This window comes from Castor canadensis, chromosome 7, assembly GCF_047511655.1.
Source record: "Castor canadensis chromosome 7, mCasCan1.hap1v2, whole genome shotgun sequence".
Classification (NCBI taxonomy): Eukaryota; Metazoa; Chordata; class Mammalia; order Rodentia; family Castoridae; genus Castor; species Castor canadensis.
This window is the reverse complement of record NC_133392.1, coordinates 29,613,362-29,883,144: the sequence shown is the minus strand read 5'-3', so window position 1 is coordinate 29,883,144 and position 269,783 is coordinate 29,613,362. Positions and strand designations below refer to the sequence as shown.

The 269,783-nt window shown below is 41.5% G+C and overlaps 3 protein-coding genes, 1 long non-coding RNA gene and 1 pseudogene across 7 annotated transcripts; 2 read left to right on the top strand and 3 right to left on the bottom strand.

Annotated features, from left to right (window-relative positions):
- The first annotated feature begins 3,023 nt into the window (after nt 1-3,023).
- On the top strand, nt 3,024-59,468 carry Abcc2 (ATP binding cassette subfamily C member 2). Of its 2 annotated transcripts, XM_074078543.1 has the most exons (33): nt 3,024-3,181; nt 5,135-5,308; nt 15,650-15,775; nt 17,423-17,557; nt 17,757-17,864; nt 18,434-18,489; nt 19,758-19,992; nt 22,163-22,326; nt 23,257-23,434; nt 26,354-26,608; nt 27,645-27,710; nt 29,484-29,621; nt 30,157-30,303; nt 31,526-31,610; nt 32,309-32,375; nt 33,116-33,242; nt 34,955-35,131; nt 36,014-36,181; nt 37,797-37,977; nt 39,137-39,263; nt 39,551-39,683; nt 40,324-40,543; nt 41,180-41,334; nt 44,409-44,564; nt 46,073-46,272; nt 48,545-48,671; nt 50,492-50,593; nt 50,988-51,131; nt 51,914-52,072; nt 53,042-53,208; nt 55,660-55,854; nt 56,460-56,615; nt 59,206-59,468. In XM_074078543.1, exons 1-32 carry the CDS (start codon nt 3,152-3,154, stop codon nt 56,587-56,589), a joined length of 4,632 nt encoding a protein of 1,543 aa, XP_073934644.1. In that variant the 5' UTR covers nt 3,024-3,151; the 3' UTR covers nt 56,590-56,615; nt 59,206-59,468. The 2 variants fall into 2 exon arrangements, with proteins under 2 accessions (XP_073934644.1, XP_020011854.2); XM_020156265.2 differs by lacking the exon at nt 59,206-59,468 and having other exon boundaries at nt 56,460-57,075.
- A 22,715-nt stretch (nt 59,469-82,183) lies between these two features.
- On the bottom strand, nt 82,184-186,200 carry Dnmbp (dynamin binding protein). Of its 3 annotated transcripts, none has more exons than XM_074078542.1 (17): nt 185,922-186,200; nt 152,944-153,097; nt 151,075-151,197; nt 140,683-142,656; nt 104,805-104,998; nt 103,370-103,469; nt 100,405-100,552; nt 99,830-99,847; nt 99,118-99,317; nt 96,986-97,116; nt 96,025-96,129; nt 92,114-92,242; nt 90,582-90,914; nt 90,037-90,216; nt 88,058-88,256; nt 85,182-85,732; nt 82,184-83,727 (listed from the first exon to the last, which is right to left on the bottom strand). In XM_074078542.1, the coding sequence occupies exons 2-17, from the start codon at nt 153,086-153,088 to the stop codon at nt 83,542-83,544; spliced, it is 4,716 nt and encodes a 1,571-aa protein (XP_073934643.1). In that variant the 5' UTR covers nt 153,089-153,097; nt 185,922-186,200; the 3' UTR covers nt 82,184-83,541. The 3 variants fall into 3 exon arrangements, with proteins under 3 accessions (XP_073934643.1, XP_020011896.2, XP_020011897.1); XM_020156307.2 differs by lacking the exon at nt 185,922-186,200 and adding an exon at nt 185,661-185,785; XM_020156308.2 differs by lacking the exons at nt 140,683-142,656; nt 151,075-151,197; nt 152,944-153,097; nt 185,922-186,200 and adding an exon at nt 122,127-123,592.
- Nucleotides 129,690-139,404, bottom strand: LOC109681490 (selenoprotein F pseudogene; annotated as a pseudogene).
- A 10,182-nt stretch (nt 186,201-196,382) lies between the features above and the next one.
- Nucleotides 196,383-221,880, bottom strand: Cpn1 (carboxypeptidase N subunit 1). The gene is made up of 9 exons (XM_020156271.2): nt 221,399-221,880; nt 216,456-216,652; nt 211,477-211,632; nt 208,517-208,699; nt 207,341-207,452; nt 205,873-206,012; nt 203,757-203,856; nt 201,714-201,832; nt 196,383-199,068 (listed from the first exon to the last, which is right to left on the bottom strand). Exons 1-9 carry the CDS (start codon nt 221,619-221,621, stop codon nt 198,919-198,921), a joined length of 1,380 nt encoding a protein of 459 aa, XP_020011860.1. The 5' UTR covers nt 221,622-221,880; the 3' UTR covers nt 196,383-198,918.
- A 12,241-nt stretch (nt 221,881-234,121) lies between these two features.
- On the top strand, nt 234,122-246,578 carry LOC141424764 (uncharacterized). The gene is made up of 3 exons (XR_012449663.1): nt 234,122-234,273; nt 239,628-239,857; nt 245,062-246,578. It is a non-coding gene; the product is annotated as an uncharacterized lncRNA (long non-coding RNA).
- Nucleotides 246,579-269,783: the final 23,205 nt, after the last annotated feature.

Genomic DNA, 269,783 nt, shown 5'->3' with positions numbered 1-269,783 from the left:
TTTATCACAACTATTTTAGGTGTTTCTTGTAGTACTCAGCTTTTCAACCAAATGCCACCCCTTTCAGTGGACATTTTAAAGGTACATAGCCATTGTTCTATCCTCCATGGAACCATCTTCTCTCTTATAGGATATCACCATTTCTCCTGAACTGAGCTGCCTGTGTTGGATACTACTGCCATTTCTGGCTAGAGACTGTGACCAATGTAGCAGAGTCCTCAACTTAGAAAAGTTTTGTGGTAGTCTGTAGATTAAAGTGAATAAAGATTTTTATTCCCGTTTTTCTGTTATATTTTGCTAGGGGAAAACTAAATCATGTGACTTATGCTGAATGTCTTGCACAGTTGCAATTCCCCCCCCCCAGAAACACTTAATACATTCAAAAATAATGCAAAGAACTTAATGAGCTCCTATATAGCCATCACTCAGCTTCAACAGTTATCAACCTATGACTAATCTTATTGTACCACCACTACCACCCCCACACTGTTTTATTCTGAAATAAATTTTAAATACTGTTTCCTCCGTAAATATATTATATGTCCCTAAAAGATAACCACAATATTACCAAGTTTAAAATATTGATATTGTTTCTTAAATATGAAAGAAATATCCAATCAGTCATTATTCAGATGTATCTGGTTTTTTCATGTATCTGTAGGGGTAGGGCTTAATTTCAGGGCCTTGCAAGGCTAGGCAAGTGCTCTACCACCAAGCTACATCCAGATGCATGTGATTGTTTATGTATAGTTGTGTGTGTATGGATAATTTTACATAGTTTGATTTTTAATTGCACACATTTAAGATATACAATTTAGTGAGTTGATACACATTACATTATGAGATAATCATCAGAATCAAAAGTCTATAACATTGTTATAGACTCACAGGAAAGTGTGGAGGCTCATCTTATGATTATTTTCTTATAAGGAAAAATTATGTATTATTTTAGGATGATGTATGCTCATTGAAGAAGGTTTAAAATTGAAAATTGTCTTATAAGACATGACATAAGAAAATTTCTAATATGACATAAAATTATCTCATATGAAAGTAGTTGAATGAATGACCCAATAAAATGTATAGGCCTTTCAGATATTAATAATCAAGGATCTGTGAACTGATACTTGAGGCAAAACTTGTATCAATTATGAATATAAGGTAACCAAAAGAAGGGCTGGTTAGTCTTAGACCAGGCATTAAAGCAACATTAAAAATGTATGTATACATATACAGTGAAGTATACATCACTCCTTGTTAATTTATCTGTGTAGGTGTGATCTCTATATACCCATAGAGCAAAGAAGTAACGACTCTAAAGATATTTTCACCCACTAGGAATCTCATCTCAGTTTGAGATAAAAGCTGAGAATTAGCCAGGCTTCAGGAGGCAGAGATCAGGAGGATCAAGGTTCAAAGCCAGCCTGGGCAAATAGTTCTCAAGACCCTATCTCAAAAATACCCATCATAAAAAGGGCTGGTGGAAGTAGCTCAATGTGAAGGCCCTGAGTTCAAATCCCAGTACCACAAAAAAAAAATCTGAGAATTAACAAGTCTTACTGGGAGGGGGTGGAGTGGGTGGTAAGGGAGGGGGTGGGGGCAGGGGGGAGAAATGAACCAAGCCTTGTATGCACATATGAATAATAAAAGAAAAATGAAAAAAAAAAAAAACAAGTCTTACTTCTAAAGATATTCCTATTCCAGGGTTTTCTTGTGGTTCTGAATATGATTACCACACACTAAGGTAATTTTTTTCCTAATTGCAGTTTGTTGGGATTGGCCAGATCAGGTTATTTACTCTATTTCCTGGCATTTTCCAAAATTATTCAAATCTAACCTTCCAGATTACTTCTTAATATTTAATTATATGTTGTCTATCTATACCATAACTTAGTGTTTTCTAAACATATATTGTTATACTTAGTATTACTAGGAGAGTCATGAAAAACAAGTACTGTGCTTAAATAAATTCAAGAGTTAAACTGGTTTCTTCCTATATACTGATGCCCTGAGTTCCTTATAGGACTTTTTAAAATAGAAGATGGCCATTTTGATAATATTAACAATATTAATATATTTTTGTTCATTTAAATAAGATACTAAAGTAAGTTCTGCTATACAACCTCAGAAATATGTTTACATTTGTGTTGATAACCAAAATGGTTCTACATCCTCCTAATTATGGTGTTTACATTTTAATATGTTGGTAGGCATGTCTTGTTATTGTTAATTTAGGATGACCTATATTAAAATGACATATGCTTTATTAGAGAGAGGAGGGAATGGGAATTGTTGCTTAATGATCATAATCTCAGTTTTGTAAGGTGAAAGGTTTTGGAGATTGGTTGAATAACAATAGGAATACACTTAATACTGCTAAACTATACACTTAAAAATGGTTAAGATGATAAATTTTATGTCACATATTTTTTCCCACAAAATTGCCTTAAAATATTATTTCATAAATAATACCTGATAATTATGGAAAAATCAGAAAATATAGACAAGCAAAAGGAAAAACAATTACCCAAAATCTCACCAGCTAAGACTAATGTTTTGTTGCATTAATTATACACATATTTTTTCATACTTCATATGCTGTTTTATAACCCGACCTTTTCAAACAGTTCACACCTTTTTAAAATTGTTCTTTAGGTTCTGTGTTCTTAATTAAGAATTCAGAGGAGTAGATATTTCACATTTCTATAAACTCTAATGCCCATAAACAGAAGTGACATTGCAAGCTTAGGGATGTATTTCCCTCTATCTATGCTTTGTAGCTCATGTGTTCTCAGGAGAATGAAGGTATACTGCAATCCTGATTTGCCATCCAGCTCTACTGTTATCTTTTAGTGATTCCTTTTATATATGGCCATGCCATGGAGGCTTTGGGAACCTTGGGAACTGGTAAGTCTAGTTGTCCCTGGAGATCCTCAGCCACGTGTCAACCCACTAGGATGATGTAAGTACGCATCCAAGCAAAGTTAACTATTAAGTTGTTGGGTTGAAAGGTCAGGAGAACTGCCTTTAATTGGAACATTAGAATGGGAAAGAACACATTGCTACTTACCATCCACCTTCATAGAGAAAAAGGGTAAAGAAGAAACAGTCATAGAAAAGTCTTCATTCCAGAAGTGCTCCAGGAATCATTATGGAGAGTTTCTGCAACTCGACTTTTTGGGTGAGTAATTAAATTTATTCTCATTGTTTACTCTTCTCAAACTCAGAACAAGGAATATGTTATTAGCATGGTCACTGACAAAAACCAGAAAAGTTAGAAGAGCAGCTGGGCTGCATCTCAATCTTTTGAAAGAAAAGATACTTCATAATATTTCCAGAGGATAATACCATTTGGGAAACATAGAATTTATTCTTTAACATATGTTTATTGTACCACAGACTATTTTCTTGGATTAACTAGCTGCAAAATCACCTTCTCAACAGAAAAAAAGAGAAAAAACATTCAATTTCTCCAGTGTTAGGAAAGACGATGTATGCTTTTGGGGGTAGGAAGAGAAGGTTCATGATTGAGTCTTGATGAGGTATATTAATGTTGGAATGATAATATGTTCTAGAGGAGCTGCTGACTAATAGTATGGACTAGAAGTTGAAAATGGGTATGCAGGTTTGAGCATCATGAGCACTGAGATAGTTTTTGAACAATTAGAATTAAACTATATTGTTTTTAGAGAAGGAAGGGAAGAAGCACCTCTGAAGGAGGAGTCAGATATTTGGAGAGTGAACGATCACAGAGCCTTGGAGCCTGGCAGCCTTGGGGAGCAGGGTTTTAGGCAGGGAGTAATCAACATTACCAAACAGCTTAGTGGAATACAGAATGAGAAAGGACCTTAGATTTAGTGATTTTTGAGAGTGTCCTCTGAAAACTACTAGCATCAGCATTACCAGGGATGATTAACATAGTTTAAATTAAGTGAGCCTTCTGAATTCTACAGTTGTATAACTTTACACAGAGATGAGAGATGAGATAGCAAAGCTGGATCTGCAGCTTTTTCTATAGCTGGAAGAACCTGGGCCCCACGCCTGGCCCTCAAGGCCAGGATATGAATACCACTGGAAGGTGAGGCCCAGTAAGCCCCACTATCTTGACAGACCATCTCTCAAGAATCCTCTCGGAGAATTACCTGCCGGTCATCTGGGTACTTCACTTTTTTTTCTTTTTCTTTTTTTTTTTTTTCAGTCTAAGAGGTCCTTACTGGACAATTTTTTTTTTGAAGAGTCTATACCAATAGTCATATGAAACAATTTAAAAACACTTAATGTCTGGAGCTGTGTTTTTATCTGCAGGTTGTTAGGCGGTGAGGATTATAACCTACATGCTTTTTGGCAGTGCTAGGGATTGAACTCAAGACCTTGTGCTTTCTAGGCAGGCACTCTACCACTTAAGCCACACCCCTAGCTTAAAAATACTTAATGATAGAGAAAAATCTACCCTCACACGACTCAAGTATAAGAACTGGTGCCCGCTACCCCACCCACAAGGTCCTCCCACTTATCACAGCATGCAAAGTCTGGTTCAAAACTTAGTGGGAGTAAGCTTTTTGTCCAATAGTGCCGTTTTTCACTCCTGTGCTGAAACTGACCAGACCCCCTTGATTTTGCTGTAAGCCCTGTGAGCCATAGTAGGCTAAAGATCATACTGTGACTCAGCATCTGCTGTCAGGTGCTTCCGTGTTTACACATCTGCCAGGGTGTTCAAGTGCGGCTAGAAACTAAAGGAGTTTTTATCCCCAGGGAGCTATTCTCTCCTTTGGATCAAGGAACAGTCCTTTTCTTTCTACAACTTGACAAATGTCATGTGAGTTTTACACAATATAGCAGGCATAGAAATTCACTTAAAATCACAGGAAAACAGATTTTTAGAGGTTGAGTTGACTAGAAAAGTCACTAAATGTCATTAAGTAGAGAATTTGAATCAATGAGGATGAACAGGAAAATGCAGATAATTCTAATTTTAGTACGTGTGCTGCCAAAGCAAGCAGCAGCTTTAAAGGATAAGGTCGGATATGGTTATGGAGCTGAATTAAAATTGCTCGGAAGCATATGGGGCATATTGGGGGATGGGCCTATCTTTAAAAATGTATGTATCCAACAGTCCTTCTCTTTTGGTTCCCAGAATTCCTCATTCTTCGATACTCCGGAGATAGACCTGCCACTTTGTTTTGAACAAACAGTTCTGGTGTGGATTCCCTTGGGTTTTCTTTGGCTCCTGGCCCCTTGGCAGCTTCTTCATGTATATAGATCCAAGAAAAAACGATCTCCTATAACTAAATTCTACCTCGCCAAGCAGGTACAGTAATTTTCAAACTCTAATTCCTTAGTGCACAAGAGACATTTTCTTGGTGGTTAGTGTCTTCTCTGTCTTTTATGATCTTTGCTCGGTGCTACTGTCTCAGGCAGAGTTATGCTCTGTGCCTGATCTATGCCTCACTTGGCCTCTTGCAATATTTCTGTATCAAAGTAGCTTTGCTTTTTACATAAGTGCGTGACTCTTAATTCTTATGTTTACTAGTCACCCTAAACACAAATAATAAGCAATGGATCAAATTGTTATTATCTTTTCTGTATTTGAGAAGTGAAGAGTAGATCACATGTCTATAAGTTGCTCTAGTAAGTCAGGAGTTCAATTGCACCTGCCACAAGGTGAAAAGAAACTATATAATGTATCATTTGGACCATACAGGTTATCTAATCATCACTTATCTCTCAAAACTTGGATGTGACATAAGTTTTCTGTTTCCCCAGAGCCCTAGAATGTTCACTCACATGGAGGGAAGAAGAGTTAGTGTGCACAGTGACAAGCCTGAGTGGGGAAATAATGGGAAGGTATGGGCTGTGGCAGAGAACCTAGGAATGACACCGAGAGGAGCTCTCATCTCAGGGAGGAGTGTTGCAGGACCCAAGACCTTCAATCAAGGTCATGAAGTTACCTCATAAAATCTACCATCTACTTCACTCACTAGGTTTTTTTGTTTGTTTCGTTTTCTGTCTGTCCTAATATTTAAACAGATTAGAAAGGCAAATTAGATTCCCTTGTTTTGTGAGCACACATACCTCTGACCTATACTACTGGAACTTCATGGAGGAGGCCCCAGAAAGTGAGAGTCACATGAACACGCTGGGGTAGGTCTGGGAGTGGGCTTTGTCAGACTGGAAAGGAAAAGAACAGTCTCTGAGAGCTGGGGCAGGTTTATTGTCACCCTTGTTGGTATAAGCGCCCAGCCTAGGACCTAGCATTTTACGGAGCCCTCAGGTTAAATTCAACCTTTGTTGAATGTTAGTGTTAAATGCACCTTAGGAGTAAGGGTTGAGTCAAGAATGTGTTAGACTATAAACATTCTGAATAATGTTCGATAAATAACATTCTTTAGCACCCTTGGCAATGAGTACAGCTTATGGTTATAGTTTAGCCAAGTGAGGAGGTTTCTGCTATTTTTCCGGACTGAGTAATGGACAAACCAGTATCCCATCCTAATGAAATTTGTTAATTTGGGGGCAAAGGCACTACTAGGGTTTGAACTCAAAGCTTCACACTTGCTAGGCAGGCACTCTATTGCTTGAGCCACTCCACCAGCTCTTTTTTTGTGATGGGTTTTTTTTTCTAGATAGGATCTTGATAACTCTTTGCCTGAGCTGACTTTGAACCACTATCCTCCTGATCTCTGCTCCTGAGTAGCTAGAATTACAGAGGTGAGTAGGTAATTGAATGAATTGAATTTAAAATGAGGGCCTTGGGAAATATCTCAGTGACAGACATTTGCCTAGCATGCTCCAGGCCCTGGGTTCAATTCCTAATACCACAGAAAACATAAATAAATTTAAAGGTAGATAAAAATGAACTTCTGTGGCTGTGGAAATGCTGAGGTCAGAGTAAGATGTACAGCAAAAAAGACTTGATATCAAGCCAGTCTGATCTGGAGTTATTTGCAGAAGTACAATATAGAAGATTATCTAACTTGTTTTGAAATTTTTCATTAAGCAAGACCAAGATAAGTGACTGAAGGTTGTTTTTGGAATGTAGCATTTGGCTAACTATACAGAAGAATTCTCTAATGAAAGTAACTGTCTGATTATAGAATGAGCTGCTGGAATGAAGTCCCTGAAAATACTAAAGCTAAAGTTAGCTACTGTTTGTCTGCTAGCGAAGTGGTGAAAGTGCGCCCCCTGTATAATGGATAGGAGATTTACCCAGAGTATCTTCTCATTCATAAAGAATCTTTGCAGATACGGGAAGGCTTTTAATATAGCCAAATAATATTCCCTTCTTTTTTATTACCAATGAGATTGTATTTCTTTTGTAATCCCTTGCCTGATTAATCAGAGATCGAGGGCAAAGAGTATTAGGACTTGGTAAATCATTAATCATCCACAATATCTCCCTGTTCCTAAATGATAAAAGGGTATGCATGTTTCTGATAACAATAACTTGTGGTTACTGTAGAAAGAAGGGGAACTCCAGAGAAATAGGAAGAAAACTAAATGTATTGATAATCATAGCACTGTGATATACTCCTATGAACATTTCGGATGTTTCCTTCCTCTTAAAAGAAATAGAAAAAAAGTACAAAGCAAATACAAAGTCTCTTCTTCATCTTCCTACTTCCCATCCCATTCTGTAGAGATCTCCATTTTAATTATTTTATGATTACCTGCATATCTGCACGCAGTGTGCTTGTACCTAGATTTTTTATCTATTAAGTTAAGAAAAGATGCATTTCTGCTCTAAGGAAAGGGAAGGTATTTAGTTCGTTGACAGGGAATTTATCTTCCTCTTTCTTTCCTCTTTTTTTTCTCCCCTTTAATTTTGTATGACTTTTTTTTTCAGTTCTTCTATTTGTTATTTTTTCCTAAAAATACTCTGCTGCTAATGTTAAAGTCTATGTGAGTCCCCCCCACCCACTCCTCACTTACTAAGGATTGATCCCACAGCCTCTTGCACTCTAGGCAAGCATTGTATCACTTGGGTCATTCCCCCACAATACATACTCTTTTGTTTGTTTGTTCTTGAGAGTGCCTGGGCTGGCTTTGAACTCAAGATCCTCCTTCCTCCACTTCTAAGTAACCAGGATTACAGGTGTGAACCACCACACCTGGCAAATTCTACCTATTGATGCTTCTTTATGTAACATTATACTATTAAAGCTCTCACCCTTCTAAAGGAGAACATCTTTAAGGGTGGCAGTAGATAAAGTCTCTAAGTCTTTTCTTTCTCCCTCCGTCCCTCTCTCTCTCCCTCCTTCTTTCCCTCCCTCCTTCCTCCTTCCTTCCTTCCTTCTTTCCTTTCCCCAATTGCTAGACAGGTGCTCTACAGCTTGAGCCATGCCTCCAGTCACTGAATTAGAATTCTTATTCTTCTTATCCTTGCTAGAAGCTTTTATGCACTTTGTTCTTCACAACTTAAAATTTCATACGAGTCTGTCTTCATCCATTCAGTGGGCCATTCAAACTAAATGCTTATACCTTTCTTATTTGTGAGAAATTTTCATATATTACTTTTTTCATTTCCTTCAACTTTGAAATCCCATCTTTTAAACAGGTGTACCTCTCTAGCCCTATATGTGCCAAATGAAGATACATTCATTCTGGGCACCAATACGCAACCCACATTCTCCAGCGAGAACTTCTCTTGCTTTAGTTTGAGCTGGGATTGGGGTTATTGATGTAGGCATTGTCAGTGAGTTTGCAGAGATAGGAGGGTAGGGGTGGGGAGAGAAGGAAGTGACTGACATAACTGTACCAGCTCTGAACACACAGTTCCAGTTAAGCCTCTGATGTCTGCCCTGTTTCCCATCCTTATTCTGTGCTGTTGCTTAGGTGCCTCCTAACCATACTCCTAAAGGCCTATGTGTTAAAGTCTTTGTCACCAGCCTGTGGTGCTTTTGGGAGCTGGTAGAACCTTTATGAGGTGGGGCCTAGTCTAAGGAAGTTAGATCACTGGGGAAGCATGCTGTTGACAGAGATAAGGGGACTCTGGGCTCTTCCACTCTCTTGTATCTTTGCTTCCTGGCTGCCATGAGGTGAACAGGCCTCCTCCACCACATGCTCAAAAGACCATGAACCTCCAAAACCATAAGCCAAAATAAACCTTTCATTTTTAGAAATTGTTTATCTCAGCTGTTTCATTACAGTGGTGGAAAGCCAACACATTCACTGTCAGGGTTGATTACAAAGAATAGTTTTATATCTTTGACGGCTCTCTCATTTGCAAAGTCACCTCAGTTGCTTTAAACACTAAGGAAGTTAATTTTTTTCCCCCAGTTCTGGGGATTGAATCCAGGGCCTAATGCATGCTAGGCAAATTCTCTACCACTTGAGCTACATCCCCAGCCCAGGAAGTTAAAATTGTACATAACAAAAAATTCAGTTTGCCTCCAGGATTTGTTAATTCAGCAGCTCAACAATATCATCTTTCTTCTGATATTATCAGCATATCAACTCATGTATGGAGACAGTGAATGATTTCAAGATGACTGCAGTAGCTCCAGACGTAACACGATCAAGTCAGTGTCCAGAAGCAAAAAAATAAATAAATAGGCCTCAGGTGTCCCTATGTATCACTTTTTTAAAAGAATGACTTTATTAAGATTGTAATTCATGTTCTATAAAACTCACTAAAGTATACAATTCAACGATTTTTAGTATATTCACAGACTTGTGTGACCATAATCATTGTCTAATTCTAGAATATTTTTCATCACTCCAAAAGAAACTCTGCACCCGTTAATCCCATTAATTAGTAATGCTCCATTTCGTCCTAACCCAGCCCTCCCAGACCCTAGAAACCACTAATTTGGTAATCTCTGTGTATAAATTGCCTAGTTAGGACATTTCCTATGGGAAGAATTATACAACACATAGCCTTTAGTGTCTGACATTTTATTTAACATAATGTTCCCAAAGTTTATTCATAATGCACCAAGAATAAGTATACTATTCCTTTTTTTATTTTTTGAGGTGGAATTGGGAATTGAATCCAGGGCCTTCACTGAGCTACATGCCTGGTCCTTGAAGTATATTTGTATTACAGTAAAATATACAATGCTTTACAATTATCTTTACTATCTAGTTCCTGAATTTTTTCACCACTCCAAAAAGAAACTTCATACTTATTAAGCAGCACCTTTCTATTCCCTCCTACCCTAGCCCCTATCAACCACAAACCTGCTTTTCAGTCTTTAGATGTACCTAATTTGAATATTTTATGTACAAATTCAGCCATGTATTTATATGGCCCATAGTATGTGGCTTCTTTCTCTTAGCTTAATATTTTTACGGTTCATCCATGTTGTAGTATGTATCAATAGTTTATTCCTTTTTGGCAGCACTGGAGTTTGAACTCAGGGCCTTATGCTTACTAGGCAGGCACTCTACCACCTGAGCCACTACACCAATTCTGTTTTGTGTTGGGTTTTTTCAAGATAGGGTCTCTTGAGCTATTTGAACTGCTATCCTCCTGATCTCTGCCTCTGGAGTAGCTAAGATTACAGGCGTGAGCCACTGGCACCTGACTCATTTCATTCCTTTTTATGACTGAAAAAGACACCACATTTTGCTTATCCACTCATCAACTGATGGACATTTGAGTTGTTTCCGCCTTTTGTCCTTTTGAAGTAATGCTGTTAGAAATGTTCCTGGACATTTTTTGTTTTGTTAATTTTGTTTTTAATTTTGTCATTAATAGTACTAGGGCATTGCATTGTGAAAATTTCATAGATGTGCACAGTGTACTCTGAACAACTTCACTCCCTCCGTGATATTCCCTTATCTTCCTTCCTCCCCCCCTTTACAAACAGTATTTGGTGGGTTTCATTATGCTATCTTTACACACACACTTGTAATACACTTTGAACCTCTACACCTCCCCCTTCCCCTCTCACTGACTCTGCCCCACCCTGTAGTCCCCCTTTTACATTCATTGTGGACACATTTTTTTGGTAGGCATAGGTTTTCAGTTTTCTTAGGTGCATATTTAGATTTAGAAATGCTGGATAATATGGTAACTCCATGTTTAATATTTTTGAGTAACTGACAAACTGTTCCAAAGTGGCTGTACACTTTCACATTCCTCCCTACATGTGTGAAGGTTGTAATACTCATCTTCATCAGTACATATTACTGTCCATCTTTCTTATTACAGATATTTTAGTCAGTAGGAAGTGGTATCTCATTGTGGTTTTGATTTGCATCTTCCTAACGACTAAGGATGTTGAACATCTTTTCATATGCTCACTGGCCATTTGTCTACCTTCTTTGGAGAAATACCTGTTCAAACCCTTTGCCCATTTTTATTTGGATTATTTGTGTCTTTTTACCACTGAGTTGTAAGAGTTCTTTTTAAAAAAACATTTTATTTTAGTGTATGATATTTTTACAGGGGGTTCATTGTGACATTTCCATACATACATGTATCATACCCCAGTATTTTTTCCTCCATTATTCTCCCTCTGTAAGAGTGCTTTGATCAGTGAGGGAAATCTTCCCCAGAATCCCCTCCAAGCTATCTCCTACTTATATTTGGCCAGAATTGTGTTATATACCCATGGCCAACGCAGACACAAACCAAGGGAATGGGAGCATCATGATTGGTTTTTATTCACCTCATGGTGTAGGAGAGAGGTTCTTCCACTCAAGCACAAAGCTCAGCTGAGTTGAGTGGATATTTTACAAAAGGGGGTTCTGGTAGGAAGAAGAGAGTGGCTTTTGGTAGGCAACTCTACTAGCCAGAGTCCCAACCATAAACAAATAGCTGAGACAAAGTAAGAAAATTTGAGGAGGCTGCATTACAAACACACTTGGGGCTTAGTAGCTGTAAGATGTGACCACTCTAGGCTTGAAGAAACAGAGTAGAGAGTGAATTTATTGGGGCAGGCAGAGAATTGTGCTGGTGTACAATTATCTGACGTCTGGCTCAGGTTGTCTCTCACGCTGCCTTTTCTTGGGTGTGTTTTGGGCTATGTTTTTCATCTGATGTTTTGTCACTAATGATAAGACTTCTTTTTATCTTCTAAAATGTGCAGTCTACTGAGCTCATGTTTCTCCATTTATATTCTCGGTGCTGTAGTAGAATTCTACCTGGGTGCTTTTAAACTACCATTTCAATGGGATGGGGAGGGATGGGAGTTAAATAAATGTATTAAATCTGGTATTTTGAAGTGGAAACTCTCATCCTTTTCTATGCATATTTAAAAATATATAGCTGAAATCATTGTGTATGCAGTTGTGTAGTTCACTTTTTACATTTAAAGTATTATAAAAATGTTCCTCAGTACAATTACTCCTAAACATAATTTTGATGACTAATAGTTCATCACTTGAGTGCTTATACCATAATTTATTTTAGCAACTGTTGCAACATTAATCCCTCCCAACAAACCCCTCTATCACTGTTTCAGGTTTTTAAAATCCTCAACTATTGAAAATGAGACTCTAACAATCAACTTTCTTGTGCACAAACATTTGTCTGCAATTCAGATTATTTCCTCAGAATAGATTCTTATAAGTAGAATTGTTACATTAAAGTATTGGAGCATTCTAAGGCTTTAAAATATGATGGAAATTTTTTATAATCCAGGAAGGTTTTTGCCAATTTAGAATCTTACCAAAATTGTGTTGAAGTGTGTGTCTCTGCATTTTTATCAGCATTATGTATCATACTTTCACCTTTGCTAATTTTATTTATTTATTTTAATTTTTATTAGCATATTATAGTTGTATGGGGGGATACATTGTGACATTTGCATATGTGCTTACAATGTATCTTAATTAGATTCACCCCCTCCATCATTCTTCCTCATCCCTCCTCCCCCCTTCTTAGAACAATTTTGACAGGTTTCATTGTTCTATTCTCATACATAAATACAAAATACTTACACCATGTTCTCCCTCTTTCACCCATTCCCTATGCCCTCCCCTTTCACACTGGCACCCACCTCTGACAGGACCTCTTTCACTCTCCTTTCTTCATTGTTTTGAAGCATTTCTGTTAGCATAAGCTAGGTATAAGGGGGTTTCATTGAGACATTGCCATATACACCCAAACTGGTTCATCTCCTCCCTTATTCTCCCTTCTACCCCGTTTCTCATCTCAAGGTAACTTTCCCAGATTTCAGTGTTCCATGTTCCTACTTCTATAGAAAATACCTTTGCTGCTTGTACATGCAAAATGGCACCACATTGTTCACTTTGCATTTCTATGAGTACTAATTCTATTGATTTTCTTATTTCTTCTTTTTTCCCAGCCCTATCATCAAACTTTTGATGTTTGTTTATCATTTAGATAAAAATGATGTCATTACAATTTCAAATTATGTTCTCTTATTGTTAGTGAGATTAAGCAGATTTTCATAGGTTTAAAAGCCATTTCTGGAACCGGATGTGGTGGGGCACATGTAATCCTACCACTTAGGAGGCTAAAGCAGCAGTGTTGTGAGTTTGAGGCATCCTACATAGTGAATTTAAGGCCACCCTGTTCTACATGGTGAGACCTATCTCAAAAAAAATGTTCATTTGTAGGATTTTTTTCCTATAAATTACACATTTATATTTTATGGCCTGTCTTTTGTTTGTTTGTTTGCTTGCTTGCTTGTTTTTGCCTCGTGCTTTCTAGGCAGGTGCTCTACCACTTGAGCCATGCCCTATCCCTTTTTGCTTTGGTTATATTTGAGGGAGGGTCTTCTCATGCACTGGCTGGAATGGACTGCAATTCTCCTATTTATAGTTCCTGCATAGCTGGGATGACAGGCATGCGCCACCACTCCTAGTTTTTATTGGTTGAGATGGGGTCTCCTGAACTTTTTTCCTTGGCTGGGTCAAATCACAATCCTCCCAATCATTGCCTCCTGAGTAGCTAGGATTATAGGCACAAACCACCACGCTTGGTTCATGCCCAGTTTTTGCATCAAGTTGTAGGATTTTTGTTTGTTGCTGTTGCCCCATAGAAATTCTTTATAAAATAAATTAGTCTTTTTTGTGAATTGCTCAGTGTATTTCCAAACAGCTCTTTCAATTTAATATATATAGACCTGTGGCAAGACCCCCTCCTTTTCGTTGGCCTGGGGAGTGGTCTGCTGGTTAATATTCTCTCTACCTGGTTATCCTCAAAGATGGGTGCTTTAGCTCTAACTTGTTCTATTTTTACCTCCTAATTTACCCAAAAACAAACATAAATTCCACATCTAAGCTGTTTTGTTTTTTTTTTTTTGCCTAAAACCTCATAGTTTCTTTTTCTTTTTTTTTTTTTGGTGGCACTGGTGTTGAACTCAGGGCCTCGCATTTGCTAGGCAAGCATTCTACTACTTGAGCCATTCTGCTAATCCCAAAACTTTATAGTTTCTTATGAAGAAAGCACAATATACTATATGATCTACTTGAGTAAAATGCATTCTTGTTATTAACATGTCTACCTCTACTCCTTGGTAAATAAAAGCACTGGTCCTATTAGTCAAAGGTGTCATAATCTCTGACCTTGGCTGTTTTTCTTTATAAAGGGCCCAATACCTTCACCTGAGCCATTCTAGATGAGTGAGGTTCATAAGAATGCATATGGGTCAGTAGGTGGGAGTAGAAAGTGATGTGGGAAGGGGAGGTAGTAACAAAGATCCTCATTGGGGGGTGAAGATACTTGTGTCCCTCCTCAGCAGAGGCAGTAATTGTCTCTCCTCATGAGTGGGGATTGGTGTTTAGCACAGTACAATGTGGATTTTGTGTTATGAACTCACAGGGTAAATATTTTCTTTCAGCTTGAGGTCATCCTAGGGTTAAATAGGCACAATTCTTTGCAATATTAACTTAAAAAGTTATGTGGGGTCAAGACTGGGACCAATGAACAAAGCATGGGAAGAGTGCTATCCCAGTCAGGGTGAGGAATTGTCTTTTAAACCTAGTACATTAACTTTCTATTGCTGTGTAATAAGTTACTCCAAAACTTAGCAGCTCAAAAAGAATTGTTTTTTATCTTGTAATTTCTATGGGTCAGAAATTTGGAGGCTGCTTACCTGGGTTCTGCTTTGTAGTCTCTTACAAGGTTCTGGGCTGCAGGATCTGCTTCTAAGATGACTCAAGCACAGTGCAATTAGCAGAAAGCCCCCATTTCTCATTGGCTATTAGCAGGACATCTTGGTTTCTCATTGGCTGTTGGCAGGAGGACTCAGTTTCTCACTTCCTAACCAAGTGGACCTCTTCCTAGAGCACTTTGAGTGTCTTCATGACCAGGCTGGTGGGTTTCCCCAGAGTGAGTGATCTGAAATAGAAAACAAGCAGAAAGAAGTCACATTGTTTTTTATGACCTAGTCTTAGAAGTCAAACACTATCATTTCCACCATTTTTTGTTCCTTAGAATTGAGTCACTAAGTCCAGTTGACACTTGAGGGAAGGGGAACTAAGCTCTATGTTGCTTAGAAATATCAAAAACCTGTAGACACATCTTAAAACCATCACACTTAGCATTCCTCAAAAACATTTGTCAAGGCATACTTTGAACTGTATTCTTATTTGAACTATATGTATCTATTCACTTCAGAAATATTTATTGTCTTATCTGAATCTCTATATATCATTTTTCCTATCCATTATTGGAAACTAGAGTCTTATAAAGAATGACATGCTCTTAACAGTGGTCTTTTTTCCTTCTCAGGTACTTGTTGGGTTTCTTCTGATTCTAGCAGCCATTGAGCTGGCCCTGGTGCTCACAGAAGACACGGGACAAGCTACAATCCCTCCTGTTAAATATACCAATCCGATTCTCTACCTGGGCACATGGGTAAGGTCTCTTACCACTTGCACCCTGTTTATCTTCTCTCTACCTATAGACATCTAAATGAAATATACTTTGGGGGATGAAATTAAGTCTAATTTCACCTGTCTTCTTCAAGAACTTATAGAAAAGTCAAGCTTGATTGTAAAGGGTGAAACTAATTTCAGCTTTCAATCTTTTGACCTCTAATTTTTAGAGCTTCTCTGATATTATGCCATCATATAGTCCCATCTCAGAATCACAGATGAGATGTAAGTGTCTTGATGTAAAAGAATTTTTTTGGGTCAGCATATTGGTGCATACCTTTAATCCCAGCTATGCAAGAGGAAGAGATCAGAGGCTTGTAGTTCAAGGCCCAGGCAAAAAAGTTATCAAGACCCTACCTCAACAAACAAGCTGGTTACGGTGGTACATGTTTGTAATCCCGGGTACATGAGAGGTGGAGGAAAGATAATTGCAGTCAAGGCCAGCTCTTGCAAAAGTGCAAGACCCATCTAAAAACAAACTAAAGCAAAAGGGACCGGCGATGTAGGTCAAGTGGTAGAGCAATTGCCTAGCAAGTGCAAGGCCCTGAGTTCAAACCTCAGTAATGCCAAAAATAAAAAAGAAATTTTTACGTGTTGTAAATGTGATTTTTGATTGATTGGTGGCTAATCCATGGATTACTGAGTCTAGAGTTTTTTTTATAAACTTGATATTAGAAACTGATATTTCTCTTGCTGACATGTTTTTGGGGACCTATACAGTGTTTAAAAACAATTCAATTAATCACTATCATTTAAAAAGATGACACAAAACTATTGGATTTACAAACTTTCTTGAAAACTCAGAATATATGACAACTGTGGTCCTCTGTTCCCACGGGGCAGTGGTCTGCTGACCCTGGGTGGCATCTGCTTCTGCAGAGTATGTGCTTAGCACAATCCTCACTCCTCTGCCTTGCCTTTACTCAATAATGTGTTCTGCTAAGCTCTTTTTTTTTGCCAGCCATGATAGAACAAGCAAAGAAGGATTTGGACTGTGGTGCAGTGGACCTGGCTTACAGAGCTGATTATGTATATCTCTTCCCAACCCTGCAGTTAGTGACAGGATGGAGTGAGAAGTCTACCACAGCCAGGAGTATTTACACCATGAAAATTGGCAACTGCTACCAATAGAGGCTTTTTCCTCCTCAGAATGCTACTAGCACAGCACTAGGTGTAGGCAACCAGAATGCCAACTAGGTGAGCCAATAAAAAAAGCAAGGTTTGGGATTTTGAGAATTAATTTCTTATTCCAATATTAGAAAATAGAGAAAAAGGAAAGCTTGCACCTAGTCATCAGAATCTGCCTTCTCAACTTAATACCTGCCTGAAATTAATTTCCTTGGGTCTTAAGAAGGTTTCTATACCTCCAAAAGGAACTCCACAAAAATGCACATAGTGACTCTTCCTACCTAAGTTTAGTGAATGGAAATGAGACAGTGGAGAGAGTTAGATAGCACCTGGGAGAAAATGTATAGTTTGACACTTGTTTATTTCTGCCTGGCCAGATAAGTTTCAACAATCCCCTCCTTCAGCTCTCCTTTCTTCCGGTGTTCTCTGACATCCTTCTCCCCGCCTGGGTTTGGTATGTGACACTGTTCTTCAGAATTTCATGTAACTTTCTCTCTAGATCCTGGTTTTGCTAATCCAACACAGCAGGCAGTGGTGTATACAGAAGAATTCTTGGTTCCTATCCCTCTTCTGGATTCTCTCAATACTCTGTGGCACTTTCCAGTTTCAGACTCTGATCCGGGAGCTCCTACGGGTAAGGAGAAAAAGTGACCGAGGAGGTACTGCTGGGCAACTTCCAAGTCAGTGCAAATGCAATCAAATAATTTGAGACCCAGGACAGAACTGGATTGGGGGGTTGATAATAGTATTTACTCGTGAGCTCTGATATATATGGGCTGTTTAGACTTAATTTGGATTAAAGGTTCATTTTCTCTGTCTGTCCCCCTCAATAGGGTAACAATTCTAATCTGGTCTATTCCTGCCTGTTCTTCATCAACTATGGATTCCAGATCCTGACCCTGATCCTTTCAGCCTTCTCAGAAACAAGTGACTCGTCACATGTGAGACTCGAAATCTGCATTGCATATATTATTTAGTTGGAGGATATCTTAACAAATGTAACTTTGAGATGTCTAGGTCTTACGGAGGTCCCATGAACCCAGAATAAGGTATCAGCTGAGCACCCCTAATCTGAAAATCTGAGATCCAAATTTCTCCAAACCTGAAACTTCCAAAAAAGTTTATCCATTACTGCAAACTCCAAAAAACAACCTTCAAAATTGAAAACATTTCCAATCCCAAGTATTTCAGATAAAGGATACTCAACTGTAGTGTAGAATATTTTATGTGAAAGCAAACAGATATAGCGATGAGCATATTGGAAATCCTGACCTGTATGTTCACCCAGAAACCTTCAGCCTTGCCAGTTAACTCATACATCTCTGCCAGAAAACCTGGTTATCATTTTATTAGTGACTTTAGGGTTTCCAAGTATGTTGACCAACTGACTCAAGCATCATGTGTGGTTTCTAGTATAACATCACATCTATAAAAATCGGTTTCTAGTTTTAGAGTCCCATAGTGTTCCTGTTTCCAACTGATTAACTTTTAAGTTTTTTATGTCTTTCAGAGTCCTTCATCCACAGCATCATTTCTGAGTAGCATTACCTTTAGTTGGTATGACAGGTAGGAAATGCTTGGAATGTGTGTTTTCTCTATTCCTATCCCCTCACTCCTCTGAAATTGAAGGAAAGCTTAATTTACAAAATGCCTCCTGTGATTTCCATTTCTCTTCTACTTAGAGTAATTTCTCTTCTAATATATGTCAGTTTAATTCAGCCCCTTCATTGGGAAGATCAGGATGATGAGGAGAAGGTGGAAGGGAATTGCTCTTGGTAGCCTGGGAGTTCCATGGGAGAAAAGGAAGGAGGCAGCAGGACAGGAAAGGGGAAATGTAGGGGTAGGTAGTGTGGCAAAGGTTTGGAGGGTAAGGGATGAAACAGCTGTCCTGGGCTACCAGGGAGTCTGGAACAGGTATCCTTGGCCTTTGTAGTTTCATAGACTCCTTTGGCAGGCTGGTGAAATGCATGAGTGCTTTCTCAGATAATGATTTGTGTGTGTGTTTGTTTGTTTGTTTTTGGCGGTACTGGGAATTGAACTTAGGGCCTTGTGCTTTCTAGGAAGGTGCTCTACCACTTGAGCTGCTCTGCCAGCCCTCAGATAATGTTTTAACTGCATAAAAGACACAGGACTGTAATGAAAATAAAATATATTGAAATATAGTTATCAAAAATACTTAAAAAGCAAATACTTAATGCATATACTTTTAAAGCAATGCATTAAGTAACAAGATCTAGTGATGGATCAAATAATGACCATAATTTTAAAGTAGTGAACAGCATAAGTTTGCCAGAAAAATATCTGTGATTTCTCCTGCTGACAAAGGTAGCATATTGTACTCATATAGGAGGAAAGGCTAGATTTCAGCCAGAAGCTATTACAAATAAAGATGTAATTTCTTTTTTATCTATGTTTGCAAACTCCAGCTTAGGGAGTCCTGTTTTAGGGGAGATAGCATAGAAGCAGCCTTAGGGTCTGCTCCATCTCCTCAAGGCATCATGGTGGTGCCCCTAGGAGATTCCAGAGTATATACAGGCTGCCAATGTTTGAGGAAGAAGGAGCAAAAGCAGTGGGAGGTGATGCTCTTTGGTGCTTAATTCAATAGGGTCATTTCCTTTCCCCTTGTTTTCTAACACATTCTGTTGTCCCTGCACTCTTCTCACTCCTCTGTCATGTTCAAAGGGCAAGGAGGTGGTGATAGTAGAACAGTGGAGAAGTCCCAACCTCTTGCCCCTCTATCCCAGATCTGGGAAGCAGGTTTTGATAGAGGGAGAAAGGAGCCAGTCTCTAATGCAGCCCATAGAGTCTTAGCCTGTGGGTCATTCTTGTTCCAGCATGGTTCTGAAAGGTTACAAGAAACCTTTGGCACTTGATGATATCTGGGATGTTGATGAAGAGCTTAAAACAAAGTCAGTCATGAGCAGGTTTGGAGTATACATGGCAAGAGACCTACAGAAGGCCAAGCAGGCCTTCCAAAGACGGCAGCAGAAGAACTCCCAGCGGAACCCTGGAGCCATGCTACATGGCTTAAACAAGAACCAGAGTCAAAGCCAAGATGTCCTTGTCCTGGTAACTTTCCCATAAGTGTCTGTGTGATGTGCTGTATATATGTCTCAGGCAAGAAACAGTGTCAGGGTGATCTGATCTTACATTTTTACAGTACATTACCCTTTTTAGTGCATTTTACATTAGTAGTATTCACAATAGTAGTGATATCTTAGTGATGGATACAAGGAGATATGTACTATTTATCTCTCTTTTTGAGTTTTGAAATTTTCCATAATTTTAACAATTCCTTGGCACTATTAAAATTTGCACCTTGGCAGAAGTTGACATTAGCAGCTGATTTATTGATTCATTCACTAAAACTATTTATTGAGCACATTTGTATGTGTGGCACTGTTTTGAGCACTGGGTATGAGGAAGAAGCATGACAGAGTGCCCATCTTTAGACAGCAAGCAAATAAACGATAAGTCAATAAATATGTTGAGAATAATAAATGCTTACTTTAAAAAATAAAGCGAGCAAGGTACTGTGGCATGCTCCTGTACCCCCAGCTACTCAGGAGGCTGAGGCAAGAGGATCTCTTAAGCCCATAAGTTCAAAACCAGCTTGGGAAATATACAGAGACCTCCTTCTCGAAAAGAAAAGATGTTTGTGGATCTGAAGTGAAATGCTGCTTAAGACAGGGTACCAGGGAAGGCTTCCAAAAAAGGTAACATTTGAACAGAGACCCAAATAATGAGAATAGTCCATCCATGATACAGTCATAGGGAAGTGTACTCCAGTCAGAGACAGCAGGAATGTGAGGCTGACGGGGGGACATATTTGGCATGTTCACAGAGCTGGAAGGTCTCTGGAGCATCAGGAGAGAGGCTGAACATTGGGTGAGATGAGCTCAGGGAAGTAGACTGGGACTGAGCTGTGTAAGAGACTGGATTTTTTTTGAAGTCTGATGGAAAGCCAGTGGAAGGGGAGCAATGTGATTGGATTTATATTTTTAAATCCTTACTTGGGCTGCATCTACAAAGTGAATTGTCATGGAGCAACAGAAGTGGAAGCTGGAAAAAGGCTAGCTGTTATCCAGGCAAGAAAGACTGATCAGGTCGGACTTTGGTGAGAAAACTTAAAAGAGGATGTCATTGGCAGGAAAACTTGGACACTGATGCTGAAAAGCTTGAATTTGGGGCCATAGGAGACCAAAATATAGGAAAAAGAGGCTGGTGGAGTCATTATGGCCAGTGAATTAGTTTCCTAGCACTGCCATCACAAAGTACATAAACTGGAAGAGTAAAAACCACAGAGGACGGGGGTGCAGCTCAATAGCAAAGCACCCAATTCACATGTAGAAGGCCCTGGCTTCCATCCCCAGCACTACTCTTTCTGAAGTCTGGAGGGATGTTTCTTTACCCTCTTCTGCCTTCTAGTTTTTGCAAGAAATCCTGGGCATTCCTTGCCTGTACATGTGTTAGTCCAGTCTCCACCTCTGTGTCACATGGCCATCTTCTCTTCTGGTCATATTAGATTACAGCTTACCCTAAAGACCTCATCATATCTTTAATTATACCTCAAAGACCCTATTTCCAAATAAGGGCACACTTTAAGACACTAAAGGCTAGGACTTCAACATATCTTTTGGGGGGACACAAGTCAATTCGTAACATCCTCCAATGACCACCACAAGGAAAGAACAAAAAAGGTTTCTGAGCATCTATAATATATATTATCGTGAGCATATCCTTCACTCTCAAGATTGTCTCCTCCCCACTGAACTCCTTCAGAGTTTGTCTTCTGTTTTTATGGGTTGTTTTGTCTTTTGCAGTGCTAGGGATCAAACCCAGGGCTAGGCAAACACTCTACTATTGAGATACATCCCCAGCTCTTCTTTTGTTTTTTGATAGGGTCTTTCTATGTACCTGCTGGTTTTGAACTTGCTATGTAACCCAAGTTGGCATCAGACAAGTGCTGGGATGACAATGTACACCATATGCCCAGCTTTGTGTGGTATCCTTAATTAGCTTGGTTACCTGCTTTTCTAATTCAAAACAGATTACAATATCAGTTGCAAGAGAGAGAAAGAGGGACAAGAGAGTGGACAGTAATGAGGAGATGATGAGAAGATTAAAACCTATACAATGAAGCAACAGCACTCACAGGCTCTGGAATTGTTCAGGGCAGAAACAAAATCTTACACTACACAATTCTGTGTACATTGTTGTTGTTTTGCTCTGTACCCAGGAAGAAGCTAAAAAGAAAAAGGAGAAGTCTGACACCACAAAAGACTATCCCAAATCCTGGCTGTTGAAGACCCTCTTCAAAACTTTCCATATCTGGATCCTGAAATCATTCATCACAAAACTAGTGCATGACATCCTCATGTTTGTGGGTCCTCAGCTGCTGAAGTGAGTCCCCAGGCATTCGGTTGTCCTTTAAATGTCTCCTCTGCTACCTTCCTTTTTCTCTCTGCTACCTTCCTTTCTCCCTTTGTGTACAATTGCAAGAGTTTTCATTAAATTCCCATTTTTGAAAAACACTAATAATTTTCTTATGCCTCACAGTTTTGTATTAATGAAGAGTATGAGGCAGTTTTCAAGATCTAAGACGATATAGCCTCTCTGTTCCCCATATCCCTCATCTAATAGGAAGTCAGATACTTGTTAGACCTCTTTCTTGTTAAACAGAACTGCTATGATCTGAGTTACTTCCAAGAGGAGGGCAACACCCCAAAAGAATAAATAACTTCATTTCGCCACTGCCACAGCTTTTCCTTGGAGGTTCAGGCTAATCATGACAAGTCTTTGCAACCAGCCTCTCTCTGGAATGAACCATGACTTGCATTGTCTAGAAATTAATCAACCATGTCACACAACTTCTTTTTCTAGGGAGTGGGACAAGACAAGGCCAGAGCATTACAGTGGCAACTACGTGGAACATTTCTTTCATTACCCATTCTTTTGTTTTGTTTTGATTTTTCTTTTTTTGAGAGAGAAAGGATCTGGTTATATCACCCAAGCTAGGTTCAAATGCTCAGTCTTCCTGCCCCAGCCTCCTGAGTGCTGGATTATAGGCCTGTGCCATCACACCTGGCTATTATCCACCCTCACAGCCATGGTGAGCTTTTCCTTACCCATATAAGCTCTTGTTGCCCATTAGCAAGTAAAAGAAAGAGACCTGACAAGACTGTGCAGACTGAAATCTCCCAAAGACATTTGGCAATTCTGGTCATTTTTGTTACCTATGGTGTAAGTGTAGGGTCGTAGTTGGCTGTGCATGAGGAGAGTGAAGAGCCTGGAGACCTAATGGGCATGACTTACTTGGTTTTCTTTTGGCAGAACCCTCATAGCCTTTGTAAGTGACCAGAACACATATGTATGGGTTGGATATCTCTACGCCATCCTGTTGTTTGCTGTGACTCTCATCCAATCTCTCTGCCTTCAGTATTATTTTCAAAAGTGTTTCATACTGGGAATGAGTGTACGTACAACCGTTATGGCTTCTGTATATAAGAAGGTAAGCAATATGTCAGGGCTCTTCAAAGAAAATCCTCTTAGTAAACTTGAGTATTGCTGGGTATGGAGGTACATGCCAGTAATTCCAGAACTTGGGAGGCAGAGATAGGAGTATCTTGAGTTTTTTTCTTCTTCCTTTAAAATTTTTTTAATTATATTATTGTTTGGGGTGTACATTGTGACATTTATAAAAGTTGTAACAGTATATCATAGTTGAATTCACTTCCTCCACCATTCTCTTTTCTCCTCCTTCTCCCCCCATTCCTGGAATAGTTTCAACATGTCTCATTTTTCATGTTTTCATACATGAGTACATAATAGTTCCACTATATTCACCCTCCTTCACTTTTTCCTTATATCTTACCCCCTCCCACTGGTACTAACCCTCAGACAGGACCTGTTTTACATTCTGGTTCTGGATCTTGAGTTTGAGATTAGCTTGAGCAACATAGCAAGAGTCTCTCTCAAAAAAGGCAAGATTTCAATAAAATTAATATTTTAAAAACATGAGCATTTATTCCAAGATTGAGGATACTTTGATGGAAATGATAGCTGATCTCAATACTTAATTTTGATTAGGCATACAGACAGACTACTTTAGATGTTTCTCTGGAAATTAAAATATGAAAAGTATATTCACAGACATGGTAGAGGGGTGCGCCCTAGGGAGAAGCTGGCAAGTTGCTCACAATCTGCCTTTCTTTTTTTTTTTTTTCTCTTGTGGTACATGGGAATTGAACTCAGGGCTTCATGCATGCAAGGCAAACACTAAACCACTGAGCTATATCCCCAGGCCTACAATCTGCCTTTCATTCAGCCTTTGAGATTTAGATATCAGTTCATATTTTCCTGCCTCTTCTGACAAGGTGAAAAAGCCTTAGAGAAGAATGTTAAGTCAGAAAAGAAGCTGGCCAAGGGCTAAACTCTTAAAGCTACCAACATTTAAACCAAATACTAAGGACACACAATTCAGAGACCTGGGGAATCCATTTCAAATTAGTCTTACCTGTGAGACTAGAGTGCTCCTTGGGCCTGGACATCTTTTGCCTAGCAACTTCTTCTCTTTTTTCTTTTCTTCATGGTGCTTGGATCCAGGGCCTTGAGCCTGTTGGCAAGTGTTCTATCACTGAGCCTAGCAACTTCTCTTTCTAATCTTCAGTAGCTACCAAACCCTCTCCTGTCTGATATTCTCTGATTACTGAGTTTTGTATACTTGGGAGATTTTCCATTTCCTTAACATGATTTCCCTCATCTTCTCGCTGATACATGATTTTTTTTTTCTTTTGACAGTACTGGGGTTTGAACTCAGGGCCTACACCTTGAGCCACTCCACCAGCCCTTTTTCTTTCATGGGTTTGTTTTGATATAGGGTCTCGTGAACTATTTGCCCGGGCTGGCTTCAAATCGTGATCCTCCTGATCTCTGGTAGGATTACAGGTGTGAGCCATCTGCTCCCAGCTGATATATGATTTTTAAGGTTTAACTTTCTCATGGCAACTGCATTTTCTTATGTCCTAGATATCCTGGTGAAATCTAAGTTTGCCCCTTAAAATGAAAGTATAGTAGTTCTGATCAATAACTTAGGCCTAGATAATTTCAGTGGCTACAATCACGTAGCCAGTACTTGTCACCAGACAAAAGCTATGACCTTTCTATATTATTGAGATTTTGTTGGGAAAAGAAATATATAAGGCTGGGAATGTAGCTCAAGTGGTAGAGTGCCTACCTAGCAAGTGTGAGGCCCTGGGTTCAGTCCCCAGTACTGAAAAAAAATGTATAGTGATTACCTTGAAAGATAATTGGATTTTTAAAATTTTTGTTTTGCTTTTTCATACCTAAGGGGAATCATATCAGTGGGCTGATTCCTCTAGAACCTTGGTGTCTTAACATTTTAGGGAATTTCTCTAAAAGAGAACCAAGAATCCTGGTATGTTCCAAAGACTGTATTGGTGGGTTAGGATGACAGTAGAGCTTCTAAAAGGATGGAGGTGGGCATCTAGGACCACTCAGAACCCATACACAGTCTTTGTGGAAATTAGAAGGCTTTCCTTCTCCTGGAAATTTGCAGGCCATACCAGATGGTGCCTCGGTGAGCATAGAATAAGCTAGTTTCGGTGCTCTGATGCATTTGTGCAAAGTATTGTTATAAGAGACAGACCTGTGGGCATTCACCTTCTGATCTCTCTAACTTGAGAGTGATTGTGACTTCTTGCCTCCAAATCTTGCTCACAGTATTCTCTCAGAGTTCACAGTGAACTCTGGAGCTTTCTTTTCCATTCTAAAAATCTCTGTCCTTCTTGATAGTGCTTGCACCATCACTATAAGAATACAGCTGCAAATAAGATAACCACATCAAAATTCTTCAAGTCTAGAATCAATACATGCTGATTTCCTCTTTCCCTCCCTTCTTTTTCTTCTGTTCTTCAGTATTTGATTCCCTGAGGTGTGCAAATGGTATAGTAATGAAATGGGCAAATATTGCTCTTGTCCTTACAGAGTTTACATCTGGTAGAAAAATAGAAAAACAAAATAATTATAGTTCTTGTAATGAGGATAATGAAAGAGGTAAACACAGAATGCTATAGGTGTACACAGAAGGGATATCTATCCCAAAATTGAAAATCAGGGTAGACTTCTCAGAAATGGCATTTAAGCTGTTACCAAAGGATAAATGAGATTTTGGGGGCAAAGAAGTATGTGGGTAGATGGGGTTGGAAAAAGAAAGAACAGGAGGAAAAAGTGGTCAAGAATGAGAGAATACTATGAGTAAGATTTGGAGGCAAGAAGTCACAGTACCTTGGAGAAGTTGTGTCCATGTGAAGCTTATCCTTCCATTGTGTTCTTATTTCCTGAGTTCCTCTTCTATTCTTCAGTTATCCTTGGGCTTATCAATGGGTCCCATTCCAATCTTTATCTGTAGGCATTGACCTTATCCAATGTGGCCAGAAAGCAGTACACCATTGGAGAAACAGTGAACCTGATGTCTGTGGATGCTCAGAAACTCATGGATGTGTCCAACTACATGCATTTGGTGTGGTCAAGTGTTGTACAGATTGTCTTATCCCTCGTCTTCCTTTGGAGAGAGTTGGGACCCTCAGTCTTCGCAGGTTTTGGAGTGATGGTTCTCCTAGTCCCAATTAATGGAGTACTGGTCACTAAGAACAGAAGTATTCAGGTAAAGAAACAGTCATCTGGGATACATGCTTTCTCTAACGTCTAAAATCTTTAACTTTACTAATTCGTAGGAGTTTGGGCAAGGCATCCTAAATGTACTTGGCTTTCTCTATTTTCCACTTTCAGTTTTTGACTACTCTTAGGACTTATATACTCTATCTTCATTCATGGTGGAGGGAAGAGTCTGACTGGAGAGGGAAGGGCTGCCTTGGAAACCTTGTACATACTCTTCTACCCTGCTCTGCAGGGTTTCCCTCAAAACAGTGATTTTTTTTGCCTCTGCTTCTCTCCCATAGCAACATAAACCAACCACACAGAGCAGTCACATGAGTGACCCCAACTTTTGGCTTAAATCCTGGCCATCACTGAGTTACCACAGGTTTGACAAGGCTCCATGCAGACAGTCCTTAGTTCACCAGGCATCACAGGTTGAATGCGTGAGCTTGATAGTGTATGTGATATATTCATTCACTTGCTTTGCATTTATTTAGCTTCAAATAGTTGTTTTAAAAATATTTATTGCATACCTTACTTTTCCGAGAACACAGCAACAAATTATACAAGGCTCTTGTTCTTATGGATCTTATATTCTTCTCAGGGGTGGATAGTAAGGCAGTAGCAAAGAAGAAAAAATACCAGATCATGATAAGTACTGTACAGAGAACTAAATGTTCAATGATAGTGAGTTGGTAGAAGATGAAAAGAGTTCTTTGTGAGGAGATTACTTAAAACATGGTCTGAATGACACATCCTGGCTGTGAAGGAATTAGCCTTGGGAACCACAGGAGAAGAACAACCTGAGAAAAAAGTACACTCGGGAAAGGCTGGGAGCAGAAACAAGTTTGGCATTGTCAAGCATCAGAAAGCAGATGGGGATGGCAGGAGCAGAGTGGGCAAAGAGGAGAACTGGGGAGAGATAAAGGCCATCACTGGGCACCTCAAATTCTAGGTGACAACCACAAGTACCACTGAGGCCTAGCATCTGCAGCAAACCTGGATCCTTTCTCATGTAACTGTGTTTTGTTTTTTCCTGACAGTTCAGAAACATGAAGTGTAAAGACAAACGTTTAAAGCTCATGAATGAGGTCCTCAGTGGAATCAAGGTAAGAAGCCAAGAGGAGGCAGTCCTCTGTGCAAGGACAGAAGTCGTGACTGTCTTGGTCATCACAAACCCTAGTAGAGGTGTGGATTCCTGCTTCTTGGCCTGTGTGTGCCATGAATCCTGATTCGTCTACCCACAAGTTTCCTGTTTCCTCTTCAATACCTCCAAGACCCTCTTTTGAAACGTGATTTCTATTTATTTACCTTACATGGTTTATTTTGGTTTTACATTTTATTGGAGAAAATTTTAAGGATACACAAAAGTTGAGTGTTATACTGAGCTCATTACCCAACCCCAGTGTTATCAGACTGACCTAACTAGTTCATCTCCATACCCACTCCTCACTTCACACCTGCCAGAGTATTTTTAAAACAAATCTCAAATGTCTTGTCATTTTATTCATAAGTACTTTGTGTGTCTCTAAAAGGACTTCCTTTCTAACATAACCACAATACTGTTATTATACCTAAAAAATGAACAATCACCCTTGATGCCACCAAGTCCCCCCATTGCCTCATACTTCTCCTCCTTTTAAATGTTGGTTAATTTGAATAAAGCTGTAAAAAAAAAAATGTCCACACATGGCATTTTGTGGCTAGTGCTTTTAATTTCTACCCTACCATCATGTTGAAGAAGCCACATTATCTTGTTTTCTGTATCTCTTATAAATTGGTGGTTAGATCTAGATATATGATTAGAATTAGATTTGATTTTGGGGGGCAGGGAGTCTACTTTTAAGTAGTGCTGTGTAGACAGCAGCAATGATGACTTCCAGTAGGTCTAGGCATTGTCAGCCCGTTGTTTGTGATCCTGGCAGTACATGAGGATCACCTGTGAAGTTTGTAAAACCCACTGGGGTTGAGGTTGCACTTCAAATAATTTGAATTGGACTTTCTGGTGTTGGGACCTAGGCATGTATATTTCTTAAAAGCTCCCTAGGTAATTCTAATAAGAAACCATGATTGTACAAATTTTATAATCTTTGCTTAGATGTTTATCATTATGTATTAACAAAAATTGAAATTTTTTGAAATTGATATTTTAATTTCATTATTCTTTTGGTTTTGACTACATGGATTAGGTGATTTTCTATAAAATAATTGATTATCTGGATTTCTATAAAGAATGCTGTAGTTTGTATGGGATAGGCAGGATAAATGCTTATTTTCCTCTACTTCCAAGCTTTTAAAATAATGCATTTCATCATTTAAAGGTGATCAATAAGTTCTTTCTTCAAATAATACTATTTTGAGTGAGTGGATTTTAACATTACCCTAAATTTCTTGAAAATGAAACTTTTAACTTCCTGATACTTCTCACCTGACAGCTCTGATAAATCTTTCTGCTACTGTGACAAAATTTGAAAACCAACTCCACCATTTGCTAGCTTACTGACTTTGGGAAAGTTATGTAGCTTCTCTCTACTTATTTCCTTACTGTTTAAATGGAGATAACAAGTACAAAAGAGAGGTGACTGGCTCATGATGGTTTGCCCAGAACTTTCCAGTTTTTAGCATGGATAGCCCTGCATCCTGGAAACTCCTGGGACAGTTTTGTTATAAAGATTAAGTAAGATGATGAATGTAAAATGCTTGTATATAACAGGTTGTCAAGAAATACAAGCTACCTCTCTGTAATCATTCTTCATAATCTGGATTTCCATACCATCCTCACCCCCAAATTTTGGGAACATATCCTAAACATGGGTGGAATGCATGCACCTGGTGCCCTTTCAGGGCAAAAATGTGAACTGTGCTCTCTTCTAACCTATTAGATCCTGAAATATTTTGCCTGGGAACCTTCATTCAAAGACCAAATTCTCAACATTCGGAAGAAAGAGCTCAATAACCTGAAAGTCTTTGGTCGGTTGCAGACTGTGATAATATTCCTCTTGCAATTAGCTCCAGTCTTGGTGAGTAGCAGAAGAGCCAGTAGACTGAGGAGGTTTTGGATTTGGGTCAGCTTCCTGAAAAGAAGGTCTGTTGTTGGTAGATTCCTAGTACCTACATGATCCCCAAATCCAGGGAATTTATCCCACTCCCTGAACCTCCATATCTTCATCCCCTACTTTGTGCTCCTAGCTCTAACTCCACCCTCATGTACTGTTTGGTGGTCCAGTAGCCAAGAACAAGTTTTCAGGATTTTCAGCATGAATGTGGTTTCCAAGAGCAATTTCCATGGCAGGGATTTTTGGGTAGATGGTATGAGTTGATAATGGAAGGAGTCAGAAGACCCAAATTCTGGTCCTAGGAATCCACTAATTGACTCTGTCACCTTGGGCAAGATAGTTCTTCTTTTCCTGGGCTCAATTTTCTCATCAATAACATGAGGAGGCTAGGATAATCTCTAAGGTTCCTTCAACTCTGAAGCATAATGTTCCTGAAACTTAGCACCTGGCTACTTGGACCTTTTTAGTAATTAATTGCTCATGACCTTGCTCTTTTCAGGTGTGTGTGGTCACATTTTCCGTTTATGTTTTGGTGGATAGCAACAATATTTTGGATGCAGAAAAGGCTTTCACTTCCATTACCCTCTTCAATATCCTGCGTTTTCCACTAAGCATGCTTCCCATGGTGATCTCATCTATGCTTCAGGTACCTAGGAACTCTACTGCTAACTGCTTAGCTCTGGGTAAAATCCTTAGAGTCCAGAATGACTGGCCTATTATACCCCATGACTTGCTCTTGCTGATGCCTTTCAATTAGAGATGTTTGGTCTCTGGAGACCAATGATTTGATCTTAGTAAAATCATAAGTTCTCTGCGTCCCAGTGACTATAAAATGAAGATAATCATACCAAACTAATCTATATCAGGAGGAAGTTCACAGGTGGCATACTAATGAAATGAGCCAAAGTGATGGGGAGGGAAGTGGCCTGTATTCATCTCACAGATGGCTAGCTTCAGGCAGCTCTGGCCACAGGAAAGACTAAGGTTTAGGAGAAGACTTCCCTGTCCTGGAGGGTATGAAGAAAGGCTAAACCATTTGGCCAGTAAAGGAACAACGTGCTCTTTTAAGATACAGCTCATTACATAGATAGAAAAGCAAGATCAGCAAAGGTGCTAGCTTCCTGCATTCCTTGTCCCATAGTACGACACGAACCAAAAGGCGTCAGATGCTGCTGCAACATGAACAGCAGGATGCTGTGTTTCTGAGGGGCTGATCCATGCAGCAGCTAAACAGTTTTATAGTCATAGCTGTATCGTAAGAAAAGGACAGGCAGAAAGCCTGATACTTCATCAGAGGCTTGTTGGCTATGAGGAACCATCTCAAGACAGCCTCACTGCAAGCTAGGAAGGTCTGTGAAAAACATACTTGTAGAAGCTCCTTGAAAACCTTCCAAATTCTCATGTTCCATGACCACAGGGTGTTCTGGCAACACTTAGATTAGCCAAAACTTAAGCTTTGGTCAGTTCCTCTATAGAGGGTCCCAGTAGTAGCTCAGTTAGGATAATAAGTTGTCATGACAGAGACTCAGTTAAATAAGAATAAGACAGGGGCCCAGCTACCAGAAATAGTAGGTAGAAGTTAGGGCTTTGTCCTAGAAGAAGGCAGGGGACCATTTCTGGAAATAGGGTCAAAGGTTACAGAGAAATAACAGTAGAGTTGAACTCCTTGAGCTTTCTAAAGGGCTGAAATAGAGTGTCTTAATTTCCTTCTGTCCAGGGTGGGATGGTATGACTGAATCTGTGGTGGGGGTCAGGAGTTGGGGCTGTGGCAAATGGCATACCATAGCTAATGACAAAGTCAAAATCTTTTCCCTGCTTATGCTTGTTATGAATTTGTTATCTTTGAGATCCTTTGTGTCTTTCTGTAGGCCAGCGTTTCTATAGAACGGCTAGAGAAGTACTTGGGAGGGGATGACTTGGACACATCTGCCATTCGACATGTCTCCAATTTTGGTAAACAAATTTGGAAGTTGCTTCCCAAAATGATTCATAGTGTTGACACCAGAATTTTGATATACAAGGGCTTGGCAGTAGCAAACTGATTCAAAGGAGGGCAAGGGGATTAGTCTTGAACTTATGTTTATGTAATAAGCATGTGCCTTTAGCTTGACTTATGTGCTCACCTAGAGCAGATTGCTTAGGAGATTGCTAAGCAAAGCTGAGCCAGCTATTCTAAGAATACACAGGAAATCCTGCAAAAGATTCAGAAAGCAGAAGTCATAATGGAGCCAAGTGTGTGGAAATAGGAGATTTCTTGGAGTGAAAGAACACACAGGTTCTGAATTGGAGGGTATCCATGGCAAGAGCGGGCAGTGGGTCTGGAGTCCAGAGTGGTGAGGGTTTATATAAAGAAGGTAGAGCTCATACACGGGGACTAGGTAAAGAGGGCCTGGGGGATGTATCCAGGGTACCTGTAGGTCAGGAATCTGGGATATAAATTTAGGACTTCAGAATTAAAAAGGACTTCATTTGCAGGCTACTTCTAATCTAATCTGGGAGCTTTCATTTGCCTCCTGTCAGTGTAGGAGCAGCATATAACAGAGGTGATCTCAGGTGCTGACAGAGAAAGCAGAGAAATATACAGGCTGAGGAAGGGCTGACAGACATATGGGGGCCTACATATGACTAAAAGGGGGTCTTTTCTTCAATAGACAAGGCAGTACAGTTTTCTGAGGCCTCCTTTACCTGGGACCGGGACTTGGAAGCCACAATCCAAGAGTGAGTTGTCTCTGGGCCCTCCTGCTCTTCTTAAGGATTTTCCTTGCCTGTCCTGTCCTCAGGAAATTCCATGTAATAGAACCATGGGGAAACAAACTATGTGTATGTGTTAGGTTAGATACCAGTGCAGGCTAACCCCCGGAGGGACGTGCTGACAGCCAAGATCCTGAACCTCTATCCCCCATGTCATGATTGTATTTCCACCCTTCTTTCCTACAGTGGCACCATGTATGACCTTCCAGGTGAGAACCTAAGAAGAGGTTTGTTTTGTAGACAATAGACGAAGATAGTGCACAGATGGCAGGAGGCCCAGTTCTCTGATCTCAAGAAGTTGAGATCAATTAAGTTCATTCATTCATGCATTCATCTGAAAATAAAAATCAGGAACGGTGGAATTTGGCTTTTCTCTCAACTCTGAACCATGGGAGCTACTACAATAAGATTCAATTTCAGATTCAGAGTTTCTCATTGAAATAACCCATTCCTAGACCCCGCCCTGGTGTCCACCTCTTCTGTTCAGCATGCATGCTGCACATAGGATACTCCTTGAGCACTATGTGTAGCAGTACACCCAGCTCATTCACTGAGTGCATCACAGAGCACAAGAACCCAGGAAGGCCATGTCTTTTTTCACAATCAAGCAAACCTCATTGTTTCTCTTGTGGAGAGTCAGAGAAGTGGCTTGACCTACTTTCAAATACCCCACTCCCATTTCCTTCCAAAACATTTCTCTTTTTCAGTGTGAACCTGGACATTATGCCAGGCCAGTTGGTGGCTGTGGTGGGCACTGTGGGCTCTGGGAAATCCTCCTTGATGTCAGCCATGCTGGGAGAAATGGAAAATGTCCATGGGCACATCACCATCAAGGTAAGAGGGAATGCCAATGGAGAAGATGTCTGACCCTCATGTGGGCCACTTAGCACCAGTTCCTCATTTGGGGTGATGTCCTATAGGTGAGGCCTTGGGGACGTCTGGTAGAATTGTGACCTATAGATTCTCTGTCCCATCCCAGGCTTACATAATCAGACTCTGGGAGTAAGGCCTAAGAATCTGAATTTTAATGAGCTCTCCAGGTGATTCCTATATGCATTCTAAAATGTAGAAACTGTCAACTTGAGATGTCTTTCTTCAAAGTATAGGCATTTCTGCTGTAACTGTGTATCTATTTCTAAAAACCTCACATTCTACAAAATTATGCAGCATTAATTGTAGGACCTAAGACAAAGCTGTAACAGATCACTACTAGAGGACTATTGTAACAAGAACAATAAAAATAGTAGTACTGTAAAATCAGCAGTGGCATCTGGACCAGCATCACACTCAGCCCTGGGACTCTCATCTCCTTTGAGAGGTAGACCTTTGAGGGCATTTGCTTCCAATACAAAAGCCTGGTGTAGGATGTTAACTTTTTCATGAATCATGTTTTTATTTTATTTTTTTTTTCCTTTTTTTTTTTCTTTTATTATTCATATGTGCATACAAGGCTTGGTTCATTTCTCCCCCCTGCCCCCACCCCCTCCCTTACCACCCACTCCACCACCTCCCGCTCCCCCCCCTCAATACCCAGCAGAAACTATTTTGCCCTTATCTCTAATTTTGTTGTAGAGAGAGTATAAGCAATAATAGGAAGGAACAAGGGGTTTTGCTGGTTGAGATACAGGGCATTGACTCACATTGATTTCCTGTGCGTGGGTGTTACCTTCTGAATCATGTTTTTAAACACAGAGGAAAATGTTTTCATGGCATCTTCATCAGTACTCTAAACTTCTCCAGAGAGCTAAACTTAGAAGAAATTGTAGGTATTTTTGAAAAAAAAAAAAAAAAGTCACTACTTATACAAAAAGAGGCAAGACTTTCAGCTTTTTTTCTTAATCTTTCTAATTTGCTAAGGCTTTCTTTTTAAAGATGAGAGAGCTTGCCCCTGGTTGCTTTATGTTGAACTGTTCGGAAAAATTTTAATAGACATCTCTTCTTCCACGATATACTGACATCATCCCCTTATTTACCAGTCTCTAATGAGGTAATTTGCATTTTAAAAAACATGCATTATTGCAGAGAATACTATAGATTTAACTTTGTCTCCTAATTCTTTTTGGGAAGATTTTTATTGCTAACTCATAACTGAGTTCTTTCTCAAACATAGGCATTTCTCACTCTTTATCTCTTTGGATATAATCTGCTTTGTGTTCTCCTTGGTGTCCTGATTCCAACCTCTTAGCTTTTGCTTCCGGTAATGTCATCTATACCACGATCTGAAGGTGTTAGTGATGTGTCCTAGTAAACTCACTGTGTTTGACTTAAACCCTGATCTAGAAGCAGCATGTGCATTCATCTTATTTTCAGGCTTATGGCAAGAAAATAATAGTCTAAAGGGCCAGGCTTAGTGATGAAGAGGACATTGAATCTTTCTTCCTGGTCAGTGCGATAAATATAAGCAATTAATAAATCTCAGATGCTTAGGCAGCCCAGCACATTGTTTTTGAAATCTAAGCTGTTTCTTCCTCTCCATTTCTGCCACCTCATCCTTCGACCGGCATTTCTGGAGGTATGACTGTCATGTCTGATCCTTTCCCATCTAGGGCACTACAGCCTATGTCCCTCAGCAGTCCTGGATTCAGAATGGCACCATCAAGGACAACATCCTTTTTGGAGCAGAGTTCAATGAAAAGAGGTATCATCAGATTCTGGAAGCCTGTGCTCTCCTCCCCGACTTGGAAATATTGCCTGGAGGAGACCTGGCTGAGATTGGAGAGAAGGTACTTGGGACAAGGGATCTTGAAGGGTGATGATGACAGCGAAAACTACATGGGAGAAACATAGGTGACCAATCTTAGTAGTCATGTTTGAAACAAATGCCAAAAACCATGTGTATGTACTGACCACAATATTTTGTGCTAGTAAGTCGGAATTTTAAAACTTTGTACCTGGAAACAAGTACAGGAATAATTTATACTCTAAATGTAATCTAAATCAAAGGTAATGGCAAAGGACCTGAGAAGCTAAATTAACTGTCACTGGTTCAAGGTTGACCTGTGTTATTAAATGCCTCATGTTATTAAATGTCTTTTGTAAAAATAGATTTTAATAACCATCTTATATCCATTGCATAGATAACACATAATTTATTTAGACATTTTTGATTACTACATCTTCAGAATATTTTCATCTTTCCTTCCTAGTATTGAAAACAAATACAGCAATCTTTTGGGGGCAAGGATCTTGAAACACTAGAAGGCTAGGAAAGATATAGATCTGGGGTTATTTTGTCCTTTAATTCAGCATATATTTATTGAACAACTACTATGCGACAGACACTGTTTAAATGCTGAGAATACACCCATGAACAAAACAAAGAAAACTCTAACTAAAAAAAAAAAAGCTCTACTTTCTCATGGGGGTGGGAAGCAATAAAAATGTCAAATAAATAAACTTATGTGATAGAAAATGGTAAGTTGGGCATGCCTTTGATCATTGGGCCTAAGAATTATTTATTTAAATCAAACTCATTTATATGAAGACACTTGTGTGATTTTTAAGCTCTTGATACTTTATGGAGGCAAATTTCTTCCTGTTACTCTTACTTACTAGACCCTGTGAAGGTGGGTCTACTGCTTAACAGACGTTATTTTCTTCTTCAGGGTATAAATCTCAGTGGTGGCCAGAAGCAGCGAATCAGCCTGGCCAGAGCAACCTATCAGAACTCAGACATCTATATTCTGGATGATCCTCTATCGGCTGTGGATGCTCATGTAGGGAAACATATTTTCAATAAGGTCTTGGGTCCCAATGGCCTGCTGAGTGGCAAGGTGAGAAATTATGTAGTGTGATGAGGATAGGAGGACCAGGGGGTGAGTCACATACATCTCCCTGAAAACTTATTGTCTTGAAGCAAATGTTCTTATTTATCTCCTTCCTGGGCTCCTGAAGAGATACAATCACACTGGTTTCCTTGGGGACTATCCCATGAAGCCTACCATTTTGAAGTCATGGCTCATGCTGTAACTAACTAATTTGAGCCTTATTCTGTGCCTCTGACATTGAACCTATTAGGGTGATTGATTATAATAAAGAGTGCTTTTGCACCTGTGGTTAAAATAGGAAATAAATTTGGCCTTTGCCACTAGTTCTTGGCATAGTTCCTAAAACCCTTGTAATTTCAGGAGTGATAAGAGTGTCTTTTCTAAATGATAACAGTACCTTTTAATAACACCTGAGTGTATGCTAATGAAATGACTTAGAGTAGGGCCCCCTAGATAGCCTCAATATGGGGCTGATCATCAGTATGAACAAGTGATTAGAAGTTTGGAATATTTAGCCCTATAATGACCTCCAGGTAGGAAAGGGGGTGGTGGCTGTAGAGATTGGGTTATAAAAACTTGAACAATGAGATTTGGAGAACTTCCTGGTTAGTGAAGACATCACCTTCCCTTCTATTACTAGTCCTGTCTTCTGTCCTTCAGTTCATTCATTCATGAACTGATACCCACCTTGTGCCATGTTTGTTGCAAAAACTGGGTGTATATAGATGGAAAAGTCTGATCCTTTTATTCATGTAACCTATAACCTAATGGGAAGACATACAGAGAAGCAAACAATAGTATTACAATACCATTGTTTTAATGGTAGTCTGTACAACCTATAGCAGAAATGTTGGAGGGATGCCTGGGGCTTGCCAAGGGGCTCAGAAAAGGCACCAGAAGAGTTGGATGAGCATCTCCTGGGTATTCCAGATAAGAGGAATCTAGACTCAGTTGAGCTGTGAAATGGAAAGCAAAGGCAGTGGGCTTGGGTTTTCTCTCCAGAAGCCCATTACAACCTCTTGAACCCCAATTCAGCCTCATTACACACTTGTAAATGTTTATCTTCATCTGAGTAAAGTTCCTGTCCCAGTGTCAATAGATAGGAACACCAGGGATTGGGATTCCAGGTCTGTAACACCAAGTAGGGCCTGGATTAAAAATAAAGTTTCTTGTTCTACAGAGTCTCTAACACCCTGAAAGAATAGCCAGTTCTTAGTATAGTTGGTTAGCTGGTAAGTGGAAGGCTAGTGAGTGAAGAGGGGCAATTAGCCAGTGAGTTAGCTTTCCATGTAGGAACTGGTCTCAAGTGACTTTCCTTAGCACAGTCTTTCGCTACCCAGGGACATGGAAAAGAATGTATGCAGAGTAGATCTCATTGTCACTACAGGGAGATAACTGTGATGATCCACGTTGATAAGAGTCTCATTTCACACAAAGTGTCATGGGTTAAGATTTGGTGCTAGGAAGGAAAGAGGAGGTAAAACAGACTGAGTGGTCCAGGCCACATTTTGAAGCCAAGTGCCAGTGTGAATGCTTGTTTGTTTGTTTTTTCCTGTTTAAAGCAATACAGGAAGGATGGTAAATGCAGGATAATCAGAGAAAGTTAATGTTCCTTTTGCAGACTCGACTCTTGGTCACACATAGCATTCACTTTCTTCCCCAAGTGGATGAAATTGTGGTTGTGGGGAATGGCACTATTTTGGAAAAAGGATCATATAGTGCTCTGCTGGCCAAGAAAGGAGTGTTTGCGAAGAATCTGAAGACATTCACGAAACATTTGGGCCCTGAAGGGGAGGCCACAGGTATGTAAGGGGGATTGGAGTAGGACAGAACTTAGGTCCTGAGTGGGAATAATAAAACTACTTCCTGAGCTATTTAGTATCCAATGAACTAGATTTAGAAGTGAATTACCCAGAGTTTCAAAGTCTGCTGTTCTGTGTTCTGTGTCTCTATAGAGATTCAGAAATTGAAACTCTATTTTCTGAATTAGTTCCTTTTAAGTTTTTGGTCAGCTTCTTATTTGCTTCAACTGTTGTCAGCTGATATGAAACAGTTGCTGCTGTTTGAGCTAGCTCTGAGTTAAGTGAAATAAAGACAAGCCTTGAACAGAGGTTTTCAGGGAATTCCAGACAGGTGAAATAATGGCAATTATCTTGGGAGGAGGCTTTTGGGGAATCCTAAACCCACTCTGTCCCCTTAAGTGGCTGCTAGGCTGGTACTTTTCATGGCTTCCATGATTTTATGGCTTTTGGTTTTCTAGGCTACAGCAGTTGCGAGGACAGAGGTAAAAACAGGGCAAGTTAAACCACCATGAAATATTCCGTTGTTGCCAAGATTCAGTCATTAAAAGAAAAATCCTTTACAAAATTTGTTTACAAACCTTTGGTTGATTCCAAAGTTCGGAAAAAGTTGATTTTGACAACTTTTTTGGCCAGTGTTCTCATTGCCTTTTTTGAGGAGCAGATTTCTACCATTTCCCCTGGTGCCCAAGCTCTCTTTTACATTTTATTTCATTATTTTATTTTGTTTTGGGGTATGTTTTTTAAATGCTTTCAATTAATAAAAGTTTGTTAAGTTGTTCCAACATTAAGATTAGCATTTGCAATTTAACAGTAATCTCTTTACTCAATTCTGGGAACGTGACTCCTCTGTTTATCTCCCACAATCCCTGAAAGTTTTTTACTGCTACAAAGAAACTTGTATATGTCCAGGACTTTTCTTCTTCTTTTCGTCATTTTCTCTTCCAGTAAAATATAACCCATCTCTCCTTTATCCTGGCATTTCTCAATAAGAATATGTAGTAATAACTCGTATTTATGGGATAAAATATCGTAGCCTGTGTGTATATCTGGGACCTCTTGCTAAAGTCACCAAGATCAGGGACACCTTCCAGAACACTACTTGTTCACAGGGCTGTGAGAACTCGGTGTTACTTCCCTAACCTCTAACGTGTTTCCTTAGTTAATGATGACAGTGGGGAAGAAGATGATGATTGTGGGCTGATACCCACTATAGAGGAGCTCCCTGAGGATGCAGCCTCCTTGACCATGAAGAGAGAGAACAGCTTTCATCAAAAACAGAGCTTCAGGTAGGCCCGCTTGTTCAAGTGGCAGCTCTCATCACTTCCATATTTTCACTTGATCCTTCTTTTTTCCCCTGTGGACTTTGCTGAGAGGGTAGACCCCATGGGTACTCCCAGCTCTTCCTTTGCTTCCTTGTATGGACAGGGTAGGGCTAAGGTTGTACTGGTTTCCCATGGTCACGTGCTCTGAAATGCACTTCCATGTCCACAGGATGATTGAAACCATCCACTTGCAAGGACACCATTGGGAAGAAAATTATATGCTAAGAGGTTTTCTCCTCTCTATCTCTCAGCTCTAGGTCCAATAGCAGGCATCGGAAGTTCCTGAAAAACTCCTTGAAATCTCAAAATGTGAATGCCCTAAAGAAGGAAGAACTAGTGAAAGGACAAAAACTAATTCAAAAGGAATTCATGGAAACTGGAAAGGTAAACACCATACAAAAAAAGTATTATTTGAGGTGATGTAAGGCTTGGAATCTGAAATTTTAAAAATTAGTTGAAACTCAAATACATATCTACAGGAGAAAATGTTCAAATTCTTTATTAAAATGATAACAGAGGCTGAGGCTTCCTATCAAATCATATTTGTATGTAGTAGACATGTTTCCTGTGAATAACCTCTCCCTACCTTTCGTGAGTGGTAGATTCCATTCTGATGTGTGGAGAACAACAAAACTACTGTGAGATGTACTTTGAGGAGTCTGGAAACACAAATCTATCAGACCTAAGGCACACAATTTAAATTAATGACTCTTAAAACCACAAACACCAAGGGCCGTAGTAAAACCCCACCTTTCCCACTCTGTTTTCATATCTTCCCCTCAAGAAGAGACTTTAGATCCTTATTAATAACATGATAGTTATTTACCCTGCATTGTATTTCAACATTGATCTATTAGCCTGATCCAAGGCAGGGCAGAAATGGTGATCACAAGGCTACCGTAAAATTTTGTAATTTGCTATTCACTTTTCTAGGGGCTTGTACTCCTCCTGTGATTGGTTTTCTAGGTGATTCCTCACCAAAAGTCATTAGGGTGTTATGCTAATATTGGTGGTTGCTTTGCAGGTGAAGTTCTCTATCTACCTGAAATACCTACAAGCAGTAGGATGGTGTTCAATATTCATCACCATCCTTCTGTTCATGATGAATTCTGTGGCTTTTATTGGATCCAACCTGTGGCTCAGTGCTTGGACCAGTGACTCTCAAAACTTCAATAGCACCAACTATCCAACCTCTCAGAGAGACATGAGAATTTGGGTCTATGCAGTTCTGGGATTAGCACAAGGTATGTCTGATAGTTATGACAGCCATCTCTTATGGAATCTTTCTGGACCTTGTATTTTTCCTATACTCAGGAAAGTATTTCCTATTGAGTCCTGGGCACAAGTTTTTTTTTTTTTCCTTTTTCTTTTATTATTCATATGTGCATACAAGGCTTGGGTCATTTCTCCCCCCTGCCCCCACCCCCTCCCTTACCACCCACTCTGCCCCCTCCCTCTCCCCCCCACAATACCCAGCAGAAACTATTTTGCCCTTATTTCTAATTTTGTTGTAGAGAGAGTATAAGCAATAATAGGAAGGAACAAGGGGTTTTGCTGGTTGAGATAAGGATAGCTATACAGGGCATTGACTCACATTAATTTCCTGTACGTGTGTGTTGCCTTCTAGGTTAATTCTTTTTGATCTAACCTTTTCTCTAGTACCTGTTCCCCTTTTCCTATTGGCCTCAGTTGCTTTAAGGTATCTGCTTTAGTTTCTCTGCGTTAAGGGCAACAAATGCTAGCTAGTTTTTTAGGTGTCTTACCTATCCTTACCCCTCCCTTGTGTGCTCTCGCTTTTATCATGTGCTCAAAGTCCAATCTGGGCACAAGTCTTCAGGAATTCCTGTGCTTGGTGCTGACAAAACTGGTTCTATTTCTAGGTGCATTTGTGCTCATGGCAACTTTCTTGAATGTATACAGTTGTGTTCATGCAGCAAAAATCTTGCACAGACAGCTGCTGAACAATGTCCTCCGAGCACCCATGAGTTTTTTTGACACAACACCCACAGGCCGGATTGTGAACAGGTTTGCTAGTGTAAGTACCATGCCGTATGGTTTATATACTGAGGAGCTTTCTGTTTCTAATAGGAAGGGATTCTCAGATCCCTCTAGATGACTGCATGGTTTCAGTTCTTTTGTCTACTCAACAAGCAAATGGTTTTTGAGTATCTCCTGTGAGGTTCCAAGGATTCTAGGGATATAGGGATAAACAGCTCTGGCTCTTCAGTGGCTCACTATCTAGTGAAGGAGACAGCCAAAAAAGAAATGAAGGATTGTGAGAGAATATGGTAAAACCAGTAACAAAAGGGCTAGGGGCGTGGCTCAAGTAGTAGAGCACCTGCCTAGCAACACAAGGCCCTGAGTTTAACCCCCCCCACATTCCATACAACCACCAATAACAATACTGTACATAGAGGCGTTCTGGGAGTACAAAGGAATAACAGAGACAGAGTTACTAGCTCAACCCAGATGAGGGTGGAAAATGTCAGAAAAGGTGAGACGAAGAAGTATCTAGGGAGATGGTGAGGGTTGCTGGGGATGGGGAAAGATGGGCAGTAGAAGCAGGGTAGGATGAAGTATTCTGCAGAGGGAAAAGCATAAGTAAAATCACTGTCATTTCCTGTGACAGTGAATAAAAGTGATAATAGAATAATCCTTTCCTTGATCTATGCCTCTATTCCAGAGTGATCTTTGCCTCTGTTCCTGAAACTTCTATCTTTGATGCTTTAAGAATTAGGTGAAGAATTCAGACTGCGAATTAGGTCTGAATGTTAGAGTAGAGCCTCCTTAAAATAGGAAATTCTTAAACACCGTTTTCATCTGCTGCAGATGCTGGCATCATTGGCATTCATTCATTCCTTCAGCAACATTCATGAGCCTGCTGTACCACTGTGCTAAGCACTAGCACCATAGATAAATGATCATGGATGGCTGTCTTCCATGGATGAGACCCAATTCATTGATTTTTTTTTTAGCATGACAAATATATACTGTATTTATTTATTTAATAATACTTTGTGATTAGATGTGTAAAATTTTTTCAGTTATTCAAAATTGTTTTTGCTAACATTTTAGTCTCATTTATTTGCCTCTAGTCTTAATTTTATTTATTTTTTATTATTCTTATACAAGGGGTACATTGTGACATATACAAAAGTTCTTACAATATATCATAGTTGAATTCACCCCCTCCATCATTCTCCTTTATTCCCTCCTCCCTCAGTTCATGGAATAGTTTCAGTAGGTCTCATTTTTCCATTTACATACATGTGTACAGAATATTTCTACCATATTCACCCTTCTATGCCTTTTCCTTATATCCTTTCCCCTCCCACTGGTACTAACCCCCAAGACAGGACCTGCTTTGCCTTCCTGTTCCCCATTTTTGTACAAAGGGGTTACATTGTTATATTTCCATACACATATATACTGTACTTTGATCAAATTCATTCCTTCTATTACACATTCCTTTGAATAGATGCCCAATGTAGTATAGCAGGATGATATGGTAGTTCTGTTATTTTGTTTTTTTGAGGAACCTCCATCCTCATTTCCATAGTGACTGCACTAATTTACATTTTCACCAACAGTATATCAGTGTTCCTTCCCTTCCACCCATCCCTCACTCCCTCATCCTCGAGAGCATTTGCTGTTTGTTTTCTTGATGATAACCATTCTGACTAGGGTGAGATGGAAGCTCAGTGTCATTTTCATCCTTTATAGCTGAGGATGTTGAACATTTCTTCATGTATTTATTGGACATGTCATTTTCCTCTGGATCAGAAGCAGTGGGCATGCTGTCATTGGAGACCACTTAAATGGGCTCTCCACTATTTAATAGAACCAAACAGAGCACACACTCCAGCATGGGGACATTTCTTATAGGAATTTTGCAAAGATTGCAGTCTTTCTTGTGTCCTGATATATATGATTAATCTTCTGGAAATAAAAATACAGAGGTCTTCTTGTGAGTCAGGCTACTTTGCTCACTGCTTTTGCATGAAAAAGGAAATGGTTGTTAATCATATAGTAAGTTTTGTAGGGGAAGTGGCTAGGCCTATAAAGGGGAATTTAATTCTAGAATCAGTGGCTGAGTCTTTAAGAGGAGAAAGAGTAGAGGAAAGAGAGGTGACTAATCTGTGCTACATAAGGATCAAGAGTAATCTGCGTACCACTGGTAGCTGGTGAGGATTTCTTTTTTCTGCCAACTCTGGACATAGTTACATATTTGCATTCTGATGTGAATTTAGGAAAGGTAGATTAGACTCAGGAGTCATTCCTGATTCAGAACTCTCTTGGAAGACTATTTTTCCCTGACCCAATTTTGGGCCTTTCAGAGGTAATTTGGACTCAACTCAGTACTCACATGGTTACTAATCATAGAATCAATATAATCCTCTCAGAAAGTCGTGGAAAGGCAACCCAGAATATAAGCCAGGCTTCCAGAATGTGTTCCAAGCCATTCATTCATTAATTTTCTCATTTGCTAATTTATTTTACATGACATGATGGCAATATGGTTGTAAGACTCATCTACACACCTCTGGGTTCCTTGGTTGAAACACTGACCAGCCAGGGGTCACATTCAATTCTACTTCCTTTCCCCTTCAAGCTCCATGCTTGGCAAAGGAAACAACTTCCCAGTACGAGATTGTTCTTTAATCAAGAGCAGGTGACGAGGGTTGTTGACTGGAGCTTCCAAACAAATGGGTTTTTTTTTTAATGCCTATTAGTGTCATGCTATGTTCTAGGTATTTGACAGAATTAGGACCTATGTGAACTGAACTGGTTTGGTTATAGGAGAAAGATTTACCTGTTGGACTCTATTAGTTTATAATAATTATGACTGCTTTAATGAAGTTGATGAATGAGAAGAGTGAAAACCTTTACAAAATATACTGAAAAAGGTGAAGGATGATTGCCAAATGAAGAAATTGCAGAAATGAGACTGACTATTGAGTTGAGCAGGCTAGTCCATTACAAATGAGTGTCTTGAAAGATTAATTAGGAAGTCACTGGAAGTGTGTAGAGTTGAACATCTACCAGGCTGGAACCAGGATGACGTAATAGGAGTTCATTGGTTCACCATTTCTCTTAATCACTTCCTAGGATATTTCCACTGTGGATGACACCCTTCCTCAGACCTTGCGCAGCTGGATTGTTTGCTTCCTGGGAATAATCAGCACCCTTGTCATGATTTGCATGGCCACCCCTGTCTTCACCATTATCGTCATTCCTCTTGGCATTATTTATGTGTCTGTTCAGGTAGGTTTGGAATGGCTAGGCCTCCCTTTCTCTCTGGATCCTTTCTGAGAATCTTCTCTTGTTTATTGGTAGCATTTTTGCCATTTAGGAATACATAGATATACTCATGAGCCTACAGGCTACTGTCTGAAGCTAAATTGTCACCATCAATTGGCATATGGTTCACAGCACATAATACTATAACTATCCCCTACAAGCGTAAATGGGACACATTTATGTTTGGATTCAAGACTATTTTGAGGACTAGGGATATAGCAGTGGGATAGTACTCACCTAGCATGTGCAAGGTTCTGAGTTTGATTCCCAGCACTACAAAAAGAAAACCTACTTTGAGACTGGTTCTGGAGAAATTCTTGTAGCTCCATAATGACTCTCACAATGGTTAGGTCATTTCTGGACATGTGCCAGGGCTATTTCCTCTTTTGGCTTTTAGTAGGCATTATCTACTTGTAGCAGGAGCCAGATCTCCTTTTCACTTCAGGACAATTCTAGTTTCACTGGGGTGTCTGTGGATGGTTTAGGCTCACTTTCAACATATTCTTTGAGGAAACAAGTAACTTTGTAGCCAAGCTCCATAGAAAAGCTGGAAAAAGTGGCAGGAACTCCATGTCTGTAATAAAAATTGTTAAGGAAGGGAAACTGTGAGGCAAACTTGTGTCCTACCAGTTCCTTTGTGATGAACTGTTCACCCAGGGGAAACAGTTCTGAAGACTCTACAGTCCGAGTCTTGTGGCATTGTGGTTTATGGTATGGTACCTCTTGTGCCTTTGTTGTGTTCCCCAGGTGTACAGTCCTGCCTATAGTGACTTTTTACTATTCATAACAAATCAACAAATAAGGCAAGATTATTTGAGGAAACTTTCAGACCTAACATCTCGCATTTGATTCCCAAATGCTCAGCTCTTCAACAAATCATTACAGAATATAAGCACCACTAATCCATTCCATCATGCTTTCCCATCAGGTCACAGAGATTCTACCCACATTCCAGCATATCTGGATCCATTTCTTACACCCTCAGCATTCTGCACAGCAATCTTCACCTTCACATACATATACAACTTTGGTCACTTGACTGACTCTGTTCTTCAATTTTTATCTAAACCTCAGCATTCCTTTCTTTGGCTATTTCCTGCCCACCTCTCAGGTCCCAGCATCCTTTATGAGTTCCTTTTGAAGGCCATTTCTCTAACCAGTACAGAAACTATCATTTGGATGTATGTGGATCTAATAAAACTCATGTGGTTTGGAAACTCAAATCTCTAAGGCTATGGTATAGTCTCCTCACTTTTATCTTCTTCTGTTCCTCACTGACCACAACTTTTCCACTCTTGTCTTCCTTGGGCCTCTCATCATTCTAACCAGATGTGACACTGCAGGCTTCCATTCTGTTCAGATGTGGACTGTGGCCACCAAGTAAAGAATGTTGAGTCATGGCCAGAAAGGAAGAGGTACAGAATATACGACATGATTGTGTGATTAACTGACTCATTACTTTATGCGTTCAGGTGTTTTATGTGTCTACTTCCCGCCAGCTGAGACGTTTGGACTCTGTCACCAGGTCCCCAATCTACTCTCACTTCAGTGAGACTGTAACAGGTTTGCCTGTTATCCGTGCCTTTGAGCACCAGCAGCGGTTTCTAACACACAGTGAGGTGGGGATTGACACCAACCAGAAATGTGTCTTTTCCTGGATCACTTCCAACAGGTGAGGCTTATATTAAGTATTTTCGCAAATGGTGTTTTGGGTTTCTGAATGCTTGGCATTAGCCACAGGAGGGCAGCAGTGGCCCGTGGTGTAAAAGTCACTCACATCTGCCTTACTAGAGAGAAGAGAACATGAACTTCGGAATCAAAGACCGGTTCCCAGTCTAAGTGAATTTACCTATCTAGGTGAATTACCTTAACCTTACTAAGAAAAAAATCTCAGTTTTCTTTATCTAAAAACAAAGTAAAGGACACAACCTGTGTTGTGAGGTTATACAGTAGACCCTTGTATCCTCTGGTATCTAGTTCTAAGGAGACGACCATGTGGAGGAAAAACCACAAATGCTCAGGGTACGTGGAGTCCAGTGCTATATTGTAGATATTTGATTCATTTTTTTGCAATGCCACCCAACTTCTGCTAAAAATATGCCACCTTTTAAAAAATCTAAAATTTTCACTTTATCAGTTAAATTAAGCACATTACATGCTCTCTTTTTGGCTTGAGAGGATTGTCATAAATTTTACCTTGTTTGGGGGAGTCAGATTTCCACAAAGTTGAGAGCAGGGAAACACTCAGCAGATTACACAACTATTTAGATACAACTGATCATAATTCAAGACTGATCAAGAGCTTCTCCACATCAACTGATATCTGTATACATGTATTCTTGTGTTCATTACAAAGCCCAAACAAATCTCCCTGTGACCAACTCACACCTAACTTCCCTCTACCCTCAGCTTCTTCAGGTACATCGAATCTTTCTGTGGTGCTTGCTTTTTTAGCTATACATATATATTCACTATGGTGTTGTTTCTTTTTTTGCCCTGAGCAAAAGAAATTGCTTGTAGCATTCACTTAAAATTTGCAGGTGCTTAAACCCCATGTCAGGCCCCTGAATCAGAACCTCCTGGAGAAAGGCCCAAGAATTTTTTTACATGAATCTGTAACAGTATACTTTTTTTTATTATTGTTTTATTATTCATATGTGCATACAATGCTTGGGTCATTTCTCCCCCCTGCCCCCACCCCCTCCCTTACTACCCACTCCACCCCCTCCCTTACTACCCCCTCCCCTCCTTCCCCCCACCCTCTCAATACCCAGCAGAAACTATTTTGCCCTTATCTCTAATTTTGTTGTAGAGAGAGTATAAGCAATAATAGGAAGGAACAAGGGTTTTTGCTGGTTGAGATAAGGATAGCTATACAGGGCATTGACTCACATTGATTTCCTGTGCATGTGTGTTACCTTCTAGGTTAATTCTTTTTGATCTAACCTTTTCTCTAGTTCCTGGTCCCCTTTTCCTATTGGCCTCAGTTGCTTTAAGGTATCTGCTTTAGTTTCTCTGCATTAAGGGCAACAAATGCTAGCTAGTTTTTTAGGTGTCTTACCTATCCTCACCCCTCCCTTGTGTGCTCTCGCTTTTATCATGTGCTCATAGTCCAATCCCCTTGTTGTGTTTGCCCTTGATCTAATGTCCACATATGAGGGATAACATACGATTTTTGGTCTTTTGGGCCAGGCTAACCTCACTCAGAATGATGTTCTCCAATTCCATCCATTTACCAGTGAATGATAACATTTCATTCTTCTTCATGGCTGCATAAAATTCCATTGTGTATAGATACCACATTTTCTTGATCCATTCGTCAGTAGTGGGGCATCTTAGCTGTTTCTATAACTTGACTATTGTGAATAGTGCCGCAATAAACATGGGTGTGCAGGTGCCTCTGGAGTAACCTGTGTCACATTCTTTTGGGTATATCCCCAAGAGTGGTATTTCTGGATCAAATGGTAGATCAATGTTTAGCTTTTTAAGTAGCCTCCAAATTTTTTTCCAGAGTGGTTGTACTAGTTTACATTCCCACCAACAGTGTAAGAGGGTTCCTTTTTCCCCCGAATCCTTGCCAACACCTGTTGTTGGTGGTGTTGCTAATGATGGTTATTCTAACAAACAGTATACTTTTAACTGTTGCCCCAGGTGATTCTTAGAATTTGACAACTTTAATAGATATTGCACTGTAAGAATTCCATTAGTTTTGTAAACTCCTGTAGGACCTTTAAAAAACAATTTATTTTCTTTTAAAAAAATAATTCAGTAGACCTTCAGAAGTATATTTAGGTGTTCCTAAATCAAATTAAGGTAACTCCTAGAAGCACAGCTGCACCAACTCAAATCTTCTGTGACTGTTCTGTGAGCTCCGAGGTTGCTGGTTAAGATGAGGAGGTAGAGATCAGTGATTCTTCTCTCTCTATGGTTCTGTTGCCCTACAGGTGGCTTGCAATTCGCCTGGAGCTGGTTGGGAACCTGATCATCTTCTCTTCATCCTTGCTGCTGGTTATTTATAAAGATACCCTACAGGGGGACACGGTGGGCTTTGTTCTGTCCAATGCCCTCAATGTGAGTCTGAGGTTGGGATTTCTACTAAATGAATGCACTTAATTCTGGAGCATGCTATGGAGTCCATGGTTTTGTTTTGTTTTCCTTCATTTTTATTAGGATATATCCATTTATGGGGGGATTCATTGCAATAATTCCTAAAAGGCTTACATTGTACATTGGTTAGATTGCCCCCACCATTTCTCCACCTTGATCCCCTCCCTGACGCCGTTCAAGCAATTGCAAGAAGTTTCATTTGTTCTGTTTTGTAAACATATATGAAGTCCATCAACCATTTTCCCTCACCTTCATCTCCTTCATTCTCCCTCCTCTCCCCACAACTATTTTACAGTCCTGTCTTTCATTATTAATTCCTAAGCCAGGGTTCAAAGGGGTTTCCTGATGTATCCCCGCAGTGAGTATACTTTACTTTGGTCAGTTCAACCCTTTCTGTTATTCTCCCTTAACCCTTCCCTCCCCGCCACCACATTAAGTCCACGCTTTTGATTCCTTTCTAGATCCAGAGGAACTAGGGGAGACGGAGGTTCAAACCTTGGCTCCATCTTTTACCCATGGATACTCCCCTGACCCTATTTAAGCAGGCACCAGTGTCATAAATGTTGCTGTCCTTAGGCCTTAAGAAACCAATTTTATATGTTTTAGTTTAATATTTTCTTGCCTGTTTGTCCCTTTGGTTGGTTCTAGTAAACCAAACATATACAGTTATCAGAAAGTCCTTTGGATAAATTGTAATAAAGAGAGTCTGACAAAACTATATGATGTACTTCACTGCAGCATCCTCAGCATGACTGGGGAATAAATGCCAGACATTATTATTGTCTAGCACCTAAGATAGCAGCCAACACTATGGGAACTGTTCAATTAATATTTGTCCAATAAGTGAGTCACCTCACCATCTTTCATAGCATCTTTTTGAGCTAATATTTTAGAGACTTGAATAGCCATTAAGTGTGCTTTATATAGTTCTGTTTTCCTTAGAAGTTAATAAGGCCCAAAGTGATTATGGCAGGACACCCAAAAGGACTCTTATTTGCCAGAGTCACTCAGTTCCGTGTGTCACTACCTTTTTATCCACCAAGACAGACAAAGTGAAGAGTTGGGAAACTTGGATTGATCCTAAACAAAATCACTCAATATCAGCAATTACTGTTGCTTCAACCTACGCTAAGTGGTTACTCTTAGTCCCCATGATCCTAACCTCTGCACCCTGTGGTTCTCTTTCCCTAACCACCATTCACTCCACCAAAACTCCTGGGAATATCTGCAAACTCCTGATTCTTTGTCTGAAAGCAGCTTGCATCTGAGTAATCCCTGGCCTCCAGTCTGGCCTGGGTCATTGCAGCACCCTTACTGATGGCTGGATACATTTGTGTGACGTAGAGGAGGGAGAGGGTCCATGTGGATGTCCGCCTTGATGGCTGAGGGTGAGTGAGATCAGAGAGAGGGGTCAGCTTTTTGAAAGGTTATTTCCTGCCCTGTGTCTTTTCTCATGCTCTTCCCCTTTTGTAGAATGCCATCTACAACCACTTCTACAAAGAGCAGTAGCTTGGCAGGCAGGAATTCTCCACCAGGAGCCAGCCTCTCCAACCCCAGCTTAAACCCCAAACCATTCAAAAGTTATATTGACCTTCGTGTGAGAACTACACAGCACCCGCTGCCACCCCACCACAGAAAGAAGGATTGTCTTACACTTTTCCTTACTCTTTTGTAGAGCTCACCATGGTGTTGAATACAAAGTAGCCCTGAGTTGACCTTGTGGTAGGACTAATTGAGCTGGTGTCTGAGCCTGAGATGATTTTAGTCTTCTGGTTTTTCTGTAGATCACCCAGACCCTGAACTGGCTAGTGAGGATGACAGCAGATACAGAGACTAACATCGTATCTGTTGAGCGAATAAATGAGTACATAAATGTGGAAAATGAGGTAAGGAGGAATTAAAGAAACACGGGAACAGGTCCATGTGACTTTTTGGAGAGGGCATCTTCATCATTTCTCAATATCTCACAAGGGTTCATAACTGTAACTCAAAGGACCTAATTTCTTCAAACTCACAATAGGAAATGGTTTGGAGGAAGTCCTGGAATTCATTTAATATTAAATAATAAATATTTATTTAAATGAATATTTAGGCTTCATTCTGGAGAGCCATAGAACAATTCTTTAATTGAATAAGGTTCTTCCTTATGGAAGAACAAGTCTAGTTCAGCTAGTTGCTGGGACACTGCTTGCTACCCTTCTCTTGCTTTGTGACATGAGTCCCATGATAACTGGTTGAGCTGCTACTGTGTAAAGCGTTTCTCATCCTAACCCTTGCCAGGCACCCTGGGTGACTGATAAGAGGCCTCCAGCAGATTGGCCCTCCAAAGGTGAGATCCAGTTTCACAGCTACCAAGTACGGTACAGGCCTGAGCTGGATCTAGTACTGAAAGGGATCACCTGCCACATCAAGAGCATGGAGAAGGTAGGTGAAGTGAAGGGAGGCCTGGATATGAGGCCTTGTGATCGGAGGACAATTGGGCACAGAATAGAGAGCAACTGGACTCTAGGCTTCCATCGTTGGGTAGAAAAGGGAGAGAGTCAGGGCACTTTCTCTGTTGTGGGGTCATGTATGGATAAACACCACCACCAGAGAGCAGGATATCATTTGCTGATATCCTGCCCACTCGCCAGGGCTCATTTCCTCTCAGGGCACAGCATGAATCTGGCCTAGAATCAGTTCCTAGAGGAAGGAACTGTTAAGAATGGCAGTGAGAAGGGTTGTCCCTAAGGGGAGAATGGCTGCTTTTCCTCCTCATCTGTGAAGTTGGACACCCTCCTACAATACTCTTGTTCTCCAAAGATTTGGGGGTCTTATGTGGCAAGGATTCTGAAGTCCAAATCAGGGTCTGGGTCTCAGCTGGTGGCAAACAGCTGAGAACGTTTCTTCTTGTTTCTAAAGAAGAATTTTTTTAAAAAAGAAGCTATAATTTCCAATAACAGTTATAAAAACAATAACCGCTAGGTGGGTGTCTCCATTTCCAACCATCACTGTGGTTCTCAGCAAGCAACAATTTACGATGTGGGATGGGAAAGCCATCTTTTTCTGACATTTGGGCACCTTTTTCCTCCCACCAAAACCCAAAGCCATTTAATACCTCAGAGATGGAATAGCCTGTCACTGCCTTTTACCACCTATAATTGTGAATAATTTTTTCTCCAAGAATTGCACATTGAACTAATATATAAAGTGAACTATATTCGCAGGTTGGTGTGGTGGGCAGGACTGGAGCTGGGAAATCTTCTCTCACAAACTGCCTCTTCAGGATCTTAGAGGCTGCAGGTGGCCAGATCACCATTGATGGATTAGATATTGCTTCCATTGGGCTCCATGACCTTCGAGGGAAACTAACCATCATCCCCCAGGTGAGCTCTAGAGCTTACTTTGGCCCACACAGTTGGGCGACTTGTTCTGTCTATTCAATTAACATTATCATTTCTGTAGTCTGCTCAGGATACCTGAGCTAGCTCCCTAAGACATTGTTTATAGAATTTTAAAGTTTTGCATTGTTTTTGTAATATGCATTTGCCAGTATCTGACCATTAGGTGGCAGCAACACAACAGAAGTCAGCCAGAACAGATGGTTATTTAGCATTTGTATAGCCCATCATGGCTTGCTAGACCTTTGCAATAAGCATTAGCAGTTTTGCCATTGAAGCTTGAAGCCATTAAGCTTTATACTCCCCATTTGATATGGTTAAAAGGCAGAGGAGGGAATTTGCTGCAGGGTTTTGCCAGCAAGTGAAACACTTAGTGTATCAGCAAGAAAGAGTTCCTTTTGGCTTTCTCTCTGAACCCTACCAAATAAGGATTGCCATGGAGACCTCTCCACTCCCAGGCAGCGTGGGGCTCCTCATTAGCACCATTCCTCCTCCCCTCGCTGTGGTTGGTTTCTCTGGTGTTTGCTTAGTTTGATTTGTACTTTTCTTTGGCCTCTTCCAAGCATAATGAATTCTTCTCAGGTGACTGTTCTATCCCTTTTTCTACCTTCCTTTCTTCTTTTTGCCTTTTCTACCTCTAAAGTATGAATTTTCATCTGGGGGTAGTGATATTCCTCTCATCTTAACAGATGTTGTGGCGATTTTGGAAATTCATAAGTGAATCTCAGCGTGAAACAAAAACAATAAACCAAGGACCCCTCTTACTCTTGTGCTTAGCTTCCTAGTGGCAGCCATTCCAGGCCTTCAGGGCCCTTGCAGAGGTTCAACTGTGACCAGTTTCCTACCTAAGGAGTCTGTCTCAGGCCAGTCCTACCCACTTTCTCTTGGCCACAAAGAATCACTGGATCCTTGGGGTTGTTAGCCCCAACAACTTCCTCATTCCTTGCCTTGCAGGACCCCATCCTGTTCTCCGGAAGCCTGAGGATGAATCTAGATCCTTTCAACAGCTACTCAGATGAAGAGATTTGGAAGGCCCTGGAGTTGGCACACCTTAAATCCTTTGTAGCTGGCTTGCAGTTTGGATTGTCCCATGAAGTGGCAGAAGCCGGTGACAATCTGAGGTAAGGTCTCATAACCTACCTCCCCAACAGGCAGTGGGGGGAGGTTCCTTGTGCTGGGTAATGTCTGGCATTGTGGAATTTTTACTATACAGATCAAATTCCTAATATATAAAATGAAGTTCATATGAAAAATATATGTGAAAGTGCTTAAAAACTTTTGAGAACCTTTGTTTTCAAATGTGCCCTCATGTGACATTGCATAATGTGAGCTTACAAATGCCACTATTGTGGAGAATCATAGAAAATCAAGATTCTCAACTGAGCTGTGCGTAAGCAGCAGTCTTGACACCTGGTCCGACCCTAAAGTCTGATTTAATTGGTATGAGGCATAGACTGGACATGGAGATGTGAGGATCCCCACAGGCTCTGGAGGGACTTTTTACTAGTGTGAGAACCACAGATCTAAAGGGTGTGCGGATGACAGGGACTTAGTGTCTGCAAAGTCCTTAGGCACTGTTAAAACATCTTAAATCAACACAGACTCGCTGAGCTTTCACAGTTCTTATCTTTCCAATGTATTTGTATATCTGTTGACACTTTACTTTGGTTCTTCACAATATGTTTACCTGCCTATTAACATGTGGACCTGGCATTTTTCTCTACAGCAGTTTGGTTTCTCCCTTCACGTTCTGAAGTTGAGCCCTTAGACAAAGCCTGCTGCTCATGGATAGTTCTTGCTCCTGCCTTGGGTGCAGTGAGTAGGCAGGGAATAAACCATTAACAGTTGAAGCTCAGGCAAGAAGGGAGGGCTCAGTAGTTCAAATAATGGGCTGGCAGCTCTGGATTCACCTGGGAGCTTGGTATAAATGTAGACTCTCAGGTTCTAGACCTATTAACTCAATCTGCATTTTAGCAAAATTCCTAGGTGGTCTGTGTGTACACTGCAACTTGAAAAGCTCTGTGCCGGGTACGAGTTCCTAACTAGGTTGCAAGAATCACCCAAAGAGCATAACAAATCTCAGTGCCCAGGCTATCCCCTAGACCAACTGAGCCTGGGACCCAGGTTACTTCATCCAGCGGACACTTGCTGGGCTTGGTAATGAATGCCATTACTTCTGTTTCCCTCAGCAACAGCTCTAGGAACTAGTAGACTTACATAACTCTTTAGGCTGCTGTAAAAGACCATGCAAACTTTCAGTCACAAATACATATTAACACCTAACTATGTGACAGGCAAATGACACAGAAACAACCCTTGGCTTCCTAGCAAGTACAACATAATGAACAAGACAAACCTGTGGGAGTAAATGCCAGTGCCATCAATATTTCAGAGGGGACATGTGGGACATTATGGCAGGATGTAATATTAACAATTCTGGTTTATAGAATAAAAATCACACCATCCTTCTCTTGTCCATGCTGGGAGACCTTAAATGGAGTTTCAGACCTGATTTGGGGGATTGAAACTTAAATATCTCAAAAAAGCAAAACAAAAAACCCCAAATATCTCTGGTGAATGATGGGTAAATCAATGTGGAGAGAGCAGTTGAAAGCCAAAATGGAGCCTCAACATAGCCTGTTACTATGAAGTCCAGTCGACGCAAGCAGGGGTTTGGTACAAGCTAAGCAAATTGTTCTGTGATGCTTCTGATCTTACGTTATAGACAAATACTGGAAGTTTGTCTTGGGTGACTTCTTATTCCTGCAGAAATTTCCTTACAGAAAATTACAGAACTTTAGTTTAGCCACCCCCTGTTTAATATGATCCCTAATGGCCACAGCAGGAAAGAACAATTAGCAAATTCCTGAATATTTCCTTCACATCATTTCCCAAAGCTTCTTTATGTAAGTAAGAGGTCCAGCCTTCATTACAGGCTTTTAGCAAATTAAAGCTATTTGCATTTTACAAGCATATTCGAATTCCACATACATTGCATCTCACACCAAGACACCGTGCTCATTAGATAGCTTTGTCTCTAATCAACGCAGAAGGCCTTAAACAAATAATTAACCTTGAGACTAGAATTACACATTAAAATAATGAATGTATTTACTAAGGCCACAAAGAAATGCCACTGGGGCATTCTAGTACAATGCCACCCTATATTAATGGTGTCAGGTCAAATACTGTTGCAATAAAATTGGTGGCATTCATGTTGTTTTAGAGCTGTTGCCATCACTGTAGCCAAATGCAAAGCACTGTTCCTGGACCAGTGTTCCTAAACTTGTTTAAACATGAAAATTGCCTAAGTGCTTATTAAAAATTCATGTTCCTAGACCGTTCCCCATTCTGCCTGAGCGCAGTGAGGCCTGGAAACATGATTTTTTTATTAAGTACTTGTGGTTATTCTTCTGATTGGGAAAGTTTAAAAAATGTTGCCCACAACAATGATAAATGGGGGTTTTGGAACACGAGTTACGAAAGTCTGATCTGGAGCATGACTCCGTTTCCATCCCAGGTTTCTCCTTGGTCCTTGGGGACTCACACATGCTTTCTTCTCTTGGTTGCAGCATAGGGCAGAGGCAGCTCCTGTGCCTGGGCAGGGCTCTGCTTCGGAAGTCCAAGATTCTGGTCCTGGATGAGGCCACTGCTGCTGTGGATCTAGAGACAGATCACCTCATTCAGATGACCATCCGAAATGAATTCTCCAACTGCACCGTCATCACCATCGCCCACAGGCTGCATACCATCCTGGATAGCGACAAGTGAGTGAGGGGGCAGAGCCTGATAGGCGCGGCTAAAGCCTGGGTCAACAGAAATACTGTCACAGTAGAAGGGTTAACACCATCAGTTTTCTAGAAATGTTGCCAGAATTATATATCAGGTTAATGAACGCTAACAGGTCAAGAGAACTCTTGAGAGTAAAATAGGAAATTATAGTTATTAAATGAATATGGGGAGGTGGAGGCCCAATCCACAAATGGCAGATGAAGACCATAGACCTTCCACATACGATGAGCCTTAGTAACAGCAGCTGCCTGTTCCTCTCTACTCTGACCCCTTACACTTGAAGCTCAGTAATTTAGAAAACTGTGTAGAGAGGAAGGCTCCCTTTTTAAACCAATCATCCTTAAACCAATACGTACTTTGGAAAAATATTTTATCAGGAACTCGTCCTATGTGTTCTACTATGACTTGCTTCTTCTGTTGGGTGGAGTTTATCCATGTTGAGGCACATAGCTGTGACTCATTCTTTTGCATACTTCGTAGCCACGTAACTGTACTACAACTTAGTCCTGGTAATTCTTCCAAATGCCAACGTTTGAAGTGCTGCTTTCTAAGACTTTTCTTTCTTTCCTCTTTGTTTCAGGATAATGGTTCTGGACAATGGGAAGATTGTGGAGTATGGCAGCCCTGAAGAGCTACTGGCGAACCCTGGCCCTTTTTATTTTATGGCCAAAGAAGCTGGCATTGAGAATGTGACTGACACAGCACTCTAGCAGTTAATCCCACGGGTTAGAGGACTGTAAGGACCATTCCTTACTCACTTTTATTTTGTGTGTGAATATGTCATAGGTGCAAAAGTGTGTATAAAATATACATTTTTTTGAGTTGCCACTCACTGTGTTGCCTGGACTTGGCCTCAAGATTGTTTGGGCTCAAGTGATCCATCCTGCCTCACACTTGTGAGGAAAAATGTACATTTAAAAGAAGAATGATAAGTGAATATCCATGTATCCACTACCCAGGTTAAGAAAACAAATATTACCCCTCAGTTGTCTCACCTTGATCATAACTCCCTGCTCCCAGCATGATCCTGAATTTCATGATAATTATTCCCTTGTCTGTCATTTTAGTTTTACCACCTTTGTATGTATCCTTAAACAATATGTGCCTAATTTCATGTAAATGCACTCATACTGCATGTATTCTCCTACGACTTGATAGTTTTGTTCAAAAATATATTTGCAATTCATCCATGTTGATGCAAATAGTGAAGTTCGTTCATTTTCCCTGCTCTTTTTAGCATAGCATTATATGAACAGACTACAGTTTATCCACTTTAATATTAGTGAGCATTAGGTTATTTCCAGGTTTTTTCTTTCCTGTTATAAGCAATACTGCTTGAACATTCTGGTACACAACTCCTGGGATACATGCGTAAGAGTTTCTCTGGAGTACGATCTAGAAATGGAGGCTGTGCACATATTTCCATGCACATTCTAGGTAATGTCAAACTGTGAATTTTAAACACTTGTCAGTCTGATGAGTATGAATTAGTATTATATTGAGGGTTAGGTGCTTTGCCCTGGTTGCTATTGAAATTGAATACCTTTTCTTGTGCTCCTGGGTCATCTGAATTTCTTACTATGTAGTTTTTAAAATGTATTTGATAGATAGTTCCAATATCTGGATTTTTGCCATCTCTTGTTTCTCTTGGTGTTTTTGTTTTGCTTTTTTGTTTTTGGAGGGACAGGGGTTTGAACTCAAGGCCTGATGCTTGCTAGCAGGCTTTACCACTTGGGCCACATCACCAGCCCTCTGCTGGTTCTTACCCAGGGTGTCTTATATCCTTGTATGTCTTGCAAATTTTTACTGTAAGATTTTCATTCACCTTAGAACTTGATCTGGGAACATTCTTCTTTGAGGCCTGAGTTGAACCTGAGTTCTTCCTAAGGGGAATTTTTGAAGGCTTCTTTCTGCCAGCCAGCTAGGGCATTATCCAGACCTCTTTGGACAGAATTCTCCACTGAGAGTTCAAACCATGCACAGGAGCCAGCTTGTGGCTTGTGAATCTCAAGGGAGAGTCCTCCCCTCAGCATAATGACAGTGTGGACACAGACAAGGGTTTTTGTTGATTTTCACTCCTGCATTTTACAGAGTGTGACTTTTCCTCATTCACCTGGACATTGCACCTGTAGCCTTTTCAAGACTCAGGTTATCAGAGGAGAACTCCATTTTGGTCTCTTTCTTGGCTTTATCTCTTACCTTGGCATCCTGCATTATGAACAAAATGAGAGTTCAAAATCCCCAGGTTCTGGAAGGCAGCCTAAGCTTTGCCCCTGCTTACCTCTTGGGCTTTTTGTGTCATATGTTTGGGGTTCATGGCATTCCTTATTCACATTTCAGTGATGTAAATATGAAGTTTTTTATTTATCTTGCATCTCACTGTTTGTTTAATGAGGTGCACAGAGCCTTACTCTTCCTGAGGAAGGGTATATAGCTAAAGAACCACGCTGCATCTGTTTCGCCCTGATAGGTATGACTGCATCCGTGGTTCCAGCACAACAGCAGCTCTCTCTCCTTTCCCTCTAAAAGTTGTACAGCCCTGTGAATTTTATTTTGAATCACTATGAATGGTGATAAACAAAGTTGTGGAAATATTAAAGTGTGCATTAAGAGGATTATTCAAGGAGAATCAATCTCCTCCCTGATTCTGCTAAGTAGATCTGGTATGTTGTTAATAGTCTACCATTGTTGGCTATTTTTCAAAATGAGCGTTTGTAACATATACCTGCTTACCTATAGCTTCTAAACATTGTGGATTAGTGTCTATTAATCTAAGATTCCACCAATTGTAAAACACATATTGTTTTATGTACCACTAAGAAAAATCACTACCAGTTAAACTCTGGCATGCCTGTTTACAAGATCTTATTTTGAGGAAGTGGAATTTTAGGGTTAATATAATGCAGTACAGTACCTCTTAAGCTCTGTCAGAGCTAAATTGTGTCCTTTATCTCTGCTATTGATCTTTGTTCCTGTTTTTTTTTTCCCAGTATTTGTTGCTCTTTTAATCTAATATTTTCTTCTTCTCCTTTTCCCTGTTCTTTTCCTTCTCCATCTCCTTCTTCTTCTTATCTCCTTCTTCCTCTTCTCCTTTTTTTCTTCCTCTTCCTTTTCTTCCTCCTCCTTCTCCTTCTTTCTTACCTCTCTTCCTCAGCTCAGTTCTTGTTTCACCACCAGGTAACTAACCTTGTTTTTGCCATCCATTCTTGATCACTAGAATTTCAAATAATAGTGCTTCTATTTTCATTTATTTCTTTCGGTGTTTTTTCTTAAGCATGTCCCATGTATATAAACTTTCTAATTTGCTTCTTAAAACAAATTTCTAGACATATAGCAATGGAGAATCAAGAGGAACTTGGGAAAACAGAAGAACAGTTTACACCTGCTGAAAGTTAACTGCAAAAACAGAGAAATACAGCAGCAATAACATGGATGGTGGATGTGGAACCCTGCTACCTTCTCGATTTGTTTCCCAAACGAAGTAGTCCAGGGTGATCTTTGTATCTTTATCACTAGAGAACTTGGAAGGCTAACAACCATCACTATGCAGCATCTACTAAATGTCTTTGTTCAAAAATTTTATAAAGTAATTTAATATAAATAAAATTATTTTATTTATATAAGCACTACATTCCATTGTGGCCTAAATTAATAGTTGGTCTCCAAGTTTTATTTCAGCAGAAATGGGATTTGCAAGTCCCTGATCTTTTGCTCTTTCCACATCCTTCTTCTGGATATGTGGAACCACTTTCAAACCTGGCCTCTAGACTGTGCTTTGAGATGCTCTGGTCGGACTTGCAAATCCTATTTCTGCCTTGCCATCTACTGCTGTTAGTTCTGATAGCAGGAAGTGGTGGAGGGAAACTGGATTAAAGACTGAATGAGGCAGAGACTTGTTCTTCCTCCTTGCTTTGCTTCCATCAGCATCACCCCAGCAATATGTCTGCAGCACTGGTTCATGCAAGCAGCAACAGTGACTTTAGTTTGCAGTTCTTCCAGCTTTCACAGAACCAGTGTCACTGTGTCCCTCATAAACACCTGCACCAGCTGAGCAGCACCCCGTTTTCAGAAGCAACAGAGTGGAAGCAAACTAATTCCACATTGAGACATTGTCACAAACAGGAACAACACATGCACCAATCAGAACCGAAGTTTTTGTAGGCTAATTTTATAAAGTGCTTTTTGAAACACCATCTAAAGAAATATATTCCATGTAGTCAATAGAATGAGAATACCTGTAATCATAATGATCAAGAATTTCTTTGAAAATTAGCAAACAATAGTCTGAAAACATTGATATTTAAAACTGTAAGCTGCTGCCACTTACATTTAGTTAGCAAAAACTGCATACTACTATAAGCATGAGCAGTCTTCCACACAGATTAGACACTGAACTTTTTTAGAAGATTTCATATTGTTTGAAATACCAGAAGGAAAAGATTGTAAAACTGCATCAAAGGTTCGTAAAAAGCACTCCTCCATTTTTATAGCCTTCCCTTTTATTTTAAATGCGAGTAATTGATTATGCTGTAGATTTTAATTCTTGCAGTAAAAAAAAAAAAAAGCAACCATTTAGGGAAGAGGAATAAAAGCATGTATGTAAGGGAGCTGGCTTTGGTAGTGCATCCTGTAATCCTAGTCGCTTGGGAGGCAGAAGTAGGAGAATCATGGTCCAAAGGCAACCTGTGACAGAGTGTGAGGCCCTACTTGAAAAATAAACAAAAGTAAAGGGCTAGGGGCATGGCTTAAGTGGTAGAGTGTTGGCCTAGCAAGTGCAAGACCCTGAGTTCAATCCCCAGTACTGCCAAATATATATATAAGGCAGTACTGTTTTTTAGAACATAAAAATAGAGTTTTAAAAAGGAAAGAAAAATACTTTAGGCTAGTTCCATCCTTTGAATTTTGAAAATGCACCAGTGTAGAGTTACTTTTTCATCTCTAACAAGACCTTGGTTGTCACATTGGTAATCTCTTGGATGTCCTTTTGGTACTCAGATGGATATCATTACCTATATGGGTTTTATGCCTGATAAAAACCATCACTGACTTCAGATCCATCTCCCCTGTTCCTTGGATTCTGTTGTGAATAACAGGCTCTTATTGGGAACTAAAAGGCTCTGTTGGAGAAGCCAGCTTTGGGACATTTTCTTGCTGCTCAAGCATGTACACACGCATTCTTCTCTGGGAAACGTGTGGTTGGCCAGTACCCCTCAAGAGATTGCTGAGTTGTCCACTGGCTGCACTATTAGCTGTGATCACAGACGTCTCTCCTGATGCCAGTGCTACCTAGCAACCTTTGGCTGGCTGGCTCCTTTGTCAGTACTCATCAGCAAGTAACTTGTAGTCTGCTTTGATGGGGCCTGGTCCTAAAAGTATCTGCCTAGTTGGCATGGCTATTAGTTACAATCTGTAAGCCAATTACAGTTTGCTGGTTACTCATTTTCCTTTATCAAAATGTCTAGTTTTCCTGCATAATTGACTCTAAGGCTAATGGTTGAATAGAATCCTTTTGTTTTAGCTGGACCTACAGTAAGGGTATATAGCTCAAGGGTCAAATTTGCTTCTGTCTTTGTAAATAAAGTTTTCTTGGAACACAGCCCTGCTCCTTTATTTCTGTACTATCTATACCTGCTTTCATGTTACAATGCAGAGTTAAGTCATTATAGATTGCGCGGCCCCCAAAAACTGAAATATGTACTCTCTGTTTCTTTACGGAAAAAGTTTCCAGGGTCATGTTTTCATTGCCAAAAAGGTGATTTACCTCGAAGACATCATGTAGCTTCATTCCTATGATAATGTTCCTCAGAGACACCCATGTTCTAAACCCGGGATGCTGTGAATATGTTACATTCCATTACGAAAAGGATTTGGCGAATGAGATTATGTTAAGGATTTTGAGCCGGGGAGAGTATCCTGGCTTACTCAAATGAGCATCACAGAGCCCTTAGCCACAGTGCTGTGGGTGTGGCTAGTGGCAGAGTACGTGCCTAGCATTCACAAGGCTCTGGGCTTGATCTCTAGCACTGTGTGCCCTCCCGTGCACCAAAACAGAAAGCGATGTGATGACATGTCCAGAGACATTTGAAGGCACAACATTGCTGGTTTTAAAGATAGAGGAAGAAGGCACAAACCAGGAAATGCAGGCAGCCTCTACAAGTCAGAAAAGGTATGGAAACACATTTTCCCCTGGAGCCTTCATAAGGAGCAGGTCCTGCTCTCCCTGTGATTTTAGCCCAGTGAGACTGATTTTGAACTTCTGATCTCTAGAATTGTGATACATTTGTTGTTTAAACCATGAAACCGTGGTAATTTGTTATAGCAGCAAGAAGAAACTAGTAATTGGAAGCCCAAGTAGGTCTGAAAAATTGCCAGTGTTCTCCAACTGAAGAGAGTTCAGTGACAATTCAGTGATCACATTGAATCCTGCTGTGGTTGGAATTCGTAGAGAATCAGGTTGCCTTACAATCCTGGCTAAAAATTGGTAGCAATGACCTGGCACCTATTCCAGAACAACTGGTCCCAGCATATGAGGACCAGCCCCAAGGTGCAGCAAGACCAAAGAAAAGCAGCAGACAGAGCCAGGGTTACAGAGTGTAATGTATTGGAGGACTTAACAGGAGAATTGTTCTGGGCAACAGCAAGACCACGGGAATCCTCAAAATTTAGATCAGAAGTAGGGATGCACACACGCGCAATAATAACTTCAAGTTGCATTTCTCTGATGGCTAAAGATTTTAGTACTTTTTCATATGTTTGATAGTCATTTGTATTTCTTTCTTTTTTGGGAAATGTCTACTCAGATCATTCTCTCTTCCTTTTGGGTGTGGGGGAGTATGAATTAGGGCCTGTGGTTGCTGGGCAAGCACTCTACAACTTGAGCCTCACCCTCAGCCTCTTTTGTGTTAGTTATTTTTTAGATAGGGTCTCATGTTTTTGCCCAAGCTAGTCTGGACTGGAGACCTCCTATTTATACCTCCCATGTAGCTTGAATGCTAGGCACATACCCCCTTGCCCAGCTTTGTTGGTTGAGGTGGGGTCTCAAAAACTTTTTGCCCAATCTGATCTCAAACTACAGTGCTCCCTTTCTGACTTGATTTTTGTACAGGATGAGAGGTAAGGGTTATATTTCAATCTTCTGCATATGGATATACAATTTTCCCACTATCATTTATTAAAGAAATTGTTCTTTCTCCAATGTGTGTTTTTGGCACCATGGCTCTATAGTTTGTCCTGAAATCAGCTATTGTGATGTTGCTAGCTTTATTCTTTTTTCAAGATTGCTTTGGCTATTCAGGGTTTTTTTGTGCTTCCATATGAAATGTAGGATTGTTTTTTCTAGTTCTGGGAAGAGTGTCACTGGCATTTTGATGAGGATCGCATTGAATCTGTACATCTCTTTCATTTCAACAATATTGATTCCTCCAACTCATGAACACGGAAGGCCTTTTTTATGCATCGTTCATTTCTGTCATCAGTGCTTTGTAATTCTATTGTAGAAGTCTTCCTTGGTTACGTTTATTCTTAGGTATTTTATTTATTTTGAGGTTATCGTGAATAAGATTGCTTTTATTATTTCTCAGTAAACCAATTATTGGTGTATAGAAAAACTGACAAGTTTTCTATGATTATTTTTGTATTCTGCTACTTTACAGAATTTTTCAGTTGTGGTAGAGTGCCTGCCTAGCAAGTGCAAGGCACTGAGTTCAAACCCTATTAATGCCAAAATAAAATAGAAAATGATACAGAATTCATCAGCTGTAATAGCCAAAAGGTGGAGTCTTTAGGTTTTTCTATCATGGAATCATGTCATCTGCAAACAGAGTTAATTTGACTTCCTCACTTCTTATTTGTATGCATGTATTATGTATGTATGTATGTATGTATGTATGTATTTTTATTTAATTTTGTTTTTTGAGACATGGTTCCCTCTCTTTCAATCTTTTGGAATAGTTTGAGAATGGGCATTAGTTCTTTTGCAACTTGGTAAAATTCAGTGGTGAAGTCATTTGGTCCTGGGCTTTTCTTTGTTGGGAGACTTTATTACTGATTCAATTTCATTACTATTAATGGTTTATTCAGGTTTTTTATATCCTTATGGCACAATTTTGGTATGCCATTTGTGTGAAGAAAATTTTCCTTTTCTTTTAGGTTCTCCAATGTTAGCATATAGTTTTTCATAACAAGGTATTTTCATAACAGTGTATTTCTTTTTTTTTTTTTTTCATTTTTCTTTTATTATTCATATGTGCATACAAGGCTTGGTTTATTTCTCCCCCCTGCCCCCACCCCCTCCCTTACCACCCACTCCACCCCCTCCCGCTCCCCCCCTCAATACCCAGCAGAAACTATTTTGCCCTTATCTCTAATTTTGTTGTAGAGAGAGTATAAGCAATAATAGGAAGGAACAAGGGGTTTTGCTGGTTGAGATAAGGATAGCTATACAGGGCATTGACTCACATTGATTTCCTGTGCATGGGTGTTACCTTCTAGGTTAATTCTTTTTAATCTAACCTTTTCTCTAGTTCCTGGTCCCCTTTTCCTATTGGCCTCAGTTGCTTTAAGGTATCTGCTTTAGTTTCTCTGCATTAAGGGCAACAAATGCTAGCTAGTTTTTTAGGTGTCTTACCTATCCTCACCCCTCCCTTGTGTGCTCTCGCTTTTATCATGTGCTCATAGTCCAATCCCCTTGTTGTGTTTGCCCTTGATCTAATGTCCACATATGAGGGAGAACATACGATTTTTGGTCTTTTGAGCCAGGCTAACCTCACTCAGAATGATGTTCTCCAATTCCATCCATTTACCAGCGAATGATAACATTTCGTTCTTCTTCATGGCTGCATAAAATTCCATTGTGTATAGATACCACATTTTCTTAATCCATTCGTCAGTGCTGGGGCATCTTGGCTGTTTCCATAACTTGGCTATTATAACAGTGTATTTCTGTGGTATCAGTTGTCATGTATCCTTCATTTCTATTTTATTTGGGTCTTCTCCCTTTTTTGTGGTTAGCGTAGCCAGAGGTTTGTCAATTTTATCTTTTCAAGTAACCAACTTTTTATTTTATCAATCTTTTTGTTATTATTTTTATTGATATGTAATAATTGTACATCTCTCTGCAGTACTGTGCAATAATTCAACACATGTATACAATGTGTGATGCCAGTTTTTATTAGCATACATTAATAATACAAGGGAATTTCATTGTGATAATTCCATGGGTGAATAATGTACTTTGAATGAATTTACCCCATCTATTCATTAATTTTTTGTATAGATTTTTTTAAAAGTCTCTATTTCATTTATTTCTGCTTTTGTTGTTTTTTGTTTTGTCTTGCTATGTGGCCCAGAGTGACCTCAAACTCTTGATCCGCCTATCCCAGCTTCCTGAGTACTGGAATTGCAGGCTTGTGCCACCAGGCCCAGACTCTTCTTTGTTGTTTATTTCTTTTCCTCTTCTCATTTGGGGTTTAGTTTGTTCTTGCTTTTCTAAGTCCTTGAGATGATTGTTGTTATTTATTTGAAATCTTTCTATTTTTTTTTTTAAAATGTACACCCTCATTGTTATAAACTCTCCTGTTAGTACTGCTTTTGCTTCATCCCACAAATTTTGTGAGGTTGTGTCTCCATTTTCCTTGCTTTGAGAAACTTTTAAGTTTCCCTTCTGACTTCCTTGATGACCCAATATTCGTTCAAAACTATGTTGCTCAGTTTCCATAAATTTGTATAATTTCTAAAATTCCTTTTGTTGTTAACTTCTATTTTTATTCCATTGTGATTAAAGATACAGGATATGATTTCAGACTTTTAAAAATTTGTTAAAACTTGTTTTGTGGCCTAATATGTAGTCTATTTTAGAAAAATCTCTATGTGCTAATGAAAAGAATATGTATTCTGCAGCTATTGTATGGGATGTTCTAAATGTCTATAAGATCCCTTTAATCTGTAGTATTATATGACTGTGGGTTTTTTGGGGGTGGTCTGGATGATCTATCCATTGATAAAAATGGGGTGTTCAAATCTCCTACTGTTATATTGAAACCCATCTCTCCCTTTAGGTTCAGTAGTGTTCATTTTATAAACTTGGATGCTCCAACATTAGGTGGATTCAATTTATAATTGTTACTATAAATTATTTTTTGTTAAATTGATCCCTGGATTATTATATAAAATATAGTTATATGGAATATAATTATATTATATATATAGTGATTTTTATTTATCTTTTCTTACAGTTTTTGTCTTGAAGTCAGTTTTGTCAGATGTAAGGATAGGTCCTTCCTACTCACTTTAGGTTCCATTTGATTAGAATGTCATTTTCTGACCTTTTACTTTCAATCTCTGCATATCTTGTGAATTGAGTTTCTTTCTTTCTTTTTCTTTTCTTTTTTTTTTTTTTTAAGTACTGGGGTTTGAACTAGAGCCAACACCTTTAGCCACTCCACTAGCCTTTTTCTTGTGATGGGTTTTTTCAAGATAGGGACTCTCAAACTCTTTTGGGCTGGGCTGGCGTGGAACCACAATCCTCCTGATCTCTGCCTCCTGAGTAGCTAGGATTACAGGTGTGAGCTATCAGCACCCAGCTGAAGTAAGTTTCTTTTAAAAATCCATTCAGCCAGTCTGTATCTTTTTTTTTTTTTTTCAGTACTGGGGTTTGAAACTCAGGGCCTACATCTTGAGCCATTCCACTACTCCTTTTTTGTGATGGGTTTTTTCATGATAGGGTCTCACAAAGTATTTGCCTGGGCTGGCTTCAAATTGTGATCCTACTAATCTCTGCCTCCTGAGCAGCTAGGATTACAAGTGTGAGTCACTGGCACCCGGCTTCCTGTCTGTATCTTTTAATTGAGCAATTTAGTCCATTTACATTCAAGGAATGTAAATGATAGCCAAGGACTTAGTTCTGTCATTTTGTCCATTTTCCTTTAGTTATTTTGAATATTCTTTTTATTCTTCTCCTGTTTATCTTTGTGGCTTGAAGGTTTACTATATTCATAATGTTTTATTCTTCCCTTCCTTCCATTCCTTCCCTCCCTCTGTCTCTCAAATATTTCAAAAGATCTCTTGTCAAGTTCAGATATTCTTTCTTTCACTTTACCTAGTCTCTTGCTGAAGTTTCAACTGTATTTTTTATTTGACTTATAGTTCTTCATTTCCAAGATTTCTATGTGGTTATTTTCAAAAGTCCCTGCTGAATTTCTAATTTAAATTCTGCATTGTCTTCATGCCTTCATTTAACTATTTATCTGTATTCTCTTAAATCTTACTGAGTTTTTTAATGATCATTCTTTTAAATTCTTTAGCAGACATTTCATCCATTTTGATTTCTTTGGAATACTTTGCTGGAGAGTTACTATGTTCTTTTGGAGGTGTTACCTTATCTTGTTTTTCATATTTCTTATGCTCCTACATTGAGATTTATGCATCTGGTACATCAGATAAACTCTACCATTTTTATGAGGAAGGCTTCTTAGTAAATGGCTTTCTTCTAAATAAATAATCTTGGGGTATCAATTTTTAATTCAATGTTGGCTTTGATTTTAGCTGGACAGCATAGTGTGGCCTTCCTAAAGTGTCTTTGGCTGTAATTAGTAACAAAGCACAATATATACCCTGGTGGAGTTGGAAAGAACCACTGGTTCTGAGGGCCAAGCAAGAGTGGGCTGCATGCTGGCAGTTCAAGCAGGTGTGGTGTAGAAAGAAGTGGATGTGGTATGCTCACTTGTAACTACTCCTACAATGGGAGTGTGGGGTGATGAAGGATGGACTGCAGAAGATCCCAAAAGGTGATAAGTGGTCAAGGAGACACCTCTCCTTCCCAGGAAACCTCCATCTGCACCTGAGAGACATCTCTGCCCTCAGGCTATGCAAAAAAAAGGCTATAAAACCCAACCCCCAACCTGACCCATGGGATCACTGGTTTTGGGTCCCCCTGCATTCCCCATTATGCAGTCTTTCTCTTCTCTTTGCTACAAATAAAATCTTTCCGACCTCTGCTGTTAGAGTCTGTCTGTGCTTTCATTCTCAGAGCAGGCTCAAGAACCCTGAGCACCTGAAATTCCTGCGCGTGTCATCTGTGCATCATATTTGATGATGCACGAAGGGAACAGCCATCACCTAAGGTTGGTATAGGTCATGCCAAACTGGGAAAGTCTGCCTAGGAATGTGACTGTGAGCATTGGGCACTCCGATGGAGTCTGTTTTCCAGGAGAGACCCCCCCACTAGGTTTCCCAACCTGGAACTCTCAGGTCTAACTTCTCTCTCTCTCTCTCTCTCTCTCTCTCTCTCTCTCTCTCTCTCTCTCTTTCTCTCTCTGGTTAAGGAGGGTCTCTCCCTTGGGAAACTGAGGAAAAGCTCCAAACCCATTACAGCTGTAAGGCAGGCAATCTGAGGGAACTCAGATGCCAGCCAGGAGGTTATACCGGACTGACAATACTATGTGGGCAGAGCCCGACTTCAGTGCACCGAGGCTTTTTTTCCCTCTCCTTAAACTCTCACTCTCTCTCTTTCAAGATCTGACTCGCTTAAGAGGAGGTCCAAAAACAGCCGGTAGAAAGGAAAGTTTGTCTTCAAGCCATAAAGGATGTTCTGGCTGGGGTACTCCCCAGTGTCACCCAAAGGCTGGAGATGCAACTTCCTGACCTGCCCTGAGGCTCCAAAGGTGGCTAAGTCTCAGACCCCTCTAGCCATGTCTCTGGCAAACAGACAATCAGATCTCTTACACTTCCTTCATGGTTTCCGTGGCCTGAGAGTGGAGGTCACCCCTTGCTTCCAGTGCTCCAGTACTGCCCTTGGGTAGGATCAACCTGGACAGTAGTGGTAACCAGTAATCCCTCATGTGTTGAGCCTAGAAACTCTCTCTTCCCCCAACCCTCAGCCTCTCCTTCCTCTTTCCCAAATAGTTCAGGGTGAATGTCCCCCTCCCCCTCTTGCTCTAAACAGCAGTGGGCTTCCTTCAGGGAGTTTGGGAAAAATCCCTACAGGCACTAGAAAGTGCTAGTCTCCAATTTAGGCTTAACTGTCTTTGTCAAGCATCAGGTTAGCTGGTTCAACAGGTTCCACAGCCTGCCTTCAGGGAAAGAAAAAAAAAAAAAAAAACAGTTAAAGGGCAGAGACCTCAGGTCTTCTCCGTTTTTGCCCCTTACCGGAGCAAAAGCCTTCAGACACACCCTCTCTCTTTTCATGAGAAGCATATATGCTTCACAGGATATATAGGGGATAGGGGGACTGAAGTCTACTTAATCAGGAGTCCCCATCCATGCCTCTGCAGGGGTCCTCCCTCTCTGACCATGCAAGCCCTCTTGGTTACTTTGATAGGGTTATTTTTAAATTACAAGCCTTCAGCTGGTAGAGGAGAACCAGGCCTACCTGGGTTTCAGGGCAAACAGGCAAGTCAAAATAGATAAGAGATTGGTCAAAGATCATTTTGGGGGGGTGGCTGCACCTGACATATCTGTAAATCCTCCACAACCTTAGCCACAGGTGGCAGTGAAAAGAGCAAGGGAGAGAGGGTTGCCCTCTCCCACTAGAGTTTCTCCTCATCTGGGGACACTTAGATAAAAGGAGAAACCTCTGTTAAGGTGACCAATTTTCCCTTGTTTCCCTTTTTTTAGATGGGGAATCAAGCCTCAAGGTTCCAGGAAGGATCCATCCTCTTGCCTGCTTATTAAAACATTGGAAAGACCTTGATCCAAAAAGTCTTCAGCAAAAGCAACTCAAGTTTTATTGCACCCAGGCTTGTCCACAGTATCCTCTGGGAGATGAAGAAAGATGGCCAGAAGGAGGGAGCATTAATTATAATACCATTCTTCAATTAGATATGTTCTATAAAAAGGAGGTAAAGTGGATCAAAGTTCCATATGTTCAACTGTTCTTTATCCTAAGAGACCACCCAGAATGGCTGAACAAATGCAGCCTAGATACCCAGACCATGGTAACCCTTTCCAAAAAGCCCCCAAACTCCCTTGAGCCAAAAAACCCATCTGATGCTCCATCAGCTCCCCCTCTTCCCCCTTACCCAGCTACTTCACACACCAGGCATTGGCCCCCAGGACTCTACCCCCTCCAGTTAATTCCTGGAGGGGATGGGGCTCAGGTTCCTTTTAGAGTGAGTGAGCTTAAAAAATAAAAAAATTATAAAATTACACACACACACAAAAAAACCCAGATCAGTACATCCAGGCATTTAGAGAAGTCAGCCAAAACTTTAAACTGAGCTGGAAAGATGTAATGCTATTGCTATCTCAGATCCTCACTTCTCTGGAGAAACAGCAGGTACTAGATCAGGCAGTCACAACTGGAGACAATTATCACTTAGTCTGAGACAGGCCTGTCTCAGACTGGGCCTTCATAGGAGGAGGAGAGGGGAGGGAGAAGAAAGACAAAGGCATTGGATACCTAAAAGGGAACCTCAATTCCCAATCTCAAAAGAAGATCAGGCAATACTTAGGTATGACTCTAAGTGGGACCTTGAAAATGACAAGGATGAATGGAGCTGTAACCATTTCATCCACTGTATTCTTGAGGGTCTAAGGAGAGCCAAGGAAACCTTTTAATTACTCCCAAGTCAGGGCTCTACAGCAAGAACCCTTAGAAACCCCAGTAGTTTTCCTACAAAGACTTAAGGATGCTTTACAAAAGCATACCAACATTGTACCAGAGTCACAGGAAGAGGAAATCATCCTAAAAGATAAATTTCTAACATAGTCAGCACCAGATATCCATAAAAAGCTTCAAAAACTGGTGGCTGAAGGGAGCAGAGATCTAGACCAATTGGTCTGTGCAGCCATGTCCATATACTATAATAGGGACTTAGAAAAAGACAGGATGGACCTGGAAAAGGAAAAGAGAGAGGATAAATGGCAGAAAGCTCTGATCGCAGTGCTCAGAGAGGCTTCCCTGGGGCAAAGTCCAAACCCAAGGACACGCTTTCAATGTGGTCAGGCAGGGCATTTTAGGAGGGTGTGTCCCTGGAGAAAGCTACCTCTGGGACCCTGCCCCATATGTTGGGGAAAACATTGGAAGGCATACTGTCCCCAGTTCCCAGGGGAACCAAGGCCAGAGCCTCCCACCCAATGACAGGTCCCGGAACCTCCCATCCAGGCTCTTGTAACCACCATAGAGCAGGGGAGCCCTGGGGGTTTTACTCACTATTGAAAAGCACAAGGTCAGCCTCTTTATTGATACTGGAGCCAGCATTTCAGCTACTCCTTTCTCTCCCGGACCCAGGTCCTCCAAGAAAATTACTGTTCAAGGCATACCAGGCCAGCCTCTAGAACATTATTTCACTCAGCCTTTAGCCTGCTTCTGGGGAGATTTCCATTTCTGTCACTCCTTTTTAATTGTCCCAGAAACTATTACTCCTCTATTAGGGCAAGACCTTCTATCTAAATTGGGGGTACAGCTCCTTTTACCCCCAGGAGAGTACTTTTGCTTGCCCCTAGTAGAGGAACAAGTAGACCCCACAGTGTGGATGGATGGACACATTGTGGGATGGGCACAAACAGCTGTCCCAGTCCTAATTCATCTCAAGGACCCCCTCCTAGCTTCCCCATCAAAAACAATATCCTTTAAAGCCAGAAGTTAAGGAAGGGCTAATTTCCATAATGAAAGACTTAAAGAGACAGGGACTGCTAGTAGAATACTCCAGCACATATAATACTCCTATTCTTGGTGTCAGAAAGGGACCTAACAAATGGAGGTTAGTCTAAGATCTCTGCTTGATCAATGAAGCAGTAGTGCGTCTCCACCCTGTAGCTCCAAATCCCTATAGACTTTTAGCCAACATACCTCCAGGTACCACTTACTACTCTGTCCTGGATTTAAAAGATGCCTTCTTTTGCATTCCCTTACACCCTAAAAGTCAACCTATCTTTGCCTTTGAGGACCCCACAAGAAAGTCTGGACAGGTCACTTGGACTCTCCTTCCCCAGGGATTCAGAGATAGCCCCCACCTCTTTGAGTTGGCTCTAACCCAAGACTTGGAAGAATGGCAGTAGCCACAAGCTACTCTGCTGCAATATGTAGATGACCTCCTGCTCTGTGGACCGAGTAAGCCTGTCATTTCATGAGCCACTGAGTCCTTACTAAACTTCTTAGCAGATAGAGGATATAAAATATGTAAAGAAAAAGCCCAATTTTGTCAGCCTAGGGTTACATATTTAGGTCTTGTCATGGAGAAAAAAATGAGGGCTGTAGGAGAAGGTAAAATCCATCCAATCCTGATGTTTCCTCCACCTAAAACTCTAAAGCAATTGAGGGCCTTTTTTGGGGGTCACAGGATACTGTAGAATTTGGATCCTGGGATATACAGACCTAGCCAGGCCCTTATATCAAATCCTTAAGGAAGCACAGAAGGATCCCCAGCCCTTTATTGAATGGGATGACAAGTCAGAAAATGCATTCCACCTGTTAAAAAATGCTCTTATGACAGATCCTGCCCTGGGTCTCCCAGTATAAGTTTTAATTATATGTCTATGAAAAGGGAAGACTGGCCTTGGGCATGGTGATTCAGCTCCAGGGCATCACTCCCCAGCCAGTAGGATACTTAAGCAAAGAATTAGATCAGGTAGCCAAGGGATGGCCAGGATGCCTTAGAGCAATGGCTACTATAAACCTTCTAGTGCCTGAAGCTCAAAAACTTATCCTAAACCACGCCCTAAAGAGTTATACCCCACACAACCTAGGGAGAATTTTAAACTCAAAAGGAGAACTTTGGCTATCTGACGGCCATCTACTTAAATACCAGGCCCAGCTTCTTGAAGGGGCAGAGATAACTTTAAGGGCCTGTCAGAGCCTAAATCCTGCATCCCTTCTACCAGAGGCAGAGGGAAATCCTGAGCACTCGTGTGAGGAGTTACTTATGGAAAATTATGCTGCCTGACCTGACTTAACTGATAGGCCCTTGAAAAACCCAGATCTAGAATTATACACTGATGGTAGTTCCTTTGTGAAGAATGGTGTCAGACATGCAGGGTTTGCAGTTGTGACAGAATTTGGCATCCTCAAATCAGGTCCTCTTCCTCCTAATACAAGTGCTCAACTGGCATTATTAGTGGCCCTAACAAAAGCCCTAAAACTGTAAAAAAAAAAAAACAACAGAGAGTAAACATCTATACAGATTCTAAGTATGCCTTCCTGATCCTGCATGCTCATGCAGCCATCTGGAAGGACAGGGGAATACTAACTACAATGGGATCTCTCATTAAACATGCTCATGACATACTAGCCCTGCTAAATGCTGTTCTGTTGCTTAAAGAGGTCTGTGATTCATTGTAAAAGTCACCAAAAAGGAGATGATAAGATAGCAAAGGGAAACAAAGTAGCCGAGGAGGCGGCTAAACAAGCAGCCATGCAGGAATATACAGCTGGCCCTCTCCTCTGGGAGAGGACTCTCCTTCCCCTAGAGAGACCACAATATCAATCAGAGGAAAGTAAGCAAGCCTCAGACCAAGGGAACCAGTTAGATCACCAGGGCTGGTGGATGTCCGCTGGAGGAAAGTTATGGCTCACTGAGACACTCCAATGGAAAATTCTTAAGACTCTCCGTCAAGTCTATCATTTAGGCTTAGATAATACTTTGGTTTTGGTCAATAAAATGTTTGGGGAGACTAAATTAAGAGATAAGCCCAACAAGTTATTCAGGGATGTGAAACGTGCCAAAGGAATAATCCTAGTATAAAAGACTCCAGGTGCAAGGGGCGCAGAGACAGGGATCCTATCCCAGGGAAGACTGGCAACTAGACTTCCCATATGTCAGGGGGAGCAAACTGCTGTTAGTATTTGTGGACACGTTCGCCGGATGGGTAGAGGCTTTTCCTTGTAGTACAGAACGTGCTACGGAGGTATTCCAAGTTCTAACAACAGAAATAATCCTCGCTTTGGTCTCCCCTAAAGCCTTCAAAGTGATAATGGGTCTCATTTAAGGCAGAAGTAAGGGACTCTCTAGAGTACTATGCATAGAATACCACGTCCACTGTGCCTGGCGTCCCCAATCATCTGGAAAAGTAGAAAAAACAAATGAACTTTTAAAAAGACACCTGGCTAAATTGGCCCAGGAAACCCACTCCCCCGGACCAAGCCCCTCCCTATTGCTCTCATCAGGCTCAGAAACACTCCAGGCAAGCAAGGACTGACCCTTTCAAATCTCTATACGGTAGGCCTTTCCTAACCAATGACCTCCTTCTTGACCAAGAGACATCTCAGTTAATTTCCCATGTCACTCAACTTGTGAAATTCCAACAAACACTCTCAAAGATCAAACAAGCCACCCCAGGGAGGATATAAAGGGACCCCCTCTCTTTTGCCCTGGTGACCTAGTTCTAATAAAGTCTCCAAATCCAACCCAGGACTTAAACCACCCCGCTCTGGGAGGGGCCATATCCAGTTATTCTGTCTACCCCAACGGCAGTGAGAGTGACTGGCCTGGATCTCTGGATCCATCACTCAAAAGTCAAGAGCTGGAATTCCTCTGCGGACGTCATGTCTCCACCTCCGGACCCAGAATTGGAGGCTGTCTCCTTCTCATGTGAACCTTTGGATGGATTAAAACTGCTGTTCAAAAAGAAAACACTTACAGATAGAGATAAGTCACCTTCCTAAGCCTTCTTGATCAAAACCTCCAACACCTCCTAATCAGTCTATTCATTACACTTGTAATTACTTTGGGAATAGGGCTAGCTGCTACAGCTCCTTCTAATTGAACTAGAGCTCAAAAGACAGCATCAGCATGTTCCTTTCATTTGCTAACTATATTGCTATAGGGTTGGTCTTCTGGAAACACTAGCACCCCCATATGGGAAGAGCTACAGCCGTTCATGGAAGACCAACGGATTCTTAAATCTCTCTCCAGCATTTATCCTTCCAAAATCTCCACTAAAGGACTCCTGGGTTTGCTATGAGAGACCAACAGCCGCTCACCTGTGGCATGGGTCCTATTAAATTTCACTTAGGGTCCCTTCCCTTCTTTGATACTCAGGCCAGATAATTTCTCCTATGCCATGGTTCCTCTTACAGGGGTCCCATGGAAGAACCAGCCTACTATGTCTTACTCTTGGCTTGGGTTCACCTTTCAGACAAAAATTCAGATGTTTAACGTTTCTGTCCCAGACAGCTATTTACCAGTTTGTCATCCATCAATAGAAGACCTAGGGCCTACATACCAATGGAAAAACATTTTTGACTTCACCACCCTTACAGGGGACTATCATCTGACAGCCAGCTGGTGCTGTATGAATAACTCTAAGAGTTATTCACTTTTATGAGTCCCAATGTGCTTAAGACCAGTGCTTGTAATGGGAGCCTTATCTCTGAGCTGACCAAGTCCTCAAACCTCACTGGTAAAAACTCTTACTGCATTCTTACTACTGGCCATCACAAATGTATCTTAACAAAATATATGACAGAATTAGAAAAACTGTATTGTTATGGCAGTGTAGTAGAGGAGAAACCAAGTGACACTCGGAGGAGTGGAGAACTCAGATTTTATTTTTACGCCAGCGGGCTCAGACGTGTACCTGTGTCTGAGCCCTGAACAAAGGATTCACAAGATATTTAAAAGGTAGTGTAGGGCATCAAGTTACAAAGATGTGCTCAGGTTATGGTGTCCTAACCAGTGAGTTAGATTGTTTAGGTTAATTGGGCTGGTAGTGAGCTAGGGACCTAATGTTGTTTAGATAAGAACAGCAGGGGAGGGAGGCCTGCTTTGGAAAATTTATTTACAAGTAGAGACAAAGAAAGGCAGGAATGGGTGCTTATCTCTGCATGGTGCCTTTCATCTCAGTCCAGAACTTTTGCATGGCTCTCTCACAGTTCTGTCCAAAGTTACAGCTTTCAGCTGACAGTTTACCGTGTTTTATGGCCCTGTTACAAGGCTATCTTCCTCTTCAGTATAACTCTACCTTGCCACCCCCTGTGCCTCCATCTTTCACCAGCAGCCTTAATGTCTCTGATTACTTGTTTCCAGGAGACACCTCCCACGCCCAGGCTAACAACACCCAAGGTATTGATGTACGGATGACATGCACAGGAATTTAAGGTGGTCAGGGTTCTTGAGCCTGCTCTGAGAATGAAAGCACAGACAGACTCTAACAGCAGAGGTCAGAAAGATTTTATTTGTAGAGAATTTAGTTGGAGAAAAGAGAAGAGAAAGACTGCATATTGGGGAATGCAGGGGGACCCAGAAACCGGTGATCCCAGGCCAGGGTGGGGAGTGGGGTTTTATAGCCTATTTTTGCATTGCCTGAGGGCGGAGATGCCTTTCAGATGCAAACAGGTGTTTAGGGAAGTCATGGAAAAAGGACCAGGTATGGGGGCTGCCATGTCTACACCCAAACCATACTTAAGGAAATTGGGCAATTGCTCAATTTATGCCTAATTCTGAGCATATCTCTTTTTGGAATAATACTACAATTCAACAAACTGACTTTTCCCAATGAACAGGAACAGCTTCCCTTAGGGATAAAAGGGAGATTACTCTAATAGTTTTAGGGATAACCGCATTAATTGCAGCCCTAGCTGGAATCAGCTATGGGGTAATTGCCAATCATGTAACTGCAAAAAACCTAACCAAAGTAGTAGAGGACACCTCAGACCAGGTAGGCCTTGACATTAAGGACATGCAAAGGTCTTTGCCGTCCCTTGCCTGTATGGTAATGGACCACCGCCTGGCCCTAGATTTTCTTTTGGTTAAATAAAGAGGGGTACGTGCCATGGCCAATTACCTCCTGTTGCACATATATAAACACTTCAGGCATTGTAGAGGAATATGCAGACTACATTCTCCAACAGGCTAAATGGCTCTGGGAGCAATCTCTCGAAACTCAGGTTTCTACACAGGTATAGGACCAAATAAAATCCTGGCTCCCCTCCAGGGCTTGGTTCCTACCCTTTTTGGGCCTGTAGTTGCTATTACTCTCTTGCTTGTGTTTGGGCCCTTGCATTTTAAACTTACTTGTCAAGTTTGTTTCTTCTCGCCTAGAATCCATCAAACTACAAATGCCTCTGATGGAGATGAAAACAACCTACTACTGCAGTCCCCTTGACAACCCCTCTTGTGGTCAGCCCAGATACCGCAGCCCCTTCATCACCCAATCAGCGGGAAGCAATTACTGAACAGACTTCATTGCCCCTATCCCTAACAGCAGTTAGGGTGACCATTGAGAGGGGGGATTGAAGGACGGACTGCAGGAGGTCCCAAAAGGTGATAAGTGGTCAAGGAGACACCGCTCCTTCCAGGAAACCTCATCTGCACCTGAGAGACATCTCTGCCCTCAGGCAATGCAAAAAAAAGGCTACAAAACCCAACCCCAAGGGGATCAACAGGTCCCCCTGCATTCCCCAATATGCAGTCTTTCTCTTCTTTTCTCTACAAATAAAATCTTTCCTCCGACTTCTGCTGTTGGAATCTGTGTGTCATTCTCAGAGCAGGCTCAAGAACCCTGAGCACCTGAAATCCCTGCATGTGTCATCTGGCCATCAGTGACAGTTTCCTTAGGCACTGTTGATGTGCACTGTACTATTAGCAATGTCCTCTGGTGCTGGTAACTCCTGCAGTGGTGAGGAGCCTAAAGTACTTGTCCTCTGACCACTTAGTGCTATGGGCCCAGACCCTGCTCACAGCTCCTCTCTGGGACTTCCTTTGGCTGTGCACACTTAGGGTCAGGATGACAACCAAAGCCACAGAATTGCCCAATAACCCCTTTGCACACCCTATGGGCAGGACAGCAGCGGGGCTGCGGTGTTTCCTCCCCATCCTGAGTGCTGGCGCTGTGGGGAGGGTGATGGGAGGCACACGAGTCGCTGCCTTCAATACTGATGCTGATGCGAATCTACAGGCTGTTGGCTTTGCCCGCGGTCTTAGGGAGCAAGCTTCCTGATCTTCCGGTTCTTGAGGGTGGCACCCTCCACTTTCTGTGTCACACCTGTCTCCTACAGTGCAGGGAACTCAGTGGGGTTCGGTCACAGTCACTCTGCTGGGCCAAATGGGTCTGTGAGGCAGCTACTCCAGCTGCAGCTCTGTGGATTGGAATATGCAGGAGTTTCTGACACCTAGAGTAGCCCAAACTCAGAGGACAGCTCACTTCTTAAGGTGGCTCCTGGCTGTAGTCACTAGGGTAGGGGTAGGTGGGTGAGGCAGTGGGTGGGGTTTGTATGGAAATGTTGTTTTCCAAAGGGTTCCCGTGTAGATTTCAGGTTACTTGTCTAAGTGGGCTGCATGCCTGCAAGGATTATAAAACTTTCCAGTAGCTGGGATTGCCAGCGTGTGCACTGATAGCGTGTGCTGGGTTTCTCCTGTTCACCCTCACTCCTACAAAGAAGGGGACTGCCCCCCTCACCCTGGCTGTGGAGTCAGGGTGACAGATCCCAGGATATTTTGTTTCTCTTACTAGGCTGCTGTTCCATGTCTCTGACTCTTGTGAAGTCCTATTCTTACAAAATGCAGTTATCGACTGATTACTTTGGTTCTTTGTAGAAGAGCAGATGAGTGCTGGGTGTCTATTCAGGAGTCTTGAAGATTCAAAATTCTTCTGTTGTGGGGGCATGCCTGTAAACACAGCACTTGGGAGGCTGAGGTAGAAGGATCTGGAGTTCAAGACCAGTCTCGGCTACATAGCAAGACCCTGTGTCAAAAAAGGAAAGCAAAAGATTCTACTGTTTGTGTACATGTATGTGTGTGTATGTGTGTGTGTATCTGTATCTAACTCTATTATCTATGTACCATCTGTCTAGAGTGTCTGTATATTTTCAATCTGCTAAATTTATCATTTTGATCATTTGTTATTTTCCTGATTTTGTTTAATTAGTTCTGTCTTTTTTTGAAGTTCACTGAGCTTCCATAAAACAATTATTTTAAATTATTTGTCAGGCTGTTCCTACACCTGTTTCTTTAGGGTGCATTACTGGTGTTTTATTTTGTTTCTTTGGTATGATTTTTTTTCAGTACTGGGGATTGAACTCAGTGTCCCAGGCAAGTACCGTACCACTAGGCAAGTATTCTATCACTGGAGCCACACACCTAGTCGTTTTGTTTTTCAGATAGGGTCTCACACTTTTTCCTGGCCTGGTCTTGGACTACAATCCTCCTACCTCTGTCTCCCAAGTAGCTGGGATTACAGGCCTGCACCACTATGCCTGGCTCCTTGATTGTTCTTAATCTTTGTGGCCATGGATTGGTGTCTGCACATTAGAAGAAGTAGCGACTTAGCTCAGTCTTTGCAGATTGACTTTGTCTGGAAAAGCCCTTCAACAGTTAGTCCATTCCAAGCTTCTGATAGGGCCATTTGGTGTTATCTGCAGGCAAACTTGCTGCTGGAGTCCTTAGGGAGGCTTGACTGGTCTCTGTGCCAGCAGTTAGCCAGTCCTGGCCCTTGGATCTGCAGATTTGGGCCTGAAGCCTGGATCCACTGGAGAAGACCTTTTGGTTGTGTCTATGGGGGTGGTCTATCAGAAAGGGCCTAGAGTCTGGATCTATGGTGCTGGCCTGAAGCCTGGTCCACAGGGCTGACCTGGTGCAAGGGTGAACCTTGGGTCTGAGTCAGTGGGAGGTGACTGCACAATAGGGTGGGTCTGGTGTCTGGGTTCATTGGGATGGGCCTGGAGCCTAAGTCCCTAGGGTCTTGGCTGTGCTAAGGCATGCAAGGAACTTGAGTCTGTGGGAGCAGTTCTAAATCCACAGGGGCAGGACTGGACCCCACTGAGTCCATGGGGCTGGTGTTGGATTGGAGGCAAAATATGGTCCTTAGTTCCCTCTCCTTCCTCCAAGAAGAGGGTATCTCTCTCCCAGTTGGGGGAGGGATAACATGGTAAGGTAAAATTGTCCTATCCTCTTCAATGTGTCTCTTATTTCTGTGTTACACTCAGGTGTAGACTCGTACCTGCTTTTCTAAGGTCTTAGAAAGGTATTTGTATGCGTGAAACTCATTCAAATTGATGTTTCTATAAGGGATTTAGATCTGAGTTTTCAATTTCTATCTGGATAAACTTGGCCAGGATTCTTACCCTCCCAGCATCAGTGTTGTTATCTCTATGTATCTAACAGCATTGTTGGGGTGACTGCATGGGGTAATGTTCAGTGCTTGGCCTGGCTTAGTGAGATACTATTTTTATAAACCCCTGAGCGCCCCTCATTGTAGAAAACTTTTTAATGTGTGTTGAGGGATACTACCTGGGGGTCAAGAAATATTGGCATCATGTATCATACAAAATAATTAGATAAAACTTTATAATCATCCTTGCCTTGTGCTGGGAGGGTCATTTGTTTGCACTGCTTGGCCATTAGGCCTTTGTTCTATCATTGGTATTTATGGGTAACCAGAGTTGATACCAATGCAAGAAACTACTTGGCCTAAAAAGTGAGGGGGGAAAGGGGAAGAGAAAAGGAGGAGAGGGAAAGTCAGCTTGGTAATAGGGAGTTGGGTAGAGGGAGATTTCAAATCAGAGAAAAAGAGGAAGACTTAAACTGATGCTGGAAGTAAGTGAAGTTTTGAGTCAAGAGAGATATTCAGAGGAATTTTTGCTCTGTGATGTGTGGGATTATTATGTCCTTCCATATCTCCAAAAAATCTTCAGTAAAGGTCTCTATTATTCATTGTCTTGAAATAGGTTTTGTGCTTTAAGAAAAATGTTTTTGATGCACAGAGGTGTTGGAGGTTGGACAAAAGTTGAGTAGAGTGGCTTGCTGAGGTCCTGGACTCTTTTGCTTTCCTTCATCTGGTGTGATCCTTTCACACTGACCTCCTGTCATAGCTATTGAGCTGGAGGGGACTTTGCTTTGGATGGGAATGATGCTGTGGAAGTGACGGCCACTAGCTAAGAATAAGCATCTCCTGGTGGCCCATCCTTCATCAAGTCTGTACTTCTGGGTTTATCTTCCTTATAGCTTTAATCAAAGGTGGAACATAGTAGAATTATGCTAAATACATCATACAAGCCTGAGGCTGTGTTTAAGCCCTTTGCATACATAATTTCCATTTTCTGGCTGGATGGTATGTTCACATTCATCACCTTCCTGCTCTCTTCCATGCTTTCCCAAAACTGGAGACCTGGGGACATCCTAGAGCTTTTGGTCAACAGGAGCATTATTATCCCTTTAGCAAAGATGGGGAGGTATGAGGTCTTGAGAGAACACATATCTGCAGTGGTCTCTGGATGTTCCTCCATCAATCTATGCTGCCGCTTGGCCTGGAGGATCACCATTCAGGTAGCAGCCTGTAGTCTGGGGTTGTGGGGAGCTGCTGGGTGCTGGTCTTTTCTGGGATGGGGTACTCTCTTCCCTCTCCTTCCCCAAAAGAGGGCCTCTCTATTGCTGGGTTGTATGGGGCTTGGGGAGGGGTAACACAGGTCACATGCACCTCCCTTCCTCCCCTCTTTAATGTTTTCCCTCTATGCTACTGTAACCTCTAACCTGACTTCCTCAACTCTTATGAAGGCATCATCTCTCATGGAGCTGTTCAAATTGACATTCTATGAGGGATAAGTGCTGGAAAGTTCTGTTCTACCATCTTGCTGATGTCCTGTTCTAGCATGCTGCATGTGTGACCCATTCTGTCCTTACAACCCCATAAATGTAGTGTTACTCTCTCTACTTCAGATGAGGAAACTGAGGCACAGCTATGGCTAGGCCAGTTGCCAAAGCCACACAGTTGGTTAGTGTCCAAAGCCAGATAGTTGGGCTGTGGAACAGGTAAAAGTCTCCACTGGAGGGCCCACATTTAAACTAACAATTCATCTAAACACAGATGTATGATGGGCAAGTCAAAATGGCCTCAGGCTTCACTTTCCTAGTCCATAAAATGACAGAGATGGCCAAGATGACCTAAGAGTTTCTTCCCCACGGGCTGTCTATGCAATCATGTTTCTATTTCTTAACAGTGATTGCCTCACTGTTCCCCACATATTGTCCTCATCCCTCCTCTGGCACTACTCCTGCCACCTTTCCTTGCCCCCAACCTTCCTGGAACTGCTGTGTGACCTTGTTAGTTAGTTCTTATCTAGTGATCAGTTCCCATACCTGAGCTACTGGGAAGATTTTATCCCTAGGATTTTAGCTCTTCCATTTGCTAGGAGTTTATGGGACAAGATGGCCTAAAATTCAGAGGCAATTGCCTGCAACCAGCAGAATGCAGAAAGTACTGAAACAGTTGGCAGGATGGGTTTCTGACCTGCCTTTTGTCAGTCAGCCTTCCCTTCTCCCAAGATCTATCTGCACATTGCTAAATTGTCAAGAAGGTGTCCCCAGAAGTTCAAGAGAAATGTTCACATTTTCTTTCCTGGAGGGAAGTTAAGAAAACACACTCATGGCCATTAGAAATGCTTTTATTTATAAAATAACTATTAAATATAAACACCTCTAAATAGAAACACTTCACAAGAGACCATTACTGCCTCTGACCATGGGCAGAGATGCTGCGGATGCAGAGTTCTGACCTGATTCGCCAGCATTTTTAAGGCCGGATGGGCACCTGTAGGAGCAGGGACCATAAGGCTGTTCTTAATTCCCTTTCTTAACAGACAAAATCCATAGTTTCCCATTCCAAGTTAGGTGTCATATCTAGGGAAGATCTTAAGTACAGGAGCCCTACTAAAACAAAGTTTTCAGAGGCAGACTATTAGTGTTAGGGGTTAGCAAATATCTTCTTGTGACTGGTGGGAGACTTAAAGGCACTCTGGAATCTTTAGAGAATATCATCTCTGAAGCATGGAGGTTAGAGATGAATAAAAAAAATCTTATTTCTAAGTCTAGTATAAGCTACTCTGGGACCACTTATCCCAATTCAAATAAGTCACATGGTTATGCAGTTTGCATCTGTGGATGTAACTAGATGGCAGTAGTGTGCTCAGACGAAGGAGAGAAGCACCCAGACTTCCACCAGCCTTCATGGATTTGAGATTAGTGCAGAATTAGTATTTTCAATGGGTGGTTGGAGCTCCAATCCTACTATTCTAGGAAAATCTGTCAGTTACTGAGCACAGGGAGAGAGGACCATGAGGCAGCACACACAGAGTATAAAGGAAGGGCAAATAACTATCTAACAAGGGAAGAGAACCTTTCCGATGAAGGGCTGAAGGAAAATGAAGACTTTAAGAAGAAACAGAAGAAAGCAGTTGAGTTTGGTACAATCAATCTGGGAATGCAGTGAAATAAATAAGATTAGTATTTTAGGAACGTTAGAAGCACCAGGTTTGGCGCAATCCTCACAAATCTTTGCCATGTGCAGAAGCATGACTTAAGAGAGCTCTCAGAGTTCTACTTCCCTTCATCAAAGCTGGTTTCTGGTCAGTGGATAAGGGAGCATGGAGCCACCCAGACTCAGCATGCTATAACCCATGTCAACGTCTTCTAATGCTAGCACAGCATCCTGAGTGCCCACAATACTGGTCTTCTGACTGGAAATTTCTCGTTCCAAAAGCTGACCCCAGAACTTGTCTCTTCTCATGGCCACTGAATCATCTGTAAGCCTCAGAGTCCATTCCAAATTCCAGAAATTCTAGTGATCATAAAGGTTTACAACCCAGTCGAGGACAAAGCTTGTCTTGTGCTCCACCATGTCAAGGATAAGCAATGTGGCAGGGCCTGTGTCTCAGGAGCAGGTGCCTTGGTGGCTCACCAGACCTTTCAGCAGACTGAAAGCGAAGGTAGCAAGGCTGAGTGGGAGGCAGCATGGGCTCAGGTGTACTCAGTTTTGCGGATATAATTGGATGGGACATAGCCTTTCTTCCCATTAACTTCAGCTAACCACCACTCTGTATTGCCTGTAACATCTTTAAACTCGAGGATCCTGAGTCTCTGATTGGCTGGAACGCTCAGCTCATTTGGGTTTCGTGCCTTGAAGGTATAGACAGCAAAATAGACCTGTGTGAAGGAAAGGGAGTTAGGAAACTGCTTAGAGAGATGCTGCCAGACAGAATCTTCTGGGGCAATAGGGATGTTATATATCTGCACAGCCTGTGGCTACTGAACACTTGAAATATGGCTAGTGAAGCTGAGAGCTTTAATCTTATTTAATTTTAACTAATTTTTAAATATCTATGTGTGGCAGGAGGTTCCCATGATAAACAAAGTAGAGTAAAAGAAAAACCAAAATTTACACCTGTTAATTCTTACAGAGCTGCTTTAAAGAGTAGAAGGACTCTCAATTCAATATGGAAGATGGGTAAGCTATGAGGGTCCTTCCCATACCTCAGTGTTGTATCTCACCAAGAAGTTGCAAATTGGGCTGAAGGTGGTAGAGCACTTGCCTAGCATGTGTAAGGTTTGATCCCACTACCACACAAAACAAAACAACCCTAAAACAATTCACAATCAATCTCAAAGAAAAGATGATCTCCAGGTGCCGTAAGAAAGATACAGTGCAAAGTGAGGATGGTACTCCGTGCTAGGAAGAGAAGCCAACAGGCTCACGGGGCCAGACACACACTAGATAGATGGTGTTTTAGGACCTGGTGAGGCTCAGGAGTTGACAGGTTCCCTGCCTCAAATGAGAATCTAAGCAAGGTCCATTTGCCAAGCAATGTGTCTAGAAAAACTGTCCACTGGATCTAGCACTGGGCTGTGTGCCCTGGGCTGCGGGGAGAACGAACTACCAGAAGGAAGTGAGAACATCCCATGCTTAGCAGTGGTACTAAGTACTGTGGCACAGGAAGTCTGAGCTGAGAAACCAGGTAAAAACTGGCCTTTGGAGTCCAAGAGTCCAGCAGAGGCAGCACCTCATGACTCAGGCCAAGACTGCTGAAAAAGAGCTCACATGTCATCACAAAAGACACAGGAAGCTTACTGCTGTGAGGGTGAGCCACAGCGACAAGTGGGTGGGGCAGAGACTCCACAGCTGGGAATCTGAAGTGGTTTTAGACTAGGTGGGTCTAAAATGTGCAAGACATAAGGGCTATACTCAGATTGACAAGCTAGGAGCAGGCCATTACAAAAAGAGGAGAAAAAAACTGAAAGAGTGCCAAAATTTCATTTCTAAATTTTAGAATTATACAGTTGTGTGAATAAAATAAACTACATAGGTGGGTAACACAGCAGACTTCATATAATGAAAGAATTTGTGAACTGGAAGAGTGGAAAAAAATTTCATCATGATTCCTTTTAAATGTCCAATGACTAAGTAGAAGAGAAATGTGAGTCTGAGAAGGTGTTCAGAAGCGCGGCTATTCCCTGGTAGAGTGGGGGGTTTCCCGTGTGCTGGACATGCTCTGTCCATGGGCCCCCCTCCAGATCATGTCCAAGTCTCGGGTCTTGCCCACTCCTGCTCTCATTCCACACCTTTTGCCCCGTGCTGCGGGGTATGCAAGGGAAGCACTTACCTGGTTGCCTTCGGCCTCACTGTTTTCTGGCCTTTCAACTTTGTCTTCCAGAGCCTGGGTGGCTCTTGCATTTCCTTTTACAAAGTCATTACCTTGCCCATTTCGCCCTGGTGCAGAGTAACCAACCAGCTCTGAATGCCTGGAGCTTCGGTAGCAGCCTCTTGGGGTGGCTGTGGGTTGGCTCATATCTCTGGCTACATCTGCTGAGTCCCCTGGCCTAGGCCAGCAGGTAGAGTCTGGCTCTGAAGGGCACCTGGAAGGACCACTCTCTGCACTACCCAGGTTCAAGGACACACTGAGAGTTTCTGGGTTGCATTCCTTCAATGAAGGTGCATCTTGAGACTGTGTCAGGCTAGATCCTGAGGTAAAGGACACAGCCATGTTGGCAGGGTTGAAGGTCAAGGTGCTGTTACTGTTCTGCCGTGGGAACCTAGGGGAGCAGCTGCCGATCTCTGACTCAGTGGAGGAATGGCTGCCGATGGAGGCATCTGAGTGGCTGCGCCGGGGATTGTAGGGCTTCAGGAAGGAGCTGTACACGAAGCCTTTGGTGACTGCACAGAAGGAAAGATCAACATCAGGGATTTGTAGCAGAAGTAGGAAGGGAGGGAGGAAGGGATAAGCAGGGAATCAACAGAAGAATTATGTTTCAAAAGCTAGGTCAATGGTGAGAGGCAAAGTAAGATGCCAAATGACAAAATAGATTGAAATGTCCAATTCCAGGATGCAACATGCATGGGTAAAGACAAAGAGCTATGGGCTACCTGCCAGTTCATTCCTGTTACAACCTCAGAACAGAAGAGCAGTAAGGAGGACAGTAATTAAAGTCACCACGTTTGGAAATGGGCAAAGAAAGAAAATTTAATGGGACATTGACACCATGGCTAAGAAGACTCAGCCAAGTACAAGACAAATACACCACATGTGGCAAAGAGGGATTTCAAGACCATCTTCATGTTGAAAAGCCCCTCACGCAGGCCCCCCACCCCTCCACAGAGCTGGAATCTGTTGGCTAGGGAATGCTGTGGAATACCATGAGGATTCTCAAGTAGGAAGCTGTCTCTGTAGAACTCAAACACATATGGCCCATTACAGTGCACGCTCACTTTAGAATTGCCTAGGATGATGGCAAGGCCCTCCGCTAGACCTTTCAGCATGAAACAGGGATTGAGACATTTATCCATGGGGCTGTTTCTTATAGAAATCTAGAAAGGATAGACCTCAAGTATACTTGAGAACAAGGGCCGTCTCCCTCATGATTTATTTTTTTTTTGGAACTGCATTAAATTTTAATATCACCTTGGTTTTATTGCATTTGTTTTTTGCTTCTGGCATCAGGACTGTGCTCTTGAAGGAATTCCAGCTTTCCAGAGCAAAGAGCCTATGTTTGGACATAATATGGGGACAGTGTCAGGTTTGTGGGAAGAGGTCTAGATTTGAATCTCTGCCCCATTTTTAAAATATGTAACAATGATAAATATGTATGGGGTACAGTGTGATGTACAAGGATTCAGTCAGGGTAATTAGCATTTCTATCTCCTTATTGTTTCTTTACATTTGGAGCCTTTGAGCTCTCCTCCTGTAGTCTACGATCACTCCTTTGTGCTGGAGATTGCTAGAATCTATTCCTCCTAACTGTATTGAGGTAACCACTATCCAATCTCCCTCTCTTTTGAGCTCTGATTTATTTCCTGTTCCTGAAAAAGGAGCAAAGGGTCCAGCAAACAGCTCACCCTGACACTGTGTGCTGCTAACCCCTTTACTTCTTAGGAATGATGAAATAAAAACCCCAAAGTTGGGGACTTTTGATGTAGCTCAGTAGTAAGATCACTTGTCCAGCATCGGCAAGGCACTGGGCTCATCCCCAGCACCACCAAAACCCCAAAGTTGAAGCCGCTTCTTAAACAGCTTGGAACTTCACAAGCAGCTCATCTGTCCCACCTCATCAGTGACTGTCACCTGCCTTTACCCTCTGTCCTTTACAACTCACATTATTCTGAGTAAACAGAAGTGGGGGGGGGGTAAGAGAAAAAATGCATAAGATGTTTTTAAAGAAAGCTAGAAATGTTAAAATTTTCAGTTCCTGTTGGTGTATACACAGATATTTATGGTATAGGCCTCAAAATCTTACCTAAAATGTTTTGAAATTCAATTTTTTGACTTGGGCGAGGTAATCAAGGTCACATATGTTTCATAACCACTCTCCCCAGCACACCATTATTAAACCCCCTCCAGTAAAATATGACTGTTCACATCAGAAAAAGTTATGACTATATACAGTCACTTACTACTTTGTTCAGGTTTTGGCAAAAGGGTTCTGAAAAAAACTTTTGTTTTTCTAAGCTTTTTGGATTTTGGAATCATGGAAAAAAAGACTGTTCTTAAATTCTGTAAACCACTCCCCCCACTCCCCCTCCAAAAAAAGTTGTGAGCCATTTAAAGTCATTTTTCAAATAGTCATGTGGTAAAACTCATAAGGAAAAAACCCCAAAGTAAACAGAATCCACAGGTTTTTAATTCACATACAGGACAAATTTATAGAAACTAGGAAAAGGCAGCTTATTTTATAACTCAGAAGAGGTTGAAAAACCAGGATTCCATTAGGCAGTATTTACTGCCTGGACAAGTTATAAAACATGGCGAGATCTTAGAAGATAAGTGATAGGAGTCTCCTGTGGAATTTGTCAAAACAAAACATGCAACCCCAAATAGGTTTTGCTTTAGTGGTGCCCTGGCACTGCCAAAGTACTCTTACAGTTATTTCACCCTGTTAATCAAAAGCTCTCATGCATCTTTCTAGCCTGGATAGAATGCAGGGGTAGCCCAAATAACTCTTTCCTCATTTAGGGCCGCATTTATTTGGTGTCTAACGTCCTTACCTCCATTGTCAATCAGCCAGCGGCTGTGACTGCCCATGGGGTCTTTCCTTTTGATCACACCCACCAGGTCGCCTTCCAAAAGCGCGACGTCCAAGTCCTGAGCAGCATTGGCGTTCCGCTCTGCTTGGAAGAGCTTTTCAGGGGGGTACCTTGCCAGCAGGGAGGCCCGGAGTTCTTCCGACTGGAGCATGTAACTTGGCTGAAAGAAACATGAAGGACGCCATCAACAACAGACCTACCCAGCTGTTCTCCTAGCAGCTAATTTCATCTCAGCTGTCCAAGTGTCAGACATGAGGCACCAACAATCAGCCCCCCACTGTCCCCCCAGATGCGTTACAACAGTCAGCTGTGTTCGGTAAAAGCCACGCTCTCTTGGGCAATGCTTTGGTGCTTCTATAGCTATGAAGCAAGCTAACACACACTTTGTGACAAAACGGGATTAGATTGTTTCCTAAAGGGGCTGGAGCTGTGGCTCAGGTGGTAGAGCGCTGCTTTGCAAGCACCAAGCTCTAAGTGCAAACCCCAGTCCCACCCCATCCCCCAAAAAAATTCTTCCTAGAGAATCAAAATGTTGGGGCGAGGGGTGTAGGTCAGTGGTAGAGTGTATGCTTAGCAAGCATAAGGTTCGTTTTCCAGAACCAAAGTAAAATTTTAAATTAAAAAAAAGAATCAAAATACTTAAATAATAGTATCAGGTCTTCTTATATTGCACTAGATGACCCTGAACGATTGATAATTTCCCTATCTTGACTTCCCGATCCATAAAACAATTACTCACAAAAACAAGAAAAGCAAAGGTAATAATAAATTCAGTTCTCCTTTTAAGATATTCTAAATACCTATGGGTTTTTATGGAGCAAAAATACACTAAAGAAAGGCATATCAGCAGTCTTTTACACCACAAGCCTATATGATATGGTATGGTTACCCTACTTTTTACAATATGGAAGAACTGAGTTAAAAAGAATATAACTCCAGATAAAAAAGCAGTCAGTCATTAATGATTTGACTATGTTACATTTTCTAATACATGATCAAAAATGGGCAGGTCTGAGAGAATTAATATATCCTTATTAACAGTTCCTTTAACCAGCTGATCCACATATTCTTTACTAAGATCAAGAATGATTTCAGAGGCAAGATTAAAGTTCATACCAAGTATGAGAAAGAAAACTACAGGTGGTCACAATCAGGCACTGACAGGCTTCTCAGCGATGCTCAGGAAATAAATAGTTAATGAATCTGTAAGCCCCATGGTATGACGGACAGGACCCAATAACCTTTCTTTTCCTTTCCTTTTTTTTTTTTTGTGATAGAGGGTTTGAACTTGCTAGGCAAGCACTTTACCACTTGAGTCTCCCTCCCACCCCTGCTCATCTTATTTTTCAGACAGAGTCTTGCACTTTTTGCCCAGGCCATCTGAGCCACGCACCACACCCTGCTTGTTTTGGTTATTACTTTTCAGATCGTGTGCTGCGCTTTTTGCCAGGGGCAACCTTGGAATGTGACCCTCATGCCTATGCCTCCTGCATGCACCAGAACACATGGCTTGTGTTCTCACTAACTTTTTCTGGCTGGTTTCGAACCATGATCCTCCCGATCTCTGCCTCCCAAGCAGCTGGGATTCTAGGTGCAAGCTGCCTCTATTTTCTATTTATTATGAAAGATTCAAATACCTGTGGACACAGAGCTGGGCCCATCAACATTGATGATTATGATGGTAATACTTATTGCATAGTGCTTACTGTGTGCTAGGCAATTTCGAAGTGGTTCCATAAATTAACTCACGTAAGCTTTACAATAGACCTATGATGTAGGCACAATTCGCACTTGTGTCTCAGACATAGGGAAGTGAAGTGATGCGCTCAGGATGCACAGTGCATAATCTTCATCCTGGGTCCTGTACCCAGGTGGTCCAGCTCTGGAGTCCACATTCTTTATCCTTGGGCTGTGTACTGCCCTTTACAGTCCCTACTCACCAGGCCCAGGAGGGGCTTCCGAGCAGACTGGCGGTCTGTGGTTTTCCTCTCAAACGGCTTCTTGGTAGCTGGAAGAGACTCAGGGAAGAAGGTGAAGACCTGGAGCTGCTGCAGAACCCTGCTGTGCTCTTCATGGAAAATGGCAATCAGGTTGCCCTCTCTCCCAGCAACTTTGAGTAACTGCCATCCATGGGAAGAGAAGAGAAGGGAACACAGATGAAAGATCCCTAGGACTGACAAAGTGTCCTCAGAACCAAGGGAAGCTCAAGGTCAGCTGTGTGAGCTACTAACACTGCAGCCAATGCAAGAGAACTGGCACTGTGCGGTGATACCCAAGAGCTAGGTTGGCCAGCTATTCTGAAAATCACAGGAAAGAGACATTTAAAAAGCCTCAGGTTTCATATCACCATCAAGGGACCAAGAATTCCTGATGGGACCTAATGACATGTTTGATCTCTAATTTCCTGAATGACCCCACTGTACATTCCCAAAAGTACCAAGCCGACTTCAGAGATGACTTTTCCCTAGAGGAATAGGGGACTCACTGAAAGGAGTGGCTGCAACTGCTCCAGAGCCTGCTGCACGAAGTCACTGTGGGCTTCGGCATAGCCATGGACACAGTTGGTGAACAGGCCCTGGGCGTACTGCTGGAACTTGGGCAGCTCATCCAGTAGCTGTGCGTTCAGGGCCTCGTAGTTGTTCCGGGCAGACTGCAGTTCCTCCAGGGTCTTCTTGTCCTTTAGTTTCTCTGCCCGTTCAGTGCAGTTGTAGAAGTCCAGGAGTTTGTCAAAGCGCTTTTGTACCAGCTTGTGGGGCCCTGTGAACATGCTCAGTAGCTGATTTAAGGGAGAGATGACCAGTCGTTCTGTCCTCTCCTTCTGTAGGGATGAGGAAGGCACAACTGGTCAGTCCCCACCTCTGTCTTAAAACACTCTTGAGCTGATTTGGTGGTATCCTTGTTTTGCCCCTAGTGCACCGGCTGACTTCCTGCAGACCTACGGCTGTGCTCTGTTGACCCATGCCACCAACCTCTCAGCATCTACTTCATATAGCATGGCCTCTGTAAAATAGGCTCATCCTACCTTAGCTCCCTAGCTGATATTGCTAATTACACACTGATATGATATTTGCACTGGAAACCAAATGTAATTGTTCATTTGGTAACCCCTACTATGGGCTCTGGTTTATACAGTGATTTTAACTTCAGGGTAAGTTCTAGGCATGCGCGCTACCCCTTGAGCCACAACCCCAGTCCTCAGATCCTAGATTTAGTTCTTACATAAATCTAGAGTACAGCATGCACTTTCACTTTTCAAAGGATTTTTCATTCTTTCTAGAAGAACAGATATTGAGGATAAAGAACATAAATAGGTACTTAGTAGCTTCTTATTAAAAATAAGTAACAGAATACCTGGAAGTTCTCTAAGTGTGTGTGTCTATATTAGCCTTATGCCACACAGAGAGCTCTAAGAAATTGTCCAACTGCATCCAATCCTCTCTTTGCAATTAAACAATCACATGTGTATCTATTTGCAAGTTTCCAAGAAATTTGGTCTTTAGTGTTCTCTTTATAAAGTAGTTTGTACTTTATAAAGATCTATTTGATAATGTTTTAACCAAAAAAAGAAATTCAGGAATAAATTTTTTTATCATAATTATTAACTGTGATGTCATATTAAATTTCCTGGTTTTAGCTGAGTGCCAATGGCTCACACCTGTAATCCTAGCTACTCAGGAGGCACAGATCAGGAGGATTGTGGTTTCAAGTCAGCCTGGGCAAATAGACCCTGTCTGGAAAAAAAGAGTCACAAATACGGACTGGTGGAGTGGCTCAAGGTGTAGGCCCTGAGTTCAAGCCCCAGCAATGCAAAAAAAAAAAAAAAAAGTCCTAGTTTTCCTTCTCTCATTTATTTTTTGAAACTAAGTTGATCACAGGCGATAAAGAAGTCCACTGAATACATTTCAGATCCTCCTATCCCTCTATATCTTTGTGGAACTGACTTTGCACGAGCTGCCATTTGAGATGACCTGGGAAGAGGGCCAGGCTAGGAAAAGTGGGCTGAACAGAATCACTTACAAAATTGGTGAAGAGCTGATCGCTGATGTAGCGATGAACCTTCTCAAACTGCTCCAGGTCACGATGTCCCCTCTCCACACACAGGTCCCACATGCTCACGGCAGCCACCACTTTCACACATGCTGATTCCTGGAGCCAGTGAGAAACAGACACAGTAAGAACACACAGAACGCCTAGCCTTTGTCACTCACCCCACATTGCGGCCTGCAAAAATGGCTCCATCACGGGAGCTTTCCTCTTTAGTATTATTTCAGCTATGAAGCAAGCATATGCCTATAAACTGATTTATGGGGCACAGAGAAAAGCTAAAACTTGGTTACAGAAAAACTGGTGAGGGTTTTTAATCATCTCTTTGTCATTTCTCTATGCCCCCAATATGAGAGGGTTTCTTAATTCATCAAAAAGTACCACAATCAGAGCCAAAATCCTTCAGGATTGGTGAATGCCTGCTATATTGACATTAACTCAAGTGAAATCTAAATGTATGAAAAGCTAATGTATTTCGAGGGTAAACAAAACCGTCAGTGCCTCATATATTAGTTTACCATTTTATAACATTTTTTAGATCCTAAAGCCAGTACTCTGTGAGAGGAATAAACTGTGGAATCTTTCAGCTCCTCTTGAATGGAGGGTAAATATGAAACATGGTGTTCTTTTACTTTCTTTTAAAGAAATATTGCAAAGTCCCAAAGTGTAAGCCCATATGCCAGTGCAGATAGCGAATTATAGAGTCAACGAACCTCAGTTTTTGGTCCTGCTGGCTCTCTATTAGTCAATCAAATATTCTTATTTGGTGGGGCTTTTCAATTTATACTTGTGACAAAATTGTTCCACATGCTCTCTCACAATTTCTAATATCAGAACCAAACTGGCTTCTCCATAAAGTGGCTGTCAGCTCAATCAGGTCCCTCAAAATGCTGCTGTCCACTGCTACGGAGGAGAGCACTAGGGCTCAGGCATGTACTGCTATACATTCAGAAAACACAAAGAGTAAACAGTCACACGGAATTAGGAGAAAGTCCTAAGGAGCAGTAGCACAAGGGAAAACACTTGGTAGTTGCTCCTATATTGCCTTTGTCAAATCTCTCCCATGTTTCTGAAAAGTCATAAGCCTCATTTTGACCTAATTACATTTTTTAAAAGATGCAGGGAGGGTATATATTATTTAAAAAAAAAAAAAAAACTCAGGTGTGATGACACTCATTTGTAATGCTAGCAGTCAGGAAGCTAAGCCAGGAAGGACCAGCAGTTCGAGGCCAACCTGGGCAAGAGTGAGATCCTATCTCAAAAAATAAGTCGAGGGCATTTCTAATCCATGGGGCTCACTCAACAAAGGATGGCAGATCTCTGGATGACCACCCAGAAAAAGGCAAAGTTGGATGCCTATTGCAAGCTAGATCAATGATTTATACCTACAGCAAGCGAAAGTACCAGCACCTGGGATAGGATCTGGGGATAGGAAAGTCCTTTCTGTCTATGACACAAAACTAAGAAGACATAAAAGGAAAATTTAATGAGACTACACAAAAATTTTCTACACAGAGAAAACACTTTAAAGTCAGAAGTCAAACTGGGGGGAAATATTTGTAAGTCATCATCTCAAAGGTCTGTATCTTCCAATATATATAAAAGTCCTACAAATCAGTAAGAAAAAGACCAAGACTTAAAAAAAAAACAAAAAACCAAGACTGTAAATAAGCATGCCAGATCATAGAAAATAAAATGGCTTAAACACAGGAAAATATCCTTACCCTCACAAGAGATGCAAATTTAAAACCATATTGAAATTTTTTTACCTATCTTGTGGACAAAGGTAAAACATTTTGGTTTTGGCAGCACCATTGGTTGGTAAAGGATGCTGTTGGAAGGGCTCTTTGTTTTTATACTACCTCTGAAATTTAGTATCTATCAAAATTCATATTTATGATTTTACTCAGAAAATCTAGTACCCTAGGTAACTTGCATAGATCATAAGATGACATATGTATATATATGAATTTATTTATTGGGTTTTGTTTTTTTTCTTAAGACAGGGTCTCACTATACAGCCAAGCTGGCCTTGAACTCAAGATCCTCCTGCCTCTGCCTCCGAATGTTGGGATTACAGGTATGTACCACTATTCCTGGAAAGAAAATGGTGCATTTATAAGGACATTTTTTGTGACACTGTCTCTAATCTTTTGTAACTATATAAATGCCTATCAGTAGGGGGCTAGTTAAATATATTATAGGCCATCCATACTGTTAAACACTATGCAGTTGTAAAACTAACAAGGCAGCTACAGAATTACTTTAAAAATTACTTGGAAAACCCAAGCCAGTTGCTGGTGGCTCATGCTTGTAATGCTACTCAGGAGGCAGAGATCAGGAGGATCCCAGTTTGAAGCCAGCCCAGGCAAATAGATTGTGAGACCCTAACTCAAAAAACCTTATCACAAAAAAGGTCTGGTGGAGTGGCTCAAGGTGTAGACCCTGAGTACTGCAAAAAAAAAAAAAAAAGTAAAACCCAAGTCACTGGACAGTGTCCCCCATCCCCTCCCACATACACATGGGTCAGCTCTGATGAAGAAGGAGGATCATTTTTACTTTTTGGTCACCCTTCAGTCCTTTTAAATTTTGTATCCTTTTACTTAGTTTAAAAAAAAAATCCTTTAGGGAATATATACTCATGCCTATAATCCCAGCTACATGGGAAGTAGGAGGTAGAGATTGAGGTCAGCCTGGACAAAAAGTCACTGAGACGTCATCTCAGTCAATAAGCCAAGTGTCACGGTGCACACATGTGATCCCAGCATAGAGGCAGGAGGATCATGGTCCAAGGCTGACCTCCAAGGAAAAAAATACAAGACCTTTGAAAAATAACTAAAGCCACTTGTCATGGCTCCAAGTGGTAGAGTACCTGCTTAGCAAACAGGCCCTAAGTTCAAACCACAGTATCACAAAAATAAATAAATAAAATTTAAAAAGCAAAGAATGCCTTTTAAAGACAATGATTTGCTTCATAAGAACAGATTTTCCTGTGTGGAGATGGATGGATAAAGCATGTGCTTACAGTGTCTATACACATGGTTCTATTAAATCCATAGAGAACTTAGGGCTCTATTTCTGGTTCTCACTTCCAGAGGGAAGACCCAGGCCTACCTGGTCCCCTTTCCAGCTCCCCAAAGCTACTTAGGGTTCCAACAACTCTAGAGGCCTGACACAGAGCGGCTTCCTAAACTGCAAGTTCAAATGGCCAGCAGGACGCTCCACGGGAGCCATTTTCCCTCTCAGGAACTGCTTCCTCTGTGCGTGCTTCCTGCTCTCTAGCTTTACTCCCTTTGTAGCTAATATTTGATCTTCAAAATGATTTTTCCAAAATGAACTATGACAAGTGCTTCTTTCTGGGGGTGATGGGTGTTAAGGAATAGTAGTGGGGTTTGAACTCAGGGCCTTATGCTTGCTGGGCAGGTACTCTACCACTTGAGACACGCTTCCAGCCCTAACAAGTGATTCTTATACAACTGGGTATAGGGGACAGTAGAAAAAAGGTATGTGTATATGTGTGTGGCGGGGAGCGGGGGTGGGGGGGGCGGGGAAGGTGATGAAGCTTGAAAGAGAGGGAGGAGAAAGCTAGATCACTTTTCATACGAAAGTGCTGATCTTATAGGTTATTTCAAAGTTGATTCCTAAAGGAATCTCAACACCCAGGAGGCTGAGGCAGAAGGATAATGAGTCCAAGCCCAGCCTGGGCTGTATAGTGAGACCCTGTCTCTGAAAATTCAAAATCAATCAAGCAATTACCCTATAGGAATCCCGGTAAAAAGTACATTGTGGCAAAATGGTCATTTTTACTTAACTTTCATCAAACAATATGCTAAATGACAGACAAATGAACAAACTTTTCTAACTAGAGCGATGTGAACACTCACCCGGATATGCTGGAGATAGAGGGACAGGTCTCGGATAAAAGATTTAATTAATCTTTCTTGCATCCGGAAGTTCTTTTCTGTTTCTTCAAATACTTCATCTTTTATCTGTTCAAAATAAACAATGCTGCTAGCAACCTTGGGTTTTCCCTCAATGGATCTTACTGCCAAAACTATTTTTCTCATTAGAAATAGCTTTCATTCAAATTATAAACCTGTGCTGTTTCCCTGAATCATACTGAATTAATTTGGACATCTCTCCCTAGGAGTTAGGGAGCCTGCCTAGCTCCCACTTGCCTTCCCCTCCACTTCAGATGTAAATCCTCTGCCATGTAGGGCTGTCTCTTCTCCCATTGCCTGCACAACCACACATGCTCCCCTGCATGGTCGGCCCTCTCCTCTCCCTGAACACACAGAACTCTCAGGCTAACACAAAGCACATTCTCATTAAACTGCTGGTTTTCTCTTACTGCAGCACTCAGGGACAAAAGGTAAAACATGGCAACTGCATTTTCTCTGGCTTGTATTTTCCACTCATTGTTACCATGTATCCATGGTTTACAGAATGAAGTCAGAAGATTTCTGGTCTGCTTAGCACTGGTGCTAAACTGCCTTTTAAGTCACTCCATCTCTTACCTATGCATTTCCTTATTTGTAATGTAAGGTATCCAACTAGGTGATCTCTTAAATCTCTTCTAGCTTAATATGTCTACATATTAGTTTTATGATTTGTCTCCCCAAATAGAAAACCACAATAATTACATATTGACCTATGTGGCCTCCTAATGTGTCTTTATATAATTGTTAGCTGCTATCAAAGCAAAAATGAAGCTACCCAGCTTTACCTGTTTTTTCCAGCTAGCAAAACCAGAGGAGGTACCAGGAAGGGAGCCATGCCAATCAGCCCCAGCAACTCCCCTCTCCCGAACGCCCTGAAAGCTGTCTTCAAACACAGGGACCTCACCTGAGGAGCAAAGCCAGTGAGGTGCTTCAGGTGACTGCTAACCCGGTTGGATTTCTTGATGATGGAGTGTATGTTCAGTTTGGAAATCTTCTCCATAAGGCTGTCTTCATCACCCTTACGGTACTTGAGAACTAGGGAATGAATCAAGAGGTCAGTCAGAAAAGCACTTTCCTAAGCCTGAATTAAATGAACCTAACAACCTGAAAATATATTTTTCCTGCAGGGAGCCAGCGGCTCATACCTATAATCCTAGCTACCTGGGAGGCTAAATCAAGAGGATCACAATTTGAGGCTGGCCTGGGCAAACAGTTTGCAGGATCGCATCTCCAAAATAACCAGAGCAAAATGGACTGGAGGTGTGGCCTTGCAGTAGAGCACCTGCTTTGCAAGTGTGAAGCCCTGAGTTCAAACTCTAGTCCCACCAAAAAAAAAGCAAAACTCCAAAACTGGACATGACATTAACAACGCAAACTGGAACTGTGCTTGTCATTAATAAATTTATAGCTGAGTAAATAAAACATTAATCCCAAGAATCATTTAGGAACAGATACAGTACCTGGAGAACAGCAGAGGGAGACTGTGAGCAACTGGGAGCAGGGTTAGTGACAAAGATGAAAGACAGCAGAGGTGTAAGAAGAACTGGAGACTGGGAGTCAGGGAAATCTCTTGAGTTCAGTGCCTGAGTCTGTCACCTAGTCAAGGTATGATTTTAAGTAGGTCATTTTACTTCTTTGAGCCTCATTTTCCTTTTGGATAAAATGTGGAAATACTTTTTTTCTTTTTTGGTGGTACGGTGGCTTGAATTCATGTCCTCACACTTGCTAGGTAGGCTTTCTACCACTTGAGCCACTCTACAAACCCTTTTTTTGCATTGGATATTTTCGAGATAGAGACTCTTGAACTATTTACCTGGGCTAGCTTCAAACTGCAATCCTCCTGATCTTTGCTTCCCAAGTAGCTAGCACAAGTAGCTGGCACTACAGATGAGAGCCACTGATGCCCAGCGAAAGTAATATTTTTGAGTCCTCTAAGACTTGTACATGATAACCTCATGTACAAATGAGATGTTTATATACGAAGATCTCACAAAGTAAAATGCTGTACGTCTTTTTTTTTTTTTTTTTTTTGGTGGTACTGGGGTTGACTCAGGGCACCATGCTTGAGGTGCTCCTACCACTTGGGCCACCCCCAGCCCTACATTAGTTCCTTGACTAACCACTGTGTCACATTAGGCACAATCTACAGAAAGGTCTGGAGATAACAGTAGAACAGGAGCGGAAGACTAGATAGTAACAAAATGGACACTTTGTTGTTATAGAAAATAAAGACATTATATCAGGAGATAGAACCAAGAGAAATGGCTCAATGGCAGAAAACTCCAAAAAGCTACAAGTCAACGTTACCTAGCGATGTGGCAAGTGACTGAAGTCAAAGCAAAGAGGACAATTTTAGATAGCTTTAGAAAAAGCATGGAGAATGGTAGAAAGACAGGCAAAGGTTATGCTAAGTTACAGATCCTTAGAGGATATGAATAAGTCCACTTAGCATAGTCAGTGGGCTATACTTGTTGAGTATTCAGGTTAGGGTCTCAATAAGAGATCTGATGAAAGAGGAAAAAAATGGTCCCGTTCATTCCATATTATCTGACTGTGCAGTGCTGGGAGGAGATGTGAGAGGCTCACACCAGATGGCAGATCACTGGGGCCAGGTGGGAATGAAGGGTCCCAATGAGGTGGGCAGATTGGGTTTTCTGAAAGAAGACAAAAAGTCCTAACTTTAGAGTCAGTAAGACCCCTCCCCATTAGACATGTAGAGAAAACAAATCTAGGCACAGATAGGAAAGGAGCAGAGAGGGGATGGTCCATGCGTGAAGAACTCTCCTGAATATCCACCCTCCACGCTATCTTCCTATTGCTTTATCACTGATGCCTTATTTCCAAGACCCTGGTGGTGCTTTTATCATTATTACTGCCTTTCTTTTTCATATCATATTTGCCCCCAAATTTACTGTGATTTCTTTATCACAGCCCTATCACACCTACCACCTGCCTTGTCCAGTTCTGGTGAAATAACCCTTGGAGGAAAGCCTTCTCACAGGGCATGTCTCCTTTTCAGCAATTTGTCTTTCTTACCCAGATCTTTTCGACGTTTATATTCATTAATGTTAACATTAATTTCCTTCACAGCAAGGACCGCATTGGTTAAAGGCACTTTATCTGGGTGGGACTCTGGGGTGGAATTCAGCAACTCCATCAGCAGCAGTGGATAACGCATTACTCTCTGTACTGGCTTGATGAGGAAGGAGCCCAGGTTAATATAATTGGTGCATCCCCTGTAAGACAAGTCAAAAGACTTTAGTCAACTGTCAATGATAAAGTGTGCTTTTACCCTGCTTTCCAGTTGGATTCATTCAACAAATATAGTCATACATTGCTTAATGATGGGGCCACATTCTGCAAACATCACAGAGTGAATTACACAGACTAGAATAGCTACATATGTCCCAGGCAATATAATCTATGGTACCACAATCATGTATGTGGTCCACCATTAACCCAACATGGTGACTGTATTTACTGGGTACCTGATTGGTACCAGGTAATATTCTAGATGCTAAAGATTTAACAGTGACCAAGAAAAGTCTTTTCCTGGGTGGTAGATGATGACCAATAAACAAACCATACACAAAGTGTCATTTGGTGGTAAGTGCTATGAAAAGCATGATGAGGCAAGTATACTTCTAGGCTTCTGTCTATAAAGTAAGACAATTAAGTCAGCCTTTTAAGGGTTAGGAGAAATCTACTTAATAAATGAGCTCACACATCAAATAGCAAGGGGACTTACCACTCATTGTACAGGCTCCTACACAGCAGGGAGCATGAGAAAAAAAAAAGATAGCTTGTTAGAAAGATGCTGTTGATTTTCTCATTCTCAGAACATGTCTATTCACTGGGCACAATTCACATGGGATAAAAGAAAACTATGAATGCCTATGGTGGCATATCTAGTCTACTAAACAGTTAGCAGGCCTGAGTTTCACTTCCATCTACTTATTCACACATTATATTTTCATAACTTGTCTCCCCAAGACCAGGAGACTTTCACCTGATGGTCAAGAGTAACTCTACTTATATTTTGCTCTTGTTTATTGGAACAAACTATCTTCCTAGCTGATAAAAATGCTGACTTAATACTTCATCTATATACAAGTGACTTAAGACAGTAGCACAAGCAGGAAGTCATGTAAGATTTCAATGATATATAATGGGAAAGGGGCAAGCTTCATGAAAGGACATACAATAGTAAATCATTTATGTTCAAAATAAGTAGATGTCATGAGAAGCCAACATAAACACAGGGTATCTTCTAAAAGGAAGAATTAAGGAGGGTTGATGGAAGTGAAGTGGTCAAACTCCTACTTAAGATCTGCCAAGAACTCCTGAAGGTGCTTCTGGATCCTCTCTTCCTTCTCATAGATCTCCAGCAGTGAAATGGCCTCATCATGATTCTGGCAGTAAACTCTGTATGTTCCCTCAAGTTCATCCCGGTGATCAAGAAACACAGGTCCTGTGGAGTATACACAAACATACAATGTTGTCAGTAATATCCTCACTATTCTCAGTAACAGGGTCTTGCTATATAGCCCAGGCGGGCCTAGAATTCACAATCCTCCTGCCTCAGCCTCCTGAGTGGGTTTATAGGTGTGTACCACCATATCTGGCTGTAATCATCTTCCCCCACATCCTAGTTCACAGACTCTGTGAAATCTTTTCACAGATTCTGGTCCACAGCCAGTTAGGCAAAGCACTGGTCCCTATGCAAACTTCTACTGAACAAGATTTTAGAGCTGCTTCCTCAATGTGCCAGTTCCCTGACTTACTAAAACAATTCTTCCTCTTGACCTTCATTCCTTCTCTTAGTAGACTCCATCCTTCCATCTTCACTTGCACTGCTCCATTAAAAGCAAACAAAAAAAAAAGAATGGATATTCTACTTACTGCTTTCTCTGTAACTATCTGGACCTGCTGCTATAAATATAACCATTCCTCATGGAACCTCAACCCTTTATAATGTCACCTCTGCTGTCATGTTTCCTATAGAATTACCTTTCTGCAAGAGCAACTTGGTATTTTCCATGAATCCTACCTCCCTCTGCCCTGTCTCACTGGAAGCCTGCTCAGTGACAGGGACTGCATACAGGCATAAGAAGGAGAAATTTCCCACAGCCTGATATGGTGTCTGAACTAAAATCCTCTTGGTCAAGCAGTCATCTGACCCTGACGTGTCTGGCTCTCGTTACTACCCACTTTCACTGTCCGTCTGATAAGAGCACTGTCAGAACAAACTGCATGAACATCAGCTGGCATCTAAGGTGCACTGTTGGTGTGAATGGGACTGAAGGGAGAAGTCCCTCTGGGAAAGCCGGAGGACTAGGGACTCCCAAGAGCCCTGAATATGCCAGGTAGTAGAACAAACTGGAAGAAAAATGAGTAATTGCTTGATTAATAATTAATCCCTTATAGATACCAGCTAAATTTCTCTTCTTTTCTTCCTAGGCGGGTTTTAGAGTGGCAGTTATATGCTTCTTTCCAGACAGCATGTAAGTGAGTTATGAGCAGTAATGAAGGTTGCTTTAAAATGAAAACAGTGCTGAGAGAGAGGAAGTCCTATGTTCTTTCTTCCTTTCTCTCTTTCTTGGCAGTACTGGGGTTTGAACTCTTGACCTTTCACTTTGCTAGGTAGGTGTTCTACCACTTGAATCACATGCTCATTTCTTTTATTATTCAAATAAATGGTCAGCAGGTACTTATTTTAAATATCATATAAAAGCTTATTACATTAGCCTTTAAATTTACCATTATATTAAAGTTGCATCACCAAGACTTCTTTTTAGTCAATTCAATGTGTTCTTCTCCTTCCTCACCTCCCTGACCCTAAAGTTAGATTGAAAGCAAGGACCCGGGCTGCACTTTCTCTTACTACCTACACACAGTTGTATGCCTGCGCTAGGCATACAGCTGTATTCTGTATAATAGAGTTTAATGGGGTGAGGTGGATGACGAAAACCTGAGTTTGAATGCGAGTATCATCAGTTATGTGCCACGTGACCTCAGACAAATAAATTCCCTTCCTGCTAAGTCTCAGTTTTCCCACTTGTAAAATAAGACTAAGAGCACCTAAACCCCACAGGGTTGTTGTAGGGAACCACTGAGATCCAGCTCAACCTATCTGCATGGTGTAAGAAACACTGAGTGCCATAAGGAAGAATGACACCATGTGGTCTGAAGACAAATGGATGCAAATGGAGGACATCATGTTAAGTGAAGTAAGTCAGTATCAGGAAGATAAAGGTGGCATGTTTTCTCTCTTATGTGGAAGACAGATCCAAAAGATAAATATATACACAAGAACTAAATGTGCTCATACACAAATGTATACGTAGTACATGTTTGTAAAAGTGGAGCTACTCTATGGAACTCAGGGAAGGAGGGAAAGGAAAAGGGAACGATAGTGTCAACAATATCATAATACACAACGTGATACATAACATCTGTGAAGGTAGAGGATATAAGGCTATGTACTGAAAGCTACTAAAAAATGGGGGTGGGAGGGAATGGGTAAGGGAAGCAATGGAAGGGGTTGAATGGGGGGGAGGGTGAATGAAGGAGATGAAGGTGAGGGAATATGGGTAATGGACTTCATGTACTTATATGAAATATAACAATGAAACTTCTTGCTTTAAGTGGGGCAGGGAAGGGATCAAGGAGGAGAGATGGTGGGGATAATCTAACCAATGTACAAAAAAAGCCTATTTGGAATTATCACAATGAATCCCCCCTGTACAATGAATATATCCTAATAAAAAATAAGTAAATAAAAAAAAAAGAAACATTGAGTTGTACTCTCCTTTCACCTCCCCACAGTCAGTTCCCCTTCCTTCAGGAGGACAGAGCCCTGAGTTTGTTCCTATAACCACTTGCACCCAGGTAAATCAGGAGAATGGTGCCTAGTCTCAGCCAACATCATGACCCAATTTCTCTTTCTAGTGATCAGATTAGGCACATGCATGCATTGTCAGGTCTGGACAATGACAAATAAAGAAACCATATAGGGGAGCACGGAAAAAGCACTCTTAAAGTGACACAGGGGTTGCTTTTTCTCCCCTTCTAGACATTGTCATGTGAGTGGGATGGCTAGAACTGTGGTGGCCTCTTATGGTTTCAGTAAAATAGCAAAATTACAGGATGTCTCTCTCACACCAAACAGAATATGGCAGTGATGGTGTGTCACTTCTGAGACTGGGTCGTAAAACATACTGTGGCACCGGTTCTAGGGCCCCTTCCCTCCAAACCCCATGACTGAAACAATGGCAGGAGCTCATACCTACAGCATCGCTGATTTCCAGGGCAGCCAATAATTGCTTTGACACCTTAATCACCATCTGCATATTTCCAAAAAGTCCCTCAAAATCAATGTTTGGTATCTGAAAAAGAGAAACAAAGCATAAAGACGAACAGAAATAAAATGAGTGGCCTATCATTCATATTAGGAACATCTCTTCAAAGATCATATAAAAATTGCTCAGGGCCATTTTCTTCACTTACTTTCACCAAGTTTCCAGAATAGAGACAACCTACATTATCTTCAGTGTCACTCTTGCCTTGATCCAGCTATGTTCCAGTTAGATGTGTTAAAGGCTTGGGTGCCAGCCTGTGGCAGGTGGTGGAACCTGCAGGAGGTGGGGCCTACTTGGAGGAAAGTAGGTCATTGAGGATGTGCCCTTGAAGGGGATACTGGGACTCCCCTTCCTCTCACTCTCTTTGCTTCCTGGCTGCCATGAGGTGGGCAGCTATGTTCTACCACGCTCTCCCTATCCTGATGCCTGCCTTGCCATAGGCCCAAAAGCCAGAGTCACCAACAATAGACTCAAACCTCTGAAACTGAACCAAAGTGAGTCTTTCTTCCTTTTAAGTTGAATAGTGCAGGTATAGTAGGCCTGTGCTATCTGCGGGCATATGGTTCCAAGGAGACCGCCACTGAGGAAAAACCATGAATGCTCAAGGGTGCATAGAGTTCAGTAAATTAAAAATTCCTCAAATTTACCTATTCCATACATATAGTAGGTCTGAGCATCTGTGACTGTTGTACACCAAAAGATAGAACTTATTTCATGTTATTTCAAATATTGTGGAAGCCTGATTCATTTTTTCCTGTAATTTTGCCCAGCTTCCACTAAAGGTAGCAACCTTTCAACAAATCTATTTTTCACTTTACCACTTAAATTAAGCACATACCCTTTTTAGCTTGGGAGGATTACTGTAACTTTTGCCTTGCTTTTTGGGGTACCATTTGCTTTTAGGGAGGCATAGTATATTTTTACGACATAAAGAACAAGGCACCACTCCACAGATCACACGATGATTTACACATAACTGTCCATGATGCAGGTCTGACTGAGGGCTGTGTAACGTGTATGTAGAAATTTAAAATTTGTTTTTGAAATTTCTTTGGATTTTTAAAAATGTATTATTTTTTGACTGCACTTGGCCAAAACTGTGTGTAATAAACCTGGAAATAAGAATAAGGCAGGTTTGCTTTTGTATGTTGTCACAACGACAGAATGCTGGGTAACAAACTATTCTCTGCTCCTTCCTCCACCATAATACAATATCAAAGGAACCAATCCAGTCTGTAATTATTGCACTGCAACAGTAGTCACAGCCTTTATTTCAAACCAGGAAACCTCTGGGGTGAAAGCTCCCACATCCTCATGTGGGGGGAGTACATTTAAGGTCAGGCTGTCTCCCGGGTGCCCAACCTGTGCTTGCTGCAAGGGCACCATGATCCGTTCAGTGCACATCTCCAGGTCCCGAATGTAGTCTCTTTCTGTCTGAAGAAGCTCTTCCACCACCTTGGCCCTCTTCTCCAGCATCCTCTGCTCTGGATTTTCAGTGGACACAGACCCAGAAGGGGCTACCAGGGATGAAGACTGGGAGGAGAGGAGTGTCATTTCTAGGAGGAAAATGAGGACTGGTCAGCAGCTCTGGATGTGAAAACAGGATTCCTAAACAGTTTGAAGAGAAACATTCCTGGAGAGTCAAAGTCTCCCTAAGTGGATCATTAAGAAATATCTGGGTTTTTTGTTGTTGTTGATACTGGAGATTGAACCCAGGGCCTCATGCAAGCCTTCTGCCACTTGAGTCAGCCCTAGGTCTGACCATGAAGAAATCTGATCAAACCCATCAGTTCTAAACATGGGTGGATGGAGAGCTTAGCAAGTCACCCCTGCAAAAAGAGTTGTCTGGTCCATGCAATATCATCTCAACTTTGTCCTAAATTGAAGCTGGCCACCTTTGAAAGCACAAATCAGTATCTACAAGCTCCTTGTGACAGGTTGAAAGGGGTGTGGGCCTTATCAAGAACTGCTTTCCCTGAATCAGATATAAGCCTGTTCTATGAAATACCAAACTGGCAAATAAAAACATCGATACAGCATATTAAAAAGAATATTATGGGGAACATATAATAATGCAACTTGCCAAGGGGAAGACAAGAAATCATCCATTAGAGATCTCGGTGACTTATGGCCTATCATTTTCTAGTCATTACCACACAGTCAGATGTGTAACGGTTGTTTAGTCTCCTTATCAAAAAAGTAACCAAGACTCAGGCAGGGTTCAGAAAGACAAAGGTCGCATGTTTTCTCTCATAGGTGGAAGACAGATCCAAAAGATAAATACACAGAAAAATAAATATGATCATATAATGAATAATATGTGGGACTGTTTGAAGGGACTAGGGGGATAGGAGAGAAAGGATGATAGAGAGTAAATATTGAAATACATGGCATCGGTACAGGAAGAGGGTACAACAAAACACACTGAAAGCTGCTGGAGAATTAGGGAATGGGGGAAGGTAAGGAAGGAAGAGCAGTAGAGCGGTTAGACTGTACAATGCACTCACAGGTGAAACAGCATGGCGAAGCCCTTTTGAATAATGAGCAGACACTTAGACAATGAGGGTCAGGAATGCCAAACAGGTCCTGCTGGGGAGGGTAAGAGTAGGATGGGGAGGGTGAATGAAGAGGTTAAAGAGGGTGAATATAGCCTATGTACTTTATATACTTGTATGAAAACAGGACATTGAAATCTGCTGAAATCATTTTAAGTAGGGGAAGGGGACGAGAGAGAATGATGGAGGGGATGAACCTAACCATTTCCATCCTAACATATATGGAAATGTCACAATGAGACTCCCTGTATAACAAATATATGTTAAAAAAAGACTCATGGCAGTTTTTTTTTTTTAACTTCATATGGCCTAGGAGATAGGAAAAAATACTATAAACATAAAAGTTCTTTAATAGTATTTTCAATTAAAAAAAACCTTTGCAGATCTGGGCTGCATGATTCTAAAACTGAAAACAAGTATGCTTCTTGTTAGTTTTTATAATTTGTTGTTACTTAAATGTACAGGATGAGAGAATTATTTATGAAGATGGGACATTTGTTCATTTAAAACAAATATTAAATACTAAAGCAAACAACTGAAAAAATCCAACAACAAAACAGTCTCTGCTGAGTTTCCTTCAAATTCCTTAAGATCCACTTAAACAATTAAAGATTTGGTAAGTAAATACAGTATTAAGTCTGAGTACGATTATAAGAAGCAAAAACACAAGTGTTCATGGAAAGCTAGTCTTTCATACATTTCATTCTCTAAAAATCTTTCCTGCTACCCCTTTCCTAAGGATTTAGAAGTTTCAGTGTTTAAAAAGGAATGCAGCTGGGCATGGTGGTGAATGCTTGTAAATCCCCAGTCGGGAAGCTGAGGCAGAAAGATTTTTAAGTTTGAGGCCAACCTGAACTACATAATAAGATCTGTCTCTCTTAATATCAGACCCCAAACTCTAAAGTTGATACAGGAAAGAGTAGGAAATACTCTGGAGTTAGTAGGTATAGGTAAGAACTTTCTCAACGAAACCCCAGCAGCACAGCAACTAAGAGATAGCATAGATAAATGGGACCTCATAAAGCTAAAAAGCTTCTGTTCATCAAAAGAAATGGTCTCTAAACTGAAGAGAACACCCACAGAATGGGAGACAATATTTGCCAATTATACATCAGACAAAGGACTGATAACCAGAATATATAGGGAACTTAAAAAACTAAATTCTCCCAAAACTAATGAACCAATAAAGAAATGGGCACGTGAACTAAACAGAACTTTCTCAAAAGAAGAAATTCAAATGGCCAAAAAACACATGAAAAAATGCTCACCATCTCTGGCAATAAAGGAAATGCAAATTAAAACCACACTAAGATTCCACCTCATCCCTGTTAGAATAGCCATCATCAGCAACACCACCAACAACAGGTGTTGGCGAGGATGTGGGGAAAAAGGAACCCTCTTACACTGTTGGTGGGAATGTAGACTAGTACAACCACTCTGGAAAAAAAATTGGAGGCTACTTAAAAAGCTAGACATCGATCTACCATTTGATCCAGCAATACCACTCTTGGGGATATACCCAAAAGACTGTGACACAGGTTACTCCAGAGGTACCTGCAAACCCATGTTTATTGCGGCACTATTCACAATAGCCAAGTTATGGAAACAGCCAAGATGCCCCACCATTGATGAATGGATTAAGAAAATGTGGTATTTATACACAATGGAATTTTATGCAGCCATGAAGAAGAACGAAATGTTATCATTCGCTAGTAAATGGATAGAATTGGAGAACATCATTCTGAGTGAGGTTAGCCTGGCCCAAAAGACCAAAAATCGTATGTTCTCCCTCATATGTGGACATTAGATCAAGGGCAAACACAACAATGGGATTGGACTTTGAGCACATGATAAAAGCGAGAGCACACAAGGGAGGGGTGAGGATAGGTAAGACACCTAAACAACTAGCTAGCATTTGTTGCCCTTAATGCAGAGAAACTAAAGCAGATACCTTAAAAGCAACTGAGGCCAATAGGAAAAGGGGAACAGGTACTAGAGAAAAGGTTAGATCAAAAAGAATTAACCTAGAAGGTAACACCCACATACAGGAAATCAATGTGAGTCAACTCCCTGTATAGCTATCCTTATCTCAACCAGCAAAAACCCTTGTTCCTTCCTATTATTGCTTATACTATCTCTACAACAAAATTAGAAATAAGGGCAAAATAGTTTCTGCTGGGTATTGAGGGGGGGGAAGAGGGAGGGGGCGGAGTAGGTGGTAAGGGAGGGAGTGGGGGCAGGGAGGAGAAATGAACCAAGCCTTGTATGCACATATGAATAATAAAAGAAAAAAAAATAGAAGGTTAAAGACAAAAATATGCACCAAAAAAAAAAATAAATAAAAAATAAACTGCACAGACATACATTGTAAAAAAAAAAAAACAAAAAAACAAAAAAACCACAATGTAGCCCAGATTCTGGTTTCCAATAAAAGGAATCAGGGTTCTTAGGAGAAATGGCATCCCAGAGCTGGGAAAGGGAAGGGGCCAGATGGTGGAAAACAAGGAAGTGCTGGATGACACGATGGGTGGGTAGGGTATGGTCAGCAAGGAAGCTGACTGGATGGGGCTGCCTTGAGTCCAGTTTGGCACAATTCAAGTATCAGAATAAGTGAGCACAGTAATGGATTCTAATCCATTGAATAAAAAGTAGGGATGGATGAGTTCTTAACACATAAGTACTTAAGTAAATGAGAAGAGAAAGTTCTTTGTCATGGTAGAAAGTCAACTCATAAATAACAGAAAAGGCTGAGGGAGGGGCTCAAGCAGTAGAGCTCCTGCCTAGCAAGTGGGAAGCCCCGAATTCAAACCCCAGCACTGTCAAAAATAAATAAATAAATAATAGGGGGAAAAAATGGAGTTAAAAGGGATGGGGCTGTGGCCCAAGTGGTAGAGTACCTGCTTGGCAAGTACAAGGCCCTGAGTTCAGAATAAAATCTGATGTAGGAATGGGCTATCAAGAGCTGCCTGGTTTGCTTAGTGGATGTGACTGATGATCAGGGCATTTTCCATAGTTTTGAATTACTTATTACAAATTACATGTTAATTCCAAAAATGAATAAAAGTGACTATGTAGTAGAGAAATGGATGAAACCATGACCTCGTAATAATGACTAACATCACCAATAAGGGACGAACACATATCCAAACGTTACATCTAGAAAAAATATACATCTTTTGCACAGTATCCCAGTCACAAATCTTGAGGAAACATCGAACTTGAAATGAGGATTTATATTCTTCAAATTGTCAGTGTCATGAAAGAGAAAACAAACAAACAAAAGAACCCTGAAGAATAATTCACAGATATAACTAATCACAATGCACTGTGATTCTGTCCTGGATCTTGATTTGGAGAAAAAAATTGCTGTAAGGGACAAATGAGGACAACTGAAACTGGGATGCAGACTGCAGTTTGGCCAAATGATGAAATCAATGTTAAATTTTCTATTGTGGTCATGCAAGGGCATCCACACTCGCACTGATGCGCAAGGAATGCAGCACGTGCACGTGAGGCCCTGAGTTTGATCCCTAGCACCACAAAATATACACAGAAACCTATTAAGGGACATGGTAAGAGCAAAGTCCTCTCAGACAACGCAGAAGACCAGGAAGAGAAATGAAAGAGTGGAGAATGAGAACTAGGGAGAGAAAGATAGAGGGCATACAGGAGGTTCTTTGTGCTATTATAATTTTCTACAAATTTGAAGGAGAGGATTTTTTTTTGGTGGTACTGAAGTTTGAACTCAGGGCTTCACCCTTGTTAGACAGAGGCTTTACTACTTGAGCCAGGCCTCCAGTCCTACAAACTTGATATTATTCAAAACAAAGTTTAAAAAAACATAATGGAAAATAATCTTTCTTGAACTTTCCTTTTTGGTAGAATGAATGGCAAAATTTCAAGCATAAGTCATTGCATCACAGTGTCATATTATGACTCTAAGTTAACTGTATCATATAAACAATTTATTTATGGCATGCTGGGGTATGAACCCAGGAACTGACATATGCTAGGCAAATGCTCTACCACTAAGCTATACCTTCAGCCCCATAAAATGAATTTTTAATGGACCTGTTTTAAATTTTCCTTGTAATTTCAAAGCAATAGGTCCTCAGTCCCAAATATGGTCTCATTTGTGGCAAGTTGAGAAAAAAAACCTCGCTTTTGCTGGCAGTACTGGGGTTTGAACTCAGGGCCTTGCACTTGTAAGGCAAGAACTCTAGCCTTTCTTCAGCCTAAGAAACACATTTTTAATGCAAGATTAGAAGAGCTCTGGGAAATGAAGACTTTTAGTGAAGTCCTACTACCCAAGAGGTAATTTGCAGACTATATTTCTGAACTCATTTATGTTAACACCAAAACTTTAAGGTAGGTATTGTTGCTCCTATTTAACAGATTTAAAAACCCCGGCTTCAGAAGGAGGGACAACATGTCAGGTTATGCCGAGCAAGCGGCAGTTCTGGAATTACAACTAAATATATTTAAATACAAATCCTATGCACGTAATTATACACCATTTGGCTTCCCTAGCCTGGAATCTCAACAGAAACAGGCCACGGACCTATTTGTTTCAAATCTTAAAAATTCCCTGGAAGCCAGCGCTGGTGGCTTACATCTGTAATCCTAGCTACTCAGGAGACAGAAATCAGGAGGATTGCAGTCTGAAGCCAGCTGGGGCAAATAGTGCATGAGACCCTATCTCATAAAAATCCATCACAAAAAAGGACTGGTGGAGTAGCTCAATGTGTAGGCCCTAAGTTCAAACTCCAGTACTGTAAAAAAAAAAAAAAAAAAATCCCTGGAAAATATTCTCTCCAGGGAATCAAAGTTCTATGAATTACAGTATCCACGCACAAAGTGCCAGCAAGCACTCACTCATCAACCCGAAACCAGAATCCTATACCAAGAGATTCAGACTCAGATTTTATTTATTAAAACAGAGAAAAATGTCGGCTGCTGGTGGCTCACACCTGCAATCCTAGCTACTCAGGAGGCAGAGATCAGGAGGATTGTGGTTTGAAGCCAGCCCAGGCAAATAGTTCTTAAGACCCTATCTCAAAAATACCTAAGAAAAAGGGCTGATGGAGTGGCTCAAGGTGTAGGCCCTGAGTTCAAGCCCTGGTACTGCAAAATAAATAAATAAATGCTAAAAACAAACCCCATATACTTTATTTAGTGTGACTAAAAGCCTGAGGGGTGTTTTTGCTAAATTGCCTGAGAATCTGATTCAGCAATATGGGTGGGACCCAGGAATCTGCAATTTAAAAAAAACCCTGGTGTTTCTGAAGGGAGAGGAGTGACCTGCAGGCTCCACAAACATATTAACTCGAAAAATTTTCAAACACAAAGCCTAAGAGATCTGGCTTGAAATGACTCCAAATGTAAAATTCTTTTCTCTTTTAGTCTCAGAAAAAAAGCTAGCTATGAAATTTTAGTGACAGAGCTGCAGCTCATTGGGAGGGTGCTGCAACCAGCTTGAGGCCGTGTGTTCAATCCCCAGCACTGCAAAATGAAAACCCACAAGTTTTGTGTGGGACCCAGTGAGACAACGTGGCCTGCAGCTGCAGCTGCAGCGGAGCAGGCTTTGAATCTTACACGTCCCCCGCTACCTAGCTGTGCAGCCCCAGAAAAGTTCCCTCTGGGCCTCAAATTCCTTGTTTGTAAAGTGAGGATAACATCAGAGTTGTTGAAGGAATTAACAAGGTAATAACTCAACAAAAGGTCATCCTTTTCCCACGATGGGTGAGAAACTGCTTTGCACCAGTTGAAAGCAAAATTCACAGAGTAGAAAAATGTCTACTCTGCATAGGTTCTAAAATTCTACTTTCCTGTAAAAGCAATAAAATCTGGAGATTGAGCAAGCACAAGGAGGAAACTGAGGCCCAATATCAGCCAATGGACAAAAAGAGCAGAGCAGCTGTCACTTTCCTCCTAGGATGGCCCTGAAGTTCTAGGTGCAGGAATTTACTTTTATAATAAAACAATTAGTGGGGTCACTGCTCCACTTCCCATCTTCCCTTTCAGGTCAGTGGTTCCCCCCAGATTCATTTCCCTCATTCTAAGGAAGAGAGTGGGTTAGTCCACAGCTTCCCACACACTTTAAAGGACATGAAGAGCAAAGCCTTGCCCCTGTTCCCTGGCCTGGAAGATCTGGCTGTCTTCAGCACTCCCAGCTAGGTCCCAAACTGTGGGCCACACTCCCTCAGTGCAGGCTCCTATGGCCCCCAAAGCTCACACAACCCCCCACAGGTACCTGCAGCACCCACACTCAGTGCAGGGAGCATGGACAAGCATCTCAGCATCAGCAGGCGCAGCAGAATCTTCCCAGAGCTCTGGAATGTGCAACCCCCCCAGCACCCTTTGAATAGGGTCTGAGCTCCCGGGCTTCCCACATTTCCATATGAATTGCCCACAGCTACTAGTAAAGGATGGAGCTGGACTCCTCTCTACAGGACTGGGCCGGCAGGCAACACCTGCCCTTCTGGTTGCTTTCCTTTCCCAGTCCTAAAACCCTCTAAACTTCACCTCACAAGATGATTATCTCTTACTTTTTGTGCATCCTGCTAAGCTTTGTTTTGAGGTGGGATGTCCTTTTCAAAGAACTGCAGAGACTACTCCGAGCCTTGCAAGAAGAGGCCCCACAGGGAAGTGGGCAGCAGTCACCTGCCGAGGCCTTCTCTGCAGTCTTGCTCTATGGCCAGGTGATACCCTCACTTTGCCCCAGGCTTTCCCTAGGAAACCCTGACCTTCCGTTGTAGGCCCCTAACCCCTCAAGCCACCAGACTGTAGGGGATCTCAGCTGGGCAGGTCCAGGCCAGTCAGAACGTAGAGCCAAGTGATTCCCCTCACACCTTGCAAACATTCACAGTTTAAGGAATGGGGGATGGGGGGCAAAGTTGCAAGATATGTTACTTTTGTAAGAAAATGAAGAGAAACAAAGAAAAGGGAAAAGAGGAAAAATGAGAGAAAGGAAAATGTGTAAAACCCATACACAATTCTATATATACATTTATATGTATAATTGTACAGAGAATGGTCTGAAAGGAACACCAATTTCATCACGGAATTTGTCTGATTTCAGATCCCTGCTGGGCAAGTGCTCTACCACTGAGCTATACCATCAGCCCTCAATCAGTGCCTTTTAGTCACAAAAGAACATAACAATTTTAAAGAAAACCCTGTCATAGTAAGGTACCCAGCTGTTGGTGACCAATCTGAGAGTTTTTGCCTTTTGGTAAAGAGTCCTTCCCACTGTATCTAAAATTGCTGCTACCCTGTGAGGCTTTGTTGGGTAGTGAGCTGCAGGGTTGTCGCTTTACAATTTATTTAGACAAGTATTTTTTATGGCACTTGCTATGCATGGCAAGCATTGCTCTAGACACTTGACAAATATTAGTTTCCTCACTCCTCATAATAATCCCACTGTGGTTCCCATTTTTTGATGAGGCAGCAAAAGATACCAAGCAGCTGGCTCAGTACGGGTGTGCTGGGCTGTGAGCCATCCTTGACCAGTCTGTGCTCTTGACCAGTAGATGTCCTGCCTCCTGTGCTTTCCCCAGGCGCCAGGTCCTGTGAGTTGTGACCAGGAATTCCACCTTTGGTGTATGTGTGTGGTAGCTACAGATAAAGTGAGGCAACTCTAAAGCACAGCTCAAGGAAATCAGAGCCACACTTCACCCAGCACAACGCAGGCATAGTGATGTACTTCAGCTCAAAAGCATGTATTCGGATGTCTGTGTCTATTAAACCTATCATATAAAGTAAATCATAAACCTCTCAGATGCTAATCCAATAGTATCATACACGGCAAATATTCAATAGTACTTAGATAATTTATGGCAGAAATGATATGAATGAAAGGGAAGGCTTTCATGTCCTCTAATTTTAAAAATTAAAAGAGCAGCAGGCACTGGTGGCTCACATCTGTAATCCTAGCAACTAAGGAGGCAGAGATCAGGAGGACTGCGGTTTGAAGCCAGCCTGGGCAAACAATTTGTGAGACCCTATCTTGAAAATACCTAACACAAAAAGAGCTGGTGAAGTGCTTAAGGTGTAGACCCTGAGTTCAAGCCTCCATAACGATAAAAAAAAAAGAGAGAGAGAGAGAAATGGGAGAGTAGATAAAAACTTTAAAGTCCACTGAGCTACATACCCCAACACAAAATCAAACCTTTTAACCCAAGGGTCCACATTTAAAATTTTATTTTGTGTAAACAACTGGACACATACATATATGTTCCAGGATATTGATGAATGCTTTAAAAAGTTTAGAAATCACCTGAACAGAAACAATCAAAATTTCCCCAAAAGGAGTTTGGGTAAATAAGTGATGACATGCATAATAGGCACTGTTATAGCCATTAGGATAAAGAGTTATATATGTTAACATGGAATGATATTTAATTTAATGTGTGTTGTTAAGAAAATTGGGATAGAAACCAGTTTATAAAAGAAGATTTCATTTAAAAGGGAAAAATACTGTAAATGCACACATTTGAAAAGGAGAGAGTGTTGAAGATGCAAAAATTCAGATTTTTCCCCTTTTTACTTATTCTCTCTGCTGGTATGTCTCTTATGAGCATGTACTAATTGAAATGACAAAGAATAATAAAGTGGACAAAAGGACATTTGCCATAAAATGAGAATATTCAAGTACTAACAGTCAGCACTCAGTTACCCTGTGAATCCATCTCTTTCTTCACTTTTTAATAATCTGTGCTTTCTTTCTTGACCTAATCCCTTAAAACAATGAAGAAAGCAGGCAATGAGACACTTTTGAAATACCAACTTGTAGAAGAAGCAAAACTAGTCGCCTGCCTAGTGATCTCTAGAGGCGATCTTTTGGTAGCAAACCCTGAGAAAAGGCAATGGGTAAACTTGCTCACCCTCCCCAGGACCCCCAGGAGGAATCATAAATCCTGGTTTTCCATATTCCCGGGTCACTCAGGCCAGCCCACCCAGCCCCCATTCTTTTCCTTTAGCGCCTGCTTCACCTCTATTTGGAGGCAGTTTGTCCTGCTCTAGGAAGTTTCACTTCCAGCCCTGTGGTCTCGGTCTTCTGTGGAGTTCACGGTAGACTTCTTGTCCACCAAATTAAGTGATCTCAACAGCAACGGAACAAACTTTCCCTGTGGCTTTTGCTTGGGAACTGCCCATGTGTTTTAACAAGTAGCTCCGAATAAAATCCCTGCAGGAGGGATTCCACCTCCCAGACCTAGCTCTGAGCTCCCTGCCCCCCTTTCTTTTCTAGGACCCTGATCTAGGCAGTCAGAAGAACTACCCAGAATCTAGTGCCCAATCTAAGGGAGTGTGCTGTTTCTTATACTGCCAGGATGATGAGTTTAATGCTAGGAGCAACTGAAATGCCATTTTGAACACTCACCAAATACATGGCTATTTTTTTCATCTTTAAGCGGAAGAAAAAAATAATCATTAAGTCAAAAATAGGTTTTCTAAAATAATTAAAAATAAATCATGGCCAGTGGCTCACACCTGTAATCCTAGCTACTCAGGAGGCAGAGATCAGGAGGATTGCAGTTTGAAGCCAGCCTCGGACAAACAGTTCACAAGACCCTACCTTGGAAAAAAAAAAAAAAAATCACAAAAAAAGCGTTGTCAGAGTGTCTCAAGTGGTAAGAATGCCTGCCTGGCAAGCATGAGATTGTAAGTTCAAATCCCAGTGCTGCCAAAAAAGATCATCTTTGTTCAATAAGCAAATTTTGATTATGTGGCACTCAATGAAATTTTTCATGGAAAGCCTTATCTGTTTTTGTTTAAGAAAGGGTCTCACTACCTAGTCCAGGCTGGTGATCCTCCTGTTTTAGCTGCTCAAGAGCTGGGATTATAGCTGTGTACCACCAGGCCCTGTTATCAAATGACCCTCTAACTATTTTTCTATCTGGCTCAATCGCTTTTTTTTTGTTTTTTGGTGGTACAGGGTTTGAATTCAGGGCTTCATGCTTGCGAGGCAGGCACTCTATCACTTGAGCCACTGCACCAGCTATCCAAACTTTCTTCAGTTTATATTAGGTAGCTTACTTGATCTTGTAACAGTTTATTATCTTCTATGATTGTCTATCCCCTATAGGTTGATCTGAACTATAATTCTGTTTAAAGTTTTAATTAAAAAAAATATATATATATGTAATAGAGAGCTACCAAGCATGTGCTGGGGCAAGGGTACAAAACAACCGCCAAAGCTTTCTCAGGCAACTCTATCAGGAACAGCAAAAGGAAGGTCTTTAAGGTTATTTCTGTTGGCATAACTGAACAAGATGTAAATTCATGACACAAAAGACAAGATAAAACAGATTTAAGCATTATGTGCTCTGATTGTATTTATTCAAGGGGATGACTCCAATTTCTCAAAGTAAAGGTACTTTCAGATGACAGTCAATATTACAATGGTAGAGTTCGATTAAGTCTAGGATATAGGGAAAGTCCCGTCTCTTCCTTGCCTTCGATTTCTGGGGACATAAGTGGAGCTGCTTCTAGATAGTGAGAATGCAGAGCAGGCATAGACAATAAAGTGCCAAGACTACAGGGCAAACCCCTGGGCTCTCGCCCTGCCTCCCTTCCTACCTGTGTGATCTTGGACTTGTCATGCCACCTCTCTGAGCCATTGTTTCCAGTGTGTATAACAAGGGGGCTGGGCCTATGTGGTCACTTGGGTTTTGAACTCTTCTGAGATTTCCCACTCTGGTACTTCATGTACACCCCTCTGTTTGGTACACTCACACTAGCCTCTGACTGGTTCCACAGAGCACATTTAGTATGTGAGGCTTCTGAGGACTCACTCACACTAAGTCCAGAGAGCTGGCACTTGAGCTATTGTGAAACTCATACCAACAGTTTAAGGAGACATTTCCCTATTGTTCCTTGACCTCACCAGCCTACCTTCTCTCTGTGCCTTTTAAAGCTCAAGTTCCAGCTTCTCCATGCAGGCTTCTCCAGCCTTGGATTACTCCTTCCTCTCAACTTCACTTCTCAAGTTGCAATGTTGATATGCACATTCTGGGCACCCAAAACCGAGTGTTTCATTTGATGACAAGTATTTATTGAGTGCCTATTATATGATAAGTGCTACGTTAGATTTTGGAAACACTATCTTCATTCCCAGCCATCATGGAGCTCAGGCCCCTGCACTGCCCAGCACACCTAATATGTGCCTAATTGTAGATCTAGAATCTATATTACACACATTAAATAGACACTGCATTTCATAAATAGCAGCAATTAAGAGTGCTCTAAGCGTTGCTCTGGTATGACTGTGATGAAAAACACTACAGAAAGATTTTTTTTAAAAAAACCTTAACTACCTTAACTTTTGTTTGCCTTATCTACTTGTATGCCACACCCAGTTAGGATTTAGGACTGCAACACAGCAGATCAGGTTCCAGTCTTCCTCTAAGGTGGAGTAGGTGGGAGCTGGAGAACAAGAAACTGAATTCTCATCCACGGGGTAGGGAAAGAGCCCAAGGAATTCCACCATAGTTTTTGTCTGAATATTGCTATAGGTCAGCAGTGACCACAAGCATCTCTGTATTCCAACAGATGCCAAAATATACACTTCCACCCACACCTGAACATCTCTGAAATTAATGGTATATCATAGTTAACTAGTAGGTTTCTTTCTAATAGTAAGAAAAAGAATCTTTGGAGTGTCTTTAAGTACATGATTGATTAATGTATTTAGTTTCACAGTGCGGGGGCTCAAATCCAGAGCTTTGCACATGGTAGGCAAGCACTCTACCACTGAGCTACACCCCCAACCCTAGATGTTTTAGGTCATTCATGAAATGCAATGTGTTTCCTCCATTTGTCTCCTCAGCCTATGATGGGGAAAGGGGTTTTTAGGTCTGCTGCAGAGCCAGGCATGCAAACCTGTATCTTCCTACCAGGTAGGACAACCAGCAGTACGACACCCATGAGGTTTGATAGCCTGATGTTAATATACAGCTATGGGCGCTTCCTATTTTCTCAGGAAATATCAAATTGGACAACTTGGGTATGGGGGGGCGGGGACAGGTAGATATCTCAGGTTTCTGAGTTCCCTCCTGGTCCTGTCATGACACTCCAAGTTCACAGCCTGATTCACTCTCCTCCCACCATACCCCTTAGGTCAATATGAAGATACGCTAGAAGATGATACTTCCTATCCCACCTCAATTTCCTATCTTTCCCTAATGCCCCCTGCTTTCACAGACCTGGAATCTCCCCAGACCAACACTTCTTCTTTGTTGGTGGAACATGTTGCAAAAATAACTTAGGTAATGGCTTGAAAGAAAACACTCCAATTTCTTAAGAACATAACTCATGATTCTAGGAAATAAGGTCTTCACACTGGACAGAAATTGACCAGATTGACTAGAGTGTTTTCATCTCAGAAGTGCCTTATTGTTTCTAGAGCTTCAGTTATTTCCATATAGCGCTACATTTATTTCTTCTGGCTTTCACATATTTACCTTCCCTCTCCTTTGCCTCCTACTCACCTATTCATTTTCAAACAAATACTGATATCCTGATTTTTAAAAGGTAAAACACTTGGAAACTGTAAAACTCTGCCCCTTCAGCTGGTCACATTTTCCCTCCTTTTCGCAAATTAAAAGTGGTCATTTTTTCCCTTCTCAAATATTCTTGCCCCATTCCTCTTCCTTCCTGCTTCCCTTGTTCTGCTCTGTAACTGTAGGCAAGTAGGCTCAGTTCTCTGTCCCAATTATTCCTTCCTTCAGGGAGTGTCTGCTCTAAACTTCAAGGATGACATCTGAGAGGAAGACTCTCCAAACACAAGCCAGCTCTGACTTCTTCCTCAGGAGAGGAAGGACAAAATCCCACATGGCTGCTAAGATTTCAATAGTCAAGTTTCCCCCGCCCTGGTCCCAACCTGTGTGTTTCTCATCACCCTCCGCTCACATATTTGTCACTGTAACTCCTTGCTTACACAATTTCCCCAACTAGGGATATTCTCCCTACTTCTCTCTGCCTATTTCAACCCCATTTTCCCTTTAAGTTTTAGCCAAGTTTAAACATCTATCCACCTAAAGTCTTTTCTTATAGCTTAAGTGAAAACTAATCTTTCACCTCTCTGATTGTTCACACAGTCACTGTCTGTGTGCCGTGCTTCTGTACTTTAATTGTTCACGTTTTAAATTTTGTCTCTTCAACTGATCTGCAGACTACTGCGTTTGTGGGTGTCGGGGGAGGCATATGCTTGGTACGGTGCTGAGTACAGGCACTAGTTAATAAACACCCATTCAACTGCATTCAAAGAGGATGTAGGAGCTATGCATTGATGCAATGATACCAACTGCTGCTATAGCGTGTTCACATATTTGCAATGAAAAGCAACTGTGAATATCAGAATCCTAAAAACTTTGAATTGTCTAAGTCAAAGTGTCTTCAAGTCTGGCCAATCTGCTGATTTTTTTTTGATTCTGCTACTTCAGTGCAATTACGGTCCAAACTTTTTAAGGAATTGTTGTAATAGTCTACCACCATTTCCCTTGTATACCTATGAGGGAGTTTATGGCCCTCATAAACTCCCTATAAAATCTGGGCCTCTGCTGCTCCTATGCCCACCCCCACCTTTCTGGGCTGAGGAGCCAGAGGTTCAAGTCTGGGACTTGATCTTTGGGCTAAATATTAAACAGGAAATCCTGGGGAAAAAAAAAGACACCACCAAGAGGAGAGTCCCCTCAAATCCTTGAACTATGCATGCCAGCGATAAGACTCCAGGGAACCCAACAGAAAACAGTAACTGCTGGGGCCTAAGAGCACTACAGATACTCAGCACTGAGAGGCGCTGGGAAGACAGATGTGAAATTTGAGACCCAAGTTAGGAGGTCTACTCAACATTTCCAGTGCTCACTGAGACCTCAGGATGAGGGCCAGCCTCTCTCAGCACAAGGGGCCACACCGTAGGGCCAAGGGCAACACTATAGACCTGCCTTGACAAACCAAGTCGCAGTAGCCCACAAGACAGTGGACTGATAAGGCAGCTGAGGAAAAGCAAGCCAGGGAAAGGCTTGGCTTGTGGCCTGGGACACGGCTAGGGAGCCGCCAGTAACCAACTTTGTTTCTCAGATGGATTAAGGGTAGGGTGGGAAGAGTGGGATGAGAGGAGAGATGGGGTGTTCCACCATTAAAGTTGAGGCGTTTGTATGACTAAGGGCAGATGTCTACTGAGGAGCAGCGACTACCAATCTGGATTTCAGGAGATGGGACAGTGGAGTGAATCTGGTGGGGCAACTTGTAAAGAGAGGGAGACGGGTAGGTAAAACACAAAGAAAGGGTAGTTTATGAGCACTTATTATGTTCCAGATAAGTGAGTCAGTGTTTTACTATTCTCTTCTCACTATAAGACAGGTATTACTATATTCATTTCATCAATGGGGAATTCGAAGCTTAGAGAGGTTGAGTAATTTGCCTAAAGTTGCACTGTTAGTAAATGGTGGAACTGAGATTTGAACTCAGGGCACACCCACTGCAGCACTTGTTTTCTTACTGTAACCACAGGTTGTTATTGTGTAACACCCAGTAGGGGTTCTGGCTCCTACTCTAAGACAGGTTGACAAGGTTAGAGAGCAGAAAGATGTCTAGTAAAGATAAGATTTCATTACTGGCCAAGGAGGGTGTCAGGGGATAAAAATGGGTACCAACTGAGCTAAATATGATTAATGCTTCCAAAAGTTAAGTTCTCATATACAAGAGAGAGTTGTAAAAATGTAAATGATTAAGAGGTGGAACTGAGCTGGTTTCAGAGATCATAGGGCACGTTACAACACTCAGGAGGAGAGAGCTGGACTCCTGTTAAGTTGAACAGAACAAACACCCCTGGTGACAGTTAGAGGCCCAATACAATAAGGAACTACAGACAGGAAACAAAGTTCACACTAGGAGCTGTGTGGGGGCGGGGAATAGGAACAATACGAAAACCAACCCAAGGAATTAGACTATCAGACTTTATTTTTTGAGCTAGAAGGAATTTAGATGTTACCCAATCCTTATCATTCCAGATAGAAAATGCACCAACAAAAAAATAAGTAGCTGTTAAGTACCTCAGCCTCCCAGCTAAAGCCAGGTCTGGTTTCATTCTTATCTTTAATAGCAAGTAGAAAGCCTGGTTTGTGCCCTGGAAACCATTTCAAAAATAGTGCCCTGAAAATTCGGGTTCAATCAAGCAGCTGCTGGAAGACCACCAGATAAGCCAGAGTCACACCAGGGGTTTATCTTTTCAGTATTTGATGGCCCAGTACAAACCTATTCTGAAGCAGACTAAGACCAAAGTTTTCTCTCAGAAGGAGGGTATAAGATGGATTTTTCAGATCAGTCAGTCTCTGTCTCTATCCCTTATCCTCTGACCATAACCTGGAGTCCCCTAAACTGGCCAGAACCAGACAGGCTGTTTTGGCATGAGAAGAACATACAATAGAAAAATAAAGTTCAACAAAGAGTCTAATAGTTGTAAAAACAACATAGTAAAAATAAAATTCACTTCACAGACTGAAAACACAAAGGCAAGAAAGAATCTCTGTATGAAAAAATACTCCTAAATAGTCCCATCTTACAGATAACTTAATCAAAGCTCAGTGAGATGAAAGGATTTGAGTACCTAAAGGGCATCATGACAATTAGAAATTAATCTTCTGAATTCTACAGGTGTTTTTGTGCTCACCATTAACTTAAGCCACTGCAATGTTAGGGAGTGAACAATCTATAAAACAAGTCCAGTCTTCTTTTCCACTGATGTCTAAAGAAGTGAGAAACACACCAATAGTGACCTTGCTATTCCCATAAGAAGAAAAATAATATTAATGTAAGAATGGAAAACTATTTGCCATTAGAGGCAGCTGTCAGAACGAAGAAGAGTAAAGGAAAATTCGGTGAGATGGTTGTCTGGTTTGGGGAGCCATGTTACATATTTATGACACTACACATTCTTGCTTTGTAAAATGCCTCCCAAAGGGATAACATCTCAGAGGTTGCTCTCACACGCAAGACATACTTGATAGGAACTTAAGGGGCCAGGTTCCTAAGTACACAGGTGCTCCCTGAACCTGGTAAAACCACCCATTTCATCTATTTTCAAGTTTTGTTCTTTATCCCTACCAAAAGACTAGCTGAGTCCTACCTTGAGATTTCTGCCTGTTCTGTACAAATTCTGAGCACCTTAGGGTGCTGGGAGCAGTACGACGGAAACAACTATTCCTTCTCCAAATGTCTGGGCCAGTTAATGTTCTCTCTTCTCCCAAAAGCCAGGGGTTCTTCTCCAATCCAGGACTCTGAGTAATCCCAAAATGTTCTCCCTGCTCTTTCGTAGGACTTTGATTCTGCAGACCATCCAGGGTGATCTCTCTGCCCCCATGTGCCATCAATCCTGGTTTGTCAACACCATTACACTCCGAATTCTCCACTTGACGCAGTGATTCAATTCCTCTGTAATTATGAGATTTGTGCTCATAGTTTGTAAAGGAAGTATCATAGTCTTTATTTTCTGTATCAGAATTAGCCATGGTATGTGTCTTTGCTTTGGGATAGATTTTATCATTTTGATAAATGTTCCTGTCCTCTTTATGGTATGTAACAAATTCTTTATCTTCATTGACACCATCCAAATCTGGATGGTCCACAAACTGACCATTAGTATGCCTCCCAGGAACACGATATAAATTGCTGAGATCTCTGTAGTACAAGTTAATTTCTTTACAATCCTCAAGACTATAATTAAAATTTCTGAGGCCCATGTACGAGTTCTGAGGTTGATATAAACTCCTCGAAGAATTATCCAAACACATGGAGCCAGTCCACTGTTCAGTTTTTTTCCAGTCCTCAGGATTATAATTCAGATCCTTACAATCTACATAGCCATTCATCTTCCCATATCTTCCAACTTTCTGATTCATATCTGGGCTTCTGGTGAGTAAATGATCCTCTGTCCCAGGCCCAAGATTCCTATAATTGACATCTTCTGCATTCCTATATCCATCATAGTCTCCTTGGAGTACATGGTCCTTTCCAGTTTCAGTTGCTTCCCCACAGTCCATAGAGCTTGGTTCACTCTGTTCAAAATCCCAGTATCCACAGTCCCTTTTCCTGTAGGGTCGATTCTGCCGGTATGTGAAGTCCAAGTCAGTTTCTACACAGAGTTCATCCAGCACTGCGAGGTTCCTTTTCCGAAGACTGCTGCAGTCTTCATACTCCCAGCTGGAGCTCCAGGGCCCTTTCTCTTCCATTTCTCTTTCTTTTCTAATCTCATGGGTTTCACTCATTCAATACAGACAAGAGTTCCACTTCCCTTTTCCATGGGCCTGGGCTGGGCTGAAATATAGACAGGTACAGTCCAGCTTAAGGCTGGATCTGTCCTGTTTACAATGTCTCCCACAGCACTGAAGACACTCTTCCTGTTGCTCTGGTTGAAGTGTAGAGCTATGTGGAGTCATTTCAATTTCAGGATCCAATCAGTGAGCTACTGTATCTTTTCCCTTGGAGGCCAAGATAATTAGTAACTAGAGTTCATGTGATTGGTGTTGGCAGCTGGTTGGTGTTTCCCTAAAGCTGGTCAGACTGGCTTGGCTGCTTTGTGAGCTGAAGGTAGAAGTATTCTGCTATCCTAAAGGTTTTGCAGAAAAAAAAAAAAAAAGCAGTGTGAAAGAGAAAGTGCCCCCTTTGAAAGTCCCAGGTAGGGTCATATATCAGTCTGACTGCCTCTTTGATCTTTTAGTAAGCCACAAGAGTGTAAAAATGCTTGCAAGCGCTGCTTAAACTGGACCCCCTACTCCCACTCCTCCAAGTCCAGCTTTTTTAATCCTTGGACGTCTGAAAGGCTTCTGAACACCCACCCTTCCTTTACTTAGAGGAAGAACTCTCCCTCTACTCAGGGCTTTGCTTCTATGGGATTTGAATTACCAGGTAGCACACGCGCACACCACCAGCAGCTCATCTTGGGTTGCTTTCACGTTAGCTATGCCACTGCAGGAAGAAAAGGTATTGCTTTTACTGTGGGCTCTGGTGTGTGGGTAACTCCATGGTGCAAAATCTCTTGTCCAGAGGAACACAGTTATGTCTGCTTTTGCATTTTCCAAGATACTTGTCATGCCAGACAGGCATCAAAACCATTCATTTCCTAAAATTTGTTTCTATCCAATTCATACAATGTATTTAGAAACTGGAGAATGAGGCTAGAAATTGTAAGGGCTGGCATAAAAATGCCTACTTAAATTCAGCAAACATTAGATAGATACCTATTATAAGTGAGCATTGTGGAGGAGAAAAAGGTGAACAAGCGAGTCCCTGCCTGGGACAAAGCAGGAGCCACACACTATAAAGAGTGAATGTGGCAAGTGCTATATAGCAGCACAAAGGGCAGTGACAACAAAGCAAGTCCTTCCTGTGGTGAGGGGAGGTTTTGGGAAAATGGTGGCAATTGGATGATACCTTCAGGGATAAGCAGGTTTCCACCAACATTCCACAGAGGGAGAACTAAGAAAAGCACGATCTTTTGAAGGGTACAATATGTGGGGGAAAGTAAAGAGAGATAAGGCTGGAGGGCCAGATTCCAAGGGGCACGAATAGCATTTGTTTTATTTGATGGACAATGAAGAGTTTGAAGGTTGTGGACAGGCAAGTGACATGTTAAGAGACAGGCCTTAATTAGGTCACTTGGTAATTTATTGGCTGTCCAGGAATGATTCCTTGACATACTTATGAAACTGTGTGAAGAGCTCAGAGGAGAGCAGGGTGGTATGCTTTGTCTAAAATTAGGTGTTTGCTCTACTACTTGTCTCTCTAGGACTCAATCAGCCCACCTGCAGCTGAGGCAGCTGGCTTCAGTGACTTCTCTGATTCCTTCAGCCTTAATAATCCACGTCCTATTTTCCCTCACAACTTCTGTATCCTGTCTGGAGTACTCTTGTACACCTCTGGATTCTCTATGCATAATGACTTAGATTGGCAGACCTTCCATTGTCCTCATGAGGTTTTTGTCTGTGTGTTCTGTCCCCTTGTATCTTCCAAACCAGCAGCCCCAGCCGAGCCATTCCCATGGTTTCAGTATGATTGGCACTAGGAAGTTATATAAATTTTCTTTTTGATCTTTACTACCCTGCAAGGAGAGCATGTAATTATCCTTATTTTGTCACAGATAAAGAACTAATCTGCGAGCTGGAATAACCTGCCCAAGATCACATAAACTGGCACACAGAACGGCCACAATTTGAACCCAGATCTGTTGGCATAAGACTAAGAGGACAATCTTAAAATGTAGAAATCTTAACTTCTCTCAAGCCAAGTGAACAAACAAGTAAACTCTCTCATGTTCTAATTCAGAAATGGACCGCTACAGAGACAAGGGATGTGCCCCTACTGATACCACCATTCCCTCTTGCCTCCAATCCAGACCCACCTGCCCTCCCTCCCACAAGGCTGCCCTTACCACCCAACACACAAGCGCTCAGACCTGCACAGAAGCACACAGACTGTCCAGGACTGACTGGCTCAGTAATGTACAACGTACCGCCGGCACCCCATAAAGATTGCAACTTGGTTCAGCAACCCAATTAGGAGGGCAACATTTTCGGGAAGATCGCTTTCACTAGAGTTACAGCACAGCATCAGTGCAATCTACAGAGAGCCCACAGAGGAGGAAAGAGACACACAGCTTCTACAAGTCTAATTTCTGTAAATAATCAGCGTGAGCTCTGCTTAACCTCTCTAGCTGTTCAGTTTCTTTTGGTTTTTTTTGCAGTGCTGGGGTTTGAACTCAAGGCCTACACATTGAGCCACTCCACCAGCCCTGTTTTGTGATGGTGTTTTTTTGGAGACAGGGTCTCAAGAACTATTTGCCTGGGCTGGCTTCAAACTGCTATCCTCTGATCTCGGCTTCTGAGTAACCAGGATTATAGGCGTGAGTCACTGCCACTCGACTTAGAATGTGATTTTTTTTTGGCGGTTCTGGGGTTTGAACTCAGGGCCTCATGCTTGCTAAGCAGGAGCTCTACCATTTCAGCCACTCTACCAGCCTCTGGTTTCTTATGTGCTAGATGAGAAAGTTAATGGTTTCTCTGCTACTTTAGATCTAAAACTCTATGATCTTGCTTATTTCCAATCCAATTAAAAGTAAAGATTAGCTGGACATGGTGGTGCATGCCCGTCATCTCTGCACTTGGGACACGTAGGCAGAAGGACTATGAATTTAAGGCCAACCTAGGCTATATAGGGAGATGCTGTCTATAAAAAAAATAAAGATTAATCTTTCCTTAACTGTTTTGGAAAACAAAGTTTCTGTTCAGCAACTTCATATCTCTGATAAAGCCTGCATGATAAGAGAAACAGACCTAATAAGTCAGCTAAGAGGAGAGATGAAAAAGAGAACTACATCAGATGCAAGAAGGGTACTACTCACAAATGGCCCAGCAGAAGAGGCTGTGTGAAGCTAAATAAATTGCTGCTGGATACTTGGAGTGAATGGCCGGTTATATCACGGGGCTCGCTCCACCTCTTTTCTCAGTCCTATTGCCTTTAGGGCCTTAAATATATAGTTCGCATAAAGATATAAAGTGTTTTAGCTTTCCCTCCATGTCATGTGACCTGGAACTAATAAAAAATCATGAGTGGGTTGCTATTTTCAAATGAAAAATTTGTATCTGAAGGGAAAGGGTGCTGGGGTTGCTGGTGAACGCAAGCCTGGACACACTGTTCCTCTTGGGCTCTCTCCACCCTTCAGACAGCACTGTGCCTGGCTCTTTTCACCAGCCCAAAGCACCCAGTCCAGCTGGGGTGCTTACTTGCTCTACAGGGTGTGTTATCAGCCATAATGACTATCTGTGTGATTCCCAGACTGGATAGAAACACTGCTACATATTCTAGAAGCAAAAATGGGGCAGGCAGAATTTGGAAGGAGAGAGAAAAGAGGAAGAAGGTAGAGAAAGGGAAAAGGAAAAAATGGAGGAGACTGGGAAAAAAATTAGCAAGAACAAGTAATTCTTGAACTTTTGTTAATGCCACTGTAAGGGGCTGTGCATCCTTGCATCTGATTGTCAGCTCCTCACTTCCTAAGATGGCTCAGTGATGCTCCCTCCTTACAGTTCTTGCTACTCCAGAGCACCTGCAAATATGCTTTGTCTTACCTATGTTACTTCATTGTACTTGCTCTTCTTTTTTTTTTAATTATTATTATTTTTTATTCACATATGCATATATTATTTGGGTCATTTCTCCCCCCTGCCCCCCTCTCCCACCCTCTCCCCCTACTTGCTCTTCTTGTACTTGCTTTTTTTCTGTACCAAGAAGAGCTTGAGGGCAAGGACCACATCCAATGTGTCTTCCTCTCCCAGCATGGCTCTGTAGCTGGTGTGCTCAGTCAATGCCTAATGGTTCATGAACCAATGCTTGCAGCATTGATTTGGCCTGTGCTAGATCCATGTAGAGGCCAGTGCAGCCCACAGGTTAAAGGCACAAGCTTTGATAGCACTGGGTTTGAATCCTGACTTTGCTATTTATTGGCCATATAGTCCTGATTCCCCTAAGCCAGTCTCTCTATCTTTTCACATCAAATCTACCATGCTACCTTTGTCTGCCTCTGATCCCATCTGCAGAAACTCTCTGCTGTGCTCCAGGCCAGTCTCTCTGCTGGCTCACTGGATCCCACTTCAGACCCCTCAAACACTTTGCTGCAGCAGTTTGGCCCCCTCTCTCCTACTTCTTCAGCATACCTACCCTAGCGGGTCAGTCTCCGAGCCCAGGAACATGTGGCAATGGCTTCCATTCTATAACAACTTCCACTGGCTCCTCAATCTAATGTTCCTTCTAGCGGCCACCCCATTTTTTTGCTTTCTTTTATAGCAAACTGTGTGAAAGACTTTTGAGCAAGCCAAGTACTAGGTACCTCTACTTCCTTTCTTCTCATTGTCTCCTTAATCCATTCCACTAGGGCACTGGTCCCATCATCGCCACTCCAGTGAAATGCTCTGGCCACCATCACTCGATCCAATGATCATTTCTGAGACTTCATCTTACTTGGCTTCCTGGCAGCCTTGACCATGTTCTTTTTTCTCTCTCTCTCTCTTTTTTTTTTGGCCAGTACTGGGGATTGGCCTTTCACTTGATTGGCAAATACTCTACCACTTGAGCCATATCCCAACCCTTTTTGCCTTAGTTCCTTTCAGATAGGGTCTTACTCTTTTGCCTGGGCTGTCCTTAGACTATGATCCTCCTACTTCTGTCTCCCAAGAGTTGGGATTATAGGCATGTACCACCACCATGCTAAGTCCTCACTTTCTACTTTTTAAAGCTCTGTCTTCACTTGCCCTTCCTTTTACTTGACTGGCTGCCCCCTTTCCTTTGCTGGTTCTTCTCCCTGGTGTTCCACACTCCCAAACACTAGAATGCTCCAGGGCTAAGTTCTAGATATATTCTCCTGTATCCCCAATTACCTAGCACATAGTACCAATTCAAGAAGGACAGATGTGACTGACTGGGAGAAGGGAGATAGAAACAGAAAAAGAGTCTAGGAACATTGTAAAAGGAAACAAAAAGACCAGAATATAAAAAAAAACCCAAAAGGTGTCTGGGGGAAATCTGATATGCTCTGAAGAGTGTGAATGCTCCACATGGGGCAGGGATGTAAGAAGCATTTAGGATGTGTTAGAGATTAAGATGAATTTAAAGGGTTATAATACTAGTTAGAGAGTGTTCAACTACAGAGATGGGGATTGCTAACACAAATGAGTAAATGTTTTGGAAAACTGAGTAACTTCACGATAAGATGGCAGTCAAAAGTATATGCTCAATGGACTGAGGTCATGGCTCGAATGGTAGAGCACCTGCCTAACAAGTGGGAGGCCCTGAGTTCAATTCCCAGCACTGCAAAAAATGAAAAATAAATATTAAAAAAATTTCTGGGTATGGTGGCCCGTGCCTATAATCCTAGCACTCGAAAGACCAAGGCATTTAAGGTATCTGCTTTAGTTTCTCTGCATTGAGGGCAAAAAATGCTAGCTAGTTTTTTAGGTGTCTTACCTATCCTCACCCCTCCCTTGTGTGCTCTCGCTTTTATCATGTGCTCATAGTCCAATCCCATTGTTGTGTTTGCCCTTGATCTAATGTCCACATATGAGGGAGAACATACGATTTTTGGTCTTTTGAGCCAGGCTAACCTCACTCAGAATGATGTTCTCCAATTCCATCCATTTACCAGCGAATGATAACATTTCGTTCTTCTTCGTGGCTGCATACAATTCCATTGTGTATAGATACCACATTTTCTTAATCCATTCGTCAGTGCTGGGGCATCTTGGCTGTTTCCATAACTTGGCTATTGTGAATAGTGCCGCAATAAACATGGGTGTGCAGGTGCAGATACCTTAAATGCAACTGAGGCCAATAGGAAAAGGGGAACAGGTACTAGAGAAAAGGTTAGATCAAAAAGAATTAACCTAGAAGGTAACACCCAGGCACAGGAAATCAATGTGAGTCAATGCCCTGTATAGCTATCCTCATCTCAACCAGCAAAAACCCTTGTCCCTTCCTGTTATTGCTTATACTCTCTCTACAACAAAATTAGAAATAAGGGCAAAATAGTTTCTGCTGGGTATTGAGGGGGTGGGGGGGAGAGGGAGGGGGTGGAGTGGGTGGTAAGGGAGGGGGTGGGGGCAGGGGGGAGAAATGAACCAAGCCTTGTATGCACATATGAATAATAAAAGAAAAAAAAAAAAAGAAAGACCGAGGCATGAACTCAAAGCTAGCCTGGGCTACCTAGTGAGACCCTATCTCCAAATGAACAAACAAAAACAAAAAAATATTCAAAAAGGGTTTCAACACATACATATATGCTTTACATCCCACAGATATACTGAATCTAGCAAATACTTTTCAACAAAAGAGAGTGTTAAAATTCGTTACGACTGGCCTAAGTTATTTAGAAAGTGACTTGGCAAGAGTCTGCTGGGATCTTCCCTTTGAGCACTAGCAGGTCCATCTGATTTTTTCAAATGCTTCTTCCTACCACCAAATCTTGTAGATCAGATGGTCTCTCCTTACGTCTAAACACACTCACATTACAGGGTGGCACAGTGAAACCGTATATAAGGCTGTGCATGGAAACAGATCCAGACTTGAATTGCAGCCCTAACACTCACTGTGAGACTTTGAGCAAACTTACTCTTCATCTGTCAAATGTGGACAGTATGGGGGATTAGACAATGTATAAAAGTACCTTGCACACTGTTTTATAAGCAATAAGAGCTCCATTAATTACAGTTATTGTTACCATCCACTCTTCCAGACAGCTCATGGTGAGGCTTAGCTCCTGGACCTCCTTTCTTTTTATCTAGCTATACTTTTTTTTTTTTTTGTAATCTCACTAGATGACATGTCTTTAAATGTCTCTGTGTCTCAATCCTCAGTTATATTTCTAGCCCAACCTCTTCCCTAACCTTTGGGCCTTTTATCAAGCTGCCTAATCAATATTTCAATTTGGATGTCTTATGGGCAACTCAATCAAAACTGAGCTTCTGACCTCTTCTCTACCAACCAGCTTCTACTGAAGCCTTCACCATTTCAATTAATGGCAACTCCAGTCCTTCTAGTTGCTCACCCTCTGGGTCATCCTTGACCTTCTTCATTCCCTTACTCCTCACATCCAATCCACAGCAAGTTACATTGGCTCTAACTCAATATACACCTAGAGTTGACCAACCTGGTTCAAGCAGCAGCATCTCTTGCCTGGATCATAGCAGTAGCCTTGTAACTGATCTCTCAGTCTCTGCCCTGTGTCTCTTCTTCCAATTCTGTAGCCAGAGAGCCTCTGAATGTTATGTTGTAAATAAAATCAGATTATCCCTCTGCTCAAAATCTTTTTGTGGCTCCTCTTACTCTCAGTGGTGAGTTACCAAGCCTGTGCCCTTCTGCTGGCTGAACTGGCCTTCTTGCTATTCCTTAACCATCAGGCATACTCTTGTTCTTGCTCTTCTATCTGCCTAGAAAAATTTCTTTTCATCCCTACCCCCCAAATAAAAAACAAAACACCAGCTTGGTTGACTCCCTGCCATCTCACTCAAATATCACTTTTCAGGTCTTCTCTAGTTCCTTTTCATCAGATTCTTTAGTCTTCTAACTCACTATGCATTTCTTATTGTTTGCTTCTCTCTATAAGGCAGAGGATTGCTGCTGCAACTCCAGACCACCACCTGGAATGTGGTAGGAGCTCAGTGATACTGATTGGCTAATGCCTTCCTGTCTTTTAGGGCTTGCTATGCTTGGTAAAGTAAGCAGTAAAAGGAGACAGTGCACTTAGATATGGGACTGACAGCATTAATGCTTGCTACAGAGAGTCTGTCACTAGCTTAAGTTCTTTTACTATGTCTTGCAAGGCCTCAGCAAACTCTGAAACTGATATGTGAAGTACCTGGGGCCATTCCAGCTCTCCACCCCTTGTCTGGAACTGAGTGTGAGAAATGTTTGCAATGTCACATTACAAATTGCTAAGCAGAGTGACTCACAGATCAACTATAACTAAGTTAATGACTCCAAGCTTAGAATATAGCTCAAACTGCTTTGGAATATAGCTCATTTCTTGACATACATTAAACCATAGGAAAAAGTAGTTACTGTCCTGAATTAACATAGATGGTTAATGGGTTCTGACTATGGATGCTGTTTTATACCAAAACAAAATCCAGTTGAAGTAACTGAGCTAATGTGTACTGAACCAACACCCTGAACCAGATGTCACACAAGCTAAGGAACTTGCTTTCTTTTTCTATGTACTGACAAACAAACAAAAAAAATATATTATTTTCTTTACATAAACTCCTCTTTCTTTTTTTGGTGTTGGAGATTGAATCCAGGGCCTTGTACATGCTAAGCAAGCACTACACCACAGAGCTATACCCCTGAACCTACGTAAACTTTTATCATCTTAAACAAAAAATTGAAGGGCTGGCAGAGTGGCTCAAGCGGTAAGAGCACCTGCCTAGCAAGCTTGAGGCCCTGAGTTCAAACCTCAGTACTACCAAAAGGAAAAAAGCAATATGGACTGGAGGTGTGGCTCAAGCAGTAGAGCACCTGCTTTGCAAGTGTGAAACCCTGAGTTCAAACCCTATTCCCACCAAAAAAAAAAAAAAAATTGATTTGGCTACTTAACTCTATTATCTTTATTAGTTTGACAAAGAATTCTTATACCTGAGGCATTCCAAGGAATCTTCAGAATGATAAATTGCTTTTGTATATTGAAAAAGTATGCTTTCCAATTTTAATATGACTAGAATGTTACATGTCATTTTAGTAGATGTGTTGTTCCCTATCAGTAATTATCCGATTTGTTAATCTATTGACTTTCATTAGTGAGCATTAGATCCCTCCCAGTATCTTGCTAAAAATATTACTTTCTTTTAAAACATATTCTGATTTGATTTGAAAGTCATCATTAAAAATGCTCTGAGGGGCAGGCATGGTGTTGCTTACCTGTAATCCCAGTGCTTGGGAGGCTAAGGCAGGAAGATCATTAGTTCCAGGCCAGCTTGGGCCACACAGCAAGACCTTGTCTCAGAATAACAACAACAAAATCGCTCTGAGAGTCTCTGGTCAACCTCCCTTTTATCATTTTAGAGGCTGGAAAGATCAAGTGTAGGAGCAAGGTTCCTGATGTGGGGGAGGCTGACTCACTCTACAGTTCACTAAACACTGTAATGATGGAGAACAATGGGGCCCTGGCACTGACCCACACAGAAAGAATCTCTATGGTCATGATTCAAAGGCAGCAAGACAAACAGTATGATTAACTATACATGTCAATATCAGTATGATCACTATAGTTTCAAAGACACACAAATGTGAATGATACTATGACTGTCCTTTTTACTAATTAATGCAAGCCAGAGCATGGCTCATAGTATGTGCTTAAGAAACATCTGTTGAATAAAGAAATGAAAATATGCCATAATTGTAAGAGGCGCTCAAATTGCTTTTCTGAAAAGCACTGACTGCTTACTTGGGCCCACAAATTCACTAAAAACAGGAAAAGCTTGACATCTCTGTCTCCATTTTGTATCTGTCTTTGCTCTAAGCCGTTCTCTTATCAGTTACTTTACAAACATCTTACATTCCAGAAAGGACAAAACTGATAATATCTTTATGACAATGAACTGGAACCACCTGCAGCTGCCATCCTCCCAGTAAGGACAATTATCCCAAGAATCCTCTCAAACAGGAACCAGATTACTCCCTCCAGGCGATAACTTCTAAAACTGGACCAGACCATCTGTTTGACCAAGATCGTGGGCTCCATCAGTCATGAACCCACCAGACCACCTGCCTGATCCAGACTGTTCCACCAGTCACAACTACACCTGTGACTGGGACTGTTTAACTATGCATACCTTCATCTCCTGCCCCCAGTTCTTTTTGTCTATTTAAATTTATAGCTCATGTCTGTATCCCGAAGATGGCTGAAGATGAGCTGAGTGCTTACTCTGCCTCTTCCCATGGCATGCCCTGAGCTGTATAATAAACCTCCTTTCTCTATCTTCACTATGCCTCTTTATTTGGCATTTAGGGGCAGGTGGCCGGACCTGGCATATGGAATCTCAGCAGTTTGGGCCTTTGGTCCAAAACTCCAGTTTCATGACTATCTGGCAAATTCAGTTATATAACTCTCACCTATAGATAGAAGAGTACTATGAGGGCCAAACATGGTAGCCCATATCTATAATCCCATCTATAGGGAGGCAGAGGCAGTAGTGTTACAGAGCTGAATAGTCTAAGAAGACACTAGTCCAGAAGACTCTGAGTCCCCTTGTCACATGAACAGAGAACTGGACAGAGACACAAATTGCAAAACAATAACAAAACTTTATTCAAAGAAAAAGAAAGAAATAGTAAGGAAAAAGAAAAGAAAAGCACAGGCAGAAAAGCAGTGGGCCCCTGCCTGATGGCAAGGATGCATTGATCTCTCTGTTTAAAGACCAAATTATAAATTGTAAGGCAGAAAAAATCTGGGGAGTCCTTAGAGAGGGGCTAAAGTGGCAGGTATACTTAACACAGCTTATCACATAACAAAGGGTATTCTGTGCATGTGCTTATGCTAATTTTAGGCCTTAACTGTATGTACGAGATGCAACTAATATTCCTGAGGTTCTAAGTAAGAGGACTTGACCTAGGAGGTTAAATTGGGCAAGCATTTTTTTACAAGTAAGGCAGACCCAAAGATGCCTCTCTGGATGCTATCTTGCAATGATATTTATGACCACCAGGATGTTTACAACTTAGACAGGATTTACTGCTCTAGACATGGCTCAGGAACATGCTGTGAGGTGGGGAGGGGGGAACAGAGGGGTATGCCTGTCAGCTTTGTTTGATTAAGAAAACAGAGTTTCTGGTAACTTACTTTCCCTGCATGCTAACCTGCCTCAGGAGGACTGCAATCCTAGGCTGGCCCAAGCAAAAGTGCAAAACCCTGTCTGAGAGGCAAACAAAAAGCAAAATGGCTGGGGGTGTGGCTCAAGTGCTCACCTATTAATCCCCAGTACTGCCAAAACAGAAAAGACTGTGACATGCTCAAGTGACATGCTCTCTCAGGTAGGCAGGATGCAGTTCCGACCAGGGCTTCTAAAAGTCACAAGTGCTGGATGAGGATTAGTCTGAGGACTAACCCGTAACAGTCCAACTGGAAGCTGCTGTGCTTTACATGTGGACCTTGAATTAGTGAGCTGTCTGACCGGAAGCTCCCTGAGGGCAGAGAGCACATCTGTAATGCTCACTGTACACACCACCCCTAGTCCCATGGATGAGTAAATGACTGACCTGAAATGCACACTGAAGCCCTACTGAATGACATTTTCATTCTCCAACATGCAATAGTCATAAATGTCTTCCAGTTTTCGACCCTGACACTCTATGAAAATTCCAAATTTAAAATGACTCTCAGTCAGAGCCAAACACTGGCTTCTTTGGGCTTTGTATTTCCTATAACTAAAGTCTGTATTATTTGGGCCAATCCTTCCACAGAAAAAAAAGCTAGAAAAAAACAGAGGGAGCATTAAAGACATTTAAAACCATCGGTATGCTGATAAGACAATACAAAATTACAGGCCAAAACCAAAGGAAAACTGGAATCCAGAGAGACAAATGACCACAAAAACTGTGCTGAGTGAGTATTTCGTTCTTACTGCAGATCTTGAATCTGTTTCATAACAAGGAAGCTACAAAGTTTTTATGCAGTGCGTTCGTTATAAAACGTTATTATATAAACTATATGTAGTATTTCTGCTAAAAAGAAAGTTGAGGAATACAAAACTATGAGAGGCTCTGAGGCGCAGGCCACTGTTGAGGCCTGGTATCTCTTACTTGCTTGGCAGTTTTCTGTCATGACTTTAGAAAGAGCACATGGGACGGAGGAATAGTATCCTCTCCCTTATTAACCCCTCTAATTTACAAATCTGTTGTTCATAAAATTGGGCCAGTTATCACAAACTATTGTTTGCACTACTAACCACAAGTGTTTCAAGTATCAAAGTATTTCATTAGTAGTCTCAACAAAGGCAGCAGGATAGACATTTATAAAAACTGGGTTTTGATAAACTTCCCAACTCCTTAGATATCATGGGCTGTGTGCCACCTCAACTTCCAATTAAATGCTTAAGCCTCACAGTGAAGACTCATCAATGGAAACAAGCAAAACTAAAGTATTGTCTAGGTGCTATCATATTTCATTTGATAAGGCAAAAAAAAAAAAGGAAAGAACAAAGTTTAAGCAAGATTTATATGTGTTCCACCTTTTCACTCAGACATTCCTCTGCACTGTCTGTGTTCCATTTGAGATGCTCGGTTCTTCAGCAGTGTTCCCGTTGTTGTCCAAAAGCTTCAGTACAGGCTCTGGACATTCCTGATATGTAGTCCTCTGAACAGTTTGGGTTTGTCACTTCTGAAGTAAGCTTGGACTTAAGGGAAACTCTCTAATTTCCATCCTCAGCTTCAAGCACAGCTCCTGAATACAGCTCCTATTACTATTTTTATGATTTTATTTTTTGCATACAGCTTCTTAGTTTCAAATTGTGCTTCTTTCTGAAGCACCCTCTGCAATCAGGATCCAGCTGAAATAGGCTAAACTGTTTAAGACCATATGAATGGCAGAGCAAGTTGCTAGAGAAGCCTAACTCTCTGTATGCCTCTGATAAAACCTCTGCCCCCAAAGCAGACACTGCTAGAAACGTAGTCACCAACAGCTACAGCAATCTAAATGCTGGCCCAAGCCATCTGCCCTCCCCCTTTTTCTGAGATCAATACCTTTTATTCATCTTCCAGTGTAGAATTTATATGAAATATCTATTTAGCAGTATATCGTAGCTGAAAGTGACTGGTAATACACTACACAGCTAAGTTATAACCACTTTGAATAAAAAGCAAACTTTTTAATCAACATGCTGCCATAAAACTTTGAGTATAAAATGATAGGCATCATTGCCTACTTGGAAAATTTCAATGTGTTATTAAAAATAATTCTGGCTGGCTGGGCATGGTGGTTCACACCTGTTAATTCCAGATACTTGAAAGGTGGAGGTAGGAGGATCACGGTCCAAGGCCAGTCAAGGCAAAAACATGAGAACCTATGTGAAAAACAAACTAAAAGCAGAGGATAGGAAGTGTGGCTCAAGTGGTAGAGCCCTGAGTTCAATCCCCAGTACCACCAAAAAATTTAATTTTTTAGCTGATACATAAAAGCATAAAATTACACACATTAAAGGGGTATTATGTGATGTTTTCATACATATGTACATTGTATAATGTTTAATGATTTTTGTTTGATATTTTCTGCTATTGTTACCTCCTTTTTTTGATGGTACTGGGGTTTGAATTCAGGGCTATGCACTTGCTATGCAGGCATTGTACCACTTGAGCTACACCTCCGGCCCTGTTACCTCCTTTCAACCTTTAATATTATCAAATGTTGCAAGCCTTACTACTCAGGAGGTGCAGGTCAGGAGAATCGCAATCTGAGGCTAGCCTAGGCAAAAAGTTCGCAAGGTGACGCACACCTGTCATCCCAACTATGTGGGAAAGCACAGATAAGAGGCCAGCCTGGACATAAAGCAAGACCCTATCTCAAAAGTAAAGAATGAAAAAGGGTTGGAGGCTCAAATGGTTGAGTGCCTGCCTAACAAGTGCAAAGTCCTCAGTTCAACCCACAGTACTGTCAAAAAAAATTATCAAATGTTTATTATCATACTAATTTTCTGATTTTAATACATATATTCTATAGTCATATAGGATGTTAAGGATCAGACAAGCTAGTGAAGGGTATGTGTGTATTCTTTTTGCAACTTTTCTATAAATCTAAAACTATCTTTTAAATAAAAAGCAAAAATGTTGATAATGGGGGAAGCTTTACATATGTAGAGCAAGGAGGTAAGGAATATGTCTGTACCTTCCTCTCAATGTTGCTGTGAACCTAAAACTGCTCTAAAAACATCAAGTTTTTTAAGTCCATTACCAGGTTTGGAACATTTTACATGTTATTAAAATAAACAATCATATCATATTATTTTGGTTCATAATATCAAGCTATCTACTTATTCTTATATACATAAAGCCTCTGAAAATTTTAGTATAATCCTATCACAGGAAAATTATTCAGTGTTGATTATTATGGTTACTGTTATTAATTATTTTCTTTTTGCTGTGCTGGGGAACAAACCTAGGACCTCAGGCATGCTAGGCAAGTGTTCTACTCCTGAGGCACATCCCCAGTCTGTCACTACTGTTATTTAAAAATATGAAATCGAAAATGCTTTTAAAAATACCGAGTAAGTTATAATTTAGGAATTACAAGGAATTCCAAGTTCCTGTCCTGAATCCCAAAGATTATGATCCTTTAAGAATTTGGAGACATTAGACCACAAACAACTCACAGAAACAAACGCAAGTCTTCCTTGGAGTCAGGTCTCAAGTCTTAAAGTTTCCCACATACCATGACTAGCACCCAGGAAAAGATAACAAGACATAGAAGGACAGGAATGAGAACTGTGTGCCATCAAAAAGAGTCCCACTAAGAGTTAGTATCTTGCAATCTTGTACCAACTACCAAATGACTATGTTTACCATATGGAAAGGAAAGTTTTTAAAATAAGCTGAATGATACTTGCTGAAAATAGGAAACTATGATGGGTAATGTATCAGACGTGAAAAACAGACAAATGGGAGCTTCTAGGAAGTGAGCCCTCCTGACTATAACTCCAGTCTTAAGAAGAAGGGCAGGGCAGCAGCTACGACAAAGAGCCCGACTCTGGGGCTGCACAGCACTAAATATTTGCTACACTTCAGGTCCCCAGGAAGTCCAAGTTCAAAATAACAGAGCAGTGGAAGGCAGACCAGGCAATTCAATTCAGTCACATTCAGTTAAGCTTAATTCAGTTCATGTGGTATTTACCAAGTTCCCACTATATGTACAACACGGCACCAGGTGTGAGGAAATAATACACTGGTAACAGATCTGTCTTCTTGGTAGGTATCCAAATGACTAAATATAATGTTGATCAGCTGTATCAAAAGTTCTTTCAAGATTAGGGGCTATGAAGGACTGGATTAGAGAGGCAAAGCCTGGTGCCAAACTGATCAATTAATTTCCTCCTCTTGAGGGGTGATTTGTTTTGTTGGAAATGCCTTTCATGAACACAAAGAAAAGACTTTAGCAGTCATTGTATGTGATTACAAGAAATAAGAGATTTCATCAATTCGCAGTAGATATAAACAACACACTTACTGAATATACATAAGGCCTTAAAATTCCCAATACTGTATTTGGTGGATTCAATTTTTTCAAAATTCTTCCTGGTTAAGTCTCCACCTACTTATTTCAGATACTTTCACAGTGTTAACCTCTGAGCAATAAAAAAATTTATAAAAGAATACTGGATGAATTGCTAAACTAGCCCTGAAAAAGAAGCTGATAAATCAACAGTTTCTTCACTGTGCCAGTCCATCAAGCCACACACTGCAGTGTTCACAGCAAGAAGACATAACACCACTACTGAGAAGTCCCTACTACCAGGAATCTGAGGGACTTTGGTTCTCCCACCTGTACATAAAACACAGGAAGACTTTACAAGCACACCCTGAGACTTGAAAGTGTAGAAAACAAGAGGCTGCTGGAGTTTGCTATAGTTCTGGAAATGCAGCCCCAGCCAAGGTTGCTTAGACTCCTTTTCAGACACCCTGAAGTTCTCAGGGTCACTGGCATTCCCCCAAGAGCTCAGGTCCTCATGCCACACGAATGCCTTCTTGAGGACCTGTCTAAGCACCTGTGCTTGTGCTTGAGAACAAATGCTGCCCCTGCCCCTGTTCAGCACAGGTGACTCAGGGGCCAGGTGCCCCCAGTTAGTCACACAGCACTTGCGCCAGGACCCTTCCCACTGCCACATCTCCGAGTCTAGGATTTTGAGATTATACATTTTGCACTCTCTTAAACAGATTGAAAGCAGAAGGTGAGGTAGATCTGTGTGCTTTGTCTGCCAACTTGATAAAGGCTCTCTGCCCCACACTACTCTGCTTTTATTTCTCCTAATATCCTTCAATTTCTACACCCCCCAGATTACTTTTTATCAATTTTAATTTTTTTTTTTTTTTTGGCAGTTCTGGGGTTTGAACTTAGAGCCTTGGGCTTACTTGGTAAGTGTGGTACCACTTAAGCCACAACTCTAGCACTTTGTGCTTTAGGTAGTTTTTCAGATAGGCTCTCAGGCTTTTTGCCTGGGGCAGGCCTCAGACCACCTACCTCTGCCTCCTTCGATGCTGGAATTACAGGTATGAGTCATCAAGCCTGGCCTCATTTTCTTTCCTGAAGACATACAGGTTCAGAGGTCTCTGGTACACGGGCCAAAAGTGACATGCAGTCACATTTTCCTAGGGCCCTGGACCAACAGCTGTTGGCTCCCTCTCTTCCTCTTCCTACTTTGTAAATTATTTCTCTTGTGAGTCTAGTGACTATGAAGTCTCTAGAGACTGTTATAGAAGGTACAAGATGGGAAGTAGTAAACTGTGGTTATAAGAAACAAGCTTAAATCCCAGCTCCCTTGGCAAATTATTTAATCTGCCAAAGTCCTAGTTTCCTCCTCTATGAAGCACCTATATGAAGTATCTCTGTATCTTGAAGGGAGCTGTGACGATTCTATATGAAAAACGGTCACAGTAAGTGTTACCTATCATTTTGATCCAGTCTCTGGAGCAAAAAGATCTAAGTCGTAGTTTTCTGAGGAGGGCTTAGCCTGAATGTCTTTCATTCTTAGCAGACTTTGGTCAAGAACGTTACATTTACTGCTGACAGGATAGCTTAGTGATAGAGTACCTGCCTTGGCAAGTGTGAGGCCCTGAGTTCAAACCCCAGTACCAACAACAACAACAAAAAAAGAACTTTCCATCTGTACCACAGGATGAATGCCTCAGCAGAAGACAGGCACACGTGTCAATGGGTGCACATCTCTGAGGCTTAAGCTTCTTATCTGAGCAGCAAATGAAGTGAGAGGACACAGTGGTCTTTTGACATAGCAAGACAGAGAGATCTAACTGTGGTGACAGAGTAAGGAAATGCATAACGAAAAAGCAAATCATTCTCAAAGACGTAACAATCCCTGGGTCACATGGGTAGTCTATCTCTGCGACCAGTGGGTGTCAAGAACAAGTTTATATTTTTTCTCACTTACCTCTCAGTTGCTGGAGCTCCAGATGCAGACTCTGAATGTTACTCTCATAGAATTCAAGGTTTTCAAGGGCCTCTGCCCTTAAGGATTCATCCTGCTTTTCCTCCAGCATCAAGTTCAGCTCTTCCTGAGCCCTGGTGTACATGTCCAGGTCTTGTTCTACTTCCTGAATCCTCACCAGTACTGAGGGGCATGGGGAAGTCTGGTCCAGACTCTTTTCTGTATGCTCAGGGGCCTCCTTTTCCGGGGCCTCCCAACTAGGATGCTGACTGGAAACGGGCTTGGGGGAGGCTACATTCATCCTCCGCTGTGCAGAGGGAGGCAGGGGAGCTGGACGAGAGGGCCGCATGACCAAAGGGGGCCCAGGTTTCGGGCTCTGCTCAACCAGCAGATGGGGAGAAGTGGATGCTGGAGTACAAGGCCGGGGTGGTGGTGGCCTCAAGGTCCTCTTCCTCTCAGGCAGCTCCTGTGGGGGGATTATCTTTGAGGAACCTTGAACGATATCCTTCTCGGAGTTAAAGTCCATGATTGAAAAGTGTCGCAAAATTTTCTCCGGCTCTGCACTAGGCCCTGACAGGCTCTTCTCAAACTCTATCAGCTGCTGTGTCAACTTGGAATCCAGGTCAACGCTGCCCTCTCCCTGTGACAGTGTGATGAGGTCTACAGCAGGTCCCTTGCCTTGCAGACCAGGCTTCCTCTGTGATCTCTCTGACTCAGAGCAGACGAGGGGGGCATTTCCTTTGGATGTGAGGCGCTTTGTAGCATACTGTGCCATGGCCTGCAGCTGAGGGCTCAGTTGGCTGGGTTTGGTTGCCCTGGAGGCTGTGAGGGAAGAGGCCCTGTGGAGGGAGGGCGCTGGCTTCTGAAGGGCTCGGGGCTGGGTATATGTTCTTCTGGGAGGGAGGGTGGAGTAGTCTCTAGTCCTGGCTTCCAGAGGAAGAAGGTCAGAGAACTGTTCTGAGCTTTGGTGGCTCCCTCCTAGTGTAGAATAATACTGTTTTTTCTGCACTTTGGGATAAAAATGTACCTGTGATTGGGAGGGAAAACCATTGACTACTTCTGAAGGCTCAGGCATGGAAGAGCCTTTAGCAAGAGGTTTTCCATGCTCCACGCCTGGACTTCTGGGATGACCTTCTTCTGAGGTGCCTGCATCTTGAGCAGAGTTCTTATTTACATCATACTCAGGAGTCCGACGATCTGGAGAAGCGGAGGAATCTGAGAGAACACTGCTGGGTGTCTCTGGTTCACACTCCTGACATTCATGTATTAGCTCCTCTGAAGAGTTTTCAGGGGTCTTGGCGAGGCTGCCTTCTTGGGGCAGAGTCATAGCTTCTGCCCTGGCGTTAGGACGTAGCTTTACAAACCGGTGAGGAAAGATGCCTGTCCTGCCCTTCAGCCATCCTTCTAGCCAGCCATCTTCCAAGGTTGCCAGAATTCTAATTTTATCCCCGACCTCAAAATCCAACTCATTGGGCTCCAGGGCTTGGAATCTGTACAGGGCGATGCCATAAGTCCCTGGTTCCTCTTCATCCTCATCAGGCCCTCTCTCTTCTCCTAGAGGAACATCTACTTCACCATTAGCAACAGAGTCCTCTCCACTTCCAGAACTTACTGACTCACCAACAGTCCTCAGGGGACCCAAAAGCTCCACAAAACCTTCAGGAAAAATGCCTCTTCGACCCTCTAACTCCCCTTCAAACCAGCCTGGCTCAGGAACTCCAATAATAGTAATCACATCGCCTTCCCTGAAGTCCAACTCCTCATCCAGTTGGGCAGACAGTCCCATCAGAGCGCGGGCTTGTCCCATGGAATATTCAGGAATCTGAAGCAGTGCACTCTGTGAGTGCCACTTCTGGCTTTGAGATGAGAGGCAGAGCTCCCGGACACACGAGGATGGGAAGAAACCCCGAGCGCCCCAGCAGCTTCGGCCCTGCAGCCAGCCTGCAATGGGAGCGCCATCAAGAATCACCAGGTCACCTAAAAAAAGAGAAGCAAGGATAACGACCTCAGCCATCACCCCAGTGGAGTATCACTATAACTAACAGTGAAGTTATCATTTAAACACTAATTCAAGGAAATGTACACTAGAATTTCAGGAGCACGAACACTCGCAATGAGTCAATGAACTGGAACATCCCTATAGACCTAGGTTTGCAAAGTATGGACCGTGGAACCCTAGGGGTGGGTCCCTGGATCTTTTCAGAAGATCTGTGAGATAACAATTGTTTTCATATTTCTTTACCTGTGATTGTTCAAAAGCAATGGGGGTGGGGGGGATTGCTGAATGGTCACTGTATTCTTCACTATCAACACTCACATGTAAAAAAATGAGGTTTCAGTTAGGAATGTCCTTAAGTTAGGTGTGGTGTCTCACATCTATAATCCTAGCTACTCAGGAGATGGACGTCAGGAGGATCTAGGTTTGAGGCCAGCCAGGCAAAAAGTTCTCTATTTCTCTTTTTTTTAAATGGTGGTACTTGGATTTGAATTCAGGGCCTTGCTCTGAGTTAGGCATGTGCTCAACCACTTGAACTACTCACCAGGGCACAGCCAGGCAAAAAGTTCTCAAGACCCTACCTCAACAATAAAAAGCTGGGCATGGTAGTGTATGCCAGTCATCTCAGGCATCTATGAGGGAAACATAAATAGGAAAATTGTGGTCCAGGCTGACCTGGGCATAAATGTGAGATCCTATTTGAAAAATAACGAAAGAAAAAAAGGGCTGGGGTGTGGCTTAATCAGTATGGTGCCTAGTAAGCCCTGAGCTCAAATCCTAGTACTGCAAAAAAAAAAAAAAAAAAAATTCCTTGATGAAGCAATACAAATTAAATCTTAACCCTTGCGGACACTTCCTTTGTAATATTCTGTGTGACATTATCATGTACAAAGCACTTTTACTATATGCCTTGAGGGAAAGCACTTGAGCAACTGAGTTACACCCTTGAACCAACTGCTTTTTTTCACTGAACACCATTTTTTGTGAAAGAATGACTAATAGATAGCTATGGTTATCTGGCTTGGATATCTGGCAGACTTTTTTTCCAAAATGAAAGAAGAGAGTCTTTAATTTCAAGGAAAACAAGCAACAGTATTTGTTGCCAAGGGTAAAATTCCAATGTCTAAGCTCAAGTTAGAATTTTGAAAAACCAGATCTACTACCAGGAGCTTGACAGTTTTCCCATACTTAAAAGACTTCTTTGATGCTATTAACAAATATAATTTTTTAATGTATAATAAAAATGATCAATATTTGGAAAAATGGAGTAACTCATTGAATCAATATTTTCCAAATGACCAATTTATGCTGTTATAAAGTCATACATGGTTAAAAGAGTCATTCCAAAAGCAAGATAAACTAATGAATTTTAGTGTAAAAGTATGAAAAGTTCACTGATATTCTTTCAGATATAAGTTTGCAATTAGCTCTTAACAAACTACCACTCACTACATCTTGGTGTGATATCGAAGAATGTCACAGTTATCCAGGTTATTAAAATGTACTTCGAATCTCCCAGTGCATAGCTTTGTAAGGCTGGATGTTTTCAATAGACTTCAACCAAAACAACATATTGCAATAGATTGAACACACATGCAAATATGAAATCCAGCTTTCTTCTATTAAATCAGACATTAAAAAGAGCTACAAAAATGCAAGCCAATTTTACTCCTCACTAAATTTTTTTGTTTGGAAAGCTACAGTTATTTTTTCATAAAAATGTTGTTTATATTACTATGTAATATTTTTAGTGAGTTGATAAACTTTTTAATAAATTCCCTGTCTCTATAGATAATATGATAATTATCAATAGATATAGACTACAATAAAACAAAATTTCTTTGGGGTTTCAATAACTTTTAGGAATATGTAGTGTTCCTAAAGCCCAAAAGTTTGATAAATACTTTGAGCTGGCAGAGTAGCTCAACTGGTAGAGCACCTGCCTAGCAAGTGTGAGGCCCTGAGTTCAAACCCCAGTACCCACCAAACACCAAAAAAAAAAAAAAAAAAAAGGTTATTTAAATGCTGCTATAAACAATACTAGTACATCCATGCCTCTGGGTTTAATATAGCCCTTTGGATAGGGTTTGCCATGAACCTAACTTCTCACACTATATTTTATTTATCATAAAATATGCAGCAGTTAAGAAAAGTCTTAGTCAGGTGTCATGGTTCAAGCCTGTAATCCTAGCTACTCAGGAGGCAGAGATTAGGAGAATCACAGTTTGAAGCCAGTCCTAGCAAACAGTTCCTGAGCTCCTATCTCAAAAAAAAAAAAAAAAAAATCACAAAAAAGGGCTGGTGGAATGGCTCAAGGTGTTAGGCCCTGAATTCAAACCCCAGTACTGCCAAAAAAACCCCCCAAAAACTCTTCATGAATGGGATAATGGTTGGAGAAGGATGTGGGTGATAGGATCTTCACCGACTCCCTCTACAGGCCTTCTTGAGCTAGCCCTATCCTGAACATACATTACAACAAAATCTTAAAGAAAGTTCTAGTAATCAGCACTTTTATTTTTGACAATAACCAATATTTCAGGTTATCTTCATAAAATATAAGCTGAACGTGACATCTGTCTCAGTGTTGAAGAAGGTGAGGTAAAGAATGACAGCTCAGTTTGTTTCTAGAAAAAAGAAACTAAGTCTCTAAGGATTTACCCCAGTTAAAAACAATTCCTCCATGTTCTGCAATCAGTGGTTTTATAACAAATTCTTAATCATCTGATTATGAATTATTCATTTTGTGGGTTATCAATTTTAATCTTATTTGAACTTTATTTTCACTGCGCTCTTAAGTCATTGCCTTTTATGCTCAAGGAATGCAAAACAGCAGTAAATGAGAAGACTAGATGGGACAGCAAAGAATCCAGCAAAGTCACAGGGTCAATCCACAGTCAGGCACACCAGAAAGCTGGGTCTTCTATGCTCTTGAGTTACAGTGGATTTTGCAGGTCCGTGTAACACCAGGCACCGCCTCGCTTTTGCATGTTGAGAAGCTGGAGAATTGCCTTTTGCATAGTCAACACTCGTGTCCACTTGGAAGTGGTAATTATTCTTCAGCCCCAACTCCCAGACAAATTCAGTATGTCTTCCCTCTCAAACGGCCTCCTGCTGCTAATTTCCTTTCATAAAAATATTTCTCCCATCTATTGATGACTCTTTGCTAATACCCTAGTCCAGATCCTACCATCTTGCCCTTTTAAGTGCTGCCTCATAAATGATTTCTTCCTGCCTACCAGAGACTCATGCCAATTAAGACTTATACACACACCAGTTTTATCAGATTTCATCATGAGACATGGGGAGTCTACTGCCCGTTAGCTTCTTCTCTAATAATTCTTATTTCCTGACCTAGAGAAAATGGAAGTTTGCTCTGATACATGCTACAGAAGCTTACTTGAAGACACCATAAGGCTATTCTCCAATCATAATTCTACCCTCCATCAAACACTTGCTGTGATCCCACCAAGGATATGAGACCCTGTTCCACACCTGGCGTCTTTTGTTTGGTTTTGTTTGCTTTTAAGACAGGGTCTTGCTATGTAGCTGAAGCTGGCCTCCAACTCCTACCTTAGCCTCCTAAATGCTGAGATTATAGAGTGCACCACCATGTCCAGCACGTAAGGGACTTTGCTTCCCATACAAAGCCATGTCTTTATGAACTCCAAACTTTTATTACCATTTTCTCTCCATCTGAAACTTTTTTCCTTAGAAACTCACATTCGTCTTGGACATCTATGGCCTACAAGAGAAATGACGGCTTTTATCATGAAATCTGGCACTTGCACGTTTACATGCTGCATGGCATTAGACTTGTAGAAGGTACACAATATATTTTCACTGACTTGAGAAATGTTCCCCCAAAATAGTGTTTTTTAAGTGGTAGGTAAGCACCCTTGCACTTAAGCCATGCACCTAGCCCTTTTGTTTGTATTTTCCTTTTGAGCCAGGGTCTTGCTAACTTTATCCAGAGTGGCCTCGAATTCAAAATCCTCCTTCCCCCATCTCCCAAGTAGCTAGGATTACAAGCATGCTCCACCACACCCAGCTCGGTCTTATATTTCTTTTATGATCTCATATTCACTGGTCAAAGCTTTGGGTCCCAAGAATTACAAGTTATTTCCCCTACTGACCCCAAGGCCTGCCATCAGGGTCACAGAAGGAACTCACTGGTGATATGACTGCTCAGACACAAAGGGCCTCTTGGTGAATAGAAAATCAAAGCGTGCCATAACTTCCACTCTGCTGGCTTTAAAATGACTGGCTCTCTTAACACAGTGGAATGACAGTGTTTTCTTTGTTTGACCAGATCTCTATGAACTCGTATAATAGGGCTTGTTTTCCTGTCTATTTTCAACAGAGTGACTGTTTTGATAAGCTTTACTACCTGAAAGACTGTCACTCTGTTGGTTAGTTCTACATAATAAAGGTGAATTTTTAAAAAAATCACATTTAGACCCTAGAAGGCACCTTAATTTAGTTCAATGACTAATTTTACAGTCCTGCCTGCTCCTGAGTTTTCATTGGTCATGCAAGCCATTTCCCTGGAATCCTTGGTGATTCCCTAGAAATGGAGACTGCCTGATGGTCATTTCCAGAATCAATTTCCAGACACCATTATGAGGAACTCTTGGACTAGTGTGACCAGATTTAAGGACAGAAATATAGAAAATGCAGTGACCCTTAGGGTCAGCCTGAGCCTTTGGCTCATACACAAGTAATCCCAGTCATACTGCTTGTTTCCCTTGATCGGATTTTTTATTTGAACAGGAAGTGAATTAGGAATGAAATGATAAGAACAAATGCAGGTCTTCTTAGAACCTGATATAAACAGTCTGGTCCTGCATGAATAGGTTCCTCTCTGACTCCCTTGCAGCTCTAAACACCCAGGGAACTGAGTGCATGTTTTAATTAGGTTTCTCTGTGAGCCATATCAAAACTTTAACCCTGCTGTCTTAAACTTCTGGCACACACGTGCTATGACAGATAAATAATACTCATCAATTTATTTATAAATAGATTCCTTGATTTATTTTTCTTAGCCTTTTGTTTATGGGGTAGCCTAAAATATGAGGTTATAGACAAGGCATAAGCATTTTGTTATGTGAGGCAATTATTAGTGATAGCCCATATGACACATTCACTTTCTCCCCTCTTTTTCCTGTTTTTTCCTTATCACACTCTCTTGTTTTACTTTTCTTTTTTTGTTTTCTCCTCTATTTTAGGATAGTCAGTGGCACTGGCCACCTGTACTGACCCTTCTTCTATGAGATAGTTTTGTTTCTTAGTTTAAATATAACATAAAACACAAGGAACAATCCAAAATAATGGGGAGCTTCAGGAGAAGGAGGAAGGGTGACACCTGCTGGACGAACCACTGATGACTCCAAGTCCAGGTAGAATTACCTGGGAAAATGTCCATACACAAACCTGCACAGACATATCCAAGAAACAGACCCCAAAGCACACCAAGGAGCCTCAGGGACACAAGTTGAGGCTAACTAAAATAGCTGGCATTTATCAAGTGCTTTCCTTTGCCGGATGCTTTACACACAAAACCGCGTTTAATCCTCATGACCACCCTGAGGTGGCTATTAGTACCCTCACTTTTTATATAAGGACACTGAGGATGAGTGACTTAAATGACTAGCCCAAGGTCACAGCTATTAAGTGGTGGAGTTGGATTTAAATCTAGGGCTATCAGAATTCTTATCCTATAGGCTGTATCACCTGCTCTTAGCATATATCAATACACAATGCGTCTGTTATATGTACTCATATGTACATATAGCTAGGTATACTTTTTCCTGTATTAATACTGTTTTATCAGTACTGCAGTTTGAAATCAAGAGCTTAAGTATGATAGGCAAATGCTCTACCATGCCCTCAACCCTTTTTGCTTTAGGTGTATTTGAATAGGAGCTCTCATTTTTGCCCAGGCGGGCCTGGACCAAAATCCTCCAATTTTTGCCTTCTACATAGCTGAGATGATGTATCACTATGCTCAGATTTAATGACTGAGATTGGGTTGCACTAGCTTTTTGCCTCAACTGGCACTGAATTGCAATCCTCCCAATCTCTGCCTCCCATGTTGCTGCGATTACAAGTGTGAACCACCACACTTGGCCTTGATGATACTTCTTAAGTAGAAAACAACTAGAAAGGCAGCTTGGTAGCACAGCAGCTTGCAAACACAATCCCACATACTCTTACAGTTTCTGAATCTCTTTCTGACATTTATTCACCAAAGTTTTCTGTACACAGAAGAGGAAAAGCTACTGTTACACTGAGGGTTCCAGAGACAGAGGAAAGAAATCACAATGGTCAGGATTAATAGTACTGAGGCAGTGGCAAAGGAATTGATACTACTCATGAGCTGAATTGCTGCTCTAATGGGAAAGTGATTTTTGGCCTAAGAAGTAGAAGGGTCACCTCAAACACTAGACTTGAAAACCAGGAAACCTAGACTCAAGCCTGATATACTACATGCAATATAAAACAATGCTTTCATTTTGTGGTGACTTTGTTTCCAAATAGCAAAATTAATTTGTGTTGATGTCACCTGTCATGTATAGAAAATAAGAGGGATTAAAATCATTTCAGTGTGTCAAGATAAGCTTCTCAGAAAAAGACAAATTATATAGGTACATTTAATCACCTCATCCATGAAAGCTTGCTTTTTCAAATCAGAAGCCATATTGAGCTAGAAGATATGTGGCAGGCACAAAAGGGAAGAGCTGACTGGGCTAGGGTATTTATCAGCAGCAGGATATCTCAGAGAGGAGAACAAGATAAAACCACTTATCTTTTCTATTCGCTCTCCCCTGCATCCTAATTCTTAGGACTCCTCTCATAAGCTCTACAGATTCCAGGGCCCCACCTGATCTTGAATCAGTCTTGATACAGGCAATTCACAGCTGAAAGGTCAATGTCAGGGTCTTCTGGAGACTCTCTGAGGTGGCTCTAGGATTTCTGAGGTGGATTTTAATTTCAAAGCCTGTTAAGAACACACTAGGCCAATCTTCACAGCACAGGCTTCAGCACAAAATCTTTCTCTTTTATTTTTAATTTCTAAGACGTGACTATACAAGATGTAATTATGAAGAATTATGAAGCAAAAATGCCAATTTCAGAAGCCACATCCTCAGATGCCTCATAATACTGTAGACATACTGCATCTTTCCACACAGCATACTCCTCCACCCACCATTCACGCCAGGAGCCAGGTGTAAGAGATGGAAAGCCCATACTGTCCAAGTCCTGTGGACAGCTCTGGTAGAAGCCCTTTTTCCGTTCTGTCCAGGGCTGCTAGCCTGGCATTGACTCCAGACCTCTGCTGGGAGAGCTGTAAGTAAGGATAAGGTCCCTGCTATAAGTTCCTCATCTATTTCTGTTGTCCCAACACTGAACAGAGAAGAGGCTGAGTTTGGGGTGATGTGCAAGAAATTCTCAAAACAGATTCTGACTCTAGGTTAGAGAACTTTGTGTGTGTGTAAATAGTTTAAGAAATTAAGCCCATCTTGTTTCAAAAGAACAAGCAATTATACTGATAACACACTAAGTACTGCCACTTCCTACCTTCCTACAGTACTAGGGATTGAATCCACTTGAGCCATAGCCCCAGAAAGTTCCACCACTTTGATGACTGAGTCATCACAAAACTGGATGGATCATAAGCCTCCATCTGGGGAATACTGCTGGTTTCTGTGTTCATGCAGAAAGGTGTGAACTTAGCCAAGTATACTTTGTTGAAAAGGTTTATAATCCATCTTTAGAAATTCCTATGTCTATGAGAGTACAAGTGAGAAATGTGTGGAATACCATTGAGACACCATGAAGACTTTCCTGTTCAACTGCTCTCCCTTTTAAACTGATTCTGGTGAGAATATAACATTATCTAATGGAAGTGTACTAAATGGGACTGTTTTGCATTTGTCTCTTAATTACCATATCAAAATTACTGTTTTGTGCATTAATAAATAGTAATTTTACTAACAAAGCCATGTTAGTTTTTATGGGAAAGAGAAATAAACTGCAACAGTGGAAAGATAGTCCTAGACTTAGGATAAGATGATAGGGGTTCACATCCTGAGGCCAAAGCTTCTCACCTGCAGCAAACAGCCTCTGAACTTCACTAGCATTTATAAAATACAGTTCATAATACTTAGGTCTGTGTTGAGGATCAGATGAGAATGTATTTGTGAGGAAATACTGTGAATATGGTAAAATGCTACTCAGATACTATATGTATTACTCTTACTACTGTCCTCACTATCTTGGTGTTGCTGAGGACTCTCCAATATTAGCCATGTATAAATTTTTTAAAAGGACCTACTTGTCAGAATGGGCAAGCCCACTCCTTCATCTTCAAAGGGCCTACTCTTTGGTGTTCAGCTTACCTCGATGGAGGGGAAGACTGTTCAGTTCTTGGGATGTAAACTCACAGATGCAAACAAACAGCCTCTCTCCCTCTTTTAGGCTGGGAATGGTCACAATTTCCACAAAACTGCTGGGGAACTGTCCTGAAAAAAAAAAAAAAGCCAACATATTCAATATTGAGTTTTCTTTTAATACTGAAATTTCTTTTTCTGTGCACATGGAAAAAACTTTTTTCTGAGTCCATTTATAGACCATGGATTGAAAATTCACTTCATGCTAATAATTGGAGAATCTAGTGTAGAAAAAGTTCAGTGCACAAAATTAGATTGGTGCAGAAGACAGAATGCAATTCAATAAGCATTTATCAGTGCCACTCTAGCAAGGTACTCTGCAGAGGGAAACAAGTTGAAAATCTAGTGCAGACATAAGTAATAATTCTGAAATCCTGTGTCATAATGTATGCATACAGATTGCTATGGAAGTTCAGAGAAAGCCGATAATGGGTCAGGAAGAACATGAAAAAAAATTACTGATTTTCTTTTGAGACAGAGTCTCACTATGTAGTGCAGGCCAGCCTTAAACTTGCTATGCAGCCCAGGCTTACTTTGAACTTGTAATTTTCCTACTCAGCCTCCCAAGTGCTGGGATTACAAGTGTATACCACCATGCCTGGCTCTAGAACATGAAAATGTTTAGGAAAAAGATAGCAATTCAGTCTGAAAATGGGTAGGTTTTAACAGGTGGTTGTAGAAAGACAGAGCCTGCCAGCTGGAAAGAGTGAGAATAAGAGGTGTCTCTTGAATCTGTCGTTTACCTGTCCAAGCCATCAGCTCCTGCACCTGATGACAGCAGCAACCTCCCACCTTGCCTGTCTGCCTTCAGCTTCCCCCACTATCATCTTCAAACTGCGGCAGTGCCCATGCTTAAAGCACTTCCCCAGTCTCCCACTTCCATAACTCTCACCTGGCATAATCTGTCTGCCATGCCCAGCTGTCCCCTCACCCGCTCAAGCTTCATGGCTTACTGAAGTTTCCTCCGTCCCTTTGTCCAGGGCTTCTGAACGAGCAATCCTCTCTGCCTTGCTAACTCCCTGCTTCGTCTCAGCAGGGATATCACTTCTACTGGAAGGTAATCCATTTATTTTCCAAATGTGGGTTGAGCATCCACAGAATCTACTCTCAGGACTGTACTGCACACTCCAACCCAGACTTAAATACATGCAAGTTAAGGATTGATTAATATAGGTGCACATTGTGTGGAGAAATGTTCCCCTTCCCGTGGACTAGTTGATGAAAGAAATCCCTGTTCCTATGTATTTAAAAAAATAGAAGTAAAGTAGCCAGATGCATGGAATGTGGGAGATGGGTAGTATCTAGGGCAGAGGGTGGCTTCAGGCGAATTGGGCCAAGCACAGATCTAGGAAGGAGTGAACAGGGTGACGCAGGCTCCCCTGAAAAGAATGAACGACAGGGCAGGAAATGAGAAAAGAAGATGGCCAGAGGAAAGAGCACCTTAAGTTCCATCAATCAGAGGCAAACCTGCCCGTGAAAAGCAATGGAAACAGGGGTTCTGAAGAAATGCATATTTTGAGAAGGGAAATAATAGCACTGAATACAAAAGATAAAGAGCGGAGAAGGGAAAGGGAAGGAAAGGGAAAAGCATGAGTGAAAAACTAGGCTGGGGACAGCTGGAATCTAACCATTTAATCTTCTGAAAGAATCAATAAGGAGATGGAATGACGACAGAAACTCTCCCCCCACATCTCCACGGTTTGCACACAGGAGAATCCTGAAGGCACTGGCTTAGTGTCCCCTTTAACCTTTATTTTTATATGGAAAGAAGGGAGGGGCTGCAGTACTTCATGCACAGGAGGAATTGTGGCCTCTTACCTGTGACGTCCTCCTTCTTCCCTAGAAGCCAAAATTCATCCACCACTGCCAACACCTCAATAACATCTCCCACGAAGAGCGGCAGCTCCTCTGATACGCTAGGGCAGAAGTCAAAAATGGCGCGAACCACTGAGCCAGTCTCCATCCTTCCCACCTGGAAAAGAAGGTCAAAACAATCAGAGAGAATCAATACTTAACATATACCAAAAACCTTTTTTTTTTTTTTTTTGGTGGTACTGGGGTTTGAACTCAGGGCTTAGCACTTGTAAAGCAGACACTCTACCACTTCAGCCATACCACCAGTTCATTTTGCATGTTTATTTTAGAAATGGGGTTTCAAGCATGATTTGCTTGGGCTAGCCTTGAACCACAATTCTCCAGATCTTTGCCTCCCAAGTAGCTGGGATTACAGGTGTGAGCAACCAGCACTCAACCCCCCAAAATCTATTTCTTGAGAATGATAAAGCTTAAGGTACAAGCATACTTAAAACGAAGTCAAAACTAAGCAAAAAAGTTTGTATTTTATATATTAAAAAATCAAAGTACTTTCTCATTTATTTCTTTAAAAAAATAATTTCTTCACATATTTTTATCTGATTCTCAAAATAATTCTGGAATTGAAAAAAATAAAAAGCACAACCGAGACCTTAGAGTGACAGAAAATTCTGGGGGCATGTAATCCCAGCTATGTGGAGGTGGAGATGCAAGGATTGTTTTCAGGTCAGCCCACATAATAAAAAAGTTAGTGAGACCCTATCTCAAAAAAGAAGCTTGATGTGGTAGTGGTGTGTGCCTGTGGCTATTTGAAAGGGGAGGTAGGAGAATTCTGTTCTGAGGCAAAACACTTGACCCAATCTGAAAAATAAAGCAAAAAGGGCTGGGAGCATGACTCAAGTGGTAGAGCACCTGCCTTGCAAGTAAGTAATATCACCATCGTTGTATTGATGGGCCCAGCTTGGTGTCTACAGATGAACAGCTTAATATGAGTTTAAATCTTTTATAATAAATGGAAAATAAGGGCTGGTGGAGTGGTTCAAGCAGTAGAGTGCCTGCCTAGCAAGCGTGAAGCCCTGAGTCCAAACCCTAGTGGCACCAAGAAAAAAAAAAAAAAGAAAGAAAACAGCAATTTTGCCAGGTGCCAGCAGCTCACACCTATAATCCAAGCTACTCAGGAGACAGAGATCAGAAGGATTGCAGTTTGAAGCCAGCCTGGGCAAAAAGTTTATGAGCCCCTATCTTGAAAAAAATCCATCACAAAAAAAGGGCTGGTGGAGGGCCCTGAGTTCAAATCCCAGTACCAAAAAAAAAAAAAAAAGGAAAATAAAGGCCAGGCACAGAAGCTCACATCTATAATCCCAATTACTTGGGATGCAGAGATCGGGAGGATCATGGTTTGAGGCCAGCCTGGGCAAAAGGTTTGTGAGATCCCATGTCAACAAACAAGCCAAGAGTGGTATTACATGTAAGAGGCACAGGTAGGAGGATCATAGTATGAACTTGGCTCAGATAAAAGGTGCAAGACACTATCTGAAAACAAAAAGAGACAGAGGTGTGTGGCTCAAGAGCACTTGCCTAGCAAGCACAAGTTCTTGAATTCAACTCCAATACCATTTAAAAAAAAAAAAAAGGAGTGATTGAAAACATTCAAGTTGGCAAATGTAGGCTTTTCAGAATGCCTGAAGGCAACAGTAAGGTAAGTACTGGACAGCATAGTACTTTAAAAATACAGCATTGAAAAATCAGGGACTTTACATATGGCATGTCATTTATTCCCACCCTCATCTGAAAGATGAGGACATGAGGCTCCGCACGGTTAGCAAACCTATTTGTCCAAAATCACAGAGCTTCACAGCTGCAGGGCCAGCACTCACAGAGGCACCTGGCTCCTGCCTACTGAGACTGTGTCTGCAAACCAACATAAACAACCTGAGGAGCAGCAGCAGGGCCACTTCTCACCACTTAGGCCAAGATTTAAAACACTCTGAAAAGGCTGGGCTCCAGTGGCTCATGCTTGTAATCCCAGCTACTCAGGAGGCAGCCATCAGGAGGATCACAGTTCCAAGCTGGCACCAGGAAAATAGTTCAGGAGAACCTGTACTGAAAAAACCTGTTACTAAAAAAGGGCTGGCTGCATGGCACAAGCAGTAAGAGTGCCTGCCTAACAAGCATGAGGCCCTGAGTTCAAATCCCAGGACGACCAAAAAACAAAACAAACAAAAAAAAAACCACTCTGAACAGTAAAACTCCATGTAAAACAAGAAAGGGCTGCATAGTGGTGTCTCCAGCCCAAACTTGGAGAGTGAGTGTCCCTACACTGTCATGGCTCCATGACATCGTCAGATGATGCATCCATTCTCTTGACACGTGTAGCTGAGGATTTCAGGAAGTGTTTAAACACCAGAAAGCAAGGACATAAGCAGTGTGCATATATATGTCCACCTGTGGACACCCAGCAGGATCAGAGTTACGTTGTCCCTTAGATCTTCTTCAGGGAAGCTGAAGATCTCAGGCTGGCCAGTCCCAGCTCTCCTTTCCATTACTCCCCTCAAGTACTCACTTGGCGTTGGTGGAGTTGGAGATTCTACCCCTCATCTCACAACTATAACCAATCCAAACGCAAGACAAAAACGGAAAGATGGTTGTAGCTCCTTCAGTTTATGATCTAAGTAGACACTGATGTGGAGAAGAAGCGTATTAGGCATCTAACCAATAGTAGAATAAAGTAATGTGAGTATAAGGCGTTAAAAAGTCACACATCGAAATTAAGCATTTCACATTTAATTTGTACTTCTAAGCAAAAGTAGCTTGTTTTCACATTACTGGGACTTTTTTTTTTCTATACTGAGATGATTGGATCCAGAGTAGAAAAGAGAAGTGACTAGTAACACTTTACATATCCTTCTACCACAGACTTTACATTTTCCCCTCCTTGACCCCCTTCCCATGCTTGCTAGGCAACTACTGAGCTATACCCTCAACTCCCAGATTTTCTGTATTTAAAATAATCTGGGCTGGCAGAGTGTCTCAAGTGGTAAGAGCGCCTGCCTAGCGAGCATGAAGCCCTGAGTTCAAATCCCATGCCACCAAAAAAATTAAAATAATCTAACTATAAATACATGCTAAGGAGACAGCATGATGTGAATGCAAAGCAGTAGGATTCTGCAGCCAGTGAGACCAAGGTTCGAATCCCAGCTATTCATTAGCTATTCCACCCTGGACGTGAAATTTCCTCTGGGCTTCAGTTTCCTTGTCCTGAGAAATGGAGCAACCACACTTTCACTGTAGTCATCAAGAGGCTGATTGTAATGATGGGAATACTTACATTGGTGCCTAACATTTCCTGAGTACGTACTGGAGCTGTGCATTGCTTTGTGTCCTTCCCTCACAACGACCCTACCATTTATTATTGGTTTGCCATATCTTATTTATTTGGCAGGTAAGAACCTAGACTCAGTGCAGTGATGGAATCTAGTCCAAGGTCACATATGTCAGCTGCGGAATGAGAAACCAAATCTGTCTGTTGCAAAGCCTTACCCAGCATTCTAACTGTGAAAGCACCTTGCACAGGTACCACAGCTGCTCAGTTACTACAAGCCATTTCCATAACCAACTACAAGCCCATATCTGTTACTGATCGTCACAGAATGTGCTATTTCAAGCAGACAAACATCGTAACTTCCCATTTCAACATATCAAACCTTGGTTAATTTTGACCATGTTTCAAAATAAGCACATTGTTTATTTCCCCACTTCTTCCACAGAAGACACAGAACATGATGGAGGCAAGTTCACGATGAAGACTGTTGCCAGGGTTGTGTGATACTGTACTGTGTTGTAGTAATGATCTCAGTCCTTTGCAGTTATAAACTTTTAGGTCTTTCTCTCTCGTTGCCACCCTACCCTGTGTTCTCAGTTTATTTCCTCAATTTTCCCACCCACTTTCTAGGTTGCTTTTTACAACTGCTGGAGAAGGAGGACCACACACACAACACCAAAATTAATACAATTTTCCAGATAAATAAAAGTATACATGCTCTAAAGGGCAGGTGGATGTTCTTTTGTGGTGGTAAGGTAAGGGACACATATTAGTGCCGGAGTTTTTGACAGTTATTGGTTGTGTACTCTGAGGCCGTTCTTATTTTCTGGCCATCTTTCAGAGGACTAAAGTTGCCAGATGTTAAATTTCCACATAAGGGTGGTGTCTAAGTCTTTTTTTTTTTTTTTTTTTTAAAGAAAATAAAACACAGTGTTTTGTAAATTTCTTAGCCATCTATTAATCGTTAAGACAACTCCTCAGGGTTGGGCCAAGGTGGATATCATTTTCCTTCTTATAGAACGTTTTATTAAATTTCATCTTACTATGTTACTAAATATCTATCTCATTACCTAAAATATCAAGCAAAGATATTAGCATAAGCCCCATTGATTTCTTGGAGAAATATCTTCTTATACTTTAGAACTGTGTTCTGAAAGAGTTAATGTTTCTTTCTGGAACTTTTTCATTCTACCAGAAAATGACTCAGAAGTACAGAAGAATCTGGCTCAATAAATTCTTTTACTGACTGACCTCCTACTCTGCTGGAACGAGTGTGTAGTCACCAAGAAACACACACCCTAGAAGGGTACAGAAGTCAGTCTTGCTGCGTTATGTGATTCATACGTGAGAGCAGAAGCTAGGGCCTGACGTCTCTATTTTACATATGGATTTTACCTTACGCTTCCCTGCCCCGCACACACTACGAATAGCAACTATTATTACTCATGCTGGGCCATTTTAGAAACCTGGCCATATATTTTGAAACGTAATCATCATTGGCTTCTGTAAACTGCTCTGCAAACTCCAGACAAGTAAAAAGAAGTGCAGAGGAAATGCGAACACAGATAGCTTGAGGGAAAGCGGAAGAAATTGCTGCCCACGTGCCATGATGTCAGGCCATCAGAAGTGTGCTGGGAGAAAAAAACAACAACCCTTCTTCTCTGCATTTCCACCTTTGGAGAGTTGTTCTGCGTTAGAAATATAAATATCCACAGAAAGATAATTCTCCAAACTCTCTGAGAATGTAAACTCTGGGGAGAGATTTTTGTCCTCTGTGTTCACTGGTGTGCAGCAATTTCAACACATACAAGATCCTTGAATGATTATTTGAACCTTAGGCAAACTCATGAAACTGTTCATATCAAAAGCTCTAGTTCTGCTGATCTAAAATTAAACTAATCTTCTCTTTGCCATAAGTAGTTTCACTTTCCAGCTGGCCTGTGCACGACACTGGCCATGATGTCATATAAATCCTCCAGCAAGCCCCAAAACCTGAACCTTCCCTCCACTCTCTGTAGCCGACAGTGCACCAATAGCAGCATACTGCTTGGGCTCTAGCATGTGCCAGGCCCCGAGCCAGCCACGCACATCCCTGCACTGTAAGGTGGACAGGGAGGCAGGCTCAAATCCCAGCACTGCCACTGAGCAATTACTCAGCCTCTTCAGCTAACAATCAGCTAATCCAAAAGCAGAATTCAGGTCTGTTGACTCATAGGCCTGGGTTCTGTTTGTTGGTTCATTAGTTTTTTGTAGTTCTGGCAATGGAACCCAGAGCCTTTGGATGGTAGGCAAGTGTTCTACTGCTGAGCTCCACCTCCAGTCCCCACGTTCTTTTTACTACAAACATCAATTTTTTTAAATCTCACTGATCATTCCTTTAAAATCTTCCAGACCTCCATTTCCTTTCTTTGTTTCTCCAGCATTTTATTATGAAAATTTTCAAGCAGCAAGGTAGAATTTTATACCTATCACCTAGACTCTTCAGTAACATCTGACTGCAGTTACCTTATCACATACCCTTGTGGTACAGGCACTTGAACTCAGAGCCTTCACCTTGAGTCACTCTACCAGCCCTATTTTTTTTCCAGATAGGGTCTCACAAACTATTTGCCTGGGCTGGCTTTGAACCATGATCCTCCTGATCGCTGTCTCCTGTGTAGCTAGGATTATAGGCATGAGCCACTGGTGCTGGGCTCGACTCATGCTATTTGTGACACGTTGCACAATAAAGCACAGACATTTCCCACCAGATTTTGGCATACATATCTTAACTTGACTTCTATACTTGTTTATAGTTGTTATTTTAAAATTAAGTACCTTTTTCCTCTCAACCAAAGTTATAATTCTTTTCTCACCACTAGAATGTCAGTGAACCTGATTAATCGTTCCTAAATGTTGACTTTTTACATATTACTCAGTTGCTTAAGAATTTACAAGGTCTTCCTATTTTCTATAATTCATTAACAAATTCAACAAATATTTATCAAGCCCAACAGGGTCAAATCAAAGTTCCATGCAGGATATAAATTTGATTACCGGGCAGGCTAATCTTTTGATGACCCTTCAACCTAGTATTCTTTAAGTAGTTTTCTCTAATACTGGGGGCTCACAGTAGCATTTAGACTCTCTCCTCTACTGTCCAAGGCAATTCAACTCTTTTGTCTTGGAGAATGTACCCTACTTAGGAAAAAGTTAAAACTTGTGATAACGTGAGCAGTAATCTCAGGAGGTACTCAGTCTTGTCCCTCAGTGTGTATGTGGAGGTGTGGGGGTGGGTCCTAAATCTGCAGTGATTTTTTTTAATGTCTCTAAGATGACTTTATTTATTTCATTTCATTTTTTTTGGCAGTGCTGGGATCAAACCCAGGGCCTTGCGCATGCTAGGCCAGGGCTCTAACGTTAAGCTTCACCTCCAGCACTTTAAGTTTTTTATGGGCTAATGCCTTTGGCAATTCCCTCTTAACTGGCTTTGCTTCGATAATACGTCCAGGAACATTTAAGAGGCTGTGTGGGAGATGGTATAGTCCCTGCCCCCCAGGAAGCTTATGTACCCACCCCTCAATTTCCCAAAACGCATTCTGAGGATGATAATCTTTGTGCTTCAAAATACAAAAACTCTATGATCACTGTAAACTTGAGGAAGGCTATGAACCACACTTCCCTCTGGGAAGGGAATGAAAATACTAGTATATTAAACCCAGAGACAATCCAGTCAAGAAACCTTCTTAATTCCATGCCTCTAAACTTGTCTGGTCATAGCACACTTTTTTTCAGGTCACACTTAACATTTTTTTAAACTAAGTTTACCCCACTCATACTACTAAGTAGCATCATATCCAATCCGAATGGACTGCTCCCATTAAGCACTTTCTGTCCAGAACTCATTTGTTTAGACACCATTTCTTTTACCCAAGGCTGGCCCCCACTTTGCACGTGTTTAAATACTTCCCCTCCCTACTTCCTCCAAGTGATGCCCACCTCTGCTGCTCAAGCTCACTTCCATCTTTCACGCTGCAGTTGCTACAGCCCTTGCTTGTGCATCATCTGGGAGATGTGTGAGACATCCGACTGGACATGTAAAAGTTAAAGCCACGAGAATAAATGCATTGATGAAAACACTCAGAAATAAAATAAAAATTTACAATATACATCATGCAACTCAAGCATTCATCATAGGCGTACGGACAAACAAAATGTGGTATATATATACACGGTAGAATATTATTCAGCCTTAAAAAGGAAGGAAATGCTGACAAATGCTGCAACATGGATGAACCCTTAAGATATTATGCTAAGTGAAAACATCCAGACCAACAGGGACAAATACTGCATGCTTCCATTCATATATGAAGTAGCCAGAGTGGTCAAATTCATAGTCAGAAAGAACGGTGGTTGCCAGGCCAGGGATGGGGGTGGAGGGGACAGGCAGTGGTGCTAAATGGGTATAACATTTCAGTTTGGGAAAGTGAAAAAGTTCTGGAGGTGGATGGTGGAAATGTGAATTATTTAATGCCACAAAGATGTACACTTAAAAATGATTAAAATGGCAAGCATTATGTTATATACATTTACCACAATAAAAAATTTTAATATATGTCACAAAATATGACAGCATATAAAAGAAGGCCTAAGAGACCAGCAATTTTTAATAAGTAACACATCTACAAGTCTGGATATACGTTATGAAAAATCTCCTGAGATGACAAACTACAAACTTTTACCCTGGTAGATACTGATATCAATCAGCTTAATAAGTAATTTCTAAGATGGCCTTTGGGGTAAAGGTCTGAACTTGGTCAGACCGCAGATGCTGAAGTTAGCCCTTCTAGTTCTGTCCTCCAACCTGCTCTGTGTCCCAAGGCTGACCCATAAGCACTGTGCCCAAGCCTCCCTTGCCTCTACCTCCCAGTTAACTTCAGCACAGAGATCCCAAGGCAGAGGCAGGTGAGGTGGGGCTCTGGTTCCCTGGCTCCCTTCCTGTAGAGTTGTGAGATGGCTGTGCTGGCCTATCATGGGCCTCAGCAACCCTCAGAATCCTCCAAACAGCTTTTTTCTCCAGTAAGTAAGTATCCTGTCCCCTGGCCCTTCAGGAGTAGGGAGTGCTCCCGCCAGCATTGGCATACAGTACAATCCTTTATTATTTTCCCTAAAACTGCCCACTTTAAGCTGGACCCCCTCAGGTTCCTGGATTGCAGCATACATTCTGCTTTCTGCTGGGCCCAGGAGCGATACATATCCAAAAGAGTTCTTAGGCTCTATGAGCTCTAGGCATTAGAAGAATGTGGGAAGAAAGCCAGGTGTAGTGGCTCTGCCTGTAATCCCAGCTATTCAGGAGGCAGAAGTAGGAGTCGGAAGTAGGAAGATCACAGTTTGAGGCCAATCTGGGTAAAAATTGGTAGAGCACCTGCCTAGCAAGCGTGAGGCCAAGTTCAAACCCTAGTACTGCTAAAAAAAGAAAGAGAGAAAGAATGGGAGTACAGAGTATATGAAAGTATAAAATAATTTCCTAAATCTACCATTATAAATTCAGGTCAGAGTGAGCTATACCAGAGTATAAATTTAGCCAGTCTATTCTTTTAGAAAGCACTGGTGACACATTCTGAAAGGCTGTCCCTAACTGAAAGGCAGCTAGACTGTGTTTCTCCTCCCTGTTTGCTCCCACCCTGGGCACGAGCTGGCACAAGCCAGGTCCCTCTGCCTCTGGGAGAAGCTGGGAACTCCTGCTCGGCCTTCTTGCAGGTACTCTCCAGGATGTCCTGAGAAAACATGACCTTTGACCACCAAGAATGCATTGGAAGAGTTCAAGGCAGGCAGTGAGGGCAATGGCAAGTTCTCTTACATCTGACAACACAGAGCTGAAAGTACAGTCTCCCCTCTCTGCAAGAGAGGATCGGAGGTTCTAGAAATGAAACCTAAATCTGCTTCAGGAAGGAAGGAAACAAGAGACACTGGGAAAACAGCATTTCCTCCTCGGATGATGACCCTGGAGTTGGCTTTGCACAGAAGGTGGAAGGTGAGCAGTCATTACCAGGTGATTCCTCAGAGAACTACCAAGGGAGGGACAGGAAGAGCATGGTGTCCATACAGGTTTGACTAGGATGACGTGGGTGTCCTCCCTGTCCTCACAGCTCTCCAGCGTGCTCTGGCTCTACAGACCACGTTAATGGTGAGGAACAAAGTGACCCTGCTGTGGCGAAGATGAGATGATTAGAGAAACGAAGGTGGAGAAGTAAAGGGATCTGCTGTCAGAAACTTTGTACAGTTTTTGTTGCATCAGCTGGCTTATCTCAGACATGGCCTGTGGCAGAAGGCCCTGACCTCAGCGGAAGGGTGTAAGCCAGAGTTCCTGCCGATCAGAAAGCCCTTCAGTCCTTCTCAGGATTTGAACTGAACAACCCAAGGCCTTCTGTAAAATTTGTTTTGACAAAGAACTTAAATGAAGAAAGCTTCAGGGCTGACTCCCTGCACATCAGCTGTCACTAACTTAAGGCTTCTACCCCACACCCAGTAAACTGATGTTTTCTCCCTTTCAGGCTTTTTTTCCTTTTGTCTTTTTGATAAAAACGTGCTGGTGGAGGGAGAGAGGTTCCATGATTAATATTTTGAGGAAATTACATTAAAGAAACATTTTCAAATGGATTAACATCTCAGACTGACACTTCTTAAATCATACATGAATCTTGCTTATGGGTGTAAATCTAAAAACCACTGACTCATATAACCAAATAAATTGGACATGTTTGAGCTAAGCAGTCTAGCGACACATCGAAGTGCACAGCTCCACGATGCTGCATATGTAATAAATTCAGATAACCCATAGACAGCAGTTGCATGCATGCAGATTAGAGTGAAACTGTAAAGTGAAACTTTAAAGTGTGGACACAGATAACACAAGCACAATAAACACAGCAAGACAGGTAGTTTGGGAAACATTTTCCAGGACAGGCTAAGAAAATGTCTTAGCCCAGTGTTCTAAGCACTGAGGATAAATGTTACAGAGAAACATCACCCTCCTGTTTCTTTTCCTTATCTGTCCAAGTATGAGCTGGCTAGCTGTTCAGCCTCGGAAAGATTTTAAAAACACAAGGAATCTCTCTACCCTCCAGACTATTTTAAAGTAAAAATATTCTTGATATTTTGGAAGAAAGAATCATGAAAGGAATTGAAAACTGAAGATTCTGAAGGTGAAAAAAAAAAAAACAGGCAGAAAACAAATTGTTCAGTTGGAGTTAAAAATACTTTGAGTCCATTCTCAGGGTAGGTGATTTTAGGTCACTTTAAGGATCACTAACATTCAAGCACCAAGAAAAACAGGGACTTGCAGCTTTACCCAAACAGCAAAACCTATTATTTGCCTTGTATATAAACCAGAGCTACTATACCAGAAAGGAATGTATGTAAATATATATGTATTTATACACACATACAATCTTCTGGTAGCTCCTATTCCAGGAGAACTAGGGAACACAACAAGACACAACACACCCAATAAATGTCTGATTGCTTAGACAGGGTCAGCGAGAAGGACACTCAACCCCTCCCCACTCCTAGACTTAAAAAATACACACCTTTCTTATCCATTCAAGAATGCATACAGGAATGCCAGTGAGTAAAGCCTATACTATCTTGGAAAATCTTTTTTTGCAGTACTGGTATTTGAACTCAGGACCTTCACCTTGAGCCTCTCCACCAGCCTTATTTTTGTAAAGGGTTTTTTTTGAGATAGGATCTCAACAACTATTTGCCCCAGCTGGCTTCGAACCACAATCCTCCTGATCTTTCCTCCTGGGTAGCTAGGATTACACGTGTGAGCCACAGGTGCCTGGCTAATCTCAGAAAATCTTAACCTACATTCCTTTATTAAAGTTCTGATTTTAAATTTTATTTAGCAGTTATTAATAACTGAATACAATACACCAGGGATTAACAGTATCACGATGATATGATCCAGGAAACGATGGCTGCTCTGATGACTCGAGTGGTAGAGCATTTGCTTAACAAACAAACAAAAACTTCCCAATTTGGGGGAGTTCATGGTCAGCCCAGACAAAATAAAGACCAAAAGAGAAGAGGGCATACATAGCTCAAGTGGTAGAGCATTTGTGGAGCACGTTCAATTCTAGCAATGAAGTTAAAAAAAAAAAAAAAGATGCCCCTCTGCAAAAAAAAAAAAAAGGTAGCCAAATTTTAGAAAGAACAAAATGAAAAATATGTTTAAAGCACAATGTATGTATATGGAATTACCACAATTAAATCTCTTCATATTATTAATGTATGATAAATCAAAAATAAAAAAATTAATTCAGGATGACATTTGATGGAGCAAAACGAGAACACACTGCATGTGAGTTTGAAACAACACTCAGGGTGTGGGACATCCACACAAATCAAGGCTCAGAGTAAGAGCTACAAGGTGAGCCTGAAACTGCCATTTGAGGAAGAAAAAGTCTATCACTCCTATGCTACGTGAAAACCAGTGCCTACAATTTGACAATTAAGATTCACCTCAGAAAAATGAAATTTTTAGCAGGAGAGAAGGGCAGTAACATGCAATGCAAAGAAAATAATATATGCACTTGATCACCTGTGAATCTGGGGGTTAGCTAAGCTAAGGGAGAAAGAAACAGGTGAGAGGTTTACATCACAGACCACCAGGAGAGAACAAACAGGGTATTGTATATTACAAAATTGACATAGAAACTAACAGTAGCGTTTTGCAGCTGACACAAGCTGGAATACTGATTTCCTAACAAACAGCAAACACATATAATTGCTGGCCAATGAATGAACTGTCCTATAGCCTCCCCAGAGTCCTTGCAGGGCAATCTAGGCAGCTAGCATTGCAATTCCTGCTCAGAGGGCTGGGTGGCAGAGTTCATGGCTTTGCTCCAGTTCTGCCAAAGCATAAATAGTTGTTGAATTTTATCAAGTGCTTTCTCTCTTTCTCTCTCTGGCATGTGTGCCACTTCACCAGCCATTTTTTTGTGTTAGGTGTGTTTTTGAGATAGGATCTGTGAATTATTTGCCCAGGCTGCTTCCAATCACAATCCTCCTGATCTCTGCCTCCTGAGTAGTTAATTACACAGGAGTGAATGACTGGTGCGCTTGCATTGCTTTTTCAAATGTTAAATCAACCTTGCATTCCTGGGGTAAACCCTACTTGCTTTTAATGCATTATTCTTTCTGTATCTCAATTTTGATTTGCTACTATTTTGTTAGAGATTTTTATACCTGTGCTCTCAAGGGAAAATAGTCTAGAACTCTCTTTCTCTTTTTTTTTTGTTTTGTTTTTTGATGGGATGGGGTTTGAACTCAGAGTTTCACACTTGCAAATCAGATACTCTACCACTTGAGCCACACACCTCCAGTCAACTCTTTTCTTTTTCTTTCTTTTTTTATTTTTTTTGCGATACTGGGGTTTGAACTCAGGGCTTCATGCCTGCTGGGCAGGAGTTCTACCACTTGAGCCACTCCACCAGTCCTTTTTTATGTTGAGTATTTTCAAGATAGGGTCTCATGAACTATTTTCCTAGGGCTGGCTTTGAACCACTATCCTCCGGATCTGTGCCTCCTCAGTAGCTAGGATTACAGGTATGAGCTACCAGTGCCTCTTTTCTTAGAATGTGCTTGTCAGACTTAATGATAAAAGTTACGCTGGTATCATAGAAAGAATTGGCAAATTCCTTTCCTTTCCTTTCTGAAGATGTTGTGTAAGATTGGTATTATTTCACCCTTAAGTGTCTGATAAAACTCACCAGTGAAATAATCTGGGCCTGGAGAACCTGAAGGAAAGATTTTTAATAAAAAATTCAATGCTTTTATCAAACATAAGGCTATCCAAATTTTTCATTTCTTCTTGTCCTAGTTTTTGTAAATGGTTTTTCAAGAAATTTGTCCACTTAATCCAAGCTGCCAAATTCTTGGTGTGAACTTGTTAATAATATTCCTTTACCAACCCTTTAATACTTGTATGATTTGTAATGACATTGGAAATTTGTTTCTTCTCTTTTTTTTTCTTCAGTTTTGTTAGATATCAATTTTGTTTATTTTTCCAAAGAACTTTTGGCTTTGTTAAATTTCTCTATTGTTGGATCAGGTGTAGTGGTGCACATCTGTAATCCCAGCTATGTGGAAGGTACAGATCAGGAAGATCTCAGTTCAAAGCCAACCCAGGCAAAAAGTTAGTGAAACCCCAACTCAGAAAATAAGCTTGGCATGCACCTGTCATTTCAGCTATAGGTGAGGCATAAACAGAAGAATTTCAATTCTTGCCAACCCAGGCAAAAAATGTGAGACCCTACTTGAAAAATAACTATAGCAAAAAGAGCTGGGGAATGACTCAAGTGGTAGAGCACCTTCCCAGAAACCATGAGGCCCTGAGTTCAAACCCCACTACCACCAAAAAAAAAAAAAATTCTCTAAAATTTGTTTTCTAGTTTGCTCATTTCTTCTATAATCTTTGCTATCTTCTTTCAACTTCTGGTTTGTTCTTCTTTTTCTAATTTCTTAATATGATGCTTAGGTTTAGATAGATTTTATACCCTTTTTCTTTTCTAATACAGGCATCTGAAGCTATGAGTTTCCCTCAAAACACAACCTTAGCTAAATCCCTTAGATTCTGACATGGTGCTTTCACTTTTATTCAACTAAAAATACCTTCCAATTTCCCATATGATCTCTTCTTTGAACTGTGGGTTATTTAGAGGTGTTCTATTTGATTTTCTAACATTCTAAATATCTCAACAACTTTTGTAACTGATTTCCAGTTTAATCCTATTATGGTAAGAAAACATACTTCATGTTATTTTAACTATTCTAACTTTACTGAGATGTTTAATTGCACAACACATGGCCTAGCTTGCTGAGTGCTGTGTGTACACTTGAAAAGGATATATACTCTACAGTTTTTGAGAATAGTAACTTAGAGTGAAGTGACTGATAGCATCATACAGACCATATATATCCTTGTTGATTCTTTTATTTACTTGCTCTAGTAATAGGGAGATGGTTGTTAAATATTTAAATCTTATTGTGTATTTCTTTCTGTCTTTCTAATTTCCAGTGTCATTACAAATTCTGTAGGTTTTTGTTTCATGTTTTTTGAAGCTCTGTTAGTAGGTGAATTTTTTTTTTTTTTTTTGGCAGTACTGGGGTTTGAACTCAGGGCTTCAAGCTTGCTAGGCAGGTGCTCTAGCATCTGAGTCACAACTCCAGCCCTTTTTGCTTTGGTTATTTTGGAGATAGGGTCTTGCTTTTTGCCTAGACCCACCTAGACCAGAATCCTCCTATTTTATTCTTCCTCCAGTAGTTGGGATGACAGGTGCACACCACTATGCTTAGGTTTTTTTTTCATTGAGATGGGGTGCCACTGACCTGGAACCCTGATCTTCCTAATCTCAGTACCCTGCACAGCTTAGGATGACAGGCGCACACCACCACACCCAGCATTGGTTGAGATATTGGTTGATATGGGGTCTTGCAAACTTTTTTGGGGGCCCAGATTGGCCTTGAACTGTGATCCTCCCAATCTTGGTCCTCTAGGTAGCCAGGATCACAGGAATGAACCACTGGACATGGCTTCATTTAGAATGTTTACATCATCCTGATGAACTGGCCCTCTTGCCAATGTAAAACGTTCTTCTTTATCTCTGGTACTATTTCTTACTTGAAGTCTACTTTATCTGATGTTAACATAGTCGTGCCAGATTTTTATACTTACTGATTGCATGGTATATATTTTGTTTCCTTTTTTTTTTAAAACTTTAACATATATATGGCTTTATATTTCAAGTGCATCTCTTTTAGATAACTTATTTTAAAATCTGATAATTTATGCCTTGAAATTGAAATATTTAAACCACTTACATTTAATGCAGTTATGGAAATGATATGTTTTCTAATTGTACCATTTGCTTGTTCTTTCTTTGCTGTCTCCTTTTGGGCTAATTAATATGTTTTAGTTTTTCACTTCATTTCCTCTATTGGCTATTTATTTTTTGGTGGGACTGGGATTCAAACTAGGGCTTCACATTTGCAAAGCAAGCATTCTACCATTTGAGCCACACCTCCAGTCCTCTACTGGTGTTTTAGCTATATCTCCTTAGATTTTTAAGTGGTTGTCTTGAGATTACAATAGGCATCCTTAATTTATCAGTCTTCTCAGAATTATTATAATAACACTTTACATACAATGTAAAATTCTACCTACCATCCCTCCCATTTTGTCTGTTATTGTCATATCTGTGACTTCTATGTATTTGTGGTGATTTTAAAGTATTTCCATGATTTTTTGATACTTGTTCCATCTATGGAGGAGCCTAATTCCCCTCAAGTGTGGGCTATCCTTAGTAATTTAGTTCTAATCCATAGAATGTGTTGTTACACATCTACAGCATGTAATTTCCAAGACAAGGTCATAGGACACTTACATAGCTTCATGGAGAGGCTCATGTGGTGAAGTGCTGCTTTAAACTCCCTGTGTGCTAAACCCCATCTGTGCCATCACGTGGTCTGTTGTATCTTTATAGTCAAGATCATGTTGTTGCATATTTGTCATATTTTCACTTCTTTGTATTCTTCTAGTACACTAGATATTGTGGACAGTATTTTGTAGACAGTCTGGATTACTTTGTCTTTCTTTAATAAGTTGAATTTTGATTTGACAAGCAGTTAAATTACTAGAAGATCCCCTTCATCTTGTTTGGTGTGGTTTTAGGCCATGTCAAGTTGTTCTATTTTATTTTGTTATCTTCAAGGCATAGCCTGTTCTCTCATTGGAAATTGTTCTTTCTAGAGTCTCAAGTGAATTCCTGAAGTGCTCATCAAGGTCTCTCTACTCTGGCTGAACGTTTCTGAGTACTACTCACCCTTGGGCATCTCTGTTCAAATTGTACTGTACCATGCCACTCTCGGTTAGACCTCACAGAGTCTTGCCCTGTTCATGCCAGGTGGGCCCCTTGAACAAAAAAGAACTTGGGTAAATCCCCAAGCAGACTCCTGCCTCTATGCTCATTTGCTGTTCCCTCTCCTCCTATAATCTGTCCCACAAATCTCAGCTATCTCAGCAGCCCAAACTCTGGTCATTGTTTCCTCAGCAAAGAGGAGCTCATTTGAACTCCACCACAGGCAAAGAGCCACAGTGATGATGGGGCTCACCTGGTGTTTCCTTTCTCTCCATGATCACAGACCTGTGTTCAGTGCCTGAAGACCCCCACCTCATTATTTCCCAGTCTTATAGTTGTTTACAGGGCAGTACAGGTCTCGTACCAGTCACTCCATTAGAGACAGAGCATCTAATGGCAGTTTTGATTTGCAAATGTTTCATATTAAGCTTTGCTGGTTTAGAGATTGGAGCATCTTTTTTTTTGAACTTTATGAAATCTAAGTTTGTATATGTGAATGGCAGGAATTTCCATTAAAATTGGGAGGCAGTCACCATAGCATAAAAACACAGCCCCTTCCCCAATTTCCTAGCATAATGTAGACCAGGAATTTTTATGATACCACTGGGTACAGGAAAGGAAGAAGAGCTCCAATTATGCCTAAAATTAAACTTCCAGTAGGTGGAAGGGAATGACAGTGGTGTGAATTAAAATCCATACTAGCAACAAAGAAGTAAAACAAGTCATTGAGCATCAGAATTCACGATTTGTCCCCACTTCTCTAGTAATATCCTGATATGCCCTGACAACTTTTAGGCACTGCGATACCTGTGCCCATTCACCTCTGCATTTATGCCTTGCTCACTATTTCTTGTGATTGTGTCATTTACTCTAGTAGACTGAATTGTTATTCCAAAATACTCATTCTTACACAGAATTGTATCTGCATACCCTTTACTGCATAATTGTGCAATGCCTCCACTGTGGGCAGAGAATGCTTCCAGGTCATATGGTGTTGGACTTGGCCATGGGACTTGTTTTGGCAAATGGAGTATCAGTGGAGATGACACAGCAGAGGCTCCCCACACATATTATGGTTTGATCTGTCCTCTTGTGCTCCCGAGTCTGCCATAAGAGCATGCCCTGGGAGGAACTGAATTTCAGACTGGGCCTCAGAACAAAGATAAGGAAAACCAGCCTTGAGCCCAGATGGAAGCCTACAGGTTCAGCCTGGCCCAGACTCAATCAGCCAAACTGCGTGCACCCCACTCTTCTATCAAATACACATACACTACTATCATCATTGGCGTAATGATTCAACTCGGAGCCCTCCTCTATGCAACCTCTAGGACTAGTTCACCCCTGTGTGCTGCAGGACAGGGTTCTTTCTATTTTATTCTCTGATGTCTGTCAAGCAGCTGGAGCACCGCTTGATACATAACAGGCCCTTCACAGCACCTGCAGGATTAATGGCCAGCACGCTGAGCTACTTTAATGTGCACAGCAGAAGATGTATCCACATCGCCAGTGCACATGCTAGTTTTCTCCACAGAGGGGTATGGGGTCTCACAGGCCACTTTCCTGGTTAGGAAAGCTGAGTTATTTTTTAGCCAGTTGGAAGCACCTGAAGATTTCTGATTAGGCAAGTATAATGGTTAGAATTAACATTAGTTGAAGGTGATTGTAGAAGTTGGGTGTGGTGGTGCACAACTGTAATCCCAACATGAAGGAGGCTGAAGCAGGAGGATTTCAAGTTTGAGGCCAGCCAAGGTTACATAGTGAGAACCTGTTGCATTAAAAAAAAAAAAAAACCAATAAAGGAAAAAAGTAGTTATGTTTATGTGTATGTGTGTTTTTTCCAGATGAAGATAAGCTATTCTAAGGAAAATCACTATTCTGGTTGTTTTTCTTCAGACCATTTTAAGAAACAGACTTACTGAGACATGATTCACATACCACACACTTCACCTGTTTAGAGGGTACAATGGGTTTCAGCACACGCACAATCAATTGCAGAACATTTCAGCACCTCATAAAGGAATTCCATGTCCATTAGCAGCACTTCCTACTCCCCCAGCAGCCTCTCGACCCACCGGCATGAGGCAAACACTAATCTACGTTCTGTCCACAGAGTCCATACTTCCGGACATGTGTCACGGATGGAATCACGCAAGCGGTCTTTTGTAACTGGCTTCAGTCTCTTAGCACAATGTTTTCAAGATCTTCATACCATTTTCCATAGAAAATAGTTACGAGTACAGACTATAGAGCCAGACAGGCTGGATTTATATCCTAGCTCTATCCCTTACTAGAGTTACGATATTTAAAGAAGTCACTTATCCCTTCTGTGCCTTCACTTCCTCAGGTATACACTGGGTTTAGCAACAGAAGCTGTTCACAGAGTTGTAGTGAACTTTACTTATTTACTTATTTATTGTCAGTCCTAGGACTTGAACTCAGTTCCTCACACTTGCTAGTCAGGTGCTCTACCACTTGAGCCACTCCTCCAGTTTTTTTTCACTTTGGTTATTTTTGAGAGAGGGTCTCACTTTATGCCTGGGCCAGCCCGGACTGAGATCCTCCTATTTGTGTTTCCCAGCATACCAGGGACAACAGGCACATACACTGTCTGATCAAGATGGGGGTCTCAAGAAATTTTTGCCTGGGAGGGCCTTGGACTCTAAACCTCTTATCTCTGCTTCCTCCAGAGCAGATGGGATTACAGATATGCACAACCACACCAACCCAAAGAGCAAATTTAAAATGAGAAATCATATTTGCTACTAAATTGCATTAAGTAATAACTGTATGCATAACAGTTAGGAGCTCAAACTCTAAAAGTCAGAGAGAATTGGTTTCAATTTCTGGCTCTGCCATTTGTCAAGCTACATGACCTTGGGCAAGTCACTTGGAAACTGCTCTGAGCCTTAGTTTCCTCATTTGTAAACTGAAGGTAATAATAGTAATGTACTTCATAGGGTGTGATAAGGATTAAGTTTGATTATGTAAATACTGAAAATACTTCCTGACAAATAGTATGCACTCCAAAAGTGTGAGCTGTTGACAGCATCTATGATAATGGAAGAGAAGGAGGAGGAGGGTGAGTGGTTAAGAGGACTATCACCTTCACTCAGACTGACTGAACATGAATAAAATACAGATGAGACAGCAATTCGGGCAGAGCTAACTTCTCAAAACTGCTGCTAACTTCTTGAGAAGAGGGAGAAATGTGACTCTTTGTGATTGCCCTCATAAGGACAAAACAATTGGCGTACCCTCTATCCTAAGCTCTAAATGAACTGTGTATTCCCAACAGATGCACAAGCGTTTGGCAGCAGTTTACAAAGGATATTCCTGCATATGGGTTCAAGAAAACCTTTGTCAAATACCTTCAAGGAATAGAAGAGGGATATGAAATTAATTTATTTACTTGTCTAAAAAAATACCCTGTACTTCTAGGAAAAACACTGGTGCTATTGTTAAATCCTTCAAACAAATCAGCTTATGACTCCCTCTGCCCTGCTTTCTACCTGGTAGCTAGGATTATCTTTGGAAAAGCAGAATCTCACACTTCTCTAGTGAAGGTCTTCCATCACTTGCAGAAGTGTCTAAAAGTCCTCTGCAGGTCAGACAAAGCTCATCACCAGCTGGTCCCTACCTGAAGATTTGGGCTCACTTCCTGGCTCTTTCCTCTTACCATACACCCTAAGCTCTAGCCTCACCAACATACTGGCAGTTCTCTTGAGGCCACCTGTATCTTTGTACCTGCTCGTCCTTCTGCCCACAAGACAAACACCAGATTCAAACAGAGAAATGAAACGCAGAAGAGTAACCATTCTCCTTACATACAAGGTATAATACAGCATTGCAATACATGTTATGATAATACAACCACAGACTGATTTTCAAATATATCATATCTTGTATGTATTATTGGTTATCCTTAGTAAGGTGTTAATAGGAAGTTCTTTTATTTATTTATTTTGGTAGTACTGGAATTTGAACTCAGAGCCTCACACTTGCTAGGCAGGTGCTCTACCACTTGAGCCACTCCACCAGCCTTTTCCATGTTTGGTATTTTCAAGACAGGGTCTTGCAAACTATTAGCCCAGACTGGCTTCAAATCTCAATTTTCCTGATCTCTGTCTCCTGAGCAGCTAGAATTATAGGATTGAGTCACTGGCACCCAGCCTTGTTTTGTTTTTATTTTTGTTTTTGTTTGGCATACTGGAGTTTGAACTCACACTTGCCAGGCAGGCACTTTATCATTTGAGTCACTCCACCAGCCTAAAGTACTTGTTTTTATTGTTCACTGAGCACTGCAAGGAATAAGAATCCATAAACCAGCAAATCTCCTTTGACACTCTAATTGTGAATAATAATTATATTTTAATTTTTAATTATTTCAAGTCACAAAAAAGAATATTGATCAAGTTTGAACTCTATGGAAAGAATAAAGTTTGAACATACTGGTAAAATTCCACTCTGAAGATTTTCATTGATTTACTATTAACCAATGGCTTTTGAGGGGATGGTGGTGGTACTGGGGTTTGAACACAGGGCCTATCCACTTGAACCACATCTCCAGCCCTCAGTGTTTTTAATCAAAGCAAACCTCTTACTTAAATGACAAGTCTTCATAATAAAAGTTTAAGTAGGATTACAATAAATTCATTGAATGTCTTTCTTTTTCCATGTTGTATTTTTAGCCTTGATTTGTTATACATCTGGCTTTAAAACTAGATGAAAATACTGACGTAAAGATATTTTATTCTTATAACTTTCAAATCAGAAGTAAATCCAAACTGCTTCAAAATACAACAACTTTTCCTCTTTTTACTTTAATATTGGTTTTCTACCCTACAGAACCATCACACTGACAGTCAGGTGAAGACAACAAAACTAAAAGAAAAATAAAACAAAATTGTATTTCTTCATATCCACAGTGGCCCAGATACTGTATTACTGAACAATACCCTGACCCTGGCAGCAAGAACAACGGGTACTGAAAACTATGGGTTTAAAAACATCTGTATTAGTATTATGAGCTCAAGAATCTAGGACCGTAGCAGGTACTAACAGTCTGGTTTCAATGTACACTTACTCTCCTCTTTCTTACCTGACCCTCTAGAGATTCTCAGATGCTTCCTGATAAGCAGATCTAAACTGTAAGACTATAATATCTCAAGGAGGTTCTGGCACTGAGCCCCAGAAATCCTTAAAGCAACAAGCACTGTCTAAAAGAAGAAAACCAGAGCACCACTTCTTTTCTCAATGCTCTAGCTCTAGGGAACACGAAAATGCCTTGCCAAATAAGAGTTGTAAAATTTCTTCTGAGGCACAGTGTGTTTAAACAGAGATGTTCTGCTATGGAGAATGTCATCCCTGACACCTGGGACATTTTGGAAGACTCCTTAGAAATGACCTCAGGGCCAGAACAAACTATATGAGCCAGTGAAGCCTTTCTATTTATGGATGCCTGAGTGACTTGGAACCTCCTGTAGCAACCGACAGATTAAAGGGTAAGTTAAGTCACTATGGACAACAGTGAAGCTATGTTAACAGCCCTTTAAAAAATATCCAGAATATGGATTTCACTATAGTGAAACTCAGTAAAAAGAAGAGATATTTATAACTACAATTAACAACTATAGAACAAATGACCAGGTTCTTCAGTAAACAAATTGCAAGTAAAAAATTTAAATTTAAACTTAAAAAAGGGGAACTAATAAATGAAAGCTACTTAAGAAACACATTAATGTGGCATGTACTATTTTTGGATCCTGATTCGAAAAGATGAATGGCTTAAATAAATGAGACACATGGGAAAATTTGAACATCGACTAGATTTTTGATGCTATAATTAAGGAATTAGAGTATTTTAAGTGACGATAATGATACTGTTGTCATATAAATACAAGGGAATCCTTTTTTTTTTTTTAAGTCACTAGAACTAGGTCTACAAAACAGCAAAGGGAAGTAGAACACAGAAACCAACTCAGCTTTAAGATCTTAAATTAAGCACTGAATACACTGATGTTGGTTGTATCATTATTCTTTCGTTTTTGCAAATCTGAAACACTTCATTATGAAAAGGGTTGAAAAGCTGGAGAATGCTACGTGGATGGAGAGGCTGAGAGCTTGAGAGCTTTTCTTTTGGTGAGGTGCCCTCCAGTTTGTGGATGAGGTTGCCAATACTTAATCTAGAGAGCAGGTTTCCCCACCCCAGCAGCTCTGGCTCTAGGCATAACCCTCTAACCCTCTACAACCAACAGTATTGCTGAATCTGTCCAGCACCCGAGAAAAGATAGAGCTCAGCCGCTTTGGGCTGCACAAGTCACTTGCTGTCATCAGGCCCCGTCTACCTTGGGCCCTCTACGGTTAAGAGCAAGGCTTTGGAGATAAGCCTTTTGGAGTCTGAACTGAGCTCTGGGACTGAAGCAGTATAACTTTCAGGCAGGTTTCTTACCAATCCTGAGTTTCTCCACATGTAAATTGAGGGTTATAACAGCACCTTCCACATAAAATTGTTCTGAAGATTAAATAAGACAACACATTTAATGGGGTAACTGGCTAATATGCTCACTGCTGATGTTAGGTTACTGTTGCTGTTGTTACATACTCTTTTCCTTTCATTTGAATTTGGACTGTTAGTGAAACTCAGTAAAATGAAAAGAAGAGATATTTATAACTAGAATTAATAAGATATTTATTGCTATCATTGCTGTTGTAAGAAAGAGACCTATTTGATTAAAGCAGGAAGTGGGGACACAGAAGTAATTTAGTGCATTTTAGGAGGTTTGGACCAGATGTGAGGGCCAGGCAGCAGAGTGTGAGGCTTGAGGGAAATGGTGGGTAACAACAGTAAGTGTCAGGCAGTAGAGTAAGAAATGGAAGCAGTTATTTCTGGTGATAAGTGAAGCAGTGGTCTCCATAGGACAGACCTTGAGGGAAGAATTATGGTGTATTTGCAGCAGTGTTTTTAGTATTCTGTACAATGCTATTAATATGACTTGAGGCCTTGCTTTAGAATCAAGTGAACCGGCAGATGAGGCACGACTGTTCATCAGATCCAGAATACTACTTATTGTTCAGAAACAACAGAAAAGGCACAAAGTGTCCGCACTGCTGGGGAAGAAAGAATGAACTAGAAAGGGGAGGATGTGGGGTGTGAGGCTGGGGAGTTAACACAACTGTGCACATCCACTGCAACTTTTTCTGCTGATGGGGCAGGCTCATTTAGGATAAGAGAATCACCTCATGAGAACAATGCCCAGTGTGTGCTGGGCCCAGAACCATGGTTGGAGTTGTCAGCACTCACCATTCTCTCCTGGGCCCTACTCCCACTATGTCTGTCAGCAACACAGATCCTCACACTCTGCTTTAGGGAAAATGCCAGCAACCCAGCAGGGACTAGCACAGAGTTAACGGTTGTGCATGGCTCTGCTCATAATGTCAAGGAGGAAAAGGGGATTCCATTAGCCCACCCCGCCCATGTATTGAAAAAAAGCTAAGAGAACTTTCTTTCCATACTCCTTTCTTAGGTTTCCTGTCTCCAGATCACCAGCTGCCTCCTAACAGATGGATGCATTTTATGGATGCATCTGTGAGGGCTTGCTATGCACTGGGCACTCTGGGAGGTACAGAGGAGATGATCAGAGAACAAAATAGATTCTTGTCCTTGGAGAACTTTCTCTGTGAGGGATGGATAAGCAGACAACTGCATATTAGGGAAAAAAAGAAAATAAAAACAAAACCAGACCAGCTCAGGGTAGAGGGATGGGATGTGAAGAGCGAGGCCAGCTGGCTACAGACTGAACCTGCCTGTAGAAAGGAATGGAGAGGAATGTTAACTGGGGAAATCTGTCACTTCCTGCTATTTAGGGCCACAGGGCCTCACCACACACCACAATGGCAACAGCTGATTAGGGAAACCAACAATTGTGTTGGGGTTTATTTCAGAGTGAAAAGAAAACAAATCACTATTTTCTCCTTTGCATTTATTTTCTAAAACATGAAAGCAACTGTGGTCTAGTGAAGGAAAGAGAACTTGGAGATTGAATGGAAGCAAAGGGACATAGAGTGTACTTCTCCCCTCTGTGCCCCAAGCCAGTCTTTGGTCTGTTTGCTCTGTGACATGTTCTGGCAATGACACTGGGCGGTAGGTGTCCCTCAGGCATAGCCTGTTCCAAGTTATCAGCAATCTCTTCCCTGCTCCTATGCTAATCACCTTTCTTATCCCAGGCTCCTCCTCAGAGGATCAAAGTAAGGCCAAAAGGAGTTGGTGGCCCAGCCCTAAAAAAGCAAGAGTGATATGAAGTCACACAGTGCACCCCCTCTTTTACAAGCACACACTCTCACCCCAAAAAGGACCAGAGAGAAAGAACATTTTCACAGAGTCTGGTGCCAAAAGGTAGGATTATAGATTTGCTTTTCTATCTTTTGAAATTTTTCTACAATGAGGAGGGATCATTTTCGTAATTAGGAAATAATAGCTGATTTAACAAAAAAAAAAAAAAAAAAAGGAAGAGCTAACCATGGGAATTAATTGCCCTGCCCAACACCCTAGAAGACACTCCTGGGGCTCTACCTTACACATGGAGTGGAAACTGACCCCGCAGCAAGGGAACTGTAATTTCTCCTATCTTATATTTACAGTGATGCTGACAACTACAGTTGTGGTACTGAACACCAGTCCTTCTCTCATTCTTCACACCAGCTATTAAAATTCTGACTCTCAACAGCAAGAAAAAAAAAGCTATCTCATTGTGAAATAAACTTATATTAGAATCTTGGGACTTTTCCCATACATTGATGTATGTGAGGTGCAGAAATATTGAGAACTCTTATTTATGTTCTTTTTGTAACAACCTCAGCACAGGCTGAGGACTTTGGCTTGCAGCCTGACTGATAATGTCTTATTTCCTGGAGGACAAATCCTGCAAAAGTGTTGCATAACACTTCACAACTACTGATGGTGAGAACTCCCAGTAAACTAGGAGTAGAGGAAAATACCTTCCCTTGACAAAGGGTACACATAAAATCTAAAATAAATGCTATACAAAATGAGTAATCTTTAGACTTGCTATCTTAAACTTGATAGTAAGACAGAGATGCTCCCAGCATTCCAAATGCTGTTGCATAGTCCAGGTGTCCTGGCCAATGCCAGGAAAGAAAAAGAAATAAAAGGTATAAGGATGAGAATGAAGCAACAAACTATCCCTGTCTTCAAAAGATATAGTTAGCCACTTGGAAGAAAAATAGAAGATGACAGCCTGTTTGAATAAGATAGTGAAGGGTGCCCAGCACCAGTAGTTCACACCTGTAATTCTAGCTACTTGGGAGGCTAAGAGGCCAGCCTGGGCAAATAGTTTTCGAGACCTCATCTCCAAAACAACTAGAGCAAAGTGGACTGGAGGTGTGGCTAAGAGGTGGAGCACTTGCTTTGCGAACATGAAGCCCTGAGTTCAAACTCTAGTCCCACTGGGGGGAAAAAAAGACAGTGAAGGGCTTGAGGTATAACCCAGGTGATAGGACATGTAATTAGCAAGTATGAGACCCTGGATTCAATTCTCAGCACTGCAAAAACAAAACAAAACAAAAAACCTAGCATCTATACTGAATAAGACACTGAAACAAAGCTATTAGATATAAAATCAACTTCTAATAACAAATACTAATTTTCTTAAACTATTAATAACCAACTAGAAAATAATAGCACAAACTTTATAATAATAACAAAAATATGAAGTATTAAGAAATTATTTTAACCAAGAATGTCCTCCTGCACGTTTATGAAGAAAGCTTTAAAGTTCTAATAACGGGGTTAAGCTAGGTAAAGTGCAAGGCCCTGGGTTCGGTCCCTAGCACTGCAGAAACAAACAAACAAAAACTGAAATAAAAGCTTAAATGAGAAGATGAAGTATTTAGAGGTTAAAAAAAATTGGTGGATTCTACAACTAACTTAAAAAAGTCAGGAGGAAAAATGTATAGAGATGTAGAAAGGAAGTAATAAAGTAAATATGGCAAAATGCTAATATTTGGTGATTCTGAGTAAGAACTACACAAGGGTTCTTTGTACTACTCTTAGAAGTTCTCTGTTAGTTTTAAATTATTTCCAACTATTAAAGATGCTTAAAAATAAGCTGAATAAATGGAAAGACATGTCACCTGTGTTTGGATGGAATATGTCACCATCACAAAGGTGTCAAGCCTCCCCCAAAATAACCTATAAATTTAACATAATCCCCATAAAAATCCTAAAGTTTTAAATTTTTGAGTAAACTTGATAAAATTACTCCGAGTTTTATATGGAAAAATAAAATCTGGTCCAGAGAGAGCTAAGTAAATTTTAAAATGAATGACTTGCTGTGCTGGCTATTACAACATAACTACAAAGTCAGTGTAATAAAATCAGAGCAATAAAAAAATGGAACAAGAGTTGACAGACTAATAGGACAAAATAGAGGCTAGAGATAGACCAGTGTGACTATGGAAATCACAGATGACAAAGGGGACCACAACTCCATGGAGCATGGATTTTTTTTCTTTGAGATATTATGAGAAAAACTGGCTCATTAAATGGAGAAAAATAGGGCTGGGTCAGTATCTAACACCTCATGCAAATGTGGGCTCCAGATGGATTACAGTCATAAATGTGACCTAGGGATGGAGAAGTGTTCCTTAAACAAAACTTCAAGGCTGGGAGCATAGCTTGAGTCTTAGGGCACCTGCCTAGGCCCTGAGTTCAAATCTTAATACTAAAAAAACCTTCAAAAACATAAAGCATAAATCAAATAACTTACACATTTGATTATATCAAAATTGAGATTTTTTTCCAGATCAATCCAGGGCAAAGAAAAAATTAACAGATGAGCAAATGAGAAGATATATACAAAGTATAACCATGCCAAGGGAGACTATGGCATAACAACAAAACAGATGTTAACTCCAATACTAAATGGCAAAGATATGAACAACCAATTTAAGAAATACTCAAAATCAAAAGAAGTGCAAACTAAAATGACAGGATATCATTTCACTCTTACAAGATTTAGAAAAACGTGTAGAGCTGGACAAAGCTGAGTGTTGCTGGGACATGAGGATATAGGAAACCTCATATAATTCTGGAGGGACAGAGACTGGTGCAGCCATTGTAGAGATGAACCTGGAATTACGTGATCAATTTCAGACCATGCAAACTTATAACCCAATAAGTCCTTGAAAGAGACACCCCATAGAAAAATTATACAGTCTATGGAGCTGTTCATTGCGGCAGTATGTGTGGGGTTGAAGAGGAAGTCAACCTGAGTACACATCCATCACACAGAGAGCAGGTAAGTACCACTGTGGTGGATGTACACAGCACGCAGAAGCAAAGAAGTAGGTGCACAGACCACCAGGCCTGAATCTTAAAAACAGTGCTTAGGGAAAAAAGAAGTAAGATGAATTAAAGCATTATAAATCAAAATACATACATAGAAAGCAAACACTCCTCCTTTACAAGATCCTAGACAGACAAAAAAGAAAAAAGAATTAGAATGAATAGCTATGGGGCACGGGGTGAGTGGGTATGGAAAAGGGAATTAAAAACAAAAGAAATCTTTGGAGTTTGTTATAAAATAATTGTCTCTTCCCAAAAGTTCCAAATTTTCCTCATAACAAAAGCTGCTTTGGCTGCCAGCTGTGTTGACGAGTAACAGCTTTTCATCCTTTTTCAAGCAGGAAGAGAACCTCGGGGATCAGCAGGGAATACTGTTTTTATTCTTGTGCCCTGACAGCAGAACTGAAAAGACCTGATTATCTCTTGATTTCAGGTAATTTCAGGTTAAGGTGGGTTGGTGTCAAGTTTTCAGGTCATCTGAAGCTTTTACTTTTAGAACTTCTTCCTAGGAAACTCACTTGCCTCTCTGTAGAAACATTACATACACTTGACATCTTATAATTGTGGAGAGGGGGTACTGGGATTTTGAACTGACGGATTACACCTTGAGCCACTCCACCAGCCTTTTTTGACAAGGATTTTTTCCGAGATAGGATTTCACAAACTATTTTCCCCAGTTGGCTTTGAACTGAGATCCTGCTGATCTCTGCCTCCTAAGTAGCTAGGATTACAGGTGTGAGCCACCAGAACCAGGCTGATATTTTATACTTCTTGAGTCAGAGGGGACCCAGTTATTGTACAGATGAGGAATAAAAGACCCAGAGAAGAAGTCTGGCTTAGGGTTGCACAGCAAATATGAAAAGTAAAGTCCCCCTGATGCTATCCTTATCCCTCTGTCCATTCTCAGCCCTTTCAAACATGTCACCATGAGCTCCTCTGTTCAAAACCTTCTGATGGCTTCCCCCTGACCCAGAGTCAAGGCTCCAGTGATGTAGTCCTCCTGTACTCCCACGACCTCTCAGTTGCTGCCACTTTCTCCTCGCCCACATCCACACTGCCCAGCCACTGTGACCTTGTCCTCCCTCATGTCTGCCAACCATGTTTCAATAGCACGGCTTGAAACTTACTCATCTCTGCCTCCTGCGCAATTCCTTCACATCTCTGATCAGAAGTCATTTCAGTAGAGGTCTTCTCTGACCACTCTGCATAAAAAGTCAATCCCCCTTTTCTACTTACACACCTTTAAAGTTCTCCATCAATGCGAAGCTCAGATTCTCTATCCATTCACACATTTTTTTTTTCCTGTCTGTTTCTGTCCCATGAGAATGTCTATTCTACAAGGGCTTTGTCTATTTTGTTCACACTGCATCCCTAGCACCTATGACAGTGTCTGGCTGATATAGGTGCTCAAAGAATATTTGCTGAATGACTGAATGAACGAGTCAAGATTAAAATACGTCCCTGACTTCAGATTCCTTGCCCAGTGCCCTATTTCTCCTACCGTGTTGTTAGTTCTTGGTGGTCACATCCTTTAGCAAGAGGAAAAGACCTACAAAGCCCAAAGTGAAATAACACATTTCGTTTGCTCTGTGTGTACTTAACTTCCCATGGCTGCCTTTTTTAGCACTGAGAATAAAGTACATACTGAACGAAAAGTTAACACCTTCATGTGTTGGATGGCGCTTTCATCACAGAGCGGTTCTGTGAGCTGCTTTGCATCTTTCTGCCTTTCCAGGCAAGAGACTGTCTCATGATTAACTTCTGACCAATGAGACTGTTATCCAATCTTGAAAATTAGCTTAGTCAGGTGATTTCCTGGGCTGGGTATAATAAGAAAGTATTTCATATTCATTGAGTTGATATTGTGGAATTTTTCAGAAGTATTCCAAATGAATTTTAAGGATGCTTTAGCCAAAAACCAAACATGCTTCAGAAGTTCACAGGAGGTAATCCTGAAAGAATGTCATGTTATAGGTAATATCCTAACTGACTTCAAAAAAAAAAAAGAAATGGCCAATAGGAGAAGGGGACTAGGAACTGGAGAAAAGGTTAGTTCAAGAAGCATCAACTTAGAATGTAACACATATGTACATGGAAGCAATGCTAGGAATCTCCCTATATAGCTATCCTTACCTCAACTAGCAAAAACACTTTGTCCTTCTTGTTATTGCTTATACTCTCTCTTCAACTAAATTAGAGATAAGGGCAAAACAGTTACAGCTTGGAAGCGAGTGGGGGTGTGAAGGGGGGGAGTAATGACCCAATCATTGTATGCACATATGAATAAAGGAAATTAAAAAAACAACAACAGAATAAATATGGAAAATGAGTCAAGCCTTACACCTGACAACAGGCACACAAGCCTTCATCTGCATTCTATTTTTGTTACCATTTAAAAAATTGCCCCAAGCCAGGTGTGGTGGTGCATACGTGTAATCCCTACCTTGGGAGAGTTCAAGGCCAGTCTGGATTACATAGCAAGACCTTATCTCAAGAAAAACAAAAGACTAGAGATGTGGCTCAAGCAGTAGAGTGCCTGCTTTGCAAGTACAAAGCCTTGAGTTCAAACCCCAGTCCCACCAAAAAACAAAAACAAAAAAAAAAATAAATTTAAAATTAAAGTATCTGTAGTCTGAAACAATTACTTTTCACTTATTTTAGCCAACCACAGAGAAAAGTGACCTGGAGGGTCAAGAAATATAATGAATTTGAAGCTGTGCTGTGCACCATGCAGAAAGGGTTTCCTTCTAAGGCAGAGGTAATGAGTTCACTGACTCTGAAGGCTTCTTATAGTATAGTCTTTTTTTTTTTTTTTCAGTACTGAGAATTGAACTCAGGACCTCCTGTTCCCTAGGTAGACACTCCACCACTTGAGCCACACTACCAACCCTTTTCTGCTTTAGTTTATTTTTCAGATAGGGTCTCGAGTTTTTGCCTGGGCTGGCCTTGAACCACTATCCTCCCATTACCATCATCGGTATAGCTTGGAATATTGTTGCCTTTAAGCATAGAGAAGATAAAATCAGAACCTGGTCTGCTTAACCCTTTTCTAGAACCACAGCTTCCGGGAGTCTCATTATGTTCTAAAAATGAACACCAACCCTTAGTATTTAGAAGAACTTAAATGGCAATTCAAGAATCAGGAGTTGGCTTGCTTTCCAGGAGAAAAAGTAATGTAAGTTCAATCAATGCTTTTAAGGAGGCTCTGCACTGCACCCAGATGAGAGGAGTGTGAAGAGGGTTTCTGCTGGTAAGAGGGGCACTCAGAAAAGAAAGGAGGGGGGAAAGACAGAGATGGGTACAAAGATGAGGAGGGGAAAGTTCCGCTTTGTGGATGCAAGACAAGAAACTCATACATATTTGGACTTATGATGATATCAAGATTATCATCATATCTCAGCTAAAAGTACGCACAATATGAATGCTGTGTAAAAGTCACCTTAACACATTTTCTGAGTCAGAACACTCTCGTCTTATTGCAAAAGCTATCCATGACACTGCATAGACCCCATTTCCAGGCCAGACATGAGCCACTGTTTATTATACACCAAGCACTCCCTTCTAGTCTCTGAATTCAAGTGAATTTATCATGAAACATCGGTAATCTGAAAAATCAGTTTCACTGGCAGAGTGGCTCAAGTGGTAGAGTGCCTGACTAGCAAGCGTGAGGCCTTCAGTTCAAACCCCAGTACCACCGAAAAAAAAAAAAGGTGAAAAATCATTTCGATTACTTGAACCCAAAACTGATGAAAATGACTGGGAGAGTTAAGTATAATAATGAATTTGAAGATGTGATATGTGTCATGTAGAATATTTTTAAGTATGGAAATGTCATGATGAAACCTCTTACCATGTACAATTTTACATAGGCCAATTAAAAAAGAATTTTAAAAACTTTTTTGGTATAATCTTTTTGTCATAATCAGTGGTGTGTGCCTCAAATTAACATGTAAGATGAAAGAACTTTAGAGATGAAAGAGGGCCTTGATGACTTAATTCAATATTTTAGAGAAAACTGGGTACTGAGAGATAAACCAACTTTCTTATCACCTTGAATCTATTCGTGCTATGAGTATAATAAATACAGAACTAACATATTATCCATGCCTGTACGCTACCACTACCTCAACAAAACACTACTGCAGATCAACCAGTTCTGCTCTCCCACACGCCCCCAAGCTCCTTTAACTCAGCTATGTAAAGGGGAACTGAATTACGCTCAAAACCTGAGTATTACTAGTGTTCACACCCCACCACATCCCTAGTTATGAAAAGTGTCACGATCATTGTATAAGAATTACTGAGAAACAGACCAGAGGGCAAGTTACAGAATAAGGAGGATGCCGGAAATATTAACCTTCACCTTCCCTCACTGTGAGATAGACAGAAAAGGACGATAAAATTGCTTTTAAAAGTTGGTTTTGGGTTTGTATTTAAATTTTAACTCCATATGCCAAGGATTCTTCACAGCTCTTAAACTGCATCAGACCCTGACCTCTTTGGTAACCCTAATATTCCTTTATTGGGGTGACAGCACCATCATCCTTCCAGACACGGAATGCGTGGACATCAGTACCAGGGACGGACAAGAGTGCAGGTGTCCGAGGGTACCGGCAAAACTCCACCAAAACCAAGCTGCATCTCCAGTTAAACAGGTCCTACCGTTGCTTGGGAAACCATCCATCCCTGTCTCCCTGGCCCTGTCCCAGATTCTCCCAGACCCCCTGGCCGCGTGGCTCTGAGCATCTGTAAAGTAAGGGGGCTGGGCTAATGCTGGATTCTTCCTCCAGCTCTGATTCCGCCTGGTCGCCAAGTGGCAGGGCGGTGCAGGGACAAGAGCTCCGAGCTTGACAGCCGTTAAAAGCCCACGTCCGCAGCCTCCGACCGCCGCTCCAGCCCCCGGGAACCCGCGGCCGCCCGACCTTGGCAGTGCCCGCGGCGCCCACCGCCCTGGCAGCTCGGGGCCCGCGGTGCGCAGCGCGGCGCGGTGTGGCGGGGAAAGGGCGGGCGCAGGCCCGGCCGCGCAGCTCGGCACGGCGCGGCGCTCAGGACGCGGGTCCCCTCCGCCCGCAGCCCGGGACAGCGACCCCGGCTCCCCGCCCGGCCCTGGCTCGACCCGGCCCGGCCTGGTCCTGACCTGCTCTCCGTCGCCCGGCGGTCCCTCGGCGCGGCGGGCACTTGCGACCGCCCGTCCCGGGCCCGCTGTCACCTCCGCCCCTGGCGGCCGCGGGCGGGCCGATCCCGGGTGACTCAGCGCGCCGCCCCAACTCCCGCCTCCCGCCCAGGCTTCCGCCCCGCCCGGCCCGGCCCGGGTCGCCACGCTCCGCTCCCCGCGCGCCCACCGCCCCGCCGCCCGGCCCCGCGCGCGCGCCCCCTGGCGGCAGCCCGGCCCGCGCACCTCGCAATGTCAGGGAGGCGGTGCTTCGAGGGTCTCTCCCGGGAAACTGAGGCATGGAGCCAAGGGACAAGTTCCTTTACTCATCCCCGACCTCACCACCATACTACCGACCACCCTGGAAGAAAGACAGCATTGCTTTGGAGAAGTCCAGTTCAGTTCCCGTCTGTGATGCTGGCTTCTTGACTACCCCTTGGCTGGTTCCTTTGCCTTGTCACATACTGCTTGCTCACTGGTATTTGCGTCTGTCCTTTCTCGCACACCTTTCCCCCCTACCCCGGAAAGTCTCCCAAGACAGCTTCGAGCATTTAAAATCAAGGACCGACAGAATTCAAGGCAGAGCACCTCCCAATTCTCGCGAATCCCCGCAGGATGTCTTCTTTGTGTGTTAAAGGTCACAAAGTCACATTGCTTGGTACTGCTGGTTGAATTGCGGGGCTTTATGGTTTGGTGATCTCTCTAAGAGATTCTGAAGACTGCAGGAGCCTTATCACCATGCACTACGCACGCATACCAGACCTATCACTTTAACCATTTTAAGGTTGCAGGTCAGTGGCATTGATCACCACCATCCATCTCCAGAACTTTTAATCTTCCCAAACAGAAACTCGGTACTCGGTGCACACTAACTCATTCTCCAGCTCCCAACAATGGCCCTTCTACTTTCTGACTCCATGAATTTCACTAGTCTGGGTTCCTCCAGACTAAAGTATTATCCTTTTGTGACTGGCTTATTTCGCTTAGGCTCATCCCTGTAGTAGCATGTGTCAGAATTTTCTTCCTAAGGCTGAATAATACTCCATTGTTTGTATGGGTTTATCTGCATCTTGGTTATTCGTTCGTCCTTTGATGGGCTTTGAGTTATTTCTACCTCTTGGCTATTCTGAAGAATGCAGCTATGAGCACAAGTATACACGTGTATTTGAGTCCCTGATCTCAGTTCTTTGGGGGTATATATTCATAATGGAATTGCTGGATCATAAAGTAATTCTAGGCTTAAGTCTTTGAAAAAGCACCATACTGTTTTCCTCCTGTTATTTGCAGCATGTGAACACCGGGAACACAGTTTTGTAATAAAATGGCAGTATTCTGGATTATGTTAAAATTTTTTCAATTATCTGTAAAATAGTGACTTTTCATCCTTCAAGAAAGTAACATTACAAATTATTGCTTAAATTAATAATAACTGCTATTGTTCAATTAACTGCAATTTCGTTTTCTGTGGATATAATTTTCTAATGTGTTTAGGAGCCAAGTTTACCATATGAAATCAAGATGAACTAAAAATTAAGTGTTTCATTTTGAAAACAACACTGAGATGTCTTAACATATGTCCAACACAATCTAAGCGTTTTCCTTTCTCCTAAGGTTCAATTTCAGAATAATACAGTTACTGAATCTCAGATGCAGGTTCTTTTAAGTGACTACACCAAAGCTTTGGAATTATTGCTCTGGGGCATTGCAAAGATTCCAAATCATCAAAGGCATAATAATATTCTCCCTCTCATCAACAAAAATTTACTGTACTTTTATGGCCAACAGCACTGATCTAGGTGTTTGGGATTCAGCCTGAGCAACACAGACAACAGGCTCACTGCCATCATGGAGGGCACATTCTAGAGTGATGTGACAGAAAATAAAGAATGATAGACTACATAAGCATGGGATGTGGGAAGTGCTGGGCAGGAAATAAAGCAGATGATACAGTAGATTAGATGGCAAGGAATTAAACCACCCTAAGGTCCTAGGCCTCCATTGCATGTCATGAATTAACTTCTCTTCTATGTGACAGGAAGGGTACAGTTGTAAACAATCCCTAAGAGAACTGAAAAATGGCCACTCAACACATTGCCTGCGGGCTGTGTTCAGATGAGGAATATAGACCCATAGGGCTGAAATAAGGAGTAGGGAGCTTCTTTGGTGATGGAGAATTCTCTCTAGGGAGGTCACATGTTCCTGAATCATGAGTGAGGAGAAAGAATCAACCGTATAAAGACCAAAGAGGCTTTTCAGGTAAGAAAAACTGCAGGTGCCAGAAAGCAAATGGCAAGATTCAAACACATAAAAGGAGCCAATGTGAGTAAGTGAGTGAGTTATTAGAGTAAGTATTATGAAGTGAAATTAGACAGCAGACAGGAGTGAGAATCATTTGAGGATTTAGTGGGCCATGGTAGAGAGATTTGAGTTTTGTTATAAGTTGATTTGTTAATAAATGATAAACATCCCCAGTTGAAGGGACTGAAATGCAAAGAATCAAGAGATCAATGCATGTGGAACTGCCTTGTTAGCAATAAGGCAGTTATTTCATATGTTATATTAAAACTGCATTTGTAATAAGTAACACTAAATATACAATATTTAATATTAATATGTAATATTAAAACTAAAATGTATGTACTTCCCCCCATTGGTAATCCTCAATAAATCAAAACAAAGAATGGCTCAATACCTGTGCATTTTTGATTAATCTCACCAGTTAAAACTACTTTGATCTCATGTCTGAACAGCAATCTCACCTGTCAGCATGCTCGACACCTGAATTTTCACTGTTTTTACCATGGACAGCATCACAAACTAATGGCTGGACACAGCATGGCCCCAGAGCAAAGCCACTTCATTCTGGCCTCCTCCTGCAGTGTACCACATCACAGTCACAAGCTACTGTTAGCAATGGTAAGCTGATGGCAGTAGCAAGTCACTAAAACTAATAAAAGCTGGCCTTGTTCGTGTGTGAACCAGCTGCTAATTCTGGACCATTGAGGGGGTTCAGCTCTAGAAGGGGCAGGAGTACAAATAAAATAATATTATTTTGTTCCTATTATTTTTACTATTATTAAGGAAAATATGGCTGAACAACTTGGTGATAAAATACAGAAGACATAGGTTTGTGTCCTACAATGTCAGAGAGGAAGAGATATCACATGGAAATATTACTAACTGTTTATCAAAATGGTGCCCAAATGCACTTGGGAGGCTCAGGGTGGAGGTTGGAAATGTGAGGATTCAGGCGAGATCGAGGTGTGCAGGGGAAGTCTTTTGCCCTTTCAGAGAACTGAGGATTCCAGAAAGGTTCTGATGGAGGGGCACCTGTCTGGTGGGCAAGGCAAGGCCAGCTTCTAGAGGAAGGAAAAAGATGCCATTTGGCAAGTGTAAAACCAGTTTCTGTTTTGCTCTTCATAGAAGAGGGCCCCTGTCAGGAAGTTTTCGAGTTGACAAAAAAAGGCTGTAGCATATGTCTCATCAGGGCTGTCTGATATTGCGTCTCTTCCTATCTACTTGTGGAAGATCAAACTGGTTTAATATCCTTTCACGTCCAAAAGTAAAAACCCAGTTAGTACACTCCTGTAATCCCAGCAGTCTGGAGGCTGAGGCAGGAGGACAAAGAGTTCAAGGCCAGCCTGAGCTACATAGTGAGACTCTGTCTTAAACAAATAAACAAAAAAAAGCAAAACAAAAAAAGAAGTAAAAATCAAACATACAAACAAATCTATCTTAATATAGAAATGCTTCACTGAAGTGACATTTTGGAAAAATCTCATTCACCCTATGTATCTGTCAAGATAAGTCTCCAATTTCATGAAGAAACAAGAAAGAGAAGATATTTGCAGGGTCTGGAAAAATGGAAGGAAAGGGGGGATCAAAGAATGTAGAAGCCTGAAATAGTAAAGACAGTTTTACAGAAAATATTTATTGGGACCTAACCTTATGCTAAGATTTCACATATATTATATTCAGTACATACAATATTCAACACATATTATCTACTTTCCTCCTCTTTTTTTTTCAGTAGGAAAATATTTCCCCATAAAACAGAGTCAGTATTCTCCATTTGCATAGAATCAATTCTTTAAATAACTTATAAGTCCTCTATTTTCTTTTCCTGATCATCACATTAATGAAGCAAGATAATCAGCCTCAAAATTTTCTTCTCCAAATAATATTTGGTGTTTTTCTTTAGCAAATATCATGACACTGACCCAGCAAGGTACTCATTATTATCCTTAGCTCATAAATAAGAAATTTGAGCCTCTGTGAGATTAAGTAGTTTGCCCAGTTCTTCCTATACTTCCCACAAATTAGTCTGTGCTACTTTTGCTATAATCTTGTACTCTCAGAAAACCATCAGAATAATTGTTGACTACATGGCATACCATCTTTCTATGCTTTGTTTAATGTGTTGATTTAAATTTAGTCACTTTTTTTTATGATACTGTGGTTTGAATTCAGGGCTTCACACTGGCTAGACAGGTGCTCTGCCATTTGAGCCAATCTGCCAGCCCTGTTTTATGTTGGGTATTTTCAAGATAGGGTCTTAAGAATTATTTGCACAGGCTGGCTTCAAATCATGATTCTCCTGATCTCTGCTTCCTGAGTAGCTAGGATTACAGCAGGAGCCAGGGTTCCCAGCCTCACTGTTTTTTAAGGGAAATTGTATACCACACCAGTAAGTACAAAATCAGTAGAAGCTGTAATTCATGGGAAGTAATCATCAAAATAAATACAATGGAGATAAAATTGATATTAAACTTTAGTTCCAAGTCTGAAAACTGGTTTGTTTAAAAAAAAAAGAAAGAAAGAAACTGTCAGTTTTAGAACATTAGAACTAAATAGAACCATTCTCCTTTATGTACTCACAAGTATCTAAAGAAAGTGACAAGAGAGTAACTTTTTCATTAGGTGATTTATTGCTTGGATAGTGTGTTGCCCAAAATTATCTCTTGTATTATGTGATTCTGTACCTATACTTCGGGAAATACCTGATTTGCCCAAGATATCAGAGCATGTAAAAGACAAATCTAGGATTCAAGCCACTATCTGCCAGGTCTCAAAGTCTACATTGTACAATGTGGGCTCCCACCCAGCTGGTTTTGGAACTTTGCTCCAGAGTGGCCATGTTTGCCTTTCCTGGGCAATGCTGTATCCTGGTCAATCATGAGAATTAGTGATGCTGTGACTTCCAGTGTCTTTCCTGAAGGTACAGAGTTGTCTGCTCCTCTCTCCCCTCCTAGGTGGTGGGTGAGTTTGTTGAAGGCAGGACTGTTGAATTTGTCTTGTATCCTTATTGTCTAGCAAAGTTCCAGGCACATAGGTGTCTCTAACACATTTGTTGAATGATTGCATTTTCTTGAGTTAAAATCACAGTAAAATTAATTAATTAATTAATTAATTTTGTGCAGTACTGGGGCTTAAACTCAGTGCCTGGCTCCACAGTAAAATTTAAATGGTGCTTAAATTCACTAAAATTGTAATATTCTCTTGGGTTTTTTTCTACAGATACTCTATTTATTTGATAAGTGTTTTGATTTTTTTTTTTTTAATGGGAACCAATGCTCCTATGCTATCCCCTCTCCACCTTCCAGGAGTGGCAAATGGTCCCAGACTGACTCAATCAGAATCACTCTGATAGTTTCAGGGACTGGCACACAACTCAGTTTGTGTTATTGAGAGTCAAACCCAAGGACCAATAATTGCTGGGTTTGGGAGAACGTAGCTCAAAGGAGCTGTTGGTCATCTCACCCCTCATGGAGAGACTGTGTGAGAAAGAAGTCTCTCTGATAATAACAATGCAATCAAGAAGTGAGAGAACCAGGCGCTGGTGGCTCTCACTTGTAATCCTAGCTACTCAGGAGACAGAGATCAGGAGGATTGTGGTTCGAAGCCAGCCCAGACAAACAAAAAAGGGCTGGTAGAGTGGCTCAAACCCCAATACCACAAAGAAGAAGAAGAAGAAGAAAAAGAAGAAGAAGAAGAAGAAGAAGTCGTCGTCTAGACCACATAACTCGGGCACCTGGGCTCAGCTGTGTCTGACGTCCTGACTTACATTTAGTTTTGTGAAACACTATCATCTCATCTTCCAATTACTGGCTCACAAGTGCTAATCTTAAATGAAACATTTACTGTTCTCTAGCAAAATGAGAAAAATAATTTTACTTTTAAGACTTTTTTAACGCTAAGGCTAAACTTCACTAATTTTCAGCTAAAGTATTATGAAACCATGGTGATAGTAGATAGCAATTGTATTTTTTCTAACTGTCCTTAAAAGAAAATAAGGCCAAAAGAGACAGTGGATCCTTTATACCTCCATTAAAAAAAAAATTATTGGTCTGTGAAATAATAGACCAATTTAATTGGTCTGCTATAAACTACAGCATGCATAAACATTTGGGTATTTAAAAAAAGAATAAAATTGTGGTCATTTTATTTCTTAGCTTATTTATGCTTCATCTGATTCCAGAAAGAATTTAAGGAAACTCATTAATTCCTTTGATCTCATGCTCAGCACGGAGTCTCCATTTCAAAGACCTTGCTTGGGACAACTTAACAGGAAGTCAAAGAGGCCTTTTTCCCTCCCTGTGGGGTGAACATGGGCCCAAGGAACGGCTTTATTTGCCTCCTCCTGGGACCGTGTAATAGGACGCAGGCAGGGTGTCAGCAGCAACAAGCAACACTCCTCAAGGCTTTCCCTCCTGGGCTACCACAGAGCATGAGACGTGTGAGGCCTGGTGTGAGGCATGGAATGAATGAAGATGGAAGAAAGACGCCTGAGGGAAGGGGCATGGTGAGGATCATTAAGTGATGACCGGGAGTAGTCTTTCTAAATGGTGGAATTTAACTTTTAGGAGGAGGGAGAGGATGGATGTTTGCTTAGGCTCTTGCCCAGGGGGAATGTTTACCCATGGTTTAATAGCCAGAATGAAGTTAGTGTTGAAGCAGAACCAAAGCCATGTTCCAGGCAGGGGGTGGACTGAAGGCGGCAGTGCACACAGGCAGGCCATGTATGGAGTGTGTCCAAGAGAAAGCATGTTGCATGTGTTAAGATGATACTCTGGACACAGGAACTTTGCTTTCTCCAGTTCTGAGGGCAGATTTGTCCTGAGTCATGCTATCCCACTCTCTAGATCCTTGGTTTTGAGATGGCTGTCCCAGTTTAGGGCTGTTTTCTGTTGCCATGGAAAAAATGAGTTATTGGCTCACTTAGGACAAGACTCAGTGTGGTTTGGATGCTAAGCTGTCTTGGACCTATGAATGAGACATCTATCATGTGCAAGCACACACATGTGCTCACCCATACACCCTTAGGTCCAAGAGAAGTAGCTGCTAGAAACACACTCTTCCCTGACACAGGTCATGGGCTTCCTACTCCTGCCTGGAACTTTTATTCCTAGTTTCCAACCCTTTCTTCCTAGACTTTTCCTATCCACCCCGTATCACCTTCTCAGATAAGTCTTCCTTAATTGACCTACCTCAAAATCCTTCCTGCATTTCCTCTCTCAGCACCTCTTCTTAGATTCTTATTTATATTTGTGTATTAACTTGTTTTATTCTTTGTCTCTCCTTCCAAATCTCTCCAACTCCAAAAAGATAGAAATCACACCTCTCTGGCTTACCCACTATCTCCTTCATTCTTATCACAAGGTCTGATTCCTAAGTGGGGCTCAGCTATTTATCAGATGAATAAATTATCTGCTGTATACTACCACCTCCATGCCTTTTCACCCACAGAACACTTCTGTCACCAAATGTGTGGGTTGTTTCCACACCAACAACTAATTCTCCAGGCCTCTGAGTGTCCAACAGTTTGATTCTATTTTGTTATGATCTGGGGTTATCATCAGTTCCACAGGTTAAATGGCTCAGTCCCACAGAACTACTTCACAAGTCCAAGCTTCTCATGCTTTGGACTGATCAGCTATAAAACCTATTTTACAGCCCTGTTTGGGCTTGATAATGCTAGGAAAGCTCACAGAACTCAGGGAAGTGCATTATTTACTATTTTCAGTTTCCCATAAGGGATACAAAGGAAGAGATACTTAAAGTGAGGCCCAGAAGGAGACAGAGCACAGGAGCTCCGTTTTTGAGTTGGAGTGTGCCACGCTAGAGGAGCAAAGTGGTGTGTTCACCAACCCAAAGCATTCCCAAACCCTTATTTTAGTGGTTTTATAGAGGCTCTGATAATAGGCATGATTGACTAAATCACTGATCATTGGTGATTAACTCCAACTCAATCTCTTCTCCCTGGAGAGAGAGAGAGAGAGAGAGAGAGAGAGAGAGAGAGAGAGAGAGAGAGAGAGAGAGAGTGTGTGTGTGTGTGCTGGTGATTTCAGCCTCCAGTCATTTCATTGGCACAACTCAGAAGTGGTTGAAACTCAGGGCTCGCTATGAATGACAGGAGATAATCCCAGCACCCAACACTCAAAATATTAGAAGGGTTTTGGAAGCTGTATGCCAGGGGACAAAGACCAAATGTATATTTCATGTTAGGTCACATGATCACATTCTGAATTCATATCCTGGATCTTTAACAGAAATAAGCTTGACACCATAGTATTTGGACCTTATTGGCTTAGAATGAACTTTCAGGGCTAGGGACATGGTTCAAGTAATAGAGTGCTTGCCTAGCAAGCATGAGGCCCTAAGTTCACAGGTTGAACTTACAACTTGTGAGAGACTGTTTGGCTATTCAGGAGGGCTGCTGCCCACATTTTCTTCCAAGTATCCTGAAGGTGGATGGAAGAGGTTGGGGTGTTGCATGCTTTTAGTGAGCATGATCCTTAGGGAAGAGAGAACAGGTCCCATTGGAAGATGTGCAATCCCGTCTACAGAGTCTCTGGACACTTTAGTGTTTGTGCCACTAGTGCAGATCCACAGTTCACAACAAGCAAATAATGGGAAACACTGGAGGCAAATACAACTTATCCAAAGGCTGAAGTCCCTGCTGTGAGAAGCCTGTGCTCTTTAGAGAGAGAAAATGTCCTATTACCCATTGAGTAAAGTCCACTGCAGCTGCCTTCTGACTTAAATGTGTTGTATGTTTTTGATGGAAGTACATTATGTATGTGTATGAAAATAGCACAATGAAACCCACTAAAACTGTAAAAAAAAACCAGAACAGTGGGGGTGGGGGAGAAGGGAAGGAAGGTAATAGAGGAGGTAAATTTGAATAATTATATGCATGTATGGAAATATCACAATGAAACAATTAATAGATGCTAATAAAAAAGTGCTGCAGGGCATGGTGATGCGTGCCTGTAATCTCAGCTACAGCTGTGTGGTAGGAGCACAGGTAGGAGGAGAACAGTCTGATGCTGGATCTGGGCAAAAAACTGGAGAAGCTATCTGAAAAATACCTGAAGCAAAAAAGGGCTGGGGGTATGGCTCAAGAGATATAGAGCATCTTCTTAGCAAGAGCAAAGCCATGCTGAGTTCAAACATCAGAAAAAAACAAAACAAAACAAACTATTAATGCTATATGAAAATTAACAAAAGAGGAGAGGAGGAACAAAATGAGAGTGTTGTCTTGGAGATCATTCACTCAGCACCTTTATAGGATGAGTTGAAAGGCAAGGTGCTGGTCTGAGTGCTGACCATACGACGACACAAAAACAGGGCAGTCACAACTTATGCAAGAGGAAGCCACCTACCAGAATCCTCTGTGGAAGCCAGTACTGAGTCCAAAGGGCATGAGGTTCTGTCTAGCTGAAAACGGGACCCTCCTTTCTCCTCAAATGAGGAGGGGAGTCACTGCACCCTAAAATCTTCGGTTTGGAGGGGAAAGTGCCAGGGACAGAAAGGATCTTCTGTAACACTAGGCTAATTTTTTTTTTTAAGATGGGATGGGCATAGTACAATGTCTCAGGGAGCCTCTCATTTTCAAGATCATCCTTGCGCCCTTAAGTACTGGAGGCCTCTGTCAAGACATTGGCCTATACTTAGCCAGCCTTAGGAGTGACAATCCTCTGAGGCAGTTGTCTTCCCCCTCCTTACTGCTGTATGAGTGTTTGACTTTCAATCTCCACAAAGTCCAAGTGAAGTAGGTGTGGTGGCCCCCATTTAAGGGCACATGGTGGACAAAGGAATACTAAGGAACAGATGGAATGTGTAAGTAAGAGCCAAGCTCACAGACATGTTCTTTCATAAAAATCAAACCATGATCCTAGGAAGAGACAACCAATCAGTAAGGCTCACAAAAAGGGAGACAGCCAATCAACAGTGACCTAACCCAAGGTATAAAACTTTGAACCCTATCTGGGCACCCTATGCTCCTTTGCATAACCACCAGCCAGGTTTTCTCCTTTTAATGGTGCCCTAATAAGTATTTGCTTTCTCTTACTGTCTGTCCCCATAAATTCTTTTACCAACTTGTGGCTCATGAATTGGGTTTCCCTCCTTACTGCTTTATGAGAGCATCACTTTTACTCTCCATAAACTCCAAGTGAGGTAGATAGTACTTCCAATTTTTTTCACATAAGTAACTATGACTCATCTCACTATGACTCAGAGAAGGTAATAGGAAAGGTATCTATCAGTAAGGAAAATGCTTGACTCAAATTCGGAAGCCCTTCTTTTTTGTCCTGTCAACTCTGACCACTCTTGCTGTCATTATTTCTGATTTCACATGTCTTAGTCTATTTCAAATTGTTATAACAAAATACCAGAGGCTGAGAATCTCAAAGTAAAGAGGTTTATTTGGCTCACTATTCAGGTTACTGGAGGGTCCAAACAGCATAGCTCTTGGCAAGAGCTCCCTGGCTGCATCATAGCTTGGTGGAGAATTAAAAGGAAATCAGCCACACGTAGAAGTGGCCAAGTGTGTGGGGTGGCCTGGCTTTACAACCACCCACTCAAGCATTCATTCCCACAGACCAGCATCAATCTTTTCTGAAGGCAGTGCCCCATGACCTAATTACCTTGCATTAATTAGACCTCACCTTTTAAAGGTTCCACCACATTGGAGACCAAGCTTACAGGACCTGAACCTTTGGGGGAACATAATCAAGCCACATCCAAACCATACCACCATTTGTCCTCAGTATGTCCTGAGGAATTTTCCTGTGCCATGGCCAGAACCCATATTTTCTATATAAAACTGTCTGCTTGATTGCCTCCAGCTTGAGTGAGTATCAGGGCAGTCTTCACGGGTTAGAGTGATAACCTGCAACTCCTTTAGTGCTTCCAGCTCAGGGTGACAGGCAGGAGGGATCAGAGGAGAGGAGTGGACATCTCCAGGAGGTCAGGGAAGCCATAGGGCATTTCCTCACCCCTGTCCCTACTGGGCTCAGGCCACCTTCTCACTAGCTTCTAGCATGTCCCTCACCATCCCCCAGCCAACTCTTCAGACAGCAATGCTGGCCTTCATTCTAAATCAGGTTCCCCATATCCCTCAGCAGAACCCTTCCATGGCTCCTGGGATTTCTGGAGATAAAGTCCAAACACTGACTTGGTTCCTTATATCCCATTGGTCTTAGCTTTCAGCACCTCACTCAGCTTCCACCATACTGTATGTCTTGCAGTTTTCTTGAACACGCCTCAAATCTTTCAAGACAGTCCAGTCGTCTGCACTTGTAATCACCTCAGCCTAACCATGATCCCCCACCTCTTCCCACCTGACAGCACCTTTTTTTCTGGCCTCATAATGTCTCTTCTCAGATTTCACTAATTCTTGGTGGCCCTTCCCAACCTTCTGAAGATAGTAGGAGGCCCTTCTGACAGGCTCTGCCCCCTGCTCCAGGTTCATAAGATCATAATAATTGTTACAAGGTGTTGCAATGGTTCACCTGTCTTCCCAGCTACCTGGCTGCATGGGGGTCAAGGTCTGTGTCTCATTCCCCTTCTTATTCTCTAGTTTCACTGAAAGCAAGGAGTCAGTAAAGATCCCTGGCATGGGTAAGAGAATGAAGGAAGAACATTCTGGGGCTGTGCCAGCAAATACACTGACTACATTTTGCAAACATCAGCTATATTAAGGGACTTCTGTACCAGGGAGCCTGAAAACAAAATAAGTGTTATTCAGATAATCTGGAAAAATCTAGAGCATACGGCTGGCAAGCTCAGACATGAAGCGTCACTGAATTGAGCAAGTAGCTGCTTCTTTATAACAAGAAGGGAACCAAGGAATTAAAATTGGAAAGACAGCAAAAATCTAAAGAAAAGATTAATTCTCTATGTGGGAAAAGACATGCTGTCTTCTCTTTTGACCACACACTGAGAAATGGCTGAGTAATAGAAAAATGACTTATGTGTTAATTTCAACGTTGAGTAGCCTGCACAGGAGGCAGGGTGCTCACAACTTCTGGTGGGTGAGGTACTTAATTGTTCCATAGTAAGAAAGAGCTGGGTTAATTAGAGGAGCAGGTGGGGAAACTAAGGCTGCCCTATCTCATTGAGGTTGAGCCTGGAAAGGAGGTGTCTGGTGAAGAATTCCCACCCAGCCCTGGGGACAAAGGGTTCAGGAACCCTGACAAGAATAATGAGTTTTTATGAACTTTTGTGTCACCATGTGTAGGTGTGTGTGTGCGTGCGTGCGTGCGTGCGTAAGACTGCATCCCCTTAAAGTCTTCATGACATTGACTTTGCTCAGTAATGCTGTGTGTACCACAGTGCTGTATACTGGTGGTCAGTGCAGAGCCAGTGCAGAGCTGGTTCACAGGGCATTGGCTCCATACCTACATATTCAGAGAAAGTTGTGAAAGATGCATATCGTTCCCAATGCCTGTGGAAGAAGGCAGGTTGCAGTGGGACTAAGCACTGTGTATCGAGTTCTTTTCTTACTACAACACTGTTGGTTCTTGGAAAACGGCCCTCAGAATTTCAAGAGCTTTGGTCACCTGGCTTTGTTACTGATCACCTTAGTGTTTCCACCATCATTTAGAAATCTTTCCTGATCACCCACTATCTAGTACAAGCTCTGTACTAGACTCTAGGGACAGAGTGGCCAACCAGGCCCTACCAGTCCCTGGATGCAGTGTGGACTCCCAGAAGATCTCCTGTTTCCTGAACCCTGTGGGACGGATGTACAGCTGCACTGTTTTCATTAGGTTCTGAGTCCTGTAATGCTGGCCAGGAGAGGGCTTGCTGCTCGACCAGACGGAGACCATTCTTAACTCTTCTGAATATGCTTATATTTAAATATGTCTCAGATAAAAAAAAAATACAAAGCATGCCCATCGGATCTGAGAGAAGGAGCAAGGCCTTTCTGCAGTGTTGCCCCACTTGGCAGACTTCAGGCAGGGCCTCTGTGCGGCCGCTTCCTCCCTGAGTCTTTCTTTCTGGGTGTCTGGGCCAGCACTTTCACTCTGCCCCCTGGCCCTCCGCCGGGAGCTCTCCTCACAGGGTACACTTGAACCGTGCTTCTCTTGAGGTAGAAGTTAACCTGGATGAGAAAAGGTAGACGTTAGGAGGCCATTTGTACTCTCTCACTAACGGTGCCAGGTCCCAAGGACAGGGGACCCAGACACAGTATTATAGCCATGGCCCAGGGCCACACAGTGGTGTCCTGGAATCCTGGAATTATTTCCCAAAAGAGTGCTACAGAATCACTGGTGACACATAGGGTGTGATTGGATGAACTAAATTTATGATTGTTTCATACATATTAGAGAAAACTACTGTCTACACCTCCAACCACGATTTCACCAACACTGTTTGAACAGATTAGGGCTGTGATGGATAGCATCCTAATCTCCATCTGCTTCAGGCTGGCTGCATGAGTCATAGGTGCCCTGCTCAGGCATGCTGATGGGCAGCTCAGACCTTCAGAGCTAACCCTTCTGCTCATTGCTTGGCAATCATGGTAGTAGAGACGACAGAGATGGAATGGTCTGGAATCTTAGACCCTAAATTTCCACGGGCATCAGTGCATCCTTTCCAGGGCCACAATGGAAGCTCCCTGCTGGCCACAGCACGCAGATAGAAAGATGCTTTTGACTGATGACTGTGCGACGTTCTGGCTGGAAGGTGCTGGGGAGGCCTGGCAGGCAGGGAAAGACAGGGAGTGGCAGTGTCCTCACCACACTCCCCTGGGGCAGCCCTGGCTTCCCCTTTGGAACAGCTGGAGCCTCTGGAGCAGTTGGGAGTTACAAACATGCCACTGACAGAGAGGCCTCTCTGTGGGGTTATTTCCTGCCTCTTCCACAAAAATCCACTGCCAGCTTTTCTGCTAGTTCTCCAAAGAGGGAAGGGGGAGGGGAGAATCAGAGCCAAATGTACCTTATTTAGAAATACAGGAATCTAGGAAAGGAAAAGAAAGCGAGGACAACAAAAGGAGGAAAAGACAGAGGGAAAGGAAAGAAGTCAGTCCTGGACTCTAGAAAATACTTTAAAGTATCTTAATTGTATCATGAAAGCCCTTTAGTAAACAATCTTTTTTTTTTTTTTCTTTCCCCAGCCAGATGGTTATCTGCTTTTGAATGGGAAGTAGATTCTGTAATCAATAAACAGATTCTTAGTTATTGCTGTATCTGAGAATTGCACCTACATGACAGATTTTTTTTCCCTCTCTGAGTTGTATTTGACATAATGGAGGTTTATGTTAATTTACTTAAAGACTATATGAAAAGAATGTTAAGAGGATGTGTAGTTGTTTGTACTTGGCATTGAACAGACTTGCTTGTAACGAAAGACTTATGTGTGCAGCTGCCTGCTGTTCATTTGATGTTGGGGTATGATAAGAAAAAAGGGTGAGGGTGTATTGGTTGGGAAATCAGGCTCAGCTAACAGGTGGCAATGGAAGAGTTGTTCTTTTCTTCCTGCATCTGCAAGTAAAAGTAATGTATAATGTGCAGGAGATGGGTTGAGGGGTTGGGGGAAGGGAAGGAGGAAATATCTGGAAATACCAGAGGAATTTTCAAAGGACTTAAAGAATAACTCTTTACCCCAATCTTTATATGAAAATAAGAGGTTATGTGCACAGATTGTGGGCAGCATGAGCTCTGAGACACATTAGCTAAGGAGGTAGCCCGGAGAGTCTGTCAGAGGTTCAAATCCCAGCTCCCATCACTTACTGTGTGATACATTTTTTTTTTTTAAAGTATCTTTTCTAAGTTTCGGTTTCCTCAACCATAGAGATGTTTATGCCTACCTTACAGGGTTACTGTGAAAGTTAAATGCAGTGATTCTGAAAAGCTCTCATACAGTCTCTGATACATAGCACCTATTCAATAAACGGCACCTATTATTGATTTAAAGATGAGCTTGATTTCATTGCACTGATAAATATATGCTAGGGTGTGTAGAGAGAGGAGGTTCTAGGAAGGAGTGTCTGAAGGAACCAGGGGCTGAAGATGCTCATTAAATAGGTCTGCCTGGTTATTTTTTCTCATTTGAAAACTCTAAGGATTGGTATCTTTATCTCTGAGCTCTGAGATTCCAATCTAATATAACTTAACATGAAAAGTTCCAGACTGCAAATCAAACAGGTTCATTGCTTCTCAACATTACTTTACATTATAAAGTAATGTTGTAGAGAGTTGAATGTTGAAGGTTGCTGGCTCTTGGCTACAGCAAGAGCAAAGCAAGACTGCCTGGGGTCCAAAGAGCATCAGGGGACTGGCAGAGAGCCTCCTAGTGGTAGTCCTTGCTCATGGACTGAATCTGCTGAAGGCCCCTAGGACTTACAAGTCAAGGTTTGTTGAGGGCTTCCTAAGAGTCAGTGGCTATGCCAAATGCTGGATTTGCACTTTTCTCTTTTCAGCCTCTTGTGAAGGCGGCACTGTTAGCACCGATGTGCAGAGGAAGAAACTGAGTTTGAGCGAGATTAGGCAATCTGCTCAAGGTCTGTGGGCAATGAGTTGGGTTTAAAACCAGATGGTGCTTTCCATCACAGCGCTGTGTTAAACAGAAGAATGAGGAAAAGCCAAAAGGAAGTGGGGAGGGATATAACAGGAGAGTGACAGAAGAAAAATCAAGACAGGAGAGCAATGGATTTTTTCAATGGTGAAAGAGAGAAACTCGGAGACAAGTAAACATAAGTGGCATAAGTGATGCTTACAGGGCTCTGAAAAGCTCAGACAGACTCACCAGCGCTGGTTCTGCAGGACCCACGATCACACTCACTGTCTGTGGGTCGAACCCAGGAGCTGTGGCAGTGACGGCGTAGGTGCCTGGAAGCAGTAGTCGGAAGTAATCACCATGTTCACCTAAAAGGTAAAAGGACATAATTCAGTCACTGACATAAAGCCTACCCCAAATGGAACCTTGATATGGAAAGTGATCTGGAGGTCTTAGCAGAGCACAAGCTTGATTTTTCTTAACTGCATGATGAAACCAATAAAGAGCTAAGTCATTGTTAAAGAGACTCCATAGAAGGAATGACTCTCTGTGCTGTGCACTGAAAGGATTCTGCTCCATCTTACCACAAACTCTTGTTGCATAAAGGGCCACTAGGAGAGTGGAAAGGTTAAGAGACTTGGTAATATTTTGCCTGATAAGGAAATTATTGAGGCTTCTGTTTTGATGTTTGAAAAGCCACTGTGAAGTAACAATGTCTACTAAAGAAATAAGGATGAGAGTGACAGGTTTAAGTTGCAGAGAGGCAGATTTTGCTATACAGAATCAGAAAATATTGTGATAAACACAGCTACCAATAAAAAAAGAGAAAGCGAGCGAGCGAGCGAGCGAGAGAGAGATGGGTGCTTTACGAAATTGGGAGCACTCAAGCAGAGGCTGAGTCAACAGCCCTGAAAAAGCTACACACTTGAGCAGTGCACAACCTGTACTGACAGCCACAGTGGCCCTGGGTTGGATGACCAGAAGTCAGCAAAATTTGTGTAACTTTCTTTTTTCTTTATTTTTGAAGGTATTGGGATTTGAAACTCAGGACTTCAGATTGCTAGGCAGGCACTCTGCTTGAGCCACTCTGCCAGCGCTCAACTATCTTTAACTCTAAACAACACTAGGTGCTTTGCTAAGTAGCAAAATCAATGTTAGCGAAGGCTTTTTTCACTAGTGAAATGAGTGATTTGCAAATGGGCATGATGGGTGTTGGAAGTGGGCACTTAGTGGTGAAATGAGTGTTATTCACTCTTGGTGGCTAGAATGTTTTAGCGACATTTCTCACTCTTGCTTAAAGGGGCAGGGTGGGGGGTAAGAATCAAGCCCAGCCTGTAAGCTCAGGGATGGTACCTGATGGCTGGTCTCTGCATGGCCCTGGGTCCAGCCATTTGGCTAGCGGATGCTAGTTATATGATGTCTGACTGTGAGGCTACAGATTTCTACATTTAGAATATTGTCTTTGCCTTGAATGAACCTTTTACTGAAGATGTGCTGTAATCACTTTAAAGAGCACAAAGCAAAGATTTCATCCAGCTAAAACAGACTGTATGAACTGTAAGGCACCTACGTGGTAACAAATGTTTGTGTGGTCAGACATGGCTGAACCTTGCTGGTATTGAGTTGGTTGTAGGGAGGTAGGCAAATCTCACCTACCCCTAACCATTGGTAACTACTGCTACTCATCAAAAACAAACAAACAAAACCCCCTAAGATCTAATTGCATGATCAAATCCAGCTGGGGCTCAGTATGCAACACCATTTTTCTATGAGCCAATTCTATACCCTTCTAAGAGAGAAGGGTATAGAACCCTCTAAGAGGTTCCAGCTAGCTCCAAGATCAGCCTCCACCATCAACCTGTGCTGCAGCAAACCTGTAGGATGAGCCTTGCTCAGTTGCCCCTAACGAACATGTAGCAAAATGCCTGACTCAGGAAGGAGACTAAACATTAGATTAGAGTCCTCTATTCCATCCCAATTCATACCAGCATGGGGTAAAGCCTCAAGCCTAGAAATACTCCTGGCAAAGTGGTATGTGACTGTGACCTTGAACTTTGATGAGAGAAGTTGTATTTATGTCCATCCTCCCTGGTCTTCACCTCTCAGGAATTGTCTACTTCAGAAACAAAACATTTTCCATTTAAACACCTTGGTTGTTTGACTGTCTGCATTTCCCGTACCCTTTCATCCTTCACCCCAACCCCCACCCCCAGTGTCCTTGATGCCCCCAATTTTCCTGGAGAAGATGAGGAATGAAAACTCCCTTTCCACCCCTGAGCAGTGGCCACCTACCTGAAGTGACATCATGATTAATGCCACTAACAGAAATGACAGCCCCTGTGAGATTATTATAATTCTCATCAAGCACCATTCCTTTGATGCCCTGGTGAACCTGCCAGAAAAGTGTTGGACAGTTTAGAGTTAGGATTATAAAAAAAATCTTTGTGCAGTGTTTCAGAGGCTCAAGGCCCTAATTCATATGTTTTCACATTCCATCTTCACAACTAAGATAGTTAATAGTCCCTAAACTAGTCTCTTTATTAGCCCCACCCCAGTAATCTCTTCTCAACAGAACAGAGTGACCCTGTTAAAGCCTCAGTCACGTCATGCTAGTGTTCTACTCAAAACCCAGCTCAGAGCAAAGCTGAGAGCTCCTGTGGTGGTCTACAAAGCTGAGGTCCCTGTTAGCAACCTGGCCTTACGTCTGAGATCCACTGAGGTTCCAGCCACACTGGTGTGCTAGCCTTGAATTTTTGTCAATTTAAAATGTGATAAAAATACACATAAAATGTGTACCATCTTAACCACCTTAAAAACAACTTAATGTGTTTTTAAGAGTACAGTTCAGTGTGACTGAATACATCTGTGACCTATCTGTCTCTACAACTCCTCTCATCTGATGGAACTGAAACTCCCTTCTCCTTAAACGATAATTCTCCTCCCTCCCCATGCCACCCCACTCCACCTCTGCTCTCCCCAGCTCCTACCTACCATCTACATTTTGTTTGCATGAGTTTGATTACTCTGAGCACCTCACACAGTATTTACCTTTTTTGTGACTTTCTAAATGTTTCACTTAGCAGAATGTCCTCAAGTTTCATCCATGTTGATGCATGTATCCAAACTTGCTTTTGAAGACTGAATAATATTCTATAGCATGTATATGTCACATTTTGTTTGTACATTCATCCATCAGTGGATGCTTGGGTTGCTTCTACTTTTTGAGGAGAGGGGGTTGGGATTGTAATTTGAACTCAGGGCTTCGAGCTTGCAAAGCAGGTCCCCTACCACTGGAGCCACACCTCCAGTCCATTTTGCTCTGTTTATTTTGAAGATGGGATCTCGAGAACTGGCCTGGAACTGTGATCCTCCCCATCTTGGCCTCCTAAGTAGCTAGGACATATAGGAATGAGCCACCAGTGCCTGACTCTGTTTTTTGAATACTGTGAAAAAATGCTACTGTGAACATAGGTGCAAATATCTCTTTGAGACCCTGCTTACATTCTTTTGGGTATATGCTCAGAAATGGATTTGCTGGGTCATATGGTAATTCAATTAAAATTTTTTTTTCTCTTGCAGTGCTGGGGATCCAGCTTAGGGCCTTGCATATGCTAGAAAGGTGCTCAACCACTGAGCTCTCCTGCAGCCGTTTTTAATGTTTGGAAGAACCGTCATATTGTTTTCAACAGCAACTTCACTGTTTTCCATTCCCACCAACAGTGCTCAAGGCTCCCAACCTCTCCACATCCCTGCTAATACTTGTTATTTTCTGCTTTTTAAATAGTAACCATTCTAACGGGTGTGAAATGGCATCTCATTGTGATATTGATTTGCACTTCCCTAATGATTGGTGATGTTGACATTTTTTTGGTGGTACTGGGGGTTAATCTCAGGGTCTCACACTTACTAGCAGGTGCCCTGTTGCTTGAGCTATGCCCCACTCAAATGGTTTTTCATATGCTTATTATTGGCCTTGGCTTTGTATTTGTCCTGTGTCCATTTTGGGAGGTTAGATATCTGCATGATTCTGTCCCTCAACTCCTTGAAATCTTTGTCTAAAAGACACCTTCTCTGTAAGGTTTTCTTCATAGCATTTCTCCTTTAACATGATATAAATTTTACTCTTATTTTATTGCCTGTTTGTCTGTCTTCAGTAGAACATCTAGTTTATATGGACAGGGGTATGTGTTTGTTTGTTTACGCATAATTCCCAGCTTACAGGAAAGTTTCTGGAAGATAGTTGTGCTCAATTATGTAGAGTGAATAAATCTCACTGGTAGAAACAGCCCACATTTATTGGATTGAGTCAGAGAAGGCCAGACCTGCCTGAGTCACCAAAAAGCACTGGTCTGCCATTGGAAAACACTTTTTCTTTTGTAACCACAAAAGTTGTAGAGTGAGATTTTACCTGTTCCATGAATTGGATTAGGGCTTCCCGATTACCCAGCCACTCCCGTTGTAATTCCTCTTGCCGGGGAAACTTGTCACAACTCAGTTCCAGAGTGATCTCAAAGCAGTTGGTGTGCAGATAATTAAAGTCTTGCATTCCTAAGGGAAAGAAGGTGTGGTAATTTGTACAACCAGGTTCCCACCCAACGCCCCATCTCATCTCTCTTCAGTCACATTTCTCTACCACCACCCTCACTACTTTCTACTCTACCTTGACCTCCATTTATTTTTCTCTTTCATAAAGTCTCTTCCCAAATTCCCAGTTCACATGCCTTTCTCTCTTTCCATTTTCTCTCTTCCTTAATGCCCACTTTATCACCCACATCCTCTATACTGCTTCCATTTCACGATTTAATTTCATGTCTTACCCTTCTATTCCCGAAGTCTGCTTATTAGCTGTAATGTTTTCAATTGAAGGGATTATCTATTGCTTTCCTAATAATACAAAGTAAAGAAATTAGAGTCTAACAAAATCTTTGTGTCTTGTGTTCAAGTGAGTTTGGAGCCACAACAAGTCTACCTTCTCAGTACATACCACTCCCTACCTTGTTCCTCACCACTCCCCACAGGAATAACCATCAGCTTGGTCCTCACTAGTGCTGTGGTCAGCTCAGATTTGAGAGCATGGGGAAAGACAGATGTTAAAAGATGAATCTGGAAGATCTTTCTTTCTGCTTCAGCCTCTTTCCAACCTGAAGGTTCTCTGTTAATAGTTCATAATTAGAGGTTCATCTCAACCCTCACTCCTGGGCAAGGCCCAGAACATAGAGAAAGAAGCCCTTTGCTAGAGCTTTCTGATCCTTGAGGTTTTGTTATCAATGGTCAATGCCCATGGCAAACTTGTGCTTTTGGGAGGTGAGCAGTCAGGGTGTAGAGAGCAGGGCTCAGGGGCTCTGATGCTATCCAGGCTGCCCCTCTGATCATCTGTTGCTGTACAGTGAAGCAAACCTCTGTGTTACTTTTCAAGACCTAACATTTGTAAGTCAGGAGTTATGCGTGTTATTTTACTTAAGCATTGACATCATGGCCAAGTATTATTAGGCTTAATGACAGATGGGGAAACCAAAGTACAGAGAGGTTAAGTAATCAGCCCAGAGCCACACAACTGGTAAACCGGCAAGCTGGGTTCTAAACCAATTGAATTTCACAGTCCTCACCCTTTCTCACTTGGCCCCATTATTTTCTTCCTCTGCCCTGATCTGTTTTGTAAAACACAAGTTTTACAGGACTACAAATTGGCCCTTCCTTCATTTTAAAGAATGACAAGATGATACTAAATGTCAGCCCGAGACTTCTCCATTGTTCAGATTTTACTGAAGTGCTGAATTCTATAATATTCTCATCATTTCCCTGAGAAAGCTGGCCATGCAGTAGAAAAACAGGCACCATGCTACTTCCACGTGAGCAGTCCCCAGGATTCTCCTTACCCTTGCTCAGAGAATACCAGGAAGCCCCATTGGTGATGCCGTCTGGGAAGTAATCCCCGCAGTTCCAGCCTTGGAACATCCATCCGTGAGCATAGGAGTAGACCTTGGCCAGCTAGAGGAGACACAGGTAGAAAATGACCTCTAGAATTCCCAACGTCATGGCAATGCTCAGACCCCAAACTCGGATGAAGCCAAGAACAGCTACACAATTGGTTATGGGTAGAGAAATGAGTGTGTGTGAGTGTGTGTGGGTCTGTGTGGGTAAGAGTGTGACACAGACTAGAGAGTTAGGACGTCTGTATTCTGATTTTTCTCCTCTCTCAGGGCTAAGTTTCTTCATGTGCAAGGGGAAAAGTGACACTAGATGACAATGAAGATCCCTTTCAGTTGAGTCATTTTCTAACTGAATTTTATAAAAAAAACTAGCGAGCAGGGAAAGTACTATATTTTGTCAGGTGACAGATGTGCTGGATGAAGAGGTACATTTCAGACTCTAATTTAATTCTCCTTTGCTACTTTTTTATAACAGTGGCTAAAATGAAATTACTGGAAAAAATACAGTTTTTATTCTCCACACAACTGATGGATTATAATTATTATTGACTATTTGTAGTATATACATTGATAATTAGATACCTTACTATATTAATATATAACTATATATCATTTTATAGTTCAGTTAATATGCTTTATTACAAAATAATTATTATCACAAAATATTTATATATTATGAATATATAAATTAGCATATAATAACTTTATTCTGTTGTTTTAGATTACTATTTAAACTCTTTTATGTGCATGTCTATTTTTTATTAACATAGACATATTATCACAAAATTATCAAGTAGAATCTCTGAAATTCACATTTATTCTATTAACTTAAAACCAGTACAATTAGTCTTTTTGAATATTTCTTGTTTGCCATTAGCTATTTTTTTTTACATCATGGCAATTATAATATAAAAGCTTTCCTTTTTATTTAAGTTTTCATGAATTTGTGGCTTATCACCCAAAGCAAAATGTAGTTTATTAGACCGTACACCCCTCAAGCAGGTGTTTTTTTTTCCTATTGTCTTTTGTGGAATTGTTGCTAAGGGCGTCCTGTGTCACTGGCTTGAAGCTCATCCCCTGAGCCCACGTTCCCCTGGCTAGATGAGCTGTCACTCTACATACTTTCTGGAAAAGCATATCATCAGGCGTCGGGGAATTAGAAGAGCGGTGGGGATTTCGGAACCGATGCTCAAGGGACTTGTCATATGGATAATTGGCCACCACTGCCCCTCCGTGGAGGTTGGCTGAGAGAACAAAGTTCAAGGAGCGCATCCACTGGATCACGGCCCGGGTCTCAGGTTCCACCTGTGAGGAAAGGAGAGGTTGGCAGGGAAGGCTGCCACATGGCAGCTGGAATCATCCTGTCATCAAGTGGCCTGAAGGGACAGTACATCTGAATAAAACAGTACTTCCCAGTGTAGCTTTGGAATGGTGGTTTCAAAGTGTGTGGAACTCTTTTTCAAATGAAATATTCTGTGGCATTGCAATTTACAGAATAGGTACAAAGAGGTTCAGGGCAAGTGAAACTTGTGAATGATATGACAGTAATGGATACATATCATCATACAGTCGCCCAAACCCAAGCACTAATGTGAACTAGGGACTTTGAGTGCTAGAGTTGAGTCACTATAGGCTCACCAGCTGTAACGAATGTATTATGTGTCATTCTGGTGGTGGGTGATGTTGATGGAGGGGTAGGTGATGGGGGAACAGGAACTTTATGGAAACTCCCTGTACTTTTCACTTAAGTTTGGAGAAAACGAGTACTGGGAGTTGAACCCAGGGCCTCGCCTAGCAAGCACTCTGCCACTTGAGCCACCTACCTAGCCCTTTTGTTTTTATTTTATTTTTTTGTTTTGTTTTTGAAATAAGGTATCACTAACTTTGCTCGGGCTGGCTTTGAACTTAAAATCTTTACCTCTCAAGTAGCTGAGACTATAAGCATGAATCACCATGCCCAGTTTATAGTAATGGCTTTCAACTTGTTCCTCCTCCCAATACACCTGCTGTTAATACTGACATGAGAAACACACACACTCCTGTGGTCATATCTAAATTTCAGAGATTAGACATAGAGTCATCCAGGCTTGTCTTTTTCAAGTAGTGACAAAGAAAGTCCACCCTTTCTATTGCATATTATATTACTAATGAGTCAGAATATTCTTTAAAAAAGCCTTGAATCTACTTGGACTTGTAGTCTAAATAAGTAAATTTAAGTCTTCGGTGTTCTTCTTCCTCTCAGAATGAACACACTGAGTTAACGAATTAATGGCTCCTCCTGGGCCAAGGATCAGTTTTGAAGGCTCCATTTTTCCATCCTAAAGAGGACTGGATAAACAGGGGTGGGTCCCACACAACCAGAAGAGATACAGGATCATGTGTCACTTAACAATGGAGATACGGAGAAATGTGCTGTTAGATGATTTTGTCACCATGTAAGATTACAGCACGTACTTACAAGAACTAAGGTGGCTATGGCATCATGAAGGAATGTAATCTTATGGGATCTGTTGTATAGGTGGTCCACAATTGATCAAAACATGATTTTTCCGCACATGGCCAAAATACCAAGGGTTTTGGTCTGTGACCAGGGCTCAGGGTCTTTGAAGTGGTCCTTTTTTCATGCCCTAAGCCTCCTAAAGAGCAAGCCCAGAATCTTTCCCTGAAGGCTGTTCTAGCAGGAGCAGGAGAGACTTCTTTCTCTTTTTTTTTCTTCTAAGGTTTTAGACAGGGGATTGAATAGGAACCAATTTTACAGACTCCATTGCTTTATTTTATTTAGAAAAACACATTTAATAAATCAGAACATTCTTCTGACTAGACATGCTGACTAGTACAAGTTATTTTTGAATTATTATTTACTTGAGCTAGGAGGAAAGTTGTTATCAGAAATACAACATGTCATTTTCAAGAGGAAAAAAACCTGAGAATATGCCACCAAGGAAATTCCTAATGTAAAAGCTTACGTTGCTTTATTTTTCTCTGTCCAGTCTCTAAGTTTTGATTTTCACAAATAGAATGTTTAGACCAGGTGTTGTGACAGCGATGCTCCCAAAATGACAGTAGTTATTCCCAGGAACAAGCCTACCAACTCCAGAGATTCCACCAGAATGGAAATATTCACATTACCCAGGGGTTGCCACATTACGAGGGGGAGCACGATGAAGTGTCAAATGTCATATAGAAAGGAGAGAGGAAAAACAATGAGTTGGACTTCATGAACCTCTTTCTATAGCTAATTACTGATGAACATACAGCTCATCACAAGTAAGAGAAACCTCTGCAGAATGTTGGTGTCCATCTGTCAACCATCTGGTGTTGGTAAAGAGAATGTTGGATTAAGAGTTGGAAGACCTGGGTTTTAATCCTGATTCCTAAATTACTAGTGATGTGAATTTAAATTATAAGTGTATCTATAAAACAGGGATGGGTAACATTGCTTGATGCATTCTGCACAGTATTATGATAACCAACTGAAATACGGACTATGAAAGGCCTTTGTGAAATTGTCATCCATGCAATTTTACCATCCTCACTAGCATCAAACATTTAGTGAGCATGCGCCTCACTACACTGGGGAAGGGAGTAAATACAAAGGAGCCTAACAAATTTATTACTGCCCTGGAAAATTAACACAGAGGTGAGCTGATGCTTGATTTTCTTTTTTTAGTTTTGCATACTGGGGGTTGAAACCAGGGTTTCTTGTTTGTTAAGCAGGTGCTCTACCACCTGAACCACATTGCCCGCCCTTTTTGCTTTGGTTATTTTTGAGATAGGGTCTAGCTTTACACCACAAGCCTGAACCATGATCTTCCTATTTGTGCTCCCTGTGTGGCTGGGATGATAGGTACGTGCCATCATGCACAGTCATTGGTTGAGATGGGGTCTTGTGGACTTTTTGCCTCAGCTGGCCTCTAACCACTATCCTCCCGACCTTCACCAGCTCCTTGGGGTGAGCCACCACACCTGGCTGTGATGCTTAATTTTTGGTTTTTTGTTTTTATATGAAGACTGTTTGTAGTAATCTGTAAGAAATTTCAGGTGCTGATTACCTGCTTCTGTGGCCAAATTTCATCTCCTACCTGGTTTTTCCAGTTGTCTGGAAGGGGCAAGTGGTGGTTGGGGCCTCCATACTTCTCATTGTAGTAGAAATAGGTATTGAGATCAGGGAAGTTGCGGTTCAGGTCCACTCCATTCGCATTGTTCCTACCAACCAGATACCCAGGCATGTTTGGGCCCTAGGGAAACAATGAGGAAAGGAACGGTGAAGGTTTCCGACTGGATTCCCTATGGTACACTCTTGGTGTCAGCAGGTCTATGATTCCAAGGAGACCACCACGCACACTCAGGATGCATAGAGTTCAGTGCTGCACTGTGGATGCTAGACTCATTCTCCCCATAGTGCCACCCAACTTCTGCTAAAGACATGGCACTTTTCAACAGCAATTTTCACTTTATCACTTAAACACATTTACTTTAACCTTTTGGGGCACCATTTGCTTTTTAGGAGGCAGATTTTCACAAAACTAAGGGCAGGGAAACACTCAGCAGATCACATGATGACTTAAACACAAATGCTAGCAATGTGGGGCTGACAGCTTCTCTACATCAATTGAACTATGTGCGAGTGGGAATTGTATTTTTTTGTTTTTGAAATTTCTTTTTATTTATTTGGTTTTTTGGCTGTGCTTGGTCAAACGGTATGTAATAAAAATAAGGTTGGCTTACCTTATTTGAAGAACATCATATAGGTTTTTTTTAGGGATTATCTTAATCTAGCAAATTATACAGCATTTTCTTCTTTATCCAAAGTCCCAAGGGTATGGTTCAAGTTTCCCTGTGGACCTTGAGATTTGAGGGGATTCTCGGAGAAGCTCTAATAAGAGTGGGGTGTTAGGGCTAGTGGAATGGCTCAAGTGGTAGAATGCCTGCCTACCAAGCATGAGCACTGAGTTCAAGTTCCAATACAACAAAATAAAAAAGAATGGGGTGTCTCAGTATCATGGGAACCCTAGATTTTTATTTTTTCTTTCTTTTATTATCATTTTTACATTTACTTACATGTGTATACATTGTTAGTGCCACACTAACCCAGCATAATCTCATCTTAATGACATCTGCAAAGGCTGTTTCCAAATAAGACACATTCATAGGCTCCAGGTAAACACAAATTTGGGGGGGTGGATACTATTTAACCCAGTACCTGGACACTGAGTTGTGACCACTTTTGGCAAACATGAATAACAATGCTGAGAACATTCACAAATGAACCACTGTGTGGATGTATATTTCCATTTCCTCTGGGAAATGCATATGAGTAGAAGTGCTGTCATAAGGTAAGTCTGTTTAATTTTTTGAGAAATTGTTGAATTCTTTTCCAAATTGGTGGCACCATGGAAACCTACCCTCTTCCTCATTTAAAAATTTGGGGTCCTTACTTATCTCAGGAGTAGTATTTAGCTCTTTGGATCCCTTAATTTCTCTGTTTATACGTCAAACTTTATTTCTCATGTGTTCATTCACTCATTCAGTCATCCATCTAGTCAATCACATTACTTAAGTCTTTATTCAAAGCTCTCTGATAGACACTGGGGGAAAAGCTAAATGATGAATTACTCTAGCCTTCAAGGAATTCACAGTATATAGGTGGTGATAGATATAGACATAGGTAATTAAATACACAAAGTGGTAGGATAGAGATAGGTTAAGAGAGCTCTTCAAAATCGAACTTCCATTTAATGTTTTGTGTGGCATTAGAGAAGGGGATGATGTAGCCACTGCAACTTTGTGAAATGAGAGGCAGAGCCCAAATTGCTGGCTGTTCCTGGAAGTGGAGTGAAAGGATCCCTGCTGGGCAGCCAAAAATTCACAATGTACTAACACTCAAATTTTCTCTAAGAACTCTTTATCATTCTTAGATTTTTCCTTTGTCCATGACATCCCACTTATATTTTATTCTTAGATGGCACTGAAAACATAACATTTCTGGAAGTTCTCTTAAGTTGCCAACATAAATTCTGTTCTGGTGGAAATATTTATCTGGTTTTCCAGTTTTGTGTACACATCTATGACATAATGATTTTCTTTATGCTCCCAGGAGTTTTTCACTGCCCGCTTGTTCTTATCAATGGAGCACTGAACTGCCAGTATGAACAGCTATAGGCTTTCCTAGTTGATTTGCCACACACACCGGTCATTCGTTAGGCTGGCAAGAAAGGGCTTTCCAGACCAGGGATGCACCTTAGTGGTAGAGTACTTGCCTAGCATGGGAGGCCCTGGCTTCCACCGCAGTGAAGAAGAGAAAGGAGGAGGAGGAAGAGTGGAAGAAGGAAAGAAAAGGCTTCCTCTATCAGAAAGTTCCCTAAAGGAGATAATGTAATAGATTCCTTTTACTGTTGCAACAAAATTACCACAAACAGTGGCTTAAAACAGCAGGAGTTTATTATCTTACAGTTTTGGAAGTCTAAAAACTGAACTGGTCTCACGGGACTGAAAGCAAGGTGTCAGCAGGGCTACGCTCTTCCCAAGGCTCTAGGGGAATCTGTGTCCTGAATTTTCCAACTTCCAGAGGCCACTCACATTCCTGTGTCTGTCTCTTCTGTCTTCAGAACTAGCAGCATAACATCTTCAAATCTCTCTGATTTCTCTGACCTTCGCCCTCCCTCTTCCACACAGGAAGACCCTTGCAGTTGATACACTGGGCCCTCTCAAGTAATCCAGGATACTTTAGGTCAAATGATTAGCAACCCTAGTTTCACCTTCAACCTTAATTTCCCCTTGCCAAGAAACATAACGTATTCATAGGTTCCTGGAATTAGGATGTGGACACCTTTGCCAGACCATTATTTTGCCTGTCTGCTGGAGGCGTTAAAGTCTGGTGGCCAGGTGAATCTCCCTGTATAGCCAGCAGACAACTTTCCTCAGTGCAGTCTGAGAACCTGATGGGTTCTCTTTTGGGTTCAGGTTCAAAATCCACTCCTTCTGAACACAGCAGGTGAGCAGAAACAGGCTTCTCAGAGATCGCTCTGGGATTTGGTGGGCTAGCAAGGGATTTCCTCCCCCTCTTCCTCCCCGTCTATTGCAAAGGATATGGGTAGGACTGAGTTGGTTCTCCAGCTTCCTCACTTCATACAGAGAAAGCAAAGGACGGATAGTAGCCAAACTAGCTATTCTCCAGCTCTTCAGAACCTCAAGTTTGCAGGCATGATAGTGGGCACCTCTGTGATTTCCAGTGGGAGACAAAAAATTTCCTTTTTGTATTTATTAGACATTTCAGCAGAAAATTGTGAGACTACAAGAGCCACGTATGTGCAGGGTTCAACATCCTGGCTCCATTCCTCTATCTGCCTCCCCTCACTCATTAGTCATACTCTTACATAGGTTGAAAATATGCTTTAACTTAACATCCTCCCCCCCAAATTTTTAAACACAGCTCTTAATGGAATGTACTAATTACATAAGGCAGATAGATGCCTGGCCTCAGCCTTGACATTTCTAATTCAGTAGGTCTGGGGTGGGGGGCCTGGGAATCTACTATTTCAGAAATCTTCACCTGTGAGTCTGATGTACAGTCATAAAGAACTGGCGATTTAAAGTAAGATACCTGGAAACTTTAAATTTATGTTATGAAATAGAATAAAAAGCCTGTAGACATTTTTTCTTATCTGTCTCACTGCAAATATAGCTCCCAAATAAAGAACTGCAATGTGGAGTACCATTCTAGTAGACTCTTGTGGCTAATACATTAGGTCCACTCAAGTAACCTAGAATATTTTAAGTCAAATTGAAGTTGGATATATCAGGGAAAATAAGACATGGAAAACAGCAGCCAGGAATTCAGAGATAAACTCTGTTGTTAAGGGCTTGATTAAAAGCACACAGGCACTATTTTCTTTGCTTAAAGACTTATATCCTCTCAACAAACTGCAACATTTAGTAAAAAGAAAAGAAAGGGGGAAATAACAGTTCTTTCCCCTTGACTTTGCACATTTGCTCAAATAATTAGTGTAGTCTAGGAACTAGAGAAGAATATTTTAAAGAATGACACTTACTCTGGGAAAGAGCACCTGGGAAAATGGCTACTCTGGCACAAGAAGTACTTACAAAGGTGACATTTATCTTAAAGGAAGCATCCCTTAAAGTCTCTGGACCCAACTGATAAAACAGGGTAACACAAGAATGATTAATTGTATCAGGTGTCAAAACAAAAGAACAGCCCTTTTCCTAAGGTAAATTCAAGCCAAACCTCCAACCCACTTTTTCACCATAAATATCCCTGATGCTAGAGCACTCACTGCACCTGCTATCAGATGGGCTTGCACCCATGTCAGGGCTGTATACTATGTTTCTTTCTTTGCTTTGCTTTACTTATAAACTCTCCTGGTCTCTACCTCAATGTGCTCTAAAGTTCTTTCTTTGTGACAACATCATGATCTCAGTACCCAAGGGTTTGGAGACCTCGTTCCTGGAGTGTCACTGGTTCCAGTAACAAAATTATTAGCAAACTTCGTTCCGTCTGCAACCTTAATTTCCCCTTGCTAAGTAACAGAACATATCCATAGGTTCTGGGAATTAGGAGGTGCACACCTTTGGGGGACAATAATTCTGCCCACCACAGGTGGCTTTAAAGTCTGATGGCCAGGAGTGCCTCCCTTTATAGCCAGCAGACAACTTTCCTCTGGGTCCCAAATCTGGGGAAGGCTTGCTCTCCTTGATCTCTTCCCCCACGAACACAAATGGATGTGGAGTGTGTGAGAGAGAAGGGTACTTAGGGTTCGAAGCACTATCATGGCTACTCCCTTACTGATCCTCACAAAACCTTGAAGTCAGCTTGAGTGGTGTGGAGGAAACCCAGGCAGCTGGTCTGAGGTGCTGCAGGACAGAACCAACACCTTCACCCTTCATTACAGTCATTATACTTCTGGTTTTTTGCTTGCCTCTCAGCTGTTTTATCCTTTATTTTTGAGTGATAGTTACAGTGGGACAGGGGACATAGTGTCTACTAGCATTTATTTCATAAGGTGCCTTTAGTCTCTCCATGGCATCTCCCCTGGTCCCATACCTGGGCGGCAGCCACCTCGTAGCCGTCGGGGTTCATGGACGGCAGGATGTGGATGCGGGTGTCCTGGATGAGTGACAGGATGCGCTGGTTCCGGATGCGGTACTCCTCGCACAGGAACTCGGACAGCTGCAGCAGCAGCTCGCGGCCCAGCACCTCATTACCGTGCATGTTCCCCACGTACTTGAATTCTGGTTCCACTGTGAGCGGAGACACACATGCAGGGAAAGCAAAGATGGGGAAGGTCTGGAAGTGCCACGCCACCTGACTTTGCAAAGGGGTCTTTTCCTTCCTTTTCAGTAAGGGAATAAAGGAAAATCTCAGGCTCTCATTGTGTCTTTTCCAGTAATTGCTGAGCCCTTCCTAACCAATTGTAATTTTAAAAGCTATGAAAATTCATGCCAGGAAAAAAAAAATTCATGCCAGGGAAGATATTGACTATCATTTTTTAAGTCCCTGTGGTGTGCTAGGCATTGTCATCGCACTGAAGCCGGTGCTATTAATTAGCCTCAGAGTGAAGGAATTAGAGATGGAAGAGGTGAAGTAGCTCGGCTGATGCGCCAAGTGAACGCATATATTAGAGGTTCACAGTCGCTTTTGCGGTAGCGCTCTGCTTCCCAGAGACAAGTCTTTTAAGATAAGGATCGCGCTCTCCCAGAGTGCTCTGGGTTTTAGCCTAACAATTGCTAATCATTCCAGTTGAAAACTTAGTTTTTCTGGCATTTAGGACACTAGAATCTGTCTTTCATCTCTGAGAAGGCATGTCTTGAGGTAGAGATAGGAGTCTACTTATGTCACAAGCCTTAGATTTCTCTTTGGCCAACTTAACTGTTTAACTGAAGTCAAAACTGAAGTTCTGAAAGAGCCTTTAGAGTCACATCAAGAATATCATCTTGCTCCCTTTTGAAAGGAAGGTGAAAAATTCTTGCCAAGTGACTTCTTTTCCATTCAACACTTTTCTACCTCTGTGACTTTTTTGATTCTGTATCTCTTCATCTCCTTATTTCCAGATCCTTCTCACCATCCTCAAAGGCCCAGCTCAAGTGATTACCACTGTGGCACCAACTTGAGCTTCTCTCGCTGACACTGAGCTCTCTGTTGACTTCCCTTTTGTGGAACTTACCACTTTTTACTCTGGGCTCCACCTATATTTGCACGTCTTATTTCCTTTATTCAGCCTAGCTTAACAACACATTTAACTTTAGTTTTCTTTAGGAAACAACCCATTATTATCTTAGTATTCCTACGGCAGTTCTTTCCACAGGAATGCTTGTAACCCACAAGGATCATGTGGATTTTATATAATGTGTATTCTTTAATCTTAAAATGTTTCTTTAACTTTAGATTATATCTTTCTTTTTTTTTTGTTTATTCATATGTACATACAATGTTTGGGTCATTTCTCCTCCCTATATCTTTCTTTTCTTGGTGTTAAAAAGGCATTGTAGGAAAGGTAGTTGATAGCAAATGGCAAGTAGTTTTCTTCATATCTTATTCAGTAAATTAAAATTTGGGAAAATCTATTTTGGTCTCCTCCAATCTCTCTCAGTTATTAAAAAAAAATTTTAACTTCTCTGTGATATCCAAGTCTGGGTACCACTGGCTGATGGAACCCAGCACAGTGCTGTATACTTAGGAAGGGCTCACAATCAAATCTCTTGGCTCTGTTTTCAATATAGTCAGAATACAAACACTTCTCATAACAACCACTGCTGTCATTTTGGTTCAGGCTCCCACACCCTCGTACCTTGATCATGATATTAAATCCCCCACTCCACCTCCCTGCTTCCATCCAGCCCCATTAAACTCTATTCCTCTTAACCAAGGGTTGACACAATTTTTCTATAAAGGGAAAGAGACTAGGTACTTCAGGCTTTGTGGGAAATATTGTCTCTGTTACAGTTACTCAATTCTTCCAGCGGAAATAGCCACAGATGATACAAAAACAAATGGACTTGACTGTGTTCCAATAAAACTTCAGTCACCTTAAACAGGTTGTTGGCCTCTGGGCTGCAGCTTGCTAACCTCTGTTCTTTAAAACATTTGACTCACATCCTATGACTCTTCTGCTTAAAACTTCAGTGACTTCCCATTTTACTCAAAGTAAAAGCCAAAATCTTTACAAAGGCCTGTAAGAGCCAGGGTCAGTGGCTCACGCCTGCAATCCTAGCTATTTGGGAGGCAAAGATCAGGAGGATCATAGTTGGAAGTCAGCCCTGGCAAAAAGTTCATGAGACTATCTCAATCAAAGCTGGATGTGGTGGCATGTTGTCCAGTTATGTGGGAAGTATACATACAAGGATCGTGATCCAGGCTGGCCCAAGCTTAAACGTGAGACGCTATTTTAAAAATAACTAAAGCAAGCTGGGCATCAGTGGTTCACACCTGTAATCCTAGCTACTCAGGAGGCAGAGATCAGGAGGATCTTCTCATAACAACCACTGCTGTCATTTTGGTTCAGGCTCCCATACCCTCGTACCTTGATCATGATATTAAATCTCCCACTCCACCTCCTGAAACCAGCCTGGGCAAATAGTTCTCGAGCCCCTATCTCAAAAATAACCAACACACACACCCCTTCCTAGCAAGCATGAGACCCTAAGTACAAGCCCCAGTGCCGCCAAAATAATAACAATAATAACTAAAGCAAAAAGAACTAGGAGTGTGGCTCAAGTGGTAAAGCCCTTGCCTGGCAAGCATAAGGGCCTAAGTTCAAACCCCAATACTGTCAAAAGACCTACAAGGCCCTGAGTGAGCTCCCATTGCTCAGTGCACACACAGAGGCTCTGGAACCTCACCCTCGTTCTCTCGTTGTTCACTCTGCTAGAGCCACAGTGACCCCCTCATGGGTGCCAAACATTGCATTTGCTCTTTTCCTCTTCCTGAGCCCTTGCCCACATATAAACAGCATGCTCAATCACATCCTTCAGATCTCTGCTCAAAACCACCTCTACGTGCCAGGCATAGTGGCACATGCCTGTGATACCAGCCATCTGGGAGGTGTAGATAGGGGGACTATAGTTCTAGGCCAGCCTGGGCAAAAATGTTAGTAAACCCTATCTCAAAAAGCAAGTCAGGTATGGTGGTTTACATCTGTAATCCCAGGTACACAGGAGGCAGAGATAGGAGAATCACAGTCTAAATAAAGCATGCCAGGGCAAAAAAAAAAAAAAAAACTAAAAGCAAAAGGACTGGGGCCCTGACTCAATTGGTAGAGTGCTTGCCTAGCATGTGTAAGGCCATGGGTTCAATCCCCAGTACAGCCCCCCACCAAAAAAAATCCAAAGAAAAAAAAACCTCCAGGCACCTCTTTCTCTTTCCTGATTTAGTTTTTGCTATAGCACTGACTTTCTTCTAATATAATATGTCTTTAATAATTATCCATTTATTGCCAATCTTACTGCACTAGAATTCAGGCCCATGAGGGCAGAGTCTCTGTGCTGTTCTCTGCTGTACTTCCAGAATCTACAACATTCTTGCATATAGTAAGTGATTGAGAAATCTTTATAGAATGAAAGGATGAGAGGAATATAGGAATAAATAAAGATGAAGGGTTTCAGGGGAAAGAGAGCTCAGGAGAGCCAGCATGTGTGAAGAAGCTTCAAGGGGGACCTTGAATGCTAGAAGGTACAGGGCACAAAGAATGGGACACAGCGTGTGTGTGGGGTAAACTCGTAATGTCCACTAACAGCCTAAGCTCCCACAGTGAATGGGCGACCTGTCAAGATGCAAGTGCATCTTCAAGCAAGGCCTTATCCCCACGGCCACCTGGCTCTTCCTGAGCCTCTCCCATGTGAAATTCAGAAGCTCTCATGGCTAGACCCCATTGGGTTTTTAAAGCAGGAGAATGAGAAGATTGTATCAAGTAGTTAGGGAAATCATTCTGGCATCTGTGTGCCTGATGGGTTCAGAGCATGGCAGTGGCTAGGCGGTAAGAGGCCCATGGGGAGTTGAGTGCAGTGATTTGGGCAGATTGTGATGGAGACTGGGGGAGGGGGAGAGGTGCGCAGGTAAGTGCAGAGGAAAAGAGAGATTTTAGTTGACAGTGTGAAGGAGGAACTGACATAACTCAGATATCACAGTTGCCATAGATAAGGCAGTTGGAAGTTAGAAAGAATTTAAATGTTCATACACAAACAGTTAAAGACCACGGTGCAGTGGGACATGATGGCATAGCTTGGCATCTGTAGACATGGATGCTGTCTACAAATGAAATGAGGACGTAGTTCCAGTATGATTCCATTTTTATGAAGACGTGTGTTTGAGAGGTGTGATTAAATAAACATGGAAAAAACTCTGGAAAGATATATCTAGCAATGTGTTATAGTGGTTATTGAAGAGTGGTGGGATTGTGGATAATTTTATTGTTCTCTTATCTAATTTGTAAGTTTTATTTGTTTGTTTTGAGATGGGGTCTTGTATGTTGCCCAGATTGGTCACGAACTAATTTCTAATTTTTAATCCCGACACGAACTGCTTCGACTATAGAAGCATAGTAATAATATATGAAGCCTTCAGTTTCTCTAGGTTACCCTGCTGGATCATGTTGCCATTCTTGGAAGAGAGAGATTCCTAAATCCTTCCAAATCTCCTGGCAGAACCAGAAAGCTGATAATTTCTGCTAGGCTTCTACTCAGGACTGTGAAAGAACAGTAGCAAGAGAAAAAGCAGGAGGGAAGGAAGAAGGGGAAGGGGGAGTCACTAAGATCTCGAGCAAGAAGAACCCAAGAAGGAGGGAGAGAGGCTGGAGCCCCAACTGAGGCTGCAGCTCCCCAGAAGCAAGGTGCAGTTCAAGCCCAAGTGCGGAAGAGCCTTATCACAGGTGGAGGAAGAGGCAATAGCTTACAGGTGGAGGGCTCCACGTGTTTTCCTAGGACCATCCCAGGTACTGGGCTTGGAAAGGAAGAGTGCTGCCCCGCACAGCCCGAGAGCAGCTGGTCACTTACAGGGCTCGTGGGTTCCAGGGTGGTCGCTGAACTCCAGCACGTAGAGCTGCCTTCCCTTCACACTGCGCCCGATGCTGTAGACACGCGTGATGTCTGGGCATTGGTTGTGCACCTTGTACAGCGTCCGGACAAGGTCATCATAGCGGTGGTGACGAAAGGTCACCGGGGCAACCAACTTGCAGAGAAGGAGGAGGCTCAGGAAGACTGAGAACAGGGCTGACATCTTACAGGGCTTCTTCAAAGGGAACCACTTGAAACGCACCCCCTCCTCTCCTAACCAGGCTCCTCGCCAGTCAGATCCAAGGGCCAAGAACCAGCTATGCCAGCTTCCCAGCAGGGGCCAGCACCTTAAGGAGTTTGGGACTGTCTCCTCCAATGCTGGAAATTTTTTATGTGGCTCTGAAAGGGCCACTCAGCTGTCCCCGCTCATTTCCCTTCCTCCCCTAATCCTGGAAAACCTTTTGAAAGGTTTTTGCTCATCTCCACAATGGTAGTCTCCCGGTTCTGGTTTACTGATTAACTGGACTGTAAACAGGCTTCAATAAAGAGCTGCATGGAACCCTTTGATTGCTGAAGGATTTTAGGAAACCTGGCTGTGCCTGTTTCCTTCCTAACAACTTACAAAAAGAGCTCTCTGTCCCCTTTGATAGTTCCACGTACTGCTGCCAGACTATCTTTCTGAAGCACGACTTTGTCTTGTACTTTTTTTCTCTCAAAAATCGTTCGACAGACACTATTAAGAACATGAAAATATAGCTAATTACTGGAAGCACATATTTGTGAAGCACATATTTGTAAAGCACATATTTGATAATTGTATAAGTAAGACATGAAGAATTTTTATAACATAATAATAGGAAGAGAATCCAATTTAAAAACGGACAAAACACGATGGCTTTCTGCATAGGAGTCTTAATAGCCAGGAAATAATAACAAGAATTGACAAATGGGATTGCATCAAACTAAAAAGCTTCTGCACAGCAAAGGTAACAATTAACAAAGTAAAGAGACAGCCTACAGAATGGGAGAAATCTTTGCCACCTATTCATTTGACAGGGGATTAATATCCAGAAATATGTAAAGAACTCAAAAAACTTACTAATAAAAGAACAAATAATCCAATCAGTAAATGGGTAAATGAATTGAATAGACACTTTTCAATTGAAAAATTCTAATGACCAATAAGTGTATGAAAAAATGCTCAACACCTTTTTTCATCAGGGAAATGCAAATCAAAACAGTCCTGAGATTCCATTTCACCCCAGTCAGAGGCTGTCATCAAGAAAATAAAACCAACAAATGCTGGCAAGGATGTGGGGAAAAGGAACACTTAAACCCTGTTGGTGGGAATGTAATTTGTGAACCTCTATGGAAATAAGTATGCAGGTTCCTCAAGAAACTACAACTAGAACTCCCATATGACCCAACTCCTCCACTTCTGCCATATTCCTAAAGGAATCAAAGTCAGCATGTAATAGAGGCATCTGCACACCCATGTTTATCACAGCACTCTTCACTACAGCCAAGCCACAGACTCAGCCTAGGTGCCCATCAATGGATGAATGGATAAAGAAAATGTGGTATATGTACATAGTTGAAATAGTATTCAGCCATAAAGAAAAATGAAATAAGGTCATTTGCAGGAAAATAGAATTGGAGATCATCATATTAAGTGAAAAAGCCATTCTCAGAAAGATATGTACCACATTTTTTCTCTTATATGTGAAATCTAAAAGAAAAAAAAGGACATGAAAGTAGAAGAGGGACTATTAGGGACAAGGGAGGGGGAGGGGTGAGAAGTGTGGGTCATGGGGAAGAAATATGATCAAAATACCTGACATATATGTATGAAAATGTCATAATGAAACCCAATGTTTTGAACAATTAATACACACTAATAAAAATGGGCAAAAGATTTGAACAGACCTTTACCAAAGTAGATATACAAGTGGTTAATAAGCATATTTAAAGATGCATACATAATTAGTTATTAAAGAAATACAAATTAAGTTCAGGCACGATGGTGTCTGCCTGTAATTCCAGTTACTTGGGAGGCAAGGGCAGGAGGAGTGTGAGTCTGAGGCCAGCCTGAGAAAAGTTAGCAAGACCCTATCTCAAAAAACAAAATTCGAAAGACAAAAGGTGGGGGGATGGATAAGGATAGAACTCTTGCCTAGCATTTGCAAGGGGCCTGGGTTCAAAACCCACATGAGCTACATCACCTCCTCTATTGTGGCTATAATCAAAAAGACAAAAATAACCACTACTCATAATGGGGGGGAAAGTAGAACCCTCGTACATTGCTGATGGAAATGTAAAACAGTGCAGTGCCGATGGAAATGTAAAACAGTGCAGATATTTTGGAAAACAGTTTGGCAGTCTCTTAAAAGATTAAATATGCACTGAGTGTATAAGCCAGCAATTTCACTTCCAGGTTTCTAACCAAAAGAAATGAGAGCATACATCCACACAAAAACTTGTACATGAACGTCCATAGCAGTATTATTCAGGACAGACAAAACTGAAGCAACCCAAATACCCATTTACTGCTGAATGTATAAACAAAACACAATGTGTGTGGGAGGTGCTAGTGGGAGGGAGGAGGGTAAAGGAAGGAGATTAAGGTGACGGTATATGGCAGATGGACTTCATATACCAATATGAATCAGAACTAAGAAGCCTCTTGCAATTGCTTTAAGTGGGGCAGGGAGGTGGTTGAGGGGGAGAGATGATGGGGGCAATGTAATAATGTACAATATAAGTCTAATCGGAATTGTCACTACAAATCCCCCCTGTGTAATGAATATATCCTAACAGAAATTTATTATAAAAAAACACAATGTATCCAAGCAATGGAATATTATTCGACAATAAAAAAGGAGCAAAGTACTGATACATTGTACGACATGGATGAATCTCAAACATACTATGTTCAGTGAAAGAAACCAGTCACAAAAGACCACATCTGTGTGATCCAATTTATATGAGCTGTTTAGAAAAGGTGACTATATAGCTGGATGTAGACTAGAGGTTGCCCAGGGCTAGGAGTGGGAATGTGGAGCAACTATAAAAGGATACAGACTTCTTTTCAGTGATGAAAATTCTCTAAAATTAGATACATTGATAATGATGATTGAACAACTGCAAATGTACACTTAAAACAGGTGAATTTTATGGTATGAAAATTATATCTCAATAAGGCTGCTTTTTAAAAATAGTTTCCTTATATTTTTAAAATTAGTATATATTAATAATATGAGAGAGTTTCATTGTGGTAATTCCATACAAGTTCACCTCCTCCATTGTATTCCCATTTCTCCCCCTTTCCTCCCCACCTTTTCAGTGTTTGGTGGGTTTCTTTTTTTTTTTCTTTATTCATATGTGCATACAATGTTTGGGTCATTTCTCTCCCCTGCCTCCACCCCCTCCCTTACCCCCCCTCCCCCTTCCCTCTCCCCCTCACCCCCTCGATACCCGGCAGAAACTATTTTGCCCTTATCTCTAATTTTGTTGAAGAGAGAGTATAAGCAATAATAGGAAGGAACAAGGGTTTTTGCTGGTTGAGATAAGGATAGCTATACAGGGAGTTGACTCACATTGATTTCCTGTGCATGTGTGTTACCTTCTAGGTTAATTCTTCTTGAACTAACCTTTCATCTAGTTCCTGGTCTCCTTCTCCTATTGGCCTCAGTTGCTTTAAAGTATCTGCTTTAGTTTCTCTGCGTTGAGGGCAACAAATGCTAGCTAATTTTTTAGGTGTCTTACTTATCCTCACCCCTTCCTTGTGTGCTCTTGCTTTTATCATGTGCACAAAGTCCAATCCCATTGTTGTGTTTGCCCTTGATCTAATGTCCGCATATGAGGGAGAACACACGATTTTTGGTCTTTTGGGCCAGGCTAACCTCACTCAGAATGATGTTCTCCAATTCCATCCATTTACCAGCAAATGATAACATTTCGTTCTTCTTCATGGCTGCATAAAATTCCATTGTGTATAAATACCACATTTTCTTAATCCATTCGTCAGTAGTGGAGCATCTTGGCTGTTTCCATAACTTGGCTATTGTGAATAATGCTGCAATAAACATGGGTGTGCAGGAGCCTCTGGAGTAACCTGTGTCACAGTCTTTTTTTTTTTTTTTTTTTTTGGGTTTCTTTTTAAAATTTTATTATTCATATGTGCATACAAGGCTTGGGTCATTTCTCCCCCCTGCCCCCACCCCCTCCCTTAACACCCACTCCGCCCCATCCCTCTCCCTCCCACCCCCTCAATACCCAGCGGAAACTATTTTGCCCTTATTTCTAATTTTGTTGAAGAGAAAGTATAAGCAATAATAGGAAGGAACAAGGGTTTTTGCTGGTTGAGATAAGGATAGCTATACAGGGAGTTCACTCACATTGATTTCCTGTGCGTGTGTGTTACCTTCTAGGTTAATTCTTTTTGATCTAACCTTTTCTCTAGTTCCTGGTCCCCTTTTCCTATTGGCCTCAGTTGCTTTTAAGGTATCTGCTTTAGTTTCTCTGCGTTAAGGGCAACAAATGCTAGCTAGTTTTTTAGGTGTCTTACCTATCCTCACCCCTCCTTGTGTGCTCTCACTTTTATCATGTGCTCAAAGTCCAATCCCGTTGTTGTGTTTGCCCTTGATCTAATGTCCACATATGAGGGAGAACATATGATTTTTGGTCTTTTGGGCCAGGCTAACCTCACTCAGAATGATGTTCTCCAATTCCATCCATTTACCAGCGAATGATAACATTTCGTTCTTCTTCATGGCTGCATAAAATTCCATTGTGTATAAATACCACATTTTCTTAATCCATTCGTCAGTGGTGGGGCATCTTGGCTGTTTCCATAACTTGGCTATTGTGAATAGTGCCGCAATAAACATGGGTGTGCAGGTGCCTCTGGAGTAACCTGTGTCACAGTCTTTTGGGTATATCCCCAGGAGTGGGATTGCTGGATCATATGGTAGATCAATGTTTAGCTTTTTAAGAAACTTCCAATTTTTTTTCCAGAGTGGTTGTACTAATTTACATTCCCGCCAGCAGTGTAAGAGGGTTCCTTCCCCCCGCCCCGCCCCGCATCCTCCCCAACACCTGTTGTTGGTGGTGTTGCTAATGATGGCTATTCTAACAGGAGTAAGGCGGAATCTTAGTGTGGTTTTAATTTGCATTTCCTTTATTGCTAGAGATGGTGAGCATTTTAAGGCTGCTTTTAATCTGGGCATGATGGTTCATGCCTGTAATCCCAGTCCCCTAGGAGGCTGAGATTGGAAGATCAAGAGTTCCAGGCCAGCCTGAATTATATACATAGTGAGATCCTGTCACACACACGCTGCTTTAAAAAAGGAAATAAAAGCAGTTAAGAGTGGTTTCCAGATAATTAAATGTAAATGTGCCATACAACCCTATGATTCCGTTCCTGGGCACCTAATCAAGTGTGTAAAGACTTGTACATAAGAACGTTCCTGGTAGCTTTATGCATAATGGCCCTGACATGGAAACTAACCAAATGTATAAAAATTGATAAATAGAAAAGATATAGACTAGATGTGTTAGTACACACCTGTAATCCCAGCACTCAGGAGGCTGAGGCAGCAGAGTTCAAAGCCAGTCTTGAGCGAAAAGCAAGGCCCTATCTTTTAAAAGGTAAGTAAATAAAAGAAGAAGTGTGCTATATCCATACAACTGAATATGATTTATCAGTAAAAAGGAATGAAGATACTAATGCGTGCTACAACACAGAGCAACTTCAAAACCACTATGCTGGGGTTGGTGGAGTGGCTCAAGTGGTAGAGAATGGCTTATCAAAGTGAGGCCCCGAGTTCAAATCCCAATACCAAAGGGGGGAAATCACGCTAAGTGTAAAAAGCCAACACACACACAAATCATCTATTATATTGATTCTGTTTATATGAAATGTCCTGTCCCCCAAAGGTAAACCTGTGCAAACAGAAAGTAATAGTGTTTGCCTGTGGGGGAGAGGGGAGAGGATTAACCATATTGAGCAGGCATGTAAAGAGCACCCCTGTTGGAGAGATGGAGCTTTTCTGCAACTGGGTGATGGTGATGGTTGTATAACTTGGTAAATTCACTAAAAATAAATGTACTGGACACTTAGAAAAGAATGAATTTTGTGCTGTGTAGATGATGCCTCAGCAAGTTTTTTAAAAAAGGTTTCAATGGCTCTTCATGCACTAAAGTATAAAATTCAGACGCTCTAGGCTGGCCTTCTAGACCTTCCTCCCAGGTTTGGTTGTGCCTTGTCACCCTGTCCCTAGTTCCAGGACAGCCTGTGGCTCTACCTGCTGTCTTCTGAGTATGCCCTCAACCTGCTTTCATCCATGCTTTTTCTCTAGGGAGCTCAGCCGGTTCACATCCTGAGTCTCCCTCTCCTTCCCTTGTAGCTCCTGCTAGCTACATTCTGTGCTTGTCTCCAGTGCTTATGGCTCTGCCTGATATGCACTTAACTTACTACTGGGCTACTTGCCAGGTGTTAGAACAGAGCAGGCTTACTGATACACTGTTCAGTGACAGGGCCTTGCAGCATGATCTTCAGCCTCCAGCAAGGAGCTTGGCACAGGTGTCAACCCTGAATAAACACACAAACTCACTATTGACTTTTCCCCTTGCATCCAGCCTTCTCTGTCTTTAGCTAAATTTCCAAAGGAAATTCTGTGCTTTTATAACCTGGCAGTAAAGGCAGATCTTCCCTTGTGGATGTTTTGGGTGAAAACGCTACAGCCCGGGTCAGTGTGGCTAATAGATGGTTCAGAGAGTGATAACATGATAAGTACTAAATTGGCAGTACCACAGGACTGCTGCCTGACGCCTGCGCTAATATGTCATAATTTTCTGATGAGATCTTGTCACTACGTGGTGAAGGGAGGGGTCAAGAGAGAAGGCTGAGAGGACATCACTAATGCTATTACATGCCCTTGATCTAGGACAGTATCTATGGTCACTGCTGAGAGCTTGGCTTAGTGGCCCCTGCATAACTCCAAGTTGTTCCTCTGTAGGAAGAGTCTCCACTTCTTCGGCAAATGTACCTAAGGCTCTTTATGGGGACCTCACCCATGCTGAATGCATGAGTCCCATTCTCTGGGACCCCATCTGTTTGTACTCCAGGTTCTGTGAAAAGGGAATGTTCTCTGTAAACAGGAATGTCAGCGCTGTGGTTGGAATGCCTTCCCTGGAATTCCACATAGAGTACCAGAGTACACACACCCTTTCAAAAGCCTAGAAGTAAAAGAAGTGTGGGTTTGAGTGTCAGAGGAATATGATTTTAAATGCAAGTTCAACCTCCACTTGGACCACTTGACTTTGGGCAAATGACTGAACCTCTCTACACCTCAGTTCCCTTCTGCAGAACACGGGGAAATACGGTTCCTTCTGCATGGGTTGTTGTGTGGCGCAAACATGATGGATGTAAGCCCCTTTGTGATACCTTGCATCAGTAAGTACTCAATAAATAGTAGGAGGAGGAGTAACAGTATTTGCAGCAGCAACAATCACTAAGTGTCCTTGTGCTGGATTCCACACTGGGTAATGGGGTGGGTAATTCACAATCCATTCATTCAACAAATATATATATGAAGCCTTTGTCACTGAAGCTGAAAGTTTCACATATATAGTATCATTTCTGATTTAGAACAAACCCAAAGCCAATCCCTGCCCAGGTGGTAGTTATTTTCTAGTGAAGAGACAGACACAAGAGTGGAACAGGTCCTCTCTCTCTCATAGACAGACAAACAGTTTCAATTTACCTAGTTTTGCGGGATCAGGCAGGAATCGATAGAGGATATCGGACAGATGAGCTAGATTATTTGTAGAGTTCTGTCTCCCCTTAAGGTGGGCATGATAACACTTTTCCCCATCAAAGGTGTCCATAACCTAATCCCTGGAGTTTGTGAATGAGTTATGTTACATGGCAAGGGGGAATGAAGTTTGCAGATGAAATTAAGTTTGCTAATCAGCTATCTTGAGATGGGGAGATTATTCTGCATTACCCCCAGCTGGGTCCTATGTAATCACGGGTGCCCTATTAAGTGGAAGGGGGAAGTGGGAAAGTCATAATCAGAGTGATGAGATGTGGGAAAGCTTCAGTTAGCCATTTGCTGGCTTTGAAGATGGAGAAGGGGCCATGAGCCAAGAATGTGGCTTAAAACTGCAAAAGGTAAGGAAACAGATTCTCCCCTTCAGCCTCCAGACAGGAACACACCTTGAGATTAGTTCAGTGAGACCCATTTCAGACATCTGAGCTTGAGAATGGTGAGATAATAAATTTGTGTTGTTTTAAGCCACTACACTTGTGGTCATTTATAAAATCAGAGCAATAGGAAATGAGTGCACCTCCAAATGCCTGGGACAGGCCTCTGGCTTTTGTGGGGAAGTTGAACAGAAAACTTAATTGTCTGACCTCATCCCAGAATCTTGACTCAAATCTTGAGAAGCCAGCCCTGCAGATGGCTGTGTACCCAGACCAAATGGTACCTTCAGAGTTCTCTCTGTTTCTTCTTCTCACCCTAATTTCAGCATGTCTTTCTTCCTGGGTTCACAGTGTCCTCAAAGCTGTCTCTATCTGGACCATTGAGTCTTCAGTCTGCCTTCTGCACATATTAATAATGCTTATAATTCAACATTGCTTTACAGGTTACTAAATACTTCCTTATGTTAAGTGGATGTTAGGGGAAAGAAGGAAATGGAGAAAAAAACAAAAAAGAAAGGAAAGGAAAAGAGAGACAAAAGAGAAAAATCAGGGAGCCATGGTACTGTAATTCTATTTTTTAGAAGAGGAATTTTCCCAGAATCAGCATCTAGCACAATTAGCACAATAGTCTACTTAACTAATTTCATGACTACAGGTGTAGAGCAGGGATGGGCACCCACCAGAGAAATGAAAGCAAAGTGAGGAATATATCAAAATTGGAAAGGCACCACAGTTCCACCAAAAAAAAAAAAAAAAAAAAAAGAAAAGGGTGAGAAGGAGGTAGAAGGATATTTACCCTCAAGTGAAGAGGTGGGGAGGACAACCATCCTCTTCTGTCATCTTTCCCTAGAGCCTACAAAGGAGAGAGATGTAGGGAAAGAGAGAAAATAGCAGTGAAAGGGAGGAGGGACAGGTAAAGGGGGAGGGGAAGATGGAGAGGGAGAGGGAGACCTGTATAGGCAATTGAACAAATCTCCTCAACCCAGATTCCAGTTACCTTAGTTTTAAATTTTCTTTCTTTTTATCCTCTACTGTAACTTGCAGAGCTGTCTCAGTGTGATTTAACCAAGCTCAATAAAAAAAGAAGTTGACTGGCTGTATAAATGAATCAATAGTCCCGCTCAATTAAAATCTCATTCACTGTTTGAGAAATATTTGGTTTTTAAGTGTTATAAGAGTATAGAGCTTGAATGTGGTCAGTCCTGGAGAGTAAGGAACATCAGTCAAAATGACATTCTCACTCCAATTCTCTTTACCCGGAACATTCTTTTCCCACTCAGTCTCATACTTCTGATCTTAGCACAATGGTAGCTACACAGTGAGAACTTCCTAGATCATCTAAAGAGGCCTCCCCTAGTTATGCTCATCCTTATTATCTTGGTTATTTCAGTCAGTGTTTGACTTCTCAGTCTGTAATTACCTTGTTAGTTTTCTTATTTACTTGTTTGTTGGCTATCTCTTCCTGTAGAAGATAAGTTTAATGAAAGTCAAGACTAATTAATTCTACTGCTTACCACTTAATCCCAGTACAATGTGCTGAAAAAAATTAAAACCATGAAGTTATGTATAAACTGAGATCTGACATCTCAGTAGTGATGAGTAGATGTTAACCAGATAAAAGAGATGGAGAAGTAGAAAACATGAGAGGGAAGAACTGACTAGTTTCTATTTGTCATCCCAACCTGTTGGAGCCAGCCAGCCAGGGTTCTGTCCTTAAATTTTTTTTATTTTCCACACCTACTCCCAGAAGGTCTCATCTACAAACCCTATGAATAAGCTGTAACTCTCCACCTTTTCTGGCTTACTAAGTGAAATAAACTAGGTACAGAAAACATGGATGAACCTGTGTCAGTCTGGCTCTGCCTTTAGCTACCTCCCTGTTGGTTCTGCCTTCTTGAATGGATTTCCGTAGTTCTTCAGGAGTGTTATCCAGACCCCAAAACCTATGTTCATTAGTGTTAGATTTAGCTGTAAGCATTAGAAAACTCCAAATAACTTGTACATGAATATTCGTAGCAGCATTATTCACAAAGACCCAAAAATGGAAATAAGCCGATTAATGGCTTAACATCCATTATCCAGCTGCTTAATGGATAAATAAAATGTGGTATATCCAAACAATGGACTATAATTAAACAATAAAAAGAAATGAAGTACTGATACATTCAACAACATGAACAAACGTTGAAAACCTGCAAAGTGGAGGAAGTCAGACACAGAAGATCACTTAGTGTATGATTCTAGTTCCATAAAATGCTCAGCATAAACAAGTTTATAAAGAAAGAACTTGGATTAATGGTTGCCTGGGGCTGGGGGATTTGTGGAGTGGGGAGCGATGAATAAAGGGGTGTAGTTTCTTTTGGGGGTGATAGAAATTATCTAAAACTGATTGTGGTAATAGTTGCATAACTCTGTGAACATGCTTTAAATGGGTGAATTGTGTGGTATGTGAATTTTATCTCAATAAAACTGTTCAAAGGACAAACTTCCCACAGTTTCACATACCATGTCCACTTATATCCTATGAGAGCTTAGTCGTATGGCCAAATGTCTATCTGCAAGAACAGCAGACAAATGCAGTCTTTATCCCAGACAACCATGTGCCCAATCAAAAGTGTGAGGTTCTATTGCAATAGAAAGAACAGACATTGCAGCACGTGGGCCATCTCTGCCCCTTCCTTAGTGAGATCTGGTACCCTTCAGTCTACCCACAGAGCATCACTGGATGCACCTCTTAGGAACATGATGGTTTCAGAGAAGTTGATCTCTTTCCCAGTGTCTGTATAGGGATATGTTAGCTCTGTGTCCTCACATATTTTGGATCAAAATCCACTTGATTTGGCAGTCATTCTTCATAGTTTTGTTTTATAACATTTTTTTCTTATTGTATTGAGGTGGAAGTTTTTTCATCTTTTGCTCTTCTATTTTGCTTTCAGTTGGTTTGAAGAGTTGAAAGTAAATTCAAAATGCTCCTCCCCTCTTTACTATCTTTAACTTGATTTTCTAAGATGTTCATGAACCCATTTTCTTCTAACTACAGCAATGAAATTCTGAGGTTTCCTCTACTTTTTGCATCTAGCCCAATCTCCATGCTGGATTTTTCAATGCTCTCTCTACCAACAGCTTTTCCTCCTCTCCAGATAATGTGCCCCGAAGCTTCCACCCCTACACCATCTGCTCCAGTCATGTGTCATGTTTCAATAGAAGTTTCGTATGAACTGTAAAGTGTATATATATGTTGGTTGTATTTCTTAGTTACTAGACTAGGATGCTTTCCCATTTTGCTTGTTCCTCAGGAACCTCAAGTGTATCCTGATTGACTCTAAAAGCAGTATCTCTTCTTCCACAGCTATTCCTCTAGAGAAATGGCACCACCTGTTGCCCAACTCAAAAACATGGGAGTCATTCTAAATTCTTCTCACTTCCCACATTACTCACTCCCTAAATCCTCTTGGTGTTCTGTCTGGAGTTCCTCACCATTGCTCTCCCCCCTCCCCCACCCTCACCCCCCCCCGCCTTTTTCCCTTAATGCCACTGTCTCCACACTGTCCTCATTCATCCTTGCGTGGATGGTGACAACAGCTTCTCATTTATCTTCCTGTCTGGGATTCTATACCCTTCCACTGCACACATCCCCCCAGCAGCCACCAGGATGATCTTTCTTCGAGGCAAAATATATCTTTTCTCTTGCTTGTCCCTCCCTTCCACTGTTCAGACCCTTTCTTGGCTCTCTCTTCTCCCCAGTTATGTTCAATTTTCTTTACCTGGCAAAGGCCTTCCATATCCCCATGTTTATTGCCTTTCTAGCATCATATCCCTTGCTTCTCCCAGCACTTTTCCTTTCTCCTCACCATTCGACTTACTGAAATCTTTCAAAAGGCTCTGGGTTTTTGATCCTCTCCTCCTTCCATTTGGAAGTTGGCTGACACCTATTTGTATTTCAAAAATGAATTCAAGCACCATTTTCTCTAAACCTGTCCTATTACTTGCCTTGTTCTGATTTCAGTGCCCTTCCCTTGTGTTTCCCCAGAATTCTGTGCATACTTCTCTGTAAACATTGTGTTATGCTCTTACAGTGGCTTATTTGTTTATCTTCCCTGACTAAAATATAAGGTCCTTAAGGACTCTATTTGTTTCTGTATTCCTAGTTCCTAGACTATACCTAGCATTTAATAGATACTCATATTGAAAAGTAGTAACAAATGATGAAATATCACTTCATTTAGATTTTGTTGACTTTAGAACAGGGCAGGAAATGACTATGTGGAATTCCAGAAACCTAGGTTCTTCCATACGCCCCCAACTAACCCTACTCCAACAGGGCAGTCATTGGTCCAGTGATATGTTGACTCAGATTGTCTTCTAGCCAATGGAAAACATCCATGGCTTGGACTCTGAATTCATTCTGTGTACCAGGATTGCTTAATTTGTAAATAGTCTGTATCTGTGTAATCCTCCTTGCCACAAGTCAAGTGGCTCTTTTTGAGTATGAAAAAACTGTGTTATGGGTTTACTGACATGACATCAATGAGGATATCAGGGTAGCTGGAAAAGAGGACTACAGTTTTAAATGATCTGGTCATTTGGGATGATGGGGCTACCACATGTCAGGCTTTGAGAAGCCCCATTAATTGGACCATGCAAAATACATCTCATTGATTCTAAGGTACCTTTTATTTTACATTTTAATGTCTCCAAAACTGGAATGTGTCTTAAAACAGTCGGCATCTTTAGTTTAGAGACATACAGTATTATAATAAGAAAGTATAAGACCTGTGTCCTGAATTATTTAGTTCAGGGACAGATTAGGGAGTTATGTAGATCATTTATAGGTACTAGGCCAATATGGAAATTTCATACAGTTGTTACCTCTGGGGGCTGGGGAACTCCCTACTGCCACACAGACCTCAGTTTACAAATGGGTCAGTCAAAAGATTAGATTCAGGGGATTGGAGTTCCAAGGCAACTAAGGGTTCAGGACCAGAGCCAGCAGGGCCAGGTCTCTAGACAGCTCTGTAGACACCAGAAGCTAAAAGAGTTGGAGGTTGCATGTTGCTTCCACTTTGACCCAACACAATGGAGACTGGCTTAGATCTCTTATTGCTATTCAGTCCTTTAAGATTTAAAGGACCAGTGTCATATGGGCATTGTAGCACATGCCTGTAACTTGGGAGGCTGAGGAAGATCATGAGTTCAAGGTCAGCCTGGATTACATAGCAAGACCATGTCAAAAAAAAAAAAAGGGGACCAGTGTCTCCTGCTTTAATGACAGCATCCATGGAAATGATCTAAGCTTCAAGATAATTCAATGGTTTAGGGCCAAAGTCCTCTTGGTAGTATAGATGAACTAGGTTCTCTCAAGTGAAGAATGGTTATTTAATATTATATATAATATTATATTATATAATATGTAATAATATAAATAAATAAAATATATTATATATAATTATATAATATATATAATATATTATAGCAGAATGGTTAAATTCTGATAGCTTTGCTGTCAGAAACTGGAATTGTATCTGAGTTTTGCTATTTCTATCTGGGTAGACTTGGTCAAATTTCTTACTCTCTGAACATCAGTGTTGTCATCTCTTTGTATCCCATTGCATAGTTAGGGAGATTGAAATGGAATAACGCCCAGTGCTTGGCTAAGTGAGTGGAAGATACTACATTTTTGACCAACCCCTGAGCGTCCCTGAGGTAGAATGCTTTTAGAATCTCTCGAGGACTTAAAGTTGTGTGTCATGGGATATTTTTGGAACCAAATGAATATTGGCATCTTAGATAATAAAAGACAATAGATATAACTTTACAGTCATTTCTGCCTTATATTTGGGGGGTCTGTTATTTGCACTGCCTTGATGTTAGGCCTTTGTTCTGCTGAGATGTTACTTGTGGGTAACTGTGTAGATGCCTGCTGCAGGAAACTAAACTATGTGACCTGAAAAGCAAAGGGGAGGCAGGAGAAAGGGTTGAGGAGAGGAAAGTCAGTGTGGCAATAGGGAACTAAGTGGAGAGAGATTCCCAACCAGAGAAAGAGAAGGAGGAGATTCCCATGGATGAGGGAGGAAGGTGAAGTTTTGGGTCAAGAGAGTTGTTCAGAGGAATTTTTATAGGAAGTTTTGCTCTGTGATGTGTGGGGTTATCTCTCCTTCCATATCCTCAAGAAATATTTAGTAAACTCTTCAGTGCTTTGAAATAGGTTTTATGCCTTAGCAACAAAAAAGATTTGTCAAAACATCATTGGTACACCACAAATATGTATGATATTTATTGCTGATCTAAATTTTAATTAATAAGAAAAAGAAAAATATTTTTGGATGCCTGGAGATGCTGAGGTCAAATAAAAGAAGCAAGAAAAGAGTGGCTCAAGGCAGGCCCTGATTGTAGAGAACCTAGCAGGCAGATTCAAACGTATGGAAAGAGGAGAATGAGGGACAAAAGGCAAAATTCCCTTTAGCTACAAAGAAGAATAAGGGTGGGAGGAAGGCAGGAAAGATTTCTATGTTAATAAGTCACAGTGTGACTATTTCAGAATCCCCACCTATATAACTCAAATATCTCAGCTTTACTTTTGTTTGTGCACGGTAAAATCCACATAAAATAAAATTTACTACCTTAACCTTTGTGTATATATGTGTGTGGTACTGGGGATTGAACTGGGGGCCTAGCAATCTCTCTAGCACTTGAGCTACACCCTTAGCCCTTTTGTTTTTGTTTTTCAGATAGGGTTTCGGTATTTTTGCCCAGGCTGGTCTCGAACTCAAATCTCCTACCTCCACTTCCTGAGTATCTGGAATTACACACATGTAACACCTCGCCCAGCCTTTGTTAACATTTTCAGTGTACAATTCTGTGGCATTATGTACTTTCACAGTGTTGTACGACCATCACGCACCACTGTCTATCCCCAGAATGTTTTTATCTTCCTCAACTGAAACTCTCTACCCATTCAATACTAACTCTCATTCCCCTCTACCACCATTCTACTTTGTCCCTATGAATTTGACTACTTTTGAGTTCTTCACGTAAGTGGAATCATGTAGCATTTGTTCTTTTGCAACTGGCCTGTTTCCCCTACCATAATATCCTCAAGGTTCATCCATGTTGTAGCATGTGTCAGAATTTCTTTTCTCCCAATGCCCACCCCTCACCACTTTCAAAAGAGGGCACAGCTATGCACGTCTGAATCCTAGCCCTGGGCAAAGTTTCTCTTCTTCAAGGAGGCTCCTTAGGCCACAAGTATATCAATGATTGCAAATAAATTGGAGTAAAGCAAGCATTTGTGATAGAAGGGTATTTTTAAATTTTACTTATTTATTATGTTCTACTAGTCAATTGCTCATAGCTTAAGGAAAAGGATTTTTGAATCTTAAAATAGTCAAACATTCAAAGAAAATCTATTGGGGGGTAAGGATTTATTTTTGTGAATGGAACAGAAATCGTGTTAATGCTTTCTGGTGGAAATAGAAAAATACGCATGGGCCATTCTGTTAATTTCTCTAATTTATGGTAAAAATAACAGAAAATGAGTTTACTTCCAAAGCCACAGAAAGAGTTAAGTCTCCACTTTTGGCTGATGGTCTCTGATAAAGGGCTACTGTGGGGCTGTTCTCAGTTCTAGAGCATGGCTTAAAAAGCACATAAGATAAGTCCAAATATTGGTTGTATCCTTGGAGTTTTCAGGAATCTGCCCCTTTATGTCAAAGAATTTGTAGATTGAAGCAGATGCCCACCTACTTTTAATGAATTGGTTTTTCGTACTAGGCAGTATTTAAAAGGAAAAGTTAGATATTTCTAGAGAGGGAGGAAAAGTGATTACTTTGATTGGAATGGTTAAAAAGGCAAATTTTTTTTTTAATCTAGGAATAAGACACAACTGGTAAGGAGGTGGGATATTGGTAAACCAGTAGCAATGGGTTTGGTCTATTTCCTTTGTCTCCACCAGGGCCTCTAGTGAAAAGCTTTGCAGAATGGTAGTGAGGAACAGAAACTCCGCAGAGGTCAAATCCTCTCCAACACAGACCTGTTTTCCTGGAAGAAGGGAAAACATGATCGTTACCTATCTTCATGTTCAAGTATAGTAAAGACTCTAAACCTATTGAAAATGTTGATCAGGAAGGGAGTTTTCCACTATTCACAATAGCCAAGTTATGGAAACAGCCAAGATGCCCCACTACTGACAAATGGATCAAGAAAATGTGGTATCTATACACAATGGAATTTTATGCAGCCATGAAGAAGAACGAAATGTTATCATTCACTGGTAAATGGATGGAATTGGAGAACATCATTCTGAGTGAGGTTAGCCTGGCCCAAAAGACCAAAAATCGTATGTTCTCCCTCATATGGGGACATTAGATCAAGGGCAAACACAACAAGGGGATTGAACTTTGATCACAAGATAAAAGTGAGTGCACACAGGGGAGATATGAGGATAGGTAAGACACCTAAAAAATTAGCTAGCATTTTTTGCCCTCAATGCAGAGAAACTAAAGCAGATACCTTAAAAGCAACTGAGGCCAATAGGAGAAGGGGAACAGGAACTAGAGAAAAGGTTAAATCAAAAAGAATTAACCTAGAAGGTAACACACATGCACAGGAAATTAATGTGAGTCAACTCCCTGTATAGCTATCCTTATCTCAACCAGCAAAAACCCTTGTTCCTTCCTGTTATTGCTTATACTCTCTCTACAACAAAATTAGAAATAAGGGCAAAAGAGTTTCTGCTGGGTATTGAGGGGGTGGGGGGAGAGGGAGGGGGCAGAGTGGGTGGTAAGGGAGGGGGTGGGGGCAAGGGGGAGAAATGACCCAAGCATTGTATGCACATATGAATAATAAAAAAAAAAATTAAAAAAAAAGAAAGGGAGCTTTCATCAACTGCTGGAGTACAATAAATCAGTTAGTTATTTTTAGAGGAATATTGTCAATACTCAAGAAATTTTCATCTTTGATTCAGTAATTGTGGGGGTTTATCTCTTGGAACTAGAGATTCACCTATGAGGATGTCACTTGCATTGTTATTTATGATACTGATAAACTGGGCGACACCTAACATCTATCTATAATAGATCAGTTAAAATAAATCATTATGTGTCTAACATGCAATTCAACCTAGAAGTGTTCATGTGGAAGATTATTTAATACCATAGCTGTCTTTCACCATAATATACTAAGTGAAAGCAGGCCATCAAATTGTACAGAATGAGCTATACCTTATTTTAAAAACATATACCTAGATGTTTGTTTGAAGCATACACTGTAAAATACTACGTAATTACTTCTGTAATTTGAGATTGCAAATAATTTTCATTTTCCTCTTTTTTGCTTCTCTGCTTTTTTCCATTTTTATGTTAACATTTATTATCATTGTAATTACTATCAAATTGCAATTACTAGTCAAATGAAAACATAGGGTAACAAGGCAAAAGAACACATGCTGACTAATCCTACATTAGCTTCATGATCTTATGAGAAATGTAACTAGGAGCCAACCAATTCTTTTTATTTGCTTTATTTTTTTTGAAACAGCATCTCACTTTGTATTCAGGCTGGCCATAAACTCAAGATCCTCCTGCCTCAGTCTCCCAAATGCTGGGATTATAGGAATACACCAACGAACAGGAAGATAGTCTCAAGCAGGATGTAGGACATGAGAAATTGCTAGTTAAGTCATAAAATGTGTCCAGGGTCAAGATAAAAAGGGCCCACGTAGAGATAACTGCCCATTCCCAACTTCCTTTGTCTCCTATACACAAACTTCTCAAAGCAGACCTCCCCTGCTGCTCCTATCTAAACAATTCTGGGTCCCTAACCCAGCACTGGCTCACCTATTAACAACTAACACATTCCTGGTAACCTGATGCCCCACACTGCCCTTTAAGGATCCCATGAGTTCATTGTTGGGGCCCAGAATTTTGAGTGTGAGCTCATCTGGGACCACTGGCGTAAAATACAATCTGAGTTCTCTGCTTCTCTTAGTGTCACTTGGTTTCTCATCTGACAATATTTCCACAGCATTTCTGGAGGCCCCAGTGAGATACCCACTGTCTGACCCCTTGAACGATTGGCCAGCGGCTGGACTGCACCTGAGCAGGGAGGGACTCGGGATTGAATGAGGCGGAGCACCACCTGATGGTATTCTGGGTCTTCCTTTGCCCCAGAGTTCCAACCTTCTGAGTAATCTTGACCCAACTGGACTCCAAGGAGAAGTGGACCAACTCACCTGGCAATTTTGTCTGGACTTGGTAAGCCTCCCCATCCCTGCCCTGGGAAAGTCAGCCCTCAGTCAGGTCCCATCCCACTGGGCAGAAGGGGAGTTTGATCAGCTCCCAGGAACCTCCAAGAGGAGTTCCACAGGTCAGGGACTTCCCCAAAAGGGGGGAAGGAAAACTGTAATAACTTTTGTGTAAATGTGTGTGTGAATGAGCAGCCTGATTCATCCTCGCTTCAGGCTCAAGTTTGTGGCTCCATGGCTGAAAAGCTACAGAGTCCAAGTGGGTCTGTCCTGGAACCCAAGTGGTTTCCATGGTGATACTCATACAGCTTAGGGTGGCTTGGGGCAACCTGATCTAGAGTCACAAGGCTGACCTTGCCATTGATGCTAAGAGGCACCTAGGATCCTTCAGGATGTGGCCAGGCAGACATCTTATTGGTCTCTTCTCTTGAAGGGGCACCCACCCTTGTTTGTCTTTGTGCCACCAACATGGGGTAGGGGGAGTACATAGGGTGGATATAGGAGTCACCTCTAACTGCCATGGGTGGAGGTTCCTCAAAACCCACAGTCCTAGAGTGTATGCTTAAACATTTAAGAAGGGATTCTCAGGAGATTATGAGATCAAAATGTCTCCCAGAAGGTTGTACACACTGTGTGAGTTGGAATGGCTCACTTTTGGAGTCAACTGGCCCCCTCAAGGTATCCTAGATTTGCCCACTGTCAAGGCCATTTATCAGATCATAATAGGAACCCCCAGACACCCTGATCAGTTCCCTTATATTGGCTCCTGGCTTCAGGTAGCTCAGACTATGCCCCCCTTGGGTGTGATTCTGTGCCAACAAAAAGGGACAGAGCAGAGTTTTCATGGCTCAAGCAATGAAGCCTAAAGACTAGAAGCTGACCAAGCTTGTTCTGCAAGGGGACCCAGAAGATGAACTGCCTGTGCCCCCGCCATATATTTCCAGCACACCCCCACCATCAGAGCAGCCAATGCTATCTTTCCCAGATAGCCTGCCACCCTCAGTGAGTCCCCCTCAGCCCTGTCAGCTGCCTCCCAGTCCCAGCAATGTCTCACACCCGTCCCTGGCTTGGAGTCCAATTCCACAGCCCCTGAGCTGCTGCCTTTGCTCATCCCAGGTACCAGCCACTCAGGCCAGGGCCCTACAAATGCCGGTCCATGAGACGCAAGGGCCCCAGCAAATTGGTGCTGATGGCATGGTCCAGCCTGGACACTCTATCCTCTATTACCAGCCTTTCAGTACGACTGACCTCTTAAATTGGAGGAACCACACACTGCCATATTCAGAAAAACCCCTGGCCATGGTCAATCTCCTAGAATCCAAATTTCAGACCCATCAACTCACCTGGGATGACTTGGAATGATCCTTCTGACATTTTTCAACACAGAAGCGCAATGGCGAATTCTGACAGAAGCTCACCACTGGCTCCAAGGGCAGGCCCCAGCAGGAACCCTAGATGAAGAAGCTTGGAGAAGAGAGGAAACTCCTGATACTCAGCCTACCTGGGACTTCAATACAGCAGAAAGAGGAGGAGTCCTCACTCAGTGTCACACTGCCCTCCTACACAGGCTCAAGGCTGGAGCTAAGAGACCTACCAACATGTCTCAAACTGCAGCAGTTATCCAGAAGCAAGAGAAAACAACTGATTTTTATGAGAGACTCTGGGAGGCCTTCCGGGTGTACACCCGCTTCGATCTGGAAGCACCAGAAAACCAGCAAATGGCCAATATGGTGTTTGTGGCCCAGTCATATGCCAACATTCGCTGGAAACTTCAGAAACTTGAAGACTTCACTGGAATGAATGCCACCCAGCTGTTAGAAGTGGCAAATAAAGTCTTTGTAAACTGGGACCATGAGGAAAAATGAGAAGCCAATAAAAGATGAAAGCCAAGGTGTCCCTGTTGGTTGCAGCACTGGAGAAGCTGGACCTGACCAACGAGTCAGCTCTGCCATGGAAGGGGAGACCCAGTGGAAGAACCCCACTCTAATGAGACCAATGTGCCTATTGCAAGATTGGCCACTGGAAGAATGAAAGCCTCCACCACAAGGGACCAGCATCGGAGCCTAACAAAATTACACCAGGAAAGAAGACAGGATGGCAACCCAAACCAGAGACCCAGGATCTCAGTGACCTAGCAGGAATTGAGTCAGACTAGGGAAGACCAGGCTCCTTACTATTAGGCCCCTGAGAGCCCAGAGTTGAAATGAAAGTGGGGGGTGGTGCAACCAATGATATTCATGGTGGACTCAGGTGCTGAGCATTCTGTGGTCATTAAACCTGTGGCCCCACTCACTGAACACAGGGCCACAATAGTCAGAGCCACCAGCACTCAAACTGCCCAGCAGTTCTGCCAACCCCGGGCAGGCCAACTAGGAGGGCATGAGGTGACTCACAAATTCCTGTATTTACCAGAATGCCCAATTCTTCTGCTGAGAAGGGACTTACTAACAAAGCTCAGAGCCCAAGTCACCTTCATCCAGGGAGGCCCTACAAGCCTTACAGTGAGAGGACCAAACATCCTCATCATGGCAGTGACCATGCCTACAAAAGATGATTGGCGACTCTACCACCAGGAAAAGGAGGACGTGGTGAAGCCCACCTGACTGCTGGAGGAGTTTCCTGATGTCTGGGCTGAAAAAGGACCACCTGGCCTGGCTTGCAACCATGTGCCCATAATGGAAGATCTCAAACCTGGGGCACTCCCTGTTAGACAGAGGCAATATCCAGTGCCACGGGAAGCATGCCTAGGAATTCAGACCCACCTACAGTAGCTGAAGGATGCAGGGAAATTGATTGAATGCCTATCGCCCTTGAACACCCCACTGTTACCCTTCAAGAAGGCAGGAAGAAATGATATGGGCCTGTCCAGGACCTGCGGGCAGTCACCAATGCTGTTATCCTGCTGCACCCAGTAGTTCCTAACCCCTACACTCTCCTGAGCCTTCTACCACCATGAGCAAGCTGGTTCACATGCCTGGACCTAAAAGATGCTTTCTTATGCCTCTGCCTGGCCCTAGTTAGCCAGCCTCTGTTTGCCTTTGAATTGGAAGACCCCCATACTGGAAGAAAAATACAAACGACCTGGACCAGACTCCCTCAGGGATTCAAAAACTCACCCGCCTTGTTTGGGGAACGCTAGCAGCGGATTTGTCAACTTTCTCAGAAGAAAATCCTACTGTATTTTGCTCCAAATCCTACTGTATTTTGCTCCAATGGAGCATGGATGATCTGATCCTGGCAAGCCACTACCGAGAGAAGTGCTGGGAGGGGACAAAGGCATTGCTAGCCCAACTCTCTAAGGCAGGCTACAAAATTTCCCAGAAAAAGGCCCAAGTTTGCCAGCAAGAGGTCCAATACCTCAGGCTCATCATCTCAGAAGGATGATGCCCTAGGACTGGAGGGGAAACAGGCTATCTGCTCCATCCCACAGCTGAAGACCAAAAGGGAGGTCCAAGAATTCTTGGGAGCAGCAGGATTCTGTCACACCTGGATACCCAGATATTCAAGCCTGGCCAAATCAATCTAGGAGGCCATAGCAGGCTCCAGAAAGGACCCTCTAAATTGTGGACCAGACCAAGAAAAGTCTTTCCAGGAGACAAAGAGACTATTAACAAGTGCCCCTAAGCTACAGCTGCCAGATGTAACACAACCATTCAATCTCTTCATCTGCAAGAAAAATTACACAGCTCCAGGGGTCCTCACCCAAACAGTGGGTCCATGGCAGCGGCCAGTGGTGTACCTGTTGAAGCACTTGGACCCAGTGGCCTGAGGCTGGCCTCCATGTCTCCAAGCCCTGGTTGCTATGGTAACCCGAATCAGGGGGGTCAACAAGCTCACCCTAGGACAGGACATTAATGTTATATAATGTTATATAAGGTCCCTCATGCAGTTATGGCCCTAATGAATGGGCAGGGTCATAAATGGCTGACCAGTTCCAGAATGGCCCATTACCAAGGACTACTATGTGAGAATCCTCAAGTCAGACTTGAAACTGTATGAACTTTTAATCCTGCCACCTTCATGCCAACAGAGGATGGGCCCCCAGATCATGATTGCGAAGAGGTAGTGGATGAAGTGCACTCCAGCAGGCCAGACCTAACAGACACCCCCTCTCAGATCCAGAGCTTGAACTCTACAGATAGAAGCAGCTTTGTCCAGGATGGACAGCTAAAGGCCAGGTTCACAGTCACCACTGCTAACAACATCATACAGGCTGAAGCCCTACCACAAGGACGGTCCACACAATGAGCTGAACTTTGGGTGTTGGTCCAGGCATTGTGATATGCAAAGGGCAAGCAGGTGAACGTCTACACAGGTTCTAAGCATGCCTTTGCCACCCTGCATGTGCACGGAGCAATATACAAGGAGAGAGGACTGCGGACAGCAGGGGGAAAAGAGATTAAAAACAAAGAAGAAATCCTCCAACTGCTGGAAGCAGTCTGGGAGCCATCTCAGGTGGCTATTATCCACTGCAGAGGCCACCAAAGGGGCACAGATTGCATCAACAGAGAAAAACCACCTGCCTGACCAGGCGACAAAGATAGCAGCAGAAGAACTAAGATCCCCTGGAGTGCCAAAGCAAACCACCAAACTTTTTTTGGTGCCAGAGCTGCCTCCCAACCTGAATTACACCAAGAAGGAAGAACAATGGACAAAAGATGAAAAAGGAATAAAAGATAAAGGAGGATGGTGGAAGTTGCCTGACCAGAGACTCTGGTCAGTGCAGTAGCAGCCCTTTTGTTAAAAATAAAAGTGAAGCTCCATATAGTGTACAGGCCTCAGAGTTAAGGGAAAGTAGAGCACATGAATCAAACCCTCAAAATTACCTTAGCTAAACTCTGCCAAGAAACACAATCTCCCTAGGTAGACATGCTACCATTAGCCCTGCTCAGAGCATGCTGTACCCCTAGACCCTCTGGCTACTCACCCTTTGAGATTCTCTATAGCAGACCCCCTACCATAATAAACAGGCTCAGAGGGGATGTCAGGCAAACTTTAAAATGTCCCAGCATCTCCAGACCCTAGGAAAAACTCTATGCCACATATCCTCAGAAGTCTTAGAAAGGACCACGATCCCCATGGGTAATTGGGCCCATCCCCATCAACCCGGGGATATGGTATGGGTAAAAGATTGGAAAAAGGAGCCACTCTAACCTGGTTGGACGAGTCCCCATCTAGTAATACTAGCAACTCCCATTGCTGTTAAAATTGCAGGTATCACTCCCTGGATTCATCACTCCCAGATAAAGAAGGCAGCAGCACCTGCAGACCCCAGTGACTGGGAGGCCATCCATGACCCAACTAACCTCAAATTAAGGTTCCAGAGGATGTCACAACAGCATGCCATTGCCCGGGAGAGCTCCAGCCCTGCTCCAGCCACCTCCCAGAAGCTGGTTGGTCAACACATGGCGGAAGCCTGAGGATTCACCCACCAGGATATAAATGTATTCCCCTTTTCTGCCACCTTACCCTATCCTGCTGATTAGCATTGCTGCAATACTGTTCACACTAGGACTGGCCATCACTGCTCCCCAGGACTGGACCGTAGACCAGAAATTACCAGTGGCCTCCTGTTATCTCCTCATAGTAGGAAGGCTTACTGCTGTTCAGTGCTACCTGTAGCCCAGACCCCAGTCGCAGGCATGAGGTCTCTGATGTGTTTTTACCTCCTGATTCTACTACACTTTAACGTTGTTCTATCTAGAGGCCAGGTTGACTGCTCAGCTTGCGTAAAACCTCTCTCCTTCCAGGGAAAACTATGATATGGCTTTACCTATTACCAATACCTGTCACCCGCATGCAGCACATCAATTTCTGAATGTACCAGAGTAGGGACAATTTACTATAAGGGAAAACTGGCAGGCCTGACAGGGTCCTGGAAGAACAAAGGCACTATAAGACAGATGGTTTACTGGCAGAAAGACAGGGACCACTTAAAGACATGGAATGACAAAATGATGGGGTGGAAAAAAAAAACCTCGTCATGTCTAGGCATCCTATCTGTCCACCCTGTCCCCATATCAGTTTACTAAGGAAAAAGCCACAGATATAGAGAGGCCATCCAGAGGTGATTACATAGATGGCTATGAGCCTATAAAAGACATTGATCTGCCACCACCATGACCCCCTTTAAGGCTTCCTTCTGGGACAGGGAACTTTAACTTGGAACCCCAACTGCACAACCTGTTAAATGCAACTCACTGCCTCCTTAATCTTACGAACCTACCATTGGAGGGTGATTATTGGCTCTGGCTGTCCTCAGGTCCCCTCAATTATGTAGCAACCCCGGTGAGCCCCCTCAACCAGAGTGTGCATGATGCTACTCCTAACTCTACCAGCATGAAACTCAAATAAGAAATCTACAGACATCTTAGAGAGCCCCTAATTTATCTACAATTCAAGAGGCTACTATCCAATGGGGGAACTGGCTGCTAGCCAATGTGCCCAAATCTGAAACTGTACAGCCACCACCATTAGATGTAGAGTTGACAGACCATAATGCAGCAGCTCAGGAACCTTCTTTGTTTGCAGGACACTTTCTTATCAGTTCTTGCCAGCTAACTGGAAGGGCATTTGCACATTACCACTCCTCACTCCCCAGATAAACATAGTGCCTAACAATCGGACCCTCCTGTACCTTTGATGGCCCACGCACAGTCAAAGCCAGCTATCCAATTCATACCTTTATTAATTGGATTAGGGATAACAGCTGGAATAGGAACAGGCATAGGTGGAATTGCCTTGTCAGTGACAGGACCAAAAGTCCCCAACCTAGTCCTAGATAAAATTGCCAATTTAAAAGCACCAACTAATAAAATGGAAGTGCAACAAACTATTGGATTGTTTAGATATTGGAGAAATCATATCCCATATTTACAGATCCTATTACAACACTTGTATCAGGTTATTAAGAAGGCCTCTGATTTTGAATGGGGCCCACAACAAAAACACGCCTTTAAGGCAGTAAAGGAGTTGATAACAACTCATAGTCAACTATATACCATTGCACACACTGACACCGTGATTCTGGATATTTCCTATCAAGCTGGATACAGAAACTGGAGCATAATGTGTAAACAAGGTGCATGCACAGTACCTATATCATTTTGTAAAAGATTCCCATATGTGGAACTCAAATATACAATTTTTGAGAGACTCACTTGAATGCTCATGGAGGTGGTGAAAATGGTGTGCCTGGTCCTGACAGATCAATGCCTAATAATCCATAGCACAGTACCAATATTGGACTGGGTCAACATGAAGGTGGAAGCCCTAGCCGGAACCCTGTCTGAATCTAAGGTGTTGAAATGGAAGTGGTTCCTCTCTGAGTTCCTCAATAATCATAAGATCATGGCAAGGAGGAAGACTCCACTCTGGGTAGAGGAGATTGCCTCAGCCCCAATGGTACCATGCCCCATAACCATGCCAAAAAATTACACAGGCCAAGAATATCAGCCGTTGGGGGACAGAGAGATGGGACAACTCACAAACAAACGCCTGGTTCACTGATGGATCATCCATGTTGTGGAGTGGCAAGCTGCATTGGAAATCTGCAGCCTGGAGACCCACAGACCAAGGCACAGGTAGATCAGTGCAACATGCAGAGGTCCATGCAGCCAGATTAGCAATTGAACAATCTCACAAAGAAGGACATAAAATTGTTAGGATATATTCAGACTTGTGGTGCGTGTGCAATGGTATTGCAATATGGTCAGAAAAATGGAAACATACCAACTGGCAGATAAATGGCAAGGACATATGGTCTAAGGACGACTGGATAAAAATGGACGAACTCTCCCAGTCTATTAGCATCTGTGTGACACACATGGATGCACACACAGGGAAAGGTGATCCAACATCTCAGCATAATGAAAAGGCAGATAAGTTAGCATCTCTGATGATTACCAGAAATACACTTTGGCAGGTGAAAGAGTCCACAGACCATTCTGTAGCCTTATATAGGAAAGACAACCAGGCAGATCCGTGGCATGTGTGTAAACAAGAAGGACTAAAAATGACCCTCAAAAGAGGACCTAGGAGTAGGGTAATACAAGATAAGCCTAAATGGACTAAAACAAATACATTTGGGAATTATAAGACTGAACAAAATGAACAAATAAAACAACAAAAACTCAAGATATGTACCCCATCGATACAAGAACTAAGAGACCTTCATAAGGCATTAAGCCATTATGGCACACATGCATTATTTACTTGGGGACAATTAAGGAACATTGATCTGTCTTGGACAAATTGTAAACAGGCAGTGGAAAACTGCCTAGACTGCCCAATGACAGTCCAAAGATTTAGATATAGAGCCCCACCAGAATTATATAAGCCAATTGCTTTAATGCTATAATACAGATAGGTTTCACAGGACCATTACAAACACATAAGGGAGATTATGCATGCACAATGGTAGATGTACATTCTGGTGTAATTCTGGCAAAAGCACAGAAGAGACCTGACACTCTGGCCAACATATATACCCTATGGTGTTGGTGGGCCAGATATGGCCCCCTGGCCATTATTGAGTCAGACCAAGGCATGCATTTTACTAGTCAAATAGTAAGAAATGGGCCCAGGAGATGGATGTTATGTGGAATTACCAACTAGCATACAGCCCACAGGCAGCAGGCAGCATAGAAAGACATAATGGATTATTGAAACTGAAACTGCAGTATTTGAAGGATCTGCCACTGAGTAGAGCTGTAGAGATAGCTTGTTATGAGCTCAATTCTAGATTAAGGCTTGGCAGACCCTCACCCTTTGAAAGTGCCTTCCCCAGACCATTTTTTAATCCAGGGGTGGTAACTCAGGGTAACAAGGTACTCCTACCACACAAAGTTACTTTGAAAGATCACAATAATAGTTTCTCTTCACAGGAGATTGTGTGCTCAGGAGCGCCCAACACTGTTTGGATTACAGGGAAAAAGGGCGACCTCAAAATCACTAAAATAGACAAGCTGGTGCCATGATGCCATCTTTAGCATCGCGCTGCCTGAATTGCATACATACTACTTACCGCTGCATTCTTTTGCTCATTACTGTAGTTACTCCAGCTTGGGTAGGAGTTACAGTAGTTGGCCATTATACCCTCTGCCATGAAAGGAGATGCCAGGCAATGCCAATAGCAGTACTACCAATAGTACTAACCTCATGTGCAAGAAATTTCCTAATCACACTTTGTGTATCCTGGACCATTGGCTCCAGTGATGCTAGTTCTACAACCACCACTAAATCCACTAAATACTTTCATAATGAAACCCTACCTACACACAACCCTAACCCTACACTTAACTCCTCAGTTTTCTTGGTCCCATGGAAATACTTAGACATACAGCCATTTTTAAAGTATAGGCCTTCCTATTGGGCTCTGCATACACATTGCTATGCTAGAGGAAAGTGGGTGGCTCCATCCTACTGCAATGACTACTTTGAAGCCAAGGATTTGTTCCATTTCCACCTTATGAATAGAAACCTATTTCCATCAGCCAGGCATGTTAAATCAAGTCCTGCAGCTTGTGTTGAAAGTGTTTTATGGAGGAATGCCACTACTGAGTCAGCCATTTACACTACGTATGCAGCAGACATTAAACTTAACACCGTAATGTGGAACTCTCCAACTTATCGTATATTCAACAACACCAAGGGATCCAGTTCTTTACCTTAGAGGAGGAACCTGTCTACACTTGTGATGATGCTATACAGACATCATTCCTTCAAATCTTCCTTTCCCCATTGATCAAACAAGAATTCAGAACTGAGGATTATTAGGAGGATGAGCATGGTGAGGAGGGGGATGAAGGAAGCAGTACTCCAAGTACTTCAAGTAGTACACATAGTACTCCCACAGCATTACCACAGGATATACTTAGAAAACCTATACCAAGTTTTGCTCCCACAGAAGGCAGAAACACTTCGTACTTAGGTTACCCCAGTGAGCCATATGGGGATATATGCCCAGAAGCAGCTATGAATAAGAGTATCCCATGGTTCATGCAGGAAAATGATACCAGGATAGTAGTGTATGTTGCTAACTTTCCAAATTTACCATATTATGGTGCCTTACACTATTACCATGGCAGTTCTTATGTTAGCACACCCAAGGTGACTAATCTGTCCTTCCCACATATTCCAACATGGATGGACATACTCCCATTGGGTGTACACCATTGGAGATTCCCAATTATTTTGAATTACTGCCACAACCATTTCTACCAACAGACTCTTCTTTTGCAGCTCAAATACCAACCAATTACAGAGACAGACTACACTGACAGAAAGGAATAAAGGAATACACTAAACAGAAATTGGTATTACAAGACCACTATCATTGTGTCTTGGGATTTCTTACATTGGTAAACACTACAGTGGATTTACCAAGGCCAGAAGAAACCCTCTCCGACCACCCATCATATGTGATCCAGATGGACAGCCCATTGATTCAGTGGAACCAGGAAGGTTTAATTCACCTTCAACGTGTGTCATCATTTCCAATGCAGGTTCCCTACATTACTCAACACTTGGAACCTTCCTTGATGGACACGAGGCAATCTTCAGACTCAATGCTGGACCTCCACAACCCCAGTCAGATGTAGGAGCAGGCACCAGTGCAAGAATCATTAACAATCAACTGAAGGCTGTGGACTTTGAGGATGACATAATACTACAGTGGAAACCTGGACATTGGTCCAACTTGGCAAAAGACACAGCATCAGCTTGCAGACTGGGGGGGCGGCATTTATACCATTCCCCCATCAACACAGTGGACTGCATGGTTGTACTTACAAACATGGGCTGTAGAGGAGATTCACCCACATCCAACAACTACAGAATTTATCACTGTCTTCATTGTTTCCCACTTCTGCCTGGTGGTAACACTAGTCCATTTCCACATGAATGACAGACTGGGCACCTGTCACTGCTGGACTAATGAGCACTGCGCAGCATACTGTATGGGACACTGGCATCCCGTTGGTTGGGAAAAGGCTTTTTATTGCAACTTTCACATGGACACGAAAGGGGAATTGGTCCCATTCGTAACACTAATTAACTCTTCCAGTTTACCATGGAACTCATCCCCAAGGCCCTATGCTGAAGACTAGGATCTCAAGGACTCAGGGGGTTGACTGTGGTGAACACATATAAGATTGCTGTTGTATTGATTAATTGTATTGTGTTAAAGTATGGAAAATTGTTATAATAAGAATTATTAGCTAGTGTGTGTTAGGATTAAGAAACCAAGCCAGACAATGACAGGACAATATGCAAATGAGCCAACCCTAAGATGGCTGGATTGATATGCAAATAAACCAACCCTAAGGTGGTTAGACCGATAACACCAACTATGAGGTCACAACCAAGCATGAAAACCCAAGCCTCGCTACCACTCATCGCTCGCCTCCCGAACACTGGAGACCATGATGTTAGAGTCCATCCCAAAGCTCTGATGCAGAGGCAGCCGCCGCTTGAGAGCACCACCCCTTCTCCCCACAACCAGGTGTTGCCGGTGGACCACGAGATAGACCTGCAATTAAGACCGGCTGTAAAGATTCCCCGGAGCTCGGCTGGACTCCCCTTATTAGCTAAGAAAATGTCGTGCAGTGAGTGAAGCTTGGGGAAGGCCTGAGTAAGTTCCTGGCTGGCTGGGATAGAAGAGGACAGGATGTTAGGGTCTGTGTGAGAGTGCCATGTGGATTTGTTTGAATAAAATCCTGTTTTCTGAAGTAAGAGTCTCCTGAGTACTGCTTACCCATACTCAATTGGTAATGAACCATAAGTGCTTGTGACAGCCCTGCATTGCCCTTTAAGAATTCTGTGAATTCATTGTTGGGGGCTCAGAATTTTGAGTATGAGCTCATCTGGGACCACTGGCATAAATAAAATCTGAGTTCTCCACTTCTCTGAGTGTCACTGGTTTCTAGTCTGACAATATTTCTACAACACCAACACTGGCTTGGCAACCAGCTCTCATCCCAAAGCAAAGACATCAAGGGCTCTGAATTTTGAGGAAGGAAGATGTAGGCAACTAAAATTCTTTGATGGACTCTGACTCTTAGAAGCAGAAAATTAGTAACAATTAATTGTTAAAACCAAAGAAACTAGACTGTGTTTTGTTTTGGAAAAGTCACTATCACAAAGGGGAAATCAACAGATGAAAGTTTGCAAAAGCAGGTCTGATAGTGTATGACAGCTGAGTTTGAGTTTAAAAACTCAAATTACCAAAGCCAGTTGTGGTGGAGCAACTGTAAACCAGCACTTGGGAGGCTAAGGCAGGAAGATGGCAAGTTGGAGGCCAGCCTGGAGTACATAGCAAGATGCTGTCTTAAAAAACAGCAAAACAAAAACCAACAGAACAACAAAAACTTGCATTATCAAACAACAAAATAGTTCCTGGATAATCCTACTGATATATGGACTTAAATGGCTCCATCCATATTTGGGAGGTTATAACAATTTGATTGACTATCTTTGCTGCCATTAGTAAATTCCTTACTTGTGCCACAAATTCAGTGAAGCTAAAAATTGTCCAAAATGTACATGCATGGTGTCTGGGTGGGTTTGTTTATATTTACTGAGAGAAAAGGACATGAAGCAGTCTGTTTTCTTGCAGCAGCCATTTTTATCCAGGAATTGTCTTAGGTCAAACTTCTCAGGGTTGGGAAACTCCTTGCAATCCAATGAGACCAAAGACAGTAATAAGAATACAGCCCTGCCCTGAAACCAAGATCTGGAGAGTGTGATGCACTTTATTATGCTTACCTGTAGTTCAGATAATCAAATGCTCTTTCTTTATTGTTGTTGTGCTGGAGGTACATTGCGACATTTACAAAAGTTCTTATATATCATAGTTGAATTAATCCCCTCCATCATTCTCCTTTATTCAGCCTCTCCCCATTCCTGGATCAGTTACAACAGGTCTCATTTTTCCATTTTCATATATGAGGACATAATATTTTCACCATATTCACCCTCCTACATCCTTTCTCTATATCCTTCTTCCTTAAATGCTCTCAATTATAGAGAATTTAATAGGGCTAAGCCCCTTATGCTTGCCTGGTAAGTGATTGTCTCAGTTAGAGCAACTTTACACACATTATCGTACAAGAGATTTTATCTAGTAAAAAGATGGTTCTTTGTGGAAAGAGTGATATTCTGGTCAATTGTTGTTGAAAAGCTTTTAACAGGCACTCAAAAGGCTTTTACTAAAAACAAAAACAGTGACTCTTAGGCCTGCAAATGTCCAAAGAGTAACTGAAAACAGGATGAAAGCTTGGCATCTGTGACTCCATTTTATATTTGTGTCCTTTGCTCTGAGCAACTCTCTCATGCAATCACCTTGCAACCACTCTGGAATCCAGAAAGGACAGGACTGATAGATAAACATCCTTTGACGGAAGTTGACACTTCCCCTCCGCCCTAGGCAACAGTGACTTTCTTATTGTTGCATAATTGGACCACCAGGCCACACCTGTAAGTGGAAATACTTAATAATTATGCATACCTCTTCATACACACACACACACACACACACACACACACACACACACACACACACACACCACCCCAACTGTTCCTCTAGTTAAACCTAAAATTTATGTCTGTACCCTGAAGATGGGCTGAAGTGCTTACTTTGCCTTTTCCTGCCATGGTAATACATCTCCTCTCTCTGTCTGTCACCATTACTTGTCCCTTTATTTGGCATATTGGGGCAAGTTGCTAGACTTGACACATTGGAGTCCCTGCAGTTGGCCTGTGATCTAGAACTCCCAGTTATAAACTGAGGTTTACAATCCATATTGTCTAGACATGGGCTTTATTGGAGTTGCTTTCTCAAACTGGAATTGCTTTCTTTTTCACTATTTTTTTCTTTCTAAATTCAGGTGTAAATGGAAGAAAATGAGACCCTGAGCCTTGGGTCTACTGAATCAAACCCCACTACCTTCACTTTAAAATGGGATAGCACAGGCTTTCCTGCTTGCCTTGTAACATTGTTCTAAGAGGTGCTCAAACTGCTTCAGCTGCAAAGCATGAACTCCTTACTCAGGCCCATGAATTAGAATTAAAAAAAACAGGAGAAAAGAATGGCATCTCTCCTCCATTTTGTATCTGTCTTTGCTCTAAACCATTCTCTTCTCAGTCACCTTGCAATCACCTGGATTTCAGCAAAAACAGAACTGATAGCATCTTCACTAACATCTTCAGGACAAAAGACTAAACTACCCCTAACAGTAAAGCCTCCTCATGATGGGCCACCTACCAGGTGACAATGACTCTAGATTACAACTCTGGAACCTTTCCCAAAACTAGGACTGAGATAATGACCAACCAGACCACACCTGTGACTGAAACTGTTTTTGCACATGTTTTGTCCCTACCCCCAGTTCTTTGTCTATTTAAACCTAAAGCTCATGTCTGTACACCAAGGATGGTTGAAGATAGGCTGAGAGCTTACATTGCCTCTTCCCATGATGTGTCACCAGCCGTGTAATGAACCTCCTTTCTCTGCCTTCACCATGACTCTTTATTTGGCCTATAGGGGAGAGTGGCTGGAGTTTTAATTTTAGTAGGGTGCTGCCTAATTCCTTGTGTCTGAGGACTAATACAGTGGTTAATTGAGGCAGCCCTCACCAAACAATCACCTCCGCCCTACCAAAATAACTTGTTTCTATTAGAAATGCAGAAACATGAGAGCCAAAGGCTCCTAAATGAGTTTGAAGAAAAGAATTTAAATTAAAAGAGGGGGGAAATTGTAAGAAAAAGGATCTTTTCTGTCAAAGTACTTTTTACCCTCTTAGATTACTTAAAAATTTCTCAGGTCACCATTTTAGGTGTCTTGCATGTTTAAAGGATCCTTGCTTCTCCTTCTGGATTCCTGTACAACTCCATTGCCCACCAAACTGCATGCCCTAGCCCATCCCCCAAGCCTTTTAGCCAATTGAGGGAGATTGTGAACCTCTGACCTGGACAAATCTAGGTGAGGGACAGGTACAACTGTGTCAGGGACATAGGGAAGAGCCATGGTTGGCCATTTCGTGCTCACATGTCTGCTCAGCTGGCGTGAGCACATGCTTGCACACTTTTGATCAAAAGAAATTGCCTTGTCAAGATTTTCTTTCTCTTGTGTGTCTGTTTTTGGCACTGGAGGGTCTTTAATTCCAACATGTTGAGTAATCTATATTTTTTCCTCCAGATTAAAAGCAAAAAGTCACCTTTATCATGTACAGTACTAAGTTTCCATATATGCAGTGGTACCCTCTTATCCAAGAGATTTATGTTCCAAGACACCCAGTGAATGCCTATAATCTAAGATAGTATGTATATATTCTATGTATTATCCTATACATACATGCCTCTGGTAAGGTTTCATTTATAAATTAGGCACAGTAAGATTAACAGTAAGTAATAATAAAAAAAAGCAATTATAGAATAATAAAATTTATGTGGATGTAGCTCTCTGTTTATTTCTGAAAATTTCCATTTAATATTTTCAGAATATGGTTCACAACAAGTAACTAAAACCATGGAAAGTGAAGCCACTGTAATAAGTTTTATTTCCAGGCCTTTTCAGTTGATCTGTCTGCCTATTAAATAAGCCACATTGCATTGCTTTAATAACTATGGATTTATATTATATTTTAATATTTGGTAGAACTTACCCCTATTGTTTATGTTTTAGGTTTTCCATATCAAATTTGGGATCTGTTAGTTTAGTTCCAGAAACATACATGGTTGATATTTTCATACAGGTCTTATAAGTTAATTTTGGTATAACTTTTATTTTCCTCAGATACAGAATAACCCATTTAATTTATTAAAATTTTCATAGCTCTCATTAACATTTTAAAGTTCATCTATAAAATCTTTCAAAATTTAAAATCTATTTAAATCTTTAAAATTGCAAAAATCTCTTAAATTTATTCCTAAGCATTTCATGTTTGTCATTTTATTAATGAAAACTTTTCTTCATCATATTTTTAAAATTCTTTTCATTTTATATTCAGTAGTGATTGAATTTTTAATAATTTGGACTGAAACACTGTATATATTCCTTTTATTTTGCAATGATGCTACAGTTATTTTTTGTATTTCCAAGTATAATTCTATTAAAATACAAGTTTTATCTTCATCTTTTAAACATGTTTATCTCTCACTACTAGTTAATGACATTGGCAATGGTGAGTAGCCTTATCTCATTCCTGATATTAATGGAATGCTTCCAATCTTCCATCAATAAGCATGAGTTGAGCTATGTTTTCTCTGGCTGAGGAGGTTTATTTATTCTTATTTTACTAAGGGTTTAAAAAATCAGGAATGGATATAGGCATGGGGAAGATAGCAGAGTAGAAGCTTTCTCTGTCTGACACCATGAATGAGAAGATTAAGAGTAAAAAGGAGAGAATATTCTGAAGAGAGAAAGAGAGGAAGAGTATTAAAGAGCCATGAAAGAGGGACAGGACAGCTGAAAAGCATGGAGTAATATAGAAAACTGTAGCTCCAGCCCCAGCACCCTGAGTAGGGGTGAGGAAAAGCTGAAACCTCCACCACAAGGTAAGCCAGGAAGCCTTGGTGACAGACTTCTCCTGTATGAAAGGTTAGCATGGGTAAGAAAGATATTTTTTCACTCTCCATATCTTGGAAAGCTATAGCAAGGAACCATCTTGAGAGAGGATCTATTATTTGAGACCAAGATACTCTAGGAACTTACAAACAAGACACAATTTTGACTCAGGGAGTCTTGAGACACTCTGTCACAGTATCTGGGTGGGAGATGGTAACAAGAGAAAGTAGTGGAGAGGGAGAGAGTCTGATGTGGGCCCGGTGAGAAGTTTAAGCAAAAGGGAGCTTGGGCAGTGAACAGCATGGTGGTCCGTGGCCCAGACCTCCCTGGGAAGAGCAAATCCCATCACCTGATGAACACTGTAGAAACAGAGCACCAAGACCATGGTTCTAGAAGTGCTCAGCCATGGGTGTTCCTGCCAGGTGGGACTGGGAGCCCTGAGCACAGGTCCTAGCAACCACACAACTTCCCCTTCTCCCTCCCTCTCACAGGCTGGGGAACTGCTGGACAGGGTTTGGAAGCTCTGAAACCTGCTTCTGGGAGCTGCCTGTGGGTGTCTGCTGCCAGGCTAGACTGAGAGCTTCTAGGACCCATCTCAACAAATAAGCTAAGTGTGGCATCACACATCTGTAATCAGTTATGGGGGAGGCTGAAGGTAGGAGAATCAAACTGTGAAACCCAATCTAAAACATAACTAAAGTGAAAAAGGGCTGGGTGGGGAGTGACTCAAATGGTAGAGTGCCTGCATAGCAAGTGTCAGACTCTGAGTTCATACTTTACTACTGTCAAAAAATATATTTAGAAAAGTAAGAAAGTACAAATGATATACACAAGACTTCTGGGACACCATTAGAAGACCAAACTCCTGGGCATGGTGGCTCATGCCTGTAATTCTAGCTATTCAGGAGGTAGAGATTGGGAGGATTGTGGTTCCAGGCCAGCCAAGGAAAAAGGTTCACAAGACCCCATCTTAACCAATAAAAAGCTGGACATGGTGGTGCTTGCCTGCTCTCAGCTACATAGGCATCATAAATAAGGGAATGAAGACCCAGGCTAGCCTGGGCATAAAAGCAAGACCCTACTTGAAAAATAACTAAAAGCAAAAAGAGCTGGGAGTGTGGGTCAAGTGGTAGAGCACCTGCCTAGCAAGTGCAAGGCCCTGACTTCAAACTTCAGTGCTGCCAAAAAAAAAACAAACAACAACAACACAAAAGGATAAACCTACAAATCATGGGCAGAAGAGAAGTGCAGGCTAAAGGCACAGGAAACATATTCAGCCATGCACCATTAGCTCATGCCTGTAATCCTAACAACTTGGGAGGCTGAGATCAGGAGGATCATGATTCAAAACCAGCCCAGACAAATAGTTCACAAGATCCCATCTCCAGAATAACAAGAACAAAATGGACTGGAGGTGTGGCTCAAGCAGGAGAGTGCCTGCTTTACAAGTGTAAAGCCCTGAATTCAAACCCCAGTCCCACCAGGAAAAAAAAAAAAAGAATGAATGAAAACAAATTCTAAGAATGAGAAAGACATGGTCATCCAGGTATCAGGGACTTTTAGGACACAAACAAACAAGACGAGAAAAGAACCACCCCACATCATATCATAGTTATCATGTTAAGTACACAGAACAGGGAAAGAATATTGATGCTGCAAGAGAGAAGCACCAAATTGCACAGAAAGGCAAACCCATCAGATTATCAGCAGTTTTCTTTTTTCTTTTTTTCCTTTTTCTTTTATTATTCATATGTGCATACAAGGCTTGGTTCATTTCTCCCCCCTCTCCCCACCCCCCCTTACCACCCACTCCACCCCCTCCCGCTCCCCCCCTCAATACCCAGCAGAAACTATTTTGCCCTTATTTCTAATTTTGTTGTAGAGAGAGTATAAGCAATAATAGGAAGGAACAAGGGTTTTTGCTGGTTGAGATAAGGCTAGCTATACAGGGCATTGACTCACATTGATTTCCTGTGCGTGGGTGTTACCTTCTAGGTTAATTCTTCTTGAACTAACCCTTTCTATAGTACCTGTTCCCCTTTTCCTATTGGCGTCAGTTGCTTTTAAGGTATCTGCTTTAGTTTCTCTGCGTTGAGGGCAACAAATGCTAGCTAATTTTTTAGGTGTCTTACCTATCCTCACCCCTCCCTTGTGTGCTCTCGCTTTTATCATGTGCTCATAGTCCAATCCCCTTGTTGTGTTTACCCTTGATCTAATGTCCACATATGAGGGAGAACATACGATTTTTGGTCTTTTGGGCCAGGCTAACCTCACTCAGAATGATGTTCTCCAATTTCATCCATTTACCAGCGAATGATAACATTTCGTTCTTCTTCATGGCTGCATAGAATTCCATTGTGTATAGATACCACATTTTCTTAATCCATTCGTCAATGGTGGGGCATCTTGGCTGTTTCCATAACTTGGCTATTGTGAATAGTGCCGCAATAAACATGGGTGTGCAGGTGCCTCTGGAGTAACAGTCTTTTGGGTATATCCCCAAGAGTGGTATTACTGGATCAAATGGTAGATCGATGTCTAGCTTTTTAAGTAGCCTCCAAATTTTTTTCCAGAGTGGTTGTACTAGTCTACATTCCCACCAACAGTGTAAGAGGGTTCCTTTTTCCCCGCATCCTCGCCAACACCTGTTGTTGGTGGTGTTGTATCAGCAGTTTTCTTAACAGGCACTCTAAAAGCAAAGAAGACATGGAATGATGTATTTCAAGTCCCTGAAAGAAAGTAACTACCAACCCATACCCAGCAAAGTTATTCTTATTTTTGGCCATACTGGGGCTTGACCTCAGTGTCTCACACTTGCTAGTCAAGTTCTCTACCACTTGAGCCACTCTGCCAGCCCACCAACAAATGAGAGAAGAAATAAAAACTTTTCCATGATGAAACAAAACAAAACTAAAGGACTTCATGACCACCAGTCAGCACTACAAAAGACCATTAAAGAAATCCTATACACAGAAGAGGAAGATATATACAACCATGAAAACACAGAAAAAAATAAATCTCACCAGATGAGTAGATAAGCAAACGAGGATTAGGAAAGAGTCAAACACTACAAAAATAACAAAATGGCAGGAATTACTACACACCTTTCAATAATAACTCAGAATGTCAATGGCCTCAATTCTCTAACCAAAATACACAGACTAACAGACTATGCCTGATCTTTTATTTCAAGCCTATAAGAAATTCACCTCACTGGCAAAGACAAATATAGGCTTAAAGTGATAGGGTGGAGAAGTATATTCCAAGTAAATGGAACCCAAAGCAAGCAGGAGTGGCTATACTCATATCTGACAAAGCAGACTTCAAATCCAAACTACTCAGAAGAGACAAAGGCCAATTCATATTGATAAAGGGAATGATCGGTCAAGAGGATATAACTATTGTAAACAGGCTAGTGGAGTAGTTCAAGTGGTAGAGTGCCTGCCTAGAAAGTGTGAGACCTTGAGTTTAATCCCCCAATACCATGGGGAAAAAAAGAGGATGTAACTATTGTGAGCATATACACACCATACTTCAGCACACTTGATTTCATAAAATAAATATTAGTAGGACACAAAAGCACAGAGATACCCCAACACAATACTAGTGGGTGACTTTAATATCCTACTCTCACCAATAAATAGGTCACCAGACAAAAAGAAATCAATAAAGAAACTTCAGAATTAAATAAGACTAAAGACCGAATGGACTTAACAGATATTGCAGAACATTCCACCCAACAGCTGCAACATTCACATTCTTTTCAGCAACCCACAAAACTTTCTACAAGATAGATATTTTAGGATGTAAAGCAAGTCTTAACAAATACAAGAAAATTGAAATAATGTCTGTGTTTTATCACACCACAATGGAATAAAACTAAAATCAACAGCAAAAGAAAATACAGAAAATATTCAGACACATGGAGACTGAACAATACACTTTTGTAACCAACATAGGTAAAATGGCTGAGTAAGCATTAGACTGTAAATCTAAAGACAGGGGTTGAGTCCTCTTTTTACCAGGCTTTGAGGTGATGGATCACATTGAATTGCAAGTTCAGAAGAGCAGCTTCAACTCTGCCGGGGCCTCTCCCGCCTTTTTTTCTTAGACGGCGGGAGAGGTAGATTGAAGCCAATTGTTTAGGGTATTTAGCTGTTAACTAAAATTTCATGTGTTTGAATCCCATCAATCTAGTGAGGACTTAGCTTAATAAATTGCTTGATTTGCGTTCATGAGATGTAGGGTGGTATCCTGCAGTCCTTTTTACAGGAATTAAGTTTATTTAACTTGCTTAGGGCTTTGAAGGCTCTTGGTCTATTTAATATAAATTCCTAGTTTAGGGTAAATTTAATAGGTGTTAGGGGTAGGGTTATAGTTGTAATGATGAAAAGTGGGGGCAAAAGAATTGAGGGTTTGTTGTTGGGGTGTCGTCATTTTATTTTTGTAGTATTTGTGGTTGGGAATGGGGTTAGGGTTGTTGAGTAAATTAATCGTATGTAGAAGTACAGGTTTAGTAAGGCTAGTATGGCTATAATTGTGAGTGTTAGGATCAGATAGTTTTTTGTTAGCTCATTAATGATGATTCATTTTGGTAGGAATCCTGTTAGTGGTGGGAGTCCTCCGAGTGATAGTAGTGAGATGAGTAGTATTAGGGTAATTACTGGGGTTATATTTCAGGAGTGAGCTAGAGTTAGTGTGTTGGTGTTTGTCTTATGGTTGATTATTGTGAACATGGTGATAGTTAGTAGGATATAGATGATCAGGTTTAGTATGAAGGCCATGGAGTTGTATGAGATGATGGCTATTATTCATCCTATATGGGCAATTGATGAATAGGCTATGATTTTACGCAGTTGTGTTAGGTTTAGTCCTCCTCAGCCACCTACTATAATATAATGAGTTGATGGTTGATTGATGGTGTTAGTTGGTATAGGATGGAAATTGGGGCTAGTTTTTGTCATGTTAGTAGTAGTATTCCTGACATTAGGGTAGTTCCTTGGGTGACTTCTGGTACTCATAGGTAAAATGGAGCCAGTCCAAGTTTTATAGTTAGTGCTGCTAGGGTTATGAATGATGTAATGGGGTTTTGTATGTAGGTGATTGATCATTGGCCTGAGTCTAGTATGTTGATTACAATTGTTATTAGTAGTAGCATAGATGCTGTGGCTTGTGTTATGAAATATTTGGTTGCTGCTTCTGTGGATTGTGGACTTCCTTTATTGATTAGTAGGGGGATGAATGCTAATATATTAATTTCTAAACCCGCTCATATTACTAGTCAGTGGGAGCTTGTTATTTTAATTATTGTTCCTATAATTATAGTGGATAAGATAATTAATTTGGCAGTGGGGTTGATTAGTACGGGAAGGATATAAACCAACATTTTCGGGGTATGGGCCCGATAGCTTAATTTAGCTGACCTTACTTTAGAGTTGAGTGTAATATGGTAGCACGAAGAATTTTGAGTTCTTAGGATTAGGTTCAATTCCTGTAGCTCTAGAAATAAGAGGGCTTAAACCTCTATATTTTACTCTATCAAAGTAACTCTTTTGTCAGACATATTTCTATATTTGTGGGGGGATGCTCGATATGGCAATGGGGAGGGATACATATAGTATGCAGGCGGCCAAAGTGAGTGGGAGGAAGTTTTTTCATAGCAGGTATATGAGTTGGTCGTATCGGAATCGGGGGTATAATGCTCGGATTCATAGGAATAGTATGGTGAGGCAGAGGGTTTTGATGGTGAAGTTGATAGTGTATAATTCTGGGGTTAGTGGGTTGTGGAATGCTCCTAGAAATATGATTGTTGTGAGAGCGTTTATTATAATGATGTTCATATATTCTGCTATGAAGAATAGGGCGAATGGTCCAGTGGCATATTCTATGTTGAACCCGGACACAAGTTCAGATTCTCCTTCAGTTAGGTCGAATGGGGCCCAGTTTGTTTCTGCTAATGTTGAGATAAATCATATTTTTGCTAGTGGTCATGTTGGGATGATGAGTCAAATATGTTCTTGTGTTGTAATTAGTGAGAATATAGTGAATGACCCATTTATAAGTATTACTGATAAAACGATGATGGCAAGGGATACTTCATATGAGATTGTTTGTGCGGCTGCTCAGAGTGCCCCAATTAGAGTATATTTAGAATTTGATGATCAGCCTGATCATAGGATGGCGTAGATGGATAGGCTAGAGGTTGCTAGAATAAATAGGATGCCAAAGTTTATGTTGATTAAGGGTTGTGGTATTGGAAATGGGATTCATATGATAAGGGCTAGGGTTAGTGCTAGGGTTGGGGCGATGGAGAATAGTAGTGGGGAGGAGGCTAGTGGTCGTATGGGTTCTTTAATGAATAGTTTTAGTGCATCGGTGAATGGTTGAAGGATGCCGTAAGGGCCTACTACATTTGGGCCTTTTCGTAATTGTATATATCCTAGGAGTTTTCATTCTATGAGGATTAAGAATGCTATTGCAAGTAGAATGGGGATAGTTAGGGTAAGGACATTTATAATGAAAATGGAGTGTTAAGGAGAGGAGTTGAACCTCTGAGGGTAAAGTTTTAAGTCTTATGCAATTACCAGGCTCTGCCACCTTAACTAACCCTGCTCTAGGGTAGGTAAGTAGATAATTTACTAGATTAATGTTAGTGTATCTATTGGATTTAAGGCTCTGATGGAGAGTTGGCCTTATTTCTCTTGTCCTTTCATACTTGTAACTTGTAAATAGATAGAAACCGACCTGGATTACTCCGTTCTGAACTCAGATCACGTAGGACTTTAATTGTTGAACAAACGAACCTTTAATAGCAGTTGCACCATTGGGATGTTCTGATCCAACATCGAGGTCGTAAACCCTATTGTCGATATGGACTCTAGAATAGGATTGCGCTGTTATCCCTAGGGTAACTTGGTCCGTTGCTCAAGTGATGGGTCAATTTATGATTTTTTTCTGTATTTTGACTTGTTAGTCTAGATTTAAATCATTTGGAGGTTGTTTTGTGCTCCGAGGTCACCCCAACCAAAATTATCAAACCAGAAATTATAGGGTTAGGCCAATTAGGGATGAGTGTGTTTATATAATTGTGGTTGAAAAATTAAAGCTCCATAGGGTCTTCTTGTCTTATTGGTTTATCCCTGCCTCTTCATGGAAAGGTCAATTTCACTGATCAAAAGTAAGAGACAGATAAACCCTCGTCAAGCCATTCATACAAGTCCCTATTTAGGGAACAAATGATTATGCTACCTTTGCACGGTCAGGATACCATGGCCGTTTAACAATTGTCACTGGACAAGCGGTGCCTCTAATAGTTGTAATGCTAGAGGTGATGTTTTTGGTAAACAGGTGGGGTTTTTGTTTGCCGAGTTCCTTTTACTTTTTTTAATCTTTCCTTACAGCACTCTTGTGTTGGGTTAACATTTTGTTTTATAGGTTAGGCTTGTGTTTGTTTTTTTCTATATATATGTTAACTATCAGTGATTCATTCGGTCTGATATAAGTTTGTGCTCAGATAATTTTTTCTTGTTACTAATATTAACATTAGCTCAACTATTGGGAAATAAATTAACTCAGTTTGTAGTATAGGAGGTCATGTTGGTTCTTGTAATTTAGGGGTGGATGTGGTTGAGCTTGAACGCTTTCTTAATTGGTGGCTGCTTTTAGGCCAACTATGGCTGTGTAGATGATTTTACTCTCTATATAAGGTTGTATCCGTATCTAAAGGGCTGTCCCTCTTTAGACTAACATTAAAATTTACATGTTGGAGTATTATTTCTTGTGGTAAATTTTAAGTGGAACTGAAATTTGGTTCTGAGTAACTAGCTATCATCAGGCTCGGTAGGCTTTTCACCTCTACCTAGAGATCTTCTCACTATTTTGCCACATAGATGAGTGTGTTCATAGATAACTGTCTTTAGGTAGCTCATCTGATTTCGGGGTGCTTAGCAAAGTTCTCTGTGTTAAGCTCTTTCTAGTTAAATCATTATGCAAAAGGTACAAGGTGCAATCTTTGCTTTTTAGTGCTTTGAATTGGTCTTTCATCTTTCCCTTGCGGTACTGGCTCTATAGCTCCTGGTACGTATTTCTATCACCTACACTTTACGGATTGGTGAATGGTTTATTTTACAGGTTTGGTATAGTTGTGGTTATTGGTTTTTGGGCTACAATTAGCTCAAAATGTTCATTGTGTGAAATCTTCTGGTATAAGCCAGATGCTTTATGGTTAAGCTACATTTTGATGTTCCAAGCACACTTTCCAGTATGCTTACCTTGTTACGACTTATCTCCTCTTAATTTTTGTGGCAGTAGTTTATGTAAGTTTTGCAATAAAAATGTTGAGGAGGGTGACGGGTAGTGTGTGCATGCTTCATTGCTCGGTTCAATTAAGCTTTCTAAATTCAATTTACTGCTAAATCCTCCTTATCCTCTTCAGTTTCATAAGAGTTTCCGTTGATTTTCTCAGGGTAAGAAAATGTAGCCCATTTCTTCCCATCTCATTGGCTACACCTTGACCTAATGTTTTTATGTTGTATGTTTTAGCTTACTTTAAGTGCCTTAAGTAGGGTTTGCTGAAGATGGCGGTATATAGGCTGATTTAGCAAGAGATGGTGAGGTGAATTGGGGTTTATCGATTATAGAACAGGCTCCTCTCGATGGCTATAAAGCACCGCCAAGTCCTTTGAGTTTTAAGCTGTTGCTAGTAGTTCTCTGGCGAATATGTTTGTTGGGTTTGCATATTTAGGTTTATGGCTAAGCATAGTGGGGTATCTAATCCCAGTTTGGGTCTTAGCTGTCGTGTTATCAGATTTGTTAAGATTACTTTCGTAAGTTATTTTTTCTCTAGCTGTAGCTTTTTACGGCCTAGGTAAAGTTTATTCTTATTGAGGATTAGAAATTCTTAAACACGCTTTACGCCGGGGTTTATTAGTTTGGGTCTATCGTGTGACCACGGTGGCTGGCACAAGATTTACCAACCCTTATAGTCAGCGTAACTTAGTCAAACTTTCGTTTATTGCTTAATTTTTATCACTGCTGTGTCCTGTGGGCGTGTGGTGAAGCAAAGCGTATTTAGCTACAATTTTGTGTGCTTGATGCTTGCTCCTTTTGGTCTGTTAGACCTAGAGGGCATATTCACTGGGGCATGGAGATTTGCATGTGTAATTTCACTGAAAACTAATAAAAAGTCTAGGACCAAACCTTTATTTGTTTATGGGATTATGTAATCCATCTAGGCATTTTCAGTGCCTTGCTTTGATATATAAGCTACATTAACTTTTGTATTTGAGGTTACTTTCTTCTTTTATGTGGTAAGTTATTTTAGGTATCTTACTAGTATGTAGGGAGGGAGTATAAAGTTGGATCATGTGGTGGTTGGATTTGTGTGTTGTGTGATTTAATTTACAAGACACTTAGATGGCACATTAGTAAATTGAACGTATAAAATAAAGGATAAAAATATGGGATTTACAGGTGGATATGCATGTAAAAGTTTGTGAGTGGAACATGTTTCTTATTTTTGGGGTTTGGCAAGAGTTAGTCATGTGGGGGGGTGGGGGGTGCCCATAGATACGTGTATACGTGTATATGTGTATGTGTATGTGTGTATTGTTTTTTCCTTATGTCCATCAAGCATGGAGTTCTAACACACCTTGATTTTTATTATGTGGATAAAGAATATTGACTTAAAAGTCCAGCTACAATAGAATTGACTGAGACCATGCCTTGATGGCTATGCTGAGACACAGCATCCTAAAATTTAAAAAATGCCAAGTGTATGACAGAACAGTTATGTTGATCATGGGTCAGTCTAGTCATTAGTCCATCGAGATGTCTTATTTAAGGGGAACGTGTGGGTGATCTTAGTTGTTATGGCCCTGAGGTAAGAACCAGATGCCAGGTACAGTTTCAGTATAGAAACCCCCAAGTTTAATGGGCCTGGAGCGAGAAGAGGGACACCTCCTGAGCGGGTTGCTGGGTTTACGGAGGTTGGCAGACTAAGAGACCATATTATGGTGGAGGATATCCATTTTGACAAGAATTTATCTGACTTAATGCACTAATGTACAATCAATAGATTAATGTATTATGTCTTATCAATAGGTACTCTTTGGATGTGAATATCCATGTTGTTTGAGTAGGTTCATGTGTGTTGACATTTTATGTACTACAGTCCCAGTTGTCATTTATATACGTGCTTATATCTCTGTGGTAGGAAATTTTATGTACAATTATACAGTTATGTACTATGTGCGATTAGCATTTTAAGTACTCAGGCATTATTAATGTGGTATGTAACCGAATGCACGATATACATAGGTTATTGTAATTTGTACATATTAGTGTATTACTTAGGGTTAGGTGATATAAAATTGAATGCAGGGAGTAGTTTAATTGTAAGAATATCAGCTTTGGGTGCTGATGGTGGGACTTTGTTTCCTCCCTGATGTCCTAAGGGGATAATTTCCCCATTGTTGGTTTACAAGACCAAACTAATAGTTTATACTATGAGGACTCTTCATTTAAGTATTTTGTTTTTGATTAGGCTGGCGATGGGTATGAGAAAGTATAGGATGGATGCTATTTGACCAATGATAAATGGGGGTTCAACAGGTTGTCCGCCGATTCATGTTAGGGTGAGGAGGTCCTCAGTTAGTGCTCAGAATAAGCATTGGCTGATTGGGCGGAATATTAGGCTTCGTTGTTTGGATGTATGGAGGAGAGGGAAAGCTGCTAGGATTAGGATTGATAATACTAGGGCTATGACTCCGCCGAGTTTTTTGGGGATGGATTGTAGGATTGCGTATGTGAATAGGAAATATCATTCTGGTTTAATATGTGGTGGTGTGTTTAGGGGGTTGGCTGGTGTGTAGTTGTCTGGGTCTCCTAATAGGTCTGGTGAGAATAGTACTAGGATCAGGAGAAGGGAAAATAAGAGTAGAAATCCAAAGGAGTCTTTGATAGTAAAGTATGGGTGGAATGGGATTTTGTCGGAGTCTGAATTGATTCCTGATGGGTTGTTTGATCCTGTTTCATGTAGGAATAGGAGGTGGACTATTGCTAGTGCTGCGATAATAAAGGGTAGGATGAAGTGGAATGCGAAGAATTGGGTTAGGGTGGCTTTGTCTACAGAGAATCCACCTCAGATTCATTCTACTAGATTGGACCCAATGTACGGGATTGCTGAGAGTAGGTTGGTAATTACTGTGGCCCCTCAGAATGATATTTGCCCTCATGGAAGAACATATTCTATGAAGGCGGTAGCTATGACTGTGAATAGTAAGATAATACCAATGTTTCATGTTTCTATGAAGGCATATGATCCGTAGTAAATTCCTCGCCCTACATGTATGAATAGGCAAATAAAGAATATGGAATCTCTGTTGGCATGGAGATATCAGATAATTCAGCCGTAGTTTACATCTTGGCAGATATGTGCGACTGAAGAGAATGCTGTTGTGGTGTCTGATGTGTAGTGTATTGCTAGAAATAATCCTGTTGGGATTTGTAGGATTAAGCAAATTCCTAGTAGGGAACCGAAGTTTCATCATGCTGAGATATTGGATGGCATTGGGAGGTCAATGAATGAGTGGTTAATAATTTTTATTAATGGGTGTGTTTTTCGGCTGTTTGTCATTAAGAGTTTCTGTAGTTGAATTACAACGATGATTTTTCATGTCATTAGCCTTGATTTGAGTCCATGTGGAAACTATGACTTATTCTATGTATTTATTGAGTGTTATGTTTGTGTTGGGCTTTGTAGGATTTTCTTCTAAGCCTTCTCCTATTTATGGTGGTTTTGGGTTGGTTGTCAGTGGTGGAGTTGGTTGTGGGTTGATTTTAAATTTTGGTGGTACTTTTTTGGGTTTAATGGTGTTTTTAGTTTATTTAGGTGGGATGATAGTGGTATTTGGTTATACTACGGTGATGGCTATTGAAGATTATCCTGAGACATGGGGTTCTAATGTGGTTATTTGAGGTGCTTTGGTGTTTGGTTTGTTTGTTGAGTTGATTTTTTGGTTTTATTGGTGAAGGATGATGAGGTGGATGTGTTGGGGGGTGTTTATAATGCAAGTGATTGGGTTATTTATAGTGGTGAGGGGGTGGAGTATGTTAATAAAGATGTTATGGGTGTTGCAGCTGTTTATAGTTATGGAAGTTGATTGATGGTGTTGGCTGGTTGGTCTTTGTAAGTATTTTTATTGTTCTTGAGATTACTCGTGGTAGTTAGATAATAATTGTTAGTGCTAAGGCTATTGATAGTAGGAAGGATAGGAAGTATAGTTTGATTATTCCTTTTTGGTTGGATACGGTGATAGAGGCTTTAATTTGTATGTTGGCTATTAATTTGGGTGTGGTTTTTTTCTATTCAGATTATGTCTAGGAGGGTTGATGCTGCTTTTTGGCTGAGTATTAGTGTGTTTTTGGGTGAAGAGCGGTGTATAATAGTTGGGAAGAATCCAAGTATTGTAGAAAATGATTTGGTGTTGGAGTTTAGGTTTAGTTTTAGGTTGTAGGTTATGTTGTTGAGTTCTAGTGCGATAGTGAAACCTAGGATAGTGACTCCTAGGCTATTAGTTTTAGGTATAATGGTAAAGTGAGTGTGGGGTTATTTATGGGGGTGATGTTATTTGAGATAATAAACCCAGTGAAAATGCTTCCTACGAGTAATCGTTTAATAGAGTTTATAAGTTGTGTGTTGTTTTTGTTGATGTTGATGAGTGGGTAGAATTGGGGCTGTCCCAGGAGGGCAAAGATGATTTGTGTGCTATATACAGCTGTAAGGGAAGTTGCAATGAGTGTAATTAGTAGGGCTCAGGCATTGGTGTACGACGTGTTGGCAGACTCAATGATAAGGTCTTTGGAGTAAAATCCTGTTAGGAAGGGTATGCCTGTGAGTGCTAGACTTACTACTGTTAGAGAGGAAGTTGTGAATGGTATGGCTTTGGCTAACCCACCTATTTTGCGGATGTCTTGCTCATCATTGAGGCTATGGATGATGGATCCTGAGCATATGAATAGTATTGCTTTGAAGAATGCATGATTGCAGATGTGGAGAAATGATAGGTAGGGTTGGTTAATTCCAAGGGTAACTATCATTAGACCTAGTTGACTGGAATTTGAGAATGTGATGATTTTTCTGATATTGTTCTGTGTTAGAGCACAGATTGCTGTGAAGAGGGTTGTGATAGCTCCTAGGCATAGTATGGTTGATATAATTAGTTGATTGGATTCTAGGAGGGGGTGAAATCGGATTAGGAGGAAGATTCCTGCTAGACCATTGTGCTTGAGTGGAGTAGGGCTGATACTGGTGTGGGACCTTCTATGGCTGAGGGGAATCATGGGTGGAGTCCAAATTGGGCTGATTTTCCAG

Excerpts from the sequence above, each read along its gene's own strand:
- Dnmbp (XM_074078542.1), bottom strand. The coding sequence starts at position 153,088 with ATGGAGACTGGCTCAGTGGTTCGCGCCATTTTTGACTTCTGCCCTAGC. Across the intron at positions 97,117-99,117 it reads TAAACGTCGAAAAGATCTGG|TTCTCAAGTACCGTAAGGGT; the intron begins GTAAGAAAGACA and ends TTCATTCCCTAG. Across the intron at positions 96,130-96,985 it reads TCACTGGCTTTGCTCCTCAG|ATAAAAGATGAAGTATTTGA; the intron begins GTGAGGTCCCTG and ends TATTTTGAACAG.
- Cpn1 (XM_020156271.2), bottom strand. The coding sequence starts at position 221,621 with ATGTCAGCCCTGTTCTCAGTCTTCCTGAGCCTCCTCCTTCTCTGCAAG. Across the intron at positions 208,700-211,476 it reads CAGACAACTGGAAAAACCAG|GTGGAACCTGAGACCCGGGC; the intron begins GTAGGAGATGAA and ends CTTTCCTCACAG. Across the intron at positions 199,069-201,713 it reads GTCCTGCAGAACCAGCGCTG|GTTAACTTCTACCTCAAGAG; the intron begins GTGAGTCTGTCT and ends TTTCTCATCCAG.
- Abcc2 (XM_074078543.1), top strand. The coding sequence starts at position 3,152 with ATGGAGAGTTTCTGCAACTCGACTTTTTGG. Across the intron at positions 18,490-19,757 it reads ACCTTTAGTTGGTATGACAG|CATGGTTCTGAAAGGTTACA; the intron begins GTAGGAAATGCT and ends TTCTTGTTCCAG. Across the intron at positions 39,264-39,550 it reads CATCAAAAACAGAGCTTCAG|CTCTAGGTCCAATAGCAGGC; the intron begins GTAGGCCCGCTT and ends TCTATCTCTCAG.